The sequence below is a fragment of the Pagrus major genome, chromosome 15 (assembly GCF_040436345.1).
Source record: "Pagrus major chromosome 15, Pma_NU_1.0".
Classification (NCBI taxonomy): Eukaryota; Metazoa; Chordata; class Actinopteri; order Spariformes; family Sparidae; genus Pagrus; species Pagrus major.
This window is the reverse complement of record NC_133229.1, coordinates 20,037,036-20,325,393: the sequence shown is the minus strand read 5'-3', so window position 1 is coordinate 20,325,393 and position 288,358 is coordinate 20,037,036. Positions and strand designations below refer to the sequence as shown.

The 288,358-nt window shown below is 40.0% G+C and overlaps 7 protein-coding genes and 1 long non-coding RNA gene across 9 annotated transcripts; 4 read left to right on the top strand and 4 right to left on the bottom strand.

Moving 5' to 3' along the window:
* Nucleotides 1–98,896: 98,896 nt before the first annotated feature.
* On the bottom strand, nucleotides 98,897–153,891 carry srbd1 (S1 RNA binding domain 1). The gene is made up of 21 exons (XM_073482094.1): nucleotides 153,830–153,891; nucleotides 153,357–153,421; nucleotides 152,676–153,087; nucleotides 152,087–152,326; nucleotides 151,468–151,634; nucleotides 150,956–151,073; nucleotides 150,713–150,851; nucleotides 150,348–150,444; nucleotides 150,027–150,213; nucleotides 142,620–142,723; nucleotides 141,840–141,947; nucleotides 141,454–141,611; nucleotides 140,525–140,615; nucleotides 140,211–140,318; nucleotides 125,305–125,396; nucleotides 121,912–121,994; nucleotides 109,852–109,958; nucleotides 108,579–108,740; nucleotides 108,167–108,316; nucleotides 101,986–102,170; nucleotides 98,897–100,268 (listed from the first exon to the last, which is right to left on the bottom strand). Exons 2-21 carry the CDS (start codon nucleotides 153,419–153,421, stop codon nucleotides 99,976–99,978), a joined length of 3,066 nt encoding a protein of 1,021 aa, XP_073338195.1. The 5' UTR covers nucleotides 153,830–153,891; the 3' UTR covers nucleotides 98,897–99,975.
* Nucleotides 153,892–156,771: 2,880 nt separating this feature from the next.
* Nucleotides 156,772–161,306, top strand: cd74b (CD74 molecule, major histocompatibility complex, class II invariant chain b). 2 transcript variants are annotated; one of them, XM_073481638.1, is made up of 8 exons: nucleotides 156,772–156,875; nucleotides 156,971–157,059; nucleotides 158,669–158,838; nucleotides 159,265–159,335; nucleotides 159,560–159,590; nucleotides 159,755–159,967; nucleotides 160,372–160,422; nucleotides 160,678–161,306. In XM_073481638.1, the coding sequence occupies exons 2-7, from the start codon at nucleotides 156,989–156,991 to the stop codon at nucleotides 160,413–160,415; spliced, it is 600 nt and encodes a 199-aa protein (XP_073337739.1). In that variant the 5' UTR covers nucleotides 156,772–156,875; nucleotides 156,971–156,988; the 3' UTR covers nucleotides 160,416–160,422; nucleotides 160,678–161,306. The 2 variants fall into 2 exon arrangements, with proteins under 2 accessions (XP_073337739.1, XP_073337740.1); XM_073481639.1 differs by having other exon boundaries at nucleotides 156,791–156,810.
* Nucleotides 161,251–165,045, bottom strand: LOC141009180 (SLC35A4 upstream open reading frame protein-like). The gene is made up of 3 exons (XM_073481640.1): nucleotides 164,954–165,045; nucleotides 164,049–164,147; nucleotides 161,251–163,960 (listed from the first exon to the last, which is right to left on the bottom strand). The coding sequence occupies exons 1-3, from the start codon at nucleotides 164,999–165,001 to the stop codon at nucleotides 163,763–163,765; spliced, it is 345 nt and encodes a 114-aa protein (XP_073337741.1). The 5' UTR covers nucleotides 165,002–165,045; the 3' UTR covers nucleotides 161,251–163,762.
* A 4,434-nt stretch (nucleotides 165,046–169,479) lies between these two features.
* LOC141009588 (uncharacterized) lies at nucleotides 169,480–170,775 on the top strand. Its single transcript, XR_012180148.1, has 4 exons — nucleotides 169,480–169,545; nucleotides 169,680–169,849; nucleotides 170,112–170,130; nucleotides 170,524–170,775. It is a non-coding gene; the product is annotated as an uncharacterized lncRNA (long non-coding RNA).
* A 10,496-nt stretch (nucleotides 170,776–181,271) lies between these two features.
* LOC141009810 (inactive phospholipase D5-like) lies at nucleotides 181,272–241,464 on the top strand. Its single transcript, XM_073482523.1, has 10 exons — nucleotides 181,272–181,442; nucleotides 224,993–225,129; nucleotides 233,004–233,190; nucleotides 234,396–234,504; nucleotides 234,805–234,932; nucleotides 236,327–236,524; nucleotides 238,167–238,303; nucleotides 238,460–238,625; nucleotides 238,720–238,810; nucleotides 240,917–241,464. Exons 1-10 carry the CDS (start codon nucleotides 181,272–181,274, stop codon nucleotides 241,462–241,464), a joined length of 1,872 nt encoding a protein of 623 aa, XP_073338624.1.
* Nucleotides 241,465–246,907: 5,443 nt separating this feature from the next.
* Nucleotides 246,908–258,580, top strand: cfap36 (cilia and flagella associated protein 36). Its single transcript, XM_073482655.1, has 10 exons — nucleotides 246,908–247,229; nucleotides 247,696–247,760; nucleotides 247,906–248,007; nucleotides 251,926–252,040; nucleotides 252,151–252,238; nucleotides 253,567–253,726; nucleotides 255,218–255,323; nucleotides 255,577–255,755; nucleotides 255,958–256,131; nucleotides 257,532–258,580. The coding sequence occupies exons 1-10, from the start codon at nucleotides 247,124–247,126 to the stop codon at nucleotides 257,613–257,615; spliced, it is 1,179 nt and encodes a 392-aa protein (XP_073338756.1). The 5' UTR covers nucleotides 246,908–247,123; the 3' UTR covers nucleotides 257,616–258,580.
* Nucleotides 258,581–260,408: 1,828 nt separating this feature from the next.
* LOC141009172 (serine/threonine-protein phosphatase 4 regulatory subunit 3-like) lies at nucleotides 260,409–269,296 on the bottom strand. The gene is made up of 16 exons (XM_073481630.1): nucleotides 268,816–269,296; nucleotides 268,141–268,196; nucleotides 267,563–267,661; nucleotides 266,763–267,386; nucleotides 265,819–265,896; nucleotides 265,291–265,407; nucleotides 265,037–265,153; nucleotides 264,275–264,406; nucleotides 263,928–264,030; nucleotides 263,781–263,822; nucleotides 263,439–263,597; nucleotides 263,098–263,267; nucleotides 262,846–262,985; nucleotides 262,580–262,728; nucleotides 262,356–262,495; nucleotides 260,409–261,723 (listed from the first exon to the last, which is right to left on the bottom strand). Exons 1-16 carry the CDS (start codon nucleotides 268,958–268,960, stop codon nucleotides 261,622–261,624), a joined length of 2,373 nt encoding a protein of 790 aa, XP_073337731.1. The 5' UTR covers nucleotides 268,961–269,296; the 3' UTR covers nucleotides 260,409–261,621.
* A 1,712-nt stretch (nucleotides 269,297–271,008) lies between these two features.
* On the bottom strand, nucleotides 271,009–279,452 carry pnpt1 (polyribonucleotide nucleotidyltransferase 1, mitochondrial). The gene is made up of 28 exons (XM_073482501.1): nucleotides 279,245–279,452; nucleotides 278,909–278,969; nucleotides 277,757–277,831; nucleotides 277,531–277,636; nucleotides 277,390–277,439; nucleotides 277,216–277,279; nucleotides 277,079–277,126; nucleotides 276,815–276,928; nucleotides 276,300–276,486; nucleotides 275,995–276,046; nucleotides 275,741–275,798; nucleotides 275,489–275,585; nucleotides 275,304–275,406; nucleotides 275,012–275,082; nucleotides 274,592–274,628; nucleotides 274,410–274,476; nucleotides 274,228–274,317; nucleotides 274,004–274,057; nucleotides 273,437–273,546; nucleotides 273,279–273,350; nucleotides 273,054–273,117; nucleotides 272,867–272,950; nucleotides 272,696–272,779; nucleotides 272,412–272,518; nucleotides 272,258–272,313; nucleotides 272,011–272,089; nucleotides 271,870–271,917; nucleotides 271,009–271,788 (listed from the first exon to the last, which is right to left on the bottom strand). Exons 1-28 carry the CDS (start codon nucleotides 279,361–279,363, stop codon nucleotides 271,633–271,635), a joined length of 2,313 nt encoding a protein of 770 aa, XP_073338602.1. The 5' UTR covers nucleotides 279,364–279,452; the 3' UTR covers nucleotides 271,009–271,632.
* Between the last annotated feature and the right edge of the window lie 8,906 nt (nucleotides 279,453–288,358).

Here is a 288,358-nt window from a genome sequence, read left to right as displayed (position 1 = left end):
GAGCTGGCTGTGTTGCGGGGGGGAGTGTGTGTGGAGAAGGAGAGCGGCGCTGGTCCCGCAGCTGGGGGAAGGATGGCGCCAGAGCGCACAGAGCCTGCTGAAGTATGTCTTCATGCCTCAAGCGGCGCTCACAAATCAATCAAGACTTTCACAACGCTTGGATCTTTAAAGTTAGTCGCTTCATCATTATATACAAGTGTAATGACTGCCAACTGACAACAAATATAGCGTTTAATGAAAAGTTTCCAAAAAAGTACTCGGTGACGGTTACCGTGAAGCAACAAAAATAACATAAATATAAATACAAATAAATTAGAGTAATGCTGTCAGAGAGGGCAGCTATTTATATGTTAAAGCTGTAAAAGCTGTAACTGTTATTTTGTAAATAATAACGTTTGTAAAGTAGGTTTAAAGTCGGTAAAAGTAGGCGATAGAGTGTCAAAAAGCGAGATATGTTGCAAATAATTTCAAAATAAAAAGGGAAACTTTTGAAAAAGCAGAAAAAGTTAGATTTAGAAAGCAGTTTATCAAAAAATATGCCATAACTTTGCACGTTTAAAGCCTGCGCGCTTTCCCAAAGGAGTTTAAAGTGCGTCTCTTAAATCAAGTGATTTCTTAATCTAATCTGGTATAGAATCCACGTCTGTATGATCCCTCGAGGATTATTATATTTCCGAGGGAAGTGGATATTTCGCCTCAGAATATGTCATGAAAAGCTTTAATATCAAATGCATGTGATAAGAGAGGTGGTGATGGATGAACGGGTGTGTAAATGAGAGGTGAGGCAGTGACGGCGGGAGCGCACAGAGTGACAGGCAGCGTCAAGGTGTGCAGCCGGTCTAACGGTGAGATGAAGTGTTGGAGTGTGCTGCTGCAGAGTTTCTTGGACGGAGAGCGGAGGAGGAGAGGAGAGAGCGGAAGAGACAAACGGCATCAACCACCACCACCACCAGCAGCAGCAGCAGCAGCAGCAGCGGTGAGACAAAACTTTCTGTTTGCATTCAAGTCATCCGGCTGACAAGGTTTGGGGGACGATGGAAGTCAGAGATCATCAAAAATCACAAGCAGGAGCAGGAGATAAGATTTGAGAAGCTGCTCTGAGTAATTATTTCAGTGTGAGGGTTGAGATAAAACGATGCGGAGAGGATGGATGTTGGGGGTCAGTGAGGAGGTTTTGTGATTCGCTGAGGAGAAATAACTTGTCGAAGTTGATGAGTTTTCGCAGCAACATGATGAGCGTCACATGGTGTGCTGTGGCGATGTCAGGTATACGGCCACGGTGCGTTATTGACTGTTGGACCAAAGATTGACCAGTTGGTAGATTTCTATCGCCTCACCATGGGACCTCTTCATTAGAGATACGATTGTCAGCTACACCCACACTCAGTATCACATCACTCGGCAGTGCTGCCTCAAACCACACACACGCACACACGCGCACCGTCTCTACATAAACACACACACATCGCTGCTGCTGTCTCCTGCGGTAGACATGTTTCAGCAGCTTTTACCTCACAACTCAATATCACCTGTGGACCACAAAAAAGCCCCACTTCCTTCCACAAAGGCAGGCAGTGCGCAAAACATTAAAAGTTAAAACAATAAATAAAATAAAATAATTATCATATTATTATTGCTAAATATTTAACAAGCGAAATGTGATACGTGCAGAACTCCATTTAAATTTTTCAAAATAAAAGTTTTAAATAAAAAACCAGCAGCATGTTTCAAGTCTAAACAAGAAGCTGCATAAAATCTCAGAGGTAAAAAAATATAATTTAGTCATCGGCTTTTGTTTCAGACCAATTTATCAATATTTTCCCCGCTGCGCAGGCCTATTAGGATGAGCTATTTCCTCCATGTCTCGGCCGTTTAAAAGGAATTATTAGTGTAATTACGAAGTAAGTTTATCACCAGAGAAGAGGAGTCCCGTAAGAGGAGCCTGATCCCTGTTTCCGTGTTTTGTTCTCCCTGTGTTTAATAAATTGACTTGGGTTTCGCCTGAAGCGCGGTTCAGAGAGTATGACGGCATTAAGCTGACTGATGGTAATCGTCAGGGGACCGCGGGGCTCGCCTGAAATGGATAGTGAGAAAAACAAAAGGGAGATTTAACCTCACACAGCTCATACAAGAAAAAAAAAACAGAATTCAACGGAGAATACAACGTTTTATTCACACGTAAAATTAAAAAAGTAAAGATGAGATGATACCAATCATAGTAAAACAATAAATACAACGTCATATTTCATAATATAACTGTGTAAACATGCCATTAAATCACCTCCTGCATGTGTTTTAATTATTTTTGATTCACGACACATGAAAATCGGAGAAAGAGAGCCCGGACCCGATGAGTGGAAAGTATGAGCGTCTGTAAACACAGTCTGACAGCAGCTCATATATTAAAAACGATTTCACTTACAAGAAAAAAAACACACACAAAAAAAAACTTATCATCTCCATCCATCTAACACACACAAACCTAAACGCCTCGTAAGTGAGCCCAAAACACACACAGGAGCCCCTCTCCCACTGCTGAGAGAGGCTTTGCAATCACACTCACAGTGCGCTCACAGTATTTTCCAGCCAGGTTATGCATCGTCTAATTTTTTATGTTTCACATCAAAGGCAATTCATGACAGACTGAAAACACTCCTTAGCAAAAAAAAAATAAAAAAAATAACATGTTGCTGTAGTTTATTCTCCACCTTTAACTGTCGCCTCCCTGCAGACTGATACGTGTCTCTGCTGTCAGCAGTGGTTACACGGAGGCCTGAGAGCCTCCCTCGCTGACTCTGTCCTCAGTCATTTGGATTATTTTTGGGGGATGATGGGCGCACATGTAACCAAAATAGGGTCCCAGAGGAGCTCCAGATGGGCACCATAAACGGGTCTCATTAGACTGCATAAGATGGTATTCTGATAAAATGATACACTGCATGAGCATTGGATGTTTAGATCAGGTGGTCATCTATTTATTGCTTTGTGACAGTATCTAGTTTTGCTTACAGAAGCATAAATGGAATTCTTTGAGGTCAAATCTTCTCAAACTGGGACTTTTTTTGGCTTCTTTGACATAAAAAAAAGTTGGAGATTAAACACCTGCTCACTCTGTCTTTGTCGCTCCCAGATAAGGCTGTCATATCTAAATATTTATTAGCTTTGTGTTGAAAAGCGATCGTGCGGTTTTAGGCTATGTATAAGGGGAATCAATATGAGGTCAGAGAAGATAATTACGGCAGGAAAAACATTGCGTAACGGTGCATCAAAACCATGTGCATGACATCCACAACTTCAACACCACGTCAATCAAACTATGGCAATATGTAAAACACCAGCGCATCACAGTCAGCCCTTTTCATTTGTTGGTGAACATCTCGAGCTATTTTCAGGACAAATATAACACATTGGGCTTTTAAAAAAGGATGGGCACAAAATCTGCCAATTAAAAAAAGAAGTGAGGACATGCCCACAGTGTCTCCAGCATAAATGACACCTATGTTTATGAAACTAGACTGCATCCGATTAGGGATTAAGAGGATATCAGAACAAACAGAAGACTGAAGCAAGCAATTAAAATGAATATAAACACGAAGCATCCTCCTTTCATCGGAGCTGCTCATGGCTGTGCGCACCGGCCGGTGTCAGGGCGCACCGGGGTCCCGTGTCTGGCCCCTGACAGTGTTTGTAAACCACTTGTTTCCACGGATCAGTTTGATCAGAGGGCTCCGGCTCTGAAACGGTAATTATTACGGCCGCTGATGAATGGAGATCGCGTTTCCTCTAATAGCCAACCCCTTATTTTCACAACCTCCCACCGCTCACCTCGGCCGCTCTCCACCACGACCCGCACTAATTGAGCTGATTATTGCAAGATGTGTGTTTTTTTTTTCTTCCGTGTGTGTGTTGCAAAGCTTACGTGTTGGGGTGTTGCTGTGTATGTATGTATATGGAAGGGGACGTGGCTTTTATTCTGTAAGACACGCACTGACCTGAGACAAGCGCAACAAGGGGTTGATGAGTAACATTCTTTCGGACAGACATCCAAACGTGCAGAGAGAGAGGAATTATTAAAGCCAGAGCCTGTGCGTCTATACCGGTTAAAGGGATATGAATGAGGGCCTATCCAATAATTGGTTGTTTACATCTATCTTGTTACCCCAGAGGCCAGGGCTATCCTACAGAGCAGGGAGGAGATTTCAATAAACCGCACAGGCAAGCAGCAGGGAGAGGAGGGGCAGAGGTGTGTGTGTGTGTGTGTGTGTGTGTGTGTGTGTGTGTGTGTGTGTGTGTGTGTTGGCTCTGACCGGTCGACAGGTTCATCAGATTGGACGGTTTACATTTCAGGCCCACTCTGGTATACACAGGCCTGCACAAGACGCAGCAATTTCACAGGCTGTTAAAAGGTGAACCAAGCATCACCTCCAGTTGATGATCATCACAGCAGCATGAGCACAATTGGGTAGAAAAGGCAATCATGTCAATCTATGACACAGCTTTTTTCACTTGCAGCCGACACATAGGCCTAGGATCAGCCTCTATGAATTTAGCATGAAAGTTTGAGACAGTTTAAAAATCACCTCGAATCAAGATTTAGTCTGTCGATATTAGATTTTTCTGATTTTAGATGATGTATTTCTTCAAATGCCCAGCAAGACATCCAGTGTAAACAAATAATATTACTCTGTGACACTGTGACTATTCAAAAATAAATTCTTTTCTTGTGCAGTGGGACCTAAAAAAAAAAACCCAAAATGTGAAGCATTAATGCTTAAAATAAGTATTAATCACAAGACCTGTCAAATCACCTGATGATACTTGGCCGATCACAGATATCTCGGTATTGGCATATATGCTGTCCAATATGCACCGATATTAAAATCTTTATTTTTAGAGATTATAATGCAGAAAAAGATGGCTGGGCTACATTAGATTTATTGGACGATATATATATACTTCTGAATTTTCTACCTATAGGTATCGCCCTCGGCCCCAAAGATTGTGCATCGGTCAGGCTCCGATCAAAAGGCTATTAGGGTTGCAGCGATATGGTGTCAAGGTATATGGCGGTAAGAAAATTCAGGGTTACACCGTGTACATTTGCTTATCTGCAGTATTGAATTCTACCATATTATTGTTGTTAAAAATCAATATATTTCAAGTTGATATCAAAATTTTGTGCAATGGTAATAAAGTCTTTGATCAACCAAGAAAAAACTTTCTGTTTTCATAGCTTTTAAGGATAAGTTGACCCAGAAAGGAAAATTCAGTCATTATGAGATTCATTTTTTCAGGTCATGTAACTCATGATAATGATAACTAGAATGGCACTCAGATACTGACACCTTAAAAAGTTTTCATCAAGATCCATACATTATTCCCTGAAAAGGAAGAAAAATCAATCTTGCAATGTTAAAGCAAGTTAGAAAATATTGTTGGATCCATCCTTTAATCCGGAACGTCAGCAAAAGTTATTGCCATCTATTCTGGACCGAGACCTGTCCTCCATCCAAGTTTTGTGGAAATCCATTCAGTGGTTTTTGTGTAATCCTGCTGACAAACCAACCAACCAACCAACTAACTTAAAAAAAAACACAACCTCCTTAGCGTGACAGTCTCTTGCTGTTTCACCCCTAAAGGCTATATAGTAGCTACAGAAATACAAACTGATGTATCAGTCAGAAACTGGCAGGTAGGCTGTTTTCAGCAAATAAAAAAACCTCACTAAAATCCATTTTGGTTCATTTCCATTCCACATAATTGCATATTGAACGTGTTCTGGAATGAAGAGAACAAATTAAAAGCCCTGCAATTAAGCACAGGCTTTGCACTTATGCAGTTACATCTACTACACACTGGCAAAAGAGCTTTAACCAACCAACCAACACCCTACTGCCCACCACCACCTCCACCTCCACCACCATCACTGCGCTGCAGTGGAACAAACTTACTCCCAAATTGCAGCTGGCCTGAGCACCAGAGCAAACAGCAACAAGTGTCTGTTTTTCTAAAAGGCTGGTCATTGGAGCTGATGAGTAGCAGTTTGTGTGAGTGTGTGTGTGTGTGTGTGTGTGTGTGTGTGTGTGTGTGTGTGAGAGAGAGAGAGAGAGAGAGAGAGAGAGAGAGAGAGAGAGAGAGAGAGAGTGAGCGTGCCGCTTGCTGCTGAGGTTAATTTATTCGATCAATCACTCCATTTGATTCCTGTTTATTTTCAGGAGTCGCACGGTCATTTCAGCCTCACACTGAGCCCTTTATGCGCTGCCAAGGCGTTTCCCCTCGACCAGTAAGAACGTATAGCATGCGTTCGTTCGGCTATAATTTGGAGAGGAGAAGGGTTCCAGCACTTCTCAGATATTTCATGGTTCCTAACCTTTATGGTGAAATCCCCTCAGACCTGTCTCTCGTCAAACCTGCAGTGTGCAGACACGCAGGTATATGAGCTTCACACATACACTGATTTATGTCAATGCTGTGGGCTTGTTTTAAATGACTGCAAACACACTCCAGTGTGGAATTATGGATTATCGTCTGCAATTTGGCAACTGGTGCGCAGGGCCAAGTATGCAGCCTTTCTATTCATGCATTTTCTCTTGTACAGGCTTATAGGAAACCACCATGGGACCAATATGTAGAATTAGATAATCAAAGACAGAAGTCTGGTACATATAAGTGGATCATGATAACCAATTGCTTCTGATCATATAACGTTTGGAATAGCAAATAAATGCCTCTTTTGGCCAGAAACATGAGGAAAGACTTTACCCCACCCATAAAATAAATAAAAAGAGGACTCCACCATGATACCACAATGTTATTTCAGTGTGAATAAGGCCAGAGCTGGGATGAGAACTTATTTTGGAAACTAGTTTTACTAAAACAGCGAGGGAGAGACACAAAACAACAACATGTCAACCCACAGAGAGCTCTGCAGTTACCGTTTTACAGTATCTCCGCTTGTTAAATGACTTACTCTCAGAAAACGCGGCTCAGATGGCCAGAGCTCTATTTCATTCAAAAAAAAGAAAGTGTGATTCTTAAATTAAGTATTCTCTTTAAATCAAACCAGGGGACTTTGGTTTCCTGTGTGAATCTTATAGATCGTGCAGTATAGTATTCCTTTACAGCTCTCTACTTATAGCAAAAGTCTGCAGCATCGCTTAATGTTTCTCCCTCATGCAACATTCTTCCCTTTTACAGTGCTGGAACTCGTATGTCAGGAAAGAATTTATTAAAAGCGACCCGCAGTAATTAGCAATGTGCTAATGCTTGAATTTGTATCCATTCCTGTATGCAGGGTTTTTACAACACTTGGTGGTTTCACTTGAAACACAGGCTTGACCCGGTGTCACCGGCCATATGGGCAGTAAATAGTTCCATGATAGAGTCAGCGGTTTCAGTGATACCGTACCGGGGAGAAACGTCTTATTATATATCATACTACATGGTGTTTTTATGGCATAAAGATGATTGACAATGAAGTGTTGGTGAAGTGATTGGTGCTTTGTTTTATGGTGACCCGATTCATTGGTTTGAACAGTTTTATTTTTTTTTGAGCCTCAGTGTGCGTGTGGGTTGAAAACAGCTGCACAAGTTGCTTTATCTTTTAACATATGTGCTCCCACAACATATAACATTATGGTATTAGGTGTAGGAATTTGATAATATTATAATTTGCTTGCATTTGTATAAACTAGCTTAGCTATGCAATCACTAAAGATTCAACCCTACAAGATACCATCAATATTGGTTTTAATTGATAGTTTAAGTGTTGTATGAAATAAATGCTGTGATGCTATCAAGAAAGAGACTACAGCCATGCTAGCAGCTCTTTAACACTGTAGTTAGGCACAGAGATGTCTTGAACTAAAAGCTAATGCTAGCATGGCAGCAGCCTCACAATGCTAACATGCTAATGTTAAGCAGGTTTATTGTTAGCCATATTCATCAATTTAGTAAGCATTTGTCAATTAGCACTTAACACAATGTGCAGCAGAGGCTGATGGGTATTTCATCAGTTTTATGGGTATTTGGTGATAAATCTAAGTATCGGACACATTTAAATTGTGACCTGATGGTGGTGCTAGAGGAGAAGTCAGGCTGATCATCAAAGTCATAAGGATTTATCCTCTGGGCATCATGAATGTACAAAATGTCAAAATACTGGTGGTCCCTGAGAAAAAGTCATAGAATCACCAAATTATTTAGGATTCATCCACTGGGGATCATGAATATCAGTACAAACTTTGGTGCCAATCCATCACGTAGATGTTGAGATCTTTCACAGAATAGGAAAAAAATTGAAGACCTTGTGGTGCTTAAGGACAAGACAAGAGGGTCACCAAAGTCATTAGGATTCATCCTCTGCATGGGCAACGTGAATGTACCAAATTTCAGGGCGATACATCCAACATGTTTTTCTCTAAAGACCCAAAATGTTACTGGTGGGGCTTCAGAAAAAGTCAGAGAATAGATCCAATTCATTAGGATTCAGCCACTGGGGATCATGGATATCAGTAAAACATTTGGTGCCAATCCATCTTGTAGATGTTGAGATATTTCACGGAATACGCTAAGTTAGAAGTACGTGTAGTTCTAGAGGAGAAGTCAAGAGGATGACCAAGGTCATTAGGATTTATTTTCTGGATAACATGAAAGTCCCAAAATCCCATATATTATTCTCAAAAATGTCAACATGCTGGTGCTTGAGAAAAAGTCAGAGAATGACTGAGTTCATTAGGATTCATCCACTGGGGATCAGGAATGTCTGTACAAGCCACACTGACCAACAATGCCATCTCTAAAGTCATGCCGCCAGTGTGGCTAGTAATAAGAATAAAAACATGCCCATGAAAAGACAGATTCCCTCAGGCAGCTGATCCTTCTTTCCAAAGAACACAAGTCATTCTGTTTGGGGACTGATTGATGCTGTCATCACAGCACAGACCGCCACAAAAAGAAGAAGGGTCTTTACAGTACAACTCTGACTTTTCTTTTCACAGTTTTCTCTAAGTTGTATAAGTTATTCAAGCTCTGCACACCCCATTTCCACTCTGAAGCCTCCAAGAAATCCCATTAATGATGTGTCTACTTTCATCGTCTAAATGACTTCTCTCTCATTAAACCAAACCATCCATCAAACTTTTTGCTGTATTCTCCTCACTGTTAGGCAAAATACGAGAAACTGTTGAAGATGAGGGCGAGTGTTTGCAATGTAAACAGAAGTGTGGCACGGCGCGTCGCTCATTTGTTTTTATATGGAAGAATTGTATTTCATGATTGCTTTTTAATTCTGCCTGCAGGGTATATTAAACGCCTGCAAACCTCTGAACACTTTGTCCAGGAAACTAACAATTATAGTCAATCTGAGCATATGGCAGCCACAGCTATGTGAGAGAAAAGATGGGGCTTAGGCTGACGAACTGCCTCATGCATCATTACACTTTACTCAGATTTAGTTTCTCCATATATCGTTGCTGTTCATGCCAGTGACTGTTAAACATTTCTCTTCAATCCAGAGATCACAACTTAGTATCTGTTATTTACAGCAATATTTTGACTTATACAACTATAAAGTAAGTGCATATCTGTAAACTGTTACTGCACTTAGTGGTGTTCTGTAAGCCTGATCTCACAAGAAAATTATATACATGTACTTTATATATATACTGTAAAATATGATGATCAGAGCAGCTGTTTTAAAGTAAGCATAAACTTACTTAAGATGTCCCGTCCCACATTTATTCTGCTGTTCCTGGATCAAACCCTCTTTAACTTCTTTACCTTCTTTGGCTTCTTTAAATCCTTCATCCTTTAACACTGCTTGCCAAAGCTATTATAACCTGTCATTATTTTGCGATTTTAGAAAGCCCTCGGTCTAACACTACTAAATTACGTTCGTGTTCTGTTATAGATATAGGATAACCGAGCCTATTGTTTTTCCTGTAATTGTTTCATCCATTCATCCATATGTGATCTTGTCACTTAAATTAGGATCACGATGGCAATGGAGACAGCAGAGCAGCCCAGTTAGCCTTCTCATTTTCATCTTTCTCCACCTTGGAGGATATCGAAATGATCTCAGACTCGAAGGAGAAAGTAGTTCCTCTATCACAACCATGTCTCCTAAAATACATTCAAATATATATTATTATAACACATGGAATACATCAACAAAACAGTAACTCTCAACATTTTTCATTTGCTTCCCCAACTACATCTGCTCATGGCTACTCAAAAACAGTTAGTTAAGGTTTGGTGAAAATTTCTGTCTTGGTTCGAAATTAAACAAGTTAACACTGACTTGAAGCACAAGACAGGATGCGATGACTTTAACATGTAACCAAACCTGCAATCTTTCTCTGATTTTAAAGCTCCTGTTAGCAAGATAGCTGATTTTCAAGTCTCATTCCCAAGTCGTCAAATACTGATGCTTTCAGATGGTGCACCGACCCGACCTACTGTCCCAAAGTATTTGACGAGCTGGGAGACTCAAAGCGTCAGTATTTGATGAGCGGGGAATGAGACCTCGAAAATCAACTATCTTACGAACAGGAGCTTTGAGCATTTTAGTAGCCTTAATCAAAAACCATATGAGACATGAGCCTCGGTCTCTGGTGTCAAAGTCTTGTGTTTTGAAGATGAATCCATCCACCCTGACCTCTTCCCCTGGACTGTTCAACTACAACAGTAGCTACAACAAGTCATACATGCTGGATTGTAAAAGACAGTGCCAGTAGACATAATTCAGACAGCAGAGCAGCAGCTCAACTCTTGAGGTCCTCTTAGATCGTCTCCAATCGAAACTGAGCCCATCTGCTTCAGCTTCTTTTATATGTACTTTGTTCTTTTAGTGATTACTCAAAGCACAGGTGTGGGGCAGAAGAAGGACTGACTTTTGTTTTGTGGGTCAGCTCTTTTTTCAAACTGGTGGTCGGTTCCTCTATTTTCATGAAATGGCCTGAATGCAAGACAAAGACCATTGCTCTATTCCAAACAGTTGTGTATACTCAAAACTGATGTAAAGCTTTGAAGTTAGACATTGGAGTGCCATATTCAGACTATATGTGTGCTTTCCACCAACCTTTTTTGTCTACTCATGCAAATGCATGCATATTTCCTCTGTCATTAAATAAGTCGAATAGGTCTGCATAGAATCACCATCACTAAGTCTGCAAAGATTCATTTGTGCCTAGTTTCCTTAAGAGATACTGTAGTGGTTTACTCTGAGAGGCCTCTCGAGACCACCAGGAAAAAGTTTGAGACAAGCTGATAATGATATACAACATGAGCTACGACAGACCCAAAGCTTTTCGTACCACCACTGGAGGTCATCTTTAGTGAAGACGTGCCTGTCGGCATGCAGAGGGATGATGAGCTTTCACACAAGCAGAAAGAGGGGATTACTGTCAATTGCTCACAAATCGCAATAATACCCGCTGCCGGGCCACCCACGCATGTGCTGAGAGACAAGTGATAAATTGCTACATATGTCCATTCCACAGTGGCAACCCCGAGCACACTGGCCACAACGATCTCCCTTCATTCACGCTTCGTGACATGTGGAAACAAGTGGAAGGGCTTTTACTGTAAGAGGCATTGAAAATCTAAAATGTTGGCTTGGATATGGACTTTCAAAATAGAGAGCTGTTTCATTAGCTTAACGTTTGTTTTCAGGTTAAAATCTTTGTAAACCTTTACAAAAATGAAACGTGAAATTTGCCTTTTGATATGTAAAAATCATAGTTTCACATGTGAAATCATATTTTTTGACACGATTGGCCTGTTTCACATGTGACCTCAAACTTAAAGAGAAAAAAATAATTTCACGTGAAGTGACTGGCTTTTTTCACATATAAAAGAACATTTGAAATGTACTTTTACACATGTGAATAAGTGATCTGCTTTTAAACATGCCGATTAGAATTTGCACATGCACAAACATGGCACATGTGAAATTTACTTCTTCACATGTGAATTCCACATTTTCTCACACGATTGGCTTTTTTCACATGTAAACATTTATCATATGAAAATAAAATAATGTCACATGTGAACTTGTGATTGGCTTTTTTAACTTGTGAATTTGAATGTACATTTTCACATGTGAATCGCAAATGTTCATTTGTGATTTGGTTTTATTCGCACATGGAAGGTATATCCTTCTCTAAATCAGTAATTTTTCAGAAAAACAAGCTGATTTCCCCCCTCTTGATCTTTATCTTGTCATCTTTTTTCCCTTTTTGTACAGTCTTATTGAGATATTTGTTATTTACTTTACCTTATAATAATGGCTTAAAAGTATAACCAAGATAAATGTAAAATGATCACATTTTATCAACAGCACAATGCCTTTTCGTCCTGAACAGCAGTATATTAAAGAATTCCGTTACACAAGGACATTTTTAGCCACTCAAAATGAATACAGCATGTCGTATTTTGAAACTGAACCCTTTGGTGTATTCTCATTTAGGAATACATGGTAATTAGTTTTGATCATATCATTCCTCTGCGTAAGAGCCAAGCAGATGGCTAATCCAGTCCCAGTGTCTAATCAGAGCAGTCATCCTAATGACAGCATAATTTCATAAGAGGCCTTTGTCTCAGAATATTCAGAAGCAGCATGGGGGGAGATCGGAGATATTCATCATCAGCACAGATTGGAAACAGGCCCTAATAAATGACACATTTGCTTCCTGCCTGTCTGTGTTAGAGGAATGGCAGAATGCAGTGAATGTGGTACAGTGTGTTCGTGCGTGTGTGGGGAAGGAATGACATGGTTGTAGTGTGTGGGTGGACAGCAGCTGCAAGGTTCTTCATGTGCGTTGATGCCCATGCATACTGGTGTGCGTGGACGTGGAGGGTGAGGTGTGTGAGAAAGAGTGTGTTGTATGTTCAGTGGTGAGAACATCGGAGTTCAGTCGAGTTAACAGACGAGGTATTAATGTAGAATTTACACCTTCAGGTCAGGGCACCAAAAACCCTAATGAGTGCTAACAATGCAGCTGGTGGCTCAAAAGTGTGTGTGTGTGTGTGTGTGTGTGTGTGTGTGTTTAGTCTTAGCCCACACAGACCTCTTTTAAGTTCACTATCTTCTACCTTCTTTTTGTGTTTCTTTGAATTAATAATAAAGACTGAGATGTTTCTAACACAGGCAAAAAAAAAAAAAAGTGAAGCGAAACAACACCCGTAAAATCAGATGTGGCAGATAAATCCAGCCATGTTTCTGCGTGTGCACCACATGGAGACACCAACCCGTGAAAAGACATATTATTTACAGCGCTGCGGGAAGTCACAGCCCAGCATAGACAGACAAAAAATATATACGTAGACACACGAGGGCAGGATCTTCTTTTAGCCAACTTAAGGCTCAGAGCCGTACATCATGTTGGATCTCAGCTCGCTGTTTCCTGCAAACTGCATGTAGCCTGATGTTGGACTTCTACCCTGGGAGGGGTCAGGAAGTGAATATGACACACACACGAACGCAGATACACAGTGAATCTTCCCCTGACCCCCCTCACTTGCTCTCACAGGTACACCTTAAATCCATTCACCTCTACACACACACACACACACACACACACACAGAGGCAAATCCCAGCTTTGTGTAGCGTGGACAGAGGGGGGCAGGCAGGGTTGTAGCTGCCAAAGATATATTTCTACATCAGCCAGTGTAATATTATCAATAAAAGCCAAGAGGACAGCAGCTCGCCATAACTCACGACAGGCAGGGAGCACCACAGCTGTTCAGAGTTCATCTTCCTCTGAAGCAACGGGGGAGACAAAGAGAGATGTTAGAGCGGGGACAAAGAAAGAGAGACAACAGGGAAGGAGAACTTAAAGAGTACAGATAAAGACACAAAAGAGGGAGGAGGGTGACACTAATTCAAGACAGGTATCCAACTTAAAGTTTTAGATCCAGGCTGGGAAATAAAAGGGGCTGCAACTCAGGATAATTTTCACAACTGAGCCGCCTTTTGATCATTCATTTTATCATAATCAACTGATTGTGTAGTTTCTGAGAGTCAGGAAAAAGTGAAAAAGGTGGAAATGATAGGTGGAATACTGCTACAGTATAGCAAATATATAATTTTTTTCTAAACAGCAGTCCAAAACCCCCCAAAATTACTGAAAATACATCAGAAACAAGATCAAAATTGACTCTGGTTTTACATTGCTCTCAGTGTACATTGCTCTCAGTGTACTTGCACAGAAATCTACATATAACTGGGAAGGACAACAAAAGTACTTAACAAATAAATTAAAGAATGGTAAAGAATAAAGAATTGAAATGGTCAAGACTGTGCTGTACAATACCATGTGTGAAGAAAGTAGGTGTATACCGTAAATATTAAAACCACCAATGGCCCTAAAAAAGACCTAAAAAAGTATACTTCATAAAAGTCTGTTTATAAGTCAGCTGCAAACAGTAAAAGTAGTGCATAAACTGTAAAGTAGTGCAAAGGAGGAATAGAAGCAGTGCAAAGAAATAAATACTGAATGAAAATGCGTATATGGGGGGATGGGTTATGTACATTATATTCCTTTATGAATATACGTTATTTATACTGTGCAGGATTGGCCAAAGTTGGGCCCACGGACCAAAGATGATGAAAAAAGTTGACCCAAGCGAAAAACAACTCAGAATCATTTAAAGAAATAAAATAATATTCATGCTGTTTTATATTTTATAAATATGTAGGATCCCTAGTTAATAATGATGCAGTATGTAAAAATGTGGCTTTAAAATGTGAAAAAAAAAAAAAAAAAAATCACAATTATCAACAGGATGGGAAGAAATTTCTTTCTAGATAACAGCAGCTACAGTAAGCAGCAGTTAGCGCCTATATGTTTGGAGTTGTTTGGAGCATGAATTTGACAGGTGGCCAATTTTTACATTAAACATGTTGCACCTTTAACTCTTTTTCATAATATGAGTATGGTTTAATAGGTCTTATTTTTCATAAATCAACTTTAACAGGTGGAATGATGTCATGACTACATGATTATGTCCTATTATCGCTTAACAAAGGTCCACTGTCCAAATGAATGATTCCACTGAACATCAGTTTGATGATTATATGTGCACATTTTCCATATCACCATACAGTGAATATCTATATCAGAAAGAAATGTGTATCATGACATTGGTTTCAGCTCTATCCCCCAACCTTATATCTAATTTAATAGCTTTTCAAACATACTTCTGATTGTAAAAACTGGATGCTTTTGTTAGTCATGGACTGCAGTTGGTTGATGAATCCAATCTGAATCAATATGAGTTCTACTTTCATGCAAGCCGGTAATCATGTGTTTTTCTTTTTTCTCTTTCTGTGAAATTAGGTGTCACGTCTCATTTTGGAACGATGCTCTTCAAATACTTCATCACCGGCCCCTCTCGGTTTCACTGCAGACGCTGGCTGACCTCATCGACTGACCTCACCAATCACAGATCAAAGTGTTCGGGTTTCTGGCTGGTCAGGTTAATCAGAGGACCACCCCGGGGAACCAATCAGGTAACATCTTACTTGACTTAAAGGAATTAGGCTGCTTTTGACGAGCAACTATGTATGTTTCCTCGAGTGATGTCGTGACGTACGTGTTTGGGGTTCTTGTGTTTTCTCTGAGCATGTCAGTGAGCCTGTTGTGGGGGGATTCAATACTTTGATTTCAGTTACATCATTAGTCATTTTGATTTGTTTAATTTGGGCTTTGAAGGACATGGTTACGCACACAAAACAATGGTGATTGAGTCAACTGTAAGGGATTTGAACTTCATATACTGTCCATATTTTGTATTCTCCTTGTTTAGATTACTAAGTATTTAAATACAAATTTAATGTTTGAAATTAAAGTTTGGGAACAAATATTCCAGTCAAATTGGAGCTTGAAAAGTGTGCGTGGAGTGTTTGCGTGTGTCCATATATGTTTGTGTGTTTGCGTGTGTGTGTGTGTTTCTAAGAATGGAGGTCTTGTATCACTTGCTCCTTTTTGAGGGGAAGTGACATGAGATACTTAAAGACCAAAATTGCCTCACTTAGCCAAACAAACTGGCTCTCCTGACATACACACTCACACACATGCACACACACGCACGTCTAGAGCTCTCTAATGGCCAATAAACTCAGGATGTTCATTCCTCCTCTCAGGCTCACAAAAAACGAACGGCGAAATTATTGAGAGTAAACGGATTCCACTGTAGGTCTGCCTAATGACCACACACACACACACACGCACACACACACACACAGTTTGAGGGTCAATGAAGGCTGAAGCAGATAGGATGTACATAATAACCCTTACATGGTTTTTATAAGCCTTCAGCTCTTTTGAAACAACGACGGCTGGGAGAGAACCCAGGCCTGCATATAAAAATACTGAGCTTTCTGGAGGAAGACTTTGAAGTTTTTTTCTGCTTGAACTCAACTGAAGAGACACTCAGGGCCACTACAGATAGATGTGTCCATGCAAAGAGAGAGAAATATAACTAGTCAAGGCAAGTCAGATGCGCTTTCTATGCAAGAGATGGATACAAAGCTCAGATTATTGTCAACAATCCTAAAATTACTCCTGGGGCGGCCAGCCAATAGAGGGCAATAGGGCGTCGCCCTTCTTGAGCCACAAAAAATTATCATCATCTTCATTATTATAATTTCTGTCATAATGTATTAAACTATACAAGTTTTCTAAACAGTGTGTCCCGTTTCTGAATACACTAGTCAAATCAGTTGCAGCAGCAAGCCATGCACAGTACTGTATGTCCCTGTAGGGCAATTTCAGCCTGGCTGAAAATCGACTGCTCGACCACTCGACATTCATGATAAGGCTTTTTTTTTTCTAACTGTAGGCACAGCAATGCAATCTCTATGGGTTCTGGTAGGGCTTGCACTAACTGTTTTTGGGTTAATATTACAGCAGCATTGATGTGTATGTGCCATTTTACTGCAGGTTGAGCTCATTTTAACTACTTTATGCACTATTGGCTAGTTTAATCTACAACAATGCAGCATATTCTAGTTTCACAACACATAAAGGAACACTTCATCCTTCAGTTTATCTATTCACAAGTGTTCAACATCAATACATGTGGAAAGGAAGGTGATGAAAAGTTACCAGTAACTAAAGCTGTCAAATGTAGTGGAGTAAAAAGTAAAAATATTTGCTTCTGAGATGTAGTTGAGTAGAAGCATAAAGTAGTATAAAACGGAAATATTCAAGTAAAGTGAGTACATTTTATTAGTTACACTCCCAACACTGCTTTAATACTGTATCTCCTCAGCAGCTGAATTGTAAATAGCTGTATAAATTGCACATTATCAGGCCCACTGCCACCGTTCTTTATTTTGAACAACCCATCTGTGTTACGTTCAGCAAAATTGTACAAATAGTACACTGTAATATGACTATATCAGCTGCCTTCATTTACCTGAGTCACCTTAGCCATCATCACAACAGTTGCTCCCCCCTCTTGAGAGATTTGGCAGGAGTTTCCACTGCTGAGCTAATATGCAAATAAGTGGCTTCGTAGACGAAACCCTCATGTCTTCAAGACGTCAGAAAATATAATATCTGATTGAATAAAAATGATTTCTGTCATGAAACAGAAGATCTTAATAGGAGTCCTGAGATCTAACATAATACATCCTCCTGTACTCTGGACACAAATACTTTGTGTAAACTACAGTCGAGGGGTTTTGATGCAGAGAAACAGACATTTTTCCCTCAAATTTACAGGACGTTTCCTTCCTTGTCTCGATACTCCCATTTGAGCCATTTGCAAATTATTGTCCCGTCTCAGCTGGTAAATTCACTTTTCCTCCAAAGGACAACTTTTGCTGTAATCCCTCTACAAATTTAAACAATTGTCATTTTATACGTATGGCTGAAGGTGGGGAATGGGCCACGTACAGTTCAAGTGTGTGTGTATGTGTGTGTGTGTGCACGAGAAAGAGAGGGAGAGAGAGCGAATCCACCCCCAAACCCCCAGCCCCAATTCTTCTAATGGTTTCTTTCGGGACCATATGTCCTTTGCGTCAGCACAGCAGCAGTACGGGCTCTACGGTTACAGTCGGGTTCGGTGTGAAAGACAGACATGTTGTATAATAGAAGGTGGGAGGTGGAAGGTGGAGGGCATTAAGTTGTGTGTGTGTGTGTGTGTGTGTGTGTGTGTGTGTGTGTGTGTGTGTGTGTGTGTGTGTGTGTGTGTGTGTGGAGGGGGGGCTGCAGAGCGTTTTTTGAAGAGGCAGATCTCTCCGTATTGCCTTACCATCAATAAATCTAGGAGCTCGCTATAGTGCTGACATAAATTAGCCTGCCCCCCTAACCCACCTACCTAACCACCACCTCAACCTTTTCTTACACACACACACAAAGTTGCTACACCTCCTACTACTTCTTCAAACCCTGCCCGGACCTTTACATCAATATGTGTCATGCTCTCTATTTTGCACACAAACACTCAAAAGTGCACCTACAAGCAAACACATGCACACGTCGCACACATACACACAGCAGCAGCACAGACACCCACAGAGTTTTGGGTAATTAGCCGTCTTCCTCGGTGGTGAGTGCATTTCCTCCTCAGGGTCACTGATAGCAAAACGCCTGTTAAACTTTATATTCCCTGATGGGGCGGAAAAGAGAGCGAAACAGAAGGAGAGTACACTCTCATTAACACAGCGCTCTGTGTTTGTGTGTGTGGAGTTTTTACATGTGCGTGCGTGTGGCTGTCTGGGTGGTGTTTCAATGCTCAGGCCAAGTCTTGTAAAGGTGAAAGGATCCTCTTTAACCTCAATTTAGAGCGAGCCTTAAAACTCCACTCTGATGAGAGACAATATGTGTGTGTCTCACACTCTGTTTTATCTCACAGGTGGTTTCTTTGTTCAAAAAGCTGGGAAATTAAAGAATTGTTTGTTGAGTAAAAAAAAGAAATAAAGTTGAATTATTTTATGCCGTTATAGGAAAAAAAATGAAGAAAAGCCTGATCTCATATTGTGACGCAAAATGGAGGAGGTTGCACTGGATACAAACTGGAATAGCACCGGATAGTTGCAGTGGAAATGCCTGTAAAGAAACCAGTGCTGAAACGATTACTCAGTCAATTAATTACTCACTCAACAGACGTCAGTTTCTTAGCAAAAATGCCAAACCTTCTCTGTTTCCAGCTTCAAGAATGTGAGTGTTTTGCTGCTTTTCTTCTTCTTGTGTGTTAGTAAAATGAAAATGTTTGGATTTAAGAGTGTTGGTTATACAGAACAAATTATATTGAGACATCACTGTGCGCTTTCAGAATATGAGATTGTGAAAAATTGTGATTTTTCCACTGCTCTCAAGCGAACAATTAATAAATCAAACAAATAATAGGTAGATTAATCGATTATGAAGATAACTGTTTTCAACAATCCATATATTAGACAGTCCAGTACAAAATATTTAAATCAGTAGAAAGTGTGTAATAAGGTTTTTTTTATTCTGCACTGCTATAGACCAGAATTGTTAAATAAGCCTTGGAATGACATTGAAATTACTAGAGTTTTAATAAATTATTAAATAATTTATTTGCCTTCAATGTGTTATAACAAAGCAGCAGAAATAGTTATTCTATAATAACTGGAAAACTGCCAAAAAAGTGTATAATAAGTAGAAGAAATACCAAAGACATCAAAATGAAGACTCATAATTCCTTCAGTATTCACATCTCTGCACACTGGTTCACTTTATTTATGTATTGAATCATTTTCCTGTTTACCAAAAGAGGGACGTGGGAGATTTTAACGGACTCAGCAAAAAAAAAAGCTGCTCTGAGGCACTTTGACGTTTTAAAACACGCACACACACGCACACTTTGGGTGAATTAAAGAGATTCTGTAGATAGCTCTGAAAGCTTATCCTGTGCACCTCAGCAGATTCTGAAGCCCTTTTTCTTATGTGATCATTTTAGGTAATTGAATAAATTCCCAGTGCTCTGTGTGGAATTAGAAGAAGCGAGACTTTGGTCAGAGGAGAGCTTTTAAGAAACCAGGGAACATACATCAGAGGCCCAGCAGTCGATGCTAATGTAATGAACGTTTACATTTACCTGCCTCTCACCTTTCCTGTTGGTGTAAATCCACAATCTAAACTGTGCTCGTCAAAGCACCCGTCCAGTTTGTTTTCATAAATATACTGTATCTCTTCTCTTGCCTCCTCGACCCTGCCTAGAAAATGAAATATTTGGTGTTTCAGTGGAGTGTGTGTGTGTGTGTGTGTGTGTGTGTGTGTGTGTGTGTGTGTGTGTGTGTGTGTGTGTGTGTGTGTGTGAAGGGGGGGCAGAGGGCTGGCTATGATGCCAGAACTAGCACTTCTGGTTGGAAAAAAGGGGTCTGAGTTTTCGTCAGACATGCAGCGCAGACAGACAGGGCGAACGAAAGGCTTTTTGAAAGCGCCGTCCAAGAGCAACAGAAAACACTCCCTCTTGACCGTGTGGTCAAAAATGGGTGTAGAGGGAGAGGCAGCATCTGGCGTCTCGCCCGGAGGCAAGGGGGAGCAAATATACCCGCCCCAGCTTGCTGTGTGCCTCCTCTGCTGCCAGCTGCAGGCCGTGGGTGTATGGTGGGAGAAGAGACAGATAAACATACAGGGAAACAGGTAGAGCTGAGAGGGAAAGACAGGCAGACAGATAAAATGAGCATCAGTGAGTGAGACAGGCGGATGGAGAGACGGAATCAGGTATAAAAGTGCCAGTGAGGAGGATACTGAGAAGCACGGAGGCATATCATGAACAAGGTCAGAAAGACACCGCGTGGAAGAACAGGAAATGATACAGGATATATCCTCTCTTTCTCTCTCTCTCTCTCTCTCTCTCTCTGTCCGAGGCCTATGCTGTAAGTGACAGCGCTGCAGAGGGAAGTTGACATTGCTGAAGTATGAATTTCACCCGTTTGTGTTTTGCGGAAAACATGGAATCGAGGCTGTCTGTATGGATCAGGGGCTGGGCCCTTGACCCCTGAATGTCCCCTCCGGAGCAGACGGCACAGTTTTATTGGCCAGTCAGATTCAATTTATTAAACACTACGCAACTCTATTTTCAGCTTTTGAGTTAGTCTTTCCAAATGTGGCTGTGATATGCATTTGGACATGGATATGAACGGTATTTGATCTACTTTAGGTGCATGCAGTTCTCTTCAAAGGGTTTTTCGACAAACTAGCATGAATGATAGCCTGTAATACAGTTGAGATATACCTACATTTTAACAGGTGGAAAAGTCCACACGTTCTTTACTCAAGTAGAAGTACAGATAAAAAGGTAGAAGTACTGATTCAACTTCTTTACTCAAGTACAAGTAAGAAAGTACAGGCTCAGGTAAAAAGTTTCCTTCTGGAGGACATTTCTACTGGCCATTGCTGTGCAAAGCTAACTGAACCTCACGTCATATTAATATAACGTAAAGATTATCAAACTTAAAGGCAGAATCAGTAGAATTTGTACGAGGTGTTCATAAACGCACCAGAAAGATAGTTGATTGTTGAGTCTCATTCCCAGGATGTCAAATACCGACATTTTGTGTTGGTAAAGCTTCCCGAGCAACAAACAATGAGAAAATAAGAAGATACAGGCAGAGGGCTGCAGGGTCTCTGCAGACACGGGACACGAACACGCCTTTTCTTCTCATTTGAGTCTACGTCTCTGTCTGTTTCAGGCTTGTTATGTCTTTAACGTTGTTTCGTCTTGCTACGTCTGCTGTGCTTGATATGCACTGGTTGAAATCAGTCTTATGGTGCTGGGAAGGCGCCGTGCAATGATGCAAAATAAAAATAATCGATAATTCCCCTGAAATGCATTAAAACAAAAACCTGTTTTTAAAATGTAAGCAGTTGAAAGTACAGATCTTTATGTTAAGATTTAGGCAGTAAAAGTAAAAAGTTAAAAAAAAGAAAATTACCTAAACCAGAAACCTAAACGAGCTCCTTAAGTACAGTAATAACGAATCTGTACATTGTTACCGCCTATCTCGGCATTTGAACTACCAGACTGAAACCAACATGTCGTAAGAAGGGACAGAACTGACTTTCATCATCAGTATGGGTTCCTCAGAAAAGTAACAGAGAATGTTTGCCTCAAACAAACACATCAAATATGACACATCCTTTAACGGTGCAACAACTGCCAAGAAATGTCAAGGTGGAATAGGAAATCTTGTACTTATGTAGCTTGTCAGGGGCAAGACTAGACCGCAACCTGAAACGCATCCATGTAGTCTGCAAAGTTTATATATCTGTGTACACATGTACTGTATATATACACACTGTGACACACACATGCTCACACAACAGTCAGTAATAGGATACGCTCAGCGTTGGTGTGGTGGGGTAAAGTGAGACCTTCCTGTAATCAAAAGAAACAGCGTGCTACAATAAAGGCTGTTTTGAAACAGTCTGTGGCCTGAGGGATGGATCCCTGTGTTGGAATGAGGAAGAGAAAACGGACACTAAGCTGCGTTCACAGAATAGAATAAATTACAACAGAGCAGCGGAGAAGTGGCTGGCTGTGCAATCTTAACAACATTGTGTTGCGTTGAGGTGAGATCTCTTTTCTATCCTTCCTTTGTCCTCTTCTCCTTTCTCCTCTCTTCTTTTGTCTTCTCTCCTGAAGACGCAGGTTGCAGTGAGTCTCTTGGGCGACATCCATCAGTCGAATGGATGGAGGCTATGCAACAGCAGCACTACGGCGAAAAGGAGGGCAGGGCGTATTACCTTTCCAAAAATCCACAGAAACACAAGTCTGGAATCAATCTGCTATCACACAAACACACACATTTTAATCTTTAACCCTGGTGAGACTGGCCCCTGCTATTTTTCATCCCTGTACGTTTATGCGTTGTAATGTTGTATCAGGTCTGGGATATGGTTCTCCGCTACATCTCTGACTTCACCTGCTGCTGAAGCTCTTTACCAGAGCGCTGGGAGTTAACTGCTGCCATAAATAGTCAAAGGAGTGTGTGCAGCGATCTGCAGGGCAGCGCAGGGCAAAGATATATCTGACAGGAAAAAGGCAAATCTCCTCTCCATGCTACCTGCTGTAAAAAGTCACGTTTCAGCGCTTAAACCTTCACATCAGAGACAAGTCGATTTTTTTTAAATAAATAAATAAATAAAGAGAAAGTATGTGAGGTGTCTAAGGCACACTTAAGTTGATTTGCTAGCCACTGTCTCCAAAATAGATTGCACATGGACAGAGCATTTACAACAGGACATAAATCAAGTCAGTGCAGACTGGAAGAGTATCAGAACTCATTTTTAATTTGTGACGTTAGATTTTTCCCCTTTGGTTTCTATTTTTGAGGCGGTTTGACCTGCAGACACATTCTTCTAACAGAAATGAATTATGTTTTTGTACGCAGGATGTATTAAGTGGTATACTAAGGACAATTTGAGATGCAGATGGAGATATAAACAGAATATATACAGATGCCTCATCCCTGTCGTCAGTTCTTTTCTCACACTCATTTCCAATAATATCTAGTCCTGCTTAATAAATAATGTGTCTTAAGAAGATTTTTATCAAGCTTGTTTTGTTTCTTCTTTCCCAATCTACATTTACTTACTTGTGTAACATAACTTAAAAACAAATCACTCTCAACCACACGAGGGAAAGTCTAGCGTATGACCCATCCAATCACCCCAACTATCCCCCATATCGGATATATCTTGCTCTTGACACCTAATGACTAGAATGCGATCCAGAGTTTGGTGAATTTCTAACTATTGTTTATTTTTTCGCATCAAAACATAAACTTTCAAGAGACAATTGCGATGCATCTCAGAATCGATTTTTTTCCCTGCCAAGCCAAAGTAGACTGTGCTCCCAAGTCAAAGATGCCTCTGCAGAACCCTTAAAGAGGAATTATTCTTTAATGGTAAAATACTCTGAACCAGTCCAAACCAGATTTATCCTTCAACCAACCAGGTTTAGACTCCAGGGCCGTAACACTCCAGTAATTGAACAGACAGTGTATTGTTCCTCTGTGGCTCTTTGCTGCCTCACCTCTGCCTCTGCCTGCTTAATTAAAGGTTAATTGCGTAGAATAAGTACGCACCTCCTGCAAATGGTCCACATTTCTCTTTCCATCCACGTAGAGCTGGGTGGGTAGGATATCTGGAATTTATCAACTTGTTCAGGAAATGAGAGCCAAGCTCTACCTAACGCAGTGTGTGAGCAGGTACAAAACCAACATATGGGGGTGTGTGTGTTCGCACATGAGCATATGCACCCACACACACACCGAAGAATTCAGCACTCCCTCCGTCATTTTTAATCAAGAATATGATCCCTCATCCCATCTGGGTTTTCTGACTTGGTGGCCTGCAGCGTGCACAAAACAACATATCCGTCTAAGAACACACACACACACACACACAAACACACACGCGCGCGCGCACATGCATATGCAAACTTGGATAGATAATCTGTAGGGCTGCTGAAGCTGAGACCACCAACTGTATGCAGGGAGTTTGGCCTCGGTCATCACAAAGAGCAGATGGTACTACTCGTGTATTCGACAGGGGTAGCCACCGTAGCAGCCACACACAGACACTCACACACACAGACACACACACACACACACACGCATATATACAGCATCTAAATTTTGGTTAAATAGCACAAAAGCAATACAGTTGGCATGTAGTGGGCGAAAAATGAAAGAAGAGTCTTTGTATATTTTTTCGTATAATATTGTAAATCCTCACATTTAACTCAGTTGTGTGTGTGTGTGTGTTCTTGTGTGTGTGTGTGTGTCTTTGTTCTCCTTTGATTTAGTCAACTATATCCTTGTTCTGCTGTCAGAGGGCTCCTTATCACATCACAATCCCCTCCGCTCACTCACCGAATTGGCTTGTGAGTGTGTGTATGCATGTGTGTGTTGTTGTACGAGGACAGAGGTCAATAAGATAACATTTGGTAGACCACCTGCCGGCAAGCTCAGTTTGCTAAATACAAAGTCTCATCTAACCCATCTAACTGTGTGTGTATGTGTGGGTGCTGGGGGTTTACCGTCTACCTGAACACTGAGGTGCAAAAGTATTTGATTACTGATAATGTTATGGGACAAGAACCATGTGAAGAAGAAGCACAAAAAACATTCAAGCTGTGAGTTTTTTCCAGTACAAGTAGATCAGACAGACGACAACAATGACATTCTATGCACACACAAGTCCTCTCACCCCAGTTAAGATTATATTACACTGCCACAAACCCTAACTCTCGCTCTAACTTCAACTTGAAACCAATTTTCGAGAGACCAATTCATATAAACCTTCTCCATTTTAACTAGTTTGTTTTCTTTGCTGTCCTTATGACAGGAACACACAACCACACGTCACCTCTGCTTATCATTAGTCCAGCGCCGGAGGGAAAGTGTCACTATTGGAGTGGACATTAACAAGTTCTGCTACCAGCTCACTGCCTCATAACCTGGAGGAGAGGGGTGTCTACATCATTAGCTTTAACTAGCTACAGTACACTGATAGCAAATCACAGGGTGGTTCACACGCAGAAAGAGACAGAAAGACGGGTACAGATGGAGGGAGCGGATTAAAAATAATAGTTCTTAATAGTTCTGTTCTTGTGTCCATTGGTACCACTCAGCCATAGGAAAAAAAAAAAACTTTTAGAAGAATGAACGTTCAAGTTCTTATCCACAGGAGATTAAAGATGGACTGAACACATTTTTACCGTGTGTGTTCATTCAGCCGTGCGTATGTGTGTGCACGTGCCTCAGAGGAATTTTAATTGTCTGAGACAAAGGAGGATTTAATTTTTTCCCTGTACATCTATCTTTCACTCCTTCACTTTCTTCGCCTCTTTTTTTTTCACCGTCCTTTCTTCCATGAAACAATAAAATCGTCTGGCCTCTAAGTTATGGAGAGCTTTTGAAGTGGCTGGAGGAGCCAGTAAATTTAGTGGGCACCTTTGGGAGCCGGTTCAGTGGTGCAGTGACTGTACCTATATTTCATGTGTGCGTGTGCACGCGCCTGTGCGAGTATGCGTGTGTTTGAATGTGCACGTGTCCTGGCTGTGCCTCTGTTTCTGTGTGTGACACAAATGGGCTTAGATTTGGTGTGTGCACGTGCGCGTGTGTGTGTAAATGTTCGTGTGTCTCTCTATTTCATAGTCATGCTGATTTGTGGCCGTCTACATCGGGTTTCCCAGGACGCCGTAAATCTGGCTGGACAAACTGCATTAGAGATAGATATGCATGCACATGTAAGTTCATTCACACAGAATGAACTTGCATGAGGTCTGTGTATCATATGGTTGTAGGTACTGGGCCTTCTTTGACCATCTGTGGCTAATGTATCTGGGATCACTGATGCTGGTTGGCCTGATGCTTGGATATTGTTCTGCAAATTGAATATATGGCAGAGGCACTAAAATAAATGTCTTTTTTTTGTTTAAGTCTAGCAAATCAGTGATTTCAACCATTTAATACCCCACTTCTGCCTTTTTTCATGAGGAAAAAGTCCAACAGCAGTACACAGAAAAGCAAAGTTTACCATTTTACCTCAATTTGTAGAGCAAGGTGATAAACGCACCATATTTAAATTCTGCAGGAGTTTTTGTCTTTATTGCAACCCAACCGCCACAATGAATGTTCTCAATGTCAATTCTGCAAACCATGGATACGTTGAAACTTTGCACGTCTTTATGTTGGAACTTAACATTTCTTTAGGGTCAATTTAGAATTTTATGTTGTGACAACGCTGTGCTTATGCTAGATTTAGGCACAAAAATCAGGATTAGGCCACAAACACAACTGGACATGTGTAGTCACGTTCACCGACTTCCTTCCTCACTCTCCAATGAATCATCTGGTGTTTGATGTTTCCCCGGAAGTTATAGCAACAAGCGACAAAATAAAATGCACCATTACCTTGAATAAACCTAAGATTTCTGTGGGTTTAAACATTGTTGGAACATCTGGGATAATGTAAGTGTGCAACTCGACAAAATATATTACAAAGGTCAAGTCATTTTTATACATTTTAATGCGGATATCCTAACTGGTTAGTCCCAGAACTTGCTTTGTGGTTTGCAACATGAAAAGCATAACCTGTCGATTTTTTTTTGAGGTCAGCTTGGTCTGACTGGGCCCCCATCCCAGTTTAGACTGGTGACTTGATCCTCTCTTTAACCCCCCCCCCTTACCTCACATGGTCATACAGGAGTTGTAGCACCACCAAAACCTTCTGCCTCTCTTTCAAGACAGTAATACCGGAACTCCATATAGCTCTGAACACCACCGCCCACAACAGTGCTTTCAGTTTGGCGGCATCTCACTCCTACTGTACAGTAGCTACTGTTATTACTGTTAACGGAGACAAGCACTTGATAAACTGTTAAGTGACCAAGGTGTCCGATGAAGGTCTGTGAAGGCCCATCAACAACAACATGAAAGTTAAGCAACCCAACACCCTTCAGTGACAGAGGATCCCAGGTCAGTTCTAGGATCATGTTTCTAATGATAATGGGTTGGGAATGGCGATGTCCATTCACAGAAATGAAATCAAAAGAGGTTTGCATTTAATCCAGAATCATGCAGCTTCATATGAAAAAAAAAGTTACTGTATCCTTTCAGCCAAGAAGTTTTTGTATTTGAAAGCATTGTCCAAGCTACAGCCACACACGGTCGCTTACACTATATGTAGCAAACTACATCACTCTCCCTCAACAGGAACTTAGCAAGGAAAGAATCATTGTTGTATTCAACTGATCATTTGACCTTCCGATTTCTTGTAACAGCTCATCCAACCTGGCACCCAAACTCAGTTATGTACATTCACCAGATCCACGAGTCACCTACTGCACTGCATGACCCAAAACCAAGTCCCACTCCTCCATCCTCCATAACGATGACCCTCTGAGTGTTCTGCCCATCGCCTCCTCATTCATTTGTCTTCCTACAAGATCCATGATATCGTAATATAATCATACATGTAAGCCGGCAACCCAGTCGCCAGACTGAAATATGGCATATAAAATGGCATTTTACATTTCTGCAAACTTTGGATACATTAAATTTGTATGATTTCTATGTATCATGTCTTATCACATTCAGATTACATTTGTATATGAGCTGATGAGATGTCAGGACATTTTCCAGCTGTGTTGGTGGCAACAAAAATGGTTAGTTTTGATGAGACGTCAGAACAATTTGCAGTTCAAAACATTGTATTTTAATGAGAACATCAGGACACTTCCCCTTAGCGAAAACATGATCTTATGCTCACCCTAACCAAGTAGTTGTTGTGCCTAAACCTAACCTGACCATAAGCACAGTGTTGTCATAACATAAAGTCAAGTTTCAACATACCTGTGGTTTGCATAAACGTACATTGCCAACATTTATTCTAGCAACTGGGTTGAATATTCCTGATTTTAAGCAATGATGGGACTGTGTTATACAACTATTTCCATTCCCTCCCTCCAATCATCTGTTGCATCCCAGTCTACTAATAATGATATTACAAAGCATTTAAAATAATTCGAAGCGAATGCATTCGAAGTTAGAGGGAAAAGCTGTAGACACAAAGATATGATTCAGCAGGAGGAAATGAATAGTTATTTTTATAAACCTTCTCTCTCTGTCTCTTTCTGCTACTGTCTGTCTTTTTCTTCCCCTCCTCCCTACATCTCTCTCTCTCTCTCTCTCTCTCTCTTTCTTTCTTCCTCGCTCTCTCAGTTTTCCTAGACACCTGTGCAGGTCTAGTGTTTCAGCCGAGTCCCTGAAAAATAAATGTGGAGCTCCAATCTCTTAATCCACTCGGCTCCGTGCAGCCACGTCACATGACACCGCCACGGCCGTCCTGATGCCCAGACAACATCGGAGGGAGAGATTGTTTTGTCTGTCTGTGTGTGTGTGTGTGTGTGTGTCTTTGAGGCAGAGAGAGCCAAAGAAAGAGAAAGCAAAAAGAAAGTGCATGAGTGTTTGCATGTTAGCCAGTTTACATGTGTCTGTTGTAAACTGACTAAACTCTCAGTGTCTGCATACTGCATGTAGAAGAGGAAGTGAAATTGGGAAAGGGGAGTCAGACTAATCTTTTTTCATTCAAATCAAGGTCCGTGGTCCACATAGTGTGTGTGTGTGTGTGTGTGTGTGTGTGTGTGTGTGTGTGTGTGTGTGTGTGTGTGTGTGTTTTGGGATGATACCCTATCCACAGCAATCAGTCTGACCTCCACTCTGGAGTGAACTGCTCTCAATGATTAATGGATCTGCCTCCGTGCTCGGTCGCCAAGGCAACCCGAAACCTGATAGCCCTCAGGAATTCGCTAGCTCGCCCTCAAAGTTAGGCCGTGAGTGTGTGTGTGTGTGTGTGTGTGTGTATTACTAGGCTGTGGGTGGGAGACAGAGTGAAGCTAAATGTGACTCTTTGGAAAGATGGAGTTGGTTGTGGTAAAGGTGGGAGAGGAGGGAGAGAGGTCCAATTCAGTCAATAAAACAGGGCGAAGAGAATTTTACATTAAACACTACATATGCTGGTCCTGAGTTTAATAAGTATTAATTATTAAAACGGGCTCTGAACAAGCCTACTGAAGTGATTTGTGGTTTAAATCAGCATTATTCGCAGGTCAGTGCTCTATATTTCATGTCAATTGATCATATGCATTTCAATGGTGACTATGTCCCTGTGTGTAGAAGCTTCTCTGAGACCCTTCATCCATTAGAACCTGGGGATGAGTAAATCCATGTTAACAAGATGGCAGCTCTTGAGTTCAAGTGCTACAGCCAGCTTGTGGACTGTGGGCTTGACAGACCAACTTAACACTACAATGTTATTTTCAAGAGGCCACTTAACACCTTATTGATCTGAAGACCAGGGGGGCTCATTAGATGAAGACTAGGAGTTAGTGTGGCTAGGAGTTGGGGCCAATGGACTAATGCTAATATAGATCAGTTTCACTTTTTAACCCCTTGAGTCGGCAAAGGGTCAGTTTCTGCATTGGACCTAAAAGTGGGAACACAAATCGGCTCAGCTGTGGTTAAAGTGAGGTGATTATAGCCACGGATCTTGTTTTTGGTCTAAAGGTCTTCATGCATATGATGTTTTTGAGCTTCTCATTGTCCTTAAGTTTGATTTTTTGTTGCACATAGGCTTTTGCAGAGGATATGCCGTAATACCTATGCCATGTGCACTGGTGTGTCTGCGTTGCTGGTGGTAATGATACAGTGGATTGCCTGCTGTAATTTCCCTGGTAAATACACTGACCTCTTCGGCTCACAGCTGTGTCTCTGGGCTAGACAGAGTGGACAGGCTGAGTGTCCGCTGGGAGGGCTGCCCCTCCATACACACCAAACTTGACGCAAGACGTTACTTGGTCTTGGCAAGAGAACATTAGCCAACTGGCTGCTTGTGGAGGGGCAGCCTGACCTTCAGACATCTGGCCTGTCCACTCTTTCTGGCCCAGAAACACTCCAGCAGGGAAGGATGGCTTCAGTGGAGGAGTGTAACCCGAGAAGAGCAGCAGTGTGTTTACTGGGGAAACTTTTGGTCCCAATCCCCTGCATTAGCAATGCTGCTAAGCACCAGAGGAGAAGCCGCAAATGTGATGCTACCAAGCGGACCAATCATAACGTGCAGTTACGTACAGTTAGTTTCTGTGGAGGTGCACATCAGGCTACGCAGAGCCAATGCTGTAGGTACAGTGTTGATTCAACACAGGCAAAAATCAAGCTTTAGGCTGTTAAACTGCCCATCTCTTCAGGAGCTGATTATCTTTGCTGCACTGGCTGTCACGTTCAAGTTGTATTTGACTAAGGGCAGAATGTAAGCGTGTGTGTGTGTGTGTGTTTGTGTGGATATCTTGTATCAGAGCCATTGTGATGAATGAAGGATGAATCGCTAGCAGGAAACCACACGGACAGCACGCTCAAACTCTCTGCACTGTCCCTACCATGGACGGAAATACCATCCCTCTGTGTGTGTGTGTGTGTGTGTGTGTGTGTGTGTGTGTGTGTGCGTGTGTGTGTGTGTGTGTGTGTGGGAGAGGGAGAGAGAGACACAGAGAGAGAAGGTACTTGACAAACAACATGCAGATCTTTGTATAATTGTATGGAAATACTGTAACTAGCACTCTTAGTTTCAAGTAATCGCAGGTGTTTCTCTGACTTTTGTCTCTCTGTGTTGAAACCACTGCATGCCTCTGAATAAAACTTTGTGACTTCCTCTTTGTTCGTCTTCATAAAACTTACCTCACTATCAAGAACTTGTAATGAAACACAGAATATGTGCAATTTCTCTACAGAATTAGCATTTTGACTCAGGGAAAGAATCAATTTGCAAGAACAAAGAAATTATGTAATTTACATGGTAATACTTCAGATGAAATAAGCTTCTCTTGTCTGTACACAAGTCACATCTCTGTGGTTATTAAATCTGGGGGATTATAAAGTATGCATACTTTTTTCATAAAAATCAACAAGCTAACCAAAGCCGTGTGATATTAGTAAAACTATCAGGAGTCCAAACATGATCGAGATGAATGTGTTTTTACTGACAGATACTGATCAGACAGTGGTGGTGTTCATGTTTAAATGTGTGCATGTGAGAGTGTGTGTGTTTATGTGTTTGTATGTCACTGTCTGGGTCTATGTGTGTATGTGCTGAGTGACGGACGCAGCGGGGGTATCTGTGACACTGTGTCAGGCATGTAAACCCAGCCTGACCTGGTCTGCTATGGCCCTCCAGGTCCCTCAGCGCACAGACACACACACACACACACACACACACACACAATGCTCTTGTTTCTGTGTTCCTGGCGAAGCTTCCTGCGTTCTCACACTAGTTGAGACTATTTGACAGGCCGCTGCTCGGCTCAATAGGATGCTGCGGTTAGTGTAACTTGTATTAATTCTTCTCTAAAGAGACAAGTTATTGCAGAATGATTTGTAGAAAGATTTTCTCACAGCACTACAATGCTAAAACTTGGCCATATGGAATTTCTTAAAATGTTTGCTATGACTTGACGCAGGCCGTTACTCACTTACTGTCAGAACTTGTATCAGATGATGCGTTGTCTGGCAGCCTAAAATGTAGTTGATTACTTATCTGCATTTAGGTAGAAGAGCTTCATATTTATCACAACCTGGCGACAGGTAAATAGCCAACCATTTCCTGACAACACTATACCAACAAGTACAACAAACATCCAACATTCACCTCTTCAGAAATATGCAAGATTAGTCTAATATACAAGCTTTAGCATGCATCACTTGAAATCATTTATTTTGTGGAAGGTCTGAGCAGTCAGATTAAGTAGAGCTAAGTTACATGTAGATCATATCAAGTCTGTATGCCTGTAGAACCTGAAATAGGCCCGATGATTAAGGTGTGAAATGAACCAGACATCTACCAGAGCTGGCAATTTATTATTTATACAAGCTTAAACGTAAAGCAAAATTCACTCGAAGGACCAGAAGTTAAAATCCACTCACAGTGAATTGACAACACACTGAATTGCTTCAGTCACATCCATGTTCTATTCATAAAATATGCATTTAATATAAATGTGGTATACATACAATTTATTTTATTATGTGTGATACTAAAAGCTCTTTGATTGTGCTTGTCTACTGGAAACAATATTGTCAATGATGGTCTCATTATGTAAAAAAATAAATCAAGAAAAGTAATTAATTATCAGATATCTGAACAATCCCAATCCTCTTTTCTATTCTTAAATGATATCCGATTGTTAAAAACCTTTAAATTCACTCACTCACCTGATGTGTTCCCAATCCCTGCTTTTTCCTTTTTTTTATGTTTTGTTTGTCCGTCTTGTTTATAATGCTTATTGTTGTTTGTTTTTTTCTGTTTTTTCTTTTTTGTTTCTGTTGTTGTTTTTATTTGCTTGTTTTTTGCTGTTACTTATCTATCTGTTACTTATCGTGTTTTTGTATTTGTTAGTATGTCCATCCTATCATGTGTATGACGATTTGGTGAATAAAGGGTTAAAAAACCAAACAAACTATGAAGCCTCTTTAAATGATTATTTCTTCTTTCAACATGAAATATATTTTGTTTCTTTCACCATGTCAGCACTGAGTGAATTAAATAATAGACAGTGTCAGCACTGACAGTGTTCAGTGCTGACAATGTGCAGGAATTTAACATTTTTCTTTAAAATAAAATATATTTCAATGTGAGTTTAGAAATTCCTATTACAGATTAAGGCTCTAATAGCAATTTGTAAGTCAGACATCCCCATATTGGAGACACCTTCAATACCCATAATGTCAAACAGTATAAAGAAATATGGTCTGAAGTTAACATGTAAGATTACAAATGAAAGTTATGTTGATGTACAATGGAAACAGAGGAATCACACTCATATAGCACAGGTGTATATTTTGTTTAGTTTATTTCATTTACTGTGGTGTACAGGTGGATTCTATACAGTTTGCAAGATTTAGCTCCAACATCTAGCATCTGTAAAACTTGCAGTGCACCACAAATTAGAAAAGTTATTGATGTCTGAGTAAATGACCTCCGTATGTCCACGAAAAATAAACACTGCCAGTAGTGCTGAATTATTGGCACGAGTTTGCACATCAAAAAAAACAATTCGATTTTTGTCTTCTAACATTCAAATGCATGATTTATGAGTGTGACACTTCAGGTAGGCACGTCAGTAAACCGCAGAAATTCAACCTTATATATGTATACGGGTGCTGGTACAGTATAGTAGTGACTGTGTGCGTGTATGCAAATGTGTGCGCCGTATTTGCATGTACCTATTAACAAACCAGAGTCAGATGAAGTTCAAGTGGACATGCTGTACAGTATTTCCAGCCAGTGAGGCCAAAGCAGCAACGAGGTTAAACCGTAGTGGAACATCTGACCCGTCCTCTCATGTGAAATAAAGACACATGTGTGTCTCTATCCAGGAAAGTGTTGAGAAAGTCCAGTGAAATGTTTGTGCGTACAAGTGTAACTGTTTACATATGACATGATGATTTTTTTGTGACATTGAAGTGAAGGTCTCGGGCCATTTTACAGTGAACTTATATTAACAATAATAACTAATAATCCCTGTATTTGTGTGTTGCCATAACAAAAGCAACAGACAGAGAATAGGTGAGGGAAAAGAGGAGCAGGAGGTACAGAGAGAGAATGAACTGCATCTGTGAACATTCAGTGTGGGTTCATATCCATGTGTACGTGAATACCAGAAAAAAAAGAAGACATGAAACTCAGATTATCTGTCACAGCTCACTTTGACCGCATGACAAAGAGCCCCAGCCAATCAATGATTGGTCCTGTCATTTGTCGATGAATGCCAGACTGATATTTAGTTCAGTGGTTTTAAGTTTAACTCGGTCTGTCAGCCTGTCTTTCACACTCTGAGTCCTGATGAGCGGCTGAAATTAGTCATAATCATAACACTGACGTCTCTGTCTCCTACAGCTATGACACCACAGCGCTGTGTCCTCCCAGTTTAACGGTGTCGTGTATTTATGTCAGTGTATACTTTGTGGCATTTTGGCCATACATAGATGTCTGTGGGTGCATACACTTCAGCGATGTGCACACACTCTTAAAGGGGAAGGGGCAAAAATGAATGAGAAGCACCTCTTTCATCTCTAGGGTTAGCGCCAATTTGCCTTAAAGGATGAGTCTGATATGTTGTATATATGTCATGTATTTTTTCTTAACTTACACCATGACCAAGGAAGAACAAGGAATTATTTGGTATTACCAGTTTATCCAAAGCCTGCTAGAGCTGATTCCTCTGTTATTGAAATTGTCATTATTGCTTGTAAGCACATCAGTTAGCCAAACATTTGCACTGGGTGACTCGTCCCTTAATCATGATTGACATAAGCATTGTAGTTTGTGAGTCCCATACAAAATCCACACATAATACTCTGGCACAGATATTGTTATAAATACAAAGTGTAAACCCAGTGACGTCAGCTGTTGGTTTGTGGAATACTGTTTTATAACCTCATGTTTGGCTTTATTGCCATGTTGGGTTTTTAGAGCCAAACGTGACCATATTTGGACAAGAGGGTGGAGCTGTGGTCGATAACCTGATTGGATCTGACTGAGACACACCTTGGTACGAACAATCACAAGGTAGCCACACTCTAAAGCAGTGGTTCCCAAACTTCTCCTGCAGGGCCCCCCTTTTTTGTAGATAACAATATTTAAAAATATTTTAGAAAATAGTCCCCAACAAGTGCGTCATTTATTCCTTAAAACTAGCAACCAGCTGTTGTAGTAAATTATTTAAGCTTTTAAAAAAATCTAACTACTGTATGTATATGTGACCCCTTTTTAAACTTCCGGGAGAATTAATGAACTTGGAGTATCACCGACAGGCTGGGGAAGTCATAAAAGTATCAATAGATTTTTTTTTTTTCATGGGATATGTTTCACAATGACAAAAATTCAAAATAGAGAACTCACAGCGTCACTTGAGATACCCAAATTGACATTTTAGCCAACCACAAGTGCACTCTTGCAAAGTCAAGGGAGTCATTTGGACCATTTAAAGGACCTTTATTAGTGAGCCTGCACCAAAAAAGTACTGAAAGGTCCATTCACAGTGCAGACAGATCCTTGATGAATAAAGGTTTTCTAAAATGATCAATTTGGTTTTTAGAATAAAAAAAGGCAAGGGTACCAGCTAACCCTAGTGTATGCACATTGTTGTTTCTGTGTATGCATTTCAATTGTGTTGACAGTACCACCTTTAAAAATATGGAAAATCATGGGTTAATATGTCTGCATTCATGCACATGTGTATCCTTGCATGTGTGTATGATGAGAAGCCTGACAAAATGAAAGGCGGTGAGCGGAGTAGGGTTCAGTACAGGCCAGACCTCTCGCCCTAATCAGGTTACATGATTAATGAGGGGGGGAAATGGGCTCATGTTGTATTAAGAAAATGTGTGTTTGAACCCAAAGCGGCGGGTATCAGCAGCCTAATGCATCAGCCATCGACTGGACACCTGAGATCCACGGTCTGCTGCGCTGTTAGCTCGGTCCCAGCGGAGAGACGCTGCATCGATTCTCCTAAAACTCCCTCTCATTCACTCACTTTCTTCCTGTTTCTATTTTTCCCCCCTTTTCTTATTTTTCTCATGTTATCCTTTATGTCCTTCAATGCATATCTTTCAATTCTTTCACACCTCCTTTCATTTCATTTAATTACCCCCTCTCCTGCCTCTCTTTTCACTCGGATCCTCAATCTGTCTTCCTCCTCTTTCCTTTTCTCCACTGCCCAGCAGCCTCACTCGGTTTCCACACACTGCACAATAGCATCAGTGTTTTCTGTGTCTGTTTTTTGCCTCTGTGTGATTTAGGTTCATTTCTGGCATTAGAGCGATGGCCAACACTCAACCCTCGCAACACAAACATTGAACAGTCATTTAATCGCTGTGACTCGTGGCACCACAGACTCGTCTGATATATTAGCGAGCGCTGCCTCATCCAATAAAGACTACGTCCACTGAGCGAGCGTGTGAAACAAACTGTAGCAGCAAAAACACCACTTTCTGGCCCGCGCTCCACGACAAGACAAAGGTTTATTCATTATTCATGTCCCCAAGTTTCCACTAAAAAAATAGTTTTAAGAAATCATTCGACCGTTTTTATGGTAAAACAAGATTTACTTTGTAACTGCAGTTTTACCTCAGCAAATAACATTGACAGGCACATTTGGACTAGCTGAGTGAAAGTAGCTGTTGTGTAGCCAATTAGACGGCATCTGCGGTTCTTTGAAGCCGACTGTATCTTGACACTCTCAGGGGAGGTGAGTTGTTATGTGCACAGTAGCTGTAGCGCATGCAGGAGCTGAAGAGTGATTAGTCTGGATTCAAACACTAACATGGCCAAACCAGACCTCAACTCATTCCTCCTAAAACAATAGTTCTATCTTATCAACGGCAGTGAGTGTGGTGCACTAAATTGCAGTGTTGCGTTAATATGTTTTGGTTGCGTTGCTTGTTAAAGTGGCTGCTGAGTTTATTACAGTGACGAGTAGTGGCTGTGGTAAGCAAAAGGCCAAAGGGTCACAGGGTCCACAGTAGCAAAAAGTGCTCTTTTGGCAGCATCAGGTGTGTTTCCTCACCGTGTTTAGCAATATAAACAGTGAGAAATATGGATTGAAATCAGGATACAAAGATGTTGTGTGACACGGACAAAGTTGAATTTTTCCTCCCCATGGTGTAATTTTCTCGGAGTTTACTCCCACGTGAGCGAGCCAGATTTATGAATAATCAGAGTGCAGCCTGTGTTTGCTCTCCTCAACTGAACCATCATCTCCAATGAGATAGTTTACTCTGAAAAGTTCAGTTACTGACTCGCACAAAGGAGGAGTATAAGGCGTTCATTAAAACAAAATAACCCGCGGGCTCAGAGAATCAAAGCAATAAAGCGGACTGGATAAATAAATAAATGAATGAAATGAAGATCGTGGAATCAAGTCAAAGAGATGGCGAGGAGACCACAAGAAACCCTTGAGATATGGAAACAAACCTGCAATATATAGACAAACGATTAGCGTACCATGTCATCAGTAAAGATGGCTCATTGTTGCAGCGCTGCACCCTGGTGCACACACACACACTCCCACTCGCACTACGGATTCTGCAAAGACAGCAAGGAAAATATCTGTGTTTTGAAAGTATTACCAGTCATATTTTCATATTTCTTTCCCCCCGCTGTTATAATTTTCTCCCCTGTCAAACAAATCAAAACGCCAAGACCGAGCGGAGGCTGAGGGAGCGGCTCAGATTTTCCACTGTCAGGTTCACAGACGCACTGCTCTTACAAACAGGCTCTGTGAGAGGAGACATGACCTGTGTGTGTGTTTGTGGATCTGTGCACTGTGACTGTATGTGTGTGTATGCAGGCATGTGTGTATGTGTTTAAGATGGCAGTGTGTTGATTTTCAGGTCAATGAGAACAGTACAGCCATCATACACATGCAAATATATAATTCTTACTCTTTATTTTAATTATTATTAAATTGATATTTTCAACTTTAAAAGTTTGGGAATAGTTCCTCGGCCAAATTACAGTTCACAATTTTACTATCCTGATTCAAATCAATTGAAATTCAATTTCATGTTCAGTGTAATTACTTCCATTCTACGATAGCAGGCAGTGGTGGAGGAAGTATTCAGATCCTTTACTGAAGTACAGTGCTGTTAAAAGTACCCAAAAGTCACATTTGAGTAAAAGTAAAGATATTGTGTTAAAAATATTACTTTGATAAAAGTGAAAGTCAAACTTACGAGTAGAATTTGAGTTAAATTCCTAAAGTATGTTATATTAACTGTACTCAAGCATTAAAGGTAATTTTCAGGCATTAAATGTACTTCTGTATTTAAAGTACAATTAAAAATAAATTATACATATATTAACATGTATGTATGTACTGCACTGTATACTATGGGTTGACTAATTATTGGCCAGGCGGATTATCGGATCCGATAATCGTCATCATTTTTGATGAGTGTTTTTTATTCAACTGTGTTAAATTGATTAAAAATTGTGCTACTTTGGCTCTGATGCAGCATGTAATCTGCAAAGTAACTAGCGACAAAAGTTTTTAATTAAGTATAGTGAGTAAAAATAAAAAATGTTTCCCTCCAAAATGTAGTGAAAGTACAAGTACCTCGAAACTTAAGTACTTAAGTACAGGACTTGAGTAGATGTACTTAGTTACATTCCATCACTGCTGAAGTACTAATACCAAACTGTGAAAATACTCCACTATAAGTAAAAATCTTGCATTCAAAACCTTAGTTCACTTGTAATTATGTAAGTATTGTTAGAAAAATGTAGTTAAAGTATCCACGTTAAAGTACTCATTACACAGACACTGTCAGCGTTACTGTTGTAAATATGACCATATGTTTATAGCATCGCTGTCCTGTGAGAACCACATATCTCTAGTCAACTTTACATAAGTTCAGAAAACAGCTTGTTTTCAGCTTTGTGACTATGTATTTTCCAGCCAATCCACAAGGGTTTTTAAGTAGTTTATTTAGCTTAAGAAGTAGGACAATTTTCTCAACCCGTGAGGATCACTTAATAACCAAATCTGGATATGCATGGTTTCTACTGGACAGAACGGGTATGGAAACTAGTGAACTGAAAATATAATAGTCGGTAAGGCTGTCAGACAGATAAAGTGGAGTTAAAAGTATAATATCTGCCTCTGAGATGTTGGAGCAGAAGTATGAAGTTGCATAAGAATGGAAATATAAGTAAAATAATAAGTAAAGTACAAGTACCTTGACATTGTGCTTCAGATCCTACCACCACTGCTACTGTCAATGGTGAATATTCTGTACTGTAGATTGACACTGACTTCTTCTCAGAGGTCATGATTAATGCTCAGTGTAACGCTGCGTGAGTGTTTGTATGATTTGGGAGAAATGTAGTTTAGATTTCATGACAAGTGATTGTGTCTGGGCTGCAGATGTTTAACTACTTCGATATCAGAGCTCACATTTTATCCTGAGCGGACCTTTTTCAATCCGTTCAGTCACTGCAAAGAGGATGTCTTCATTCACGGATGTGGGCATGAAATATTTAACACGTAGATTTAAGATTTAAACTGAAACAATATACAAGAATGAATAAGTCTGGATTTTTAAAAATGCTTAAGATTGTAACTCTTTACTGTTAATAAAAGAATTAATTAAATCCTCTACACTGTATTGACGCTTTCTTCCACAAGCCATCTGCCACGCTACGCTGAAACTAAATATATCATGGCAAAAAAACTGGGATGATGAAGCAAGAGTCCATTTCATCTCCCAAACAGGATGGCCAGGCGATCCGCTGCCTTCTGGTTACATTTCCCCTCAGAGCGCCATCCGTCATCAAAAGGTCAGGGGTCGGGAGATTCATCAAAACAGTTTGTGCAGCGTGAGGTACACAAAGGAGCCTCTCAGGATTAGAGATGGCCTGCTGTGTTTATGGCTGTCTACATTAAAACCGATCCCATCATCACACGGGCCTGCGTGGTGTGAACTCATCAACCATTCCAATGGGCTGACATGGCAAACCATCACATGCACAGCTCTGTTACTGCACTCCGTCCTTCTGCAGCCTCGCACACACACACCAGAGGGAAATAGTAATTGAGATGTACTTTTTTTTGTTTCGCTTTTGAATACTGCTACTTTTCTGAGTGTTACTAGAGAGAGGCAGAGCTGAAGACAATGGTAGAAAGTGACTAAACACATTAACTGTACACACAATTCGCTCCACTGAATTTATCTGACAACTTTAAAAGGTTCAATATGTGAGAGTTTTGGTTTAAAACATTCAAAAATTAACTAATAACAGGTTTGATGTTTTGTCAAAGACATTTATGTATCGTGTTGCAGACTGAAGTTAGCATGCTAACCACCTAGCCCCTCCTCCTCCCAGCGATCCAAAGCTCCTGTGCTACCGGTGCAAACACCAACACTCCCCTGTCAGTCCAGCTATAGCTGCACGGCTAACCGAGATAACTAGCTAACCACAGATACAGTCATGGATGCAGTTAGTGGTTGCCGTGGTGATATGCTGCTCCCTATTTGTTTGGAGTACGACTTCAACAGGCAGCAAATTCTTACATATTGGACCTGTAATTAATAGTTACCTTACATATCGAGATTTTATCTATAAAACATTTGCTCAGTTTATAAAATATGATGCACTGGTATAGATTAAACTACCCAGTACTTTTCACCAGCTACATAATGTTACTCTGACAGGGGTCATTTTGGTGCCTGATGAGTACTTCTACTTTTGATACCTTGAATACATTTGCTGCTAATACGTTTGTACTTCTACTTCTGTAATATCTTCAACACACTTGCAGTGGATTGTACCCTGATTTATTGCTACTTCTACTGGAGTAAAAGATGTGAATGCTTCTTACAACAGTGGCTAAAGATAAATGAGATTTATTAAAGTGTAATCAGGTAACTCAGGACCTCATTAAAGAGAAAATCACTTCACTCTACAGTTCCAATTTTTGGACACTAAAAAACTCAAAAAATGAGCGCTTCAATTGAGCTGTTAAAACTTTCCTGATACTCTTTTGCTTTGAAATATCTTGCGGAGAAGTTGTTGTCTTTGTTTACAAGACTTCAAAACTCTTTCCGCTTCTCTCTCAACAGGACAAAGACAAAGAACTCAAAATTTACATATTTACATTATTGCAAACCCATCTCTATTTACTGTGGCTGAAATGGCGGAAAAGCACACAAAAATGCGCAAATCCCACTTGTGTATATCCTGTGTTATCATCAAAGTCAATGCAGCAGTTGCCCAGAATATCTAGTCACATGGTACTCATCCACATACTGTAGATGATGCCTATTGTGTTTGACATGCGTTGATTGCTAGACAGCCAGCGTGGAAGAAGAACTCGCCCCAAGCATCCGAGTGGCCTATTTAGAACATTATTTTGGTTTTCATATTTTCTTTAATATCATGTCTGTCCGGGCTTGTACAGCAAAGTCTACAGTGAGACTTACCAAAACTATCTCCATGATGAATTTGTGACAAGCTATAGTTTACTTCACATGCCGCTCAGCAGTGAAAAATCTTTCATTGACAAAATGGAGTCCATATATCTCTCTGTGTGTCTATTTCTCTCCGTGTTCCTGCCTATAACGATCGTGCCGGCTCCATTAGCCGATGTTTGGACACCTGTAGGCGCTCGGGACTCGACGAGAAGGGCTGTCAACGAGGGGCTTTGGTAAATCGAGAGATTATCCAAACAGTGGGACACTAGCTAATAAAAACAAGCCCCCCGTTCACTGCATTAGCGCTGCATTAGTGTAGAGGGGACGGAGAACGAGGACCCGGGGGTCTGAGTGATGCACGGTCCAAAGCTGTTAAAGGGATCTTCTGTAAATTATTAGTGATTTATTACAGGCTGTATTTATTAGAATAGTTATTTGAGTGTTTCCTTGTTTGAGGAAGGTGAGGAGGGGTGTGCAGTTGTGAGATAGAGACATTTGTAGGACTGGAAAGGCAAAACATAAGATGAATTCCATATATTCAGAAAAAAATCCTAATTTATCAAATTGTTAATGAGCTGATTTATGAGGGTATGAGAAATTTATGGTTGAAGAGGAATGTAAAAAAGGTTGTCAATATTGCAATTCATAACATATCTATGTCTCATAAATGGGCACTATGTAGTTTTGGAGAAGAAATTCAAACTCAGAATTTTAATATTCACAATATTAATGAGGCAATAATACAAACTCAGACATATTTATTTTATTCCATAAGTGAATAAACAAGCTGTTCTCAGAGGAAAATAAGGTCACAGAAAACTGTTTGAAGCTAGAAAGGTGGCGGGGTCCGCCAAATATAAACAAAGTAAAATGAAGTTGTGTTGTCCTTTAAGGTCAGTTTGTTTATTAGATGATTCAGTCATGAAAACAAAGAGAGTTTGTTTATTATGTTTGATTAGTCACAAAAAAAATCAGTCACTGAAGATCTTTCTCTTCAGATTAAAATGTCTTCCCCAAAACTACATAATGCACCTTTAAACTATTAAATTAATCTAACTTTAATACTTGCAAAAGTTTTAAAAGGTAGTTCCCATATGTTCAGACTCATATAATTTTCTGCCGAATCGATAAACCCATATCATATTTTTAAGTTTATTTTTGCAAATCTAAAAATGTAGTTGAAACTGCTTCAGACAAATGATACATATCTGTATTTCCCTGATGCATAAAGTATTTTAAATCTCTCTTAACCACCCAGCCATATCTCATTCCAAAAAAAAAAAGAAAAGAGAAAAAAAGTCTTCGAGAGCAAGTAACAAAGCAATAATTAGGAAGCAGCTTGTTTTACAGTCGGCTGAGTTTTCAGTGAGAGTCAGTGTGCTGTTGGAGAATACAGTGAGCACAGTATATCCTCTGCCGCCTCACTCAGGGTGTGTACGCCGGTCATGGGCATAAACTTCAATTTCTGGCCATGACATTTATTAACTCCTACAAATACGACAGCTGCTGTTTTTTTTTTGTTTTTTTAAATTTTTTTTTCTCAAGGCACGGAAAATGAAATCATCTAATTTCCTCCACATAACCTTGGAGTTTTTGTGAAGTTTCTCAGGGTGAATTAAGGGAAAGGTTTCAATGCATTAAATCATTTATTTACACAGTGAAATGCCTCCTTTTCCACAGGCGACTAACATGGCGTAGGTGCCTTAACACACTGTAATCCATTTATACAGTCGGTTAATATATGGGCAAGGGGTTAAGGGTTTAATTTAAAGCAAATTAGATTGGCTAAAATAAATCTGCTTCATGTTACTGACTAATGCGAGGTTCTCGCTGTCTTATACTTTTTGAGAGCTCATAAAATGTCTCCAAAATAAATTCATTACATAAATATTCATTTGTTTATTTAAACATTTGCAAATAATAACTTTGCATATATTGTATGAGCAGCTTTAATGCCAATAAAGTGAGACAGCGTAATGCCATTAGGGTACAATAGCGGGTCTCTGAGGTGGTAAGGACACTGCTGGCAATAACACTCGCAGAGAGGGAATTTGCCTTTTATTAAAAACTGCTTTGGTGACTGGGAGTAAATTCATTATCTGACTCTATTAGCTCAGCAGAGTGGGAATAAACTACTGAGGAGGTAGCACGAAAAACGCCTCAGGCAAATGTGTTTGTGAGCTCGGTGTATGTGTGTGTCTTGTTTTTTATTATGGCTCATAAACAACAGAGAGTCTCTTTAGATTGACTGCTATCAGTTACCTCAGCAGTGGCTTTGCTTTCACCTCTTTCAAAGCGTAGACGAAAACTACAGGATCATCCTTTAAAGGCAGATTTATGGTGATAAAATGGGAAGAAAATCGATGCATCGCAGTCATAAATAACTGATCTGATCATAAAAGCTGTAAATTTTGAAGACAGAACGTTTGTTCCTTACCACAAACAGTGGATGTGATACTAAAATATGAGTGTATCTTGTCTTCTGTGTTGTCTACAGTTACACAAACCATATGTTGCATACAGTGTGGCCTCAGCGATCATTTATCATAAATACATATACAGTCGTTTATATCGGGGGGAAACAGGCAATCCTCGGCTCATCTTCTCCATCCTCCCATCCTGCTTGGATTTACAGCCCCTGTACATCCACTCATCTCCCACCACTTCACCCAGCTCTGCCTCTACCAGCCTGTTTCTCCTTATAGCCCATAATAATCCCCCAAAAAGCCTCTCTGGGTCTGCATTTTTCTCAACTCTCAGAGCAGAAAACACAATGGCAGCTCAGCGAGAAGTACAGACAAGCGGAGGAGATCAGTCAGTTTGATGAATACACACACATCTGTAGCAGATTTCCTCTGCAGATAAATTGAACACTTACTGTTTTGCAGGGTTTTTTCTTTCACATATTTCCCCACTGCTGCGAGTTAAATATGTATCTGAAAGGCTACTTTTGGACTGTATTGTTTGAGAATGAAATGATGTTAGACTTGATGCATATTAACAAAGAAACTAAGTCAGTTCTGACATCTAAAGTACACATCTCATTTGAATCTCCTTGTGGAAACTGTGTTGAAGGTGTTGACACTCATCCTCATAATCTTTGGCTTGTAATAACACGGATCGAGGAAGTGAAACTTAGAGAACTGCCGTTACAGTCAAGTTCCAAGTAAATGCTAACAATCCATGTAAATGTAAACTAAAAGTCATCACGCTTTTAACAGGATGCTTGTCAGGTTGAGTTTGTTTTGTCCTGCAGTCCTTATCTCTAAAAATCAGGAACTATTATCCGTCTATATCCATTTATTTTGGATAACTTTTATTCTCTTTTGCACAGAAATAAGTCCTGACTGTCATTTTAATGTCTATTTTATTCTTAGTAATTATGTTAATCTATCTTACTGCTACTGTTATCTTATATTTTGCACTATTCAGCTCATGAAGATACTTCGCTGTTTCATTATTTTACACAATAACAAAAAAGACTTGAATCTTGACTCTTCAATGAGGCATCACAATGCTTTATTTGACTTCATCAACACGTCTCCTCTTTGCTACTTAACCCAGTTTTTCTCCTTTTCTGTGACTGCGCTGCGGAGACTGAAGGTGAATAATTTGTTGGTGTGGCGGTGACAGTGGAGGTAGAAGCCTACAGGGGTTTAGGGACCAGACTGTGTGGGCATATCAGGTTGCAGTATTGACCTGAGGCCTGGCTTGACTTGTAAGAGAGAGCTCCGAATGAGAAGGAAATCCATGAAATGAAGAAAAATCAGTGGGTGTGTGAGAGGAGGACAGAGAGGAACAGAGAGAAAAAGAAAACGTGAAAATATCTGAAATGTATTCTTTATATTTAAGTGATTCAATCATGAGGTAAGCATATTGGATGTGCCTATTTACTGTAATAAAAATGGAGCTAAACAGCAGTTTTATTTAAAGTTTTAGGAAAACAATGGAGTAAAAAGTGCCCATCAAACATCAGCAGCACTTTATGATAGCCAAGATAGGAATAAATGCCCAACAATGATTAGATTACAGTTTCATCATGATATATCATCGTGAAATACTTCTGCATTGTGAAACAGAGCCCATTGTTTGTCTGTGAGATATCTAAATTTCCTTGTCGCAAAAGAAAGCTGCAGATGAATGACACAGTTGCGCAGTAAACTAAAAAGTCATCGGTTCATGTCAAAACGTTATAAATATTCTGAAGTTAAATACATTTATTTATACGCTTACAATTAGACATGACAACAGTTCTTGGATCACATGAAAGAAATATGCCTCTCAGAGTTAATGTGGCATTAAATATAAAAATATCACAATTGTTGATTTTGATAAGGACAACATTATTAACATTCAATTATTTGGCTGCAAACAGCACTTTGATTTGACTTCTGACTTTCTTTCAGATTATCTCTGTGTGTTATATCTACTAAATTAATCAGAGTGGGGCCGAAAATCCTCTTCCAACACTTAACTACCACAACAATGTGACTACCGAAGAAATGCTCCTGTCTCCGTCTATCTTGTCCTCTAGAAAAATAAACGACTCCATAAGACTTTACAGCACCGTGAAACACCGGCAGCATACACCCATGTTACAATAGTTTAAATTTCATTCTGCTACAACGGTGATTCTGAGGCATTCTACACCATCACAGGTGACAGTGACGGTCTGTCTCTGCCTTCCCACTGTTTGGTGACACCTAGAAACTGCAGGTGAAACCACTATTATTTCATTTGTAGGCCAATTATGAGATTTTGGGCTCTTTTGTTTCTTTGAGTGGAAAGAAAATGTCCAAAATACACATTTATGTGTTTAGTTTAGTTCTGATTTCCATTCTGTACAACTTAGTGCATATTTAATTTGTTTCCCTGTGGCTTCAATAAGTTACCCACATAACCTCTTTATAATATGTAATTATTTATTTGCTTGCTTTTGTTATTGTATTTTAAATCAATATCGGAATTGTATTCTTCAATCTTGAACTGTTGCTGACTTTTTTCTTTTTTTTCCTTTTTAAATGTCAAATGTGTTATCTAGGTGTAACAAACTGTAACTGCACTACTGTCAGTTGAAAATAAGGAAAAGAAACCTCGTCTTATGTATTTGGGATTTTTTTTCAAACCGTGATCCCATTACTGAGATACGTACCGAGCCGTGACTTCTGTGTACCGTTACCATCCTATTAATTAGATAATAATAATTTGCATATTTAAACATAAAATATCAGACAACTTGTCATACTAAAAGTAACTGTCTAAGTAATCAACTGGGGAAGTTTCGTCATCATATCTGTCCACCTGTAGTGTCTCACCTTCGGCTGTGCTGTAAAGGCTGAGCGACCTGTTGAGCCTGATCTAAAACTTGCTGTTCTGCACAGCAGTCTCCCTCTCTGTGCTGGAGCTCATTTGACCCCAATCCATACAGCTGAGTTTCTTTGATCTGATGTTTTACATTTACATGAAGTTGTGAGACTTCAAACTGCCTTGAAAGAGAAAAAAAAAAATCAAACATTGATTTCTACTTTATTTCTTCCTCCTTTTCTTGTGTTTAAGGGACAGGACTCTGTGAGGCGACTGCCTTCCACGTCGGGGGGCCGATCAGGAACAGATGGACGGGTGATGACCCCCTGCCCCCCCACCCCAGGCAGGCCCGAGCAGCGGCGCAACTGCCACTCAAAATCCCAGCATGTGGATGTGTGTGAGTGTAGATTTGTGTGTCTGAGGACGACGGGGGGTTGTGTTATGGCTCTGAGGGTGCTACGGCAAACGTGGTCCCCATGATACGAGTGACTGACACTCCTCGACATCTGTTCCACGGGAAACTCTGTCTCTAACGATCTCCCTGACTCTGTCTCTGTCTCTTCCCCACACATAGGAGTTAGATGATCTTTTCATTTTACAGTAAAGCCGAGAGGAATGGAGAAATTACATTAGGGCAGAATAAGATACTCCATTTATGATGTGGCTCTTTGCAGGGATCTCTCTCTGCATGGTTGACAGAGGAGGCTGCAGACGGCACTGATGCCTTTACCCTTCCCTTCTCCTTCCTCCCTCGCTCTGTCGCACCCACCCCCCCCTCTACCTCCACCTCCTCGCTCGAAGATCAGGTTTCTCTCTGTCCATCAGTGGAGAGGGTGAGGAGGAGGAGGAGGGGAGGGAGGAGGCGGGTTGTTCTGATCAATGGCAGGAAACCAGACGATGGGAAGGGAAGACGTGAAACAGATAGGCCCCATAACCTACCTACCTACCAGGATACCACAATCACTTCTCTCTCTTTCATTCCATCTATTTCTTGCTCACTTCTTCTGTGTTACTATCTGTAATTCAAACACACTCACACACAAGGTGAAACACAGTCCAGACACCACACATACAGACACGCATCTGACCACAAACATGCTGCAGAACACACACAGTAGCTCCTAGCTGTGGACTCACAAAGCATGTGTGTGTAGCCTTCCCTTTAGGCTGAAAACACACCTATTTACCTGCCTCCTTATGGGAGACTGACTAATAATATTCAAAATTAGAATATATTTTTCTCCCAGCTCTATGCAAATCTCAAACATATTGCTTTCTGTCTCCAGGGGGCCACACATTCCCACACATGAATATACTTAGAGGTGCATGTGAGAGGCACACACACACACACACACACACCTCATCCCAGATATGTGTAATTAGGGCAGACAGAGACAATAGCTGTCTCGTTTGAGTTTATTAATTCGTGGTATTTTTATTGCCGTTTATCGCCGGCGTTTTATGGTGGACAGCAGCGCTGCTCGTCCCTCAAGGCACTTATTAGCAGAACGAGTACTCTCCGGTTATTTAACTCTATTCCTCTGGATCAAATTATGCAGTATTAGATCCCGGCTTATGAAAGTAACACTGATATCACAATGGAAAAAGGTGGAGGCTTCATCATATTAAAAGACTGTGCTAAACATGATCCCACTGCTTCATGTGTCAAAGATTTATTTGAAAAAATCTTCCACAGATATGAGGTGAGTCGCAGGTTTGACCGTGATGCGTTACGTGCGTCCTTGTATGTGTTTCTGATCTAAACGCTGCAGCAGACTACTGAGCTTTCTTGCCACCCCGGCTAACTCTTAACTCCTGTCAAAACACAGAGTTTTAAATTGAATTAAGACTCCATGCTGTAGTCCCTGCTGAGCCCCCCAACCAACGCCTTTAACACCCTACACTGCTCTGGAACACACACACGTATGCATTAAAACTCGGTGCATTCACAGGCCTTTTACATGCAAGTACACGTGTAGAAAGATGCAGACGTCGACACCAATCTTGATATTTACACCTAAATTAAAAAGGGCAAATGAAACAAAGCATGGTTTTAAAAATCAGTGAATACACACACACAAGCAAGCAGAGAAGACTAGCAGAGAATATTTTAAGTAGGATGAGGCCAGAGCAGCCTTGAGTTGCTGTTAATTCACTGCAGCTGAAACAGAGACAAAGATACCATTTCAGTGTCTGTAATGCTGGAGAGAGCTTTTGGCTTTTACAGTCTCAGGATTTTTACTGCCTTGTTTAAAGAATCGTGAAATTACGTTTGTGTTGTTCATTGAAATTAAATGTGTGTATTGATGGTGTGTGGAGAGTGGGAGTGATGGTGAGATCTGTGCTTGGAGGGTCACAGAAAAGAAAAAAGGTTGTCATCTTAATTTTTTATTTTTTATAAATTTTCTTGTCATGTGGATATTTATAAAATGCAAGCTGTGCTCAGACATGAATCTCTAAAGGGTAAAACTTACTGTTTATTTATTAATTTATTTTTGAGATATTTTACTTGAGTATTCTCATTTTCTGATACATTGTATCCACAACATTTCGGTAAAAAATAAAATATTGTACTTTTTACTCCTCCTAGTTACTTCGCAGACTACATGCTGCATCAGAGCCAAAGTAGCATTTTTGAAATTTATTTATTTTCTGGCAATCAAATGAAAAATTAAAAAAAACTGATTCTGATCATCAGAAAAATCCTGAATATCAAATCAGATATTCGGTCGACCCATAGTATACAGTAGATAAATATATGTGTAATTCAATTTTACTTGTATTTTTGCCAGAAAATTACTTTTGATACTTAAGTACAGTTAATATCAGATACTTCAGGACTTTTACTGAAGTTTTATTCCTATGGGGGACTTGCACTTTTACCAAAGTAATATTTTAACATGATATTTTTACTTTTACTCAAGTATGACTTTTGGTTACTTTATACAACACTGTTTTTTACTGTTACATTAGGACTGATTTTTGCAAATGCTATTGGGGAAAAATGATTTCCAAAAGCATGTATCCAGGAATAAAAGCAAAGAGTGTTTATGTAAAACTGAAGTCAAGATGCATTTCATTTTTATTACAGAATATATTATATAGGCGCTGGATTAAAAAAGAAAAAGTCTACTCACAGACAGAAAAAGATCATTGCTGATATTCAATTACCAGCATTAAATGAAACACGTCAAGACTGTGAGTCACACAGAGTTTAAAAAGCAGAGATGTCAGCCAATTATTCTGCCCACATTAAGCTGGTTTGTCTATCCGTGCTTTGTCCACTGCAGTTTGAGAGTCAATGTTCTGTGTTTTATCCAAAGATTACCCTCCAAGTTGTTCAGTGTGTTGTTGGCAGTGCAAGTTGCTCTATTAGAAATCATGTTAAAACAATAATGTCTGAGTGAGACGGTCATTAATCATCAGGTTGACAACAGCTCTGGACATTGTTGACGAGTAATGAGTGTGTTCCTAACCTCTAATACATTTGGGCTGCTGTTTGTCAGGTGGATAATTAGTACACTGATGATGAGGGTGCAAAAATATTCTGTATGCCATCAATTCTGGTGATTATGTGATATTACTCAAACAAGAGGGCTTTAAAAGGCAGGAGTTTTGTTTCATTTTTAACATTTGAATATTTTATTTTATACACAATTATTCTAACACATTAACGGCAAACAACCATTCACTGGTAAATACAGTCATTTTGTAAACAGAAATTTTATTTTGCGTTACATGTGACACGACACATTATTTATGAAGGTTTGTATCGGCTACATAAATTTATGAATGAGCTGCTGTTCTCGTCTGGCTCCCACAAATGAGAGTTAAGTGGTGTGTGGGACATAACCTTTGCTTGGGGACTGAGTAAAAGGTTACTGCAGTGCATGTGTGTTGTATGTGTGTGTGTGTCTGCCTGTGTGTGTGTGCATACTGAGTATTGAGCAAAGGCCACTGCAATGCAACCCAACACCAGCTCTTTGTCTGAGCAGCAGCTCGCCACAGACTGTGAACCAGAGTGATTCACTCTTTTCCAAATCCAATTCTTTAAAAGTGTCTATAATTTTATTGACAAATGATTATTACTGGCTTTACTGACATCAGCTGAAATTATGTACCTATTGATAATAAATTCAATATAATTTGTTATCCTTCCCTTTTAAAAAAAAAACTTTGTTCTTTTTCGTCTTCTCCCAAATATAAAAAAACAACTTTTGTTTTTCATGAAATGTATTAATCATAATTTATGTCGTTCAAAGTAAGCACAGCGTTAATGTAAAGCAGAGCTTGCGATGCCGAATGTATTTCATCACTAACAATAAAATTCACAACTTTAATGAGCTATAGAGTTCCCGGCTTTCCCCAGAGACAAAGAAACAACAGGATGTAAAGGTTAAGACCAGAAAACCTCTTAACTGTTTTACACCCTCTGACTTACAGCTTCCATACTATTCATAAACCACCTGTTGTATGCGAGGCGAAAAAAACAAGATATAGAAGTTTTAATGATACTGAAAGAAGTGAAACACTGATAGTATAGCTTTTAATTTTCCCACGCTGTATCAGAAGTGTTACAATATTTCTACCATTAAATGCTTGCATGTGAGGCAGTGTGTGTGCGTGTGTGTGCGTGTGTGTGCACATGTGTTTTCCATCCCTCCAGAGACATGACAATTGTTTGTTGTGATATTGTAATGAAGCCCTGAGGCCCTCTTAAACTAATCAGCCTCCCCCTCTCTGTGCAGATAGATCAGTTGTCAGAGCCGTGGGCAGGACGGTGCAGTGAAGCACGGCGTCTGCCTGTTGGCCTTCGCCTTGTGTGACACACACATTCCCTGACTTTTCCTGCATAACACGTTAGCATGCAGGCTGCCTATCAGTCAGCCGGTCGACTCTCCCAGTCTGACCTCGAACTGTTGGCTCATGTAGCTCTGGATGTGATGGTACATGAGCATCATTTAAAGGTAACAGAGCTCTGCAAAACTGCCAGAAATGATGCCAAATGTTTTTTTATACAAATGTTACATGTTGATACTTGAAATGTATCAGTCAACAATCCAAACAAGTTCTGTCATGTTACTTTGTAAAGTTAAGAAGAGGATTTTGAAGGCTTGGTGGGTCAGTATTTTCTCACAATATAAATTGATAGTATTTTATTTTATTTGTATTTTATGTTGATTAGTATAGTATTATTATAGCTGTTCGATATTGTGAAAAATAATATAAAGAAAGAGAGAAAGAAAGAAAGAAAGAAAGAAAGAAAGAAAGAAAGAAAGAAAGAAAGAAAGAAAGAAAGAAAGAAAGAAAGAAAGAAAGAAAGAAAGAAAATACATGAATTATTGTCAGTGCAGATTTAAATATTGATCTGATCTGAAAGACATGAAGTTGAATTAAAATCCATTATTTTGTAACTGTTTATGATTTATTCAAGCATTGTGTACACTTATAATGGGAGGTTGCATTTTTACAGAAAATATTCATTACATTTAAAACTTTTTAAAATTGACTTCAAACGTATTGTTGTTCTCTTTTCTATTCTAATCTGAAGCTTTGCCCATTCTTGCATTAAAGTTTTAAAAATACATTAAATGTGTGTACATGTGTGATTCCCTTTACTTGCTCGTACATTGCAGAGTTAGTGGCCAAACACCCGTTTTTAAACAGTTGAATATCAGGATAATATATGGAAGCGACAAATGATGGGAAAAAAACGTCTTTGGCACGTTTTACACACTTACTGCATTCATGTCTGTCTCTGCATTTTTGTGTGTTGCAAGAGACCTTGTGTGGTGCATAAGGGAAACATTACGTTTTACACATTTGCCTTTGGCCATGCATCTGATGTTACACATACAAATGGAAAATGACATGAAAACAATAAAACATGAACTCACAAACATGAAGGCATGTCAAATAAATCTATATACTGTATAATATGCGTAATTAATAAAATCAACTTTTTCGTGGCATGGATCAATATTCCAATATAAAACAAATTGTTGAGGACAGGTCAGGGCTGTATGGATTTGGCCAGCGGCTTACCGACTTTACAAAACAGATTACTCTCAAGAGAATGAAGTGAAAGTTAAACAAAAACAACACTGGTGTAAATTAACTCTCGGTGAGGATCTGCGTCTGTCGCATGCACCGTACACGTGTGTGTGTGTGTGTGTGTGTGTGTGTGTGTGTGTGTGTGTGTGTGTGTATGCAATTTCCACATGTATGATGATGATGATAACCATGATGTCGGTGATGATGATTGGTTAATTGCAGGCAGCTTGCAAGTGCAGTGTAGGGCGCATTCTGTGTGTGTGAGTGAGCGTGTGTGTGTGCGTGCATGTGTTGTTCACAAGTTGTAGTGCAAAGGGAGTGGCCTGTGGTGGCTGTGAGAGGCATGTAATATGTTTAAATAGGGCAAAGTAGTGTTTGGAGAATTGGTAATTACTTACATCCCTCTCTGGCCATCGGAACACTGTCCAGATCTCACCCTCTCCACCACACACATACGCACGCTAATACACGCACACCCAAAACACGATACGAGCGACCAGTCAAACACCCAACTCACAAACACACAGTCAGTACCCGTGAGTCACTCTGCCAATCAGCAATCACCAACAGGAGCTAGAGAGTAGACAGAGGACACAGGCTTGTATAGACAGTTTCAAGGCAAAATGCCACTACTTGTAGTTGTAATTGTGACTGAAATGTGAAAGGCTACTTTTCCTCTGTGGTTCTCCCTGCAGGGCCAGCGCTCACTAAAGATGATCCTCATTGGCTGCACCACAACCTGGAACTCCTCCGACCCAAATATCAACCACGGCAGCAATTTTGGGGGAAAGATGTCATTTATAGTTATTATTTTCTACTAATTATGGTCTAAATGTCTATATTTTTCCTTCTGTGTTTCAGATAATTGCGTCATTAGAAAAATGTTTGCATAAAGTCCTTAGTATTACAGAATGTGGGGTTAATCCAGTTGGATTATGGCTAACACGTCATATAACGCAAACTGAAGTGTCGTTTTTCTCCTATCCAAACTGAAACTGTCAGAAACTATAAATATCACCACATTAGTTTCAACAGTTTAAGGCGAAACTCTTTGGAAACTTTGTCCCTTGTCAACTATTTCTCAGTCCGTCCTGAGGTCAGTCCACAGAATCTTTAGATAAATCCACTCCTGACTTTACGACTGCATGAATATTGATCCTATTCTTCACCAATAGCAAACTGAAAAAAGCAAAGATGTGTGAAGATTTCGGTGCAGTTTTCTCAGCTCATTGACCATTTTGCATAAAATGTATTCATCCGCACAATGGGTGGTGCAAGAAGCTTAATGTCGTATGACTTCTTGCAAGTAAAGTTAAACTGTAGCTTGAGAGCTAGCCACGAACACACTAGCAAGCTATGGCCACTGCCGTTTTGCACCACCCATAGAGAGGTGAGGTCACACTCCTCTGGTGGACCACCACCGCACCTTATTTCAGAAAAATGATGTATGATAGTGTATGACGAGAGACTTTTTTTTTTTTATCCTGTTGGAATTGTGCCATGAATTAGATATATGATGTTTGTCAATTGTTTCAACTCAAGAAAGTATAAGACTAGACAACTTTATTTTGAGACAACTTAGCATATATTTAAAGAATTAGGAGTCTTTGTGACAGATGCTGTTGGAGTTACCTAGTGATTATGTTTCATGAAACATGCAAAATATAATCAAATAATCAATAATATTAGTTAACTAATATGTAGTTTATCATAAATAACAATTCTAGGAAATGTTCCTTAAAGGCCTTTAAATATTGTTTCTTGTCTCTTGTGCCAAAGATAAGGGGGAAAAAAACCTGTGTTAAGTTTAGGTTATGTTTTTAAAAATATAAGTAAAATGTGGGTTTGACCATTTTCTCTGATTAACAGCAAACAGATTAAAGCAGTGTGCTGACTTCAGAGCTCAGTCAATCAACTCAGAATGAAAGAGTGTCTTTAACTCAGCGAAATAACCAGTTTTTAAAAATGAGTATGTGTGTGTTTTGGGTGAGAAGGTCACAAGCGGCGCCAAACTCAATTCTGGATTGAGTGCTTAACTTGACTTTCCGCTGTCTCTCATTTACTACTTCTGGCACTTACTACAAGTGAGACATCGAGTCGTGACCACAATACCACATTCTGCGTAAGAGGACCTTTTTCTCACTCACAATATTGACTCTGATAATGTTTTCATCATTACATGGCAACAGCAGATCCGATGAACAGCACAGACCAAATACACAGCGGCTTCTGCGTGTGTGAAGGACAGAACGACTTATGTTGCTCTTACCTTTTTACCTCTGAATCAATAAAAGACGCTCTTTCAGTCTTTCCTGCAGTTGAGAAGCATGTGTGTGCTGCTCGCTCATCAAGACGCGTGCACTTGCTCGGCTCTTAGAGGCCTATCACTCTGAGTGTTTCGAGAAAATGGACATGAAAATATACAGAATTGGCTGTAATTATATGTGAAGGTTTATTTAAGTTTGAGGGTACCATGGAGGAGAAAAGGCAGACAGACAGAAATCCAGATGAGGGTTTCGTATACGTGTTGAGCCTGCGCGAGTGTGTGTATGTGTGTCTGCATTTCACATTGTGGCTTGATGATGTTGTCTGGGCCAATCTGCCGGAGTGAATGGTTTGAATTTACTAGCCCACGACAGTCAAATTGTCCTAATCACTAAGTAAATAGATACTTCCCCAAGCTATCACAGCACACACGCCGGCAAAACTGCCTGCGAGGGGAAGGTTGAGGGGTGAAAGAAAAGAGAAAACTTTCACTGTTAATTGTTGTTTTCCTTCTTATTCCAACCTATAAACACCCGGTGTAATTATTCATAAGTGCCACTTTGATTCGGGGAAATTTGTTTGAAAGAGGCTTAAGGTGTTTCGCTTGAGTTATTCCCTTACAGAGTTTAGGTTGTGGACGAAGGGTCTTTTCCTCGCAGCGTTTTCAGTAAAATTGAAGCTGAGAGCCGGGGGTTGGATAGAATTACACATCTTGTGCCCCTCTCTGAATGACTTGCCTCTAATCTAACCCAATCTGGCTTTCTGCAAACCTTATGGTGCTATATTTCTTTACATGCGTTGGGTCTTAAGATAGGATAACAACTGATGAAGATAATCCACTCAAATGAATTAGATTTGTTTAAAAAAAAAAAAAGAAAGCTTTTAGCTGAAGTGAATCCCCCGCCTCTTGTAAACATTTAATTAAAGTTTACAGTGGATTATGTCATGAAATTTGAGTCTATCTTGATTTAAAAGCACAAACAAACGTGCACACTCATAACACAGGAAATTTGCTGGGATAAGCATGTGCAACAAGGCATTTATACCACATTATGTTGCTTTACAAATACAGACCAACTATAATTCAGCAGTCAATCAATCTTCCAGAACCACTGTTTGTGTAGTTTTCATTTGGTTTGTGTTTTGAAATTGAATCGAAGACCCTACACTGTGCCACATTTAAACATAAAACACCGTCAAGTAATTTACAGCATCCGCACTCCAAACAGCTTCAGCTTCACATGATGACACAACTGCAGTGTTGCTAAAAGTGACCAAAAGTCATACTTGAGTAAAAGTAAAGATATCACGTTAAAATATTACTTTTGTAAAAGTGAAAATCATCCATTCCAAGTATCAAGAGTACTGAGAATTGTCCCGACTGATTATCAGGTCCAATATTCAGCATTGTTTCTTTTTTATTTGATTGCCAGTAAAATAAATCAATTACTTGCAGCATGTAATCTGCAAAGTAACTTGTAACTAAAGTTATCAACTAAATGTAGTGAAGTAAAAAGTACAATATTTGCCTCCAAAAAGTAGTGGAATGGAAGTATAAAGCACTAGGACATGCCTCAAATTTCAACTTAAGTACAGTACTTGAGTAAATGTACTTAGTTACATTCCATCATTGGAAACAGCCAACAGAAAACTCAACAAACAGGTTCTTTGTGGAACTGAGATGATTACAAAACATTTCCATTGTGTTTTATGATCTTTCTTCACTACTTTATCATCAATTGTCAGTGTTTCTAATGTGGAAAGTAACTAAATATATTTACTCAAGTACTGTAACAGTACTAATTGAAGGTGCTTTACTTGAGTATTTCCATTTTATGCAACTATACACTTTTACTCCAGTACATCTCAGAGGTAAATATTGTTTATTTTACTCGACTACATTTGTCTGACAGATTTAGTTACTAGTTACTTTTGCGATTACCTTTTTGTCCATCTATCTCCAGATGTGTTGATGTTGAATGTTTGTGAGAAACAGAAGTTTAAAAAGTATCCAAAAGTCATACTCGTATTCGTGAAAGTCTTGTATCTGATATTAAATGTACTCAAGTATCAAAAGTACAAGTAAAAGTAAATGATACATATACAGTATTTACATATATGTATGTACTGTATAGTTCGACTGATTATAAGAATCAGTGTTTTTCTTTATTTGACTACTGATAAAACGAAGGACATGGGCCCTGATGCAGCATGTAATTTACAAAATAACTAGTAACTAAAGTTATCAACTAAATGTAGTGAAGTAAAAAGTACAACAGTTGCCTATGAAGTAGTGGATTGGAGGTATAAAGTAGCAGAAAAGTAACTCAAGGTTGTACCTAGGCTCAGTACTTGAGTGAATGTACTTAGTTACATTCCATCACTGCACAAAATAAAGTATGTTAACCTGTTTTTATAAAACATAACAAGAGAAATGCTGTTTTTGGAAATCAAGGCCGAGTGAGGTTTGCGCACGGTTCACCAGTGATTTGAACATTAGAGTGTAGTTCAGGCCAAGTCAGCAACCCTACACAGGGGTATAGAGTGTCCGTCATGCCTGGTTTACACTGGACCCATGTCTGGAACAGGAGAAGTGAGGATACTGTGACATACTGAAGATTGAAACTCTCAAGTGGAGCACGTCGCACATGGTGTTGGGAGGGAAATTTAACAAAAAATCCCTCAAATGCATTGGACACAGATCTGATTTTTGGTAACTTTTGAAATTCTGAAAGTAAAATTCATGAGTTTTGGCCATGAGGCAGGTTTCTTATGACCTTAGTAAGAAGTGGGAAACAAAATGTCATTACATGGTGAAATGTGAGCTGCAGGTCACTTACATAAATCAGTTTTTAAACTTCAACTTAAATGCAATATGAAAAGTAAACTGTTTTTTTTAATAGAGTTCCACATGTTTTCTCATGCTGTACATGACGGGCCATCATTTGAGGATTCTCAAAGAAAAGAAAATCAGGACAAGATCGTCTAGACACTAATGTATCAGATGTCCACATAACGTGGCTTATAGGAGCTCCCAGTCTTCTTAACGTACCTAAACAGCAGCCGCGAGCTTTACGGTCTCACATTAACGACAACACCAAATACCACAGCCTGTGTTTGAGCCGTAAACTGTAAATGAGGCAGCTCAGTGTGTGTGTGTGTGTGTAAGAGTATGAACTATAATAATAGCTTCTTAGCAGTTTATAATAGAGACAGCATGGGTATGAATGTCTGTGTTTCTGTGCGAAAGAGTGTGTGTTTATGGGCTAATTAGGATCGGTGTTACACCATAATTAGTTTTGTGGCGTTCCCACAGCACAGCATATCCTGTTACAGCTCATTTGCATAATTAGCGAAAATAAACATTCAGGGCTTTGGTTGGCTGTTATGAATCTTTCAACACTTTCCTTGTTTCCCCCCTCTTACTCCTCTTGTTTTGTCTATCCCACACACCCACACATCTGATCTGATCTTTTTTCTTTCTTACAGTTTCCCAGTGGTTAAAAGGTGAGAGGAGGCGCCCGAACCGTTTTCCATCACATCTGGAGCAAAACAAAGACAAAAGTACACACACACACACACAGAGACACATGAACACACACTTTTTTTTAAGGGGCATCCATAAAAGTGAACCGAGTGAAGACAGAACGCAGAGTGTCCATAAAAATCTGACGGAGGATCAATTAAGATGTAGGAGCCAGAGAAAATAAAATTAAAATGTCTTTTACTGCACACACGCACACGTGCACGCACACACACACACACACACACACAGGTGAGACTGCTATCTTTTCTGGTTCTAATTTTAGCGTACACGTCTGACTTACATGCCTCAACTTGTCTACAGTGCCTCCTGTGGCGTGACCTTGACACTGTCCAAGAGCTCATCACATGCTTGTGATATATAGAGAAATTATTTATATAAATCATAAATCAATCATTGTTAGTGGGGGAACGTTGGTCGGTTAAAAATGTAAGAGTGTTCTCTGTCGTTCTGTTTCTCGCAGCTCCCTCTGAACGAGTCCCACAGCAATTTTTTTTTCTTCACATTGGCGCTCCAGAGCAGACACATGATGTCAATCCCTCTATTTATTATGTTTATTTTGCTCTCTCTCTCTTCATAACATACTGGAAATGTTAGCCTCAGGTTCTAGCTATGTGTCTCTTGGCTGGACATTAAAAGACATGACAGCAAGGAGTCTATTTTTCCTCTGTGTGTATGTGTGTTACTGACAGATTTTTCTTTACACTTCATGCTGACATTGACATCAACCATTTAGATCTGTGTGTATTTGTGTTTCTCCAGAATCACGGGGTACGCTCACTTTGCAGCAGCTGACTTGTGTATTTGTTTGCATATGCACTCGTATGTGTCTGCTGGTATATTTACAAATCTCTCTAATGAGAAATTATTGAGGTGCAGCTCTGAATTTTCTTTGCCACAGTTCATTTATTTTTCCAGGTAACATGTCTATGTTTTAAAACGACCTACTGCTCAACGGATGAAATGAAATTTCAGAGCAATTGAAAAGTTATCCTCCACCCCCATCCGTCCAATCCTCACAGTTGTGTTTACAAGGTTGATTTTAAAATGGTTGTGACCTGCGGGTGTTTATAGGGCAAGTTTAGCTTGTGAACATCTCAGAAGTCCCTGAAACAGAGTTGCTACAGGGGGAGAAATTAGTTCCAGAGAGAACGGGGGAGGAAGGGAAGGGTAAGGTAGGGAGAGTGGAGGGCAATGGAAAGATGAGGAGGAAAGGGGGCACAGGAACAAGACTTTACCATGTCTGACTGTGTAATCATGTCTGAATCAAATATGGATTCGTAGTGAAGCAGCAAGACAACAGTCCCCTTGATTTTATTGTAATTTAACGCACACAAACCATTTACAAAATGTGATATAACCTGAAATTAAAATGTGCGTAGACACACAGATATGCAGGCCTGCACATTTATACGTCTGCATGTATGTGTGTGTGTGTGTGTGTGTGTGTGTGGTGGGGGTGCTTGTGTGAGGCACTTGCAGACTTGCAGATTTCAGTGTGGACAAAGAGCAGATGTTTAGAACGTGCTAAATGACTGACTTGTTGATAATCAGCCTGCCATTAAATGTTCTGGCGTTTACACGCGTGTGCACATAAAAACCAGAGAGGTACATGCTGGTAGCCTCATCTGAGCCGAGGGGATTACTCCTCTTACACTCACACTCACCCCTACCCATTCATGCCTTACAGTAAATGCTCAAAGTTTTAGTACCGATCAAAGAAAATGTTGTCGGTAACTTTGCACACTAGCTCATTAAAACATACAAACGTACAAACTTCCTAAAAAATTATGTAAAATTATCCTAAAAACGCCTATCCCAGTCTAGCCCAAAGTAAATTCAAAGCTGTTGTTGAACCATGTGGGGTACAGGCATGATTTTGGTCTCTTTTGAAAGGTTACAGTCTGAATTTTAATCGTCAGCAGATTTGCAAATATAACCCTGCAGATTAACTGTAACTGCTCCTAATAGCTGGAAAACCCAGTGGGTCCAAATCATATAGGTCTTTCATGGTCCAATTTCAAATCTGATAACAATATAACTGACAATGGCCACGTTTTTTCTAAGGAAATATCCAGGTGCCTTGCAAAAAAATGCAATTTTGTGACCTTTAAAATGCCCATGCCTGACAGTTACAGAAGCATTAACTCATCGTAGTTCTATATTTACTTATTTACACTAACTTTGTGCATAAAAAATAGTTAACAATGACAAGTGCTTGGGTGGAAAAACAGCCTACAAAGAGCAAAATGCATGAAACAATATACACTTTCATAATTTCCAAGTTTAGGTCTTAGAAACCCATTTAAACTTTATTTTGAAATTTTATTGGTTACATGATGCGTCAGCCATCCAGTGGCTGGTGTGTAGGTGGCTCAGGAGACAGAGGGGGAACAGAGAGTAAGTCTTCTGCCAATGCAATTGCTTATTGACTGTTGTAGGCTCCAGGGTGGGCATATAAGATCATATCTAGTTAAATGAGGTGCCAGTCAAATGGTCAGAGGTCAGCGGACATCTTAGTATCACTCATATTACTGAATAAGGGCATTATGGAGTGTAATGGAAGGAGTTTGTGACAGTTAAAAGTATAATGGATATACTTGAAATTTTTGTAATAAGAGAATATAGTTTTTGTTGAATTTGATTCACTACTGAAACACCAAGAGTATCTTTGATTACCTATTTAAACTTAGGTGTTGTGTACATCGCCTAGTCGTGGTTGCACTGTCATGAAAACGAGCTGGACAACCTGCGGAAGGGCCGTCAGAAAACTAGGGGGTTAAAGATATGACATGTACTGTTTCTGCATTAAAACAACAAATTTGAAAACAACCAGATCTTTGTAATATATTTTGTTGAGTTGTGTGCTTACATTATCCTCAATGTTTCCAACAATGTTCAGAGAAATCTGTTCAGGTAACGGTGTGTTTCATTTGGTTGATAGATTTTATTATGATGGAAGACGATGAAGACTGCAATTCCCACGATCCCCCACTACTTACATCTTTTTATAGAGAGACCCCTAACAAAAGAAATTACATACTGTGCATTGGACTTAAAAACAGGCAATATTAAACAGATCATATAGTAATTATGCCTGCTAGAGCTTACAAATAAAGCTATATGTAATCCTGTGAAGATTATGTCAACATGCTTTCAAAACGTGTAGTCTTTTATACCATGTTAGATTTGTATCTGCCTGTACTATACGCTGTGGGGTTGTATAGTGCGTGTATGTTTTGTGTGATTGTGTTAAGCAGCGTTAGTCCATCACAGAGAATGAATTGGATGGATTTCAAGCAGTTCATTTGAGCCAAGGTCAGGCAAACACTGCCAGCTAGAATGGATTTGATTTTCATCAAATTCACCAGGGACAGATACACTTAACTCTACCTACACACTCAACCACTCACACACACTTTTTAAAAGACATTCAAACACAGAAGCACCTGTAAAAGCTGAGCATTAAAGTATGCTGATTACTCGTTTCCATGGAGAGTTGTGGAGGGTAAAGAAAGAGAAAACACACACACATTCACGTACAGTCGCTGCTGAACCCGTTTTGTTCAACAGCTGCACTTCCTCATGGCTCCGACTCAGCACATTTCCATCAACCACCTCTGCCAGACCACAACACACTCCAACAATAGCCCACTTCACACACACACACGCACACACACACATAGCTGAGTGCATTGGCTGTGTAAATTAATGAAAATGTCTCGCTGAACAAGGAAGAGAATACCTCGCAGTGTGAAATTGCTTGCAGACTGGTGTGTGTGTGTGTGTGTGTGTGTGTGTGTGTGTGTGTGTGTGTGTCAGAGGCGAGAACAGCATGTTTCATCTCAAATCTTGTTTCTCACTGCTACTACTACCACTCTCTCTTTCCTTGTCTCTCACTCCTTCTCTCTCCCTCGCTGGCCATTCATTTACACTTGTCAAGAGGTAGCCATTAAGAGCAAAAGCCTGCGCAAAATTTTATTACAAAACCATTTGTATTCCTGAAAGAAAAATAAATCCAGCGTTCCCTCTGACTGCATTAGGGCCGCGGTTTGGTGATTTGTTTAGGTTGATAACACTCACGGCCCAGCAGCCACTCAAACGCTGATGTGACTGGAAAAAAAGCTTCTTTTTTTTCAGTCTTCTTTGCTTGCTTTCTCTCTTTCTCAGGGGCCATACAAGGGCCCTTGTCTGAATGTTAACCAGCTGGCTGTAACATAAAGTCATACTTTATTTGACGTCTATGAGGAGAACAAGACATCTAATGAAGAAGGCTGTTTATGCACTGGGTGGGTCCATATGAAAGAAAGAAAAGGGAGGTGGAGAACCCGTCTCAATAAAGCAGTTGGGTTTGCTCAGAGCTCTTGTAAAAGCAAGTGGGCCCAATCAAAACGACCAGGAGGGAGAGGGCTAACAGGGCAGATCGTGTCCCAAAAGTGCCCTACTGACTGTTTGTGTGCTAATACGCACAGATTTTAGAAGTCTGTGTGCGATTTCATACATGTGCGTCTCTCGCCTAGGAGTAAGAGCTACAAATTCTTCCATCCCCTGTTCAAAAACTTGACCCTGATTTCCAGACTATTTGTCTGGCTGTTTCACGGTCGCAGTGATTTCATGACAGTATCCATACGCAGGCGCGGGCGGATTGGGGTTTTATCTTCCTGACATAGTAGCAATTGTACAATGTGATGGCCTTGGAAAAGTAATGGCTATTCACACGGAGCTGCCAAAATGAAACCCAACTCTAGATGACTGGGGGAATGTTCCCACATCTCCTGTTAAATTGTCTCTGTCTGCTCATTCATTTTGTGCAATTGTTTTTTCCCTCTTTTCTTTTATTCCGTCTTTCTTTTTGCTCTTGGCCCTCTCTCTCTCTCTCCATTGGGCTTTGTTTGAAGTCTGCTTCAGGCCAGTAAAGGGACCCCCCCTTCCTTCTCATGGCAGTATAAATGACAGCTAGTGAAACATGATACACTGGCCCACCATTAAAAAAAAAAAGAGCCATGATAGCCGTGCCGCTCGCTCTGTTAATCAAATTCGCCGTAATTGTCATCTGAAGATTTTAAAGGACGCTGAGGGGAAACGAGAAGACGAACCTCTGAACCTCGAGCCCTGGGGTCAGCATGTGTGTGTGTGTGTGTGTGTCTTCAGGGATCGTCTGAGAGTTTGTATATGGTCATGCTGAGTTAGGGAGCTGCGTCTAAGTTCTGGATGGACAGTCTCCTAAGGGAGCCTGTCGTCCACCCACTCCTTGTCTCTCAGTCTGGTTGTCTGTTTCTATGTCTCCCCATGTTCAATCCTCCCACCCGTTCTGTCTGTTTTTACTTTTTCTCTCTCTCATCCTTTGACAGTTTCTGCCATTGGCCTCATTTTCAACTGTGTTACTGTGGTTTAAAAGCAATTTTTTTACCACAACAGTTGTAGACTGTCTTGTGTTTTAAGCTATATTTAATTCTAGAAAGTAACACAATAAAATAATTCACTCTTTTTCACAAAGGCTAATGACACATTTTTCCAGCATTAGCTTTTCCATCCAATTACATGTTGATTGGTTTATTTATTCATAAGTTTTAATTATTTTTCTTATTTGGCTTTTTTGTTATTACCCCCACCCCATGTCAGTTTGTTGGTATGTCAGCAGGATTACACAAAAGCTACAACTGATTTCCACAAAACTTGGATGGAGGATGGGTCTCAGTCAGCACAGTCACTAGGATATAGTGTCAGCAGTTAACGTTTCTGCAAACCACAGACACGTCCAAGGTTGACATTTGTACCAGACGTGGCATATCATGTTCACATTCACAAAGATTATCTGCTTTAAAGCAGACTTGGAGGTGAAGGTAGTGGCATTATGACAAGCCAACAAGGAAGCCAAACCGCAGTTCGAGTCGTTTTCAGTGACGACCGAAACCGGCTATTTTTCAGAGGAAGTCAGATCATCTCCAACCATTTTTGTGGCAACCAGAAGTGGATGTTTTAAACGGGGTGGGCGGACCTTCTGCAGCCATTTTTGTTGCAACAACAAACAGGTATTTTAAGCCAAACCATGATGTTTTCCTAACCCAAACCAGCATAAGCATAGTTATGACAAACGGAACATTGCAACATAAATAAAAACGTTCTGTTTGAACATTTCTGTTTTGCACAAATATAGTTAGGTAACATTCATTCTGGAAATTGGGTTTATCTTAGCCCAGAATAGACCCTGTTAACTTTTGATGTGGCTATGGACAAAGGAACGAATGCAGGAATTTTCGTTCACTTTCTTTAAAATTGCAAGAATTTTTTTTGTTCATTTCTCAGGACATGGATCTTGATGTAAAAATAATCAGGTATATTTAGGTGGCTGGTATCTGAGCGGTTATGGATGGTTTAAAACTTAGAGGTATGCGCTCTACTTGTTTACTTTTATCACCATATTTATCTAAACATCCTGTTTGAGTTTCGTCCTAGCTAGGATGTTCTGTCTATGTTTTACACTGAGCTATATTGCAAATGAGATCTTTACCTCAATGTATTTCAAAGTTAAAATAAAGGTTGAATGGGAATAGAATCTACTTCTCTCTGTTCTACAGCTAAGACAGACAAAAAAGTGGTTAAGAAGGAAGAAGACAAATTGTTGCGGTACTTTAACTTAATTTGTATATAATTTCAGGCATATATTGTTCAGTTTCTACTTCTATGTAACACAAAATATGTCCTCATTGAAGTATTTTCTTAGCAAAAGTGGCAGGATCACATATTTCAGTGGCTGCTCGGGTTTTAGCCATCGCATTTTTGAATGAAACTCCAGATTTTGACACCACGCCACCGCACACTTTTGACCATTTCTCATTTCCCAGCTGAACCACAATCCCAAACCAACATGTGGCTCCTCGATCAGCCAACGTCTGACCGGTTCTATTGTGGAGTGGGAGGTGGTGTGTGATCTGTGAGCCATACAGAAGCATTCTGGATGGCTCTAAATAGCAACAACTATTTGTTTGTTTTGCCACATGCCCAATGTGCCCTAGCTTTGTGATAATGTGTCGGCACAATTCAACCAGGTCAAACACGTTGTACATCTGCGGTATGCTAATGCTGATTGATGAGTAACGATGATCTGAGTGGTTTGACATTTTGAAAACAATGCTGAACCTAACCTGGAAATGGGAATACCCGTCAGTCTGCTGTTTTATTGTTACATAATGAACAGTCAAAGAAAGAAGTACAGACAGAGGATGACAACCAATCAAGGATATGAAACACATGACAGCGCCAATAAATGACATGTGGTTTAGCTCTTTTTGTGCCACAAGGAATCCACCCAGCGAATTAAGTCGAATGAGCCGACTCCCATTGGACAACCTGCATGACTTCACATCACTCAGCAAGCGTTTCACAGGGTAACAGACCATATTACAGCACCGGGCAAATATGCACTTTATCGCCTACTCAAGTCTTTGATTTCCCTTTCTGCTCCATTTGGATTGACATAAATTGTGCAATATGGTAGTCTTGATTTCTGCTCCAGGCGGACAGGCAGCTGGCTGGAGGGGATGAGAGACGGCGAGAGCAGTGTGGGGTCAAGTTAGCTCCAGAAATTGAAATGTGTTCATCCCAAATGAAGCATGTGTGTGTGTACGTGTGTGTCGATTCACACCAGTGCGCCACTGACCACACGTTTAACAAGGCGTTCCGGTGATCCTGCAGGCACAAGTGTTTACCCAAAGTCCTGACCTCCTTGCACTGACACTTTCACTGCTGATATAAATACCACACACACACAAACACACACACACGGCAGCAACGATGCAGGTAACTCAATCCTCATTGTCCTCCATTTTCTCCATTGGCTGACACCTGCCACATGTCCTTGCTCCCAACCAATCAGAACCCACATCCTTAATGACACAAAGGATATTTTTACACCAAGCACTTGTTGTTGAGAGACCTCCTGTAAAAAATTGTGTTAGGTTGGGAGTCGGATCATATTGGGTTGCAAGTGCATGCACGTGTGTGTGGTTTGAAACTGGATAGGTCAAAGAAGCCTGTGCTAATATGTCCTAAAGAATGCTTGTGACGAGGTGCTAACTCGCAGTGATTGCAACTGGTGGTGGCAGAGAGAGAGAGAGAAAGAGAGAGAACGCTCCAGTTTTATTTGGGTGGCTGTGGAAAGGTCCCATCATCCTTCATGTTGACAGGACATTTGTCAAATTGGAGTGATGCAACTGTCCTAAGTCTTCTCTGTCACGTTGCCTGGCTCCAGTTACCCCGACATATTTCTTGTTGGAAAAATTGTTCCAAACATTTCGACAGCCTGAGTCACATGACCCAGGAAAAACACTTTATGAGGCCCTGCACATTTAAGTGTATTGAATGTAGGGATTTACAAAATTCTACTGCCACTGATGTGCTGATGTGGTGGCATGACTGCTGGTGAAATCTAAAAGGAAAACCCTGATCCTGAAAGTCAAAATCTTAGTCATGTTCACTATTTGAAAGAGTTTACGTTTTTGGTGCGGAAGTCCCAAAGTGTCCTGAGGTGGAGACTTTTTTGCTGATGTTCTGTTAAAATGTCACTTAGTAAAACAGTCTGCAAAAGCACGCTGTCACAGATGATTTAGCCGAGCACACTTATCTCCTCTCAAATAGAAAAGAAAATAATTTCATGTCATGTGCTTTTGTTGTTGCACGATTGGGTTTTGGTTGGGTTGCATGCAGGTAATGCCTGATGATAAACAACAAAGACCGGCACACGGAAGAGGAATACTTGGCAGGGCCAGATATCTGCTGAAATGTTGGCCGTTGCCCCCAGAGGCTAAATCGTTTACAGTCAAGGGTGTTTGTTTGCCTGCAATGCAATTCAACTGCCAACGGTGAAAGATTTTTGGAAATGTTATGCTCATAGTGGCTAATACAGTCTCATGTTCACCACACCCCTAGATTGTTTTCACTGTCAAAGTTGTACCCTTCATTCCCAACCAATGCTGACTCAAGTGACATCATTTGAGGTAACTTATTTAGATTTCATGCAACTCCCTCTGGAGCCACAAAAGGCTTCAGACATCTTTTTTTCACCTATGTGGTCGTACTAAGCCCTCTGAACAGACTTCCATGACTGCTGACCCTATACGCACAGGTCACGCCAGCAAAAAACACACTACAGCATTCTGTATGTGAGCTCGGTGTCTAATATCATGATTAGCCGCTTCACCTGTAAAATTGCTCTAAAACTCCCCAGCTCATCAACAGTGTGTGTTGGGAAAGTATCCACTCTCACTAATCTCACTGATGGGTTAACGCACTCTGAAAGGCTCCTTACAGTGCTGGTAATTGAGGAAAAACCTTCACAGCAAACTGCCACCACTGTGTTAACCGCATGGAAACGTGTATGTACAGTATGTCTGTGTGCATTTGCTTGTGTCTCTGTGTGTATTAGGAGTGGAATTTATGTAAAAGTTCTCATATTCAACAGTCATTTCCTTTTGATGTTCAAGATCACTGTTTCCAGGCAGGAATTTTTGAACTCAAGAGAGAGAAACAGGGGGGAAATGGAGTGCAGGGGGAAAAGAAAAACAGAAATTGGTCATTTCTTCATGGTGCTGGGAAGGCAAACTCTCACCATAACCACACCCTTTGTCCTCATGTTCTCTCTCTCCAAACCACTCATGTTTTAATAGTATTTCCTCTCCCTGTCTAAAACACTGTCATGGTTACTTCATTCATTATTAGGGTTAGCCGTGTTTGTGGCATACTTAACTTAGTTAGGATAAGTGCCTACAAACACAAAGACACAACATTCATTATGTTCCTGGTGGAGGGAATTTAAGAAAAACTAGTTTCTTTGTGCATTCTGATGCACATTTATTGACAGAGCTAATGGGATCATGTTAACGTCTATGCATGTTTGCTTATTTTATTTTTAAATGTGTGTTTTTACATTTCCATTAGGCATCTGCTACTCACTTTGTGCATGTTTGCGTTTGTGTGTGTAAGAACGTGACCGCCTCCGTCTGCATCTCATTGTGAGTGTGTGTACGTGCATTCATGCGTGTGTCTTTGTTTATCGATATAGCTAATGGATTTTCTGCTGGCCCAAAGTTTGTTTGCTCAGTAACCCGATATGGCAGTCGTTTTATAAGGCAAGCCTTTGGAATAGAAGCATGACTCATGACTGTGTCTGACACAACCGTCAATGACCTGACACCCGTATCAGGTAACAGGAGGGAGAGAGAGAGAGAGAGAGAGAGAGAGAGAGAGAGCTAATAGGAGGAAGAATTGTGATGATCGATAGACCATCGAGGCAGGATGACATTTTAACCTAAAGAGTGGAAAAAGAAACATTTGAATGGAAAAAAGAAAGGCAGGAAAAAGAAAGAACACGCACACAAAAAAAGGACGAGAACCACTAACAAGGTTTTCTCAACCCTCGGTGCTAAAAATCAGATTACATTTCAGAAGAAGGAGGATTAAAGTCTTCCACATCTGTCTAAAACTGACCTTGACACACACATACACACACACACACACACATTAACAAAACTTCTCATTTAGTTTTTCTATGAATCAGTAGGATCAGCAGACACACAGATGAGCAGGCTAGCTGCAGACAGTGTTGCTCACACAAGCCAGGTACTCAGACTGTCCTTCTCTTCATTCTCAGTTTCTACCCTCACCACATAAAAGGCATTTCTAACTCATGGAAGGCAATTGAGTTGAGCCCTCTATAAAATGCCTGATGGTGACTGGGAGTCTGAAAAGAGCTCCTGTGACAAAGAGCCACTGAGATGAAATCATGGCTGCTGAGCAGCATCTGGATATGTACGCAGGGAAATGGCTATGAGTGAGATTACACAGAGCTTTAAGGCAGGACATATAAATACACATGCATCTGCTGCTCATGTAAGCATCCATATACATGAAGATAGACATTTGGTTTTAAATGATAACGCCTTGTTCGAAAAAAAGCCACAACGTTACATCATATATCAATTTTACAACACATCCTCATATCTAAACAACTGAATAGGTAGATTGCCAGTGACTCCCAAAATGATATATGTCACCATTGCCAAAATGTATAAAAATATTTGTGTTGGCATGTTACGTTCAAGACGTAAATGAACATAATCACTAATGGTACAATGCTAAGACTGAGTCTTCACCTACGTGTCCCAGGCAAAAAGTCAGCATCCTCTCAAGCTGATAAAGTGAACCAACAATGAGAGTTGGATTAAAAAGAACACGGTGTAAAGGAAACAGGCTGATCAACGCAGTTTTAGGAAAGAAGGAAATAAATGAGAGTTGATTAAAATAAAAAATAAAAACATTAAAACAAAAAGAAAGGAACATTAAAGCGATGATGGAAGACGTCAGGAATGCGCAGCACTAAATGAGGGCCGAGAACAAGTGGGCGCAAAAATAAAGCAAAGCGGTAGAAGACTGAAGCTTGTAAACTGTATGTACAGTCTAGGTGGTCTGGCCTGAGCCATGACACGTCACACCGTGATTGGCTTCAACATTTCACAGCTCTATTCCACCATATTTTTCTCCCTCTGTCTCTTCCCATGTCTCACCCTGTCCTTCTCCCGTCTCCTGTGCCAGCTCCAACCGTCCCCCAGCATTGTTCTGAGAAAAAAAACAGAGGATGGATCGTCTTACCTTTTCAGGAAGGCAGGAAAAAAAACCCAGTCAGAACCTAAAACTCCCTAAAAACACAGGGGAGAAAAGGGGGAAGTGACATAAGGGAGGGAAGGGGGAGATGGGTGAGTGGGAGGGCTGGAGGAGAGAAACTGCAAACGGTATCTTTGATATTGATCATAATCCTCTGATAAGAAAGCATTTCCAGCAAACTGAATTTCATGCAGACATACTGTAAAACCAGGTGGGGAGAGGTGTTTATACTTGAACCCAAAAGTAGGATTTGGGGCAGATAAAGGTTTTATAAAACAGCTCAGACCCACATTAATGCAGCTAAAAAGACTTTTCCACATAGACAAAGGCACGTATCTAGTACACACGTGCATGCGCACACACACACACCTGCACAATGACAGCAGCATGATTCATAACATTAATTACAATAGTTGATACAAAACAATGTTAATGACTTCTCAGATTACAATCTTCCATCAATCACTCACACTGAAGCATCACTGACATGTCTGAACAGCGCGCATGGTGAACATTTCCAGAAGACAGATAGGCTAATAACTAAGTAAATGTTGTTGCTCTGGTTTGGAAGTGACTTCACTGCTCCTGAGCACTGACTTGCAATGGTATGAGACTTTTACAGTATTACGAGCATCTCAGAAGATATCAATAAAATTATTACTAATTTGAAAAGTGATTCTGACATTCAAGTTAGCCCTTTGGGTGTAGAACGCTTTGGTGTCCACTGTATAATGTTTTTTGGTGAGGAGTGCCAAAATAAGAGTTCAGTCCCCATTTCGCCCTGCCTGTGAGCCATGAGCTATATCAGGGGGACTTTACAGAAAGTTGAGACTTCTCACACACACACACACACTGGATGGATGTTATCGTCGTGATCAGGTATGTATGAGAAAAACGACACACACAGACTCACTTGCCCTCTAGATAAGGAGGTACAAGTTTCCAGCTTTCTACTGCAGCCATATCCTGTTACTAATACTCTGCCCTGGGCATGCACACCCACACACACACACACACACACCGACAGACACACACACACACACACGCACGCACGCACAAACACACACACACACACACACACACTGCCCTGGAGCACAGGAACATCAACTTCCACTGTGGGCCTCCGTTTCTCACCCTTTTCTCTGTCTTTCACCTCCCCATCACCTCTCAGTTCACACTCTGACCTTTTCACACCTGCTCACATATAACTGCTCTGCATAAACACATGCATACGGGTGTGAGAATGAATTGCTCATAAAAAGGGTGAAATGCATAGTGTCGAGTCCCATGAACAATAGATAAACACACGGAAAGAAAACCAACATACAGACATTTGTTTGAGTGAAGAAGTGGACGAGATGCAGAAGAGTATTCTTGAGCGTTGACATACATCTACACTGGTAAATAGGACAGTGGTGTATTTTAATGTCTCAGTGCCTAAATTCCACTGATGTGTCGTCTCAGACAGCAGAAAACAATTGCTGCTGTTGTTTTGATGCATTACATGTCACTGGTGTGTGAAATTTAGGCACATCTAGGAATTCTTCTACATAACTTAATGAGAGGTTAGGCACAAAGGATTGAGTAATTTCCTTTCTCACACACCTTCCTTAAGGCTGCATTTGCCCTTTTGACTCCAATAAATCAAAACAATAAACATATGACTGATTTATAGGCAACACATAAAAGTGAAACAGGATTAGTGGCTCTGTAACATGATGCTAAACTGTGGGCAGATTCAGATGTCTCTCATTATTAATCATACTTGTCTCTCTGTCTCCGGGTTTGTCTCTGCACTGTGTCGTGTATGATTCGAGGAGGGGAGAGAGACGAGCCGGCAGGCACGCAGATATTAACAGGTATCAGCAGACAGACGTAGGCGGATGAAGGCGCAAGTGACAGCGAAGAGAGTGCAGGTGAGTGCACTCTGGGTTACAATTATCAGGAGATTTAGGGAACCTTGTTACTCTGGAACAGGTGCGGCTAACTTCCTCAAGGCCAGGTTCAAAGGTCGTGAACTGAAAATCAGGGTCATTGCAGAGATATGTGAATTTGACTCTGAAACTTTATATTTCCTCATTTCTGTGACACCTGCATCCTTTTGACTGTCACTTCTACCTTCAGCTAACATAAATTGTCTGGCTGTCTGTCCGTCCGTCTGTCTGTCAGGTGGAGAGTCAAATTCACACATACTATGAATGAACTTATTGTTCAATTATTAAGTTTCTGTGTGGTCTGTTGATCTGCAGAGTTACTTCCTGGTTCTGCTGGAAAGAACTAACCTATTTACCATGTGAACGTATGCAAACTAAAAGTAACATTCACCGTACATGGTTCATGTAAATTCAGTGAATTCAGGTTCTGTTAAACAAAAGCAAGAAAGACACATCACCAACCACATAAACACAGCATTCATCCTTTGCTGCAGGTTTTAAAGAAATTACATTTTATAGCTTATTTAAAAGTGAACCACGTATCACCGTTAACAAAAACTATTATTGTCGGTATGTAGGTCATTGATTTGAACTAAGATGCAGCTCTGCAATGCAATGGAATGAAGTTATTGCATTACAATATAAACTGAGACAAACAGCTTTTAAGTTTATTTTTCCCTATTCGTTCAAATAAGTGTTTTGAATAACTGAGTTATATTTTAATTGCTCAAAACCCGTTTCTCGTGGTGTCGGTGTGTGTAAATTATCTGGAACGAAGCTGTTAAGAGAAGTGTTTCCATGACTGAAAAGGACAATGAGAAAACCAGAAAAGAGGTCAGCGTCTTTGTCTCACGCAAATTGACAAGATACAGTCATTTACAATCCAAACGTTGGTATATGCATGCTGGAAATACTTTCTGACATAACCACTTCAAAAACACCAACTGGGGATGTTAGTGATGAATCCTTTATTGATAAATTGCCGTTAAGAATCTAACCAGTTAAAAATGTATTAATCGACAATCAGAGATGAGCACAAATGCACCAAAAAGTATCTTGTTCCAAATTACAAATACTTGCTAAGCAAATATATCAAAATAATGTTACACTTCACAATAAGGTACACTAAAACAGTAACTAATGATTCAGTAATTAGTATTTAATCAGTCTATTGGGTAATTACTCAGTATTGTGTTTCACTTTACTTGAAGGTACACAAAAAGCATAACTAATGATTAAGTAATTAGTATTTAATGGGTCTATAGGGTAAATATTCAGTATTATGTTTCGGTTTACTTGAAGGTACACAAAAACAGTTTTCTAAAGGGAAGAGTGTCCAACATACAGTATGTCATATATCATTAATGATAAGGCAATTATCAATTAAAGAAACTGCTTAAAATCTGAATCCCTAAAACCAACGAGTATTTAGATAAGCAGATACCGATTAAAAAAATACAAGGTAGTAGGTTTTCTTTTCTTATTCCCATTTTCCCTTCTCCTCAAATCCTACCACGTAACTCCTGCTGATAACATCAACACTCAGCTTAGCAGAAGCACCTGGATAACATGACAACCCGTCACACACACGCACGGAAATACACACACATGTACACAACCGAGTAAGGTCTTGACACGTTCACTCAAAGCCTTAAGAGCGAGATTAGATGGGCCAATAGACAGTTAACACACACACACGCACAGTGAGTGGTTGGATGGACAGCTCCCACAGCACTAAATGGTAAACAGCAGGTTTTAGGTGACATGTCAGGAATGTAGAAAATGCTCTTTCATAATAAGCTGCTCTCTAACACTGCAGGGCAGGTCAATCTCTCTTGCAGTTTCTGTGAATGTGTGTGTATGCTGCTGATCAACCTTGTCAACCTGAACCTGTCACGGCCAACCGTATGTGTGTGTGCGTGTGTGTGCTAAATGGATGGATTTAGCATGATGAAGTGGTTTAAACCAGCAGAGATTAGATGTGTGAACAGCTGAGCACAAGGTGGCAAAATGGGAAAGGCTGCTGAAACACAAGAATCAAAATCTTTGCGAGAGTATTCGTCAAATTTCTCTCAAAACCTTATTAAACTTAAGACAATAATATGTCTGTCTGTATATCGATCTATCTGTACTTGTTATAACTTCTACAAACTTAAACCAATTGTATTGAGGTGGACACAGGCCAAAAATAAACTTTTCGGAGTTGTGTTGTTTATAATGAACAAGGTGATATCTTCAAAGGTCTTGTTTTGTCCAACAATCCAAAACCCGAAAATATACAATTTTTACTATATTGATAACTAGAAAACTAGTGAATTGTCCCTTTAGAGAACCTGGAACAATCAAATGTTTGGCGTTTTCTCTTGAAAAAGTAGTTGCAGATCATTTTGAATCAACTAATCTATTAATTGTCACAGCCCTACAGTTATTAGAATATTGTGGCAGTGATTTGTTGATGTTAAAATTTTAAAAAGCAGAGCAAAGTTCTGGTGGTGGCCAGATGTCTCTCAATCGTCTTTTTGTTTCTTTTCCTTAAAAAGATTAAATGGAGAACAGGTAAAAATATGACAGATCTTTAGAGATCTTATGTTTGAGGCCTACATGCTAAATAGTGCACAGTGTGATAACAAAAATTTGACTAACTGATTTCAAGTCACTCAGTGGAAGATGGGTCTAATAGAGGCTTAGTCAAAGCCTGTGCTTGAGTGTACAATAGCAATACTAAGGCATGTCAGACAAAAAGATGTCTAGTGAAACTTAGAGGAACAGTGTAAATATTGAAATTATTGTGCTTGCGCGATCGATCAGATCAAAAGGTAACAAAAAAAAAAGATATGCACATGCCCAACACCCAATGGGATGTGTGCTCAATCACAAAATACCTGGCAAAGGTTTTTTTTTTTAAAAAAGACACACACACACCAAAGAACTCCATTTGAAGGGCTTCAACTTGTATGACTATTACACAAGGCTTCAGTCTCAAAAAAGTATTTTTAAAAGGGAGCTTTTTGTTGCGTAGAGCTCTCTTTTTCACCTTTTTCACCTTCACAGATCACCCTGTACATGCATCACAAAGACGTCCCCACACTTGTGAACTTACAGTACACACTGTACAGTAATTGTAACCGTAGAAGATTGACACCTGTGTGAACTACAGTATTTTCTACATGTGCAACCTGTGGGTGCACTTTACACACTCACACACACAACCTTCCTTTGTCACCTCACTTCCCAACATAAGTAACAATTGTGTAAATCATCTGTGTTAATTAGAAAGGAAAAACTGGTGTGACTACATCTGTCAGCCTCGGAGGCCGATGATGGCTCATTTTCATGTTCAAACTTTGGCACTGACACCTAAATGTGTACAAAAAAATAAATGCATCGTCTATTTCCTGGTGGTTTGGTGGTGTTTTCCTGCCTTTTTAATCCAGGTGAGACTCAAGTGTGTGTGTATACGTGTGTGTGTGTCTCCTGCTACTTGAGCAGTGACACACTCAGCAGAGAGTCACAGGGAGTTCATCCAACAAGAACAGGAGGATCTGCCAGGACTGTCATGTTCCAACAACTTTACAGGAAAGCTGACACACACACACACACACACACACACACACAGGAGACAATGCCCTTTGTATTCTACATGTTACATTCAAATAAGATAGATCTTTAGAGGTTGGAGCCGAAGATGAGATATGTAGTCGGATGTAAGCATTAAGGAATAAAGAAACACCTCTGAGTGTGCACAAATAAGTTGAGAAACCACATTCTTGTCACTTATTCTATTCCCATTCCGTTCTGCCAAACATTTCCTCTATCTGCTAGAAAAATATGTATTAACCGGACCAGGAATTAACTGAAATAGAGAGGGTACAAGGTCACATATTTGGACAAACCATGAACTTATTTCCTGCATCTTTCTCGGGTCCCTGGAGTTTTATGGAAGTCCCCCTGTGAAAGCTGAGAGGGGCTGGGTCTCTTTCTCTGGTCAGGGCTCTGTTCCCCTGGCCCATTCCCATCAAAGGCCTTCTGTTTGGGGGTAAAAGAGTCCAGTTTCTGGGCCTCCCACAACCAGGCCGCATGGTGGCATGGAGAGAAGGGCCCAGAGCAGGGAGGTGCTAAGTGAGCGGGGGCCGAGCGAGAGCCTGGGGAGTGAGTAGACAGAGCAGGCCGACTAATGGACCTCTCGCTGGGGAGAAGAAGAATGTCTGGTGGGGGAGATGAGGGGAGACAAGGCCTATATACAGTAGGAGGGATATGTGTGTATGCGTGTGTGTTATTTGGAGATCAGTGTGTGTGCGTGTGCTATATTTCCCCACAGCGCTCCCATTAGGGAAGACCCTGGAGAGAAATACATTCAGCACTTCATTCATTATACTGAGCAGTCAGCTGTCATCTGTGTACTCACACCTACTGTACATGCATGAGTTAAGACAAGCACGTGCATACAGTCACCGCTCCCTGATGATAACCGCGTACGCGCAACAGACACACAAACATTAATGCGTTCCTTCACATATTAATATGTAAAGCATGTCACTGAAACTGTCAGGGTTAGACGTTTAATTCCTACTGGGACTGCCAGACTAAATCTGTTCACCCAGAAGACAGAATACACATTTTATGAAGAAAAACTGAACACAAGAGATGTAGTCTGTAAGAATGAAAAGCTTTATTAGTAATAATTTTTTAGTAAATCGAATAATGTCAGGTGAACTCCAATGTTATTGTATTCTAAATTAAAAATCCTTCCTTTAGCTGTGCCTTTAATCTGGTATTATTTTACTTATTTTATTGGTGTAAACCCACGTCTTACTATTTTTCATTTTTAATAGTTTTTTTTAGATTTTTTGGGGGGGTTTTCTCAAAACTTTGTTTGACAGAACAGCTGAAGCTTTGGACAGGAAAGGAGGGAAGGAGAGAGGAGATGTCATGCAGCAAAGGGCTACGAGCTGGAATCATACCCAGGCCGATGGGGTAAGGACTCACAGTGCGTTCATGTGCCGTCGAAATTATTGGAAAAACGTTTTTCCAATGGGGAAAATTCACTTCAATGCCCTCTCTAGTTGAAACAACAACTATTTGTTGCCGAGTTGAGGTCATAAGACACTGAAACATGGGTTGATGGTAACAAACTCTTAGCAAAGTCATGTAACATATAGGTAACGTGTTGTTTAAATGCTCTTAGTCATAAAATGCAAAGCCACTCCTTTTTGGCGTCCATCAACACACCAAAGTCAGAAGAACGACTTCCCAATTCGGGAAATGGAACTATCCGAGAAGCACCTGAATGCAGCATCAGCCTTTGTTCGTGGGGCAACAGAGACCCATTTTAATCAATTTTAATGTTATTCCTTTTTATATTTATATTTTCTTCCCTGTTTTTAACTCATTTGAGGAACCACCACCCTAAGGCAAGGAACATGTTACAATGGAGCTACTCACCAGCTAGTAAAGGCAGACAGTAATATGCATTGTCTGGCTACTACCATGGCCAGGTGCCAGGTGTGTGTGCACATTGTTAAAGGAGCAACCACCCACCATGGATACATGACAGAAGACTGAACAGCAGTGCAGGGAAAACATCTTTTGTTTTGGGGTCTTCTTAGTAGCCAAGGTGGCTCGAAGGCAAATATAAACACCTAATGTGATGTGAACTATGTCATGTGCCTGTGTCTCCATTTGTCCGTCAATCTCTACATTTAGCAAAGATGAAAAAGATGAAATTTTACCCTTAAATCAAAAGGTATGAGTAAGAAAAGATAGGTGGATCTTCTAAATCTCACCAATTGTTTTTTAAACATTATGTTAAATGACATTAACTGAAGATTATTAAAATTCACTGTAACTCAACTGAAAGTTAGTTCGCTTGACAATGTACCACAGAATAACCCTCAACATGTTTCTCTAACATGTACAGCACACACACAGCATTACATACTGTATAGAAATACTGTAGATGCACTTGTCTGTGCCACAGAGTTATTACATCTACACACATAACGTATACACACACACACACATACACACACACGGGCGCATTTTTTTGTCTCCATCCCCATCTCACCCCACTCATCTGCTGCTCTATGCTGCAGACAATAAAAGACGGAAGGAGGTGGAAGGATGGAGGGGAGGATGCGACTCTCCTGTGAAAATAAACATGTGAAACAAACACCCCGAGTGTTCGGGTCAGGTTGCCCTGCTGTGACGACAGTGAGCGTGAGGCAGAGGGCCGTTGTAACTGGAGCCAGAACAAAATACTGTAAAGGGATGGCGAGTGAAATAAACACATAGACTCTCACACACATGATTCCGATCAAAAGTTAGTTAGAGAGAGAATTTTCCAAGACATGTGGTGCAGAAGACGACTTAAATGATAATGAATCATTCACATTGGCTTAAATTGCAATGCATGAGATTAGTTGAATAGTTGATTAAACAATGTTACCCTTATACTAGTCAGTTAAACTTAACAAAGTAATATTTTTACTTTTACTCAAGTATTACTTTTGGAATACTTTAACAACACTGAACTTATGTGCACATTTTAATTTCATATTGACATAATTTGCAAAGAAATGTCTTCCTCATCAAATGTTGCTTTACAGAAAACAAGCATACAGTACTTATACAGTCACTCATGTTAACAGCACCGATTAAATGTTGCATCTAAAATGTAGGCCTGTTTACACTGCTGAGCGATTGCGCTCACCCAATGAAAGTGCCATAATAATAAGCTGACACATTTCCTGAGGATTTGTTTTGTTTTTGTTAGGTTAAATATTGTTTTCGATAAATGTTATTTGTCAACTTTTATCTAGTGACTTGTTGCCATGTTGGCTAGGATAATGTGCAATGTTCATAATGCACAACCCCTTTTTAGTGGCGTTTAAATGGGATTTGGTTATTGAGAAATATAATCAGTAGTTCCAGTCTTATAATGTACATCAAATTTTTGGGACAATCTTCAACCCTATAGATTAAATTGTGCTTCGGTTTTCTAAACTTCCATTTAACAGTCAGGGAAATATGCGGTTGGTAATATCCCTGTCTTCAATATGCTAATGTATGAACAGGACATGCAAATCCACACAGACTCAGCATGGACCAAAGTAATTTGATCAGAAAACTGCCCACATTAGTTGACAAACTGACACTGTCAGCACAGTTCTGGGAATCCCCCAACATAACGACATACAGAAAGATTTACAGCCTTGCAAGAGAACCGCTGAACCTCCACACAAATGTGCAATTTATATGACTGTTTCTTACTCTACGCTGTAGGCATTTTTTTAAATGATGACAGAATTTTAAAACCAATAAAATGTCTTTCCTGAATAGTCATATACCAATATTCAAGTTTATAAAGTATTCAGTCTTCCACCATTAGGTTTAAAAACATCACCCACCTCCAAAAAAAAAAAAAAAAACTGCCTGTACAGTTGAAATGTCAGACATTTATTAACGTACATGGTGAATAAGCATATAGACCGTTGAGAAGGAATGTTAAAATGTGACAAATGATAGCGGATGTACGATCGAGTATCAGCATGGTATGTGTGAAAAAACATGACTCTGTTTCTCTTGCTATTTCCCTCTCGCGCTTGTCCTCTCTGTCTCACCTGAGCTAAAGGTCCTGGGAACAACACGCTTACTCCTGCTGTGAGTGACAGCTCATGGCCCCGAGGCAGCCAGCTCCGCCTCCAGGTGAGGTCCGACCATCTCAGGTTTCCATCTCAACCCCCTCATTCATCTCCTGCCTTCGCCTCATCGCGCTCTCATTTTCTCCTAATGTACCTTCAGGCTCACTCTGACAACACTGCACATACACACAAATGTGGAAAGTTTTGCAACAGTTTCACTAAGTTACAAGTGGACATAATACATTGTGCAGAAATATAGAATGACATGAATACACAGGACACACAGAGACATGTATATGTTCAGTGTCATAAAATGGTACATAAATAGACACACAAACAAATTAAATCAGCACAAAATCACACACATAAAAACAGAAATACCGCCACAGAAATAAACCCAAAATGACACATCCTCTACCCAGGCAAGCACAAAGTCAAGAGGGCCAGAGCTTGTGTGTGTCTATGTTTGTGAGTCTGTGTGTACAGTGCCTCAGGTAGTGGGGTTTCTATTACAGTGACGCTTCCTTTCCCAGGTGAAAAAGCCAAGCAGGGAGAGTAAAATCTCGCAGCCTCGGGGGGTTAAAGCACCACCTCATACCTCCACTAGTATGCCCCCACCTGCCAGTAAACTTATTAACATATCTCGCTGATAACTTCATCAGACTCACAATAAGGTGGGAACACAGTTATCCCAACTGTCCTGAAGATATCTTAACCAGGTTACGTTACATGTATTAATGATAAAACACAAGTAAGTATTTCTCAAGTACAGGCGCTGAGCTAGTTCTCAGTCTAGGGCAATTAAACTGGTTTCTTTCAGTGTTTTGATTCTGCAAAATCAAGGTCACAGAGGGACACAGAAGAAGTCTCCAAATGCACCACATAACAATGAAAAGGATTTTTTTTCTCCTTTCTTTTATTTTATTTTTATTTGATTTTTTGGTGACTACCACAGGCTAGTGAGTAGATATAAAAGGGGCAATATGTAAGACTTTTAGTTGAAAACATTCAAAAATTAACTTAGATTATCGACAGAGTGCAAATAAATAGCGGCCACAACATTATGAGAGAGATATCCACTGAAGTTAGCATGCTAACAAGCTAGCCTCGGCCCGTGCCGCCTCCAAAGCCCCTGTGCCAGCGCTGCGAACACTAACGCTCCCCCCAGCCCCCAAGCTCCCAGACTGAACCTCTAGCTGCGCGGCTAAGTGAGCTAACTAGATAAAGGCAGCTACAGTTAGCAGCAGTAAGCAATTACTCTGGTGCTACGCTGCCCCCTACTGGTTGGAGTATGAATTTGACAGGTGGCTGATTCTTCTTTAAAAAAACAATTATGAAGATACAAGGAGTGTCTGGTTACTCTGAAGCATGCAGGTAGCTGTAACTAGGCTTTTTTAAGACATGTATTTTTCCAAGTTGGCTCTTCATTAGATTAAAGGCTCTGAACGTTTTTGGTACCGCAGTCCTTCCCACAACTCACCTGGAAAAGTAGTCATGTTTCTCCTGAACTAACTATGTGTTTCAATAAAAAATAAACCAACATTGTACGGTTATGATTCATAGTAAGTCTCCCTAAAAATAACCGAGTGGTCCCACTTCTAGATGTCAAGCTGTTTACACAAAAAAATTAGTTTGGCAGATCTGGGCCAAACACTGTTAGTCAGAGAACTGCCTTTATCCAAGTATTTATCAGTCATGCTATCTGTTTATCTGGAAAGGTGCAGCGGTTGTTTCCCTGTTTGTGTGTACGTGAGTAAAGAAAGAGCGACAGAGAAGGTGGAATGTGATTAAGGTGGCACTCTAGTCAGTGGACAAGAGTGTGTGGAGGGCTGTTTTTGTAGGAAGGGGTGAGGGGGTGACTGTGCGGGTGCGTGTCACTTTCTTTAAGCCAATCATGTGTCTTGGCACTCTGGTAAAAGTCCATCGAGTGGAGGCCAGAGGGAGGCCCAGAATGAGCTATGAGAAAATAAAACAAAAGGAGACAGGGATAATGTTCTCAGCCGTTTAAACGAAAGTGCCAAAAAATGAGGTCTGAAAAATGTGTAAATTGAAACGGCTGTACTTCAGGCCATTCATTTCCTGCGGTATCTGGGTAAATATTATGAACTCTACTCCAGAATACTGAGCACACTATCCATCATGACTCACACAAGCCAAGTTTCAGCTCACTTTTTACTCCACTACCAACATAATTAGCTGGAGAATTATAGTCTGTACAATCGTGTGCATGTGTCTGTGTGCTTGTGTGTACGTGATGATAGCGTTTTGCCCCTGGCAAGTTTTAAGGAAGATAAACATAGTGCTTCAATCCAGTATACTGAGTTCTACAACAGAAAGGCAATAAGCTGGGGCGGCCCACACAAACACACAGGCACACACACATAGATGCATATTCATAATTCTCCTTGTGGCTCAGCAGGTGTTGAATGAAGATTTAGGTTCCATTACAATGCGTTTTTTATTTCTGCACTCTGGTAAAGGCATTTCTTGCGGTCTTAATTATGGAAGACATGTTGCATTTTTTCATATTTCTTAAAGGATTTTACTAAATACCAACGTATAGAAAGAAAACGACAAAAATAATCCGACTAAATCATCACTTAAGATCCACTAGAAGTGTGAGGCAGTGTGGCAGAGACTCTGCCCTCTGCCTCACACTTATTGTCTTAGTATTTCGCTGTGTTCAGGATATTTCTAGGTGATGGCGATTCTGCAGTAAGATAGTTGATAGTTGTGTCTCTGTCCTAGGTCATCAAATACCAACGCTCTGGGTCGGTTTGAATGACTTTTAATGGTGTGATTACAAAGCCTTACAAAAAAAAAACAAATCCTACATGGTTTGCCTTTAAAGATTGATGTAACAAGCTGGACTTGACAGAGACTTATATGTTTACAGCTCTTTTTTTCTAGATGCACCATATGGGTAACAAAACTTTCAAAATAATATGTCATGTGCAGTGGAACACTGATGCAGGAACTGCCCATATGACAAACTCTTCTAAAATCATTTCAGCCTATTTTAAAATTTCCTATTATTTTCATTCACTCCCTTTAGATCAGTAAAACAATAGACTGAAGTGTTCATTGTCTTTGGACCTACAGGTAATATTATAAACAAAAAGATTCATCAGTTTAGATCGCTACAAATCACTGAGTTAATCAAAATAATGTCTCACTCTCACTCATTGTGCAATGGCAATACATGCCATACAGTATAATTTTCCTCAGCTCCCACTCACTGTTGCTGCCAGATTCATTATTATTATCTTATCTGTCTGTGAACAAGTTTGCACATGAAATGTCTGAGTCTGTTAGCATTTTCCTATTACCTCTTGCAGTGCCTTTTTTTTTTGTTAATCCACTCAAAGCTCAGTTTAACCTCTTGTTATCTATTCCACTATGTCTACAGAATACATGCTATGACAACTGACTAACCAAAACCTAAACTTCACCACTGTGGAGAGGGGTTTTCTAATTCCACTCTATTAAACGATGATTCAGGGTTTTTTTACAAGTTGTTTCTGTATTTTAAATCATTCTTATAAATAACATTGTAATCAACAAGGCAATTGCAGAGATCTGTAAATGAAGCAACACGAGGCAAGAGACAAAAGCTTCTGGGGAAACATTGAAGTGAGGAAGGTAGTCGGATGTAAATGTAATGTAAACAAAACTTTACAAAAATGACCTTCTGCCTTAGTCACAGATAGATTTTTATTGCAATGGTGCTTGTTTAACAATGAAAACAACAACTCCCATGACCCCATGCTACTTCACAATGTCATCACACTACATCTTTTGTTTTCATTGTTTCGACTGAGAGAAATTACATACTGTGCATTTAAAGCGAGAGAAAACTGGGAACCCTCTCTCTGCAGGCCAGTGCAAATGGGAGACGAGGATGGATTTCTGGATGGATTTCTCGCCTCATTCCAGCGCCTCCAACACTACCTGCCAGCTGGCCAGACAGAAGCAGAGACTTCTGGGATAGATTAATGTGTAGTGGTGGGTCTAAATTGGCCCCACATCAGGATGGCCTCTCACTGAAGAATTAATAATGATGGTTCCTGTTGGAGTGTGTGTGTGTGTGTGTGTGTGTGTGTGTGTGTGTGTGTGTGTGTGTGTGTGTGTGCGTGTGTGTGTGTAGGATCCTGGCAGCCTCTACAGGTCTGGCTTGCCCTCTCTAAGCTGTTCTCCGTCAGCAATACCACACAAGCACACGCAGACACACACACACAAAGAAGCACATTACCAGAAGCACTTGCGAAGAACGACACACACATGCACGCACACACACCACCTCCTCATAACCACTTGGCTCTTGATGAACCGACCGCAACACACAAAGAGGCTCAGGAGATAGAGCGTGATGACTAAAACTGCTTCTCATTCATCACTCTCTTTTCAACCCTCTCTCTTTTGCTTCTTTACTCACCCATTATAAATACTGCTGGTGCGAGAAAATCTATTTCCCCCATGTCCTCACACATGGAGACTAAAATAGTCATTTCAATGCCTGTCTAAACAATCATTTTCATGTCTGAAGAGAGCTGGTTGATACTCGGCTGAAATGTAGTCAATGTGCCCTGCAAGCCATCAGCTTCTGAGCTCAAGTGCCAGTATTGAAAGTGTACACAAAGAGGTGTTTATCTGACACTGGCACGGTTTGACGCACACTGACAATATGCTTCCACTAGAAACCTATATATGAGCGTTTTTTTGAAACCACAGGTAACCCAGACCTGCAAAACCGTCCTGCTACCAAACCCCTTATTTCCTATTTAATTTATTTGCTTAATTCACATATGTAAATAATGACTTATATGATAAAAAATGAGAATGATAAAGAAGAGCTCTTCGTTTATTTTTCAAAAGTTCATAACTGAAGATGTAGGCCTCCTAAAAATGTCTAAAAACAACATTTGTTGTAACGTTTAAACCCAGAGATATGTGTAATTTTACTCCAGGTGACAGTAGGTTTTATTTGGTGGACTGTCGCTATAACCTCCAGGGAAACACCAGATGATGTGTCAGAGAGTCAGAAAGAACGAACGAGACTAAACGTAACGTGCATAAAACTTTAAAACATTACCTTGTCATTGAACATTTCTGCCTGAGTCACTTCAGATGTATTTTCATCACCAATTGTTCTTGTTCAACAATGAAGACAACAACTCCTGTGTTCTGCACTACTTCACAACATCAACAAACTATGTCTTATGTTGTCATTTCATTTATTGAGGGACCCCGAGCAGCAGAAATTAAATACATATTGCCACGTAAAATGAAGGCGTTCTAATTTTGTACAACCCTTCTGTGTGCCTGCATTTTTATTGAGACTACATTCTACCCATGCAGTGAGGCCCTCACAAGATGGAATAAGCACAAAGCAATGTTAATGTTCAAAGTTTTGTTTGAGGTAAAATGTGTTTTGGCACATTGTTGTGTCCACAGCAAATGATATCAAATTTATTTGCCTTGGAGTCTATGAGTGACCAAAGCAGAGAAAAGAAATCTGCTCACTTCACTAAATAATAAAATGAACACCAATTTGATATTTGCACTTACAGAGTATAGAGGTGTCAAGTCAAGTGACGACTATGAGAGCTGCACCATTCTCCTATTCTAGCACCCTCTCTTGTTTACTTTCTGTCTTCTGTATCCGTCACCCTCCACACTGGCCATGTTATGCGGTTCTGCTCTTTAAGAAACACCACAGACGTCCACAGTGGCAGCCTGAGAACTGTCACTGAGACCGTTATAAAACCATTAACAACGGATCACGCTCACACGCTGCAATCACAGCCTGTTTGCTTTGGAAATGGTGGTGAAACAACAGTCAGTTAAAACAGGGCGACACAACCTGAGTCATGATTAAAATGACTCAGATGTGAGATTCAGGCACTGTTTATGCAAATAGATCAGGAACCAACAATGTATACACATGAAAGTAGGACAGAGAGAAAGACCAACAAGCCAACAAGTCCATCAGCAGTGGGCCAAGTATTGATTTGTGCACTTGGAGACCTCCTCTTGAGGTTATTTCTAGCGTGATCCAGCAAAATCAGACATCATGCCCATGGACTGATGACTAAAGCTGGATGGAAAACCAGATTCCAACTAATTATTGTATTCAAATACTATCTATCATCTACTGTATCACAAATTTAAGCAACTCTGACTTATGGTGCATCTCAAGTACAGCAATGTGATTTTGTGTGCAAATACATACACGCACATACATTAACAACACACATACTGTTAACTGTCAAAGCATATCAGAGTGATCCTGAGGAACGTAAGAGTAGACTGATCATTACAAACATACACACACACACACAATCACACACAAAGACACCCAAACACACACATGCACACACAGAAACTCTAGTGGTTTTCCAGTGGAGTAGAAATATCATTATACAGTTAACTGTACATTACAAATGGGCTGCCAACTGTCTCTGGAGTAACACATGACCACCCTTGGCTCCTGCGATTGGCTGGCCGGCAGAACGGCATGAGTATCAGGTTAGCGATTGATTGGGTGACGTGTGGTGGAACAGATGGAACAGAGAGGAAGTGTATTCCCAGGAAACCACACCAAACTAGTGGGTTTTTCCACAGGCAGGTGAGATGGACACACACACACACACACACACACTCTAACAAGACAATTCCTGAACCTACACCTCTCTCTCTCTCCGACAGGCTCAGGCTCTTCCTGGCTCTCTCCCCAGCCCTCACAGGCTATTTGGTTCTGCATAGATCTTCATTATGTTTAATTACCTTCTCGGGTTTCACTGGAATGAATCCACATGTGAGTGAGCTGGGGGGGCGTTCTTTTCCTTTCCCGATTCTCAAACCATTTTTTATCTGCCAAAGAGGTACAATAAATCAATTAAAGACAAAAAGCAGAATTGACATACTTTCCATGGCAAGATTTATATTGGATCTAAGCTGAGAAATCAGACTGTAAGTCTGCTTTGCCCACACAGGATTCATGTTGATACTGGCTGACCATAGAAAACAGAACACGGCTGGTAATGTTGAAAACAGTGTTTCAGTGAACAAAAAAAAAGGTGAAGGAGAAACAGAAAGTCTCACAGAAAAGCAAAAATAACTTCAATATGAATGAGTGAGGATAAAAATCCATGTAGCTGTATAGTATCCAACAAAAGCTATTGCCTATATTCGATTATTAAGCAAATATACCTCGGAGACCTATTATTGTTAATCAGTTTAACTTGACACCTGACTAGAGCCCAACCAGTATATTGGTTGGCCGATATTGGCCCATCACAGATACATCGGCATCGGCATCTACTGAATGTTGTCCGATATGTGTCGATATGAAATTTTTTTTGTACAGAACATAATGCAGAAAAAGATGCTTGAAGTTATTTATAGCTATTACATTTCCAGTGAAGTTCACTGTTTTCTTTGACTGACAATACAAAACAATAAAATACCCAAATCGCCAGAGTAAATGTTGGTAATGTGCATTTCTCTATACCACCAACTTTACTTTTCTTTATGTTGTCACATGCATAAGTTTTTCTTTTTCAAAAACCACTTGGTTAGGGTTAGTAAAAGATCATCTTCTGGCTTAAAATTTGTGGTTTGGTCAGCACAAACACGACTGGAGCTGCCCCAACTTCTCGTCAAGAATATCTTCTTTTTTTTTTAACCACAAAAAAGGCTGGAAATTTCCCCGAAGGTCGCTTTACAAATATCCAGTGGTTTCACACTAACAAATGTTGAAGCACACAGTCCCAAACTCTGCTCACTGGCTTGGCAGCCTTGTCGCCTGTAACTTCACCAACATCCCCTCCAGCTTATATGACAGGCAGGTCACAAACATGTAACGTAATGAGGTATTGTAGAAATATCAATACAGTATGTAGTCCTATGACATGTACAAATGTGAACATATCAGTGGTTTGCAGGAATGTTAACTGCCAACATTTTATCCTGGCGACATAGCTGAAAGAAAAAGTCTTTACGCATGTCCATACATTTAACCTGATTTAATTACAACCTGCCAGTTAGCAGCCCAGAAGAAAAATTATACCATCGACAGACCTGTTATAACCTGTCATAATGGGTATAATCTCTGTGCTGCTTTCCCACAGGAGCAAAACATAAAACTGCATACGTTTGAAGACTTTAGGATTACTACAAATCGCAGCACATCAAGGACGTGTATTTTTTCTAAACTTTGTCCCATCCATTCTGACAATATGCCAGAACTGCTGCTCCATCCTGTCCTGAGTGCGTCCCATCTACATGCAGGCTGGAAAACATTGTCCTGAACTGGTCAACCGCAGTGGAAATGCCCAGGGAAGAGATTCATCCTTCTGATATGAATGACTGTAAGTAATTTGAAGTTGTTTGCAACTGCCTACTGAGAACATGAAGTGATTTTTTTTTTTGAAGTTATGACTTGACTAACAATGAAGTTTTGGTGTATAGTACATCACAATACAATATTCACCCTGTGTACAAATGTATCATATTCTAGGACACGCCTGGTTGGGAAACACTGTGGGAGGCAGGAGAATTGCTCAAGAAGATGGCAGGCTAGTGATTTTATTTACCAAGAGCAATCTGAGCCAGGCGTCTGAAAATAGTCTCATCTCATTCCTCCTTGGTGAACTATATAGTATACATTTCAATATTTACTTGAAAAAAAAAAAAAAAGACTAAAAGAAAATCCATCTGCATAGCCCCCCTCTCTGGGTTCATTCAACAACACGATTTTTCCTTGGAGGGAAAATAAATTGTTCAATATTTCTCCACCATTACACGGGAACCAAAGGGGGGAATAATAAACAAAAGCAACTGGAAATAGCCTCAGGGGCAAACAGCTAAACAAAGTCTTTGTGGAATATTCTCTTTGCTGTAGTTTTCTGAGTGGTAGGAGGGCGGCTCACGCACTCTCTGAAAATAGGTAACTGAATTGTACCTTTGGAACAGCCTGTCACTGGGGTAGTACCATGTACAAGTGTAATATAGTATTTCAATTTTCAATTTTCATAACCCTACCATTTTTTCCTTTAAAGGTGCAATTTGTAAGATAGTTGATTACTGGGCATCACTCTGAGAGCTGGAAATGAGACTCAACAATCAGCTGTCTTACAAATTATACCTTTAAAGGGACAGTTCTCTCCAAAATCAAAAAACACATATTTTTTCTCTTACCTGCTGTGCTTTTTATCCGTCTAGATCGTTTTAGTGAGACTTGCAGACTTTTGGAGATATCTGCCTTCTCTCCAATATAAAACATCTCGAAGAAGAATAGAGTGGCAGCTTCTTCTCTAACTGACTAAGTTGTTAAATGGGAAACATAAAGTCACCTCATATTGATTGAAGGCGCCTGAATTGAACTGAATCGAAATTGATCTCGGCAGACTTTGTGATATCAACAAATATCAATCATTGTCCAAAGAATTACTGTAATATATGGTTGTGTGACAAAACTGCTGATATACAACCATAAGGCTTACATCTCTATGGCCGACACCTCCACAAGTCAGCAACTCACACCAAAACAGAATAGATGAATGTGTACAGGTAAGTAGTAATGTTCTATGTTGTATTTCATTTTGTTTCACCTGTATTTTCCTTTTTTCTAGCAATTACAAATGACCAACACTCCTTGCAGTTTCGCCTGCTAAGATGGATTTTCACCTGGATACCATAATGTGCCAGCCCATAGCAGCAACAAGAACATGATCATTGACCACCTACCAACCTGCAAAGACTGCCAGTAATGTTCGGTGGAGCACCACTGCATCTTCCTCTCCTGAAGGCGGTGGTAACGACTTTATCCCATGAACCTCTTGGTGGTCCATTCAGTCTGCAAACAGCTGTTTCCAACTATTAATTTGTTCAGGAAGCAATCAAAATTCTGATGTAGTAAACTGAATTTAAGAGAAAAACCTTCAGACCTTTTGCATCAGATTGCTAAATTATGGTACATTGTGAAACAGTCAACTAATGGTTAATATACAACCATACATTAAGCATGCTGGAAGATTGCTACTGTTCTTTTGGTTCAGGCTGAGCCTCCTTTATGTCTGTATGTTGAATCAAAAGCATTTAGTCTCAAGAGAGCCCACACTTTAACTGCTAAAGCACATCTGTGAAAAATGTGCTCCCCCTGTACCACTATCTTCGAGTGTGCTGCCCACTGTGTTGAATTCTGCTTTGCTACAGAGACCTGTGGGGGTTTACAAAATGTGCTATGAAATCTAGCTGCTGTGGGCACGGCAAATATCCCTCCCCAGATAATAATACGTATCTGCACTGTCGGTGCACTTACAGCCTCAGAGCGTTTCGTGTCGTGCTACAATATGGAGGGGATGAATTTGCAGGTGACAAACTGTAAATTAGATGAAAATGGCTCTTTTCTTGGTACCCTGGCAGGTAAAACCAAAAAATCAATGACAGGTTTAGAAAATAATCATACAAGAAAATCTGTCCCTTTGTTACTCAAGGCCGCAGCAGTTTGACTCAACACCCCTTCGAAAAACATACAATTATTTGTTTAAAAAGGAGGATTTTTGGAAGATTACCTGAAGTTTTTGCAAACAGCAAGGTGATGGTGCTGTATCTGTGACAAAGCAGGGTTTCAGGCATCTTTTGAGGAACACCAGTGACTCCTTGAGTCTGGTAGCGTCTAGTGCAGGAAGAGATAAACGAACATTATGATCTTAATCATCAATGGGTTAATTAGGCTTACATGTCACAAGTTTAAAGGGACAGTTCACCCCAATATCAAAAGTATATATTGTTCCTCTTACCTGTTGTGCTATTAATCCAGCTAGGTTGTTTTAGTATGAGTGTCCGTTTGTGTGTCCAAGTTGTGGAGATATTGGCTGTAGAGACGTCCCTCTCTCAGTGTAATGGAACTAAATGGAACTCTTTGTTCCATTGACATTTAAACAACTAAAGAGAAATGTCTCTTTCCAGAAATTAAGATTCAATTACTCAAGAAAATCCACAGACCTTGTTGTTAGCGGTTTTGTGAATGAACTATTTTCTTTCTACCAAACTACACCTGCCAACCGTCTCACCACGCCAAGGTAGAGTGCATATACTCATGAGCGAAAGACTAGCTAACAAAACTAACTATGCTAGCTACAGTTAGAGCTCAGCTGATGAGAAGGCCATGAATGTTTACATCTCGAACTTCAACACGCATAAGTCTCTCGTCAGCATGGTGTTTGCAGGTTTGGCACTTTTGTGAATGAAAACACGTTTTTTACTGTTAAACTATTTACATTTTGAAAATAATACATGCTCACATTTTCTGTTTAATCTACTTTTTTTGCTACAGAATAGATTTATGAATCTTGTTTTTACTGAGGTTGGATCAGATGGGGAAGTATACAGAGAGGACTACCTCTATAAACTGAAATGTAATGGGAACATAAATTTTACAAAACATTAAAATAAAGAGATTAGTGAAGGTGTTAAAATGTCCTAGATATACCATTAATTATTCTTCACTCTTCCTAAGGTCTTTAGTTCTTCTTACAGGTACATTTAAAGTAAAGCTACAGGGAATTAGCAAAATCACCTTCACTGGGTTTATAATCTGCGCTCCCTGAAAGGTGCACCACGCCCTTAAGATTTTCACTGCAGGTTAAATCCATGTTCAGGAAGCACTACTTTGTTAGCCTAAATCCATGTGTAATCTGTGTCAAGGAAATTGCTCCCATGTGTGTTAATGCTACCGACAGAACTATTAGGCCTCAGTATTAATGGCTTGCTGAAACACACAGCTAAACAAACAACAGCTAGCTTACCCCGTCTTTGCCCTGAGGGTCTACACAGGCAGGAGATGTTACTCTGCCCCTTATACAGTAGCAGCTGTGCTAACAGGCACAGCTTGACTGGCCTGAAGTGCTAATGGTTGTGACATTACAGGGACAGCATTATCACCAAAAATACCAGAGAAGAGTTGTCTTTTTTTTTTTTTTACAGATTTAAAAAATAAATAAATTGAGCATTGCATACATTTGAATAAATTCCCACGAGGACTTTGTAATGTTTCCAATTTTCAGGGGAAAGAAGTCAATCATCTAATCAGTAATATCACTGGTGGAGTAAGTAGACAAGATCTTTTCAGAGCATGTTGATGCATTATGACCAATTTGTACTATATAAGTATTTTAATTTATCTATCTACTAAAAGTACTACTAAGATGGAAAACTAAAAAATGTCTAAAATCCACAAATATAATCAAGAAAATTCAAAGCGTTGTTTTAAAGAATGGCTTGTGAAAAGGCCTATTAAATTTGATAAAATCAGAATATTGGAAATACTGTAATCTAAAACTACCACCTTTAATTGGTTTAACAATATTCATTATTAATTTGAACTCCACTAATTTTACACTATAACTGTTTACAGGTCTTGGACTTGCAGTTTAAAAACAAATTATCATAATTGATACAGTAGAATCAAAGATATCAGCTGTTTTATTCCACCCATTCTTCTTCCTTTTCAAAACCTGGTGCCTCCATTACCCACAATGCAACTTAGCCACTGAGTGACATCACTGGAGGCTATTTATCCTATTTTCACATGCGCAGTAGCACTCCCAAGACCTGTAAACACACTTTAATGTGTAAAATTGATGGAGCTACCCTTTAAGTAGATAAAATAAGGGCTACATAACTAACTGGAACTTGAATTATTTGCAGCTATTTCATTTATACAAATCATTAAATAAAGTTTCAGATGATGGATCTATACAAAAGTCTAACTGTTGAGTTTGATTTCATTTTCAATGTGAGCTGTCCACCATCCAGAGGAGCTAATGAGACATCGGCGTTTAGGTTTCCATCCATTTTGATTGATAGAAAGTTTAATACATTAAAACATTTTCTGGTGAGTATGCTCTGCCACCAGCTGTCGAGTTATGTAATTAGAGATCTTAAGTTTGTTTTGAGAAAACTTGCCGAACGCCTTGGAGGAGACTACAATTAATGTGGCGTACAATATCTCATTATCCAGGGGGCCAGATCATCAGTTATATTCATGGCCTCTTGGCTGTCCATATTGAAAATACAACAGTGAGCTACATTACATGGCTGTAATTAAAATAATCTTTTTTTGTTCCAACCAAGCCCATAAAAAAAAGAGGGAAAAACTCCTAATCCAAAGGAAACGTACAAAAACAGAAGAAGTTTTCTGAAATATTCCATAACTGTTTCTAAATGTAAGTGAATTCCCCCTAAGCTCCCACTTCCTTCCTCCCTCTGACACAATGTTTCTATGGTCTCAGACTGGTTTCCCTGTGGGATGAACATGAGATATGTCGACGAGATATGCTCACACACTCTCTGTGTATGTGTGTCAGTGGGGAGGATGGAGGGGGTATGCCAGCACACTCTGTCTGTATGTGTTTGTGTGATATGCTCTGACACTATAAGTCTGTGTGTGAGAGAGATCTCACCAGTGTTCTATGCTGGATGTGTATAAAGGCTTTGCCTATAAGTAAATCCCCAGAGGTGGCAGCCTAACCCAAACACTCAGCTGTCAATCACTATAAGCCACCAACCACGGTCACGACCCGGGAACAGGAAGAGGCCTTGTTGTCCCTGAACGGATCTAACTGTGCTACTCTGGAGGGAGTCATGTATATAGAGATGTATCTGTGTGTTTAACTTACTATTCAGTGTAGTGTATGTTTGTGTGTAGCGGGAGTTCAGCATAAGTGGTGGACTTTTCTTCACTCAACAAAAGAATATTAGTTTAAAGTGGCTGAGTTGCTCTAAATGTTAAAGGAGATTTATGCTTTTTCAGTTTTTCCCTTTTCTTCAGTGTGTTATAGGTTCTTATGCCTGTAAAAGGGCTTGAAAGTTAAAAAGCCTATAGTCCAAACCAATGGGAGCCCCTCTTTCTCACAGAAAACACTATTCCTGAAGTGCCTGAAAACGCCTTGTCAGTAGTCCCGCCTTTAATACCGTGACTTTGTGACATCACACTACATGTCAAACATTTGCATGATTAAGGCCTATTAGCTTGTTTGGCACAATTTAGCGCAGCTGCTCTGTTGTTGTTAGCAGTGCTGGCTCAGGTGTGTGTGAGCTGACCAATCAGAGGAGACTGGGTGTTTGGGAGGGGGTGGGGGGGTGGCTTAAAGAGACAGGAGCTAAAACAGAGCATCTCAGGCAGAGGGGGACTGGACTGCATTTTTGTCGGTTTCTGTTTGTAAACACACAACCCAAAGGTGCCGTGGTAGAGAAAGATAGTTAATTGTTGTGTCTCATTCCTAGGCTGTCAAAAAACGATGCGTCAGGTTGGTGAGAAACCAACCCAATGCGTCAGTATTTGATGAGCTGGAAAAGAGACACAACAATTAATTTTCTCCAGAATCGCAGATGCCTAGAAAGACAGCAGAAATAATGAGAAAATACAGGCAGAGGGCTCTTCAGATAGACACTGCTACACATGTCTAGTAGGTTAAGTGATAAGTGATGATAGAGAGGGATTGTTTTTGTATGAGTCCTTTAATGCAATCTGCCCAGTAAAAATCATCCTTATGTTATATAGCATTCTTGTCTTGCAAGACATCGTTAGACTGTGCCAGCATTTAAGGATCCAAGAAGTACATCTACACAAGCTCATCTTGATATATAAAACTTGGACATGTTCTTCCTCACTGTTCGTGGTTTTGTTCTCAGTTCCGTTTCTGCATTCATACAGCTTGAAGCATTGCTCTAATTTATGACAAGTAGAACAAAATCAGGGTTGCCTCAGTGTGCAAAATCAATGATGTTGGCTGATACCACTAACTGTCCCTCTCTCCCCCTCTTCACTGTGTTGACACTGATATACCTGACACCTTGAAAGCTACACTATTCTTATTTTCTCTTCCTGCTGCAGTCTCACTTTCTCTCCTGCTTTATCTCATCGTTTTTCCTTTCCCGCGTCTGTCCACTGCATGTAAAAAGCTCTATAAGTACATGGTTAATAAAAATATTATTTCCAATATTCTGTGTATTCTGTGTGGAACTGCTGAACACCTGGCACCTATGAAAATATTTACCCAGGCAGAAATCACTGCGGAGCGCACTTTTCTCTTGACGTTACCCCATCCTCTGCTTCCCTTTCCCTGCTTTTCCACTCCACATCCAAGAAGACTTAATACTGATTAAAACAAACACGCAGTCTTAAGGCATTACCCACTTTGGGGAGATAAGTGGCAAAGCTGCTGGAGACTGGGAATTGTAAGTGACGTAGTTGTAGTTTTACAAATGGTGAGCAAAGAGGGAAATGAATGTCAGCACAAGAAATGACCTGGAGGAAAGAAAGGCAAGAGGGAGAAATGAAGGGCAAAAAAAACCACATGCATCTACTAATGCACTACTAATCAGATGCTAGCTCATTTACTGCCCTTTATCTTCCCCACCAAGTTTATAAGCTCTGTTGGTGAGGTGTAATGCAAAAAAGCCACATCATCTTATCTCAAGAATACATGTATTATTCTTATGCTGTGGGATATGTAAATGTGATGGCTTTCATATATTTTATCAGCTTTGCATAGTTAAAAGGCTTTATTTCATTACACAGTCTCATACTTTCCCTGCAAAGGCTAATGCAATTAGTAATAAAGACAAATTTCCTTTTTTGTGTCAGTGTTTGTGTGTCAGTGGCTCTAAGTGAGTGTCGGCCTTTTTGAGCGTCTGGTGTGTGATGAAGTATGTGAAAGGTTGACGGAGAGAGTGTGAGAAAAGGAACAGAGACACAAAAACACATGTACTGTGTGTTTGTCTCCGAGCCAGTGAATGAAATATATGGCCTGAAGTGTGTGTGCGTGTGTGTGTGTGAGTGTGTGTGTGTCCTGGCACGTGTGAGGTGGTGTGTGGGCGTCGAGAGGGAAAGCTCATAAAACCCATGATCACACTGATGAGGTCACGGGGAGTGAAACCGGAGAAAGCCTTTCATTTCCTGTCCCATTCCATCCCTCTCTCTCTCTCTCCTACCTCCATTCATCCATCTCTCCTCTCCTTACTCCTGTTTTTCACCAGTGATGCCAGAAGTCAAAGTCCATCTCACCCTCTGCCTATCTGGACTTTTTCAGTACGTGTCACCTGACACTGGAAAACAACAATATGAAAGGGAGTTTTGTTTTCAAATTCTTGGTTTTCACGTTAAAATGCCTCTCTCTCCGCTCCTTTGTACCACTAATGTGCTAACACATGTAGTGTTAGAGCACATGTTATAACGGGATGGAACTTCTGAAATGCTTACACTTTCTTAACGTCTTTCTTTTAAAAGGTCCAGTGTGTAAGATTTAGTCACGTTTAGCAGTGTGTTTGCAGATGGCAACCAACTGAATACCCCTCGTCTGTGAGTAGCACATGCATGAGCGCATACGCCTTCTTGGACACCACTTGGACAAACAACACTCAGAACTGCAGTAAATCTGGTGCTTTAAGCATTTTAGCATTTTAACTAAAGATGATCACATTTCTTCAGCAATTCTGCCATGTGCAAAACTTGAAATGAGTAAAACTTGTAAGTAGAATTAAAGTCTATAAAAGAAGAAACAATTGGGAAATATACATCTATTTTCAGGGTGATCTGCACTGCAAAACATTGGAAATGTGTTACATATACAGACAAGATTTCTATGTCTATAGTTACTGTTCTGCAAAGCCATAATTCACGGGAGCTACAAGGAGAAAAGTTTGCTAAACAGTTGGTTTCAGGAAAGTGAGATGCCAATTTGAGTCCATCCATCACCAGTTGCTGTGAATCAACATGTGAGTACAATCTTCGGTCATGTTGTCAGTCTAAATGTGTGTAGACCACAGAGAACAGTTTTTCTCACAAAGCTTCCATCTGTAGCCGAAGGGAGACCGTATTGATGTCAGTGGTCACACCGCTAACCTGGAGTTATTTTCTGCTGGAAGGAGAAACCTGCACTAACCATTGCAATCACACTGTGGCAATCATGGAACAACACAATGGGAGGAAGACGAGAGAGCGCTCACAGCAACAGGCGTCTGAGAAATAAAGACTGTGACTAGAGGTGTAATACTCCTCTGCTCTACTTTTAGACAGCAGGTACTCTAGTCCAGTTTGTCTATACTCATGATTCATGCAAGATAGCCCAAAATCTGAAAGATAATTTGTGTGGCATAAGGGTCGAAAATTTGTTTTTTGTTGTACAACCCTCTGTTATAGAATAACAATTAAATAAAACTTGAATACTTTGGCATTATATTTGCTCAGCACATTTGTGCTACCATGGAAACAAATGACTTTTCCCTTTGCACAGACTGATAAAAAACATTTTTACTTTTTCACATTAGACAGCCAAATCTCAGTACAGTGTTTGCCTATTCAGCGCTTAGTTGTGTTGTTGTTTGTACAAGGCACTGTTGCATTCAGGGGTTGTTTGCAGTGTTTTAGACTTCTGATCATGTTTTCTTTTTATAGACAGGTGGTCTGAGAAACCGAAGATCAACAGAGAAAGCTATTCTCTACTCAATGTTCGCTTAGCTGGATGCATTTACTAGCTGTGAGAACCATTCTCTCTGCTACTGTGTGGAAAAAGTTCAGATGATTTTGTGTCCACCTGTGTCTCCATACCTGGATCTTGAACAAAAGATGATGAAACACAGCCCCGTATGACCACTAGGGATGTTTTTCTTTGTTAACTTTTAATAGCCTGGTACTTACGAAACAATAAATAGCCAAAATGTTTCATGAGTGAGAGTGTGAGAGTCATTTAATTGCTTACCATCAATTTTCTTCACATTTCACCAAAACCTCCAGGCACACCTGAGCTCACTCACACCACAGCTGTGAACCAGTGCAGCAGAGGATAACCGAGAACTACACAACTACTCCCACAGCCACTCTTTCTCTTATCACAGGCTCATTACCGGTCAGTGTTTGACAAAAACTCCAAGGGGCAGGGGTATAGCTGGCTGCAAGATTGCCTGTCCCATCAGTGTGCTCACGTTTAGTAGCGGGAGGAAAATTAAAGGCGTAAAAAACAGGAATGATGCTGAGGGAAGCTGTGTCGAATATATGTGTTCCCCAAGACAAAAACACTGGAAACATTAAAACAAGAGACTGCGCCAAGCTCCGGTGTATGAGATCAAAACAAACAAAAGACAACACAATGACAAAGGGAGTTAACGTCAAATAAAATGAGGCTCATTGATCAGAAAATGGAAATCCTTTTGGAAAAATGAGCAAAACAAAGATATTGAAATACAGTATGCGTTTTCTCAGATCATCGCCAAGCAAACTGCCACTTCTGATTAATCTTGATCGAACATCTTTGTGTTTGTGTGTCTAGAACATATTCTATTTGTTCCCCCCAAGGAGAGATGGTGAAGCAGCAGCACTAACAGTGATTAGGTATTCTGCACTCAGTATAAGGTTTAGCACAGGGGACCTCCGGCTTTCTCAGAACCATATTTTATGATGTTTTTTTTATTTATTCTAGTTTCATAAAAACAAACAAATTAGATAATGTGGATGGGGAGTCTGGGATTAATTTTGAAGCAGCTGATTAGTGTGTGTTTGTGTGTGTGTGTGTGTGTGTGTGTGTGTCCTGGGATAATTGTGTCTGGGACCATGCCTAAAAAGCCTTCAGGCTTTACTGCAGTCTGGGAGATAGAAGCATTCCCTCCTCCTCCTCCTCTTATCCCCGTCTCCACCCTTCCCCCCCTCCAGCCCACTCATTTCAGTCTTTTCACATTTTCCTGTTGTCTGGAAGAAAAACTTGTTTTTTAACTGGTGTCTTTTTTCCTCTTTCCATCACTTAACACATCCTCTTCTCCAATTCTCCCACCTTCCTTTTCTCCATGCTTCATGCCATCCTCCCTCTTTTCCGTTCTCATCCACGCCCTCATCTACAATGTGAATCAGATCACGGCACTGAGTGAGAAAAGTGCTGAATTCTTCGTTTGAGAAAAATGTACATCAAGAGCACAAAGTATACAGGAAATATTTTTAATGTCAAAACTTCATCTGAAGATGAGGCCAGTGTATTTACAAGCTGGAATGTGTGTGTCCACAAACACAGTAAACAAAGTCTGCCTGAATAACAGAGATATGCAGATGTTTATCGACAGACTGTTTGCTTGTACAAACAGAGCAGAACAAAACAAAACATAGCACAGAGGTGAATGTTTACATGTATAATAATTAAATCTTATTATATTTATAGAAAAACTGAGGCAGCTCATGTATGAAGCTACCTGCACCACTGCTGAAGTGCAAATTATGGGTTCCATTTCAAAAAGCTGTCTTCTCAGTCTCTGCTAATGATCAGTAAACAATAGTGTGAATGCAGATAGCTGGCCAACAGGTTGAAACATAAAGGGACATTTTCATCGTCCATATTCAATCCAGTCCACGTACCACGCCCAAAGATAAACAGGGAGTACACACAGATTGAGTGCCTGACAAAATGACTTCAGGGGAGAGAAAATCTCTAGTCGTTAAAGGTCCAGTGTGTAGGATTACAATGGTCGCTAAAAACAAAAGGCCCTCTCTAGAACCAGTGTTTGGTTTGTCTGTTGTGGGCTACTGTAGCAACACATTAGTACAACATGGTGGACTCCATGGAAGAGGACTCACTCCCTCTGTAGATGTAACAGTAAAAGGTTCATTCTAACATAACAAAAACACAACATTTTTTTATTTTCTGGTAACAACACATGAGTGAAATCACAATTAGGAATTTTATATTCCATTTCTCCCCCACATTTCACTGAATCCCAGACACTGCACCTTCAACATAACTGTAAGGAATTTTGGTTTGACTCAGTTTCATTGGACTTGAAACAGCATTCTAAGTTAAACTACTACTTTTCTACTTATTTAAAATTCCTAAAATGGCACTTAACAGATTGCCTGTTAAAGTGCCCCATTCAGCAATGCTTATAAGAACCATATCAGTTCTCACTGTAACCTACTCATGAAGTAATGTGCATCTCAGTAGCTTTCTGTGTAATTTCCCCTCATTAATCTAATCCAATTACAGTAGATTAAACATGGGAATTAAAAGACTCTATTGTAGGACCCTGATCAAGTCCAGGCCAATCCGTCCCCTCTGATGGTCCACATTCAGGACCCGGACCTCCACTCGTTCCCCTGGTCCCAAAGCCAGGCTGCGGCGGCGCTGGCTGACAGGCAGTTTGTCCAGAGTTATGTTGCTCTTGTGGATGAGGCCCGCGCGGCCAACACCGATATCTACAAAAGCTCCAAACAGAGCTGTGTTGTCCACCCGTCCCGTCAGCACCGCTCCCACCCGCAGGTCACTCATCGACACAATGCCCCGTTTAAAGTCCGCCTGCCCAAAATCTGAGGAAAAATAAAGAGAGTATCAAAAAGATGAAGTGGATGTGAGGGAGAAAGATCTATAGCAAAATCAGGTGCGGGTGGCAGCTCGTACAAATGCTTTGGAGACGAGACGGGAAAGGGGATGCGGGAAAGCAAGGGGCGGGGCAGATATGACAAACATATTAGATTTCGAGCAGCAACCGAATACTTGTGTCTGCATACTTCCACATTTCTCAGCATCCTATTCAACCCCTCTTTCCACTTGGCCTGTTCATGAGAGATCTTTTTCCTTTCTCTAGCATAACACAAACAAGGAAGGCGCGTGCCCCAGGAAATAGTCCGGTCCAATTATCCTCCCCACAGCACTGATTTCATGCGGTAGCCCCGGCCCATCTGTTTACTCAGCTGAGCACTGGCTAGGAGGCCAAGCGTAGTGTGCTGCAACCGAATAGGGCCAACCTGAGGATGAACCTTGAAGCTGCGTTCAATAATTTTAAAGAAGAGTTGGCCAGCACTAACTGAATATCCAGGATTTACTTTTTTCTTCTCCACATGAAACTGTATGAAAAAAGGAGAGCCTGGTAATAAGGCACGGAAATTGTTTTGTATTTAACTGACCAGAAATCAGACATAAATTGTAAAAATACTTTATATATAAACCACCAAACAAGGTTTTAATGTACTTTCATGCCTGTTTCAAACAAACCAATACGGAGAATCAATTGATCAATCAAGAGTATCAGTATCAATAAAATCCTAACGATATCCATCCCAACATGAGACTACACATTGTTTTTAGACATAAGATATCGTTACATCGTGATATGCCATAAGTGTTGTCTTTTCCTCGAGGTATATATCATTTATCACAATATTATTTTAGGGCAATAAAGTCTAAGCTTGTAAAACCTAACATACTCTCTACCTTTTCATAATAAATAATTTTAAGCTACCTGCTCTTTCATGTTAAAGGCATTTTAAAGAATATAGATAAGAAGAAGAAATGAAAAAGGGAGATGTGGCATAAATTCTTCTCGAGGAAACAAATTTGAGTTACAGCGGGACTGCTAAAAATCTAAAACTTTGTGACCATGTATGATTTTATGGGTATGTTTATGTGTGACTGAACTCAAGAGTATGAGACTAAGGAGAAAAACAGAGGTCTTTGTGTATTTGTGTGTAGAAATATTCTGTCCAACAACACAGTCTGCTGGACCCATCACACCCTGTCAGAAACATAGTGCTTGTGTTGTTGGGCTACAGGGAGGAAGCCACAGCACTGTCAGATCCTATCAAGTTACACTGCCAAGACATGCCTATTATAATAAAGGCACAAGAAGAGTCAGTGTGTGTTTTAACTAGCAAAGCAGTCAAAGAACTGGACAAATACAAGTTCAACTTTCTATCAGTCAGAAGGGACCTATAAAAGACATTATGAAGGAAAGATGAGAGACTACAAGAAGTTACTGCGACTGCTAGGTTGCAGATGCATGCTGTCTATGAAATTTTAAACGATTCAAAACACTGATAGTTTTGTGCTCAGTGAAAAAATTTCTGCACGAGAATAAATAAGTAGTAATAACAGATGTATGACCTGGGGCAAATACTGAGAAATAAGAGTCGAAATGTGGTTTTGTTCACTTTGGATTCCTGTAAAGTGAAAAGAGGGGTGTGCAATGGACACAAATGCATGTAAACAATGTTTAACTCTTGCAACTGTGAGTGACAGGATTCTTACTTTGTCGTATGTCAAACCCAGGGGGCTGCGTGAGGCCGTCTATGATGAGTTTGAGGGTCTCTGGTGTGGTGTCCACTGTCCTGGCCAGTTCCTCGACACTGCTGCTCCTAACCTTGCTCTCCACACATTGTTGCAAGCCTGCACTCCCGATCTGGTCTGCACTCCCATCCACAATGGACAGAAATCTGGACAGAAGCGACGTTTGTAAAAAAATATGTACAATATAGCGCAGAAGGTTAGAGTTAAACTGTTAAAAATAAGAAATGCAAAAGCCAGCAATTAACCATCATGGTCATATCTGTAGACCTGGACGGTGTATATAGAGCATAGAGTTTTTATTTATTCATTTATTTCCTTATTTATTACTCAATCCCACTTTCCTCTACTCTTGACTCTAGAGCTGCTCTGACAAGGATATTTCCCCAGTGTTGGATCAACAAACTTTGTCTTTACTTATGCGAACACAAGTTTATGAAGTGGCTGCAAGAGAAAAAAAGTCTCACATCCATCACTGACTGAAGGACAGGCCTTGGTCTATGGAGATGGGGTAGGAATCGACTCAGAGAAAAAGGAAAGAGGAAAGGATGAAAGGAGGGGTGGAAAGTTCTGACAGTCTTGGAGGAATGTTCAGCAAAAAAAAAGAAATAAAAGTTGAGAGAGGCAAAGAAGTAGGAAGAAGAGAGGGAAAAGCTAGGCTAATGCAGGTAAAGTGAGAGGTAGCTGGGGGAAAGAAGGGAGGGCAGGAGAGGTGTGGGAGTAATTACACGCAAAATCCTGGGCTGCCGAGGCAGAGCTTTCTGCTCTAAAAGCACACACAAGTACAAATATGAACATTTATTTCGCCCCCTGTTAAATCAGGTAAATCCACAGTGGGCAGTAAACGCCCTGACACCTGGTCTCATGAAACTGCCTCCAGTTTGCTAAGGCTGGACTGTTTGTCCATCCGTCAACAGCCTGGAAAAAATCCCCTTCTATCACTTTATTCTATCCAACCTCCAAAATGTCTAGACAGCCGGTCAGGTCGCACCATTTAAAACTCACTGAGATTTTAATCCAAACTAATTAGCGAGTCTACATTCTAAGCAGACTTAGTAACAGACTGGCATGGGACCCAGAGTGGCAAATAGGAGTTATGGAAAAATGAGTGACATGTGAGTATTGTGCGCACTGTATATATTATTTACAGTCGGCACTTTCCACAGCTGGTGATGGATGTGAATGCATTTGCCTCTACGCATGTGTTCATGTGTGGACCAGCTGGGTAGCGTCCATGATGGATGTCGCTCACTTGTAGCCTGACGCCAAACAGACTCCGCAGCTGTCCCCCACCACCATGATGGACAGAACAGGTGGACACACACATACAAGAACATACACACACAAAGTTGATTCATACACAATGTTGTTCAGAAATGCTCGTTTGGCAGTAACAGGGACAGTGCGGATGTAACGCGACACGGCTTGTGTACAAACTATGTATGAGACAGCTGTGAGCGGAGGGGCCCCGCCAGCAAAGTCACCGTCTAGCGTCCAAACGAGGGGGGACAAGCGGAATCAATCCCTCAACACCAGCGAGCCAGATCAGTGCAAAATAGAAGCTGACCATGTGCCAGAAATGGCTTCGCGGTGAGGAAACAGTGCCTTTGGAACGAAATGGATGTTGGTCTAACACCATGAGTCTCCCTGGGCATCTTAACTTTCAAACCATATATCTCTTAACAGGAAAAGTAATACCTGTGTCTTGGTGGCCCAGTGGTTTAAGATGCATTACAGATAGCCCCAGTGGTTTGAATCCAGTCTGGGACCTCTGGTCATCCCTCTTCCTCTCGCTTACAATATTTAGTGTCTTTCTCTACTGTGTCAAAATTTGCAAAAATGCCAAAAAAGAATCTAAAAATATCTTGAGGCGAAAATGTTGTGTGTTTATCTTCAACACTCACCGGAGTACAAAATACGAAACAGGTGGAAATAATTATCCCTACTTGAGTATGACAAGCAAGAGTACATCATAAGTCTTATTTCTGCCAACAGATTGCTAACACATCAACATCACATCACAACAAAATCAGAAAAAGTTGTTTATGCCAATTAGACTTGCAGTGCCACTGGGGCTTTAATCAACCCCAAATACTGTAGCTTTTCTGTTCATATATGCTGAGGCAGAACTGAAGGCTTTTCTCAGTAGATAAAAAAATAAACAAAACTCTGGCACTCACAGAGAATAATTCTTCTGATTTATTGTGGGCAAAAAACTAATGTGTTTCAGCTCAAAGCCATCATCAGATTGAGCTGAAACAGGTTTTTGTTTTTTTGGTGCACAATAAATCAGAATACTTGTTGTTTGATTTTGATTCTTGCCATTCCCTTGCACCTTTTATATTGTTTAGTTTGGGAAAAGTGCGAGCTGCTATTTTTTCCATTGTCTTTTCTCAGTGGATGCTCACTGATAGTACAACTCAAACCATTCAAACATCAAACATCGAAACTTAAAGATATCATTTGTAACATTCTGCATTAAAATGGCCAAAGAATGACTAGACCTTTGTTATGGATTTTGTTGAGTTGTACTTACATTATCCCAAATGTGTCCAACAATGTTTAAACCCAGATAAATCTGTAATCTAACTTCCACAAGAGAGTTGAGGAAGGAAGTCAGAGTATGTGACAAAACATAACGTGAATAAAACTTTAAAATATCACCTTGTCTGTGAACATTTCTGCTTGAGTCATGTCAGATAGATTTTCATCAGAAAAGGTGGTTGTTAAACAATGAAGACAACAACTTATATGATCTCAAACTACTTCATGATATTTTCATTTTTTAAATCGAGATTCTTGTGGCAGAATTTACATACTGTGACTTTAAGAGCACACAGGTCCAAGAGGGTACACACGATCCATTTCCACACTGAATTCAGGAGCATCCCTTTGACCTATGAGTGACATAAAAAATGCTCAAGATGGAATGATAGAGGAAGAGGAAGAGGAGAGGAGAGGAGAGGAGAGTGAAAGCAGTGTTGAATTAAGAGCAGCCTGCATTCTGGCTCTGGATCTTACAGTGGTTTTGGTGGGTGGTGAGTTCTACTTTCAGGTGTGTGTGTGTGTGTGTGTGTGTGTGTGTGTGTGTGTGTGTGTGTGTGTGTGTGTGTGTGTGTGTGTGTGTGTGTGTGTGTGTGTGTGTTACCCATCTCATTTTTCCAAGGGTGTATGTTAGTATTTAAGGGGTACCAGGAGTCCAGAGGCCTCCACCACTGCTGGGCTCATACTTATATAATTACTACCAACACTGTGTGTGTGTGTGTGTGTGTGTGTGTGTGTGTGTGTGTGTGTGTGTGTGTGTGTGTGTGTGTGTGTGTGTGAGAATGTGGGGTTGGGTGGGCTAGGATATAGATTTTATCCAGGCCCACAGCAAGAACCCACTCTGTCTTGTGTTATAGAAATATTGGGCCCCGACTGTTACATATCAGAGAAATATTCGTCATAAAGTGGACCCCCTCTGTCTCATATCTAAGTAATAGCATATATTTCATGAGAATGGACCCAACTATCTAACACATAACAATAAGCTTCATTAAATAATTGTAATAGAGTAGATACACTTCAGCCAAATATCAGCGTTTTTAACAAGATATTTTTGCATTTCAGCAAAGACATGCCACTACTGCTGAGACAAAGATGGACAAATCGAGTCTGTATATTTGTGTTCTTGCATGTGTGTGTGTGTGTGCGCGTGTGTTGTATTATGGTTACAAAAAGAGGGTGATGTGTGGGCTGTGAGCAGTAATGGGGGATACAGTTTCACTAATGTGATGAACATGATATTCCTTACACACCATAAAGACACACATACACACAACCACACACAAAGAGCATTCCTCCACAATCCTCCCTCCATACCTCCTATTTTCATCGGTTGTAGGTGGGGTTGTGAGAAGAGCAGTGAGGCATCACAGTGATGCCCTAACATCTAGTGCTGTACACAGCCTGATATTTTCCATTTAAGGGGTACGTTAAATGTGTCCCAGTATACTAGAATTTCAAAATGAGATCCACTTTCATTGTGTGAAGCTGATTGGTGTTAGGTGTCATTTTTTATTTTAAAATCAAATTCTATGAATGACCACAAACTTACAAACAGTGCAAGACTGAACAGATGAAGTGAAGTCTAAGATAACAACTGTAATGTGAGGAGACAGCCAAATCAGGTTCAACTACACACTAACCAAGAACGATCGTTGGTCTGTTTTTGGCAGAAGCATGATGTACTCTCTGATTTAAAGTGCAGTGGAATATGAATTATTTTCCACTGCATCAAAACTGCACCAAGCTGTCTAAACCCACTGAGTGCAGGTGCTGACATGCATGACTTTTCCTGCGACCTCATGTGTGAGTGAACTTAACGCCACCAACCATCATCTTTAACATTTAAAGAGGGATGTGACATACTGTAAAACCACAAGACACGCTTTGGAAACGTTCTAAAGATGTTGTTCTCATATTCTGCAGCCGTTTGTGAAAAAGAGGCCATCACAAAATATAGCGCAAGCAAGCGAGAAATTAATTCGAACTGAATTGAGCAAATTGCCAGACATGGATTATAAAGTAGTCATAACAAAGGTTACAACATTTGCCGACACAGGGCTAAGAATGCTGAACAGCAGGAAGAATAGAGAAGCAGAGTGTGATAAGTAGAGTGGGGAGAAACATGAGAAAGATTTAATGTTGTTGAGAAAAAAGGCAACAGGCATGAGAGAAATATGGACTGGAGATTTTATCTTACATACTATCATTTACTTAGCAAAATGTAGGATATTTAAAGTACAACTAAAGGAGATTGTACACTCAGGTCAGTTGCTTAGCTACAAAAAAAAAACTATGAACGAGATGGGCAAACATGACCACTCTTCACAGAATCTTCTTGGATTATGTGTCAGCAAAACATTGTAACCACACATTTTTTGTCTCTATTCCATCATTGTATTATCAATGTCTGTTTGTGTCTTTCAAGACATAACGTCAAACAACAGAACATCCATTCCGTCATTGTTATCGTTATCAAAAATCTCTGTTTCTGCCCGTCTTGATGTAAACTGTAAACAGCGTTTCTGAATATATTCACCTTGGAAGGAGTTTTCCAAATCTCCATTTTCAGTAATCTGAAATTCCGTTTACGTGTCCAAAAAGCCAAAACACATAGAGAGAGAGAGAGAGAGATGCCCGTGTGCGTGTGGACAGTGGCTGACATTTACAACAAGAGTGTTTGGGCACCTCACTGAGTTGTAATAAGCACTGCTGAGAATGAAAGACAGAGAGTGAAAGTGAGATAGATGGATGGATGGATGGATGAAAGAAAGGTGTCTTCCAAGAAAAAAGGAAAAAGAAAAAACAGAGTGAAATTTAAAGAAACACAAAACTATGTGAATTCAAGGGAAAAAGGGAAGGTGAAATAAAAAGACAGGGAAAGGGATAGAGGATTTATTAAAATTGAAGGGGGTGGTTATTTGTCTATTTAAACCTCTAAATTGTGACAGTTCTTTGATGAACAACTGTACAATACCGTCTATGCTGAACACACAAACACATAAACCCACAAATACACACGGTCACTTCCCTGAAGTAGCTGAGATAAGCAAAAACACAGTTTCATAAAAGCAGACATCAATCTATCTTCACACATGTGCACATAGAGACACACCCTCCCAAGCGCGCGCGCGCACACACACACACACACACACACACACATGCACTGAGGCCATTAAAGGCACATCAACTTGAGGGGAGTGATGCTTAGAGCCACTAGTGTCAGAACGTATGTAGACTAAACACAGTTGAGTGACTACAGCTGTAGGAGAGAGAGCCCTCCCTCACTTTCTCTCTCTCTCTCACTCACACACAAATGGACAGGACATACAAGTCTGATGTTCAATGTGCTTTTGATATCAGCATCAGCAGCGCTAACAATCATTTCTCACACAAGGAAACACACACACATACAAAGGCAGCACCTCCTCTCTTGTATCCCATGTCTGTGTAAATCAAATCAGTCCTCCACCGCAATAACCAGCCCCATATGAGACGGTGTCAAAATCAACTCCATCTTAGCCTGAACATGCTTTGGTCAGTGGGGTAGGCTGCTGTACAATAGTGTGTGTGTGTGTTTGTACATTTGTGTGTACTGTACCTCTGTGCCACATGGTAGGACTCCGGGTGTATACAGGTCTGGTCCAGGGGGTTAAATGAGGTTGGTATGTTGACACCAGTCTTTGCTTTGGCCTTCTTCGCTGCTGGTTTCTCTGGCACTGCTGGTACAGGGTGAGGTGAGGATCTGGCACTGTTTTGACAAGAAATAAAGGTATTTTTAAATATATGAAGAAGAATAAAGTGACCAGTCAGTGTGTGTCTCAAAACCCGGGCAAATTAAACCAAAATAACCTACCGGGCAGGATAACACTGAATGTAAGTCAGAAAATGTGTTTTACTGCAATTTCTGTAAACTGACCCTTTAACAACAATTAAGAACAAAATCAATGCGAAATGAATGTGTATGTTCGTGTCTATGTATCTGCACATACAGTTTTCACATGAGGGCGTACCTGGTTTGCGGGTTGATTCTGATGAAGCCGGCACACTGCTGGTAGGTCTTGGGCCCCATGCCTTTGACAAGTTTGAGTTGCTCCCTGTTGATGAAGGGACCATTCTGCTCTCTCCACTCTGCAATATTCTTCGCCCTGCCTGCATTCAGGCCTGCTACATGTCTGGGAGTTAAAACAAGAAATCAAAAGGGTAAATGTCACACAGCACATTGCCTATTTATTAAAATCATTTTTGGAGGTTTGTTGAGGTCTGTGTGTTTATTCTACACTCTCCGTTCTAAAGTGGATGCTGATATGAGGAACAGTACAGTGAAAAATAAAACTCGGAGGAAACCACAGTTTAGGTTCCAGATTTTTATAATATACAAACAAACAGAGCAGATTGTAATGACCAACAGTCACAAGAGACACACATGAGCCAATATCTAGAGTATATTTGTCCAGTCTTGGCAGAGCATTGAAAAGAGGTGATTTGAAACTCAATTAGGTCTGCCCTGTTAATGTCCACAGTGACTCACTCACACTAAAACACACAGCAATGTCAACACTCAACATAATACCTCAGTCATCAACACGTCTCTGTGTGTTTAATGTGTGTGTAACACAACTTCTGGCGGGAATGGAAAAAGCTCACTTGCAGAGCAGACAGGTAAACAGATGACCTGATGCCTGCCCTGCAGCTATTGCCAGCTCATTTTGTACTGTTTGTATCCACTGCAAGTTTGTGTGATTCAAATTGTGGCATTTTCTGTACTCCTGAATCATGTGTATGTACTGTACACAGTAAGTAAGCACATGTGTGTACAGAATGCTACCAAAAAATACTTTTGACTTTATGCATACATATACACTTCTATATGTGTGTGGCAGTGATGATGGCAGTGATGTGTGTGTGTGTGTGTGTGTGTGTGTGTGTGTGTGTGTGTGTGTGTGTGTGTGTGTGTGTGTGTGTGTGTGTGTGTGTGTGGCAGTGATGTGTGTGTGTCTACCTTGCCTAATCCCCTCTGTTGACTACAGTCGGCCCAGTAAGCGAGGCCAAGGTGTGAAGCATTAGTCTCAACAGAAAGCTGGCAGTCCGTGTGTGAGTGTGTGTGTGGGTGCGCATCTAGTTTGCTCCCATGCATGAGTGTGAATGAAGCTCTGCCATGTTGTGACTGCAAAGGGAAAGTATGTCAGAGGTCTAAGCCCTACTTCATCTCTGTGTGTGTGCGTGGGTGGGAGAGAGTGCTTGCGCACACACATGCACTTGCTTGTGTCTTTATGTGTCGTCTACCTCATCAGTGTCTCGGAGCAGATGTTGATGTCCACCCCCACGAAGCTCACACATTCTTGCACTACGCCGTCCAGTGCTGCCTTAAGAGCTCCGGCTGACACATCATGCTAGAAAGACACATTTCGCAAACACACACAAGAAAAGAAATGTCAGGCTGAAAACTGGATTAGCAAAGAAAATAACATTAATTTACTGCTTTCGGCAGGAATTTTAGCCGTTTAGGACTTTTATAGTCTTTTAAAGATGGAATATCTCAGTAAGAAAAAAAGGTAACTGAACTTTTTATGTATCCAAATTCGGTTTTATTTAAAAGCTAATACTGCCGCCTTTGGCAGTCGCGATGCAGAGATTCTTTTGTCATATTTCATCCAAAAACAATCGAAATGTTTTTTTAAATGTTTTATTGGAGACTTTCTAATGGACTTAATATAATCATGATCCATTTGAATAATCCCAATGCTGTATATTTATTCACTTTTATACGGCATTTTTCCAATGTACTGATATTTGGTCCTGTGTAGGCACAATTTGCCCAAAGGGGATTATTAAAATGTCACCCTTAAAAGAGATAAACAGCAGCAGAGAGTGTCAGCAATAAAATACTGGTAAACTGAGAGAGGTTTGATTGACAGGTAAGAGGCAGAGAGAGAAACAGACAGAGAGAGAGAGTGTTTAGTTTGGCTTGTCAGCAATGTCTCCCTCCCGCTAACACAGTGTTCTCGTTAGTGTAGCTCGCTGTCGATAAAGATCCTCCAAATGAACTCTTCACACTTCTCAAACACCAGCCAATCAACCATTAATCAGGACATATTTTCCAAAAAGACTGGAATCTTTTTCCTAATAAGGAGCAGGGAGGACAGCCAATGATGTAAAGGTTAAGGAAAGGAAAGGAAAGGAAAGGAAAGGATGATTGTGTAACAAAAAGCAACATCTCAAAAACTTAATCAAAACAAAACCCCAAAATAAGATTAAAGATATTATTTGAGGTCAAGCAGTCGTCCCCAGGCACACAGAAACTCTGGGCTGCAGGACAGGGCCAAAAAGTTCAGTTGGACTGATGCCTCAGCAACTGCTTGAGGATTAGCCGACAGTCTAAACTAGACTACTGTTAGGCTGTGTGTGTGTGTGTGTGTGTGTGTGTGTGTGTGTGTGTGTGTGTGTGTGTGTGTGTGTGTGTGTGTGTGTGTGTGTGTGTGTGAGAACGTGACTGAGACTAGCATGAGTTGTCCTGTAACATGATCAAGCTCTGAACAAAAACTGGCTTGTAAACAGATAACAACAATGCCAGCTAGCACACGCAGCCTTCTCTGTCAGCAGTGACAGGACAGCAGGACAGATGAGGACAGAGAGGAAGAGTGAGTCATACAAAGGTATTGACGAGTTAAAGGACACAAAGGACTTTCCAGTTTTTTGTTGTTTTCTCATGACTCCCTGAAATCTATCTTTCTCGTGACTATCTGACACTATGTATTCTTTAATAATCAATAACGCAACTGAGAAGAAGCCAAAGCCGAGAAGGAGAAAATAAATTATTTGGGCTCTTAAATTCAGCAAAATCCCAATTTATTCAAAGGCTTTTTATAATGATTTTTATTTTCGTAAGATGCCATTGCATCAACAGGGGGCAATATACACAGCCCACGTACATTATCTCAAAGGGAAGCTCCTGGAAGACCAGTTATCCGCTTGCAGTGTGGTTAAAGATATCACTCAAGTATTCTTGCAAAGTGCCAAAACAAACAACCTACATATTAATTTAAAAGATTTCAAAAACATATCATATCATAATTACAGGATTAGCAAACACAAATCACTGACATTCTAAAATATTTTCTTTATAGTCATATTACTATGATGTGATGTTAAGAGGCAGGATGCTGTGTCATAATCTAATCTCTGAAGTAAAGCATATCATGTGCTAGATTTAGGCATTTTATGTAAATGATTAAGTAATCTTTCTGTTTTTACAGTTACTTTTAATAACAGTGAAAGCACTTGCACTTAAATAACAACAGCTATCAACAAGTTGCATTTGCAACTTTAAAAGCATAAACGAATGTTGTGATGGCAAACAACATCAATAATGCAACTCAAGAAACACTTCATAGCCCTGTTAAAGAAAAACATTTTGCCCAATGACATTTACTTCATGTCAATTTATATTTCATATTTCATACTGACACATTTATTTCATGATGTCATTTACACTGATGTAGTCAACAGTCACAGCCCCCCTACCTTTCAGCCAGTCACTTAGCATGTTCTCGCTAACAGGTGCTAACTTGCTAAATGTGGTAGCAAATGTTGAGCTTGCTTGTAGGGGTGATATGATTGACTGTCAAAATTGACATTATGAAATGCCCTAAACAGTTAGTTTAAACTCGCCTGCAACAAGCTGGATAATAAACACTGTGTGATTGAGTAGAGAGGGGAAGACAGATGAAGTAGCACTACAGAGACAGCACAGCACCCCTGGTGACATCTCATGAGTCCTACAGTCGGATTCTTGGTGTGAACACTGAGGCATTACAGCCAGAGGCATTTTGAAGTCAATAAAAATAACTTTCCAAACAATAAGACGTTCCCATAAAACTAGGACAGAAAGTTTTATGATTTCCGGGTGAGTGGATATAGAAGGAGAGTGACAGAGATAATATGGAAGAGAAAGAGGAAATCACCTGTAAAGTCACACCAGAGAATGTTTTCACACGAGAAAGTTGGAGGTGTTCATGTGTAAGTTTTAACCTGCAGTAAAACTCGAATGAATGTGTTCTCACATTCTTCCTGAAACCTTATAGAGGTGGGAGCAGCATGAAAGGATCTGAGGTATTGTAGCACAGAGGAGCATGTGCAACTCAGTGCACAACTACGCTCACTTAGGGATGGGAAAAACTGAACTGAAACTGTAACTCAAGTTTAATAGCATTCATTTCATTCCAGTAAAAAAAAAAAAAAAAAAAAACATTGGGGAAAAAAAACAGAAAGACCATTTTATTTAAATTTTTTTTACCATTTTTAATATTAACCTGGACAACACTTGAGTTTCAACAACTAAGAATTCCCATCCTTGTGCTTGATTGTGTATTTACTTTTTAATTAACTGTTAGTTTGTATGTACAGTATATGCAGTTTTAAAATTACTGGTTTTCTGCAAAGCGGAAAGTATTTTCCACGAATGTGCTCTACTGTATAAATACAGTTTTGCTTGCTTTCTTTGCTTGCTAATGATTCTATAATGATTTGCTAAAAGACAAGTAAGTTCAGGATTTCTTTTTTTGGCATACTGTACCATCGTTCATTTTCTGAAAATAAAACACACAGTAATGCAACTAACCAAATCACTACATGCTTTAAATATCATTTATTAGCAGTTGGGCAATAACCCAAGTTTCTTCATTCTTCATTTATCACATGAACATTGCAAACCTCAGCTATGTATCATAAAATCACATTGGCACGTATAGTGTAAAAATCTGGCTTTTCATATTTCACTTTAAGGAGAGTAAAACTTCCAATCTATCCACGGCCAACAACAATCAGTGGCCAAGGATAGATTTCAAAACCAGATGTGAAAAGTTACACTTGTTGATTATGATATATAAATACAGTCGATGCTATTGGCTGGTCAGGTCAAAAACAGGACAATGGCATTTTTTCCCCCAACTGTACATTGTACAGAGGCCCTAAGCCCTGTGATATGGCTTAGAAATAATAACTATCTGGTCTATGAGATAAGATCAGTGATTTAATGAGGGTTGAAGAGGGTTGAAAAACAAGCAAGTTCTGGTCTGTTAAACATGCATACACACAATCCAGTATGTGTGTGTCTATCCTGACATCCAGAGGCCCCCATGGTGCTCTGCTCACTTTACAGTGGCACTAACTGCACCAATGGAGCATGTCAACCTCTATCTTTCAATCTATCTCTCAATCCATGTTCCCTTTTTTCTCTCTCTTTAACTTTCTTTGATCTTACATCGAGATAAACGAAGAAAGAAATGAGAAAATTCTGAATTATCAGCTTAGCCGTAATATGTAGTCCTAATGTTGAGCGTTTCTTTTTTCAGATGACATTCATTCATTCAGCTCAACTCCAACTTTTGTAATCTTCTCTTCTATCTCTGTGGTTTACTCACTCATTCTAAATTGCATTCTTAGTACCTAAATTAGGACTGCAAGATGGTGTGGGGTCACAGAGATAGACAGAGGAATTAGCAAGAAAGAAATGAAATGTTTTCACAAGTACAGTTCAAAATGATACAATAACCAGAAGACTTTAAAGATAAATTTAGACAAACATTATTATTAAATGTATCCACAATCCTTATTAATTAATTAATCCTTACACAATTCCATCCACCCCACAGAAACACTATCATCCATTTTTAAAACAGCCTCCAGTTTACCTCAAGTCTAAACGCCTGGATCCTCAAACCTCAAAATCATCCAGAGCCAGTGGACTGGATCCCTATGTGTGAAGGTCATGTTTTGATTGGCCGGAAACCAGCTGAAGCCAGCCAACCAACACGCAAGAACAAAGTGCTTCTGTCTGCACCTTGAGCACTTAAATGCTGCTGAGCTACCACATGTCAATCAGAGAGAGATAGAGAAAAAGAGAGTGGTGAGAAACACAGAAAACTAAAACAAGCTTCTTTGCGGGTTGTTTCACTGAGACACTGAAAAACATGAATGTCCCATTTCTCACTACAGATTTCCTTTGTAAAATTAATATGTATATATATATATATATATAATCTGAATCCACAAATTATAAATATAGAGACGCAGAAAGCAAGAGCCACAGAGAGTGAAAAGGGAGGCGAAGCCAACGCTGAGAGTTGAGGTGTTGACTGACAATGACAGCGGAGGTCTTCGCACTGACAGAAGATTGAAATACCGTCTATGAATCATGCCATTAAGAGCTTGGCGAGTGGAACCATGCTGGAGCCAGAATGGCTGCATTTACCAACAGCCTGAGGGCAGTAGATGATGGTGGAATAACTGAAGGAAGTAGGATGATTACAAACTGCAGGATCAAATGGCATCAAAGGGCCTCTCTTCATTGCATTCAGCCTGGGACGTGAGAAACATATTCTCCTGTCATGTGAATTAGGCTTATCTTCATATTTACCTTATTTTAATGTGGAGACACCAGTCAAGAGAGTCCTCACCCATGATTTTAACAAGCAATAGGTTGGTGTAAGTTATTATTTGATCAATCTGGTGCTATTTTAAGAATCATTGATTCTTTCAAGGCAGTTTTAAGGCATGTTGAATTTGGATATAGTAATTGTCTTTGCCGTACTTTTTTGTAGAAGTACATAGTAATTCCTGTCAGTGACTGAAAAACATTTTTTGCTAGTGATACATTCAAGTTTCCTCTGTTCCCAAGTTACCTTCTGTTTTATATCATATATAATATCATATATGTATATATCTGTTGTTATATGTACAGTATGTCCTTATATATATAATATACACTTATTCAATGTAATCCAATTTCTGTGCAGTTATCAAATTTACAGGGCAATATTTTTATATTTTAAGTATAATGCCTCGCCGCATGAAATAATTCCAATTATGTATGCATGTATCCTGTCCAATTATCCATCAAGGTCACAAGTTAAAGGTGTTTATAGCATATATAGCTTTATTCTAATTTAATTTATATTACTTTTAGTCACTCAAGCACTCATTTTTACCGTCCTTCCAGCTCTGCTGTAAGCAGTGAATTTCCCCAGTGTGAGATACAATAAAGTTTTCTAACTAATAGCTTGGCTTCACTAGAGGAAAGCTTTCAAGCTTGTTTTTAGCTCAAGGAACCAAACTTTATCCCACACATGCAGCTATGTAGAAGAAACTGTATTACAAGATATTAGTACGAGTAACAAGTTAGGCTGCAGATGGAGGTTGATCACAGGTTAAGATTGATAGAAAGGGGCATCTGAATCCCAATAACCCTAAATGTAGCTCCTGCCAGACTATCATACAAGAGTTTACTGGTGTTTGGAAACTTCTAAAATGTTTATGATTCCAAAAAGGAAAAAAAAAAAAGAAGCCAGCAGTTGAAGTTTACTCTCTCCGAATGTATTCCTCCTTGTGTGTGTGCGTGACAATGCTGCTGCGTCACTCCTTCTCTATCTAATAATCTATCGACAGTGTACAAACTAACGAGTTGTGTGAGGTAATCTAAAGGTCATGTACTCTGACTGACAGCTTCTATTAGGCCTTTGAGACCTTCCTCATGATCGTACTGTACACTATTCCAGGCACGTCAGCTTGGCTGCTAGTCTGTGTATGTGTGTGTATCTGTATGTCTGCGTGTGTGATTGTTTTGCAGAAAGTTGAGAAATACCCATTAGGCATTCATGAAAGGTGTTGGCAAAAACAAAACTTTCTCCTTGCTGTCATATCACTTTTACAAATAGTATTTAACTAGGCAGGTATTCACACAAGGCACACACACACACACACACACACACACACACACACACACACACACACACACACACACACACACACACACACACACACACACACACACACACACACACACACACACACACACACAACCTGAGGGACTGCAAAACAGAGCATGAAAAAAATCCAAACAGAATTAAGTTTCAAGACAGGCACAGGAAGTCCAAATGACACATTGATTTAGAACAAAATCAGTTTAGACTATTAAGGCTAAATGTATTACAAAGTATTCTATTACATAGAAAAGAGAGAGGCTAAGGCAACTTACAGTATGCATTTTTGTTGGCTCAGAAGGAAATAACTTTCCCAGTAGTGTAAGCTCAGATCAGCTGATTTCAGCTCATAATTCACTATACTTCTCAGGTTTGTATTTATTGTTTTTACCATCCAGGCTAAAGTCCTTTTGATCCAGCCCAGACTCCAAAGGCAACGTACCATATTGACATCACTACAAAACTACAAATTACTGACAACTGACAATTCATATCGGGAGGTGGAGGGGATGATGAGATTGCAGTTCGAGATGTTTAAACATATGTGAATGTGACACCGGTGGACATTTTTAGGAGACCTCGGGATGTGGTCAAAATCCGAGATTTTTGATGAGACAATAGATCTCCAGCCACGTAGATCTTGGACCATCCTCACCACGTTGATCCAGAACCACCATCATCATGTGGTCAAGGACCAAAATAGGTATTTTAAGCCATTTTTTTCCCCCTCACCCTAACCAAGTGGTTTTTGTGCTGAAACCTAACCAGAACTTGAGCACAGCAGCGTCACATGATAAAATTGAATATCCAACCTACAGAAGCGTTAAGTTGCAACATAAAGAAATGTAAAGTTTCAACACATGCCCCATTTGCAGAAACATTCATTTCAGATGTTATTCTGGCAATTGGACTGATTGATCTTATATTCCACTTTTGATTTTTTTTCTGATGTCTGGGTGTTTTGCCCTTTATTCACTTGCTTAATTTCCTTCCGAAGCATATGACAACCTTGGTAATAGGTGGTACATATAAAAATAAAAGGTTTACTTACTTACAAGCTTTACCATCGAAATGCAAACATCCTCACTCAATGTAAACTGTACAGCCCTAGAGTATGTAGCCTGACATGACAACAGCCAGTAAATGTTTTATAAATTGTTGAATAAGTAGAGAATTGGCATGAGCCTGTTTAAATCAAAAACATGAGATAAAACAAAGATACATTAAACAAAGATACATGCTTGAATCATCTCCCAACCTCACTCAACACATGCTGTGACAGACCTAAGGGAAATAATTAAAATACTAGCAGATAATGTTTGTCAGCCCTCTGCCACTCATCAAGTCTTAAAGAGTCTGTTTTGTTTTCCCACGCCACAAAACTCAGAAGCAGGAACTATCAATCAATGTCAACCTTCCATTTCTCGCTCTCCTTCCTTCTCTCTGCTCTGTCAGCTCCTGTCTCCCCTGTAGGCACTACCATTCAAAGGTGAAAGATAGCATGCTCAATTGCACACACACACATTTGCAAGACTGTACACAGATACAGCTATAAAGGCACAGCGCCCATGATTTGGAAAGTGACATCATTTGCACTAGCTGTAGGTGAAAACATCAAATTCAGTCAACTGAATTTTAAAGCCAATCCAAACATGCCCGAAGGTGCGGTTTTTCTATTGACCTTGCTAGCACTACAGAAACTCAACACTGTCGATGGGAAAGCACACCAACTTACCTGTTGATATCCTCAAGTTTCCTAGGAAGGTCACTCAGGAGTTGACTGGGGGAACGGTTATGGCAGGTGCTTGATGGAACTAGTGTAAGTACCAAAGTAACATAATAAATGACACCCCGGCGGCACTTTCAAGTACCGATTCCGGTTAAGTGACAGGATGCGCTGGAAGTGCACCCATAATTCCCGCAAGGTATCATAGGGGCTAGGAAGAAGGTGAATACAGAACTTTAAATTTGTTCCACAAAGTCTAAATACTTCATTTTGCTTCCTGTAATGATATTATTAAAACTTGATCGAATCATAGTCAGGTTTATTGCCAAGTAGGTTTCCACATACAAGAAAATGTCCTGGTATGATGGTGCATAACAATAAACAAAAGTAGAAGAAAATAAAAAATATAAAAAACATCTCTACAAAAGTCAAGAATAATGAATAGAAAAATAGAAAAAAAAGTACAATAAAGTAGAAAGATGACACTACAGGTCTACCAAGTGCCAATAAGGAATGTGTTATCAAAAATATATTAGTATGAGCTTAGGGTGTGGGAAAAAATTATTCTTATATACATCACAATTCTCTCTTGAAAGATTATGTCATAATGCAGAAAAAAATCAATAATCTGAAATTTGAAACCCAACTGTCAACATTGTGATTGTCTGCAACAATTTTGAAAGAATGGGATGCACCTTCCTGAAGGGTGAACTGAATTGGATAGTGAAATGTAAAAAGGTCTAAACTTCTCTTGAGATGTGGTAAGGATGGTTGTGTGCGTGAGCAAAGATGGAAGTTAATTCACCTGTTTATTTCAATTCTGGGTCATCGCAATTAAGTTATGTTTTAAAAAAAAAAAAAAAAGGTAGCTGTCACACTGAGAAAAATAAATCATCCATGGCTCTAATAAGCCATGGTGGTTGCAGCTTCCTTGCTCAACCTCAGCCCTATCCTGACTCTTAACTACCTTACCACAACTGGTTCGAACAGCCAACACTGTGACAACAAACAACAAACTAAAGATTCTAAAAGTCCATTCAGCTACATCTGATGTATGTTCTACTGTGCTGCTTACCGTGCCCAAAATACATGTTCTACCGCTACTTGTACTACAGAAGAAAGTAAAGCAGAGGAAGGGGAGTCATTGGGATAAAGCAGAAAAATTCTGGCAAAGCGATGGAGTGAGAAAAAGAGAAAGAGGTGAGGGGAAGAGTGACAGTTTCTTTAATATCCGGCTTGCGGGCAATGTTTTCTTACACAGCAGTGTGTTTCTGTGTGTGTATTTTCCAGTAGCAGTTAGTTTCACAGCTCTGGGAATTACCCAGCTGTCAACGAACCACAGCTACATAAAGAGCCGATTGACAGATGAAGGTGCTATCCAAAGGACACGCCCACTAAGTGTCTAATTATTGATGACACAAGAGTCCTGAAATGTTTGTCCATGTAAGTGTCTCAAATCTATAAGAGTATCAGTAGCCTTCTAAATGTACTGTACTGTACTGTAGGTAACCACTAATATATATAAAAATATCTAATATCCATTCAAACAGACGTAGATCTGGCAAACTCAGTATCCAGAAAAACTGTCAGCCAGTGTTGCCGTAGTGAAAACAGTGTTCCCACACCAATAGTTACGTCCAATCTGATTTTAATGGGCCTCACTTTTTTAGCCCTCAGCTCATTTCCTCCTTTCTCTCAGAGCTGTCACTCACTGAGTCAGCAGAGGGAGAGAGAAAGAGAGAGCATGCTGTGCCAGCTGTCTAGAGTTACATCTGCCCTTATGCTATTTGGGTCTAATGGCAATAAACTTTTAGAAAGCTCAAAACGCCATGAATCACACAAAAGAACGCGCTGGAAAACACACATGCATGAGTGCACTTTTCTCAGACCCATTCACCCATATATAAATTCACACAAACGTATACACTAATATGCAAGCACATAGACGCACTTAACCCTTAGACTAGGAAAAGGTATAGGGTGTATGTGTGTGCGTTTGCGTTTGCGTTTGTGTGAGCTGACAGGCAGGTCAAAGTGATGTCCCATCTCATATCTGTCAGCACCCGGAGTTTATTTACCCGGTTATATTATCATTTGTTGACCTAGTCACATGATCTGAGAGCGGGAGGTGCAGAACCCCAGGCACCCCAGAGAGCCCAGTCAGGACGTGATGAGAGACACGGGCCTGTGACCTAACACACTCAGCCACACATATGAGCACAAGCACTTGCACAATATGACCTCCTCCTCTCTCTTTCAAACCTCTGTTTTTCTCCTTACCCTCAAAGATCTCTGTCATTCCTTTTCCTTTGACTTTTGTCACCCTCTGCTGTCCTTTTTATAACCCCCGTCCCTCTCTTCTTCTCATCTTTTGCTTGTTAACAATGAAATGGATGCTCTGTCAGCCAACTCCAACAAATGACAATACTTTGACGCCTGCGGAGTGTAAGCCGCTGAATAAAAAAACGTTTGACATTAAGAACAGTATAAATAAATCTCAATAAGTGTATCTCTTGGCTACAGTATATACATTGTACATAACTGAGTGTAGAGAGGCGTCCTGTCAGTAATCCTGATTTATGGGGGTTACCTCAATTCGAAAAAAATGCAGATTGAAAAATTCACTAGAGCTCAAGTAATTAGTCAATTAATCTTTTGGTTGATCAAGAACAATCTGATGTTGATTCACTATTAGTCACTCCTTATCAAAAAAAGTCAAATATCCAGTATCTAATTCCTGAAATCTGATAATAAGCTGTTTTTCTCTGCTTTAGATTATTGTGGATTGGAAAATTGTGAATGGTCATCCTTAGTCCATTTCCATCCTCTCATTCCCCTTTTTCTTCCCACAACCTACCATATATGGAGAACAATACTGCAATAATATCTGTTGTGAATAGTAGACACACTGACATAAAGCCCGTCTTTCCTTTCTCACACGATGATACACATACTTGCAATGAACAAAAATCAACATTGAGCTAACTGTTGTTTCATCTGCAAACACACATGAACGCATATGGACGAGGAGAAGCTAGCACACAAGAAGAAACAAATGTCAAAACATACGTCATGCCTGATCTCCGTTAATTGAGTTAGCTGTCACCCTGAGCATCATCTGTTGACACAGGCCTCAGCCAAGTTTATCTTTTTCTCTGCTTGCCTCTCTTCTCTCAACCTGTTTGAGTTTTTACCATTTGTCTTGTCACATCTTCAATCCCTCACTCATGTTCCCTCTTTGCCTTAGGACCCTATTCTGGCTTTATTTGTTTTGCCGGAAATACAAGAGCCTCACCTCGACTCTGCAAAAAGACTGAGTAAAAATAGTGAATTTAACAGCAAACTGTTTGGAGACTGAAATAGGCCCAATTGTTTAACATTTAGTTTCACTTTCTGTCCAGAAATATAATTGTTTTGATGTGTCTGAATGGCTTTTATGTTCTCCTCCTTTCCTCACTCTTATTCCCTCTGTGAATCGTGGCTGTGTGTTGATTCAGATAACATAATTATGCAGCCATTTTTGTCAAGACTCTCTTAAATAGGCTATACTGCTTACACAAATTAGACAATAAAGGGAAACATTTAAAAATACACATGTTCAGCTGTGCACCAGGTGACTGTAGCAGGCAGTGCTATAACAATACACAGGTGTACAAGCACAGTTATTTGGTAAAGTGCTTTTATACATCCTGAAACACACACACACACACACACACACACACACACACACACACACACACACACGTGTCTACTCAGCTCTTTGCTCAAGTGTAACTCATAGCAGATGTTCCACTGCCCAGGGACAAGAAGCTCTCACCCACAAGGAGCATCCCAACAGAACAAAAATGAAAACACACTTACCTGGTATGTTCCAATGCCGATGTGTTTAGGATCAATCTTCACAAGCTCCGCCATTGGATCTTGGACACGTCTTCCAATGGACACTGTCAGCACACACGCACACACACGCACACACAAAACACACACACAGGAAACAAACATTGGATTCTGTCTCAAGAGATTCTTTGGTTTTCTATCTGAATCACAGTTATTGAATATGCAAATCCATATTATTTATAATTACAGAATATGCAAATTGTCTGCATATTACAGTGCTGGCCTGAGGGCAGGCCAAACCTAATTGTCATTCCTCCACCCCCAATAATAATAATTAAAGCTGGCTTTCAAATGGAGTCTTTACACCTGTCATTTAGCTTCCTGATAGATGTTGGAGCCATGAACCTTTGAAACCACTAATTTTGGCAGACCCGTGCACACCGGCACACAAAGTCAAATGTAGCACACAAATAAACACACACAGTTCGTATCGACCAAAGTAGTGCTGTGCTGGAGTCTGTAAGGCTTCAGCCTGCTGCTGCACATGAAGCCAAATGTCTTTTCCATGAATATGCTGGCAGGCCCAAGTGACAAGGAGAAAAATTACAAACAACCTGACTCACATACACACCATAATACATGACATCACCCCCCAACACACTCCCAGGCACACAGAGAGGGAGTGAATAGCACAGCCAAATAACTGTTCACATTCAAGTCCCTGTAAAAGACAAAGGACGTGGCAGCTCTGGTTGTTAAGTTGTTTCCTTAAATTGTTATGTTTTTGTTATTCTGGTTATCAGGGTCATCCCTACCATTATAAACCCAAGCTGTTTTGGCCGCCACCTAAACAAGATGAATGTATAATCAATGCTGAGAGCATTAGGGCCAACTAAATTACTTTCCTCAGATCTAATGCTGGTAGTTAGTGCCCAGTGGACTTCTTTAACAAGTTTTATCATTAAGTTTTTGTGGGTTTTTTTTTAATCTGCTCTACGTTTTTGTACAAGGATAGTAGTATAGTAGTTAGTATCATGATACACCGATTCTGCAATAATTGATACATTGCAAGATAATGATACATCATCTGTCAAGCTGAAGAATACAAAAGACCCCTAAAAAGGCAAAGTGCAGGAATTATGTATTAATTGATTGAATTTCGCTGTCAGTTTTTACAGAATTTGACACTAACTGAGATGAAACAATAACAAAAGTGCATCATCTTAGCTTAGTGCCTCTTTATCACACGCGCTGACTGCAACTTGTTCATGTTCACGACTGCAATCATTCCAATGTGCCACATGTTTCAATAAAAAATATCGATATTTGTGGTCCTATATTGGAGAAAATAACCATTGCACTTCAAAAACTCAAAAATAATCTTCAGTTATCTAATGTACTTGATGGTTTGAGTTCCACCAAGGCAGAGAGATTGAACTCAACAATATCAATTTTAGTTTTATAAAACACTGTATGATGACACAGGACACAGTTTGTCGCCCTCCTTGTCCTTCCAGTGTTGGTGCATTCAGTGTACATTTGAATTTCAGTGGTCAGTGCTGTAATGTGCTGCATGAGATGTGTCAGACTTAGATCTCTGAGGCAGAACGAACAGACAAAGAGAAGGAGAAGGATGAGATGTAATAGAGGGAGTATGTCTGGAATCAATGGCTTTCCTCTCCTCTCCTCTCTCTCCTCTGGCTGCGGTGGGAGGCTGCTGCCTGAGATAATATTTAGACAGGGATGGAGTTTCAACCCTGGCCTTGCACAGTGCACCAACAAAACTCTCCAATACCCTTTCAATCTATTTGGTCTCTAACTCTCTCGCTCTCTTTTTCTGAGGGGAGACGATTTGTAAACTGAATCCATCATAACTCTCCAGCTCTTATTGGAATTTTATGAGTAAAATTCAGTTCCTAAAAAATGGGAAGGAATGGAGAAAGCAACAAGAGAGGAAGAGCTCAGACACGTCGCTCAGGAGAAGTGGAAGAATGTGAGACGCAGCATCCTGGCGGGACAGGAGGACAGCTGTGATGTTGTTCCACTGATTTTGTTGCAAAACACAACCAAAATACAACTTTTGACGAGATGAAGCATGGATTCCCTATCATACTACAACATGGCAATCCATAAGTGACAATAAGGGAAAACTGATCTATTATCTTGATTTATTTTTCTTTGTGGTCACTCTTGACCAATCTTTCATGTTTCTGTCTTGGATTGGAGAGAAGAGGAGAGAAGAGGAGGACAGGAATAAATTTAACACAAAAACAGTCCTCTGGTTAACAGTTAAAATACTTTCTAACACCACTGGGTGTCCCTAGACTTCAATAGAAGAGACGGATGGAAGCTGCCTATAACTCAAAGTTCCCTACATACTATGTTACATGGCAACTCATATAGAGAGAGGCAGAAACACACAAAGCCCCCAAAGGTAAAACAGAAAAGACACAAACACTCTGTGGCCACATCCGATTCTATAATCACAGTGTCCAGTCTCAGCACCCCCTCTTTTTATACCCAAAGTGAAACGCTTTAGATTTCTTATGGCTTTCATTAGGGGTATAAATATGGCTCTCCGTGGCTCTCTGTGCTGCTGACCACAGGAAACTAGTGAGGAATAATCCAGCCTCGCTTGATTCATGGCTTTTATAGAGGAAGTCTGCTGGAAACATTTGTTCTCCAAAACTCGAGTGTGATTCTCTTTTATTCCACTGTGTGTTCAATGATGTAGTATGTGGAGTGAGAGCAGGAGAGACAGAGGAGAACCTAATAGCAATGCCAGAAATTCACTGACAGTGTGACAACAGTGTATGTTGCTGGTAAGAGGGTGGAAATAAAATTAAAAGAAAATGTCTGTGGGCATATTTTCTGGCAGAAATTTAGATTACTGTCTACAATATGCACTAAATTGTGATGCCTAAAAAAAAAACAGAAAACTAAATGGTTTTCAACTCTTATGCATCGTCCTTGCTAGTATTATCGTCACTTAAGAGTTACAAGCATACAATAGTAGAGCAGTATATGAATGGTCCATATTATGTAGACCATTTTCTCTTTAAACTCTTTCTGTCTGTTTCCCTTAGTGCACCTACATATGAAGTAAAGGACAATCTCTAAAACTGAGAAAAAACAACTGGGTGTGCCTATTGTAGAAGAAGAGCAATTCAAAATTAGAGCTGAACATGTGAAAAGTATAATGTAAATGTAAAAATGCTCTCTGGCCTAAGGGATCAGGCGATTTAATAAAATGGGTTTTTGATTGCTGGTCATACAAAACAATTTGAACAGGTCATGTCATGGAGAGCGTTTTTGCTATTTTCTGTCAAAACAGTTATTTAAAAAAGCCCCATACACAGTGTCTTTCACATCACAAGTAACTTTCATGGTCAAGAATAATTATAATGGCTAATGTACCTGCACTCCTAAGGTTTGGGTCCAAGTCTGGCATCTCTTTGACCGCCTCAGGACTCACACTGTAGATGGATGCTCCTGCCTCATTGGTTATACTGGGGAAGGAAAGAGAAGGGGGAAAAGTTCAAGAATAAGAGAAAGAGAAAAAGAAAAAGAGTAAGATGACGAGAGAACTTTATATGGAACATGGAATAAAAGGGCAGGTTGGCCAGTGGAGGGGACGGAGAAAGAAAATGGTGTAAGTAGAGGAAGGAGAAACAGAGCAGTTATCTCACTGCTTCAAAGACATAATGGTAAGGCTATTAAGGAAAATCACCACTGCCTTGCACCTTGAATAATGCAGCTGACAGCTTCTCATACTGGTTCCTCATTCGACTCTGTAATAAAAGCTTGACCATCATAACGGACATTAAGTCCAAAGTAGCATCAGAACCTGCCTTAACGTTAAGAGCACAATTAAGATCTTTCAAATGCCTTTCGAATTATTATTCAGCTGACAGCAGGTGAAAAGAACCATATAAATCCTGATTACATACTGAGTCAGTGGCTGAACACTACACACATTCAGAATAGGTAATTTAGTATAGCAGATAACTTATTGAGATCATTTTGCCCTCTTAAAGTATGGCACACACTTTAGGTAAGTATAGTTTAACGATCATCTGACCACCTTTTCACATTGAAACAACTGACACTTTAATGACAGACACTGTGACATGTTTGAGTGTTTGATAAGAGCTCAGGGCAAGGAGTCAGCAGACTTCTGCAGTGCATTCACAGTTTATGTGACACTACTGCCATCTAGATGCCATTGGGTTGCACTGCTATTTGTCAGTATCTACAGAACCTTACGGTCATGGATGAGATTGAGGATTGGATGTACAATTCTTGCTCAATCAATTTTTTTATTTATTCCCAATTTCCCACAGTCAGTTCCTAAGGAATTTGAGGCTAACATCTGAAGCCAATCAGTAAAGGGAACAAAGTGTGTTTTCAAACTTTAATTTCCACCAAAATAGTGACTCTACAAAGGATAGGCGGTTACAGACACTGGATGGATGGATGTCGTAAAAATGTAAAGATTCAGGCAGTGTGTGTTAACATCTACCTAAAATATTTTCAAAGTTTTAGTGGCACGTTTGGTTGAAAAGAGAAATTTCTGTCCATGGTCCAACAACAATATAAGGGGACCTTTTTCCTTTTTTTGTTTGCATCCATGCATTTTTTCTTTCTTCCCCTCCTTACTTTCTTAAAAAATTGTATTGTTTTCTGTGTCTGTAGATGTATTAGTATGTACCCCTTAACCTTATGTATCAGAAAATAAGCTTGAAAATACAGATAAAAAACAAGCAGGAGGGGCTCAACCAGACGACCCTCAGTAGAGTGCAGACCTCTGCCAAGGCCCAACATTCCCCTTTGAGTCAATCGAGCCTAACCCAATATCAAATACGACATTTAAATCCGCTTGATCCCTGATTTTATTTAAATCGGCGTAATTGTACTCACTCAGATACCAGCCATCTAAATATGCCTGATTTTTTACATCAAGATCCATGCATTATTTCCCTGAGAAATTTACAAAAACAGGTTGAAAAAAACCCTACCTCACAATGTTGAAGAAAGTGAGAAATATTTCTTAGCTCTGCCCCTTAATGTTGATCAAACACCAAAATGGGGTCTATTCTGTGCCCAGGACCCATCCTCCATTCAGGTTTCTTGGAAATTCATTCAACCAACCAACCAACAAATAGACACGGGTGAAAACATAACCTCCTTGGCGGAGGTAATAAACTTCAGTCATTGGGATTTGCAAGAATGACCAATGATCATTCCTAATAAATTTTTTGTATTGCTTAGTTTAATTTACATTTTTGTGCTATAAAATTTTCTTGTTTACATATTATGTTCAAAACAACATTTCAATTGACACTAATATTTCCCACTATTATTCTTGTTGAAAAAAAACGGGTTCAAATTAATCAATAGTCAGTGACTTCTTTAAAAAGAAATTGCAAATAATTATTATATGTCAAGGACTTCTTGAACTTGCACAGTTGAGCGTAAGTTCAAATGCCAGTTTCTGTGTTATTGATGTTTTTAACATGAAGATCTCGAAAATGAACAGATTCTACATGGCAACAAATGATACCATTTCCCATGTTAATGTATTCAGTCTAAAGTAGGCCGCTTATCATCCTTCACCACACAGACAGGATGCTGGTACAACAAAGCCACTGATACCCGTGTTAATGCTTACGACATACAACTGAAGCTGTCATGTTGTTTAGTCCTTCTGCTCTCTCGGGTGGATGGAGTGAGAGAGAGGGAGGATTGGTGGAAGAAAGGGGGGTTTTTTTCCTCAGGGCTGACCGATATGAAGAGGGGGTCAGCACCTCCCCGATGTCCACAATTCAGGCCTTCTGCTGTACACAAACACAGAGACGCTATCCCAGAGGCCTGGAAATTGCCTCAACAACCTTGCCAATTACAAGTATCTCGTTAATGAGGAGTGGCAGAGGCCTTCTGATGAGAATCACATTTAAATGAACTTCTCCTCCCTCCCTCTCTTCCCCTCTCTTTCCCATCATCTCTATTCATCCCTTCCTCCACCTCACTGTTCTTTTTGTCAGCTCCCTGTCCTCCATGCTGACAGCTGACATATCGCCATGGTGACACTACTTAACAAGCAGTGGCACATGACCTTCAAGGAGGTCAAAGGAGAGCTGGTCATTAAGCTGAGACACAAAGACGCACATAATAATTTATGCTGAGTAAGACACAGAAGATAATATGAAATAATTCAAAATTATAAACAAATGTCATGCAGCTCTCTCTCATCAAACTGAGTATGAAGCCAAGACTTTTTAAATAAAGATAGAAAACACAGAACACACACCTCTAACCTCCCTTGACAATGGAGGTCAAGTAAAAACGTGGCAGTGCCTAATTTTGCCTTTTGTTTGAAAGAGAGAAAGAACGACAAAAAGAGAGAAAAGTAGAGATGAGGTAGACAAAAGTAAAGAGTGAAAAGGTGAAAAGGTGAAAAGATATCATTAAGAGCATGCAGAAAAGTAGAACACAAGTGGGCAAAGAGAGAAAAGAAAGGGAGGCCACCAGCCCCTATCATGTCTAACTTAATTAAGGCTGCCGCTGGGGCAGCTGGGTAACAGCACTGTCATGGATACAGCTCTGAGCCCTCATCGACATAGCGTCCATGGCTGTCGCCATTGTGAGGGCATCATCCTGGCAGCCAGCAGAAGGTTGTCTGCTCTCTGGCCTAAGTGGGTGGATGGTTGGAGCATGGAGACACACACACACACACACACACACACACACACACACTTGGAGACACAAAGTCAATGGTCGCCTCTTGGTGTAAAGCGATGACTTGATGGCCCTGTAGGGTTATCACTTATTCGCACTGTCAATTGTATACACACACACACACACACATATAAACAGAGGCCTGCCTTTAGCCCTGTCCCATCTTGCGGCAAAGTCACAAACTGGCTCCCCTACCGGTTGTCTTTGAGACACACCCTTGGGCTGACACACACACACACGCACACATGCACACACACACACACACACACACACAAACACACAAACACACATGGCTGGCCTCCTGCTGCCCCTCAAGAAACCTAACATTGGGAGAGATGGATACACACTTTGATACCTCATTACAGCCTTCTGGCTCACACAGCCCTCATCTAAATTAAAAACAGCTCATCAGATCAGTCAGAAAAGAAGAGGGGTAATAATATCACCAACCAATTTGATACACAGGACAAAAAGTTGGAGGGAGGGGGGGCAGAGACATAAATTGCTTTGAGGCTTAATGCAAAGAGGGCTATGTCTCAACATGTCAAAGGCACACACCTAAAAAATGTTTAGGAGAAAAAGAAAGCAAGGTTGATATGAAGTTTAAAGAAACTGCTGACTTTCAAAGTACTCCAATGGACACAGACAATGTGGGAATATGGATCCTGTTGAGAATCTGCAAAGGGTACAAAACTTGTCATATGGATCTGAAGCATCTCCATCAACATGACTTTGTAGATATTAAAATTAGTTAACTTAACTGTTAAAAGTAGAATATAGGGGTAGGTCAATTTCCTTTTTTTACTGGCCACCACCAGTCCTCCCCTCCAGAATAACTTCAAAACTGAACCACCATTGTTTGAAATACAGTTTTACTGCTACTGTTACTTTTAAAAGTAATATTTCCCTAAATCTAAATGCAAAGCAGTCAGATTTTTTTTTTTTTTTTTTTTTTTACATCAGCCCAGATCTAGCAGAATATGCTTTTCCTTTCGATCATGCATCCCAAATGCAGCTCCAGGTGAAGTTGCATTAACAGATGAGGTTCAAGTAATGTAGTACTGGCATATTTTTTTATACATCTAGACTATAAAAATTATGTAACCTTCAATTCTTTGCCTTCGAAATCCAAAGGAAATTTTTTTACAACATGGCTATACGAATTATGTACCGAGTGGAATTCTACAAAAAAACCCCACCAAAACTAGAATGAAATCTGTAAAATTCAGTGCAAAGTAATGAGTGGGGTTACCTGAGAAATTAAACCAAGGAATGTAGCCAATTAAAGTACAATATTCAAGAAGGCTTTCAAATCAGACACACTGAGGATTGCATCCACACACAACTAGTGCCATACTATAATGGCTCAACTTGTCACTTTCTTTGTCTACAACCTAGTTTGTGTTCAGGATACTTGGATTGGCCTCATTTTACTGACTTAGAAGGAGCTATGATGTCACATATTACCAGCCCAAAGTATATTCATACAAAACAAACACACACACACACACACACACACACACACACATAAGTTTCTCTGTCCCGGCTGCTCAAACAGCTTGGGTCTATTGTTCAGTCAGCTGCAAAGCTTGACCTCAGGGAGACAAATTGAGGGACGCACCATCTCTCTGTAACACACACACACACGCACACACACACGTCGGGTCTGAAGACGATGACATTTTTCACAGAGAAAAGCGTCCAAATGGCAGGTGTCAGGGGCCGTCAGTCTCTAGCGAGGCGCTAGAAGGCAGGCAGGCACACGCACACACACATAAACTCCAACTGCCAGTGTGAGGCACGTCTGAAAAGAGCAAAGCCTCACAGACACTCATGTCAATCTGGTAGCAGGAAAGGCCTGCACTCTCTGTCACGCACGCATACACACTAGCATGCACAAACGCACACACCCAAAATCACAAGTACACACATGGCATGTCACAGAGACTCATCACACATGTTTGTCACACGCAGGACCATCGCAGGGAACACTGGCACCCTAGGGGAGGATGGCATGGAGGACGGTTAGGTGGAAGGAGGGGAAGAAGAAGCGACAGAGGCTGACCACCAGTGAGGTGGCGGGAGGAGAGAGGGGGCTGTGGGTGATACGGATGAGGCTGGCAGATATTCATTGTCCACCACCTGCAAACGCCGAAGGTCCTCAGCTCAACACCACTTCACAACACACGACGAACTTCACACACACAAGCACAAAGATACCTTTTTCAAAAAACATTTCTTATCTGTGGTACCATCTGCCATAAAATGAAGATGTAACGAAGAAATAATTGGCAGATTAACTGATAATGAAAATAATCCTTAGTTGCAGCCATATTGCACATATAGTAAAGCCTCTTTTTTAATGTCTGCCAGCTGTACTTTCCCACAATAAACACACTGACCGCTTCAGCTCACAGCAGTGTCTCTCGACTATGCAGAGTGGACAGGCAGAGTGTCTGCAGGGAGGGCCACCCCCCATACACACAGAGCTAGAACAACTCGATTTCGGCAAGCTGGCGTTTGCCGCCTGGCTGCTCATGGAGGGGCTTTCTCTAGCCCAGAGACACTCCAGCAGCGAAAAGTGGCTCCAGAGAAGAAGTTTAACCCAAGAAGAGCAGCAGCTGGCCGGTCAAGAGGGACTGTAACAGCCGAAGAAGGTGGTATGTTTACTGGGGAAACAACCAGCCACAGTACCTGGTATTAGCATCACCGCTAAGCATGGGAAGACAAGCCACAAAATTCTTCCCCCCTGAAGCGAGGCTGTCAAGTGACCCATGAGAATGAGTGCTTCTAAATAGTCTTTTTTGTCAATTTACATTATACATTATTAATCATCATTCCTTTTATTGGTTGCCACTGCCACACACTCTTAAAGGCATTCATTATATACATGCGCGCATTGCACAGCAGAATGTTTTCATGACGGTAATGAAAGGGACACCATTGCTATTCTTAAATAGAAGGGAGGAAGGATGAACAGGGAAGGAACAAAAAAGAAAGCACAAATAAATATTAAAAAAATAATGAAGGAAGGTACAGACACAGACATAACTGCCATTTCCTGCCTTTTAGAGTGAGCATTTACCACTTATGGGAAAGTAAAAGTAAGGAAGGAGATGCATGTAATGGAGATCGGCAAATGAACAGATTTCACAGCTTCCCGGGAGGAAAAACTTAAGCATAAGTACATTACACCACTCTGTACCTTTTCTACCTACTTCCCTCACCCATCATCAGTTAGCAAGTTAGTCATCCTGTGGAACATTCAGTCCATAATCAAAAGCAATCCTTCCTCCAGCACTCTCCTTCTTCACATCTCACCTCCGTTTTTATTTTCAAATTCCAAAGTAATGCGTTTTCTCGGTGGTAGACACTAATGATTTGACTAAAGGAGGGCTCTGAGTGTTCCCTTTCTTCACTCTCCAATTGTGTCATTCCATCTAGCACTCGCCAACTGAATATATTGTTACTGTTACTTCATACATATGCCTCATGTTTTGCAACTGAAAAGTGGTCTAACAGAGCCTTAAGAAGACTACAGAAATGTATTCATTAACTTATCTCCAGTATTTTAGCAGCTTCTGTTTTTCCAATTCAACAACTGAATGAACATCTAAGTATGTTTTTATGGATGTACTCTGAATTAAGGAGGTCCTCAACAAAGAATTTAATATTTTTGAAGAATCTGTACTTTAAGTAAGATTTGGCATAAAAATTTCCATTTCTAAATGTTTATACATGTTACACATTTTTCAAAATTGTTCTGCCTTCCTCTACCCATCATGTTTTAAGTCTATCATATAACCTTTTGATGTACCCAAAGGTTAATTTTACTCTTCTGAAATGAAGATACACCCCACAGCCAAGCTGAGGCCATTCCATGCCTCTAAATCCGTCTGTCCCTCTGCTCCTCCTCCTATCCAACCTTCAAACCTTCGGTGAGGCCTGTGCGCCTGGATCTTACTCAGTCATCTCTGGTCCTGCCACTGTATGTTCATCACTCACTCAGACTGACCCTGGGAGCATGCCTGGACACAGGACATGACAGGGGATACACACACCCTCACCCATACACAGTCATAAATACAGTCTACATCGCTGTCCTCCAGGTCCATCAGCTAGCCAGTAATAATGATCTCATCCCACCAGGAGTGAGCTGGAGGGCAAGACAGTCAAGGACTTATTGTAGGAATGGCTGTGTGTCTGTACAGGCTTACACTATTGGTATGTTTCCTGCTGCAACTGCTTGTATTGCTCTTGGGCAACTTTAAGTATGAACCAGTCAAGGAGAGAACGATGACTACTAGAGAGAGGGATAGCCTTCCACTTTTGTGAGCTACAGAGAACAACATCAGATAAAGGCATAGCGACATGTAGGAAACAAGTCTAAATAAACTGACGCAGAAATCATCATATAGCAAAAGTAGTTTCTATATGATGCAGCAAATTAATCAAGACTAATTTGATGTCAATACATTGTAATTTAGCAGTTAGTTCATTCAAGTCAAACAGGAACTCTGACTTGGACAGCCTCAAGGATGTGTTTGTGTTTATATGAGAAAGAGTAAGGGGGTCGGTCATCTTATAATGCCTTCTGGAGTAGCAGGGCAAGTGGTCAAGGAATTGGATGTCAGTTTTTTTTGCCTTTGGCTGTGATCCCTGTGTGTGTGTGTTTGTGTGTTTGTGTTTGTGTGTGTGTGTGTGTTTGTGTATCATTAGCATTGCCCAAAGATCTCCCTAACCTTACCCCACATATTCTTGCCCTCTGATATCATTAACATCAGCTTGTCTCGGCCAACAAGCCTGTCAACTTGTCATTCTTAATGCACATAGCCCCAAACACGCATATTAAAATATTCTAATTTATTATGGTTCAATCACAACATTGTGAAAGCGAACAGAGTTTAAGTTGAATTGAACTATATTATACAGTAGCCACTTCAAACTCAAAACATTCAAGTCAAAAGTAAAACATGATGATAGTAACACTCTCCAGTCTCATCTGTAAAACTTGTCCTCATCAGCACAAGAAACAGCTTTGACCACAAACCACACAAACATTTTAATAACCTTGTTCCTCCAAAAAAAAAGTGAGTATTTAAGTAGTTCCATATGTAGGGTTCTTTTAAAAATTAATTGCATAATTACTAATGTTGCAACTGGAAAAACAAAGGTTTTCTCCTTTGGAAAAGGTGGAGGAACCCTGATATAACATAGTCAGATTCAAGCACTTTTCAGGCATTTTCAAGATGCATCTTCAAGCTTTTCCAGTACCTCATAGCTGTGGTAAAAACATATTTATTTATATTTATATATATACTCAAAATGATGTATCATGTCAACACATTTCATCAGAAGTTGTGCTATAAACAACCAAAATTATGTTGCATGATAGCATTCTACAGAAAGGTGACAAATTTTAGGACAACACAAAAAGTTTAATGTTTCAAATTGAGTCACCCATCTCTAAGTAGACTAGGCATCTTACGTAACCTGTCCAAGCCAACGCAAAACAAATCATTATGAAAGTAATGCAATTACAATTCAAAGCAGTTTCAAGCACTTTGTCCATAATCCAAGCACTTTTTGAACTTTGTAAATGCCAAAATTTTCTTTCAAGGATTTCAAACACCTGTATGAACCCTATACATGCAAATACAAGACAAGACGAGCAGGTTTGTGAACCCAACCCATTTAAGGAATGTTATCTGTGGGGTGATTTTTAAAGATGGCCAAAAAGAAATAGGAGCTGATGACAGCTTGATCTCGGAGTGCTGCTACAATTTGTACAATCTTCTCAAAAGCACAGGAGTTACGTCTTGCGTGTTGATGGATCAGGACTCACAGTGGCACATGTGTGTGTGTTTGTGTGTGTGTATGTGTGTATGTGTGGCGTGTGCCTTCCCCACCAATCAGCTCCTCTCACAAAAATCCAGAAACACCAGCTGACGAGGGTGACACAGACCACTGTGCGCCACACTGCAAACCACACACACGCGCACACACACACTCCCACGCAGACATTTGCCTGGCTGGTGCTGAGCACTCTTATGAGTTTTGACAAAGCCTGCATGCTCTACCGGTCAGTGCTAAAGCACAATGACAGACAAGGTCATGCTGCACTGGTCTATCAAGGAGCCAGAGAAGGAACACACACACACACACACAAAGTAGTGGGCATGTGCAAGCCATGAGCAGGTGTTAATTATGATAACCAAGCAGCCAATAATTAGAACACATAATGGACTTAGCCACTTAACACACATACTAACATCCATATACATCCAAGTTTCAGCCACTTACATCCAAGAAATTAATTTACGTAAGTCAGAACTGAGGAGTTTATTTTCCAAACTAATATGCGACACACTGACGTCCAGCAGGAGGTCTTTAAATTATCGGGACACAGCTGTATGACAAATAACCTAATGTGCATTCAGTGGGGGCCGTCACAGCCACAGACAAACCTTGTCAGCTAAATAATACCTCATGCTGTATAATGTCCTGCAGGATGCTGGTCATTCACAGAGGCATTGTTCAAGCTTAATCATGTACGGTTACTTTGTTGTAAATCTAATGAGGGATGAAGAGTCGAATCTGGTGATTTATTCCTCACTTAGCAAAGACAACAGTGGAGAGAGATAAGGGACTATTAAATCTGATCCAGATGAAAAGCTGTTACACTTGTTATACTCAATGACTGAATGTAAAAAATATTATCTATAGATCTCTTATGTCATCATACTGTGCATGAAGTAAACTCCTTTTTGCCTGAAAATAGCAATGTAAATTTTTTTATTATCATTGACACTACTTCCTATTAAGGTATGCTTGTTTGATTGAGATTCAAATTTTATGCTAGGTGCATACTACATACTTTTTTGCTCTTCTAATTAGTTTTACTCTGATATACACTGTAATTTGAGAAGAATATTTATTTACAAAAGCTGATTCAATTAACTGGCCAGGAAAGAGTTCACTGAATATCTTCAGCATAATACAAAATCAACAGAAGAAAATCTGAGGGGAAATATTGAGTAAACCTAATGAGTGAACCTGAGCCTTGGATGTAATTATCAATATATTAAAATCCAAGACCTCCACCCACATCCACCCACATCCTAGGCCATTTTCACAGTGGATCATTGAACCCTCTTAATTAAAAAGGCCTTGGATGTCCAAAATAATTGTGGTAACCTGCCAAAATATGAATGAGGTCATGATTTTATATTAAAAGAAACACTCTAAAGTTAGTTATCATTTTACATTGCGATAATATAGTTAACCGAGAAGCATGCTGACCTCTAAGACATCCTATTGCCAACAGAATGTGATTAAATAAAGCAGTATTTTTAATTCTTGAACTATTTTATCCATGCCATCACGTTCTATATCAAAACTCCTGGATTTTAAGAAAGACAATGATGATGCATCCGTTTAAATGAAAGCATAGCATGGCAGTTATTACATTCAAATCAACATTATGTAGAAATACCACTACCAGGTCTCCTCCCAGGTCTGTAACAATTTATCAGGTGTTAACTACAAACAAAACTCATTATATCATAACAATGTTATGTCTTGCAAACTCATATCATGTCATGTCATGTCATTGTCATTTATTTCGCTATTTCAGTTTAATTGCTAATGAAAAAAAAACTGTCCATTGTAGCCCTACTTTTAATACATACCTCAAAACTAACACTGTCCTGTTACTGAATGAAGAAATAATTCAAGTAACTTCATTACCATCTGCAGCACATCTTGTATTAATGCAGGCATGGACAGAGACTTGGATAAATGATCATGCTGGAAACACTGACCAGCCTTTTATACACATTCACACTTATTCCTTCAACTAAATGACACAACTTAGACATACACACAAAGATACACAAATGTGTGTCCTTGTTCGGCTGTCTTTTAGAAAAGGCCACACTCCTTACAAATTATGGAAGAGGTGACTCAGTGAGTAGGATGAGTCTACTCAAACAGGACTGGGGCACTTAAAACTGCACAAACACACACACACACACACACACACACACACACACACACACACAAAATACAAGTAAGGATGTCCCGCAGGCTGCCATTTCTGGCTGTCATTCCAGCTAAGCACTGAGGCAGAAGGACAGAGAGAGAGAGAGAGACAGGCGGGTGGAGAAGAAAGGGTGGAGAAGGGGTGGGGGTGGTGACACAATGAAGGCTCACAGGCAGACAGGAAGCAGATGGTGCAAATGAGGCTGAGGTCTTTAATGAACTACTGCACTGTCAGATAGAGGAGAGGAGAGGAGAGGAGAGGAGAGGAGAGGAGAGGAGAGGAGAGGAGAGGAGAGGAGAGGAGAGGAGAGGAGAGGAGAGGAGAGGAGAGGAGAGGAGAGGAGAGGAGAGGAGAGCCATATAATACCTCGAACAGACCTTCCTGCCAACGATTAAAAATAAAACCTTTTAACACAAGCAATGTCAAATTCTAATGGCTGATCCCACGTAACAAGGTAATGATGTTAAAACGTCTGGTCAAATAACACAATGAAGACAAAATATAATCTCTCACTCTGTATTTCACACTCGCACATTTTTGTGGATATTTGCTTTAGAGCTAGAATACATCTTTCCACAGCTGCACATCTGCTTTCAGTAGCTGAGGATGACAAAAAGAGCTGAAAACACAAGGGAAGCCAAAGAACATGGATGGTAAGGTAGAAATGGAAAGAGTCGGTGACTTTTTAAATACATTAAGACAGACAGGACAGTTTGTCTGTGCAGTGTAAGGTGCCGTATGTGCTGGTGGTTTTCCAGCTTCCTACGCATTGGCTGCCTAAAAGACTTTCTACACCTGTCGATCAAAAAGTGTTTGAGCCGGCTAGGGTATAAGGTCAGCAGAAATGCACAAAGTCACAAAGTATAGCAGAAACTGGGTCAATTAATTATACTGGGGACATTCACAGCAAGCACTAAGACCCCTTGCTGTTCCTGATGCTACATAACTATTCTCCGTCATCGCCATCATCCATGTTGCCGTGGTAATGAGGTTTCCCTAATGGCAGGTCAGGGTCAGTTGTGGGTCAGTCAGCAGGGGAGTGAGACCCTCATAGTCAGCAACAAACGCGCCCATGGAGGTCGGTCATCTTTCCCTGCCCTCTCATCATTCACCCAGACACTTTCAGGACACATGTTGTCCCTACCCTAACCTCCAAGAAGAAAGAAAAAACAAGAATCTTTCTGCATATTTACTGTAAAAAAAAATAAAAAAAAGTTATATTGGCACATATCAGGTATTTATCCCCTGCATCATCACACTGAAAACCTTTTTATGGTATGAATGAAAATTATATTTATATAATTGATTTGTACATAAAATGTGGATAAACTGACCTTACACTGGAGATGACATTTTATTTTTTGCTGAGAAATTTGAGGTTAATCCCACCCAGGTATCCCATATAGCCCACGGTTTATGCAATACTCATGTGCCCACATACCCCAGAGTCTTATATTTCAAAGACGTACTGTATGTCGAGGAAAACTCCACCTCTGAGGTAAGACTGGGAGTAGTTATTGAAAGACCAGCATTTGGACTTTGCAGGGCCTTTCAAAAACACATTTATTTGATCAAGCTTTTATGAAGGATATATGTGAAGAGGACAGATGATGAAAATGAAGACAGCGACGAGGAGGGGGGTAGAGAACATAGAAGGAGGAGTGAAGATAGGAAAAAAGATAAAGAAAGAGAGGAGGAGGGCAGAGAAGAGAGAAGTGCAGTAAAAGCCGTCTGTGTTCAACATACAGACACACACAGATTCGGCTTTAACATCTCTGTTTCTGAGCCTACATCAGCCACTGTCCAAAGAAACCAAAGTGAGCCAAAGACCAGTCGACGCCAGGGCGATATCATCGAGATAACAACAACCATATTTCTATGGCAAGTGTCAAAATAACATCTCTCTGCTCTTCCAAAGTTCATGCACTTGTAAAAGCCTTTATTCCACAAACCATATTAAGGCAAAGACAGACCATTTACACATGTGTTACGTGCTGCAAAAATATAGTTAATCATATCAGGTGATGTAGGACATTCAGCCAGCACCACATCAAACACAAGTCCAACAGTCTAACGTGTTGGGAAAAGCACGAATGCCATTAGCTCCAGTAAAAGAATGAACAAGAGAGACATTATATCAAGATGTGAAACTTTACTGCTCTGGAGGTGCTCAAAAGGAAAAAATGTCTGTCATGAAAATAATCAAGTGAAAGTTAACTTAATAAACTCCCCACTTTGACCATTTCTGTTCTTTCAAATGGAACTTTAAAGAAAAAATGTGGGCTATTATACCAAAGGTATGACCTCTGAAGTGTGCATGTGCGCATGAACTCAAAGATACTGAGAAATCTCTCATATGTACACAGCTCAGCTCAGAATCATTCTAGGCTGTGGTCCCAATGCTAACCTCAAGTCAACAAACACACATGGAACTGAGCAGAGAGAGAAAGAGACGGGGAAAGGAGAGGCCATTGGTTATTATGCTTGGACCGAGATTCTGTGCTGTTGTATCTGAAGTGTGGACTGGGCCTGGTTACAGACACAACGTGGACCGCGAAACGTCTCTTTAATTGGGCCGAAGTGAAACAAAGTCCAGATGGCTTTAATAGACAATATTCGCTTGAGGGACACATTCCAATTTGTCTTTCTTTCCATCTGTGTCCGACTCTCTCACTCCCACACATTTTTCTCCTGTCCTTTACTCTTTTACATCGCTAACCCCCTTTATTCACCCAGCCACCTCTTCACACACTTTTCTTTCTGTAGTTCTATACAATAGACCATTATGTCTTATTTATCATCATCATTTCTGACCTCATTGACACCCCATTTCAAAACAACTGTCTTTCCTGTCATTACATTTCCCTCTCCCACTCTTTCATTAAGACGACCTGAACCATGGCATTCAATCAATAGAAATGAAACTCAAAAATATTTCAGTGAACATTTATACTCAAAGGTTATTTAACAGTCTGGGATTGTGCTTGAGGAGGTTTTCAACGGTGGAAAATAGGTTTTACTGAAATAGACAAAATGTACTTTGAAATATAAATTAATATCAGAACCTGACTGACGAAATCATTAGGCAAATTTTATTGGCCGATACTGGCCTATTACAGATATATTGGTATTGGTCGGTAACGGGGGATATGTTGTCAGATATGCACTAATATGAAAACTTTTTCTATAGAACATATGCAGAGAAAGAGGATTGGGGTAATTTATAAATTCCCAGTAAAGTTTACTGTTTCACTGCACTAAGTTTATTATTAAACTGTAAAATACCCTGCTTCCATAACATATCTTTGTCACATGTACATTTATGTATATATTGTGTGCTATTGATAATTGTATCAATATCAACACATAATACATAATGTGTAAATCACCTGGACCCAATAAATATCAAACTATGCAATGGATGTCAGCCCTGTGGACAATAGGTTTCATCCATCCATCCATTTTCTGCACCTATTTATTTCTATTCAGGGTCAGGGGTAACTGGGGTCTGTTCTTGCGTGCACAGAATGAAAGACCTTACCAGTAGGACACGTCCAGGGGGTGAAAGTAGCGCCGTGAGATGAGGTCAGCGAAGAAGGACTCAGTCTCACGACATGCTGTCCCGTTACCGATGACGACCCTGGTACAGCTAGTAAGGACACGAGGAAGAGGAGGACAATGAGGATTAAGAGAGCAACTATAAAAGGTTTAAAAAAGAGGGCGCAATTCACTTTTTCTGATTGTGATACAGTAAAACATCAGATAACAGATGATTTTTAGCATGGATAAATGCACAACAACAACAGCTACATTTTCTGACTCAAACAGTGATTATTTCGACACAAGCAGCAGTACCTGTATTTGATCATAAGGTGGCGCAGTTTGTCTGCTTCTCTTTGCTGGCCTGAATTGTGCAGGTACACAACATCAGTATGAATAATCTGACCTGTGTGCAGAGAGATGAGGACACACAGAGGAGAGAGATAATATAATGATGCTGATAAAGTATTACGATGTCAAGAGGTCCAACAGACTATACTATATACTATCAGCTAATGTCTCTGCACTGTATGCTGTCTAATGAGGCAGATAGATTATTAGATACATATGCATACGCATACATAGTCCACCCACCAGGGTCATGCCAACTCACATTTAGTCTCTGACATTCAGAGGAAAATTTAACCCATTAGCCATGAATTTTATGCCATGGCGTGAGTGGATAATCCTTGAATATGTGACTACAATTACAGAAAAATACTGTTGGTGAAATACACTGTTCCTGTTCTTAAAAACCTACTGATCTGCCTTTATGTTAATTTAATATGTCAAAATAAAACCACAAATTACATGTCAGACACCAACAGTTATTAGGAAAACAATATCCATGATGTGACATTTCAGTCAGATCTAAGTATGTATGCAAAAGTAGAGATTTAATTCACAGTCGAGTAACAAATTTTAAATTTATGAGTTCTACCGAGTCTTTTTAGATGATTGCAGTAACACAGGACGAGCCTGTGTTTGCTGTCAACCTGCATCATTCAACCTAAAGCTGCAGCCTCTCAGACACGGCTGCCTTCATGAGATTTTATGCACTTCGATGTCAAGAGCTTTCAAAAAGGGAATAATAAAGAAGATGTGACCTTGCAGATGAGTATAGTGTTATTACAGCTTCAAGTATTATGGATACAAAAATAGGTGCTAAGTGATATATAAATGTGCCTATTAAAGGGAATACTGACTGCATACACATGTGTCCAGCGCAATTTGTGGTCACTTACTAGTGGGGGAGAGAACTGCCAGCTTACAGCCATGTCTAAAGCCGGGGTCCACCCCCATGATGACACAGCCCCTGATGGGACACACCAACAGGCGCTGCCGGAGGTTTCGCACAAACATGGCGATCGACTCCTTCTCTGCTGCACTTGTCAGTTTAGTCCTGAGAGGGAATGCGAGAGAAAGACAGAGAGTGAAAAAAGAAAGAAAGATAGACAAGGAGTAGGGGAAGATGTGAACAAAAAGAGTGGAGAGGGAGAGGTGAGGAGAGGAGAAAGAAAAAGAAGGAGTAGGAATGCAGGGTAAATTAATAATTATCAAAGGGAAAAAAAAGCCCTGAGAGCACATATACAGTAAACTGTAGACACATTAAAAGTTAAACTTAAAATACCTGTAACTCCTAGTGAGGAAAGGTAGAATAAGCCTCTTATAAGAGTCCTCTACTGCATTCTTGATGATTACATTAAGCTCCTCTCTTGCAAATGTCCTTGGCCTCCACCTGCATTGAGACAGTGGTTTAAAAAAGTTGATTTTTTTCCCCCCCATGGGTCATTTCCACTCAACAAGCATGAAAAACAAGAAACCTATGCAAAAGAAAAATGTTATTATGATATATCCAGCTGGAGTGATTTGTTGCACATTTGGTGTTACATTAAAAGATTAAATTCCTTTCAAACAAATACAGCCTCATGATTAAATATAAAGTGCAAATGCATTTCTTTAATCTTTTTGTTTAAAAAATAAGTTGACTCGGTTGACAACATTTCTTTTGAATTCCACTTTAGCTGTGCTATTGTTTTTTCTCTTATCTCTAATTCAGGGATTCAGGGGATGCAGCACTACAAATTAATGTGACCTTGAAAATAGTTTTTTAATCAAAGTTTCTTTAAACTGTACTTTGTGGGAGGAAAAATACAAATCCATTTCAAATTCTTTGAGTTTCTGCTCAACTCATCTATTTCTCAAAGTAAAGTCTTCTCTAAAGAAACCCTGACCCATGAATGTATTTTATAAATGTGTGAAGCCTTAATGTTTGTCTTGAAAGCAATTTACTGTTAAGTATTTCTGCATAAATCAGGATCCAATTCACTGTAAATCTATTAATACTAAAAATCTAGCATGTGTGTGTGAGAGTGAGTGTAATTGTGTCGTGTATTATTGTGTTTCTGACCTGTTGTTTATGCACCACCTGGTGAAGTCACTCTTCACCCTGTCAGGGATGTTCACCTTCACTGTCAAAATCTTCAGACTCTCCCCTCGGTTAATAGCCAGAGTCTGTGCACATACACATGCATGAATGAACACACAACACAAAACACATGTGCACAGACAAACACATCCCCTATTTAATGCAAGACTGATTGTACTGTAACCATGGCCCAAAAACACACAACCTCGACATACACCAAAAAGCATTTTGAAAAGCAGCAGTCCAAATCTGCACAGCAGATTAAGAACTACAAGTCTCAAATTACTAGTTGCTGGTGCTAATTATTAACCAAGTCATTTGGTAACACTTTAAATCAACCATCATTAATAAATGATACATTTACAGTTTTTGAAACTTTAGTTAATACTTATTTCACTGTTCACAAACAATTAAATGATTTATACACCATTTATTAAACAATTACTTATTGTAAAGTTGCAAACGATGTTTAAAAAAACTTTGTAAATGGTTAATAAATACTGTGTGGTTCATCTATAAACATTATTTTGATGGCCATTAAAAAGTTGCAACTGACGTTTATAGACCTTTCAAATGCTTAATAACTGGTTGATAAAGCATTTCATTGTTAACAGTGAAATGACTATTAACTAAAGTTTAATTAACCACTAATTAATTATGGTTATTATGAAGTATTACCAGTGACTTTATATCTATGATTACATCTGTAGTGTAATTAGTTTGCTTATGCAATTGTAAAACAAAGACTTATTTTATTTCCTTACAGCAAAATTCTGTGGTTGTGCTGCTAAACTCTCGGATGAATTTTAACCACAAAACTCATTTGCACAACTAGAGGCTAGTGACATGATATGCAAAAACTCATATTGAGATCATTTTGACAGATGTTGTGATTGCGATTCGACTCAAAATTTTAGTGAGAATGGTCCTTTTTGAATTGTATCAAAATGATGATGTGATTTTTGCTGGGGTCTGTACCAAACAAACATGTTCCCTTACATCTGGAGAACAAGATTTATTGGTCGAGGCATCTCTGAACCACCACAATGCTTCATTTATAATGGTGCGTTGTGAGACACCATATTGAGATTTCGATAATATTTTGGTTAACTGTGCCTTACTGCTAGCATAAATATATATATTTAAATCTTTTTCTGATTTCAGTTTTCTGAATCTCTTGTTTCCATCTGCAAGCAACTTAGAACTATAGAAAACAGGAAGCAAATTACTCTTGATTAAAAACTTAATTTGTACACATAGGGCTTAGTTTTCGTTCGTTTTCGGACTGTATGACACAAGTCTTTAAAAAAACAAATGTACCCAAACCTCGACACAAAAGTACAAAAGCAACATCTTTTCACTCTCCACACACGTGCGTGTAAAAGTGACGAGCATTGGAGAATATCCTCTGGCCAGGCCTGTTGTGTTGTGTGCCTGTCCCCCCTCAGAGGAACTGTTACATGCTGTTAAGCAAACAGTAGTAAGTGTCTGACCTTTTCAGTGGGGAACCTTTAGCCCGCCACAGAACAGGGCCAAGAAACAAGACGTCAATCTGGAAACCAAGCGGAAGAAGCGAGCTGACAAATGCCACCACTACGCCACCATGAGCGCCGAGACCGCGAGGCCTACCCCCCACCCACACCCGCACACGTGGTGCCACAACCATTACCGCTCAGCAGCAGCACCCTCGGATGTGCTGCACCCATACGCGACACACACAAACAAAAATAAAAATATAAAACACAGCTAATGGCATAGCAGAGGCAAGAATTAATGCAGCGAGCTGGCTTGAATTATGATTAAAAGTTAGATTTCTCTTCCGCGGGGGTGTTTCTGCCCTGGGCTGCTGCACTGTCTGTGATGAGATTTCTCAAACAATCTTCATCAAAGCACTGAAGTTTACCATGCTGTCGAAGGAAGGAGGCAAAACACTTCTCGGAATTCTGGGAAAGCCCATGAGTAGTATTCAACTAGTTGATAGAAAACTGTCTTTGAACTTTGTCATTGAATCTTTTTAAGATCATTTTGTGTAATAAAGAATGTCAAACGGACAATTTTATATGATTGTCAAGCATTTTGGGTCGATTCATTCACTACCTACACCTAGCACACTGTCTGCTTGTAAAGTGTGAAGATTAACAAGTAACAAGTATTTAAAAGACAAGTAATCATCAACTGAAATATGAAATGATTGACAAATGAAAGTTGAGAGTTTTCATAAAATCAAGAAAAAAGTTAAAAGATGACTTATTACTGGTGACAATATCCTAGGTAACCAATAGAAACCTCACATAAAAATGTGACTACCTACACAAAACTTCTTCAAAATAATTATGCGGACTCTTTTTTAAAAGCATGTCCTTCTGTTTGTTGCCTGCATGACAAACACACATTTTAATACAGATAAGCACTGCTGCAAATCTAACCCAAACTTTTGCTTCTTAGTATCTTGTAATTTAACAGCCAAAAAATTCAATCTTCCCGTATCCTGGTTGCCAAACCCTAACTGTGGTGAATGCAATCGTGTGCCACCAAAATTGTAAAAAGTCTCCAAAGGTTATGTGATCTGTGTCCTTGCTCTGTTTCCCTCTGTCGCTGGCCACTGTCCTCACTGATGATAAACAACCTAGTATCTCCCTGTACATCTCTCAGTTTCTGCCTGAGTTGGGTCACTGGTGGGACACAGAGGGTGATCTGAAAGGAAGGGTGATGTGAGACATAGTGAGAAGCGTGTGTTTGCGTGTTAGATGGGCCACGAGTGACATGTGCGCAAGTACTGGCCAAACTCTGACGAGACCAGACAGAATGTCTTTCCTCGATGGCCCTTCATCCTCCCACCAGCCCCCAAGGGAGGGCAGTCAGCCAGCGACCGTCCTCTCTCTATCTGTCTCCATCTCTGTCTCACCCTTTCTTTAGAGGAATATTATCATCAACACATCCATCCATCCGACATATCAAGGATAAACAAACAGATACACACACACTGACACAAACACAGATTCACAGCACACTTTTTGACCTGGCTGACACTGTAGGAGGAAAAACAGCTGAACAAAGGTGCCAAAAGACTGTCCTTGACTCCTTAAATAAAAGTTAAGGATTAGCTCTAAAAAGACTGAGCATATCATCCGTGACAAACAATGAAATTACAACTTCCACAAGCATATAGAATGTAAACTACACTTATTGAATATCATTCTTTAGCCAGTATGATTTCACATAAATATTGACTCTCTATCAGTCACCAGAAGGGATCACAGTCGAGCATGATACACTGGTCTTTTACACAAATATACTGGCTGCTCGGGGAGAGCCCTGTACTCTTTCTGGCCCTTTTATATTCTCTTATTATGTCCAAAAACAAACATAACACAGCATGGGGTCTGACTGCGGCTCATGTAACAACAAACTTCAGATAAGTACAAAGGCGGAGAGAGAGGAAAAGCATTTCAATTAGCACTCTAAGTTTAAAAAATTAAACTTGGCTTTTGTTTTATTATTTATTTCATCATGTCCTCTTAAAATGTTACGAAGAAAAAAAGAAGGCAAAATGGGATTAAACAGACCACAAATCAATTATTAATAAGCATTGACACCCCAGACACAAACACACTACTACAACTGTGCAACCATGTATATAAACTTGTTTTTTTTTCGACCTGTCCATCAAAAATAAGTGTTTAATTGATGAAACAGTTCCATTTACCAAAGCTCCTCTGCAGGCAAGCCCCAGACCTGAGCGCTAAACTACCGTTTGAACACAGCACAAATCGCATTAAAAATACCTCACTGCACAGTCAACAAATCCGCCGTGGCATACTGAAGAGCGTACCGGGTGCTAATAGCTATAAGGTAAATGTGTACCCTTTGATGAAGGCCTCAAATCAGATCTGACGGAATTAAATCTCTGCTGAGCATCTCCACTGGATATGTCAAATGGCTTTATGCTTCAAGACATACTGATTACCAGAGCTTACTACAGCATTCACCAACTTGAGATAAATCTATAAAACTGTTGCATAATTTCATGAAGGAATACATCAGTTGACCTCAAAAAATGCTTTTCTAGGCGATTTATCAATTATTTAATCAGGATACAATTCGCTTAATCCTTTCAATTATTTTCCAAACAAAAAAATCATTCTCAGCTTCCAGCTTCTGAATTGTGAGAATTTGCAGCTTTTCTTTGTCCTATGTGATTGTAAAAGGAATGTCCTGTCTGCAATTATTAACAATTAGTTATCAACTATCAAATTAATCACCAACTACTTTGATAATTAGTTAATTGGTCTGAGTAATGTTCCATGACAAAAATCTAATATTCCGATCCCAGCTACTTAAACTGAATATCTTTGGGTTGTGGACAAAACAAGACATCACCATTTCGGGCTTTGGGAAACACTGATCAATATTTTCACTATTTTCTGTCATTCATAGATGAATCAACAAATCAATAAATCAAAAATGTAATGGACAGATTTATCTACAGTGGAAATAATCATTTGTTGCAGCCCTAACTTTGGGTTGGTTGGTTGGACAAAACAAGCAATTTAATACCATCACTTACATAATTTATAGACCAAAGAATTAATCAATTGCACAAGAAAATAATCAGCAAAAAGTGAAATTGAAAACTGATGTTAGTAGCAGCCCCATATTTTTTTGAAGCAGAAAATGAAGACTGGACATTCATGTTTCATCCTTCTTTAGTCTTACTACTTTCAATAAAATATTTGTCTTTCTATGTCTTTGTCTAACCAATTAAAACTTATTTCACTCTAAGATGCATTCTATTTGTAAACTACAAATATTAAAGGATGTCATGTCTTTTCTACTTAATTTTGATAACCACCACAGGGTGATATTTCTCATCTAGGAGGTGAACTTGTATGCTCACTGGACCAACTCTAATATTTTCATATTGCTTCCTTCAAACATTGCCTCATCCTTTTCCTTTAACAAACCACCAGAGCTGGGGCTTAATAAAACGTGCTAAAGCAAACAGGCAAGTGTGTGCTCACACACATGCCGCCTGTCAAAACACATCTCCCACCTGCTCCCCCTTCCAGACAACTTGACGGCTAGAAAAGGTTCATTTTAGCCGGAATCTGACAGCTAGCAGGGTCACAGCAGCCTGTGGATTAACGCTCCATGACAAAGGCGAGTCATCGAATTAAAGACCTCTCATACACTGGAGAGGAGAGGGGAAAAGGGGAGGCAGGGAGTGGATTGGAGGGCTAAGGTTTAGTCAGAAAAAGTGGGAGGGAGGCCGATCAGAGCGGAGCAAGAGCGATAAGTGACGGACGCACCTCAACGTCGCTCATCTGTTCATTCTCTCCCTCCCTTTACCACCCCCACTCCCTCTCCCCATCCTTCCGTCCGCCCGTGGGCCAAGCAGCAGTAGCTGTCACTACAGGAGAGCGCCTGTCAATCAAGGCTTCCTAATCCAATGGCATGTCGGCAGGGGACATGTCACATATGTTAAGAGGGGAGAATGAGGGGACTTGCAGGGTGTGCTTGTGTGTGAGCAAGTGTGTGCGCAGGCATGTATGTGTATGTGATTGTATGACTGTAGGGCAGAGCACGGTTGCCAGAGAGTGTGGTGTGGCAGAGAGGCAGCGGGTGATGGAAGCTGTGGTGACACATGAGGCCCGGGACCAACTCTGAGTAACCCACTAGTCACTAGAGGGACAGAGGGGGAGTGGAGGAGGCAGAGCAGGGCACAGGAGGGGTAAATATGGAGGCACAGACAAGGCTAACTGCGACTGACATGGCTAGCATTCAGAAGCGGCATGCATGAAGAAGACAGAAATGACACAAACACAAATAGATGGTGTGCACGTGTGTGTGTGTGTGTGTGTGTGTGTGTGTGTGTCTGTGTGTCTGTGTGTTTGTGTTTAAGTGTGTGTGGGAGTGTGTGTGTGTGTGTGTGTTAGTATCAGGCAGGTCAAAACACACAACACAGGTGTAAATGGCCTTCAGTATGGTCCAGCATTGTTTTTCATGTTTATTCAATTCACAAGTTGATATGTATTTTCTTAAGACTGTGTTAGTTATATATAAAGGCTAGTGCTTTTATTTTGAAGGAGTAATGATTTGGAGGTAAATAGGTACATGATATATGGCAGAAGTGTGAGCACAGCATGTCTTAAAACAAAGGAAAATGTCATACTTTTTATTTGTCACATTTGTCACTATGTTGTTTCATGTTGTGTTTCATACTGAGCAACATTATAAGACATTGTTTGAGTCTTGTTAGCCTGTAGGCTCACAAGACTGTTATATTATCCCAATGCACCACAATTCTGTCTTGCTTAAAAGGCAGTTAATATTTCTAGGTTAAATTCAGCTTGCCAGCATGAATAAATGCTGTGTTATTTCAAAATGTAATGTAAAAGTGCATGTTTAAATGCAGCACAACAAAGCTGCATTTCATGTGAGATCTTGCGCTGACTCTTGTCCTATAGTTTATGGTGACTGTAGTTAAAAGAATGAATACATTTTTAATTTAAATTAAATATACCTGTAGCACATTATCATAGAATGTTATTCAGGTACAGAAGGTTAGAGAGTGATTCTTTATGACTCTCGAAGTAGTAATTTCCTAATATCCTAATAAACAAATTTTCAGAGGTTGAATAATGGAAGTTCCCAGGGTTGTAGTCTAATATTACAAAAATATTACTGTATTTGGTTACACAGATATAAAGTGGATGGTAATATTTTCTTTATTATTATCTCTTATATCCAGCTTAAGTATCTTTTATGATCAATAAAGCTTTTGTGAACAATCAGTAGAAGAATTTGATTGTCATTCGGCCGGGGATACTACAACAGGAGTATAGTTCTGTAGAGTGAACGCAGTAATGAGAACTGTTATGGTTTATTGTTTTATATTCCCTTTTCTTCCATTTTCACTTGGCTGCTTTGCAACTACAGTGAACCCTTCCAAACAAAATATATTCCTAAAGCAAAGTATATATGTGGGTGTATATTACCTGTTGATGTACTGGATGAAATTGCTTGTACTTGAATACAATGCTATGTAAAACATCTTCCTGCATATGCTGATTTTTCTATGTCACTAAAAAAAAGGTAGTGCTGTTGGCACTGTATTTTCTCCGACTTACTAGCTAACAGCTTTAACAGCAGTACAATAACTTTATACTAATATATAATAAGCGTTTTAAATTTTCATTTTCTAGTGACTGTAGGTACCAATAGCCAAAGGATTGAGAGAAATACTTATGACAAGAACACCAGTGCTAACCTTTAAGCATGCATCATGAATAAAATGTCAACCTTCCCTGCAGGCCACAACTTGAAATTAAGTTTAGTGCTAAAAATTTAGGAAGGATAGAAGAAAGGAAGGAATGTCTGTCGTGCTACCTGATGGGGCTGGATGCGCTGGATGTTGCTGGTGAAGTCAAAGTAGAGGTGAAACTTGTCAATGTCTTTGTTTTTGTTTTGCTGCGCCCCTGGCTTTTTCTGGCCTTGGACAGACTTGTCCTGCTCTTTATCCTTTAGTGCCGACTTGGACACAGAGGACTGGATGGTCACAGAGCTGTTCTCACACCTGCCACAGCAGGAGAAAAACAGAGAGAAAGAAACAGGAGGAGGGCATTTTATTATTATCATTATTATTAACACTGCGAAAATTTTAATCAAATATCACTAATTAGAAACGTGCGCGTGTGGATATGTTCTCACAATGTTTTAATGTAGGTTAGTGTCTCAGGGTCTTTGGCAATCATATCAGCCAGGATATGCTCCACACCTGTTGCCACTTCTTCCACCGATGACAGACCTGACACAAAACAAACACAGACACAACTGGTGACTGCTAATTCAAGTAATATCCTACACAGTTCACAGTCTGTTCATAATAAATAACTAGTGTCAGTAATTCCTCCAAATCCATTAATTAAAAGAAATATTCTCTTCATAAGTCTGACACAAGAAAATGCCAACAAGTCCAGGGACTACCTGTCCAAGCATATGTTGTTCACTTGCATTGCTATACCTAATTTAGTGTCTACAAAACTAATTTTGTGTATTATGTGTTTATGTCTTACCTTCAGTACCATTTTTTACCCATGCCCTTAAATCCAGAGTGTGCGGTTTTTCCATCAGTGCAGAGGCGGCCTCCTCAAGGCCCAGTGCTTTGGCCCGGCGAGCCTTCGACAGCTTACTGCCTTTCTTGTAGGGAGAATACTACAGACAAAAGACAGAAGCATCGGACCGCGACAGTTGGTAAGGCGAGGTCCAAATCATCTACATGAGACAGATATTACTTTAGCATAAAATGTGATTCTGACCACATGATCCAGTTCATCAGCTGATCGGCAGTTCCTCAGGTCTTGTTCCAGCTCATCTGTCAAAACTCCGTCCTTCTTCAGGGTCTGAATCACAGACTTGGTCTTCTTAGCTAGAGAACTGAAAAAACACACATATGTACACACAAATATACAAAAACTGCTAATACACAGTGAAAAATCAGATACTCACAGAAGACTAAGTAGAAGATTAAGAAGATTAAGTAATATACACATACACATACAGTATATATATATATACACATGTAAAACAATCACACACAACTGATACTGTTTCAGGCCTCAAAGCTTGGCCACTAGCACCATCTTGTGGCCACCGTTAAATATGCTATCTGGACAAGAGCCCAATCCTGCTCAGCTAATATAAGAAAACATTTCATGGCTGCAGTTATTAAACACTGAACTTAAATGCGTCTCTACATGCATTTAATGAGTGCTGGTGAGATTGCGAGTGGGTGATTTCTTTTATCTGGTAAGATGTTTCGGTTGCCTACCATAACTCCTCATAAATGAGCTGGACATCTCTGACGGCATCAGCGTCCATGTGGTTAATCATCTCTTTGCGGTAGCGCACCATGAACGGCACAGTGTTCTCCTCACGAAGCAGCGTAATGATATTAACACACACCCATCGCTCCACGCATGTCAGGATGGACAGCACCTGAGGGGATGGACACACAGGTATTCAAATAGTACATACAAATAATGTGAATGTGTCATATCTCATTCACATTACATGTTAATGACCCGACTTTCATATTGGGTGGCAGAGGGGACAGTGGCAGAGTTACTGCTCGACCAGAAGGCCACAATTTCAAGCCGTGTTTGTGTCAACCAAAGCCAGTATTTTAGGCCAAAACATCATCTTTCCCTAACCCTAACCTGGTTTTTGGTGCCTAAACCTAACCAGACCATAAGCACAGCATTGTCGCGACATAAGATTGAAAACCAAACCTACAGAAAAGTAGAGTTGCAACATATAGAAATGTAAAATTATATACATTTTTCATTCATTCCCAAAATGTATTGTAGCGATTGGATTGCATTTCGGCATTGTGTAAAAATATATTCCGCTTTACCACATATTTACCACACCAACATGTCCTACAATACCTCTATCAAGTCCCAGTTCATGTTGAGTTCATTCCTCAAAGCTTGTGCTTGTGATGATGGTAAAGCAGTTGGTTGTCCCAGGCAGGCACCACTGGTCTTCTGTTTCTTTTGACAGGGCTCATCAAACGTGAAATCCTCCTCCTCCACTTCCTCTTTCTTTGCTTTAAGCCGAGCTAGTGATGAACCCTCGCCTGCCCATCTGTCCGCCTGAGGCGCTTCTGACACAATAAATGACACCCTCTACAAGAATGAAATGAGAAAGAAAAATAGAAAGAGATCAAATTAAAATTAAAATATTCATTTTATCAAAATAATAATAATCATCAAAATAAAAAAGGATTAAAAGATTGAAGTATTAGCGATTAGTGATGATATGTTTACTTTGGTAACATCTGCCCTACAGAAAAAAGAGCTCTGCTGTCTTTATAAAGTGTCGCAAAAAGAATAACAACTCAGTGACTGCTCTACATGCAGCAATTTTGTCGTGCACACTTCAGTAACGCACATATATTCTCAGTTCAGTCAAAACTAGCAGTAAATTATACAGTAAGTAAGTCTACTGTGAATGTGTATGCAGATACACTCTTACCTCCTCCTTCATTCTGATACTTGACCCACTCTCTTCAGCCGTCTCTATCTGTGGACAATCCATTTGTTTTTCTCCTTTGTCTTCTCCAGGCTTATCATCCTTTTTATCCTCATCCGATTTTTTCCTCTTTGTTCCAGCTAACCCGCGTGCTCCAGAACCCTTCTGAACTTTAGCTGCCTGTGTTTTCCTCTCTGCTGCAGGTTTGCGTGGCACCCTTGGCTTGGGCTCTTTAGGCACTTTGGGAGCTTTAGGTTGTTTGGGTTCTTTTGGCTCCTTTGGTTTGGCAGTTCTCTTAGCAGGTGCTTTCTTCTCCCCTGCTGTTTGGCCGGTCTTGGTCAGTGCTTTTGGCTTTGGCTCCGGAGGCTTCCATTCCTCAATATCCTCATCACTACTGGCTGTGACAGAGAAGGACCTGATGGGAAAGGAGGAATAAAGTGGAAAATCAGTCAATTCTATAACAAGAATAGGATTTAACTCATGCTGCCATGGACTAGAGATTCTGATTTGCATATTCAAACAATATGAGTATGCCAATGTTCATCTTTCTATTAATAATACATCGACGATCTGTGAAACTGTCATCACACACAAAAAACTATGAAGACAGACCCAAACCTTCCCCCATGACTCTAAAAACCCATGTGCTGTTGTTGTGGATTGTCAGTGCAGAACATCACTTACAGGTCGGAGTCCATGTCTTGGTATTTTACAGCTTTGACAGTTGATGTTCGAGGTCTTCGCATCATCTGTTAGACAAAGTGTTTAGTCAGCTAGCGCCACATTAAAGCGTTACCATTAGAAACACATCATTTAGCTAATGACGGCAATCGTAACAATAATGCTAGCATTACATTTTCGCAAGCGGCTTAACGTTACGTCTACCTAATGCTTTATTGCCCAGCAAATTACAGTCAAATGGAGCAAGAACATTTTTTTTGTGATAACTCTAGCAGCACATTGAATTTGAAGAAACAGATGAGAACTTTTGCTAGCTATCCGAAACAAGTTTAGGTTAGCTGTTATTTCAAATTTGCCGCTTCACGCTGACGCTAGCAAAGGCAGCTGGCTAAATGACACGACGACCGGTCACAACAATTAATGCCACTATTTCCCCGCATGTCATTAAGCCTGACTAACTAGTCAGACTTTGATACCTTTGAAAATGCTTCAATTATTTGCGGGTATTCCGTTAGAAATCGGAGCCGGTGCAGCAGGAATGCTTACTTCCTGCAACAGTATGCGTTCAACCAATCACGTGTACTGCTTCTTCTTCTTCTGTGTTTTTTATGGTAGTTTACATCCTTTAAGTTGCATTACTGCCTCCGTCCACTGTTTCCTGTTCTACAACTATCTTTGTTGATAAAAGCAAACTCAGCACCTGTTTTCTAATCTAGTTAATAATTGAACATCTTGAATTGTTTATTTGTCTATTTATATATATGTGTGTGTGTGTTATTTTACATAATATTTATGTATTTCATTAAAGGTGCACTTTGTAGTTTTGAGGAAGACATTTTTTTTGCCAAAACAAATTAAATAAACAAACTCTTCATTTTCATGACTGAATAAACAAACCGGCCTTAAAGGACAACACAATTTCATACTGTTTAACTCTGTTTATATTTGGCGGACCCTGCCACCTTTATAGTTTCAAACAGTGTTATGGGGACCTTATTTTCCTCTGAGAACAGCTTGTTTATTCAGTTGTGAAAAAAATAAATATTTCTGAGTTTTTTATTATTACCTCATTAATATTGTAATTTTGTTACTGTTTGAATTTCTTCTCCAAAACAACATAGGGCTCCTTTAACAACAGCGTTTCATCTCTACATTTTATTAATGATAGTAATTTATTTATGTATTTTACTCATGTAGCACTTCCTCAGTTCCTCAGTTCCAGTTATTGATTGTAAACAATTAATGTTTAGTTTGTATGAAAAGTGCTCTACAAATAAAGTCTGTTGATTGATTGATAGTCTGGTTGTTTTCAAAATCCTAACTATCAATTTCCCCCCTCCACCGTGACCCGACATTTAAGCACTCCTTGGCCCTCCTCATCCTGTCCTCTACAGCCATGTCCATGTAATTACAAAAGAAAGTTAAGTTTAAGTCCATTAATGATCAGAGAAACAAAAACCAAACTAAAACACTATAATTGTAGTTCCTCTTTCCTCTTCATACTTCCTTCATGAAATCAGGTGCTCCATTGTCTCATTTTCTTGACACTGATTGCAATGAAAGGTTGGATGTCTTCTATCACAAAAACTGCTTAAGTTGCTGTGATCAATTCTTAATTTGCTCATAAGTACTCATATTTTTCTGCTTTATGTACTTTATGTAAGCATTGTGTTGCTTAATAATTTAAAAAGATGCCGCTGTTTGATTATTTCCCTCCAAACTATGCTTTTCCCCTCCTCTTTTGAAAGTTTGAAATTAATTTGTAGATATGGCCTTTTCCTAAGTGTGCTGGTACCCACATGAACACTATTTCTTTCCCCTGACTAGCTAACTTTGAATATGTAAACACTATTTCATTAACTAGGTCTTGATATTTCCTGGCTGATCCTGATTTAATTACTTGACCATACTGACAATGAGTTATCACGGATGACTATATAATCTGGCTATCACATTTTTGCCCGCTCAAATGCTAACAAAACTCAACCAATGACACCATCCAAATGTCTCAAATGGGGAAAACCTGACTGCATCTTCTTCCTCTATATCTGGCACGTTAGCTTATAGCCCTGCTTGTTTACTGGAGTGTTTTTCAGTTGATTGGCTATAAAAAATTACCCTTATTTTGGTTTCATAAATCAAGCCTAAAGACTATACAAATTGTGATTCTAAAATCAGCATCTGCTGCACTACTCATCTCAATCAGCTCGAATAATGTTCAATGTTCAATGTTCTGAAAAATAACTCATACACGAGGACAGGGAAGCTTTGTTAGGCTACAACTTCATTCAATCTGTTGTGCATAACTAAAACTAAATCCTTGTATGTGACTCAATTCTGAGAAACTCACTATAATTGTTCAACTGTCTCATTACATCCCCCGGGGTCCCCCCTCCCTGGGCTTTCACTTCCTTTAATCCGCCTCTGCTTTGCAAATGTCACAGACTTTCATTATATCTCTGATTGATTTCACTTTTTATGTTCCTAAGAAGTCAAAATCAAAACAAATAATAAAAAAAATACATACTTGCCTCAGCTCTATGATAATGCTGTACTTTGTTTTGCATTTCCGTATTGTGAGAAGTAGGGCAGTGTCCACCAGTCTGGGTCACATTTCCAAATATTTGGGAAACAGGAAATACTATAATACCGAGGCAGCTACAGCAAAAGTTTATTTAGCTTTGTTTTTAATGAATTTAAGTCATTAGGAAAAGTCATTAGAACTAACAAGCCAGTACACAGAATGGGCATATAATTGACATCTAGGCGATATCTAAGCAGAATATGTTCATAGTTATGTAAAATGCATATAGAATATTAACAACATTTATTATTATTTCTGTATAATCAACGTGGCTGTTCCTCCATGGGAAAGACATGATAATGACATACCATAAGTACTTGCTGACTGTCTGAATGCTGGGGTCTGCTGTGGATTGTGGGACCTAAAAACTGTGTTTGGGCAAGAAAGTTTTCAAGAGACTGGAATTTAAGGATTCACCAGTTAACTATCAATTAATTCTACTGTAATCAGGAACCTAACATAAATCTCAGTACAAGTGTAATTGAGTCAGTTAACTCAACCCAGTAATAATGGTTGAAGCCTATGAAAAAAAGAATAAGTCTAGTGCTAATGCCAAAACTCCAACACTAATAATGTTAAAGTAATTATTTATGTGTTATTTATTTGTGTTCTCTATTATCTGTTAACAAATACTTCATTAATTACTCGTTTAAACCAAGATATATAAACTGATTATAAACCTTTTAACCAACTTTTCATGATTACTACATATCTTTATACTCTGCCCCTGGTAACAGATGATGCGTCATCATGAGGAGCCAATCAGAAAAAAGAAAAAAGAAAAAAAGCAGTCAGAACATTTGTTCAGGTTGTGAATGTTGGTTTTCCCCTCCTGTTACTTTCACTTCCTTCTCCCTCCTCTCAGCCTTAAAGGTAAACATTTCTTTGAAGTCTGTCATTGATATTTGTGCAACAGCTGCGACCAGTCCTGAAATAAGGTAAAAACTATGAGTGTGTGTTTTGTGTTAGTATCAGCCTACCATATTCTCTGTGTTTAACACTCATGTGGATATATGTGTGTGTGTGTTGACAGGTTTGTGCTTGTGTGAAGATGTCGGACCCCGAGACCCAAACTCCTCTCATTGGAGGTCGGCCAGCCAACAATGTACCAGCAGCACAGGGGTAAGCATTAATTTATTTAACTTTATGGGGTCCTAACACTATGAGCAAAAAGCTGGTCCCCCACAAAGTCAGCCACTTACTGTGAAGTGTCTTGGCTACTTCCCCCAAAAGTTAGAAAAACAGCTCTGGTTTGTGTTTTTGTTTCCAGGTAAGCATTTGTAAATCACAGTGCTTTTCTTCAGACGTTTTAATGTACATTTTCTATCCTCCAATCAGCCATTGATTTCCATTCATCTCCATTAAAATCAGTCAGCAGATTCTCCAAACTCGGTCGATATGTGCATCATGGTGAACAAGTAGACAGATTTTTCTAGTCTGTATGCACTATTTTCACATTGTAAAGAATTGAATGGAAATAAATGGCTGCGTGAAAAGAAAATATATGGAAAAAAATCATCAGAATTTGAAAATTGTCTACAGTTATGTAAAGTATACATGAAGTTAGCAGGGCAAATAAAGATTATTTTCATTGTCAATTAACCTGTAGATTATGTTCTCAATTAATCAATTTGTTATTTGGCCTACAAAGCGTTAGAAAGTAATACAAAATTGTCAATCAGTGTTTCACAAAGTCTAAAATTACCTCCTCAAATGCTTCAAACCCAAAGATATCCAGTCAACCATCACAGAGGAGTAAAGAAACCAGGAAATGTCCACATTTAATAAGCGGAAATCTTGGAATTTTGGCTTTTTTTTTCTCCTCAAAAAAATCACTGAAACCGATCAATGATCAAAAAAAGCTGGTGATTAATTTAATAATTGACAACTAATTGATTAATTGGTTAATAGTTGCACCTCTACATGTTGTTGTAGATAAAAGAAATAAAATTTGTGGCAACAACAGTGTAATCCTTCAATTGAATAGTAAATCTAGTAAAAGTGTAGGATGTCTTTGTGGATTGTGTTATCTTGTATTTCATGTTTACGTTTTGTTTTCATGTGTAAATACCACTTCAGTGAGAAACATCTGAGTTTGCACATTTTAAAAAAACATGTATTTAAGGATCATAGCATCAATTCATAGCAAAATGGACGGATCAGTTAGCTGAGATTTAAAAGCAGTTTCAGCTTGAAATGAATGGGAATTTCCAAACAATGCCTTAGTGTGAGTTGAGAAAATAAAGGGTAAGGGCAGATATGAAAAACTCCTGAACTTCCCTGGGATTGTCTGCTTGACAACAGCTGATTTCATCATCAGTGGTGATGTACCGAAACCGTGGAGTACATACCATGGCTGAGTTTCCTGTTTGAAAGAATTTCCTTAAATCTCAGCCTCTATAAAGTTCCTCATACTTTGCTTTCTCCTCTGGTCCCTCACCTTGCTATCTACATCCTCTCCCTGCCTCTCTTTACATTTAAGGATTTAGTCCCTATAAATCAATTATCAGTGTTTTTTTGTTTTGTTTTTTCCCTTTTCTAAAATCTTACAATCATTTGTCAGGAAAGACACCAGAGGAGGATTATGAAGAACAGGGACTTTTTCTTCATGTCTCTCTTGTTTCTCATTTTCACTTTTTTTTTCCTGATTATATTTCAGTGTAAATGTCCAACAGGCCCTCCAAATTAAACATGTCTCTTTTCCCTCCTTCTTTCTCCTCTTGCTTTTCAGTGGCAATTCCAGCCGGGCCTATAAGATTGCAGGGATAACCCTGTTGGCCTGCGTCCTGATTGCCGGCCAGGTGATGACTGCCTACTTCCTCCTCAGCCAGAGGAGCGACATCCAGTCACTGGAGGAGCAGAGCAACAAGATGAACGCTGATATGACGAGGGGAAGATCTGGTGAGGAGGCCAAATTTTAAGTGCAGATTGGTTCAGAATGTGTTGTTCGACAACAACAACGTGAGCAGTTGGAGAAATGTCCAATGTCAGCAAATCCCCAGTGACCTGTGATATTACTCATTACATTTATGATACCTAAAGGGGGACAAACCTTTTTTTCTGATCTGATGGGACTTTTCCAAAAGTTGCATGTGCATCTGAAGGATGGATGAAAGAAAAAAACACTCATACACTGTACACAAAAATATAAAAACAATCTCTGTCCATATCCTTGTATCTTCTAAAAATGGACAGAATAGCAAGTGAAGCTATTTTAAGTGGAGCTACGTTGTACTGCTTTTACCAACAACCAATTTTTCTGGTTATCTCTGTTGGGAATGTCTTTCCTCTGCGGCTCACATACTCTGTTACTCTGTCTGTGTGTAGTTGCTGTCCCCGTTCAGATGCACTTGCCCATGAACTCCCTGCCTGAGCTGATGGATGACTCTGTGGATGAGGTAAAATAGTCTAACACTGCATTGTTAATGCTGATGCTAATTATAATATTTGAGTTTTCAAAATCCCATGATTTGTTGTTGTTGTTTTTTGGAGATGTATTGTTTGTATTTAATGATGTGTTTTTTTTAATCCAGCCTTAATACTATGACATCAATGTTTTTGTTTTGTCTTGTAAAATCAAATGGTCTTCATCCTTTTCTCTGTTTCACTGATTGTTTTGCAGGAGGCCTCCACCGGAACCCCAGAAAAACCTGGTATGTAAAATGTGATCACAATTATACACTCCTTTTTTCTCCCTCGTATGTTTCCTACAAATTTTAGTAGTTTTGTGTCACATAGTTTAGTTTATTCTGACATTACTCTCTTAAAGTTTTTCATAAGACAGGGGTGATTTAACTCCTCTCCTGTCCTCTCTCAGCCCCTTCAAAGTTGACTGACTGCCAGCTGGAGGCAGCTGGTTTGAAGGCCGTGCAGGTGCCAGGTTTCCGCCCCAGCTGTAACAAGCGTGGCCTCTACCAGGCGATGCAGTGCTTCGGGAGACACTGCTGGTGTGTGAACCCAGTCAATGGCGAAGTGACCCCAGGATCCCTGCAGGAAGGACCGGTCAGGTGCACTGTTGCTCTCCTCCCTGGTGAGTCAATATAACTGGCCATGAGGTCAGATTGAGAAGAGATTCCGGTCATGGTGGAAGTGGTTGTATTTATTTATTAAGTTTATTCATGTCGTAGTTAAATTCAAAAACCTACACTACCTATACTTAGGTTATATTCCGGTCAGTATATCATTATGAACTTATTATTGTTGTTCTAATGTTATTATCTCCACCAAGGAGGTTCATTTCTCAGTCCTGCTTGTTTGTTTGTAGTTAGCAGGATATCTTTAAAACTCTGAAGGTCAGAGAAATTTGCTTAGGCCATGATTAAAGGAGGAAGATTATTTTGCATTTTTGGTGACCAGACCCCAAAAGTTTGTAATCCCGATTTAAGATACAGTGTTGTTGAGTTGAGTTGTTGAGTGACAAAGTTGTCTTTGTAGGCCGCATGACCAAAGCGTTGACTCTGCCTGAAGTGGAGGAGTGATACCGTGGTGAGTACACAATTACTGTTTGTCTGATTCAGAATATATGTTGTCACATATAAATATCTGTGAGCAGCATTGTGTTTTCAATGCTGTTTTATTCAGACCAATTAAAACGTCCATTTTGTTAAATTTGGAATATTTTAATATTTTTGGAAACTGATGTCGGGGATGTCTCTAAAGGGAAATAACATTATATTGCTTTTGATTAACTGTATTTTCATTATTGCCATCCTCTGTTTTCTGTTTTTTGGGTAACTGAAGCTGAATCATCTCCAGAGACCAGCAACGGCTCAAGGCAAAATGTTAACTTTGCTTCAATTTATAATCACCATCTTATTTGAAGTACTTTATAAAATGATGGGGTTTCATAAACTGCTGATTTATTACCAAATGTTAACCATTTCTCTGCTTGCTATCATCCGATCAGTTTATCGCAATTCATTCAATTTTTCTGTCTTACTTTAAAAGCAAGTAAAAGTTTAAGATTTTAAAATATTTTGCTAATCTTCTGTAAGATATAAAATAACATTTTGTTCCATGTCAGACAACAATTTTCTATATTCGAAAGCTTATATAGAGCAGCTAATGACAACAACAACAGCATGAGACAAGGGGCAATTCAGTGGAGTGTGGCCAGATTGTAATTATTAATATATTTTTTGTGAAGAGTAGATTTTTAGGCAAGTAAAACATAATCTATCCACTGCCCCATTGCATTTATTGAGAAATACATATTTAGATTAACAGTGTGGTCACTTGAATGCTTGGCTAAAGAAAATATTGACACACGTTTGTGAACAATCAGGAACCAAGAATTCTCCAATTATGAGACAATTGTAAACTGTATTTTCATCTTTATTGGAACAACCCAAATAAACCTCTAAAAGACAGCTTTGGTGGTTTTCTTTTACATTATCACACTGTCCAGTTAAATATGTCTGCATTGATGTGCAAGGTTGAAAACTCATGACGACATAGACCATGAACTGACCCGTCACATAATTTGTTCCACAGCGTATCAAGTCTTTATGCAAGAGTATTACAAAAAAAAGAGAGAGAGACAACATGCAAAAACATAATGGACAGGAAATAAAGAAACTAAGAGCATGCAATACAAAGACAAGAACACAATGATTGTCAATAGGCACAAGTTGTTTCTGTGTTCCAGTTACCAAACATACAATACATATAGATTTCAAATACACTTTCCAGTCAAAGTAAAAACCAAAAACAAAATAATCTCTTCTTAAACTCAGATATGTTTTTTCCTTGATGGCTTTTCACCACAAACCTGTTCCAGGCCTGGTCATGTGAAAACCACCTTAGTGCAGTTACATTTATTTTCTTAGATGACAATTTTTTAGGTTTTCTTTATTTTCAAGGGTTTATTTTCTCATATCAGTGTAGTGTATCAGTGTTTCCATGTCTAAAAAAGTATATTTTTGGGAGAGGCTAATATTGTAGAGACCTTATTTCAGAAGCACCAACTTTTTTGTCAAGGTCAAATGTGTGACAAAACAGCATTAAAATGGAGCACTGTAGTGCTGCAGTGATGCCCAGGCCTTCAAATCTTGTTCTCCAGATGTAAGAAAAGACATGCTTGTTAAGTATAGTCTTTAAGAAATGTCATATTAATATGATTTGAATAGTTTTTTCAATAAAAATGACAACAGTGATGCAAAAGTGATAATTCCTACACATCATGAATCATTTTGCAATTCGAATATCTTTCAAAATAGTCACTTTTGGGTTTTTTTTAACCATATCCTGCAGCCCTTAGTGCGTGTCTGCTATGTTATCAATAAGTTTTTTCTGTGCATCAGGATTTCAGACTACTGTCCTGCTGCAATTGACAATTTTATAGTTAAAATCCCTCTTCCTTAAAAAGTAAAGAAAAAAAAACACTCTACAAACATAATACACACATTGTCTTTTCTTTGACAGGTTTCTAATATTATAGGGACAGAAAAACATTAAAACATTGGCTGTGAGACAAAATAACAGCTATAAGTCCCCACAATTCATACAAGTGCAAAAGATCGACTAGTTTCCAGCATATGAAATAGGCAGCCAAATCCCATTAGTTGAGGCTATTGCACACATGGCATGAGATGATAATATCAAGTCAAGACCAGAGTAGGCACTCTTCATATATATTTTACATGAAATACTTTAACACAGAGACACACCTGTTTTGGTAAAATTCCCAAGTGGAATTAAAACTAAATCTTTCAAAAAAAGATTTAGTTTTTGGTTATATTTTCATTTGGTAGCCTTCTACCATAAATTACCTTTTCCTAATAGTGTGAGGTGGACTGTACAGTGAAATATTACATACAATTACTTTCCTTATTTTTGAATGGAGTGTGTCGTTTTTTGTCATCTTTACAACTATAAAAATAACAGATCTCTGAAAAGTGCACCTGAATTATTATTCATAAACCTCTACAGATATGAGGACCACCATTTAAAAATAAATATGATTTACAGAGAGAAAATTGACCTACAATCTCATATGGGGTTGTTGTGCCAGTGAAGACACATCACATCACACCACACCACAGACTTTGCTCTGACACCCGCAAACAATGTGAAAACGAACAAGAACCATGAAGGGTTCGACAGGTTTTACACTGAAGAGCACCATGTGATGTGAGGTGAGACAGTTTTTACACCATCTATCACCCCCTCAGCAAGTAAGTGCAAATTAGCTAAGGCTGCTAGTATTGATTTCTGACCACTAGGGGGCAGAAGACAACAAAAAAGACTAAAACTGACACCAATCAAGGGCAAAGCTTGTAATCCACCAACAGTGTGTCCCTCTTGGAGAAACTTAATACTTACTATTCTGTCTGAGCAGTGGTGTGTATCTTTCAATTGAACCTCCTTCAGACAGGAGGGGGTGAAGCAAACACAGCTGGACTGCACATGTGGATATTGGCTGGTCTCATTAAACGGATCAATTAATCTTCAGAAAGCACACAATGTGGTTTCAGGCAGGGTAGGGCTGAGGTCAGAAATCAATTATAGCAGCTGTAATGATTCTATCATAGGCGGCAATTTGTCTAAATTTCAATAATCAACCATATGGAAAGAAATATAGGGTCTCCTGTCTTTACATGCCTTTACAACTGAATTGTAATCCTGTCCACCTGTATGATAAAATACGCTCAATTTATGAATGATATGAAACAAGAAAGAATTTCCTTTTGACCTCCATGAGTTGGCCTTCTACTTTTTCTAGATTTTTAACTTTTGAAATGCATAAGTGTTCCCGTATGTAGCTGTACTGGTACGTCTCTCTTCATCCTCCCTCCTTTCCAGTCTTCCTTCTTTTCCTCTCTTCTCATTTCCCTCCTCCCCTCAGGTTGCGTATGTAGTCTTTGACGGTGTTTTCAACGTTAGGAACGGCGTAATTTTGTGCTGCATACATGCCTGTACACGTTCCTATGGCAACACCCACCAATGCCGGAGAGCGTAGCCTCGCCACAATGTACCCAGCCAGAAAACCCTTCAAGAAAGGAGAAGCCAAAAGGCTGCCTCCCTAGGGGGGAAAGGAGAGGTAAGATTAGATATGGTTTTATATTTTTATCTGCTCAACATCAGTTTTTATGTGGATATGTGAGCCTTACTGCAGGAACCCCAGCCTGTAGCTCATCCTCCACCCGCCTCTGGATGTCTTCCAGCTGGTCCTTCAGCTCCACCAGGTCCTTGAGCTGGCCCAGAGGATTCTGTATACACATGCATGCACACACGCACACACACAGACAAACAAATAAATAACATGCAAGTGATGCTGACCGGGGTTTTCTAAAGCAGAGCACATCTAGAAATGGTAAAACATTGTGACTTGTGAATGACAGGACAGACAAAATTATAAAATACACAAGAAACCTGTGTATGCTAGTAGTTCCTGTAAGTTAGAACAAGGTAGGACCAATTAAAGAACAAATCATTTACATTTGCACACCATTTTAATGGCTGTAGTAGTTAGTTATAGGTGACTGACTCACCTACACCAGCTAAAGAACACTGTTTTAGGTAGATTTAGATATTTAGGCCAACATTATACCTCTGTGCATTTACATTCAGTTTCTCTTTGAACAGATGAAGTTTTCTACATTTTGAGAAAGTCCAAATACAGGTCAAGTGGCTTTATTCCTTCTCTGCAAACTGCTCAGCATCAGATGAATAGACTTTTCCTAACGCTAGCTAGTAAGGCAGCTAATTTAGCTTAGCAGTTAAATACCACTTAATTCTTTCTTTTAACAGCTTGTTAATGTTTGTTGTGTTCGCGGTTCTGTGAATGTTTTAACAACACATCCAATAAAACTATCGTGATTATATAAACATCAATGTTAACAGATATAAAAGACAAGTTAACTAGGCAACGACTTGACACTTAGGTTGAAGCTAACTAAGCTAAGCTAACCACTGGTGACTGTTGAATGATGCTGTAAGCTAGGCGGGTTGTTATGATACACTAACGCCTAACATCTACAATGCTAAGTTAGCTAAGAAAGTTGAGGACACCGACCTTGTCATCTGACATAGTTTCACTTGTTTTAGTGTTGTTGACACCCATGGAGCTGATACCTCTGACTTCTTTCACTTGTTTTTCTTTTGCTTCTACTTCCTCTTCTTCTTCTTCTTTGGGTTTTAATGGGGGTTGGTCAATCAGATTATAGGGGCTCTACCGCCACCTACTGGACCGGAGTGTGGCGCTGCAGACTGGCACAGACAAAATCTAAATGATCTCTCTATTAATCCTGTTTCTTTTATATCGTGTTGTAAAAAGTACTCAAGAGTCATACCTGAGTAAAAGTAAAAATATGGTGTTAAAATATGGCTTGAGTAAAAAAAAAAACACAGCCATAAGAATAGTAAAAGTATCTGATATTAAGTATCAAAAGTACAAGTTAAAATTATACTTATATTTAGGCCTACAAGTATGTATATACTTTAAAAAAAAAAAAAAAGAGTCCTATTATCAGAATTTAGTGTTTGTGTTTTATGTTGTTTTTTTGTTTTTTTAAAAATCTTTAATAAAATAATTCTAAAATGAAGCAGCATGTAACCTGCAAAGTAACCAGTAACTTAAGTTGTCAAATAAATGTACAGTGTTAACCTCCAAAGTGTAGTGGAGTGGAAGTATAAACTAGCAGAAAATGGAAGCACTCAAGTTGTGGCTCAAAATTGTATTTAACTGCAGTACTTCAGTGAATGTAAGAGGTCCCGGGTTCAAATCCCAGATGAGCCCCCATTTGTTACAACCCAGCTCAGAAGGTTGCAACAAAAAGAGGGAGACCACACAAAGGCAAACATTTTAAATATTATTTCATTAAATCAAATTGAACCAAACTGGACCAAAACTATGGAAGCCCTAAAGGGCCATGCATTCATACATTTTATTTCCTCCGTTTTCCCATGATAACGAGTTAATTTCATTTGTTTTCTTGAGATCCCAAGTTATTATCTTGAAATAACAACTGCCGTTTTCCCGAGATAACGAGATAATTTTCTCGAGATCTCGAGTTATTATCTCGAAATAACAACTGCCATTTTCCCGAGATAACGGGATAATTTTCTCGAGATCTCGAGTTATTATCTCGAAATAAAAACTGCCATTTTTCTGAGATAACGGGATAATTTTCTCAAGATCTCGAGATAATGAAACTTTGTTTTCCCGAGATAACGATATAATTAATTCGAGATCTCGAGATAATGACTGTGATATGATAGGCCTGAGATTATGGAGACGCCCGGGACCTCGTAGCTGGTCAGCTTTGTAGTTAACGAAGACATCAGGCTCACTTAGATTGCGCCGCCGATACAGCTGAAGCCTTGCTAACCATCTTTTTAGATTACGCACACTAATGTGTATATTATCTGTAATAGCAAGGCATAATGCTATTTCAGCCTGTGTCAGGCCTTGATTGAAAAGATATGTGACGCGGTGATCGATATGCTCCTGCTCCTCTGACATTGCTACACTGAATGATGTTTCCTGCAATGATTTAATCTACTACACTATCGTTTTGTTTTCTCAAGATCTCAAATTAATTATATCGTTATCTCGGGAAAACAAAGTTTCATTATCTCGAGATCTCGAGAAAATTATCCCGTTATCTTGGGAAAACAGCAGTTGTTATTTCGAGATAATAACTCGAGATCTCGAGAAAACAAATGAAATTAACTCGTTATCACAGGAGAACGGAGGAAATAAAATATATAAATGCATGGCCCTTTAGGGCTTCCTTACAAATCTAAACGTGCACAACCAAACTAAAACCCTGCTGGTTGGGCGCACGACAGACAGAAAGAGGGCGCTCTCCAGCCCTCTTATAACACTAGCAGCAATCAGAGTAAGTTACTTCAGGTGCGGCTCATTCACCTGACACTCCTGCCACTCTGCCTTAATACAGGAACAGGTAAAAACATAAGGAATCACAAACAGAGTGGGAGGGGTCGTCACACTAAGTTACAGTCCATCACCGTTTTAAGTAGTTAATTAGAAGATTGTGTAGCTTCTATGACGACTTTCCCAGCAGATCCTTTAAGGTTATGTTGCATTTTCTATCTTCTGGTCCTGAAATTAATCCCCTTGTTTCTTCATCATACATGTTTGACAGTTTCCAGTTTATTACAGTGTGAACAGAGTCCAGTAGACAGTCAGGATGATTCTCTAGGCTTTGGCACGGCGCAACAGCTTAGGATTCATCAAAACTAGTTATTTTTAAAAGTGTACAACGACACTTATGCATGCAAATATATCACAGATCTGGTCCAACGCAGGATTACAATCACAATCACAGCTCAGCGGAGGTTTTATGCTCACACACAATTAAAGGTATATGCAGTCAAGAATATAAAGTTAAGTATCGCATTAATCACTCAGTGGACAGCCAAACAACATTAAAACAGCTTAAGTTTTGATTGTTACAACTGATGTTTGTACACATTAATTTAATGCAGAGAACTGTGGTTTTAAGTGGCCTCGCACGGACGGCACCATAAATATGTAGGAGATACACTACTATTAAATGTAATTTATTAATCACTTGGGATTAATAAAGCACTTGTAAATGGGGCACCACCTCTGTTCTTTTATCTCTTTGACTAATCCAGAGGGAATTAATCAAATTCGACTGGACAAGGTTAACTTGGATCAATTCTAATCAATTTCAGATCAATTTATTCAATCTCGTAACTGAAGCAGTGACTTCTGCAGTTCCATTGGTTCTCCACATTAAAACAAACCTGCACAGACAACGACATACGGTTAAATATGTATATTGACTAAATAATTCAGAGTAAATAAATGAAATGGCAAATTAAATGAATGATAACAGGTAACAGAAAGATGCGGAGTCTGTAATGACTAAAGTAAAGAGATTATGAGTGAAATATGTGTGGATGGTGAAATTACCAGTTGGGTGAAAGCATTTAAATATTACGAGAATAATTTTAATACTAACGAAGCCCTGACCGAATTTCTCTTAAGCTCAAAAGATCTGAATCAAAGCCAAAGACACCAACTCGTATTTCATGTGTGAATCCAGCAGGATGAGTGATGGTTAGCCTACTTTATTTGAAGAGTTGTGGAGTCAGCAGGCTGCGGGTTTTGTCTCCAGGGGGTGTTTTGTAGCTCAACTGCGGGCTGGCAGTCTCGGCCCAATAGCCGGAGGGATGGTGGGTGACGACCTCGGTCCAGTGTCGGAGGAAGAGCACAGCTCGTCCAGTACCCAGCAGGTGACGATCTTGGTCCAATGCCCAGCGGGATGGCACCGCTAGTGAGCGTTGGGGGCAGAGCCGGTTTGGCTTGGCACAAAGTCTTTCTTTTGTCAGAAACCGCTTGCACGGTTCTGGAAACAGCCAGTAGCTGCAACGTCTTTATTAATGATCATGATCTTAATAAAGATGATGGTCTTCTTTTGTCGCTTTGAGTGGTGGTTCTTAGGCTCTGACTTATAAACTAATTTTAACTTCTTAGCTAAAGTAACTGAAGGATCAAGGGCCGGCCGAACAAATTATCCTTTGTTAATTAATACAAGAGAATTCAAATTAAAGTTCACTTCCTCTAAGTCAGGTTACGATACATGAAACAAATTAAAGCAGAACTTCGTTCTGGTAGAAACTTAACAAAAGTTGAAGTACTTAAAAGAAATTAATCAATACAGGCTCAATTCTGGCTTAATAGTTAATTTAACTTTGTTGAAATCTGGAAAAGTGTAGGGACCTCCACATTGGAATGCAACAGATAAGAAAAACAAAAGTGTAAATTTCTAAGCTGTCAGCCAAGGATTAGGGAAGAAAGGGGGGGGGGGGGGGGTACCTTCACTCTGGAAATGCCCCCTGGAGATGGGTGTAGATACCAGGGAGGATCTCTGAGAATCGTCTATTTGACGGCTTTATTACCAAAGAAAATAAAGTGCTCCTTGCATGTGGTGACCACATACAATTGCTGACTGATTCTACTCTAGTTTTGTGTTCTGCTTGTGTCCTTGTCACGACCGGTAGCATGAGGCGGTACCTGCAGGCCAATCAGGTTGCACAGGTAGTCCAGCTCCTCCAGGATGGCACATCCATACGTGTGGTCTCAAGAAGTTTTGCTGCGTCTCCCAGCAAAGTCTCAAGAGCATGGAGGAGATACCAGGAGACCAGCCTTTACAGGCCTTTTATAGGAACAGGAGGAGCACTGCCAGAGCCCTACAGAAATGACCTCCAGCTGTCTACTGGTGTGCATGTTTCTGACCAAACTGTCAGAAACAGACTCCATGAGGGTGGCATGGAGGGCATGAGGGTAAACAGTTACGGGATAAAACTTCTAGTGGTCACATTTTGTGAGGCTATAGAGCCAGGGCATGATAAGTAGTGTTGTGTAACTTTGTGTTCCCATGTAGACAATAAAATGTCTCATCATTAGAAATTGAGATCAGATCAAAATTTCTTCATCCACATGCAGAACTTGACATTGCAAAACACATTAAGAAATACAGAATGACTGGATAAGATTATTCCATCTCCATCCTTATAAAAAGACGGGTAACTCACGACTGCTCTGCAAAGACGTCCACGTCACCTCTAGATCTCACTTTGCTGTCTGTGACACAATCAAGCTGTGGAAAGGTGAGAAGTCAAATTTAATCCTCATGTTACTTTATTACATGCAAAGTCTTTTAGATGTGATGTGATTATCTTTGACGCTGAACAATGAAGGCAGTAAATGATTCTGGATGTGACCACTGTGATGTGTTTTTCAGGATGAAGTGTGTTATGATCTTTCTGGTGTTGACGCTGGTCGTCCTCATGGCTGAACCCGGGGAGTGTCGTTCTGAACCTATCACTGTCAAAAAGGTCTGTCACATAATTGTCTGTAGGGGAAGCGGTTTGGGAAGGACCTGTTCCCGATCGGGATCACAGGAAGAAAGAGGTAAATCACAAGTATACATACATACTGAGTTGACTTTAACAGATTGACTATTTCAGCCTGTGATCAACAAATCACACTTGATTACTAACTTACTACATATAACTTCAGTCAGTTCTGTGTTTAGCTAGTCCTGGTATCTCAGCTAATAAACCTAATACTAAGTACAGAGAGCATCATAAATGTTCTAATTGCAAACATTGTCAAATATGATCAGAATAAACTAAAGTTTACTCATTTCATTTTCATCTTGTCATCCCTTTAGATGAAAGTGGAGGAAAAGGGTAAGTATTACTAAGTTACTTCTGTTGATTTCGAACAGACAAATCAAAAAAAATCTAAAGACTGTGTGAAATGCCTCTAAACTCATCAAAAACAAATCAAACATAGCAAGCGTTAGTATGAACCAGATCCCAAGTTGATGTTTTCAAATAGTTTATTTTGTCAAAACCTATTTAAATTCATGATGATATAACAGAGAGTAAAGAAGCAGGTGGACACATTTAAGAAGCTGGAATCAGTGAATTTCTGTCATTTTTACTTGAAAGATTATTGCAAAAGTTATTCAATTATTGAAATATTTTTCAATTAACATTCTACTGATTAACTCTGTTGATAATTTGAGTAATTGTTTCATCTCTATTTTCCCCCGCTTTTCTGACTTGGTGTGCCAACAGTGTGGGAACATCCCAAGATGAAGTGCAGTACGATAAATGGAAGCAATACTGAAGACTGAATCAGTTCTTGATTTTGAAGATATGGTTTGAGCTATATCTTTGTGCTCTGCAAAGCAAGAAATAATTGGATGAGTAACATGGAGCTCTTGAGATGTAGTGACTTTAGTCACAGCTCTAATTGATGCTGGAAAATGTAAAATTGCTTGATAGTGAAAACTATCCTGCTGAATAAAGCTGCATTACAAAAGACAATCTCTGTTTTGTGGTGTTATTTAAGTGAAAACATGATTGTAATTTTACTGGTGATGATAATCAAGAAAATTGTTTATTATTAAGTCAGAGGTAAATTTGCGATGAAAATTATATTTTTTTAAGAACCCAAGATAATCATGACAATTTTTGTTGATTGCTTACATGCATTGTTCAACACTGAAGTCACATTGTCAAAATTCTTCACAGTCAGTGAAACAGAAGTCTATGTGGACAAAACTGAATTTGCACACAAAATGCATTCAACGACCACATCTTACAAAATCCATCAAGACTGCTGTCATTCATTCTCAAACATCTACAAACACTGTATTTATGCAGCACATTTTTGCTAACACACTGTTTTCAAAACTGTTACAGTAGTATTTGAAAGTTGTTGCACTACTACGATTGACTATTTGATCCTCTTGGATAGAAATCCTGCTTGTGTTTTGAAAGAATGATTTCATAGAGTCAAGTTTAGTCTTGTTTTGACAGAGTTGTATGTAAACTAAGTTTTGTTGCATTTTGAAATCTATAGCTGGTATTTGCTGTAATGAACAAAATGTGGTTTTGAACAGAAAATGAATTATGTCATGTTGGGGTGTTGCTGTGTTTATAGTTTAGAAAAAATCTTAAATCAAAGGCTTGTTAACAAAACTGTATGAATCGTCAAACTTCAATGATAAAAGTTGATCACTTCTGTAACACTGCCTGTTGTTTGTATTTTTAGCTCAGTGTGTTATGAGTGACAATGTATGCTGTCTGAGTGAGGATTAGTGTAGGTGTTATGGCTGAACAAGCTTATTTTGACATTAACATGTATGAAGTGTTTTGTTGCTCTGAGTCTGTTCTGGAGGTGAGATTTACTGTTGGGCCAAGATGCATGTTGGTCATGCAGACTGGAAGAAGAGTTTCAGTATTGACCGATGCTTGTTAGCAACTGAAAATAGCTGTCCTTCAATAGAATAACATCTGTACTAGAACTGCAAAGATAATGGGGTCACTGTCCTTCCAAGCAAAAACATTTGATGGTTCCAGCTTCTCAAATCTGTTAAAAAGTCAACTCAGTATGTATGTGCACTTGTGATTTACCGACTGCATTCTCAGTGATAATATGGAGAAAGTCGAGGACAGGTTGAGAAAGACACTCCCCGGGTTCAGCCATGAGGACGACCAGCATCAACACCACAGAGATTATAACACACTTCATCCTGAAAAACACATCACAGTGGCCACATACACAATCATTCACTACCTTCATTCACCAGTGTCAAAGCTCATCACACAGGGCCGGCCCTGGGCATAGGCAGTATAGGCGAATGCTAAGGGCGCCGTCATCCACGGGGGGCGCCGCAAACGGGGGGAGAAAAAATAATAATAATAGTACTATATTTTACCAGTGCTATTACTTATATTATTTCGAAATATTATATAAGCCCACAGCAACATAACTTCATAGCAAAGCCTATTAAATAATGGAGAGGCCTTTCTTCTGGGTTCCTGGCTCGTTGCACTGTACCTGCCCTCTGTGAGGGGGCGGGGTCGAGAGGCGAGCTGCCTGAATCTGACCGGACCGTGACCCAAAGACCAAGAGAGACATTTATTGATACTGTAGCGGAACCATAATGTCCAAAAGACTGACACAATCCGGCGCCCAGGGAAGGAAAAGAAGGAAAGAAGAGGAAGAAACACGTGAAAAGGAAAGAGGTACAGTAACGTCAATGTGATGAAGTGAATGAAACTAATATGCATCGTAGTTACCTTGTTGGAGCAGAGTGTTAGCTTGCTAGCTTACTTCGGACGATAGTAGCATTGTTTAATAATCAGTAAATAGCTGAGTCGATGTAAGTTAATGTTACTCCACCTTAAATTCATCAGGGACATTTGGAAAGTTAACGTTAGGCCTGTTCAGGTGTTATTTTAACCTGTTCACTGTTTTTTCTCTGCTTGTATGTCAGTTAAAATGCTCTGAGTTTTCCATCCACTTTATAAGTAATAGGGCAGCTGTAAGACTTTGGTTTATTGTGTCACAATTTATATTTGTTAAAGTTTACATCAGTGTTAAAGTGCAGTTAAAGTGTATTACTGTTAATACTCCATACTTTAGCTTTCCCATATCATTCATAGGCTACATATATATATATATATATATATATATATATATATATATATATATATATATATAGCTATATATAAGTTTCACTGCACTTTACTTTAGTCTATATTAGTCTTATGTATAGCACACACCAAGCATCTGTTTTTATTAAAATGTAACATCCAGTGGTCACATATACTTCTCTTCTCTCTTCAGATGCACTTTTAAAATATTTCACCACCACCGCCAGTGACACAGCATCAGGTGCTCCTGTCCTCTACCTCAGCACAGAGAGTGACACAGCATCAGGACTAAAGGCTGCACCAGTAGACCTGCTGACTGGCCTCTCTTCTAACTGACAAAGTAAGAAAGGAGTTAGTTCACAGAGGACCATTTCAAATAAAAAACAGTTACACATATCCCAAAAACAAAGATGGGAGAAAGTGTCCACATGACTTTTTTTTACCAGAGTCTTAGTCAGTGGGGAAAAAATCAAAAGAAGCTGGCTGATGTACTCAAAAAAGAATGATAGCTTGCACTGCTTCTGCTGCAAAAGGTTTCCTCCCAAAGAATACAGACTGTTTTTTTGTATGTAAATAGAATATTCTTTAATATGTTTGTGCAATACCTTATTTATATTGTATTTTTAATGTATCACTTGTTTCTTTCTTCAGTTTTTATTTGGTGTGATATTTTTGACTTAAAAGAAATAAAATCTTGAATACATACATGTAGTTTCTGTGTGAGTGTATGAAAATTGATTGTGAAATTGACTGCGATGCAAGGGGGCGCCAGCCAAAATCTTTCCTAGGGCACCAAATTGGCCAGGGCCAGCACTGTCATCACATCTCATCCCAAAGATTCAAGCAAAGTGACATCTAGAGGTGATCAATCATGAGTTACCTGTCTCTTTATGTTTTTATTAATTTTTCAACCCTTGGTCTTATCTACTCATTCTGTATTTGTCATTCTATTTTGCAATGCCAAGTTCTGCACATAGATGATAAGATGTTCACTAATCTTATTGTCTAATCGTACTTCCTCAAAGACATGAGTAAGTGATTCTGCCAAACTGTTACTTAAATACTGCTGTTTTAGGAGTTCATCAGGGGTTATCTCAGGGTCCTCACAGACCGTCACAGAAATATCAGCATGTAATGTGGTAAAAAAGGGGTTTTAACTAGAGCTGCCACTCTTGTTGTCAAGACGACCTAAAACAAGAACAAGTCAAGACCAAGACCAGAGTGTATCAAGATCAAGACAAGACCAAGACTTCAAGGGGTTGAGACCCAGTCAAGACCAAGACCAAGACCAGTCCTAGTCCTAGAGTTTTCTTAAACTGTAAAATATCCTGCCTCCTGTGAAGGATTTGTTTGAGCTCTGAGTTTCCTTCCTGCAGTTCGGCCTGTTCCTTCTCTTGTGCTTTAACCTGAGACTCAAGTTGGTTAATGCGGTCTTCTGCCTTAGTTAAGGACTCCATCAAGTTGCTTTTTAAGGGTTTTGTGGTTGTTTTTTCTGACTCCTATTTCATTTAGAGCATTCTCTAGCAATTGGTCTCTGTGTTTTTGTTGTGCTGACATCACGATAGTCATGCTCCCTAACATTTTCTCTCGGGTTTATCCTTTCATTTCTTCGGTTAGGGACTGGCATACTAACGCGGACATTATCCCATGTTATTGACCTTCTCTTCTGATGGGCCCCTGCTGCATATTCCATCAACACCTATGTTTTCGAATACTGTAAAGATGTCTCCCTGTGACACCTAAGTACCAGTATTCCTGCTTTTACGTCCCACCTAAATTTTTAGACTTTCTTCATAATAAGCTCTTGTAACTTTCATTAAGACAGAATAAACATGAACAAATGTTCAAAAGACTATCTGACTCAAAGTACAAATTTATTTTATGTGTGTATTTCAAGGTTATGATAATTGGATGAGCTTTGACAAATTTTCCCACCACCAAAAACTAAATTTCAAATTCCAATAAATAGCCTATACAGATGTAGAATTAGTTAAATTAGAAGTCTGACGCTGCGACACTGATGGTTTTTCCATCCACCCCCACATGTTTTGAAAGTGCCAGTGTTCCCACCATATTTTAAAATGTTTGAGATCATGCACTTTATCCTTCCATATGCTGCATCAAAATATCGACCTCAGCATTTATTTTCAAACATTAAATCTACAGTGTAAAGCTCCGAGCCGACTGAGAGGAAGCAATCTAATTAACTTGGGCTTCTTCTGTAAAGGCTGTGCAGCTTTTCACTCACTGGTGCAACAGAAGAGAGCACAGCTGATGAGACCCTGAAAGAAAGGAAAAGAGTGAGAAAGAATTTGAGTAAATAATTACAGAGACAGACGGATAGAGTGTCACAGAGGCAGTCAGCTACTCATTAATCAGAGCCGTTACATTTGCACTGATTTGTTAGCGTCACTGCAACAAACTCAGTCTGAAGAAGGAGGAAAGAGTGCAAGGATTAAAAGCAGGCGCATTTGCCACCAGAAATATGATAACACGGTTCAAGTGATTACATGGACTGAGTTGCAATTAAAATGTGGCCCTTGCAGGTTAAATTAACATTTTAATTTTGCAGCCCATTTGCCAGAATAAAATGTGAGCAGTTACCGTTTCTGCAAACCACAGATAAATGACACACCAGGAACAGCCCCAAATGCACGACTCACAAACAGTTCAGGCTTTCAGAAAATCTTTACAGAGTCAGCTTGGTACACAGGTAGTTATTAAATGGAGGCAAACAAACTGCTGGGCTGAGGCAGGCAGTCAAAAAAACACCAGAAGGCTAAGACGGACTGGCACATGGAGAAGGGCACACACAGACTATATAGACAAGGAGATGGAGGATAATAGACACAGGCTGATGACATTAGGGGATAATGACGATGACACAGGAGGTTATTACTCAAGGACAGGAGCTGGATCTGAAATGAGCGGAGAGTTAGACACCAAAGATAACAGCTAATGCAGAACTGGAAAATGGAAAAAAAACAAAAACAGACAGGATAAAACATGACAATAAGCTCAAAATTTGTTCATGTCATATGCCATTTACTGACATTTCCACAAAACATGTCATGTCATGTTCATATAACATGCATGAACTGACTTTCGTGTTGGGAGATGGAGAGGATGGTGGTGGAGTTACATGCAAGAAGGCTTCCAATGCCAGTGACAGCTGTACGAGACTGCGTTTCAACATTTGTCAGTGTGAAACCACCGGATATTTCAAGGAGACTTCGGGACAATTTCCAGCTGTGTTTGTGGGGATGAAAACATGTAATTTAAGCCAAAACATGATGTTCTCCTAACCCTAACCAAGGAGTTGTTGTGCCTGAACCTAACCAGATCATAAGCACATAGCTGTGACAAGAGAAAACGTTTAAATGGAACCTAAAAAATGTACAGTAACATAAAGTTTGTATAAGGAAACAAAGTTTCAACATGGTGGTTTTGCAGAAACAGACTTTGCTAAGATTTATTCTGGTGATTGGGTTGTAAGTTTGAGCGTTTTGACGAAGGGTCAAGAGTGTGATTTGCAGAGACACTGTGAAAGTGAGAACAAGAGTCGCAGGAGGCAAGAAAGAGCCTGAGAAAGATGGAGAGTGGAAGTATTAGAGAGTCAGCCGAGAACAGCAGAGTGATCGCCATCTGACAGAGAGAGAGGAAGAGAAGGTGGACTACAAGTACAAGATACTGCAAGAGAAAACTGTCTGTAGCCTAAAGGTCTCTGGACTTCAGAATCATTTTAAAAGATTAATCTTGTCACAACATAAATTAACTCCGTTTATTCTGCTGCGTGGCCACTCTAGAGGCCCTGTACATTTTTAATCCTCACATTCAGCAGGACAGATAGTCCATTAACCTTTCTTTATTCAGGATTATCACAGGACCAACCTGATGTGGACCAAAGTATTTAATGTTCAAGCTGGAATCAAACAGTCTTTTGCCTTTTGCAGGAGATGAAACGCGGCTCGCAGACTGTCCTGGACAGCTGCGGCATTTAAGAGCTGGACGGAGCGATGGAGGTAAGGTGTCTCTGATCTTCAAAGCTGTTGATGGTTTAGGGGGGTTATTGATTTTGGCTGAGGCATATTTGGCTGACTAATCTTTGGATGCCACTGTAAAGGAAAGGTCACTGAAGCTTATGGTGCAGTCATCACAGTGATGTGCTTTAGGGAGATGTGGATTCATATACAGCATTAACAGTGGGGGCAGAGTTCAGAAGATGGATAACAATCTGTCATAGCTTAAAATAAGCAGAGAAATGAAAATAAAACTGTTTCAGTGAACAACATAACAATAAAGAACTAAACTGACTAAAGCTCCATCTATTATTCATAAAGACCAGCTGAGTTTTGACTTCTATATAATGAAAGAGATTTATATCAAACCTCCAAGCAATAATTGCATGGGTTGTTTGTGCAGATACAGCTATTATAATTCAAAGGATGGGGAAAGGAAGCCCTGTGCACATCAGTTTCAGGACATAAAAGGCTGCTAATCTGTTCTGCAGCAGATTTCGAGGACCCATTCAACATTTATTTCACAAGCAAATGCACAGGGTACGTCTCACTGTCTCCTAAGTATGATTTCCTTCATGGGCTGCAAAGCAGTAAAAGCAGGTGTCACGGGGCATTCGACTGAGAGAAATGGGGGAGGCAAATGGCTTTAATAAGCATCCTTGAGTGCTATATGATACAGTATGTTGCTCATATTGGATGTCACAAGCTTACGAGACACATGCAGGTTGCATCCCAGTTTACCAGAGGTGGCAAACGTAAACACATTTTACTGTGTACCGATACTAGTAAGAAAGCACAGGCTCTGAAATGTATTCAAAGTAAAAAAGTAAAAGGTTTCCCTCTGAAGGTCATTTCTACCAGCCATTTCTGTGCAAAGCTAACTGAACCTCACGTCATATTAATATAATTCAAAGACTGTTAAACTCAAACGTAGGATCAGTAGGATTTGTCCAAGCTGTTCGTAAACACATCAGAGAGATAGTTGATTGTTGAGTCTCATTCTCAGGATGTCAAATCCCGAAAATTTGGGTTGGTAAAGTGTCCCGAAAATAAGAAAATACAGGCAGGGGGCTGCAGGGTCTCTGCAGATAGGAGACACTAACTGTTTCCGTCTTGTTACATCTTTTACATCATTTCCTCTTGCCAAGTCTGCCATGCGTGATCTGCACTGATAGGTCGAAATCAGCCTTGTGATGTTGGGAAGGCGCCATGCAATGATCAATATTTCTCCTCAAATGCATTAAAACTAAAGTAACAAGCCTGTTTTGAAAACGTCAGAAGTAAAAAGTGCAGGTAGTCGTGTTCAGATGTTGTCAGTCTCAAGTAAAGCACAGATACCTGACTGAGTATTTGTACTTCCCACCTCTGCAGTTTATAAATATAGCTTTGATAAAATATTAAAAACATCTAAACTGATTCACTGAAGCTCTTTGTCCTTCTTGTGCTAAGCTGTAATCAGTGTATTCTTTGTGATAATACATAAACACAGGATTATTCGCCTACACAGGCTTGACACTCTAAGCAGTTGTATTTATCACCCTCTTGATGCTCACTTATTTCTCAGAGGAAAGGAGACACTCTGTAAGAAGCAACTCATTCCCCGGCTGGTAGGAAATATTATTGATTGCTTTTATCACTGTGTGTGTAAACAGATTGCCCCCTGTTGCCCCTTGTGTCAAACCTGAGTTATGGTTTCATATCCTTTTCCCTTCTTGAGGAGATTTCTCTGCACTCTGTTCTGTGCGCCGCTCTGATGAGTTAGTCTGCCCTGCATTGTGTTTGCTGTTGCAGTATGTTGTTATAGATAAGATATGTGACTGCACATACTTTTTATTGATGTCTTTTTGTCGAGCAATTTTGTGCTGCACTGTTCTACAGCTGGTTAAACCTTAACTTGTGGAAATATTCAGTTCAGAGATCACAGCGCTGTAATGAAAGCTTTTCATTTGAAGCCTGTCAGAAAATGTGATGTTTCTTCTCCACAGCTTAAAACCTGAGAGCCTTCGTACGTGGCTCAGTGTTTTTGTGGGTTGAGTTGGCCCGTGTTCAGACAAGTTCCCTCATTAACCTCAGTGTTCAGTATTCAGCCCACGTTCCCACTGATGGCTATGATACTGTACGCTCCGCAAGCAGGGAGAAATGTGATGGGCATACGACAGGGCTGAATCAGAGGGAATTCAGAGGGACTTTGTCGAAGGGCGTGGATTGTTTAAGCTTCCTCACGTCATACACACCGTATGACTCAGCATTGTTGAGAGGGTGCCACTAGGAAGTGTATGTGCCACTTGAAAAAATTAGTCGCAGCATTACATTAATTGAAATATGGATTTTTTGTCTCACTGAACAGGCAAATAAGTGAAGCTAGGCAATATTTACCTCCTACGTATGGCAGGAGAAATTGCGTTGGGTCCCTCCTTTATATGCCTCACAGCAGTTTGGTCCACTGCCACTTCCACACACGGTGCTGATACACTGATGATCAAATCATTGAAATCTAAAGAGCATTATTGAATGTAAAGTACTGTATACATACAGGGCCACAGATAGCTTGTGCCCATGACAAGATCATCCCCAAAGGCCCCTCCAGCAGATTTTTGTAAAGGTTACATATTATTTTAAGGCCCTTAATGTTAGTGCTGCTGTCACGTACATAACTAGATAGTTTCTGTTTTCCTCAGAGTAGCAACTACCAACAACACAGGACAAAACATGACATTTTAAATACTTAGACTACATTTTGGTCTATGATGGAGACGTTTAATGGTGCCAGGCTGCCAGCTTGACTGGATCGCCACTTTTTTTCATTTTCCCAGGTTCCGATGTTTCAGACAATATTGCAAAGTGAAAGCGATGTTAATAAGGGCCCAATCTAAACAACAATGTGTTTCTGGATGGCAAATGATGCAATGTTGAATCATTTTTATCTTTTGCACGATAAAGTCTGAATGAACTTTTCCCGCCATGCCAGCAGATAGTAATAATGGTGTTGCTGACTGGTGGACTGTGTTGGACGGAGGCTGAACTCCACAGATGCCCCCTGAAAATTTGACAGCACCCTGAACACTAAACACCCACACGGCATTATGTTTCCTCTCATTTATGTCTCATTGTAATTGGCACGACAATTATACTTTTCATATAATAGGCAGAACGTCTTTGAGTTGGTGTTCTGTTGCTCACTAAAAGCATTTCAACAGTCAGTGCATGTGCAATTAAAATGGATTGTTTCCATTGCAAAGAGTTAGGGTGCACTGGCTTTTTGCTACTAATGATCCCATTGTTTCAGTTTGTGTGTGTGTGTGTGCCTACAGCATGTAGGGGTATGCCTAGATGCCAGTTATAAGCCAATTAATGTTTTTAAGCTCTGTTGCCTCGCTGGCAAGCCTTGGTAAGGGAGGAGAGGTACTGCAGCTCCACTGCACCACTCTGCTCTGATGTGCCAAGGTGTGTGTGTCTGTCTGTGTATGTGTGTGGTGCATATGTGTAACCAGGCATAGCGCCCTGATGACAGGGTCAAAGGAGCGAGCAACAGGGCTGAGAAAGAGGAGACAGTGGTGGGGAGAAAGAGAGAACAGGACTGTACGTGTTGGCAACATGGAGGGAGGAGGAGAGTGTTATACAGGGAGAAAGAAGAGTTTGCGAGAGATATAGGTGTGGGTGTGTCCGTTTGCTCCGCTGGGTTCACTGGTGTCTGTTTTACTTTTGGGTATTTCCTTCATCTGTGACGCTGCAACTCTCCCTGCTGTCCCCTGCTCTCTCTTTCTACCTCTTTCTCTCCCCCTCCCCTCTCCTCTCTCCTCCTCTTCTTCAAGCACACGCTCCCACACCGGGGGAAGCCTGAATCGGTGGAAGTCCTCATCAGAGCCGTCTGGTTTGCTCAGAGCTGAGTCTAACAGGTCTGTGCGTGGCTAAACCCAGCCCAGCTCAGCTCAGCAAATATTAAAGATCTCATCATGAGGAGGTGAAGCCCTGCTTGTCTGGAGGCACGTTGGAAGAGGATTTCCTCCTGCCTGTGGATGTTTGCCAGCAGTGGTGAAGACAGAGATGCTCCCACTTTATGAAGACAGGGGTAGGAAGGCAATGAAAGCTTTCTGGTGATGCATTTGAGGAATGTAAAGCTTGAAACTCAGGTCTTGTGTGTTCAAGTTAAAGGAAGGCGAGGCTAATACTGAGAGTTGTATTTTTGCTTACTGAGTGTTTGTTCAGCATGTGCAAAGGAAATAAAAGGTACCGCCAAGCTACGTTTACACGATGCATCCCAAAATGGAAGAGTTTGACAGGAGATCAATACGTTAATTGATCCTTTCACCAAGACTAAGAGACCACTGTATCCACCATCAACTCATCCTTCTCATCTATATGGAGCTACGAGGGTTTCGCATGTCAACGGGTGGCCAGGACTTGAGGGGTCAAGGGTTAGGGCTCGGCATCCCATCCGCCGGGGCGCCAGTCAGTTCCATAATAACGGCAGTGCGGCAGCAGGACTATTCAGCCAGCGTGTGGCTTCGCAGGAGGGAAAAACTGGAACATGTAAGTTCTGAATGCTGGAGCTTGTGTCTGAGAAACAGATGGAAGGAGGCTGAAACGCTGAGGCAAGAAGCACAGAGCTTTTAAATGTTGGGCCCTGAGTCATTCAGTTAATGTATTCAACAAATGCTTCTTTGCTTAACAAAGTATGAAATCCTTTAATTAAGAGGCAGTGCAAACAGTATTATTATTTTTTTTACTTCCATATACAAAATTCATGCATTTTTCCACTGAGACAAACACTGGTGTATTAAGAGATTGCGAACATTTAGATGTTTTGGCTTTGGGTGTTCAACTAGTATGTTGGCGTCATCTATATGCAAAAATTAAAGCCATATTATATAGAAATTGGACTTTTGTGTGATTTGGCACCCCCTACAGTTGTGTAACATGTAACATGTATGGATCCTACCCTCTCACTAAAGTTACATAGTGCAGAAACAAGTGATGGAGGGTGGAATGGCTGAGACAGAGACACCATTCACCTTATTCCAAGACACTGTACCATCAACATGATTTGGAAGCTGTTATTTTACATAATGTCGCTTTAAGTGTTTCAGAACATTAAAGTTTAAATTCTTGGATAAAATTTTGCTTGACTTTGGATGTTTGGCACTAAATTATGATCATATCTGAGAGGAAATTTGTTTTTCGGTGACTTCAGTGTTTGAATATTGGAAGCCTAAGCCTGGAATGGTATTAGAGAAGAAAGTCATGCAAAATGCTGGAAATCAGGGTTTGATTTGGAGGCACTGCTAGACAAAATTAGATATTTAGCATACAATTTTGGGGCTGTGGACTATTTTCATGCAGAGATAATAGTCCAAACTGTCTGGAGAGCTGAAAGAATTTGCAGATTAATGGATTGCGTGGAGTGGTCAACAGTTTCAGCCATTTATCAAGCTAACCATGTAAAACACTAGGTGGTTCCAGCATCTCCAATGTGAGGTTCTGCTGCTTCTGTCTATTTTTATATTGTTGAATTGAAAATCTTTGGTTTTGGACTTTAAAACTGTAAATCTTCATTACATTCTGCCTTTTGTTTTTGGACAATTACGCAATTAATTAAGATAACAATCATTAGTATGCTTATCAGGAAGTTGGCATACCATGGAGTATATTTGTTGAGTCCCATTCAAACTGTAATAAGGAACTTCAGCAGTGTAGGTTTGTAAATTTTGCATGCTGTAGGAGCTTTCCTGTGGCAGCAAGCTTTAAACTCTGCTCTTTAAACTGCCTTTCTTTTATGTCATTGTGACATCCAGCAGTCACTTTTGTTTTCTATTAAAAAAGGAGTTATTAGGTCCTTTGGAGCCTCATTGCTCGCAGGTAAACAATATCAGCATTCTACAGAGAACTTCTAGGTGAAGAGATTCGGCGTCGGGGAAACGAATGGAAAAGGTGTGTGTTGAATATTTGATGTTGGAGGGGAACAGTGCCGCGACCAGAGAGCTGCTTTCTAAGCCTGTCTGCATAACCAACAAGGATGATGAATCAGCCTGTCCCCTTCCTGCAGACTCACACACACATATACAGATACAGCGCAGGCAGCCACATTAAACGCACACACGCACACTTACTGTAAGTGTGTTTTTGCAGATACAAGACCACACACACACACACACAGACAAGCTATTTTTTCAGGAAAGTCACTTAGAAGATACACTCACACACACAGTCGATGCAATATCTTGCCTGAAGGACAAACTACAAACCCTAAAGTCGAGTTAACAACACTGAAATTCTTGATAAAAATGTCGCCATCAAGTCTGTCTTGGTACTGCTCTGGACTGATCTAATGCCCAGGATGTGTTGCCAACATCTGACTGATTTGATTTTCTCCTCCTACCATCTAAGTAGGAGGAGAAGGAGATAAGAGGTTGGATACAGAGTGCTTCAGGCACATTGAGTGTCAAAGCAGTGTGAGTCAAGTCACAAGTTCAGCATCAACTTGTCAAACTCTGAGTTAGTCATGAGTCTCTGGAAATCCTGAAGTAAAGCGCCGCAAAACAGATGAGCACATAACCTGCTTCACTGAATTATTTCAGTCTAAACTAATTACCTATTCGAGCCACATTTTTACTTGAAATATTGATGCACATTTCCTTTTCAAGGATAACCAGGCAGGGCTATTTGAATATGAAACATTTTGTGAATAGTGGCATTCAGGAGTTATGGTGGATTATAAAACTGTAGAATTTAGATGTGCCAAGAAAGAAACACTTACAAAATACATGAGGATTCGCAAGTTGCCAAATCATGTTTGATCGTTCATAACAGAACACTAACAAGTGTATCTAAGAGGCTTTGGGTGTAACTGCCAACAACTAAAGGTTCAAAACCGCATCCATTTAAAATTTATATAGTTTAATGACAAACCTTTCTTCTTATTTTTTTACGCCAGTCACACATGCCCCTGACCTCTCCTATCAATGGTCAAGAAATGGTGAGAATCTGAATTATTTAGCCATTAATAAATAAAACATGGTGCTTGGATCACCTTAGAACAATGTAAGGAGTTGTTATAACCAACCATGACAGCTCATCCTGTTAGTACGAGCCTCACTTGAGTGCCCTTTGCAGTGTGCGATTTTTTGACTGACCCATGCACAATTGTGAGAAAAACATGGTTGTCAATTAAACATGTGGTCTTAGATCACACTGTGAGACAAGTCATGTAGAAAGGCTGCATCAAAATCTGACAATGGCAGATATTTATGATGGCTGACACAAGTCTCTGCCTGCCTCTGTTTCTTTTTATATATGTAGCGCTAGCAGACTTTCAACACACTTGATGCATCTGACTCAGTGTGACACTGGTGAACTTGTGAGATTGTCTTCTTGCCCAGCCTGTAGTCCTTTAAAGGGTCAGTGGAGGGGGCCTGTGGTCCAGGGGATCATGCTGATGGAGTTATTATCTAGTAGCTACTGTCTGTCTATTTTCTTTTTACTCACCTCTCTTTCCTGTTACATGAACCTCTGCTGACTGATTCATTTCAGCTCATGTGCAGTGTGGTTACTGAGGTTTCTTTTGTAAATTATTTAAGAGCATCTAAATGGATTTAATACCTTCAGGAGTCTCTGGTAAAATGGCCGTATAGACTGTATGTCAGCACTGTTTTATACGTTGTAGTCACTGGTGAGAGCTTATACTTTGCATGCTTGGTTTCAAATGCACATTGCACTGATTTAAGGAAATTACGATTTCAGGCTTCTTTTGAGGCAATTACTGGATCCAAGGTGTGTTCACTGCTCACTTAAGATGAGTTAAAGGAAAGCAGACAGAAGCTTACAGCTACCCTGGGAGGCTGAGTCTGGATCAAAGACGGTGAAGTGTCCCAGATGACTTTTTAGGGTTGGCAGCTCAGAGTGCAGCTGTCCTTCCACGCTGATTGCACTTTCAATTTCATGGTGGCTGTGCTGATGTATAGACCCAGGTCTCTGGTTATATTGGCCAAACTATATATTGGATACAAACTGGCCTAAGAGGCTTATTTAATCTTGTCTCATGCTGTTGGAGACTGAGGATCATGATGATAAAGATTCTGGAGAAGAGAGTTAAGGACATTTGGAAGTTTTACTCAGCCCAAATGAAACAATGAGGATTCATTTATCGCCATCGATTAGCTGTTGTATGAAGTATTGATTACATGCCGTAAAAAAGACCTACACACACTCCTTTGATTAGCTTTATCCTCAAGTGACTTGGTTCAAGAGCAAGGGAAGTTTTACAGTGCATTACGATGATGCAAACAATGTCATTGCTATGTGTCTATTTAGGATAGGTGAGCAATAAAAGTTAAAAAGAATAAAGTTTTGAGAGTTTAGATAAGACATATTTTCTTACATTCATTGGTGTAATGTGCAGATATACTAGAGATACTAACAGGGTAGATAAAACAATGCTATCCAAACTCTTAACCAAAGGGCAGGCCCTCCTGGATCACCCATTGCATTGGATAGTCCATGATAATCCATTATTTGTAATAAACAGTAACATGGTACAAGGCTGGCAAGATTTATAAAATAACACACTGGCTAAAGGTTTTCCAAAAAGTGCTGCAAGCAAAATCAATCAAATAACACAGAGCCTGTCCTGCTCTTCACTGTCAGTGTAGCAGGAAACTCTTAATGTTTATTCTCGTGTAAAAACTGCCTTTTTTCATTTGCACAACAGAGACCAAAGAAACTAAAAGACCCACTAAAGTTAATTTCATTTACAGACATATTCACAAAAACACACTGATGAGCTTTTACGGAGACTTAAACTCACTAACACATCTGTTCCCTAGACGATCGTTGAAGACAGCAGCATTAATGAGGCTCTGGTTCCTTCATGGGGTAACCGCCCTTTATCAGACGGATTTGTAGGGATTAAATGTGGCGATAGGAAATCTTTTGTGGGAATTTCCTGCAAGCTGAACAAATCTCTGCCGTTCATCCCCATTATCTGATAAAGCACTTGGGCTTTGTCTCCACTTTCAAAGCAGCACAGACCTGACTTTTCAGTTAAAGATGAACATGTTGACAGACTTTTGTGTTCCTTTTATTTTTTGATTGGTGTGTTTCATTTGACAGTTATTAAGCAGCTCACCTTGAGCTCTGCAGCTGTAACTGTCTCTCAACACTTCAACTCAGGCGAAAAGCAGCTCCCGCATTATGCTGTTGGATGGCTTTGATCTTTCAATAAGACGTTCCAGTGCCATCGTTGGCTCTCGGACACGACGACATGCATCACTGTCTCACTTCGTCTGTTGCAGTGAAAATGCTTCTCTGGAGAGTGTGACTGGTTGATTACGTTTTCTTAATTTATCAATCACAGCAAGTTGTCTCACACACATTAGACAGGGTACTCTCTCTGTGAGGTGGATGGAAGACAGCATGTGAAAGGAAGGGAAAGTGAAAAAGATGATTAAAATCAGGCAAGGTTTCACATGTTGGGAGTCTTTTCCTACCCAATTTACAAGGGTCCTTTTGCAGGAAGTGAGACAAGGAGAGAGATGCCTTTTTTCTGTGAGTGGAATATGTTGCTGGTGTGAATGCAATTAGAAAATCTAGATGTATGCACCTTTGGCCAGAAGCTTGCTGTCGTCAATCACCCGACATACTGCCATCATTGTGTTCAATGCTAGGCACCAATTAAATTGATGCTTGGGGTGTTTGGCTCCTTGTCTGACAGCTTGGCTTACGTTCAGCTTCGCTTCACTCACTTCAGCAGCAACTTAATGTTGTGCCCAGGCTTCTGGCTTTAATTAAAGCTTTCCTCCCTCCCTTCTGTTTGCTCCTAAAAAATGTGTGGTGCTGCAGCTGTTGAAGACACATCAAACTGATAATTCACTCACTGTCCATCTGCACAGACGTATCAGCTGAGACAAATCATCAAATCGATCACATGTATCCACCAATTACCGCTTTTTAGTCATCTTGCGGCTAATTGCCATCCACTGCTGAGACATAATCATCTTTGAATCACTGCGTTTTTGACTCATGGTGTCATCACTTGAGGCCTAAATCCATCTGTAGTGAAACTGGTTCAAAGCGACTTGTCAGAGAAAAAACACTCTATTTCAAGTACAAGTTTCCTTAAGCAGTACAGACTTTTCTGAGGAGATGTGTGATGACCACGACAGGTTTTCTGTGATGCTGATTCCCAGGAACATAAAACTGTTCACCTGCTCCACCTCTGCTCCACTGATATGAAACAGGAGTGTGTGTCTATGCTTCATTTTTCCCCTAAAATCAACAATCAGCTCCTTGGTTTTGTTGGCATTAAGTAGTAGGTTGCTATCTGTGCATTCTGATGCAGGTGTTGCTATTTTCAAGGTGTGTGAAGACTGAGTGGAGGGCAGTGGATGTGGCATCCTGTGTGGATCTGTTCATTCTGAATGCAAACTGGTGAGAGTCCAGGCTGGCAGGGATGTTGTTTTTGATGTGCTGGAAGACTGATTTCTCCAGCACAGTTTTAATACTGTAATTCAGTTGTACACAGCTAAAAGGAAATCTGTAAGTATTTTTGTACATTATATGTACATTATTTGTCATAAATTGTAACTTCTCCTCTGAGGACTTTTACTACATCATCATTCATATATTCCATTTATACACCAGCCTCTATTTATGTGTGCACACAAGAGGAGTTATAGTGTATACACTTATATCTGCTTATAACGACATTATAGTTGTGTATAAGGCATGTATTCAATGTAAACATGCTACTTAAAAATGCTAAATGGAGGACGGTGGTTAAAGTAAAGTGTTACTAATATCAAATATAGGCCAGCGGTTGAGTATTTTCCATAATAATGTCATTATATGTTTAAGTATAGTGGAGTAAAAAGTTAGTAGTTTGGATAAGAGGTATAAAGTAGCATAAAATAGAAATGCTCCAGTGTAAGTACTTTAAACCTGTACTAAAGCACTACTTACTTTCTTCCACTGCTTATAAAATGCAGAGATGGGTGAGAAAGGTAATGAATACTTTAGTCTTGATAGTATAGCCAGTAGGTAATTTGAGGTGGGATGCCATTCCCCTCGCCATCCCTGAGTAGTAGAGAGTGCAGGGGCAGAGACTAAATATGTTAGTCAAGTCTGCCTGACTCATTGATTCTTGCTTGGGGTACATTTTTGCAAGTTAGAATCTATGGTCCTGACCATGTCTCTGAAATCTAAGCAACCTAACTGTGCTGTGTATTGATAAATCTATGGCGCTGTCCTTGGTGCTGAAGTAGCAGATGGATTTGTAATTACGCCTTGTTCCCGTAGTTGTTCATCTTGGATCCAAAATTATCAAAACTTTTTTAGAAATCTTGTAAACCCAATACATAGACATCACAATGTCAAAACTGTTATTTGTTCACATTATGTTAAATTTAGTTAATTTTTGAATGTTTTCAACTAAAAAAATTGCATATTGCACCTCTAATACACATTCATACTCACAATTAGTCTCAATACATAAAAAAAACCAAAGCGTCTAATGCATATGATAGCTCTGTATAATATTTAATCTCCTAAATAATTGAGAAAAGAAAAGCACGTAGCAACTCATCCACTATATCACAAATAAAATAGGGATGGATAGCTCTCTACAAACATATCAAGCTCTCTACACACCATTTTAAAATATGTCGTCTTACTTTGTGAAAAAAGAAAACTGATGACTGTCATGTAGAATAAACTATCTGAAAAAAGGGTATTTGTGGGGTTTTAGTTGTGAGTATAGTATGTTATTTGTTGTCTACTGTCATCGTGGTGACGCTATGAATCATCTCCGCCCATTTGTTTATTAAAATTTGGATTAACAAGTTATCGTTAATTATGTTATCCAGCGGCTTTTAAGATCGATGCACAGACAGCCATTCACAGTATAATGGTTACTGTAAACAGTCATTCATAGTGCAGTGATTGGCTCCCATTTAAACCTTAACAGCAGAGGGAGCTGTTGCGTGACGTTTTTGTGCGTCTCTGTTCACACATTGGACTGTCTGTGTGTAGGTGTGTGTTATACATACAGGCTGTCAGTTTCCCATATGTGAGCTTTTAAATCTCCCTCATCTCATTTACTTTAATTGGCCATTTTTCACCCCCCTTTTCATCTTTGATGTTTCTTTTGTTATCATCTCCGACTCCAGACGTGTTACCTCTCTCGCTTTCTTTTTCTCTCTGGCTCTCTCTCTTCACACACACACACACACTCAGCCACATGCTGAGACAGATTAATGGTTAAAATCCACTGGAAGCCATAGCCATGCCTTTTCATGAGGTGAACTAATTGGGCAATTAGCTGAAACTCATTAGAGTCGGTCAAAGTTATTTTAGTTGGAAAAAGTGTTACATGATTGTGATCGTGGGGGGCTCACTGATTTGTGAAAACCATATGTCAGCAAAATGTCAGAGGGATTTAAACCTGGTGGAAATATCTGTGTGATACAATCTCTGCGTACCCTATAAAGGAGCTCTGGCTTGCAACATTGAACTCACAACAGCGGTTTAATAGGAATCCTTGAAGTTGGCATTTGATAATAATAATGTAATATTCCCTTCAGCTCTCGTGTATTTAATTTCACAGGAGAACAATTCGCTGCAAAATTTCTAATATTGGACACTTAGTACACTCCGCTGAGAAATGTTCAATAAAGCCGCGACAGAGTGTGCTATTAGATTGCAATATCATTGTGCTGGGAGGGATCTTCTCATGCTTTATCACTTGATGTCTTTATTACCAAGTCTCCACCTAAACATCTGAGCAGTGATGTGTATCTGGTTTCAGAGTGTTTGCTGACTGCGTGATGATTCATGAAAAGAGACTCGTTGGCTCTGAGCTGTCAGGTCAGGGAGACTGATGTAAGATTACTTCCTGTCAGCAGGGAGTCTAACTTATTCTCCACAATATATCTGATGCTTTTAGATGTAAACTAATTAATATTCGGGTAGGAGCTCAGTGATGCTTTGACTGGTTTCTCTATCTGATTTCGCTGTGTCTGTGTTTTTCCATCATTTTTCATATTTTTGTTTGGAATGACAGCTGTCAGGATGCCATTTATGAGCTGATGTGGAGTCATCATAGAGTCCAGGAAATGATTCTCCTCACTTTGATTTTATGATTGGCAATAGAAACATCCAACACAAACCTCTGGACCACGTATAACATATATTAATGTGCATGAATTGTTCTGAATTTTAGCCTCATCCTCTTTCCAAGTCATCTCAGTCTTTCTATAACAAATCAGTAGTTGTTGTAGTAGTCATGGCTTACTTTTAATGGATGTATGTCCTTTGTAACAAGAGGCAAGATAAAAAGTATGTTCTCCTTTAAGACAAAAGGTCCTTGCAGCGTGACCCATAAAACACCTTAACAACCAGCCTTCAGTGAAGAGAAAAGATTTAAATCTGCACCAGAGAGAGATGTCAAAGCTGACCTTGGAGCAGTCCTTACATTTCTTGTTCTAACTCTGTAGTCTGCAAGGTTGTGATATAAAATCTGAAATATATGGTGTGAGTATGGTGGGGGGAAATTATGTTATAATACCAAACATTATTTTGTTTTTTGCTTTTTACATTGGATTTACTGTAAAAACTTTTTTCCTCATCACACAAGTTCAGCAAAGTAAAACCAGCTTTAATTTGGTTAGTTTTAGGTTAAAGTAGCTCTAAAATTTGGATGGTTTGGGGAATTAATCAGAGAAATATAAACTTATGTCGACAGTGTAATCACAAATTTCAATTGGATCTATGTAATCAGGAAATATAAGCATATACATTTCATTAGTCAACAGCAAATCATTGGGACTTTCTTACACTTAAACATAAGTAGGAGAACATGTTTCTTGTAACAAATACAGTATGTGCAAGAAAAAGACAGCAAAAGACAGTGAGAGGTTTTGCGGCATCTGTCCCATCCCTCCAATTAGAGTCCGTATCTTGTCTTCCCACCCCTGAGATCCTGCACTAACATGATTTTAAAACCACTGGTGCATTTCCTGTCAAATCGCCATATGGTGCGGATAGATGTTCAGTTTGTACGAAGAGGTGAAAACACATCAAGCAGCTTGACGTTAGTTGGTGCAACTCTTTTCCAGGCTGCCACTTTCTGACAGTAAATCCCACAGGAGCTGTGGAACTGCTAAGCACGGCACACACAGAGACATGGACACACACACACACTGACTGTTTTGTTCGTAATCAATTGGGAAAATCAGAGGGACTTAATGCCATGAATACTTAATGAACAAATCACTCCCAGGAGTTGTCTGTCTTTATGCAATTTTCTAATTGAAGTGTGATATACAAGTATGAAATCACGTTTTCCTTTAAGTGCACCTTTAAAGCTAAATTCACCCTGAAATTAACCCGAGACCTACAGTATGTGGGCCAGTGTTTTAAATATTAAAAGGAAATTAACACACGTTCACACTAACCTTTCACAAACACAGTGCTAGGGTGTGAAGGAGGACGCTGTCTTGGTTGGAGTTTCACATCTTTAGTTATCAAAAAAATCTAAAGATATGTATTTGGAGTCCAGCTGGTAGTTGACAGGTTAAAACAAAAAACACATCAGCATGCTGCCCGGCTTCTAACAGTGCTTGCTGACACCGACCAGAGGGAGGCAGCAGCTTGACCCTTAATGAAGCCCAGCATCTGACAGCTCCCCACCTCTTGCCTGAGGGCATAGCAAAGGAATGCTGGAGATGTTACCTGAGGACTGGCTGTGAAATGACCTGAGCCAGTTGTTTAATACAAACACACACACGCACCAAACTGCCAATACAAAACAGTACCGAGTGAAGTCTCTCTTGTTCTTTGTTGTATTCAGTACCAAGTCAGCTAGAAACTCACATTTCTGCAGTTCGATAATACAATCACAAAAACTCTCCAGCTTCTCCAGATGGATGTCAGGGATGAGTGCATCAGTAACGCCTGTGACAAACACAAACACCGGTTTTGTTTTGTTGTAGTGTAGAGAAACTGACACTTCCCACACTTGGAAATATCAGAATGTCAGAGTGAATGAAAGATTTCTTTTCATACTGTGAATCTGTAAAATAGGCACTATAGTGAGAGCTTCTACTGCCTGTAGAAGTTTGTGTTTCATTTGTTGTATCTTTATTTACAGTCAGCTCTTTGCAATTGTAACCTAGTGTTACCTCCTGGATTGAAAAAACTCATCCGATGTGGAGCACAATGATACACAGAGAGCAATATTATCATTTTTATTCAGAGGCAGGTAGAAATGCTATTGAATGAATGAATCAGCCTCAGGGAAGTGATCGATTGATATTGATCAGACCACCTTTTATGGTTCTCTTAAAGGTTCTAAACGAGACATGCAGATGTACATTATACATGAATCAAGCGTGAGCGAGATGTTTTAGGATTCAAGGCCTGCTTACAAATCCACCTTTTGGCATTTCTGTGCTGATAAAGAGTCAATATGATTCATATGGAGTTAGGATACAGGTTGATTAATAGTCTAGTAGTCCATCTAGTGGATGATTTCCATGACTATATTCCCGTCACCTTTTGTTGAAATAAACAAGAAGAATGTCTGTGATACACACGAGCAGTTCCACTAATTGGCAAGTACAGCGATCTTAAACTTTAGCTGAAGGTCATCCTTGTCGTCTTGCCAATGATTTGTGAAAGTTGGCTGGGTAAAGTGTATGTTACAGTAGCTTAATGGTGTTTGTTTATGGGCTTTTATTGCCAGCCAATGCAGTAAAGTTGTACTAAGCGAGAGTAGTAAACTGCAGGTGGATACACCATCAAAGACATAAAGACAATGTATTTATAAGGGCTTTAAAGATGTAAACAACTAATATTCTCTGCTTAGTTCTGTGCTGTCCTCTTCTGAATATATGTGTGCCTGAGTGTTGCCTACCAGCCTTATGAGTTATACGAGTCTATTATTGTATTTCCATAGTACAATGAGACTGGATGAGATAATGCTGATGCTGAGGAAAGATAGCTGATTGTTGGCAACCTGGGATGAGACTCTGTGATGATGTACATTAACATTAAAGTACTGGACTTACAGTCAGTACAATTTTGAGGTACTTGTACTGATAATTAACACGTCCACTCCACTACAAGTTTGGAGGCAAATGTTGTGCATTTTACTCCACAATTATTTGATAACTGAAGTTACTAGTTAGAAAATTACTTTCTTTATGGGCAACTCCACCAATTTTGCACATTACACACACAAGTGTGTTTACAGCATGTGTGAAAAAAGTAGTATGAAGCCTTTTGTGGCTTCAGAGGGAGCTGCATATATTCTGATAAATTGCCTCCAGTAATGTCAATCAGTGGCTCAGTTGCATTGTGGGTAATGTAGGCACCAGGTTTTGAAAAGGAAGAAGAATGTGTGCAATAAAAAAGGATTATATCTGTTGTATGAATTTGAATCATTTATTTTTAAACTGAGTTCAACAATGTTATAGGAGTGCAGTCCTAGACCAGTGGACTTATTTTACCCACAATGCAATTTACCTGCTGAGTGACATCACTGTAGGCAATTTATCAGATTAACAACAAAAGGCTTTAAACTCCTTTTTCACACATACAGTAGTCCTCCATAAGTCCTCTTCTCTTCTCTTCTCTTCTCTTCTCTTCTCTTCTAAGTGTAATAGCCCCCTCTGTTGGCCATCCTGTGCCATTACAAAGCTGCAGGGCAGACTGACTTTAAAAGATTTAACATCCTTACCCCTGTATGTGAACAGGAGCTGCACCGCATTTCAATGCGCTGCCAATATTGCCTGCCTGCATACTAAAACAAGTGAGAATCACTTTACAATATCTGCGCTTGACATCACACTCAGATTCACTCTTGAGCATCTCGTTCTGCGACATGCAGCTTTCTGTCTGAGTGTCATTTACTGCATCACATGTGATCAGAGGAGAGTAAAACAACATACTAAACAAGAATGTAGACGTAGTGTCATAATGTACCTTGTAACAGTTAATGACAGTATGAATGTGTGTCTTATTGATGCACAGGTAAAAGGATAGTAGATATTTCCCTGCATATTGATTGTAGTTCTGATTTAATGTCCCAACAAATTAATTTAACAAGCGCAGGGGCAGCTCACCATCATGCACAGCAGGGTGAGACATGAGATGGCAGATCAGGACAGGCGGATGGATGGACAGTAAAAAAAAAGAGGAAAGCTTGACCATGTATTTATTCTCCCCTTCCTCCCTCTCTTTCTCCCTCTCTTTCTGTGTCTATATGGGAGAACAGAGAAATGTGAGCTTTCTATTAGAGAGGGAGGGTGGGGAGATAGAGGGAGGGAGGGAGGGGGGGAGTTAGAAGGAGGTGGATGAACACACGATACGGTGGGAGAGAGAGGAGAGGAGGAAAGTGAGACGAGAGGAAAAGGGAGGACAGGAAACAGAGAGAAGAGAGGAGAAGAGAGGAGAGCCAGATGATACACAAAAAGTGTGGATAGATAGATAGATAGATAGATAGATAGATAGATAGATAGATAGATAGATAGATAGATAGATAGATAGATAGATAGATAGCATGATCATGTTAGGTGTGTCCTTTTTAGAGTTTTCATTCACATAACAGGCGGGAGGAGCAGCACTTTTCCTCTCCGACACACACTCATCTAACACACATACACGTGCATTTACAAACACCAACACACACATTTCTGCTGCGGAAAGGGACCGACTCCCCTCCTCTGTGACTTCCAGGGAAAGAGGGGAAGCGACAGATTTTATAGATCACATACACACACACACACGCTCACTCTTAGTGTTTCTGTCATCACACACACCCAGAAGAAAAGCACATGTCTCAGAGTGGACTTAAGAGGGATGCATCATGAAGGTAAGCTGTGTTTACTATGAATTGTGTTTAGTTTTAGGTCTTTCTGCCATCAATATCTATCTATCTATCTATCTATCTATCTATCTATCTATCTATCTATCTATCTATCTATCTATCTATCTATCTTGTCTTGAACTGAGAATAATGTGCTCTCGACCTGTGTGCTGTAAATGAGAAACTGATACTGTTTCTCTCTCCAAGTGTCAGATGTTCTGACTGTTCTTTGGCTGCAAGTGCTTCACACCCAAGTGGCTTTTTAACTGTGAGTGTGTGTGAGTGTGTGCGCAGAGAGGGAGTGTTGAATATAGTATAGGATTGGAGGACAGGTGTGCTGGTGGTGTTCTTGCATATTGTGGCATGTTTCAAAGAATCAGAGTGAATAATTTCCAGATTATATGATGGGAAGTGGCTCAAAACTCTCTCCATGTTCCCTGTATGTGAGTCCATGCATACCTAAGAAATTCTGGAAGAAAGTGCTGATATTGACTGTTGCACATGCTGATAAATATGCCCACAGGGAAAAATCAAATGCAACCAACCTTGTAGCAACAGCAGCAGCATCACAACTCCTTTAATACATGATGTGCCTTTGTAGTGCACCTCTGATGCCAGGCAGAGCCTGCAGGACTTTTAATGATAGAGTTTCCTTTTTGTTTACTGGTTCGTTTGGAAATGAGGAGATGAATATTTTAACCAAATACACAAACCATTAATTATTTTCAGAAACGTGATCAGAGCTAAAACCATAATGATTGGCAATTATCCATCCATCTATCCACTATCTGTAGCTGATGGTTGCAGGGGGCTGGAACCGATTCCAGGGATTTAGCGTAAACCAATAAAACCTAACCTGCATGCCTTTGGACTGTGAGAGGAAGCCAGAGAATTGGCAATATAGTATAGTAAAATGTGATATCTACGAGACAGGTTTGCAATATTGGGGCTGCGTGTTGGCTGATACATGAAATTATGCTAAGAATAAGTAATGATTTAAGTATGATTTTGAGTTTTTGAAATATCATTGTCAAGAAATTGCAGTACAGAAATGCCAAAATATCTTTGAGGTAATTTAGAAATAGTGTTTAACAGTGTCCACCAGACTGAACTGACAAAAAATAATTTTTTAACCGTAAAATGTCCAGCTCAGGATGACCAATTGTGGATCTTTGAAAATACAGACTTTGCAGATCCTTGTCACGAATGACTGATATCAGCTGATATACTATAATTCACTAATTCAACCTTATAAAAGTTTCTACAAAGTTATCTCGGCTTGTTTTAAGAGTCAGCATACCTTACAAATGAGTTTGTGTCACTTTGACTGATTGATATATAATAAAAGAAATTCTTCAAAAAGTAAAATATCCCCTAAACTGAACACAAGAGTTCAAAGTTCATAGCAAACTACATCATAAAACAAATCAAATACGCCAACCAGAGGGAGATCTCCCAGTTTCACCTCAGTGTGAACTGACCAGCTGTTTATTATGAATCACTGATCGGTCTAACGGTTATGTAGATATTGGCTATTTTACAGCTATGAGATAATCTTGGACAACTATAAATCAGCTCAAGACCTTTACAGCAAGGTTTCCCTTTACCATCACTCCTTCTCTCTTTCTGCCCTCTTCAATGATTCTTCCTCTTTGTCTCTGTCTCTCTCTGTCTCCTGGTCCCATCAGTCTTTCCCCCTGGATGCACAGAGTACTGGCCTGACAAGTGAGCTGCTGGGCCAAAACGGGCTGGCCAAGTCTGACCCACTACACTTTGACTGTCTGTCTGTGGGGAGGTGGGAGGAGAAGCAGGGGAGGTATACAGAAAAGGCAGAGTTAAGAAGGAATGGGAGGGGTGGGATGGATGTACGTAAAAGAAGGTTATAAAGAGAAAATGTGGTGTGGCAGAGAGAAAAGAGTTCTCCTGCAGCATCAGTATGCTGGACACACACTCCCATATCAGTGCACATGCACACACTTCTGCAAACACACAAACAGACCCAGAAGCCATCAGAGCATGGTGCTAGGCGCCAGTAGAGGCCAAAACACCTGAAATGGTATCCATGGCAACCAGACTACTGGCTCCTGCATTTTAGTCAAAAACAGTGGGACAGATCCAGAGTCAGTGCATCCGCTGTGCGTGATATTTCTTCAATGATGGGTCATTCTGGCAACATCAAAGGTTAGAGTTTGGATCAGCTGAAGTTCAGAGTTAAAGCAGGCTGAGTCAGACTGTTGTATCTTACTTCCTGCCTCTCTCTCTGACATTATCTGCTGCCATTCCCAATGAGAAACAACAAGTATTAGACTCAGCTAAACGACGGCAATCGAATGATTTGAGCCATGCATCAAGAACAAGTGATTTGTTCCTGGTACAGATTGTTCCTGCGCGGCTCTGTGTGGCCATTTAAGGCACTTAACATTCAGCAACAATCCACACTAATGCCAGTACAAAACCCAAATATTCCAAATGCCTTTTTATTTCAATGCAGATCCAGATTCAGATGCAAATGAATCTGCTTTAAAGGAGCAATTTGTGAGATATTCAAAACATGAATTAACTTTATCAACAGAGTGTGAGGTCGGTGACGTTATGTCAAAGGAGTCTATGTGAAGATGTCTGCTGAAGTTACCCCGGCCCATCCTGTCTGTAATACCACTTTGTACCAGAATGGGACTATAGTCCGATAGCTCCTGTAGTTTCAGCTGGCAGATACTGTATATGCCAACTGTTAGTGTGATGAATTCACAAAATAAGCTCACAAAATGTCTTACTTACTAAACAGAAAAATACAACAATACACCTTCTGAATTCAATTTCCTTAATTGCCTTGTTAACTCATCATTAAACACACTTCATTCAAACTCGACATAAACTAAATAAAACTCACCAAAACAGTCTTGGTTTGTCTTGCCACAGTCACCTCTGGTTTGATCGAAATAAATTCTCAATTCACGGAATAAAATGAAAATAGTAACAGCTCTAACAGCTCTACACGCTGTTTTCCCCGCTGCTGATGTCTCTCCCTTCCCTACCTGCTGAGTCTTGTCATCCCTAAAGTCATAGTCTTGGTCAGCACTGCTGTAAATCACCTCCATACTGTATCCCCTGTTGTCAAGCTGACCTCCAGCTGTCTTTGAGGCTGTATTCTACCCCAATTCGGCATCCAGTGGTGTTGATTCTACGTCAAGCAACCAAATCCAGTTGTCCAGACAAACTTTAGGGCCATTGTCTCCACATCTACAGCCATAGATACTGTAGAAAATTTTAAGTACTCTGCAGCTTTTGCAGAAGCATGTGCACTCTGAGGGCTTCTTAGTACTGCTATAATGCTGCCTGTTTCTTATGCATTGGGTCATACTGTTACTGCACTGCAGTGGCACATTTGTGGACTGTACTTACCTGTTATGCCTGTGAATGTATGATTACAACATTCTTTTCAAAATGCATTACACTGATGCAGCAAAATCTTTTCAATCTGCCCCATGGACTCATATAATGTCTTCCTGGTTCAGTCACTTAAGGTCAGCGCTCAGACACCTACCTGTATGCTGAGTATGTCAGAAACTTGGCTGGCTTTAAGGGTTGCTGCACAGTGGAAGACTGCCTCACATTATCACACACGCTCTGCAGAAAGACAAAAGAGAAGAAGCTGCAAAAATGCAAATGCAGTGTGCTGTCACATGCCTTTAGAAAGGTGGTTAGTGCTGTCCAGGCTGTCACTCTGAGAGCTGTTCAAAGTTTGATATTCTGTCAGTATGATGCAGAACAGCATGATTTATTTTTTTCTGTAGCCAGATGCAAGCTATTGCCAAGTGTTGCAAAGGAAGAATATAAAATCCTTGGACTTAATTGAACTCTGATCGAGACTTGTACACGCATTGAAATGAGTCTTTGGCTTTTTTTTTTTTACATTCATTTTCTGCTTCTCTTTTCAACTCTTTTACAATACAGGAGCTTACTTCAACCACTGCAAGCTATCAAATAAAAAATACAGAAATCAAAATAGTCAAACAAATTTAAAAAAGAGTTACTAAAAGAGTTTAGACTATGAATTTGACAAAGTGGTGAGGTGGCCAATTCTTACTTACTGCACATTTAAGTTATGTCACGTACGTAACATAACTACTGGTACATTTGCAGTTGAAGTCACAGAAGTATTATTAAAAAAGTTATTTTTAAGCCAAACCACAATGTTTTCTTAAGCTTGCCAAGTAGTTTCCAAATTGGTCCTGCATGCCTGTCACTAGTAAGCTGCAATGGTCATGTTGTTTTGGAAGTCACTGGCAATTGACCTATTCAGTCATTTAGGTATAAGGATGTGTTGTCATACTAAGTAGTTCCTAAGTGGTCCCTCATTATCTCATGATTACCTTACCATCGCTTATCTTTGCAATAATCATGTAGGGGAAGTTTGCTCTCTTGTAACTCATCATTATCTGCAATACAGTCCTCAAATCAGAGTTATTCAGGAAGTACGATTTTTAAAGAAACTCTTAAATACTATTCGATCATTCCTCACTCATTTGTCAGTAAGTACTCGCATTTTTGGTGCTAAATGTTCCCATATTGCTTAACTAATGCATGACTCATGATGATTTGATGCATGAATTAATGCAGGATGAAATCCTGTTGCTCACCATTAACAAATGATCAGGTCAGTATGAATTTATGAGATTAGTCACCATGAATCTATGAGATTAGTCATAAGCATGCAAATGTTTCGTGTTTGGCAACCTGTTTGATTTTAGTTCTATGAGAAGAGGCACTGATCTGCTCTCAGAGACGCTGAGCAGATACATTCGATGATGGTGAGTAACAGGAATTAATTCATCATGAGTCATGCATTAGTTAAGCATTACTGAAGTATATGATACGTGCGCTTGTTATAAGTCTTACCAAAGTGACAACCTGTGTGTGTGTGTGTGTGAGTGGTAGATTAATATACCTGTGTGGGTTAAAAGCATAAATACCTGCTTTTTTTGATACCACATGTCATGAGCCACCAGGCACCTTGCCATATTTCTGGAACCAGCACACCTCTTCTCCTCACACACACACACACACACACACACGCATATACACACACACACACATTTCCTGAAGCCACCGACTCTGCACTGTGGACAGACACATTATCCATCATCCTGTGCTAACAAGGGGTTTAACCAGGCAAAACAAACAACACCTCTCAGAACATTACAAGATCTTCGCAGAGAACACTGACTCTGATTTAACAAAGCATTAATTATGGATGGACCTTTTATTACATCAGATGCGTAGGAGAGGAGGAGATGGAGACTCTTCTCTGGTCAGTCCTCATCAGGGATTCATTCTTCAGGATTCCTCTGGTTAATCACTTTCTCCAGCGCCTAATACATTCACATTTCAACTCCATACACATTTTATAAATTTGTGTATTGATATGCGTTAATGTTATAGTTTTGAGACAAGGATGAAGCAGATTAAATGTCACTACAGTAATAATGCATCAGTGTAATCGTACACTTTTATAGCCGTTGTCTGCATTGACAGATGGCATTGTTGTGACCCAGTGGTGTACATTTTTCACAGCTGTAAACCCAGCACCTACCTAGAGTCTGTGATGTGCTTGTTTGTCCTTGGTTAGCTTTCAGTGTGCGCAGGCTCTTCAGTGGCATTCATGTCTGATAATTTGCTGCTTTGTGCAACAAAACTGTGAGCGCTCACCTACTTCATGGCAGCTTCACTCTGCATCAATTTTCATTACTGTGCTGTCACTTTGCAATTAGCGGCGACATTCATTTCACTTGAATTAATAAGCAGGGGACACAACATGCAGGGAGATGATCAGAAGAAATGTCATCAAAAGTCTGTCTTTCAGACCTTTTACTCAGCAGACATTTTTACGTGTCAAAGCAGGCATAGCACATGATATGGCTCTTTTGCATTAAAGTGCTATACTGTTGACCTATCATGCACAATATCAAAACCCTGGTACTCTGCAGTATTGCATGTGATGAAGCCCCTATTTATAGTAGGCATACAATCTCCATCTTAAATCACTGGTCAGGTGCCTACAGTAGGGCTATATACATTAAAAGTTTTTGGTGGCTGTAATCATCCTCGTGTTCACACTGGCCAGTAACCAGTGTTGTAAAACGTGCCCAAAAGTCATATTTGAGTAAAAGTAAAGATATTGTGTAAAGATATTGCTTTGGTAAAAGTGAAAGTCACCCAGATTAATAGTACTTGAGTATAAGTCTTAAATGATCAGATCTGTTTTTTTTTTATTATCAGAATCAGTGTCTTTTTTTATTTGATTGTCTATAAAACAACCTAATTTAAAAATGCACGACTTTAGCTCTGATGCAACAATCTGCAAAGTAAATGGTAACTAACGTTATTTAATAAGTCATTGCCTCCAAAATGTAGTGGAGTGGAAGTATAAAGTAGCAGAAAATGGACATACTCAAGTAAAGTACCTGAAAGATTTATTTGAGCACAGTACTATATCCTCCAAAGCTACAGTTGTTCAATTATGAAATCCTTCTGTTTCCACTCCTCCACCGCTCTACAGAATGGAGACACTGTGGAAAAAAAGAGGAAAGAGGAAATTCTGATCAAAAAGACAGTACTTTTGGACAATACCCATTTCAATTTGTTTAATTCAGACTGCTGGAGCCTGCAGACTTACAGACTTGAAAACAATTGAACCTGTCCTTTGTTGCTACATGTCTGCAGTGAAAAAGTCTACAGTCGGCCAATTTCATTTTATTTTTGTTCCCGATACTCTCAAAGCAAGACAAGTTTATTTATATACTGTTGCATATTTGATGTGGCTGGAACACAAAGGCAACAAAGCAAAGTCCTGCAGGAGTGTCCTCTGTAAATGCTGACTGGGACTGACTGATGATGGGAAAAAGCTGTGGAGAAAGGATGATGATGTCACAGGTGATATAAAGAGGAAGGAACCAGTGGACGGGTGAGGAATGGCTGACAGTGTCTCTGCCTTGCACAATGGCATGGCTTACTGGGTCACCTGAATCATGGAATTGAGCCATTGTTACAGTTAGTAATGACACATGAGCTTCTCCTGCTATGATTAGTCAAAATGTCCACAGCAAGAGAGGTTCACACGCACACTAGTATTCCACTAATAATCAAAATAACAGCCCAAATCAGAATAGAAATGTCTCATTCAACCACCATTTAACCATTTAACCTTTAATAATCCATTTATTAGAAAAATATTAGCATCAAATAATCATGTGTTGGAGATCTTAGAAGATTTTAAGATTGTTGAATGTCCCGACGGTCAAGGATCGAAACAACGCCGTTGTCGAAACAATGTCGTTCAAACAAGTGTTTCAAAAGATGAACAATGCTGGAATCCACCCGTACAGAAACACATATATTGTTTCCTGGACATGATGTGGGTCTGTTTTGAAAATTATATTAACAGGAGGTCGTTTTTCTGGCAGATTAGATGCGTCACAGCGGCAGCCCTTTTCACGTCATGGAAGGTTTATGACATCATGTATGCAATCGCACATCTTTTCAGAATACTCCACGTAAACAGTTAAGCTGGGATCTCGGATTGAAGGAATATTGTCCATGTAACCACAGCTGTTGTTTTATTGTTTCATTTTTCCTGATACAATAAGCTTTTCTAATAAAAACAGGATCACTTTGGCCCAGCAAGGACCAGTTGGTACAGTACTTATTAAAACACAGTCAGGATAACACGTGTGCTTATTCATCAATACAGTATGAAACTAAGAAACTGTGATCATAGTGTTAAAAAGACCCATTTTCATCCCTTTAATGTAGTAGTTTTTAACATAAGTAGTCTTTTATCAAAGTTTGATTTTCTAATATTTGTTCTACCACTGTAAATCATCTTCATCCTGGTGCAGGTAATTTCAGAAAAAAAGGAAATTTAAAACCTTGTCTTTGTCTCCCAAGGCAGAGCGATTTCACATCCCGTTAAAAAACAAACTCATACTTTTTAATTGCCCCATCTGAGTATGGCTCAGCAGGACTGCAGATGATGTGCAGGAGGTAAAGTTTTTGTGACAGTTTTATTATCAGTGTAGAAAAGTCTAGACTCAGTGATTTTAAAGTTATCTCCCTGTTCTGGTGTTAACTCTGCAACTAAACCTCTTGACGTGGCAGCTCATTACTGTGAGCATCAGCATCCCTGGTGTCTGCATGAGGGAAAGAAGGCACAGACAACTGACACATTGTCAGGGCCATACACACAATAAAATTCATGCAGCATCGAGCAAAAACAACTGTATCACTGTATAACAGTACAGACTGTTCTAAAAGCCTGATTCCCAAAAAGTTAGGAGTGCTCACATTATCATATTATCAAGTATTTTTAATGCATACTATATTATTTAAAGTTGTATGTTTACAAAGATATAAGTTATTTAGGTGGTCCTGGCCCCCTGTCCCTCCCGTGATTTCCACATTTGATGGCGGCACTAGATGAAAAGTTTGGGGATTCACCCTGAATGTGTGCAGCGGTTCATGGCAATCAATCTAATGTTTGTTGAGAATCAGGGTATTACCAAAGTCAGTAGGCTTGATTGAACAACTGACAGACATTGCTATCTCCAGAGCCGTACCACTAACGCGGCTAATAGTTTGAACGAGTCATCATCAGAAAAACTATACAGACTTCATGTCAATCTACTGCCAGAAAATCAAAACAGTTGATGAGGCATTTGAAAGTTATCAATCCTTTCACACACACACACACACACACACACACACACACACACACACACACACACACACACACACACACACACACACACACACACACACACAAATGGAGGAGTGACACAGACATAGACATCCAGACATATACTGTAAGCCCCTCACTCCAGGACCAACAAAAACACACTTTGTTACTATCAACTGAAACGTTGCCAAAGAACCTCTGCAGGGATTAATTTGAGGAAGAAAGACACATTTATATATTACAGTATTGTAATTACACAAACACAGACATAAAATCTGCTGTACAAGTTGTGCATTCTGGAAAGTTGTGGGGGGTCACAAGTCTCTGAGAAAGGTCATGGTGAAGAGTTGTAGCTCAGCTTTATTTTAGCTGCACTGCAGATATTGTGCCGAAGCCCCTTCTGGACAGCAGTTCATCTCTCTGTCCCCGAGGTAATAACTTTACTCAGCTATAAAAACACAACACAGAGTTTGACGCAGGAATAAAAACAGAGTTATAAATTAAGCCTATGCATCTGATTTGTTGCTGGGTACACTTGTTTTTGTGTTTATTTGTGGACCTGCACCTGTTCTGATAGACCTCTTCCTCATCAGCTTCTGTAATCTAAAACCATTCCTGTAAAATCCAAATGGGACATATTGCATTGTTGCTTTTGTTGGCTGATATCCTGTGTTTAAAGCGCTTGATAATGCCCTCATTCGGCCATCAAAAGTCCCGTTGAATTAAACAAGAAGTGACGGGGAACTGAGCCCTTATTGTGAATCGATTCATAACAGTCTCCCTCTCTTGCTCTCTCTCTCTCTCTCTCACTCTCCGTCTTCCTTTGTTCCCTGCCATCGTTGTAATTTAGCCGAGGCCTGTGGCTTGTCAAGGGATCAAGCCCAAGCAGCTCTACTGGCAGAGCTTTAATGAAACAGTTTTGGCTCACAGAGGATGTGTGCACTTGAGTGTGTATGTGTGTGAGGGTGCATGGGTTTTCAGTAAACCATCCTCTCTGTCTATACACACCAGCTGAGCCAGTGTAATTGAACATCCTGCTGATTTTACCACAAACACATAAAAGAGTGACACACACACACAACACATATATGTGCAGTGAAGTGTAGAATGTAGTGACGTGATGATGACAATTGGATACACTTGCTATTATGGATATGGAAAGGAGAGCAGTGTGGCAGGAAATGCCATCGGATGGTCGGAAGCGTGGAGAAAGATGCAGGGGTGAGCAAAAACATCTACATTTTAGTAAGACGAGAACGCAGTGATGGCTGGAGTACTGTCGTCAACAGAAAGCACATATCTCACGTATCGCTACGCCAGCAGGAGCATATTGTAAGAGTGATATCATGATATATTACTGGTAGTTCGGAGTCAGTTCTACACAGACAGTATAGATAATTGTAAAGAGGAAGGTTTGTTGTGTGTGTGTAGAAGTTTGTTTTTGTGGACAGATTGCTCTCCAAGGAAAAGAGAACAAAATGAAAGCAAAGCACATCGATGAAAGTAGATTGAAAAAACAAAACAAAATGGGAAATGGAAAGATAAAACCAGATTAAACATATTTAATATTCACAAAGGCTGTCTTATTATGAAAGAAGATGTGTTTTGTGTGTGTGTGTGTGTGTGTGTGTGTGTGTGTGTGTGTGTGTGTGTGTGTGTGTGTGTGTGTGTGTGTGTGTGTGTGTGTGGAGCACATGCAGTGGGAACAGTTGACTCTGTGGAGAATCAATAGTAATAACTGTGCAATTAGCTGTAACAGCTGTAGATATAAAAAAAATAAAACCAATGGGAAACTGTAAACTTTGCAACTTTGTTGGAGGTAAAAGAAAGTAACAACTAGCAATCATTGTCAGCAAGTGTCAAGGTCACAGGCTGCATCAGTACATAACAAACACCTGAGAGAATTGCACCTCTAGTAATTGATCAAATACATAAAATCATGAATGAAACGACCTTGTATCTCAAGATCCATTGAATAAAAGATATTTGTCCAAGGATGTAAAATGAAATTTCAGTGTAAACTGACAATAAAGTTGCATCGTATCGTATCGCATCGCATCGCATCGTATCGTATCGTATCGTATCGTATCGTATCGTATCGTATCGTATCAAATCAAATCAAATCAAATCAATGTTGTGTTCAAAATGTATTTCCACTTCCCCAAAATGACCAAAATAACATATCTGTGGTGTGAAGAAACGTACATTGTGGACATTTATTTTAGTGAATAGGTTGCTTATTCAAATAATGTTGATTTCTATCCAAATTTAGGTCAAACTTCTCTCAGTTCCTCACATCTTCAACTCACAGAAAAACAGATAAAATAGAGGGCGAGCTATTTGGATATGCTTGAACTCTGTTGTGAACAGTACAGACTCCAGCAGGGATAAAAGAAGCAAAGCCGATAAACTCCTGATACATATTTTCTTCATTCTTATTGCTGATCCAGCAAAAAAGCAACAATCTCTTGAAGTCTTTTCACCGTTTTCAAACCTGTCTGTGCTGTGCATACATCTTAATACTTACAGTATCAGAGCTGACAAGGACATTCGTTGGCTTAGACTATGCATGCAGTGCTGTTGTGTGTGTCTTATGCAACCAACTGGCCCCGTTTAACGACTGGACCAAGAGGAAGGCTTGGACTGGGCTGGGATGAAGCAACAGATTGGTGCATTTACAGTGGGGTCAGATCTCATCATGGTCAGCAGGGCTCCCATGTCATTTTAATGGGACTATAATTGACTTATTGATTTGGAGAGCCAGCTTGGATCAATGGCAGCTGTGCAGGGGTGGAGGGCTGGGGAGGGGGGCATGAAGAGGGAGATTGAGAGAAAGTACATGGAGTGCATGATAGTGGCTGGGATGCTGTCAACCACTAACTGCTGTAAAAGGGATAGCAATGATGCTTTATCAATTATTAACGCACAAGAAAATATCTTGAGATTTACTGCAATCTCAATAATGTGTGCTGAAAAAAAAAGATTCAAGTTGAGTTTCAGGGTTTCTACTCCTCTTATGTGCTCCTCATTACAAATATCACATGGTCCCTATTCACCCAGACATCTTCAAATCCTTGGAGCGCAGAAGTCAGCTGTGGTTTAGTAATAACGAACGTGCAAGGACGTCTTGTGAAAGAAGCAACAACCTTGGTCAGATTGTAATGGCAAACAAAAGGTCACTCAGACTCAGTGGGTCTGTTCTGCAAAAAAAATACTGTAGCAGAAGGGTAAAGTGTCATCTTTGGAGATTTAAACGTCTGGTTCAATAGAAAAAAAGAATATTTTCTCATTTTTTTTAATGGAACTGCTTCCTACAGAAGAAATGGTTCTTAATACTGTTGACAAAACCAAAAGTCTCTGCATGGCTATACCACCATCTCTGTAAAGGTATATTGGAATGTAACATCATGTGGTGCTGAAGAAACATCATGGATATCTGAACCAAATTTCATGACAAGCCATCCACAGTTTAACCAACACATCCTTATACTTAAACGACTTATTGGGTTGATTACCAGTGACTCCCTTAACAACATATATATCATCGTTCCCACAGAAGCATGACCTTTGCACATACCAGTGAGAGGCATGCAGGATCATTGTATGCGCACGCTTTGGTTATGTTTAGGAAAACATCGTATATAAAGTCCTGTGCTTGTTTGACCCAATTATCCATCCCTGACCTCCTCCCAATATGGACTTTGTCGCAATTTACACTACTTCACCTGACTGCCTCCTTTGCCTTAATAATTACTACGTCACCTAGAAGTCGCTGCCTAACAACAAATATGAATATGGGTCTTAATAAGCTGCTCTCACAGTCGACCTTGTCGACACACAAATGTCCACTTGGACTCAAGGATGAACCGATTTCGGTGGTCAAAGGTCACTCTGACCTCACAAAACAGGCAGAATTCATGCGCCAATTATGACAACATTTTACTCAGTGTCTTATCGGATAGAATGATAATTAATGACATTTTATATCCAAACTGTCAAAGGTAAAATTTACTGTGAATGCACTTTCATTCAAAATTCACCATTCATAAATCCGGCGTCCACCTAGAAATTTTGGTGATTGTAGAGGTCTTCTGTGGTGCTGGTTTTAACTTGTGAAAAACACTACATGCCTTTTAAGGTTTTTTCAAAATCTTGGCTGTTCTAGTTTTTCTCTGTGATGTGACCTTAAATTCATCATCTTGTCACGCTCTGATCCTTCTTCATGAATCACTCTCATGATATCTCACCTTTCTTTCTCTCCGACCTCTGTCTGTTTTCCTGTCTCACACACAACAGCACTTGCAGCATGCAGTGTGTACATCATTCTTTGCAGGTCGGCTTCAAGGCCAGCACTGGCGTTTCTCTTCAGAGGTGGACAGTGACCTTTCTCTATTAAGTCAGTTATTGAAAAGGTCAGGGAAAAGGTCGACCAAAAGCTACAGTGAGGGAGGGACAGCCTGCAATGCCTCACCTGAGTGGCCTTCAAAGGATGATGCATCGGTGGCTGGCTGTCTTAGTCGTGCCTTAAAATGCAGGAAATGCTGTCTTAAACTTTTCCTCTCACGGCTGAAGTCCTTGCTTAAAAAAACATCCAAATAATTTCAGTTATTATTCAACATACTCAAAGATAAATGTAAGCTGTAAGTAGGCCATCACTGAGCTTCTATATCACTTATCACAGCGTTGTGCAACCATCAATCAGTCCTGATTGGCTCGGACATACAAGTATCCACATCCACCCAGAGGCAGTAGATGCATTCTCACTAGATCACAGAAACCAATCAGTTCTAGTGTTCTCTGGATACAAAGGTGCATCAGTCACAGTCCCTGTTGTCGTTCCCCTCGGTCCTTCAGACATCAATTACTCTCTGGTCCAAACTGACTGACAGCCAGGATACATTGTGCGACCAGTGTGTTGCAATTGAAATCATAAATTACAGATTTCATTGCTAGAGAGTGTTTTCTGCACAGCTTCTGTATCCCAGCCTCCCTAGTGAAAACATGACATAGTAGATTAAACTGGATGACTGATAATTTCGGCGGTTCTCGTGACAATCCAATGTGCTAACCTTCAGTGCCACCGAGCCTTGAGCAGAGATTGGGGAATAGATCCAGGGATGAAGGGTGCAGATAGAGAGATAGAATGAACAGATTGAGAGACAGTTTCCAGCTGGAAGGAATTGATGAGGTTTTTTTTTTACAGAGTGTAGGTGTGAGGGTGCATGACTGTCGGAGTAAATCTGAGAGCAATGGGAGCTGCCGGGTCTCGCTAAAGCTCCAACTCGCTCGTCCCCAGACTGCCTTGAGAAGTGATGGATGACTTTGCCTTCAGCTCCTACGGAGGAAGGAATAGAGTCTTTCATTCACACAGAAGCAATTCAGTTTAGAACAACTTCATTTATAAGACTGAGCGGTACACGAACATATGGACAAAACAGATTAATACCAAAGTCATTTGTCATATAAATAAAGATAATTCACAATTGATAAGAACAAGACATTAAAATGATCTAATCGGATAATCAAATTCAATCTAGGGACACAAAACAAATGTATACAGCATGAAATATATCAGGTGTCAGCACCAAGAAATCAGATAAGAGCGTAGCTGATTTCTTTTCTGTGGACACCTGCAGAATCAGTATATAAAAACAAAATAAATAAAAGAGCTGCATGTTGTTGCCTGATTAGAAATTCTTCCCTAATTGCTTTTTAAAAAATTGCACAATTACCACTTTCTGGCTTACTTATTAATCTAAAGCTGCTCCAATCAATAGCTTTATATTAACAATGGATGTGAATACATACTGTGAAAGAAGCTGCTCATATAGGGGCGACCCAACAGAGAATTATCGCCCGACTATGCATTTCCCAGAAGGCAGCAGCCTCAGCGAGTTTCAGCTCATTGTTTCGCTGTCTGCTCTGCGCTGCCTGCACAGCACCACACCACAACACAACAGGCAGGTAGTGGAGCATTTAGCAGCCAAGTGCTTCCCTTGGGAGTTGGTTGAGACCAAAATAGAGCTAAAAGGATAGTTTAATATCGGATACAAACCTGAAATGTCATTAAATACACAATGGTTAATGAAAAAATGAAACACAGGTGTGTCAAGTACATGCTAATGACGATAACCTCTCAAGATAAAAAAGGGAAGTCAATTAAACTAAAACTTTTGACCATTATTTACAAAACAGCCTTAGAATTGAGCTTCAGATCAATGTTTTTGATCACGAGAGTAAAAGAACCATAAACAGAACATTTGTTGTTTCATAAACTTGAGTGACTAAACTTCAGTCAGCTACCCAATGAGGATTTTCCTTTAATGTGAATACGGATATAGACACATTGTACTCAGATGACACTCATACTTGTAAGTAGCCTACATTATTTGTACCGGATACTCCGAGTACCAGCCGAGAACTCCCTCTACGCATACCATCTGGGAAACAATCACATTTGTAGAGAGAATTGAAGAGAGGATGGGACTATTTTGTCACAGAATTAGAAGAGAAGGAATTGTCTGCAGGAATTGCATCTGACGCGCTTGAAAAGAGATTACAGTTGAGAGCAGTGTTGTGAAATGCTCTTGTGACCCTGTTGTTTTAGCTGAAGGGTATAAAATTTAAATGTCTTACAGTTCTTCCTCTTCAGTATTCCAGATCACACTCTCATTCCTGTTACTGCTTGTCTTAAAGATGGATGATGTTCCTGCTCTATTGATTCGCTCCGATGATGGTGTGTGGATTCAGACTGAAATTAAAAAAAGAGAGGAGTTGGCATCAAGCCGGGTACTTTGTCTGTTCAGAAGAAAAGATTTTACTACACATGGCTGTGTAGAGGAGACTGATTAAGTGGAGAAAAATGAATAAAGAAGTAAGTTTGGTTTTTGAAGATTGTTCACATCACATCTATTATAAACAAGTGGATTTGACCATGAAAGGATGCAAAGAAAATCTCCCAAACAAAAGCTACAGGGAAAAAAAGGAATCCTTGTTCATAAAGAAAAACCCATCATCCATTTTTACGCCTTGTAAGCAGAAGGCCATCTGGACCCTTAATGCATTACAATGTTATTTAATCACATCTGAGCTTGCAAGATCAAAACCATCAAAATACCATGACAGTGTGTAATTAACATAAAGCAAAGCAGAGCAATAATAAAGGCATAATGAAGGAACATGTGACATATAACTGGAAAAACTTACATAACAAACGCAGATGCTTCCACACAAAGCTAATTAACAATCCCAAGATCTCAACCTAGTTGAACAGATTTTGGACCGATGTCAGACAGCATGCTGCATACACTACCATCATCACACCAAATGAGGGAAACTCATACAGGAAAATAGCATCCAACCCCCCAGCAAAAGCCCACGCTGTTCTGGAGACTCAGTACCTCACTAAGCTTAGCTTAGCACAAAGACTGAAAATTGGGGAAAACAGCTAATCTGGCTCTGTTGTTAACAAAATCTTACCATTATCTCTAAAACTCACTTTTTGGTTGATTGTTGTTGTACCGTGAGGTAGAAACAACTGGGCTAGCTTCCTTTCATTAGGTAAAGCTATGCTAAGCTAACAGTCTACTGGCTTGTGACAGGACAGTGAGATTTATTTTCTTGTCTAGCGCCTGGCTGGATTTCCCTCAAATATCAAACTAATTCTAATGACGTTGTTGGGATGGATATGTTACTTCTACTCATTAGTCAAGTCAAAACAGAACAACTACATTCACCTCCCCAAAACAGAATTTGGCTTCGTCCAACAACACAATGTCAGGCTGAATGAATGAAGTGAAACAAACTGTCGGTTCAGTTTTAAAAACAGGCTCGCTGGATGTGACATTAAATGGGCTGAGTACAGCAGCTGTCACTTCTCTTGTCAACATTAGGATTTCATAAAATTACACTGGAGACATTGTTATGTATACAAGTAAGTTATATATTTATGACCTACACTTAAATGAATTAAGGCTGCAGGGGTTTCTAGTAACAGTTCCTGTTTCACAGTCATCAACACCAAAGATCCACGAATGCAAAACACTTGACAGAGCTGTCAAACAGACTGATGGTGGAAAATCTTCAAAGACGTGTAGGCCTGGGCTTCCAGCCATTTCAGACCAAATGCCAAGAATCTGGTCATCCATTTCTTTCTTTTATTTGACCAGTGGCGTCAAGCAGGGATGATCACTACTTTTTCAAATTAACCAGAGATGGAAAAAGGGCCCTCAGCCAACCAGTTACTGCATTCTGTAATTTAACAGTCATCTCTACTAGCTTTGTAGTCTTGAGGACTTCTCTGACTCATCCAAGAGGCTTTATCATCACTTGTTCACCATCCAAAACTCTGAACTTTGCACAGCATTGACAGGTGAATTTATCTTACCAGAAATCCCCTGACCTGAGCCTCGGAGAATCTTCATCAACAAAGCACTCTCTCTCTCTGTGAATGCGAGCGCTATTATGATTATTAAGTGACATTCTTATAGAGCTGCCGTGATTGTGCTTGAGTAAGCGCAGATCTGTTTGGCTGCTCATCCGGCTGGCAGAGCACTTGGAGCCCTGGGTTCACTCAGGAGACCCGAACAGACAGTCAGTGAGATGAACTAAGAGCACACTGTCTCTCTGGAGAGGAGCACTCGATGTCACTCTCCATAAGGCAGGAGGAGGCAGTGACACAAAGGTGACAAGCTGTGACAGCAAGAACGGAGCAGCACAGTGTCATTTCTGAGAGAGAGGGAACCAGGTAAATTACTTTGCTTCTCTGTTTTTCCCGTTTAATATCGTTTAAAAAGCTAAGATTCTCGTGATTCTATTCATGCAAATAATTTAAAGATAAAACCACGTCAGCAAGGTACAATAAACAACAAACAACAATGAAATTCTGCCAACACACCAATAAAGTGTCTGGGAGTTTTTTAGTTTTAGTAGTGCATCAAACTCCAACAAAAACTGTCTTCTCTTATTCCCGAATGTCCACTAGATCCATATTAGTAACATATTTAGTCCAAAAAACAGTATTCCAGGATTAAATGGTGGCAAAATAACAGTGATTATGGATGCTTTTCATACATTTATCTATAAAAGGACTTTTCACAGCAGATGCCATTATTTTATCTACATCAGCTAGTTCCTGAGAATGCAGCTGCTTGATTGACAGCTCATTTGAGCAGGTAGGAGCTTCTAAGCCCACCATAGGGCCTACAACAGCCAATGTGTGATTGTGTAGACCAATGACCCACTCTCTCCTCTTTCTTTTCTCTCTTGAGTCACTTACATATCAGCCTCCAGATGATTGATGCGCCATGTAGCCAAAACGATTTCAAATCCAGTAATATATGATTTAGATTACTCTTTATAGCCATAAACTTGGAAATTATACAAGTTTATGTAGTTTTATGCATTTTGCTGTTTGAATAGGCTGTTTTCCACCTACGCACTTGTTTTGTTCGAAGTGGTTTTGTTCCATAAACCTAAGCAAATTGTTGTGTTTATTTTTTTTGATGACTATGAAGGTCATCTGACTATGGATGTGCTCTTCACAGAAGGACTGGCGCATCACCTGCACACAGAATCGGATACAAGTTGACAGTGTAAATTTGTGTCATTTGTACGCAGATTGACATGTCTGTGTTGTCCTTCCAGCCTGACACAGTTGTCTTTTCCTCTCTGTACACAGATTTCATAAAGTCCCAGTATAAGCGTGAATATTTTGCTCAAGTTTGCAAAATTTGTTCACTGCCCGGAGCAAATTCACATCTAATCTCATCTATAAATTGACCTTCCAGTCGCTTGGCCTCTAAATTTGGCCTTGTGTTCTGTCTGGAGATATGCCTCCAGCTAATGGATAATACTTCCAGCAAATATCCATATCCTTGTCTCACATCTAAACTCAAATTCACAAGATTATCTGTGACCCAAACAAATGAAGTCAGTATTTACAATTCACATAACTCACACTTTCTGTCTTACACCCTTATAACCTTTCAACACGTGTTTTCCACTGAATATAAGTGTGGCCATATGCACACAGAAACCCACAGATGTATTTCCTATTGTACCACCAACATCATTCCAGTTTCAAAGTCCATTCCAGCTGCCACTCTCCTGTCAGAGTGGGTTGGTTTCTACGTCCATCACCTGCATGCACAGTCAGCCTTTCACAAGCAGAGTGACCAACATGTTCTTCATTATAAACCACTATGTCCTTTTATTTGTGTAGTAAACATTTTGACCATTTCTACACTGAATGCTTAACAATCAAAGTAGCATACTTAATATCTTTAAAGATCCCTTTGACATCCTTCATTTCAGCTCTGATTAACAATCCTCTCCTCACAGCCTGGAGGGAAATGTTCGTGTCAGCCTAATCACAGATTGTAAAAAGGAGTCACGATGCTTACGACACCTGATGGATGTGAGTCTCTTTTAATTCATCTTAGAATCAAGCATCAAATCAAGCAGCTCTGTGTCAGGACAGCATCTCTTCATGCAATGAACAAACTACAGTATAGCACAGCCAGACAGGGTCAAGGGGGTTGATCACAAGAAGCAGAGCTTTTAGCTGTGTCAGGAACAATGTAAGGATCAAAACCTCTCAAAGTCTCTTCACAAAAGCTGTGACTTGAGAGAACCTGAGGCTAGAGAAGCAATTTTTGTCACTTTAGTAGAGATCAGAAGAGGACAGACAGTATGTGTGATGTCGGTCATGGTTGTCTGAAGGGACACTTTGAAGCCTGAAGTTGGATTTCTCACCTGAAGTACTGCAGCCAAGGAATCCAAGTTCTGCAGGTGGAGCGAAAGTAATGACATTAAACTTGCAGCATCTGAACACACTTCCTATTTCACTTCAACATTCAACTGTGAATGAATTAGTTTGACATTTTGAGAAATACCAAGAAATAGTCTGGCCTATGACCACCTGTTAAATGCCAGGTTTTTACACTTCGGTTTTTTTTTTTCTATGTACTCAACAAAAATATAAGGCGTTAATTAGTGTGCTTTAGCAGCCCAGTCACCAAGATATAATGTTAGCAGTTAACATTTCTGCAAACCACAGATTCGTCCAAGGTTGACCTTTGTACCAAACGTGTTTTGTTTCCAGTCTTTATGCTAAGCTAACCAACACTCTGCTGGCTGTAATATTTACAGATATAAGAGTTACTAATCCAACCAAGTCCAAGAGAGTAGTAACCGAGCCTGACCCGAACTTGACAGACTGTTTTCTACATCCAAACCCGACTCGAGCCTGATGCAGTTAATGTAAGCTGAGAGTTCATGTTGCCCTCATGCTTTGTTACCATGACTACATCTTGCGTGTTTACCTTGATTATAAACATGTACAATGTAGATGACTGTGAAAAGGTATTAAAAAATATATACAGTATATATCTATATCATTTCAATTGATGTGACTGAACCCAACCTGAACATCATTTCTAAATTTTTGTTGGAATCCAACCCGGATCGTTGGGTCCCGATGGGGCTCGCCAGGTTTGGCTCAGGTCTCCATGCTCTGATGAGAGTGATATCCATCTGCTCACCCAACTGTCCTCCAGAAATAAGTTATCCCAAATTGTCAGAATCTTCAGGAGATCCATAAATCCAGACCTCCATCCAAATCCAGTTACTACTATAAGGGATTTAACAAACTGAACATATCATTATTTCTTCTGTGCATACAGTATTTTTATTTGTGATATCTGTAATGATAAGAATTAAGTGAGAACATCGGAAAGAGAGAGGAGAAACAGAGACAGAAAAACACAGAGGAGACAGGACACAGACACCGACTCGGGCAGTAAACACAGTATAATGACGTGCATAACTTTATGAAATCTGGCTCAACTCATTACACAGCTGAGCTAAAGGGAGATGGCAAGTGAGAGAGAGAGCAACCAGACAGTTTATTGGAAATCAGCTACGTTCCCGGCATTTTGCTCCAAGCATCAAGACACACACACGCAACTTGCCTCCTCAGCAGTTGTTTGGCGAGCTGGTGATATTGCATTTTTACTGTCACTCGTTCTGCATCTCTGGCATTCAAAAGCTACTGTACAAAACCACAACACACACATACAGCTACTGATTATCTGTCTGCAACATATTAGTATAACAATGTCTTATTCCAACCTAGGTTGGTTATTATGGCTGTTATTTTATTCTATGATAGTTTGGAAAATGATATTTATTCATGTCCTGCATTTGGGTCTCTTTTGCTAAAAACATTACACATACTTGAGCGTTAAACAAAAAATATGTCAGCTTCCTTTCCACACTGCAATGTATGCAATCATGTCAATTTTAGAAGGTAATATCATTTGAAAGCCAGCCAACAACCAAAGCTGAAAAAGATTAAAATGTTCCGCATTTGTCCGCTTTGCTGCAGTGCTTATTGTATCCATATTCACTTGGCTTAGTCTTACATTCATTTATCATATGAGTGCTGCTTGACTGTGATAAATTAGATGATGGTAAACCTCACCGCAGAAGCAAAGACTGCAGTTGTGCCACACAGCTGTAATGTACGAATGTGGAATGTGTTTCAACATCTTCTTCCTCCGCCGCTCCCCCAGAACCCTGCTGTGAAGAAGAGAAGACGTGTCGCATAGAATGATGACACTTTCAGATGAATAACCATAAAAGTGCTTTCCTAGTGTGGAGGAAAGAGTGTGCAGCTGGTCAAGATCAGCAGCAGTATGGACACCTTAAAATGCAGATCCAATGAGTCCTTTTCACAAACACACATCTAGCTGCTAACCGTGACTGCCGCTCTCTGTCACAATGAACAAAACAACATACTGTAAATAACCAGTTGCATGGAAATAATAACCACTGTAACTCTACTGTATGTTACAAAATACATGAAAGAATGTGACGGGGTCTGTTCCTGTACGATACATCTGTCTAGTGTTGTGGTTGGATGGATATCAGTATGAGAAATCTGATGATGAAACTATCAGTCAAAACCTATGGCAGATATTTTCCCTTGCATCATCTAAAAATGCTACGGAAGAGCATTTATCTTCTAACTGCGGTTGCCGGTATTGCTTTGTTTATTATTTGTTTGTTTGTAAGACTGCAGCACAACTGGGAGATGCCGAGTAGCTTTATTGCATTGAGTTCTGTATAGATTTACTTTTGGTAGAGAGCTTAGTGTCGTGCTGCTTTTTGTTCAATAAATGTGCGACTGGTGAACAGTGGGGGGAAAAGAAGAGCCTATGAATAAGCCATTGTTCTCTGATACTTGATGGACTGACATCTACAGCTGGTGTTTTGGACAGATGAAAGGTTTTCTCCAACAAAAGATGATTGTGGTTGTGTTAGAAATATCTTATTGCAACGGAAAATCATTCACGTTTGACTCAGTGTCCACAGGATTAGTTCTTCAGGGTGGATTTTCTTTCAACTTTTATCATCACCTGAGGCTCACGTACATACAGTATAAGGCTGCTGCACTTCCTGCTCAGCTGCACTCACTGAAAACACACACACACACACACACACACACACACACACACACACACACACACACACGCTCATGCTCAGCCAATTATATTGAAATGCTAATCTTCACTGCACTGCTAATTGTTTGGAATTAAATCTGACTGTGGAATAATAATTAAGCAGTGCACATATTTAACTTGCCCAATTCGGCAACATTATCTGAGACAGTCGAGTTCAAACTGTTTTCTTTCAATCCACCCATTCGTAGAATGTAGCTGCGCTGGTTTCACATACACATAGATGTGTCTAATGTTATAATATTTTCAATTTTTAAGTTATTGTGAGGGGTAAGCTCACCTTAACAGAGTTTAGCCTGGAGGGGAGGTTGAGGTTCCCCACTGCGTCACTGTGTTTGAGAGAGTTAATAATGTATCTTTGCATAATAACGAGATATGTGGGAAGTTTAAGGAGTCGACGCAGCTGCTGGATGAAAGATATAATGAGAACAATGCGTCCTAAGAGAAGAGAATTTTTGACCTTATTTTGAAAGGTCAAAAATGAGACCTTAAAGGGCCTCTGTGTAACACTTTGGAGCAATTTGATAAGCATATTAATCACTTGTTTTTTTGACCATATGTGAGCGGATTGTAACGTGTTGTGAAAAATTAGACCTTCCCCGTCTCTCTCAGTTGCCTGCACCAGCCTGTGGACGGTTTGTTTAAGTTGTTTAATGCTGCTGGACTGTGGATCTCTTTGTGAAGGACTCAGGGGTAGTTTTCCTGGGACAGTCCAAAGGGTGTGACTTTACGCATGATCTCGAGTGGCTCGTCTCAGTGCCTCTCTCCGCTCCGAAAACAGAGAGCAACAGTAGCTAACGTCCAACATAAACTAACAGCTGGCTTCCTGCAAAACACAGAAGTTTAACGGAGCGAAACCTGTGCAAAAATCTGAGTGAAATCATGTGCTTCCTGCTGCTACAATGAATACGTGTGCGTCATCTTAAAGCACTATAATAGATGAAGAGAGATTGCCTTTCTTCATTCATGGTGTATAAATCTTGGTGATGGCTATTGCTTGCAAGCTATAAGAATCCAGTGAGGGTTTGAATATTGTGTGATCTGGTATTTGATTGCCAACTCTCACCTGCACCAGACAAAAACTGATATTTCAGTTTCCACGACAACCTCACACCACGTAACTCATCAACACTTTATCAACAGTTGTTTTCATCAACAAGTTCAGGAAAGGTCGAAACACCGTTCATTGTTATTGTTGCTATAATCCTCAGGTGTGTGTCCAATGCGTGAGAACTAATACACCTACAGATGTACAGTGTCCATACTGTTACCATAAGCATGATTAGTTGTTGGCAGGTTTCCAGCAGCTCTGTGAGCCATCTGCTTTTGCCTGCAGGATGAGCCAAAAACAGGACAACGTGTGTTTCTTCTCTCAGGACACTTTGCTCATCACAAATGTGATTAAACCTCAGATGGGTGCAGCAAAGAGGGGGAGACTGTGACACTGTGAGAGGGATGAGAAGGTAACAGTGCCAAGCAGAGATTTGCTAATATGCACTCAACATCTCAAGTGAGCAGATAGCAAAGAGACGAGTGATCTGCATACACAGGAGTTGGTTGTTTGAATGTTTTCCCACCTAAAACCAGGCCCACCTAAAATAATTAGTATTAGTTTCAGTGTACGCGACATTTAGAATGTTTTCACCCCTTTACCTCGCTGTGAGACGGCCTTTTCTTTGGCACTATTTTCTTCTTTTCTCTGTTTACCTCTGCTTCGTTTTGCCTCTCTGTCTGAACTCTCCTTGACACTCTTCAAGTCAGTTACTGGTTTTAAATATTTATTAAAACTAATCCCAACTGAAACTTTTCCTTGTATAACGCTTGGTTGAACTTAAGACACAATGAAATGATCTATTTTCCAAGTTCTAATCGCCGTGCCCCTGTGTTAATTGTTCATTTATCTCTTGTTTCATGGTAAAACTGTCAGGGCGTTCAGCTCAAGATGTTTCTTGTACAGGTCACTGGCAGAGGAGAAAAAAGGTGACTCCGTGGTTTATTAAAAGTCCCTTCGTGCATTAAATAAGTGTAGTCAAGGCAGGTGTTCACATACTCGTCTTTTCAAGTCCTTGATCTTCTGGACAAAATCTCCAGCGTCCTTAACACGATGGTCTGTGCATCCCAACTCAAAGGTTGATTTATTAGCTATTTCTGAACTCCATTTCTCAATCTTAATGTGTGTGTAGAGCTCACTAAGGTGTAATCATGTGACGTCAGCGTGAAACATCGATCACCTAATCAAATTTGCAGTCACATTTACGTGAGGACTCCACATCACCTTTGTATTCAGCCTCTTGGCATCTCGTCCTACATTCTACATGGACTACCTAATGTGTTTTATGCGTAAAGTTTGAAATCACATCAGTTTTAAAAAAGTATGTGGTGCAACATCAGCTTCAAGGTTTGATTATCCAGTCTGAAAATGTGGGGAAAGAGCACTAGCTTAATGTTGGTTTAAAAATATAGCTATTCATTCTCCTCAGCAGTATTGGCTCAGCGTTTAATTATCAGTCACTCCTGACCCAATCAGTGTCATGCTACATCCATTATAATGACAAAAGCCTCAACTACCTCTTCTCTATTCCCTGTCTTTTTCTGTCTTCTTCTCTCTACAAACATTTGTGTGCACTGGTGGAAACTAGCTGCGCTAAAAACCAGACAGTCTGTTCATCCTCCCACCAGGCTTGTGGTGATCTCATACTCTGCCCGTCCTCCTACCATCCAGACAACATCTGCAGCGCTCCAAGCGCTCATAAGACAAATTGGCCCAGGATATGTTGATCATAGTTCTTCCAGACTTCTGTTATGATGTTTCTGTGGTGTGAGCGTCTCTTTCCCTCTGAGCAGCACGGCTCCTTGTTCTCACTATGCCTTGACAGAGGAAACACTCGTAAGAGGATAATTGGACCCCTGACACTTTAATCAGGCTGCACTGTGCAGAAACTCATTCTGCTTTCTCTGTAGGCACACTTACAACTTCTTTAAATGCGCTTCCAGAGCCACAGGGGCCATGTGACTTCTGCACCCTGTTCACGAACCATCTCAGACAACTCACTGCAATATTTTTCGTGTCCTTCTGTTTTGCTTCAGCGGTTTTGTTTTGCATCTGTTGTTGCTGCACGGTGACACAGCAACAAAGAACAAACTGGGATGTAAGCAAAAATGAACCTAATTTAGACAATCGTGATACTGTTTGTGCTCAAACTCTGTCAAGGAGAAGTTTAACATCTCACTTTCAGATGAGTAAAATGTGCCGATCTTTCGAAGGATGTCAAAGGGCAGAATTAAAACAAGAGGTTTGGCAGAGAGTTGCAGAGAGAAGGGCAGACAGTTTAAAAGTTCTGCCTCTGATCTGATGATATAAACATCCACCCTCTCTGGCCTGGCCTTCACCTCTGTCTGTGTGTGTGTGTGTGTGTGTGTCTGTGTGTGTGTGTGTGTGTGTGTGTGTGTGTGTGTGTGTGTGTGTGCGCGCGTTGGTGTGAGCGAGTCTGGCGCTGTGCCATTCACCGTGCACAGCCCTTTTTTAGATGGCCTCTCTGGGAGCTTTTTTAAACAGCCGGCAAGCAATCTCTCTCAATCATGTTATTTATGACTCTGTTTTTTGCAAGTCACTCAGAACTATCTGCTTCTGGGAGAAGATTGGAATTTTCTAGCATATGTCAGTGTAATTAACTGTAAACAGCCAAAGTGTCTCGTGAAAGTTATGTCACATAAAAACAGATATTCTATAAAAGAAATAAACATACAGCCACTGGGTTGTTTGTGGACTACTGCTCCGAGTTTGGCATTTTGGCCATCGCCATCTTGGTTTATTTGAGCCAGAAGTGACCATATTTGGACAAGAGGGTGGAAATAAGTCATCAGCTATCAGTTGGATTGAGGACCGGACCCTACAATGCCTCACGCTCACCCTTTGAGGAACAAATTGCTCCTCCAATCCCCAGTTTCCAACTAGCTCGTCATGGCCGTGACCTGGTCGCCCAGCACAACAAAGTCAGAAATATTAACGATAAACACACTAAACTGACAAATATCTAAATGATTTAATTACGTAGCCTACTCAACCACAGTAGAAGAACAAAAACCAAGGAGAAACGATAAAATAAACACAGTCTGAGTAAGTCAATAATACCAGGCTTGCATGACGTAGGCACGAGAGGTATAATATTCCAAGAGGTTAGACACCACCACATCAGCTTCCCCTTTCAGACCCGGAGGCTACACAAGTGAGATTCAGATGTTTAGAGTTATTGCCTTATTCATGATATTGACTGGCTGTGTCAGTGGTCAGTTTGGGAAGGATAGGCAGCAGTGTTTTACCATCAGCTACCTGGGAAATGCATTGTTAAAGGATCAATTCACCCAAATTTAATGCAAAACATTAAGTGGGAGTTTCCAGGGGTTTTAATAGTTACTCTGAGGCAGATTACTTCCTGTATTGAAGGCTTATTGATCGCGAGCAGTTCTCCAGTGTCAGGTAACACAGTACCTACTGCTCTCTTCGACTCTGGCCTCTTCATGTATCTGCTCTGATGCACATCTGACCACATGTGAATGCAGCAGCTGGTTGGAAATATGAGAAGCAGGGAGTGCTTGAGTCTCCTGCAGGTAGACCTTCCTCCATGCTTGCTTTTATCGCAGTGCATCCAGTTTATTTCCGGCAGATGAGTGACAGATTGGATTTAACCTCCATTTATCCTGTGAGTGTTTGCTGAGCAAGCTTTTTCAAGCTAAGAGCCGGGGGTACTTTCACAGCAGATGTTCAGAGGTAGAGATGAATATTTCTTTTTTCCATCACCTACATTTTTCTAGTCAGGTCAGCAGATGTGAGCCAGTTGCCTTATGGTCAGGAGGTCATTCCTCTAACCTTCATGGAGCTGTCAACCTTTCAGATCGCTTTTGCATCAATATGAGACACGGTGGATTGAGAGTGAACGAGTTGGTTGAGCAGACTGTGGCTACACATCGGAAATTGGTATAATATTCCACCAAGCAGGAAATAGAAAACACTGTTCCCATGTCAGACATCAGCTCAGACAGATGGTTGTGCAGGGATGAGAGTGTGAAGCTAAACATCACTGACAGTGTCTCTTCAGTCCACTGGGGCCTTTTCATTGACTGTCTGGTAGATTAATTTAATTCTCCCATGTGAACCTATGGGCATGAATGTGCTAAGCTACAATAAGCACAATAAAATAGCCATGGCTTTGTGTCACGAGGGTCGATCGTCTATGATATGAGATTTGTCTCTGAGGATAATGAGTGGAGTTTAGCTGACTGCGCTAATGATCTGCTGCGTTCAAGGATAATTAGTTTTGGCTCTTCTGGAGGGTTTTAAAGGCATCAGGATAACATTTTTATTGTTTTACAAATAGTTGGGGCGTTTCCCAGTAACTGGTTCATCAGCATCCCACTATATTGAAAGCATGATCGAGGACACCCTGAGGCTGCAGGAGATACACTTACTGTTCTGTGTTGTTGACTTTCAATCCAGATTTGATTAAAAAAAATAATATAATGAAATATATACTACATAATTATATGATAGTAATAGATAATGATACGCTGCTTAGAGTTTGTGACCTAAACAGTGTGAAAGCTTATATCTTTACACTACTGTATCCTATAGTATGATAATGAAAACAGTATCAAGTAGTAATCAATACACAGGTCCCAGTTCAGCACAGAGGTGTTTAATAGATCTTTTTTTCAGTTTATTTAAGTGGACATCACCCAGAGAGTCTCTGCACAAATCAGTAAAAACAGCTAAATACAATATTACATGTAAAAAGGCACGCACATTCATAAGCACTCATACACACAAATACACAGGGAAAGGCGTCAATGAGACGACATGGTTGACGGAGTAATTTAAAAACAAGGTGACATCGATCCAGAGTCAGTCAGTGATTTGAGATCCCAGCAGGTGAAGTCAGGAGAGGTCGATATGGACAGAAAACAGATGTGTTTTCAGTCTGGATTTGAAAATGTTAACGTAGGTTATTCCAGAGAATTTGAGCTCTGTGAGCGAAGGCTGTACCACCAAAAGAGCATTAAATGGCAACATATTTAATCTGTTTTCTGTATGATATCTGCTTGTAGCACCTACAGCATAATCAATCTTTGTTTAGGTTAGGTTTGACATGTTTGAAACTTAACATAACTAAAACTTTAATACATTACCCGTTCTTGAACATTTCTGCCTGAGGTGTGTCAGATACATTTTCATCCACAATTGTGGTTGTTCAACTATGAAGAAAGAACTACTGTGATTTCACAAAGTCAGTTATTTATTTTGTTTTCATTCCTTTCATAGAGAGACCCTTATAGCGGTAGAAATTACTGTGATTGAGGTCATTTCCAGAATACAGAAGGTTGTTGAAAAAGGTCTTTTCAATTCTCAGTTTTCAAGCTTGTGTGAAACAGGAAATTAAATCCCTCTCACTGAGCCTTCTCAACACCACAGACATGTAAATGACCTGAGCTGACGCTGCAGGTTAGACAGTGCTCAATGACATGAAGGTGAGATGAAATTAACCTGCTCCGGCACAGGTGTTACAGTGTTGTCGTAATGAGGGAAGGACATGCAAAATAATTATTCTTTCGTCAAACATTTCCCAGACATAAAGGAGGTTTTCCTGATCTGGTAAATCTTCAGATGCTGCAGCTTCTGAAGTTAATATATTTTACAGTTGGAGGAATTAAAACTGCTGTAAAGGGCAAAAACCATTGTTTGATTTATCTGCTGTGACCTACAGTTGTGATATTTTCATTTAATCTTTGTCAAGTGTGTCCTCCAAAGGTCCACAAATCCCCCAGGAAATGGCTGTAGTAGTAGGAACCCACCTCCTGTCAAGAATAATGGATATTGGAGAGTAATTTTTATACCCACAGGGGTTGTTTGACTGATGAGTTACCAATGTTGTGTTTTCTTCCATATAATTGGTCACCAATACATGAACCCAAACCACATTTTATGTGGAGATATGTGCTGACACAGAAGCAATTCTGAAATCAGTTTTGATATTTCTTCACTGACGCTGCAGGCCACAGAATTTTGCCTGTACAGCGACTTTTACATCTGACTAATTTTGTTAACAAAAGCATAATTATACTAACATTTACCTATAAACAGCTGCTGTAATATTGACCAGATATACAATAAATAAATTAATGAATGCACTTTATGTTTTTTTCGATGGATCAGCATTGATTAAATATCCAATAAACAAGTGTAGTAATAGTGTTTTAGAGAGGTTTAGAGTAAGATTTTAATGTAGTTTTATATAATTATCTACACAAGCTCTTCCTCTTTGTCAGTGTTTTGGATGATTTTTTAAAAAACAAAAAACATTTTTTGAAATCCTCTGAGGTACTTTAACTTTTTTTTTCTCAATAACAAGCGAATATCCGCTTAATATTTACTCTTGGTTACAAAACAAAAAGGTCTGATAAATAGTAAGTCATCTTGTGGGCCAGGAAGCAGATGGACTGAAGAGAGTTGGAGGATGAGTAACAGCTGTGAATGAGTCTCCTTCACCTCCTCACTGCCCTGATATATCATGGCAACCTTTACCTCCTACTCAAATATCCAGTGTTAGTGGATAGAAATAAGCCATTTTTGTAGTTTGTTTCTGTTAATCACTTTATTTTCTCTTACATTATCTTACATCTCTCTCTCTTTTGTTCCTGCTCTCTTTCTTCTCTCTTTCCTTTCTTCTCACCTTTCCGTCTCATGTTCTTATATGAAAGCCTGAGCACTTGAGGTCATACCTAGACCCCTCTGCATGTTTGTGTTAAATTCCCCTCTATATCACGTTATGAACTGCTGAGCTGTGCATTAAATCTGCCAGGGGAGCCAGCTAATGGGAGCCAAGGTTGGGGCACTCTGGCCTTGTTTTTACAGAAGTGTTGAAGAGTAGAAAACACACAGCGGAAATCAATGTTCTCCTTCTCCCTCTTGCAGTCTCAGCAGAAGTGCATCGTGATCTTCGCCTTGGTGTGCTGCTTTGCCGTACTGGTGGCTCTGATTTTCTCAGCTGTGGACGTTTGGGGCGAAGACGAAGACGGCATCACAGAGGACAACTGTAGCAGGAACTGCAGGTGAGAGCCGCAGAATCACAAACACACTATTTATTGTCAAGTGTTCCCAAAGTTTGTGTCTTGCAAAACCCCTTTTCAGAAGTTCTGACGTGTAGCCCTGTGTTAAAACAATGCAGGGGGCTGCATGGTGGAGGTGTTTTGGGGGTACAGTACAGGCGATACATAAAATTTGATCCAGGAAGTTTAGTTTGAGGGACAGATCTGTGAATTTGAAGGGTTATCAGATGCCAAAACACTGCACAGTGGTTTATAATACCATACTATGACACAGGATTTTGGAAAGTTAGCATCAAGGCAGATAGTTTTGAGAAGACTTGTGAGTGAGTAAGCAATACAGCCTTCATGTCGGGTCTCATTTGTAAAAATCTTCTTTGATTTATACTTGAATTAGTGTTAAGTTTAGTTAGTTAGTTTCCAACAGGTGCTAAAAAATCATTGCTTAAGCAGGTTTTAAAAATCCCAACTGTAACTTACGCACCTGGGATCTATAAATCTCCAATCAACTTAAATTGGCAGCACCTGTCTTGTGATTTCCCCTTGCCAGCACAAATGAAGCTTTAGTCAGGAAAATCCATGGACCAAAAGAGGAAATCAACCTTTTTGGATGTGATCACAGCGATGGTAGAGAAGACTGAAGCCAGCTGGCAACATGTATTATTCAGTGGACTAAATAGTGTGCCAAACAGTGTGTCACTGCTGCACATTGTTCAGAAAACTGAAAACCAAATAAAGTTTGCTTTGAGATCTAAGATCATTTCCACGTCACACATGGTTTTCTATTTAAGTTGTACTTACGATCAAAATATCCAAAGTCTGTTTTATAAATGAGGCCCCAGGAATGTGACCTGGTTTGTGTTGTCAACTTGTCTATATATGGCTTAACTATTACCCATCATTAACCATTCTCTCCACTTCAACTATCTCTGTGTTTCTGTTTTTAAAACCTTTTTTCACCACAGGCAAGATCAACAACAACCTTTGAGCTACTAACCTACTGTATATACTGGAGATAGCATGTTCACCTATCTGGTTGCTAACAGTACGAAGCTAAACAAGGTAGCAGCTCTTACCTTTTCTTTCGTCGACACTATTTTGCGACACCACCGTCTCTGCATCCTGGGTTTAATGCTGCCCAAGAGGATTGAGATTAGTTTGCAAACAAGCCAGGGCATTTTCCCTCTCTACCAGAATGAGTATTGGTGCAGTCAGACCTTTGCTGACACAGCACTGGGGAAATAGGTCTGGCTATGTGAGACTAGTGTTGCCTTGGCCTCTGTGTGCAATTTTGAACCTTTTCGTTCAATTATTTCACCAGCTTCCATCGCTAGAAACTCTGTTTTAGCTCAGTATTGAACCATAAAGCAATCCACAAGCTCTGACTCACTGGCACAAGATATATAAACTGCAGTGTGGAGGCTACAGACCCTATAGCATTGCTTGCATTAATTTAGACTGAGTGTACTGTATACTTCCTTCAACCTGCTCCTTCTATAGCCACCCCCACTCTGCTGAAATACTTACTAGGCTCTTCTTAAAGTTATACCAGACTTTAGTAAGTTTCTCCAGTCTGCTCAAGTTTCAAGAATATGGCTCCCCCGATGCTGAAAAACCACTGCAGTATGTCCTGGTGGTCCAGAGTGAAACTGGCTGATCAGCAGTTGTTTCCTCTGATACAGCAGTCTCTGTTCTCTCTGCTCTCCACGTCCTACTGGTTCCCCTCTATTAGACTCTTATCATCCAATTTGCCATTCAGCCTTGAATCACTTCCCCCCTCTCTTACTGTACGACCCTCTTTCTTTATGCCTGTGACCATCTCCTCTCTCGCCCTCATCTTCCCCAAATCACACATTTAACAACCTTTCAGAAAACTCTGTCGGGCACGACGCTCATCCGCTCGAGGCTGAAAGTGTAATCCCAACTTGTAAAGCTGAATTGGACTCCTCTCTTGCGCTGAAGGACCCCTAAAGCTCAGTGTAGAATGAGAGATAAATACAGGACTGAGGAGAGGGATGATGGGATGTGAGGGTAAACCAGATGGAGGAACATATCAGGGTAGCTTTGTGGTTGGAATGAGTGAGAGATGAATAGATTCATCAACTGTTATTTGCTTGCTGTCTGTCACGTTGGATGGCTTGTTAGCTCAAGACTTAAATCCAAACAGATTTCAGAATTTTCTTTCCGAGCGTGCGGCTTAATGATGAAGTTTTGATTTGACATGCATCATTTGAAAGACCTACGAGGTGTGCAAGTGTGACATAATTAATGATTTTATAAAGAGTTTTGCTCAAAGCAAATTGCAGTACAAAATAGGAAAAGTGATAGATTAGTATGAGACTGACACTTTTATAATAAGGTGCACTGAGACTTCCTCGTGCTCACTTAAATTCCTAAAGGTGCTTGTAATTCATCAAAGGAAATGCATGTAAAGCCCCTTCAGTCATTGTCGTTTCTTACACCCAGTGTTAAAAACGATCCAGTGATTAAGTTACAAATGAAATCCGAGACTATTTCTTCTGAATAATCAAAATGCTGCAGACTGGTCCTCCGTCATGTCTTGCTTTTCAGCTCTCGCAACAACTCTCTCTGAGCCTTTAAGCAGCCCAAATAATGAATCAGCAGCTTTTGTGTTTGTGATGTTGTAATTCACACAGGTCGCACAGCTGCTTGTTTTGTTATGTAGATTTCCCTTTAATCTGTTTTCGCTGCATAATGAAGAATCCCAGAGACAGGAGACCTGAGACGAGTCGCCGCATCAGCCACATAATTAATTTGATTTATATGTTTCCCTCTGAGGATGAACAACTTCAGTTATGGCTGCTCTCAAGTCCTCTCAAGCTCACTGCAGTGTGTGTCTCATCTGATTGTATCAAAATGACAGTCAGGTGTATTCCTAATGTACATGTGTAATTGCTTGTTGTCAGACAGCGGATAAGGTTAGTATTGATCTACAGTTGCCTTGTCGAAGGGCAAAAGGAGCAGATGAAGAACCAGACTTGCTGCATCCATATATTTTGTGTAGCTTGTATTACCTCCTGAGCAGTCCATCTGCTTCAGGACGCAACATTTTAAACATTTTTGGCGCAGATGTTCCTTCCTATCAGTGTTTTTGAAAATGATGGAGTGGTTCCCTCCAGTTTAGGGCTGTCACTTTTTCAAACTGTTTGGTTCAAATAAATTCATACTAGTGTAATGTGTGAGTCTAAGATACAGCGATGTGTTGTCATAGGCTATAAGAGTCTGTGGCCAATATATTACATCTTTTACTCTTTAATAAAACAACTCATGTATAATTAAGGTTTGTTTCGTTAGTTGAGCTAACTTGCAGTTAGTTGGTGTCAGTATTCAGTAGGAGCTAATCTGAGAACTAGTTTGTGTGGTGTAACTTAATTCAGTGATTCATGAATCTCCACTTAGTGTACATCCACGTTTTAACTGTCAAAATTTGGATTTTTGGTGAGTACATTTCTGTTTTATTTTATAGAATTCTCAAAATTATCACGTGTCAGGTTTTACTTTCTACTCCCTGTCTTTGTCTGTTCTCCCCAGCTCCACCCTCTTGCCTTAATATGATCACTTCTGGCTCCAAAAAAAAACCAAGATGGCGAAAGCTATAAGGCCAACCTCCAGTCCACAAACCAACGGGTGACATCAAAGTGGATTTACACTTGGTTTGGCATTGTTGCCACCAGTGTCTGGAACAACGAAGTAGCCTACCAAGTAAATAGCATATGAGAGGAAAAGAGGTCTAGCAAAAGATTAGGCTAATTAGTCTAGTCAAACCATTGGCCATCAGTCTAAATGTGAGAAAAACACCTGGGACAGCAGTCGTGACAGACGTTGAATAATACAATCAACTAAGTACCTGCAGTCTAAATTAATTTGCATTAAACACAGGATCATTTTAGAATAAATATCTCACAGTGGCTCACGTTTCAGGTAATGGATTGTACTTTACATGAGCCTTGTAAGTGTGTTTACCATGTCAATATTGATTTGGTCGTACCCGATGAAACATTGGTCTTAACATTTGCCTTTAAGATGAAGTGCTTGCAGGCAGCAGCAGTTCCTGTGATACCCATATTAATGTCCTCTCTGCTGTACACCCAGAGCTCAGGGCAGTGCAGGAGAGGGTGGATAATTTATACAAGTGTCAGGGGCTCACTATGCCACGCTGTGATTGTCAGCATGATCCCATACCAATACTCTAAGTGTGCCACAAGCATTCGTATGCAATTGGCATCATTACATACATGCTATAGTGATTTTTATATGGAGCTTACTGTTTGTTTAACACGTAAAGTTGCCTCAGCCTGACAGCTCTGTGATGGTGGGAAAAACGTTCCTATGTTGTGCTTTCTGGAATAAAACATCAGAGGGGGAGTTCGGAGAATAAATCTAAGTGATCCAACTGTGCTCACCTACCACACCATGAAGAAGGGAATTCATTATCATGCAGAGAGTGATAGATTTTACCTTCACACACACTCTCTCTCTCTGTCTTTCTCATGTATGCACACACACACCGTGAAGTTTACACCACTCAGGTATTGGCTGCTGGGGCTAAATCACACCCACGAGTGCGCAGATGGGTTACAACCAGCAGCGGACTCCACAGACTGCGTAAATCGATGAAGTCCTTGCAGGCAGAAACGACTGCCTCCCTGCTTCCGCCACGTTTAATACCAAAGCCTGTCTGGCTGTTTAAAGCGTTCAGAATCATCATTCATCATACATCACAGCCATTAGAGCGGACTGAGAGCATTTCTTTCAGAATAAGATTACCTCCCCTCCTCTTCCCGTTTGTCCATCCATCCTTGTTTTTCCTCATTGTGAAGTGTGTACTGTAGCTGTCCTAGTTTTTGCTGTCTTTTCGGAACAAAGAAGAAGCCTGTACACTGTGTGATGTAAACGTTAATCTTCTCTGTGATCTCATCACAGCTTGCTATTGTTTACACTCTTCATTTCACTCACTCAGCATTCAAACCCAATCGTGAGAATAAATGGTGGCAATGTAGGTTTCTGCAAACCACGGATATGTTGAAACCTCATGTTTCTTCAGGTTCAGTTTTCAGTTTTGTGTTGTGGCAACGCTGTGTTTATGCTCCGGTTAGGTTTAGGCACAAAAACCACTTGGATAGGCTTAGGAAAAGATCATGTTTTGGCTTAAGATACCTGGTTTTGTTGCCACAAACATGGCTGGAGATGTCCTGAAGTCTCCTTCAAAATATCAAGTGGAAAATTGTTGAAATCCTGTGGTTCCTTGTCCAAGGACGATCATAATAGGGATGCTGAGGGTGCTGCAGCATCCCCTAAAACGAGGAAACGAGGCATCATGAAAACCATCAATTGTTACAAAGAAGTGTGATGCAAACTCACGGCAGAGAGTATCCTCACTGCACTGCATTAATATAAAATATTAGGCTGTTTATCCCTGGTATTAACATGTGTCTTTGGTGATCCAATCACAAAAGGCATCTTGAGTGACCACTTGGGATCGATCTCGCTTCAACAAAGGACTCTACAAATGTGAACGTATCAGTGGTCTGCAGAAACGTTAGCTGCTAACATTTTTTTCTGCTGACTGGGCAGAGTATTCAGTACTCAACTCTTTGACTGACAAAAGAATATCCACTGAATATTGATTGTCATTTCCATGAGGAGAAATCAGTATGTTGTGATCACAGACGGTGAGAGGGAGGGAGTCCTACAGCTTGACTGTTGGCCACTATCCAAAACCTGACATAGCTTAACTTTAGCCAGGAATACATTTTCACAGAGCGTGCTGGCAACTGGCCTCTCGATGTGATGCCAGTACATTATCACCTGCAGCACATGCTCTCTCCAGTGTGCCCTTGAGGCGAGCACTCGCAGGACCCCGAGCTGTCACACCTTGGCTGACCCTGCGCTCTAACTGGTCCGAGTGCTAAGATCCATTTGGTACTACAGAGTCCTGACCAGGGAGTCCACCTGAGAAATTTGAAGAAAAAAAAAACAGGTTGCATGTTGTCCCCATCTCTGTGTGGGTTTCCTGCAGGTGCTCTGGCTTCATCCCGCAATCCAAAGACGTGCAGGTTAATTTGTGACTCTAAATTGCTTGTCAGCGTGAACGTGAACGTGAATGGTTGTTTTTATCTCCATGTGTCAGCCATGTGATGATCTGGCAGCCAGTTGAACCGTACCTCACCTCTCGCACAATGTCAGCTAGGATTAGCTCAATCACTGTGCAAAGGAAATACGAAAAGACCATTTATAGAGGCGTGGACAGAATAACACACAAGGAACACACAATCTAATGCAAGCAAATACAATAGTCCCCAGTCAATTTCTGTTAAGGCTGACGTACTCTAGTGCATTATTATCAAGAGCCGAAATAAACCAGTTACTTCATGACGAGTTTTATCAGGTTTGCAGCATGTGAGTGACTTATTGTAACCAAATTTAACAGCACTTTCAGTCGTGATGACATCCTGTAAATGTCTGCACTGATAATACTAATTATTGTGCAAGTGTTGATTGGATTAAAATGTCACATTTAATAAGATTCCAGTGGTTTAAAGACACAATTTCACATTTCACTCCTAGCATTCACACTTTTACGATGACTTAGTCATGAGCACAGAGCAGGTTGTTTGTCATACAAGGCATTGTTTTACTCCATGTTCTATCTATCAAGCCTACAAAATAAAGTCTATTTACCATAACATTTCTTATACGATGCATTCCCTCACATGGAATTGAGTATATTTTCATACAGAAATGGTTCTGTGTCTTGGACAGCATTTTATCCACGGACTAAATCAACCCTGGAGGTGCCACAAAATTTAAATTTAAGCTGTTCCCCCTCACTGAATGCATCCTCACAACCCCCCTCCTTTATATTTCTCCCATAAAATCCAGTTGGCAGAAATCGATGTAGAAGCCAGATACAGGGAGAATGTGGCGAGCATTGGAGCTCGGTAATAGCCTGGTTCTGTGCGGCTGCAGATCTGGGGCTGCCTGCCACGGCTAATTCAATCTGTTGCCTCCAGAGCTAATGCCCCTGTCATTTTCAGGCATCCTGGTGGGGGTAAAACAGGAACTGGAGATACATTAGGGAGAGCATAGGGCCATGGTTAACCAGATAAATTGACATCAAACCCTGGCAGTGAAGTCAAAGTGATATTTACAAAACATTATAATGCAAAAGAACAACCGCTGAGAACATTTTCCCCATCGTTTAACTTTCAGAATGGTGTTACAGCTTTATGATAAAGAGAATAACCTGACTGCACTGAATCCTAAGCAGATAATCTCAAGGATGCGGCTCTGCTGTTCTCCATGCAATCTACTGTTTCTGACATACAGTAGATTGGTTTTGCCTTTTATTATATGCTGCAACCACAGTATTTTACTCCAGACTGCTGATGATTACATTAAAATGCACCATGTGATACCGTAGGGAGTAGTGTATATGAGCAACCAACAAGAATACATTCAAAATGAGTCACTTTTCCCTGACCAGGTGTAATTGAATCTGCTTTGCTGACAACTGTGCACATCCACTGTATGTCAGACACAGTAGATTCAATTATTCTCAGCCCCTGCCACAGGAAAACCTGTACAAGATCTAATGATGCCTGATGGAGTCTTTCTGGTCCAGAAATCTTGATAACTCTCATTAAGCTAACAATCCAGAGAAAGAGGAAGAAGGGTGCTGTTAGCTCATTTGTCACAGTAGACGGGATATAAGCTCGTAATAATTCTGCAACTCTGCGAACAGATAATTGCTTTGTGAAATAATATGAACGTCACATTAGTTTCTTCTGCATGGCTCGACCTAAAGATTTTCATTATGTTTCTTATTCACTCAGTCTTTCTCTCATTACTCCCCACAGCGTAGTGCTTGTGGAGAACATCCCAGAAGACATCTCCTTCTTAGACAACGGCACATCCCACGTCCCGCTCTCAGAGGGGTGGTACAACTTACTGGACCGAGCTAACCGGGCCGTGGAGATTGTTTCCCCGCTTTGGCTCCTCAACTCCTCCGATTATGAATCAAGCTTCCAGCCCGCTGCCAGACAGGTACAACCGGAGCAAGCCAAGAGAGAGTTGACTGTGCAGAAGTTTGTTTGAATTTTGTCACTAAGCACTGCACAGCTACCACATCTCATATTTACAGTATATCTTGAAAAGACAGAAGACAGAGAAGACAAATGACAGTGATATGCAAGTGGAAAGCCAAAATGATCACCAGAATAAATACCTCCAACTGATCTTGGTGATAAAATACTAGTCCGGACCGGTTTTCAAGCTGCTTGAAGCGAGCTGTTCATTTTGGATACATACACACACACACACACACACACACACACACACACACACACACACAGTTGTATGTCAGGACTAATAAAAGCCTGTTGCTGTTGATTGGACTGTAATATCTCCTTCCAGAGGCCTCGGGGCAGAGAGGAGCTAATGGCCTCTCAGCCTGTAGCAATCTCGGCAAACAGCTGCCATAATAGACACCTCATCAGGAGAGAGGCTGGACTGGAAAATTTAACACACTGCAAAGTTACATGAGGGGCAGATGCTCTTGTAGCAGAAATGCACTGCGGGTGTTGTCACTCTTACAAGTCTCAGTAACTAGTCTTCTTAAATGGTGATATGAAGCCCACTTCATACTCACTCACATAGCAAACTCACATCACAAATGTCTCAATCTTTCTCTAACCTCCCCATCTCCATCTTATTTGCAATTTGTATGCATTTAAGAGGAATCAGTAAGGGATGATGAGGGGTTTTACCTTTACTTACTTCTTCAGAGGACTTCATGAAGAGTCGCATATTTTGTTCATTATCAGCTATTTTAGTTTGGTGAAAAACAGAAAAACTGGAAAGCCTTTGGATCAAAACAAAGGCCTCACTGTGACTACAAATGTTCTGTCACTCATCATGCACATACTTTTTAGGTTTCTATTTTTATTTGTTGTTGGAAGTTTGTGATTGGGTACTTGAATGACCTGTGGTAGCTGTCATGACGGCACAAACGCAGAAAAATGTCACCTGCAAATATGAATACTTGATCAAAACAACAAAGAAACACTAGACATCACAGTCGGCTGCAGATAAAGGACCTCAGGGAAATGTAGCACAAAACCAACACAGAAATGGCTGCTCATGGTGCCACAATATTAAAGACAACCTAAGCGATACACAAGAATCTTGTTTGAATACAAAGTGCGTGGATTTCATGTGACAGCAGAGGTATTTTGATGTGTTTCTCTCAGGGCCGGGCTCTGCTGTCCAAGCTGCAGGGGCTGAAAGCTCGAGGTGTCAATCTGAAGATCTCCAGCGGGATCATCGACTCGACTGAGCTCAGCACGCTCGACAAACACTGTCAGCTCTCACTCTCACTGTATTATACATTCAGTGTGTCTGTGCTCAAACATGCTGCAGCTTAGCTCTGTCTGTTTATTCTCTCTCCCTATTTGTCCCGCTTAATTCTTTTAATCTCTACGTCTCTTTCCATCTTTCATTTCATCTGTCTTTGTGTTTCATTTACTTATCGATTCAGTTTCCGTTTGTTGCCAGATCTGCCTTTATGCCTCTCCTCCTATCATGTTTTATTTATGCATTTTAATGGCAGCCTTTTGTCTTTTGCTCAATCTCTGTTTCTGTCTCACTCTCCATTTCTAGACGCTGAGGTCCACTATATAAACATGACAGCTCTGACCAAAGGCCACCTCCTCTCCTCCTTCTGGGTGGTCGATAGGAGACATTTCTACATCGGCAGCGCCAGCATGGACTGGAGATCACTGGCCACAGTATCCACAATCCACCACACATCACAGCGCACACAGAAACACACACACATATGCATAACCACCCATGAAAGCGTCTGAGAAAATGCAACATCATGATCGTATTTTTGTAAATTCTGAATCTGCATTGTAACACAAATTATGCTAATTTACGCCCTCTACTGTCATTTTGTATTGAGAGGGGATTTGAGTTCATATATTCATAGCCCCTAATGTAAAGTAAAGTGCTTTGATAATGCTCCTCTAGCTCAGACTCTAATGTAAAGAGTATAATTTAAAGTTCCCAGCCCTCTAATACAAAAGGGTAAAATAATTACAGTAATATCATGACCACAGGGTAATTAATTTGGCAAATGTAGACAGACTTGATATGAGTATCACCAGAGGTACTATATAAGTCCTTTACTCTGAAAAATTACTCAAAATAGATGTGTAGAGGTACCCTAAAGGTTGCATTTTCCAGATATAATAGAAGATTTGGTTGATATATTTTCTGGCACACTCTACTACACATACCTGCGTATATCTATAAGTTATGAACGCGATCAAAATACAATGGTACAGACAGTGTTTGCGCACAAGTTACATCCTTGTCTTCTGCTTCAAAAAGTCATAGACGGGGCTTTCAAGGTGGGACGGCAGCCAAAAATAGAGAGTGGCCATTCTTTCATCTCCTTCTTCAAAGCTGAGCTTCTTGCACAGTTCATTAAAGTGCAGACCCCCTTTGTTAGGCAGCTTCATCTATCTTTAGAAACCCCAGAGATTTCTTTATGCATCCTGACATCAATTCTTTTCAATTCAAATTCATAATATTTCACATCCACAATCCAGTATTAGCTGTTGGCCTAATATCTTTATTAGTTTTTCTCAGTTTTTCATGGTGAAGTCAAATTATGGACTGTATTTTTAGTTGATTTTGGCGAGCATGCTGATATGTTTTCAGTGGTGTTGAATAAGAATGTTTGAAGTTAGATCTGAGCTGTATTGAGGATTACTGCTCATGTGTCCTGGACACTGCAGGGAGAGAATAAATGTGTGGACTGAAAGAGAGAAAGGCAATTTAGAGGCTGAGAACCTGAATTTGAGAAGTGCCTCTTTGAAATGAAAATGCAGCGAGAGAGCAAAAGAAAAAAATGGGAACAGAGAGAAGAGCCACTGTAGTGTATTCCTCTTCTTCTCTTCTGACTGTAATTGGATGAGACTTGTGGACAATATGGCCTGACGAGGGGAAGAAGGTGATGTGGTTAAGATTACTGGTGGGGATGACGAGCATCTTTTTTACTGAAAATCTTTAGAGCAATGATAATAACATTCAAGATAACAACAAAATTATTTATGTAAATGTTGGCTTCCTCCTTGCTTTGGGTGATCTAACAGAGATTGTGTTTGACCTCCAGAGGAAGGAGCTGGGTGTGTTGGTGTACAACTGCAGCTGTCTGGCTCTGGACCTCCACAGAGTTTTCAGCCTCTACTGGGGGCTCCAGTATAAAGACTTCATCCCCTCCTTCTGGTCCAAGCGCCTTTTTGCCCTCTTCAACAAGGATTCACCACTGGACCTCACTATCAACAGCTCAAAGGCTCAGGCCTTCATCTCTGTAAGTGACACAGTATATTGTAGTCTTGTTGAGGTTACAGTAATCACATAAAACATGAGACATATGTTAGTTTGTTGTCTATGCAACCAATGTTAAGTATTTGTGGTCTAAAGTTTTACTAGTACGCATAATCAACCAGATAGCAGCATTCAGCTGCCCTCAATTACTTACACCGAAAAGGATATTAGATTTAATTGGTGGCTTACATAATCCATTAAATGTGAATGATAGCATACAGTCCAAGGTGAGCTTCAGTGTTTGGTTCAATTTACCTCAAGTCTATAATTTAGTGACTAACAGTCCTTTCTCAAAGCACTTATCTCAATCAGGAGAAGCACAGGTGTAATTAATAACATTATAAACTCTAGTTTCAGAGCTTTAGTATTGTGCATGATGGCCCACTGAGATGTCGTACTGGGACACCTAATTAAACTGACTTCTTTCTTCATCATTAATGAAATATTGCTTCACCTGTGCATTATCTGTTAACACAAATTAAACTGTCTGCGGTAACAAATGTCTATTGTGCATGAGCTCACTGGCAAATTCACTATTCCCTATATGATAGACATTCAATAGTTTACTCTATGGGGGCAGGAAATGGAGAATCATCATTTCGCCTCATTGGAGGTCTAGTGGCTTGAATTCAAATCTTTGCATTCCTAAAATTACATTGTGGGATTGTAAGCATATAGTACATTTTTATTCTATTGTGTGAATGGTTGAGGCCACTGTATGGAACATAAATGCCCTGCTCAGAGTTAGAAAACACTCTTTTTGGACAAATGCTGCATTCCCTTGCTCCTCGCATGGTCCCATTTCCCGAGTTGGGAAGCTGTTCTTCCGACTTCGGTGTGCTCGTGTACGTCATGTTGGAACGTGGGAGCAACATGGACACCAAAAAGCATTTAAACAACACGTTGACAGCAGCTTCCAGAATTTGAGTGACAAAGAAGAGCAAAGATAGTGATACAATAACTATACAATACATGACTTTGGTAAATGTTTCTTACCCATCAACCCAACGTTTACTTTCAACCACCATGTTTCAGCGTCATATGACGTCAACTCGTTCCACCTGTGCTTTTCCTGCTATGACAAGTCAAATTGTCTGCTGTGAAAAAAGTCTATTATCAGACGCAGTTATATAATTTCAAGATCAAATATTCAAGATAATAGCAAGGGAGACTTTTTAAATAGTGAGGGAGGGAATGAAATTGTGTACCGCTGACTCAAGTGTGTCACCCGGCTCCACTGGAGGTGACAGCTCAGTGGGAGAGTAAATTTTTCATACAGAGTGTCTCTGCAGGACACTGTGTCTTTCAGTGCTGTCATCTCCCTGGACATGAGTGATGGTGATGTCTCTTACCTGCAGGAGAAAACTTTTGATTTAGCTCAGGCTGTCCGTCTCTACAAGATTAACATCAACACAAAAATGCACACGCAAAGCACACACTCATACTTAAACATTCACACTGTCAGCAGGGAGTTAGAACTTAACACCTCAAGGCTAAAACAAAGTAAGACAATGAAAACTAATGGTAATTTAGGGTAACAGTTACGATTATGAGAGCTCAGTTTGTTGTTATGATGATAACAATGCTAACGATAATGACGCTAATTGTCTCTCCTCTGATGACAGACCTCCCCAGATGTTTTCATCCCCAAAGAACGTAGCAATGATCTTGAAGCCATTTCCAGAGTCATCCAGGAGGCACGCCACTTCATATACATCTCCATCATCGACTACCTGCCCCTCCTGAGCCGGAACGCTCACAGGTTAGAAACACTGTCAGAGCTGCTTTCTTTGAATATGAGTTGACAGGCATTTATCATCAAAAGCTTGGATGTCTTGCTTTGTTTCAAGTGCTTAAACTCTTCGTATGCCTGGCTGCGTGCCCACATTTTTGAGTGTGCGTTTGTATCCGTGCCAAGGTACTGGTCTCGTATCGATGGTCTTATCCGGGAGGCTCTGATCCTGAGGAAGGTCCGAGTTCGTCTGCTGATAAGTTGCTGGGAAAAGACTGAGCCACTTAGTTTCAACTTCCTCTGGTCCCTGAGGAGTCTGTGCATGGAGCAGGCCAACTGCTCACTGGAAGTTGTAAGTACGAGGCCACTATGTACTATTTTAAACTCTACAGACACACTTTGTCAATGCTCACTGCACCATTCTCTGCATGTGTGTGTGTGTGTAGAAGTTCTTCAACCCCAGAGTGCAGAGAGATGGCAGTCTCCAGGGAATAAACCACAACCGGTTTATGGTGACAGACAAAGCAATCTATTTAGGTGAGCTCATCGACCGCACTTTATGACTGTGTCCTATATGCTTCTGCTCACTTCCTGCAGATCTCATTTTCAGTCAGCTAAAGTTCAGCATCTTCGGGAAGTACGGCAACTTCTTTAAGAGAGTGTAATGAGGAGATCGATACCACTCTTGGGTGCATTAAGAGAAGCAAGAGCCGTGGGGAGATTTGCATATTTTAGGATGAAGACTGGAAGTCAGGGGAGACAACTAGTCTGACTCTCTCTAATGGTCAAAAATACTACCAGCACCTCAAAAGTGTAAGGACCCATATTGGAGAAAGTCAGATTTATGTCTTTTATAAAGCAGGTCTGGGTGCAACATAAATACTGTTAAAGTATCAAAACGCTCGATCCACAGAGAAATGCACTCAGCCTTTATTCTGAAATGTTTGCACAGCGGGTGGTACCTGCGCAGGCCTGTAAGAGATGACCAATCAGAGAAGACTGGGCTTTCTGGGAGGGGGGCTAAAAGAGAAAGGCACTCAAATGGAGGGTTCAGTCAGGGGGCAAATAGAGGTGCTGCAACAACAAACAGTATGAGAAAAAAAAATAACTTCAAAGTTCCCATGAAGTCAAAATATATGTTTATGAATGTTTATCACTTAAGTTTTTCTCCATTTCATCCGTACACCAGTATCAGGCCAGATAATGAATAGTTTTGTTGGTGTTCTTCACAGTATCGTAGAGTTTTTGTGAAAAAATGTCGATGACTCATCCTGCAATCCTGGGCATTTACTAATTTTTCAACTAATAAATAATTTTCATGATGCTGCTATGGATATATAAAAAAATAACTGGAGTATTGTACAAAACACAACTTTATAACTTGTTCAAAAAGAACTTTCTAACTTGTTCAAAGACACAGCCTTTTCATTTTATTCACTGATTTGGGTGAAACTGTCATATTTTAAGGAGAAATATTTTCCGATTTTCCCTCTAATGTCCTCCAGCTTTTCTGCCTCATATCTGGTCAGATAGCTTTACTTGTTGCTGCAAACCAGTAGCCTGCCAGTGAATAACTCCAAACTGGGGCTGTACGCAGCCTCAATATCCACAACGTGTTTGCAGCTGTTTGTTCTTAAAGGAAACATTTAAACAAATAGCACTCCACTAGCCTTAAAATGAGCATTATGAAACCTTCAATTTTTCAATTAAAGCAACTACAAGGATGATTCTGCTGGATGCTGAAGACAAAATGACGATGGTCAAACAAAGTCAACTTTTTAACTGTTTTAGTGTCGTACTGTATACCACCTGACTATAGAGCAGCTTCTTTCCTCCAGCTGTCAGATCCCTCAATTAATCCTCAGCACTCCGCCATAAAAAAATGTTTTAATTTTATTACTTATCTGACCTGGATAAGTCAGAATCCCACAGTGGCAGGCATGAAGAATAACTATATTAATTATTTAGAAATAGCCAATCATCTCCCTAATGGAGATCTTTGCTTCTGTAGACCATACAGAGGGATCAGTATTAAAGAGACTGAGACTGTTTCATAACAAATTAAAAGTTCCTTGTAGTATGTTTAATGTGATTTATTTCATTTGCCTAATCCTTGCACAAACAGTAGAGCAAAAATGACTGTTTATAGTTTTAGATGGAATAACATGGTGCAAATATTTCTTGATGATCAGAAGTTTATACTGCCGCCCAGTACTTCAGGATGTCGTGCAAAGCTGCTCTTCACCAAGACATAGTTACAACACTTAACTCCTGCAACACCACAGATTGCTGTGTTTACATTACTGTAAGAAAAAGCTTACAGAATTGGTGCTTTGAAAGTGCTGATACTCATATTTTTGAAGTTTGAAAAGAGACAGGCTAGCTGTTTCCTAGCTGAGCCAAGCTAATCACCCCCTGGCTCCTCTTGTACTTAATACACGGACATGAGAGTAGTATCGATCTTCTCATCATATAACTCAGTAAGAAAGCAAAGTATTTCCAAAGATTGATCTTTCCTGGAAGTTGAAAAAACTTTACAGAGCGTTCAGTATATTTATCCACTATTACTGTTTTTTGCACTAAAAGATATTTTTGACATAGAACTATGGTCATTTACTTGTTTCTTCCTCTGTGTCCTGACAGGTAACCTTGACTGGGTGGGGAATGAGTTCACCTTTAATGCAGGAGCCGGCCTGGTGATCAGTCAGTCAGAGGGTGAGGACAGGAACTCTACGGTGGTGGAACAGCTACGGGCATCATTCGAGAGGGACTGGTTTTCACGTTACACCCGCTCTCTGCAGGCCAATAAGATCCCTGTCTGCAACAAACACCAGATCAAAAGGCTGGTGTCAGTGAAATCTAGCCACATAGACAATGGACCGGTGCCTATCAGAACAGGCCAGCACGATAACGGACCTGCACCAATGAGAAACAGTCACAGAGACGACGGACAGACGCCACTTAAAACGAGGCACCATGACGACAGACTAACCAAAATAAGCCACCAAGGCATGGCAAACGGATTGGTGCCAATTATAGACAGTTATCAAGAGAGGGGACGAGTCAAAATGAGTCACCCCGACAACAGACAGGTACAAATCAAAGACAATCACCATGACAATCCTGTGGATCCACGCAGTCAGTCAGCTGAGAGCAGCGGCAGCAGAGAGGTCTCCAACGGGGCTCTGTGACCACAAAGCGTGATGGGTTCCTTTTAGCTGTATAATGTTTGGAGAACTGCTCTCAAGTCTGCTCTCAGACTTGACACACTGGGACTTTGTAGCATTTTATTATTATTGTTTTGAAGAAAACTTTGATGAAGATCCGGTTTGTAGGACTTGATAATGTGCACGAAAGATCTCAGGAAGGAAAGCGAAGGCTCGTCTGCAGTCTGGCACTTTTGATGGATTTTTTTTAGAGAATGAACATAAACTTTTTGGTTAAGCAGAAACTCTGATTAATACACTGTAATAATAACTTATCTTGCTACTTATTTAATCTTTTTTCTCTCCTTGTGGGGGTCTCTTAAGCAAAGGAAACGGATGAACTCGTATTGATTGCCTAATTATTGTCTGTCACTGAAGCTGTTAGTGGCAGTCATCATTTATCACCCTTTAAACGCGGGACTCACACCTGCATGCCTATGCAGAGATGGGAGGCAGTGCAGCACGCGTAGCTACACTAGTTACATCTAGTAGTGGAAGACTTTCTACGCAGCTTTACACGTTTTGGATCTCTTAATGCCTCTGTACTCAGATTGGTAGCAGATACTTTGGCCTCATGTAAATAGTTTTGTGCATCTCCAGTAGTATTCTGACTAAGTTACTGTGCATACTTACTTGCATTATTCTTACTTATTTTCACTATCCATCATCTTTTCAGTTGTTAGATTATCTCCCTTTATTGGGAAATGAAACCTGGAACACAGCAGCGTAACATCATCCCAGCATTCGACCCTCCCATCCTGAGCATGATGTCAGAGGAAAATGGCCGCCATGCAAATATGGTTTATTGCGAACATTGAGTTGGTTTAACTATTAGATTGGGTGAAATGACATTAATAAAAACAGACAATCTCATTATTCAAGGGTGTCACGAGTCGGAAAGAGACTTATATTGAAATCTGTTGCCATTTTTGCATTTAAATTATTTAGAATTGACTACCAGCCTATTAACACACATCCCTCTAAAGGATTATAATGTGTTTGTGTCGAGGATTCAAAATTGCAATTTCCTTCACACTTATGAAAACACAAGGAAATTAACATTGCCATTACTCTTGTAATGGAAACAACCCCATAACTCTTTGTGAGTGCTGTCCCACAGTTGATGAACTGAGGCTCTAAAGGGATTGATCAAATCATGTCCACCATGTTTTCATCTCAATACCACAAGCACTTATTGGCGTATGTAGAGCGGTAACACGATGAGTCGTATATCTCTCCACAGCACTGTGGTGTTTATCATTTTATTTTATGGAGGTCATAATTGAATTAGATGATGCACCTATTCTACTGTTTATTACATGACACCAAATGTACTATGGCCTGGAATTTTCTGCTACAGCTTCCATTAGTTAAAGTCTTTGGCGGGTATTTTTCCCCGGAGGAAGAGAGGTTATTGATCTGAATAGGGTCCTTATTGATAATCATTCCAGTTCCCATACACAAATCCTAGGAAGGAAAGGAATTGAAAGGTTATCTATGGTGTTCTTCCAATTGCACTGTTGTGACTTATTGAACAAATACTAAAGGAGCAGTTAGAAGAAGGGGCCAGAGGGTCTCTGCTGTCAGCCAAATCAATACAATGAATTTTTAACAGCTTGACAGTCGGCAGTTGCTGCAGTTTAACCTCAAGGACGTGGTGGTCTGTAACGTCACGCCTGTGACTGAATATATATTACATTTACCATGTAGAGGGAGAACTAAAAATACATTCTTGTTAGTACAGAGCAAGTAATTTACCCTGGACAGAAAGATTGTAGCGACTTTAATTTGTGTTTTGAATGACTGCATGTCAGTTTAGGACCTTTATACAGTCTTTGATGTGAGTCCAACTTTTTGTAACTATGCTTGCGGGATTAATATGTAGAGATATTTTAAACTTCCAAAGTCGTTAATCAAGGAAACAGGAAAGCATGACCAGAGAGATCTGAACAGTGATTTCTTCATCAACAGTATGCAGGGTGTTCGTGGTTTAATGTGAAACAGCACATGTGTAATCAGTGTTTTGTGTGTGCACGAAGTGAATACTTTAATTGCAGGCACAATGCAGAGAAGGTTTGGCTGTAACCATAAATGATTACAAGCAGGCAGTCATTGTGGTAAAGTGATATATCATATGATGTCTGCATCTGTATACAGTATTTGTGCCTGCTCTGTTTGTGCTACAGGTCAAATGTAACGACAAACACTTAGTTCTGTTATAACATGTTCCCATTATGTACAGGGAGGACACATGTAGCTGAACCACTGACACTCGTGTAAAATCAAACTTATCAGTCAAAAACACACCGCCTGACAATTGTAATCTGGTTATAATGGGTAACTTCTGCCATCTAGAGGATGTCACGAGAATTTCTTCTCACTTCTCTGCAGCAATATGACATGAACCTTTAAAATCAGCCAGTAACACTTTATAATAACCATCATTAATAAATTATAAATTCATAGTTAATTAAACTTTAGTTAATAGTTATTTCACTGTTAACACACAATAAAAGGCTTTAAAATCCATTTATTACTGCCACCATGGAGGTTATTTTTTAAATGTGTTTTACCCCTTGTCAGTTTGTTTGTTTGTTGGTTTGTAAACAGGATTACACAAAAACTACTTAATGGATTTCCGCAAAACTTGGATGGAGGAGGGGTCTCGACCCAGAATAGACCCCTTTAACTTTTGGCGCGGATCTGGAGAAAAAAAGGGATGGATCCAGGATTTTTGTTAATCTCTCAGGGAATAATGCATGGCTCTTGATGAAAATTGTTTGTAAACAGTGAAATAACTCTTAACTAAAGTTTAATTAATGTTTTATAAATGTGTGATTTATTAGTGACGGTTAGTGGAAGTGTTACCAATCAGCCTCAATCAAGAATACATGTTGGTTCACAACTACTGTTTAAAAGATATTTATTAAAAAATGTTTTATCAAAGGTAGCGACATGGGAATGCAAGTTGGAACTGGAATCATGTTGACAACTATTATTGATGATCAGAGGTGATCAGAGGTTTATTCATTCATTAAAAAACAACACATATTGTACACACAGTATAGTACAGGAAGTTATCTTGTAAGACATTAAAGTATGAAACAAGAATAATGTCATAATAATAACAATTATATGTTTAATTCTAATATGCACTAAATGAAAAAAACTACTTTCCTTTGCTGCTTTATGTAACACTATTCTGTTTCTTATAAACTGAGACATAACTCTAATATGACATTAACACGTGTATGAATGTAAACACAATCATCTGTTTCTTTTGTTTCTTCCATACAGAGCGAGTAGAACTTAAAGAGTATTTTCTCAATAATAATGTCCACAGAGCGCTACATGTCCACACTGTACAGCTTGTTTTCTGGAGTCACATTCATGACTTTTATGCTGCTACTATCTATGATTGTTCACCGGGGGGCAGGGATGCTGCTAACGTGCCCTGTACCCAGGTCTTTGTGTACCTTCTTCTTGTGTATTTGTTTTTAAACTATTTTGATAACCAGAAACAGTGATTATTTTCCAGTTAACTGGGACTAGAACTACACCTTTAATTAGATATTTTCAATGGAGACTATGTAGCTATGGAGCACAGAACACACGGTACACAGATGCCAACGGTTTTCAATCTGCTACATGCAAATTAAAAAAACAGGGATGTTTCTGTATCATCGGTTGTGCACAGACCATCTGTCCATCCCTCCAGTGAGATGAAAGTACTCTATGAAATGTACTGTTCTAGATGGGTTTGCTGCGAACAGACTGAAGCTTTATTGCTGACTGGTTCATTTTAAATGCTCACTGTCCAAGCTTTTGAATGTTGCCTACCTTTATTCTGTTGAATTTTTCCGGCATGACTGCTGCTTGCATGCCCTGCCTTTATGAACTGTGCACAGTAGCTATGAGCCTTTCTAGGGATAATGATACTAATGAAATCTTATATATCTTTAAAAAAAATACAGAAGGAATGTATATTTATTAATAACCTTGTTAATGCACACTACTGAATTATCTGATTGCTAAGTTTTTACTCTTAATAATAAAAACTCTTAGCTTTTTGTGTCTGTTTGTGGGTGTTTTGTGTGCGCATGAGTTCAAGTATAGGTTACGTGTGTTTCCTGAACACAAATGCTATTAATTAAAGCAAGGTGGCTTACCTCAGAAGTTAATCCTTAGTACAACACTGCACTGTGGCTGTCAATCAGGCCCTATATGTAGGCCAGTATAGCTTGACAGGCCGCTGACTAGAGTATTAAGGTTGCTGCAGGAACATTTTGGCTGATTATATACAAAATAATTTTCACCTCATTTAAGATGCAGTGAAATTGAAACTCAACAGCCTCCTTCACATACAATACATAACATACATACAAAGGAATACAGACATACACACATACATTTTTCTAGTCCACACTAAATTTCTGCAGCATCACAGCAAAACAGCGCTGCAGCATTCTCCTAAACAACAAGTAGATGGGGACTTGTTATAAATGTAAAATAACAACAGGAAAAAAAAAACACAAATTGGTTCTATACAGCTTGTCTGGCGCAATCAAAGTCTTTGGAAGGAATTTTATGTTTTATTTATGTATTTATTTTTGTCATTTTTACATTTCAAAACAAGTCCCTATCTACTGAATGCTGCAACGCTGTTTTGCTGTGAAGCTCCAGAACTCTTTTGTGGACTACGAAACTTTGCCCCTCTTTCCATCAGCATGGGGGTGCGTCATGACTCAATTTTCATTTTTGGGTGAACTGTTCCTTCAACATGTTCCTACATGATGTGGCTCGCCCTCATCAGTGAGTGAGAGACGCAGAGAAAGAAATACTCAAACAAATGTCTTCTAGAAAGAGGTATTCCTGTTTTTATAAAGTTTTTAAAGAAAGAGTATGTAAAGTTTGTAAAAGTCAATTATTCTGTCAATCAAAGGGTTGCATCATTGTACTTCATGCAATGGATCCATGTAATTACACAACAGAGGGCAGAATTAGCCTATTCTGCAATGTTTTCTGAGAATAAGAAGTACAAATACAATTATTAAGAATTATTTTCATTCTTTAAAAGTTACAAAAATGCAAGAAAAGAGAGTCTGTAACACTTTTTTCGGTGTAGAGGACCCACAACCACCCAGGCCTGTTTTGGTTTCGAAATCCTCCTCCTTATTTTTGAGGTCACAGGGTTGCCACGTATGATTATCCTATAAGAGGATACGACCTATTTGTTTCTTCGTGATAAAGGGTTTATTACAACGCTCTTTTTATTGCTAAAATAATTAGCTATTAATATCGAAATAAATTAAAGGCTTCCGTAGCTCTAGCCTACCTGCGGGCTCGAGCCAGCACAGAACGGGCGGACGTAAGGTGACGTAAAGGTTACCTTAGCAACCGATTAGGCGTCACCACTCCCGACTGCAGATTCATGAGTGCGCTCTTCTCCTCGGACACCGTCCCGTCCCGTCAGGAGAGGAGAACCAGCACCGTGAAGTGATATGGGGACTAATTTATGAAGGACCATAAACCGGATGTCTTTCTTCCATCTGTTCGGGTTGGTGTAGCGAAGCTGGACGCGCCGACCTGAAGAACATCGCTGTGCTGGTGCTGTTGTTGTTAACGTTACCCAGCATCGGCCAACATGGCTGAGGATGACTGTGAGTGGGTCGTAGAGAGCATCGTTGGCTACCTGGGAAGTCCCGAGTGGGTCATTCCTGTCACGGACTTTATGGAAAACAAATGCACAGGTAAAAAAAAAAAAAAAAATACAGGTTATATAGCAGTCATGGACGTCTGGACACAGAGTAAAGCCTTTCTTGGGCTGTACACCGATAGCGCAGAGGCTAAGCTAACGCTAACTTGTGACTGCTATGTTTTTGTTGACGTGTTTTCATGACCTGTGATATTAGATATACCTTTACCGCCTGATAAACATTTCAGAGCATGTGTCTGGACATTAACCCACCAAGCACATAAGTAGGGAGGTCACACAACAGTAATGTCAAAAATAGCTAGCTTAGGTAGAAACTTTAGCCACCTGAGAGGACATGTATGTTAACTTTTTGTGCAGTCACCGCTACAAAACACCCAGAAGCAGTCCACATAGCTATGAAAGGATAGTTTAGGTGCTGTTTAATAAAATGTCTCCTCTTGGCAAAGTGTATATGTTGAATTAGCTTACTAACATTTATGTTATCTGGCCATTTTTTTTAGTTTTTGATGACGAAGATGAGAATAAGTTATCATACACAGAAATCCATCTGCAGTATAAGAAATTGGTGAGTACAGTCTTTGGTTCAAATGTGTCACACAGGTAAACGTTTTATTTTCATGTATTGCCTTATCAACGTTACTCGTTTTTGGTTTTAATATTGCTGACTCATCGAACTGGACTGATGTAAGCTGCTTTGCTGCTTTTGTTAGGTGGAGAAGCTGTTAGATAATTACATGCAGGAGGTTGGCATCAACGAGCAGCAGTTTCTGGATGCATGCACATCTCCCATTGCCAAGTCCAAAACACTGCAGGTATGTTAAGCTCCCTGTTTGCACAACCGTTCTGAGCCTGCCAGTTAACCTGAATGGAGAATCAAGGATGGGATTTGCTTACATAACCCCATTTATGCTGCTTTATACACGGTGCCAAACATGACTCGTCTCTGTCTCCTCTTTCAAGGCAGATGTGTGTGTTTTCCTCATGAATCAGCAAAATGAGAACCCAGTTTGTGACATAATCTACAACCACATTTCAAACTATGTTTAGATCTGTCCTATATGTGGGTCATGACTTTGTCAATGTATATTCCGCTAGGCAGTGTGTGTACCTACACCAGTTCAATAAAATAATGGTCACTCACATAGGTGTCATCTTCACCAGGAACATTGGGGACAGGACATTATTATAGCTTGCAAGAAGAATTTTTAATAACAAATGAGAATTATTTGCTCTATACCAGCATTATGTTGAAACTGGGTGGTGTTGATTCCTGTGCAATATTATGACAAACCTTTCAACCTAAAATAAGGCTAACTGACAGCTGCAACATGTACAGAAAAAGTGTTATTGTTAATAGGATAATAGAGCCATCAGCAAATACTGTAAAATCAGAATGCAGATGGACTGATTAGGTGGTTAGCTGGCTAGAGTTTGCAAACATTTCTAGATCAAGAATGTTGAAAAGTGGTAGTGGACATATGAACAATCATTTTTTAAATTGTCTTCAACATATGGGATTACTGGCAATATAATGGAGGGGGTTGGTGATTGTTAGTCATCGTTAAATTCTCTCACGCTGGTGTCCATTGATAAACAGCCCCAAACACAATACACAACAAAGAGCTAACTAGCCATGTAATGGTTTACTATTGTTTGTACTGTGCACTTATAGATAGATTTTAAGATCATTTCATCAATAGTGGTTGTTTAACTTTGAAGACAATGATAACGATTGATATAGGTTATGATTCACCTATCAGTGATTCGAATGCACACTGCCTTGCTATGCATCTCAATACATCGCATCTTCAATTTCCTATATTACTGCACATGGTTAGTTTTTCATCAATTAATACAAGTAGTCAGAAAAATCTGAACTCCCTCTTTATTTAGAAAGACCTTTTCGAAAATCAGTCTAAAATATAAAAAGCTGCATCTTTTCAGTCTCAGTATCTGTGTAACATTACAAACACACAACACACATTACAAATAATTCTGCAGAGCAGTTCGAGGGTGCTTTAATCCAAAATATCATTCTCACATAGCAGCTCTGTGGCAAACATCACAAACATTGAACAAGCAAAGTTGACAGCGCCTCTTCAGTTCTTGGCTGATTAACTAGGCTTGCTGTATTTTTTATGGTTGCAGATGTTAGTTCAGGGTTAACCAGAGTTTACACACTGCATGACTTGCCCAGGTTGTGCTTCATAGAATCCAAAATGTGGCTGGATGATGCTTTCATAATACCATTTGCGTTATTTATACCTCGATGCCTCCCTGCAACATATCTCTCAACATAGAAAATTAACTTTAGCCTAATGTTCACTCAAAAGCAAGATGCAAGAGAGCATCATCAGCAAAGTAACTTTACAACATTATTGTCCAGCTGTGGCTCAAAAAATCAACAATCAACATTAGTAGGATAGTCTTGTGTAGGATGCAAACTATCATGATCTGTCACTGCATCGATGCAGAATCTTCCACGGCCGCGTCGCGCTGCATCTTGGAATCAAGAAATTTCCACACCTCTAGTAGACAAGAACTCCCGTGACCCCATGCTACCTCATGACATCATCAAACAGCTTCTTTGGTTATTGTTTTGACTGAGCGAAATACAGTGGAGACAGCGAAATACATGAAACAGGTCTGACTCTACCTGATGAGGCTCTGAAAAGGTGGTGGAAAGGTTGGAAAGTATACCATGTGTTTGGAAGGTCATCAGAAAACAGGTGGGCTCCATCCCTCAATAATGGTGTTGGTGCTCGGCAGCCTACTCATGTTTCTTTGTGCATGATTGTGCTCGTGTGTAGACAGTGTATAAAGCATGGAATATACATTGTATAGGGTTTGGAGTGTCAGGTGCCACCATGACCACGTGCTAAAAATACACTTCCGTTGCATTAAGGTGCTATGGATTAAAGCCATGTCTTGTATGTGTGTGCGTGTGTTGGTTCTGTGTGAATTTGTATTCAGAGTTGTAACAGTTCTCCCAGACACATAACAAGAGGTCTTAAAAGCGTATTACAATGTTTGAATAGCAATTTTAAGATAACATTAGTGACAGTTTAAACATTGGCACTGATCAATTGGTGTGTTGTTGCTGTGCCAGATTGGCAGAGATGGTGAGCTGGATTTCATTGCAATCCTCAGGAGACTTGGATCTCATTAATCACCCCTGAGATAAATTGTTAATGTCTGCAAAGAAGGTCAAATTCTCGTAAAACAAAGATTAACCCCACAAGAAGTTGTACTTCGCAGTAAGTGAAGCGAAGATTTTGTCTTCTGTTTCAGTTTATCCATGCAGAAACTTATGCAGAGGCCTTATATTGCTAAGTTGTGTCGGGTTGTGTGTCAGTTGCTTTTTGGGTTAAACTAGTTTACGAGAGATTGCTGCCTCACTTTTGTGTCCAAGATAGTAGGGCTCTCAGAAAACTGGAACTTTTTTTTTTTTGCCTTATTTATCTGAATGTGATGTAAAAAAACTAAGAAAAAGACAGTGTGGGCCAGAATAATGAATAAATTCCTTTAATTTGTTTAAAGCACGTTTAAGAGTACATCTACACCCAAAGACAGACTGAGTTTTACACGTGGTAGTCAGATTTTTAATTGAAAACACGCCTCAATACCCACAATACAAAGAGTCAATGATAATTGTGTTATACTACTGCAGTACAGCAGCAGCTGCAAATATAGTTGTTCTAATGCAGAATATTATATAGAGTTCCACACATGGGATGCTATAATTTTTATAGCAGACAAAAGAGTCACTAAAGTGAAATAGTTGATATTCTGATAATATTGTCATCAAAGTGGCATTTTTTGTTTCATTAAAGAAATATTTATATTATTATTATTACTATTATTATTGTTATTATCTCAGATAGTTTTTCTTTATAACTCCAATGTGCTTCTTCATATTCAGTATGATTTTTGATCCGAACGGTCGCTAATAAGAGGAGAGATCTTTCAGGTGTAGACAACTGGGACACAGTAGACAGATGGAGGCTAATGTGTTGTAGTGTCATATCTCTTTAGACTTACAGACTGTAGCTGACTGTACCTTCTCTGTGATTAAGGCTATCAGAGAAACCGGATGTACTGTAGGTGGACTTCAGGCAGAAACAGAAGGGGATAAAAGAAACTGACAAAAGAGCAGTAGTGAGGAGGAGACTGAAAAGCTGGTGACCTGGTTGACTTTACTAAGCACGCTGATCGTGTAATTAAGGTTGGTCAGAAAGATTTGCCTAGCATTAGCCAAGATGTGGGACAGACCTCTGACAACAGACAGGAAGTTAAAGTGAAAGATTAGTCCCAAGTACCACACTGTTTGCAAACATAGCATAACTTGTGTTCGAACTTGAGATGAGATGCCTACCATCCTGGTAGTACTGTACATCCTGTCCTGATCTACACAGGGACACCATGGCATGTATACCCCAATGCGAACAGTGACTATTTATTCTTTATTTTATGAAGTTAATAAAAAAAAAATTAAAAAAGCTTTATTTATACAGCACTTTTCAAAAACAAGTTAAAGAGCACTTTAGGTTTCCCAACTCATCAGTTACTGACACTTTGGGATTGTAGGTCAGGTCGGCTGCGATCCTCAACCCGGCGTATTTGATAAGTTGGGAATTCTCTACAGTCACCATTAGTTATCAGTCATCATAACCTTGTGGATATTGTGATTTTTCATGGTCTCATATGTAGTTGTTGTTTTTGTTCTTCAGTCGGTGTTCATGCCAGTTCTGGCTACAGATGATTTCCAGATATTTCGCTCACTGATGGTCCAGAAGAACATGGAGCTGCAGCTTCAAGCCCTCAGGGTCATTAAAGAAAGGAACGGTAAGCTCAATTAACACACATATGTACACCAAAACACACACTCACAAAAAGGAAAACATTAATGGTATAGCTACAAATGCAGTAACATGATGTGTGCGGGGGGTGTGTAGGGGTACTCCCAGAGTGTCTGACTGATGGTGTGGACGTGATGACAGAGTTGCAGCAGCAAGAGATGAAAATCCTGCAGGAGGTTCTCAAGTAAGTCACCTGTTCTCTCTCTGTCCTACCATCTGTCTCACTCTACTTCTGTCTTTCTCGCTGACACACGCACAACGTTGACTGTCCGCCCTTTGGGATTTTTAAATATTTGGTTGAAACAATGATTTAAATTTCTTATATATCCTGACTTGACGATGGACTGTCTTTTTGACAGGTCTTGAATTATCCAGTTATGTCCAGTGACTTAAAATTGAGCGCACATGAATGATGCAAAGTTGGAATCAAAACAATATTATGATCCCTGAAATGTGGAGATGGAGATGTAAGGGGTCTAATGATGAGTAAGCTTACAACTTGACACACTGAATTGAATGTTTTCAAAAAACAATTTTTTTGTTGTTTTTACGTATTTATGCAGAAAAGTCAAGATTATATAACTGCTACAGTTGGCTGTATGTGTACAGGTTTCCTCTCCTGCCCCTGCTCTCTAATGGGATTTCACTAGTTGCAGTCAGGCCAAGCAGAACACTTGTTTAATGGGACAGCAGTTAAGCTCCTTAGGGTCCAGCTAATTTAGGTTGGAGGGATTGCCACTAAACAAGCCACTGAGAAAAATAGTATATCTATCCCTTTTGTCTTACCAGGCTGCCTTGGCTTCTTATCAGCACTGCATTCTCCTGCATCTGCTCCCTCCAGATACACTGTCAATACAATGCTTTCCTGCAACTGACTTCTCTACAAGCACCTGAATGCACCACTAAGGAACTGTTTCCTTTAGTCCCTCATTGCAACTGCATTTCCATGTCTCTTGTCCATGATTTCTGACAAGAGACAGAATGATCAAAATGCTGAAATGCAACTGTTGTAGTTTACTTTTTCCATAATCTCTCTCCGTCTATTTGTGTACTGGTAAATATATACTCAATATAACTAAACATACACTGGTAAATGCTTTGTGGAAGTGTCATCTAAGGCCATTAAAGTTGTTAAATAAATCAAATTAAAGGATCTGTGTGTGGTGCCCAGGTGATCCCCGTGAATGCGTGGGGCATAGTGTGGCTATCATGTGGAAATCCCTGACGTTGGTGTCTTATTCTAGTTTCTAGTCCATTTGTGCCATTAGCCAAAGATTAAACGACCAGTAGAACCTGCTCAACTTAGATCAGCTTGGCTCTTATCACACCCGGGCAACTAGCCATAATCTGAAACAATCCAAGAGGGCTTTTGAATGCTCTGTAGCATAAGCAGTTCAGATAAGTCAGGCTTTGCAAAATAAATGTATGCCCTGGATCTGAGCTAGTATTGAACAGTTGTTAAACCAAACACTTTCTGGCTTCTCATTTTCTCTTCTGCTACTTTGTCCTCAGAAAGTCAAAAGAGGAGTATGATGAGGAAATGTCCAGGAGGCTGCGATTAGAGGAAGAGGTTGGTTCCTCCTCCAGCAGCCGCTCTGATAAGCCACTGGTACAAAGCAGGGAAGCCCAGAATACCACCTCTGCTCCTAGCCAACAAAGCAACACTGCCAAGGTAAGGCATCATTTGCCCAGTAAGACCTGTGGAGCTGCCAAACTGGAACCCTGTGAGGCTTTTTGTATGAGCCACAACAACAAGAAACCTCTGATATAAAAGATGATAATAGTAATCTTTATTTGTATAGATCCTTTTTAACAAGGCTTAAGGTCATTGTATGAGTAAAATGAAACATAATACAATACAGATAGAATTAAGTTAAAAACATTAAAACATCATCATGCTAATACACAACATCATTAATACTGAAAACAATTATCATCCAGCAATAAGCAAGTGGGCAAGAAGCTGTGAGGACAAATCCGAACTCTTGGATAAGAGAATGATGGGTCTGTGATAAACGGGAAGATGGAGATGAAGACAAGGTTTCGATAGAAGTGGCGGAGAAGGTCACCAGAAAATGAAAATTCAGTCATTATCTCCTCTCCTTCATGATGGAAAGTCAGGTTTCGTTCTCCCCAAAACATTTCTGGGGCTTCACAGCAAAACAGCATAGCAGCATTCTCCTAAACAACTGAAGTAGATGGGGACTTGTTTTAAAATTTAAAAAAGAAAACAGCTGAAAAGAAAAATATAAAATGGCTCCATACAGCTTGTCCAGTGTAATCCAAGTCTCTGGAACCCCTGACATCACAAATTGATTAGAAACACCCGAGATATGAAGTCAAGCTTTTGCACTTACTCCTGACCAGTTCAGTTTTGAATCAATTTTGGATCTCAGGGCTTTCAGAGACTTTGATTGCACCGGATGAGCTGTAGGTTTTTTTTTCTGTCGTTTTTTTTTTTTAAAGGCATGGGGAGTGATAAACGCATCACTCCGTTACTTGTGTTACCTTTGTTGGACTTTGATCTCCCTTAATTTAACAACTCAGACTTGCTACAATGCTACCAATGATTGATGGTTATGCCAAGATCGCCTTTTCCCTTTAAGCCCCAGCTCTCCTTCTTAACTTGACACCGTTTCCAATGTGCTATTTATTCCAATGAAAGGCCAAAGCCAAGGGGAAAGGTGACAACAGCAGCACTAATGGTCACCACACCCCACTAGTGAATGGCAACACACTGGTAACTGAACAATCCATGTACATTTGAGTTAGTGATGTAATAACAAGTACACTGCAATTTACCGCCCACTCTAAGGATGCATTAATACCATTTTCAACTTATCTGTAATACCTAACAGGGCGAAAAGGTTAGGTGTATCGAAAACGGAATTTGCTCATTAGGGGACGATCTTGTTAACAGTATTGGCTTCATATTCAAAACCAAGGTATCAGTGCATCCTGAGGGCAGATGGTAACTTGTGTAGTAAGTGTGTCATGTAGTGGCTTTGTAGTTTTAAAGCCTGTAAAAGAGGTTGCTCATCATGTAGTTAAATAGATTAAAACAATTGGAAAATGCGTTTCAGTATGTTTTTCAGTATCCAGAACTGACTTTGATGCAGTGTTTGTACAACATGTAATAATGGCCGTGTGTCTTCCACTTCAGGTCAACGGCAAATCTGTCAAAAAGCAAGAGGGCAAGACAGCTGACACAGAAGCTGGGGATGAGAAGAGTGCAGCTAAGAGCAGCTCCACAGCTAAACCCACAGCAGGTAACTCCACCAACTCCAACTCTGAATTCATCTTCCTTTTGTCTTATTAACTTCACATCACACGTAGTTGCTTCACTGGTTTTCTTTTAATCTTGGAAAAACCCTGAAAAATTCAAGTTACACTTTTCCAAACCTTATTAACCTTTGAAGAAAAAAAGTGGGTTCAAATCCTGCAATTATAACCTTTTATAGTATTAAATATTAACCTGGGACAGCTGCCAGTTACCAAACTGATTTAAATCTGTGTGAGCAGGTTGTGGCAGTAACGGTGTGGAGTCCAGAGTCCTTCCAGCAGTGAGAGCTCCAGTAAAGTCAGCCGAACCCTCCGTCAGCCTCAGTCCTGACAGCAAGGAGCAGAGCAGCGGCCAGAATGCAGCTGAGTCATTGCTGGAGGAGGCGCACAGGGAGGCCGGCTTCTCTAAGCCATACACGGTGAGTCTGTGAGCCTGCTACAGACAGGACATCACCTGTGAGATGCAGTATAATTTCTTCTTTGACTTATTCTCCTCCTTCACTTTGTCTAATAGCACAGGAGTGTGAAAGACTAATCCCGATGTATATAGCATTTTAAAACAGTCGGAAAAGAGATAAGGTGCACCTCTTCCTGTTTTCACCTCCACCACTTCCCCTCCAGGAGTTGTCAGCGTCTCAGCAGGAGCAGCTCCAGCAGAGGGCAGCGTATCTGCGTCAGCAGCGAGACAAACTGCATGCACTAAAAAAAGAACAGCAGAAAACCAAGCAGGCGACCACACCAGAGGAGACACCCACTACTACTACTACTACCACCACCACCACCGCCACAACCCCGGTAACTACATCCTGTTATATTCACAAAGAGGCCAGAGATCAACCACTTGACTGTTGGAGACACTTTGGCCAGTTAAAGAACATGTCTAGTAATTCAGAATTAATATCCATTCTTTTCATTTTGGTCATATTTTTTATCTTTTAATTTCAAAACTATCTCACTTTCACCAGATTTTCTTTAACCCTCCTGATTTTTCTTTCTTTCTCTCCTCATCATCCTTCTGACTTATTTATTGGGTTTTGTTCTTCATTTCCCTCTGCCTCTATCTGACCTGGTCTGGCCTGTCAGGAGGTGGTGGGACAGTCCCAGAGGAATGGGGCCTGTACCCCTCCTCCTCCTCTTCTTCCTACTCCTCCTCCAGCACAACACTCTGCTAACTCCTCCAAACCGAAGGTGATCCATCAGCTGCCTCTGCCTGATGTGAACACGTGTACCTGTTCATGCCTAGTGTGTTGCAAAGCTTTTGCTGTGTCGCAGTACTCTCTCCCCCTTTGTCTCTGTCGTTCTCTCTCGCACAGCGTCTTCAGTCTCCATTCCTCAAGCACACAATAAGGACTAGACTGCGATCTGAGCTTGTTAAAGCCATAAAAGTGAAGCTTTGCTTTCTTTATTCTAATTTTGTCTACCAAAATTAAGGTTGAATTATGACACAAAGGAAGCACGCCTGCCGAAACAAACTTGCCTACTAATGAACTAAACCGGTGTTTTACTCTGCCTCTTCATAGTACTGAGATCAGGGTTTCTAGGTCAAATTGGGATTTCCACGGTTGATTTTTGCTTTTGGACTGTGGCCAGGCTGCTGGCCGTAAGTCATGTTGCCAACACTGTCTATACCACAGGTAAACGCTAGGAGGTGTTGTTGAACAATTTTAATGCTTTAAAAGAGACCTATTATGCTTTTTCAGATTTGTACTGTCCTTCAGTGTTTTATATCGGATCTTGTGCATGTAAAAGGTTTTGAAAGTTAAATAGCCTAAAGTCTGCGCCAACAGGAGCTCCTTTCCCACGGAAAACACTGCTCCTGCAGTGCCTGAAACGCCTCATCAGTAGTCCTGCCTTTAGTTCTGTGACTTCTTGACATCACACTACATCTCCATGTCACACATTTGCATAATTCATGCCTATATTTACAGCACAAGTGAAGCTAACTGGAAAAAAGTACAGTATTTGCCTCTGAATTGTAGTGGAGTAGAAGAAGCAGAAAAACAGTACAAAAAGTACAGAACAACTACCTCAAACTTTCCACCACTGTTAGCTACTCCATCTGTACATGTGTGCTTTTACATTTGTGTATTTTAGTAGTCGACCCCACTCCCTCAACATTTAGTCTGGTGGTTTTTGATTGTTATCTCATCTATCCGGTCGTTAACTCCACTGTCTCATCTGGTCTCTTCACGCAGGAGATATCTGCAGAGGAGAGGAAGAAGCTGCAGAAGAGAAAACATCTGGCTGACAAGCTGAAAGAGGAAGTGATTAAGAAGTAACTTCCCCGCCCAACTGCAATATTCTCATTTATATCTTATATCTGTTTACTCCAATAATCACATACAAGGCTTCCTTTACACTGCCGCTGTCAAACAGATACTCACTTTATGTAACACAGATCAGCGTTTTCCAAAGAAACAGAAACAAGTATGAGGTCTTCCTTCCTCACAGTCCCTTTAATTGTTGTCTGCTGCACAGGAAAAAGGTATATCTTTCTTGATATTTTGGATGTACAAGCATGTGGAAGCCTCCGATCACAAGAGAGCACTCGAGTATTCTGTGAGACAGTCGCATCTGTGTGACTGAGCAGGTTAAGAAAATGTCAGCTGACAAGCACACAGACCAGTCAGCCCAATCTTACGGAGACTTCCTGATGGCTTTTGCCACAGTGTGGAGTATCCAGATTCTAAGTGGAATGACAAATGTGTTCACAGCATGTTCACTACCTGCAAAAATCCTACAATGCAGTGCTTCACTATTAATAGATGTGCAAATGTTAAATATGCAACACTACACTGGTCAGTAATAGTGCAAAGTCATGATTAATAACTATTTTTTCTGCTCAATATGTTATATGTAGGGGACAGTGACTGATGGGGTGATTTTGGACACATCCCCGAGCTTCTTTCTCTGTAGACAACAGAAAAAACAGACTCAACTGGCCTGGAGTTAAGGGTTAATGGTGGAGAAAGACTTGATTGTGAGAGTCCTGTGTTGAGGTGAAGGCACCATTAGCTAGCACAAGCGTACTGTCTTGTTTTCCACTGTCGAGAGAGTTCCCAGAGGGAAGAGTCATACAGCCGATAACACTGTAGCAGCTCATCCTATTTAGCACTGTGGAAGTTGTCAAGAAGAACACGCCGTCATGTGTTTTTAAAGGGGCCAAGAGTACAGTGTGTCGCTTTCTACGAGGAATTCAGTATTTCATGTATGCTGTTTAATAAATCACATTTTATAGAAACAACCTGGACTCCAGACTTTTTGTGTAGAGCTATAGTCAGTTGGTAGGTAACTGCTGTCTTGTGTTTGAATCCAAATAAAAGGGCTGTAATGTTTTGCAGAGGCAAAGGGGTTCATTACTATATGTTCTCAGTATTGTAATGCAAGGATTTATGATTCTTTCTGTGCCAAAGTAAATCCCCTTCTTGAGGGCCTAAACATGCTCAAAAATGATGAAAATTGGTACACTTGTGACTTGTGGTAATGGGTGTGACAAAATGGCTCAACAATTTGGTCAGAAAAGACTTAAAACCTTGATGATGGTATATGATGAGTTATTGTCATCGCCATTAAAGAGGAAGTTGCTGTTTCAGTGTTAAGTCCAATCATCTGCAATTTTCACGTTTGATAACAGTGTGGGCCCCCAAGACTTCTACATGCCATTTGAGTAAGTGGTACTGCGCCATCTTCTGGCAGCAGTGAGAAAGCCTTCTGTGACAATCATTAGCATGAACTTTCCAAGGTGTCATCTACCCTTTGTGTACTCATGTCCTTTACTTTCATGTACGAGTGTTCTCGAGCACCACAAAGTGGAAACAAAAAGTGACAATGAGCTGCGTCGTGCTGTGTGATACGTAACATAAAATACAGAGTTGTGGACGCCAGGTCAGTGTTCAGTGACGAGGCCCCAACAGGCACTGGTGTGTGGAACACTATCCTGAGTGACAATTGGAAAAAAAAAAAAAAGTTTGTATCCTAACATTTTTCTGTTACAATTCGAATAAAATATTATTTTTATAAATATCAAGGGTCATGTTTGAGAGATTTGATTAAATACAACTATCAACTCAAAGGAATAGTTCAGAATTAGAAATTTTGAAGCTCCAATTGCCAAATCGGTAAATTAAAACAAAGCTCGATTCACAAGTTAAACGTCAGGGTCACATTTAATTTCAAAACTTATCAAATAAATTCATACAAATGTTAAGAATGGATAGTGGTAGTAAATGCACTTGGTACAAATTCATCAAGGGAGAGCAGAAACAGTCATATTTGTTGGGTGTCGCTTCAGACAGGAGGAAAGACAATTCGGCGCTCATGTACTGCTGAACTCCTGAAGAGCACATTGGCAATAATCATCTTACTTGTGCTCCTACCCTGCTGCTTGTTGAAGATAAAAGTCTGATCTGGCGTGTTTTTCCAAGTCATTTTTGATTCCCTTCATCTGTCTCTCAGTGTGCTTGTGGTGTAACCAGGAGAGAAGATATAACACGAGAAATGTTTCAACCCGACACTGAAATGTCTCATAGCCTTGACACTGTCAAACCTGTGTGTTGTGTGTCTCAAACACTCCACATTTTGATTCAAAGCCTGTCCTGCATCGACTCTGGGATTATATCATCTTTTATCGCAACTGATAAAAAACAGCTCATCCAATCACGGAGAAAAAAAACTTCCCTAAAACTTATTTTTGATCTGGAACAAAGCTGAATATTTCCGACCTGGATCAAACTTTTGTTGACAATTCTGGACCTTCAAACTCAGATAAAAGCTCCTCAACACACTGGAATTATTCTACGTTCAGGAATAGAGTGTTACAGTGCAAAGACGAGATTAAGCCTTTTTCGTTCTGATGCAAATTGAACTCTGAACCTGAGATCTGTGTGAGAGAATGGTGCCGAGAGCTGAACCTCCTGAAACAAGAGTGTGCAATAAATCTACTCCAAGCACACCAGCAGCTCAGCTTTTTACCCAGTCAAAACAAAAACCGGGCTACTGTCTGTGTGCATCATAATGAGGCCACTAAATCCTTGAATCCACTAAAATACAAAACTCCAGACATCCTCAAAATGTTGGCTGCAAAAAGGACTTTACTGCAGTTTTAATACGTTATTTTTAAAACCAGCATTTGCAACTTCTCTGCATTTTACATTGAATCAAATGAACTGGACTGAAAGGGTGAACAGTGACCCCACCTTTTGTGCAACAACAACAAAAATACACAGGTAGGTAGGTATCTGTCTCCCCTTTGAAAATCAGATCAGGGGCAAATGATTAAAAAGAAAAAAAATAACATCTGTACAGTACTTTTTAACAAATTCATGAAATACAGGATTTCTGGCTAACGCAGTCCTGTGTGTGAGACGTCGTGTGTGTTTTTGTGTGTGCCTTGGCCAAACTGACGCCATGGCTTTTGAAGGTTTGAGTCCGGCTCCTCTGGATCTCATTACTGCTGAGTGTTCATCCTGGTACATTTTGTCATCTGTCCCCTCCCTTGTCTCTCAACATTTTGTGTAATTCTTCTATGTTGCCTAGATCTCTCTATACCCGACAAAAGTGAACAGTTCTGTGGCAGGGCGGCACACACTACTTCAGCCAGTCAAGCTTTTTCTATAACTATGACGGCTAGTCCTGCTAGCCTGACTGGCCTGCTGAACAGTTCGTACACTGGCTGGATGTGTTCCGGCTTCCTCTTGTCTCTGGAGCTCATTGGTTCGGGTTCGACGTGGATGGAAGGGAGAGTTCAAATGAGGACATGTGAGGGTTCCTGCGGGGTTGCTTTAGTACCGCAGCTTCCTTGCTGCTGTTGCTATAGCAACAGAGCAGAGTTGGGAACCGCCTTGGCACCGTTATATCCACTGCAGACTCTCCGGTCGGTACGTAGGATGGTGAATGAGGAGGAGAAAGTTGTTCAGGAGGAGAGCAGGAGAGTGTTATGAGAGACAGGAGTGATGAGTTGGCAAAGGGTCAGTGAGAAAAAAGAGTTTTTGTGATCTCCTAGAGGAGGCAGTTGGTAAAAAGGAAGAGGTAAAATCAGCGGGCTGAAGGAACGGACTGATCTGTCTTTCTTTGCAAAAGAGAAGCTCTCCATCTCCTTCCACTGAGGGAGAAAAGAGGAGCAGAGATCAGGAGGGACTGAGTGAGGTGGGAGCTCGTCTTTGCCCGTCTCCTCAGTGAGACTGACAGGTGGCACGGGCAGGCCAAGGACCAATGAGACGACCAGAGGAGGGAGGATGGGAGGGACTCAGTGTCCGTCCGCCACGATCAAACAGAGGACAATCAGCCTTAAGAGCTCAGGCGGGGCCGCTTCCTCGGAGACTGCTCTTCTTCATCTTCCTCCTCTTCGTCCTCATCGTCAGGGTAGTCCACCAAACCAACCAGAGCAGTCTAAGGGAAAGGAAGAAAAACATTAAAAAAGACAAGCAATTAGAGTTGCAAGGATTAATCAATTAGTTGTCAACTATTAAATCAGCCACCCACTATTTTGATAATTGATTGAAGAAAAAAGGGAAACTCTGATTTAAGCTTCTTAAATGTCAAGATTGTCTAGTTTCTTTACTCCTCTTTGGCAGTTAACTAAATCTTTGGGTTGTGGACAGAATAAGAAATTTGTAAAAACATAATTTTGGGCTTTGGGAAACACGGTTTGACATTTTTTCCACCATTTTCTGACATTTTATAGACCAAACAGCTAATCAATTGTCAAGAAAATAAGCAACAGTTTGTTCAACAATGAAAATTATAGTTAGTTGCAGCCCTACATGCCAGGCAAAAAACAGATTCCTGCAGGTGCTGTCTGTCCATCAGGATCAGTTTTCATTTATACTTGAGGAAGAAATACACTTGCTTTTGAAACTTTTGTTTCTGATATATGATAAAAACTTGTGCTTCAGTCTTCAACGTTCTCAAACACAGAACAGTTTTTGAAACTTCTACAGTTCAACTATGGCAGTGATGTTAGCTAAAAAGTAGCTGCTGACAGGTGCGTTTGTAAATAACTGGATCTCAAGACGCATTACCTTCACGACTGGTGTGGCAGGAAGAGCAACAGTTTTGACAGAAGAAGTTGAACTGTTGTTCGGAGTGACGGTAGGTGAGGCAGGTGGGATTGCAGCAGCTTTCCCGTTGTTGTTGGCACCATTAGCTCCGTTGGCAGCTCCTGCAGTTACAGAGACTGTAAGTATCAGACACTGTTGCAATAAAAAGGAAAACATATCAACTCAGTAATACCAGAGCAGCTTACCTTTTTTGGCTTCCATGTACTTGCCGTAGCTGTCGGAGAAGTCGTCCTCCATTCGGCTCTTCTCCACAGCCTCTCCATCATCGTCATCGTCGTCATCATTGAACCACAGCTCCTCATCCTCGTCCAACGACCGAGCATCTCTGCGATATCTATAGGGGGGTAAAATACTTTATGAAGTACAGTCATCACCAGAAAAAGGAGATAAATGTAGCATTGGGAACCAGGGATATAGGAATATCACCTTTGTGTCCAATCGCTGTACTGACCTGTTGAGTCTCTGACTCTGCCTGTCTTTTTCCTGCTCGTACCGCCCTTTCAGGCCCTTGAAAGTCTGGACGTATTCAATGGATTCAAGTGCTTTGTAGAAGTTATCCACAATGTGAGCTATGAGAGACTTGATGTCCTCCTGGAAAGAGAACACAGCAATAAGAAAAAAATCCACAAACAATCCCCTCTCAGTGTCAAACTCTACACTGACGAATACTTTTCATTGAGGTACGTTCTATGCGTCTACTCACCACTTTAATGAACTCAAAGAGCTCAATGATGGCTGAGTTGAGGAGGTTGTATCGGGTGCCGTTGTCCAGCAGGGCGTTAATGACAGGCTCAAACAAGTTCCCTTTGATGATGTAGCGGTTGTAGTACTCATCCTTCAGACCAATGATCCTGCGCATGAAACGCAGGGCACCTTGGACAAAAACAGACATCTCAGTTAAATTAAGTATGATTACAGAAAAACCCATGACGTATACTTGATAAAAGTCAATTCAGAAAGTAGGATAACTGTGACAGAGCATTTAGAGAGGCAAAGACAAAGCAGCAGAGGTATTGAATGTGTGTGTGAATCACTGTGACTTACAAAGAGCCAGGAAGGTGTGTTTTGAGTTCATGAGCACCAGCACTCTCCTGAGCAGGTCTTTGTTCATGATGTAGGTCTTGATGTGGTAGGTGTGGTGCTCCACACAGAAGGTCAGAAGCTCCAGGATCAGTGCCAGCAGCTGAGCCGTCTGGAAGTTGTCTACACAAAACAAACAGAGCTTATTCACCCTGACGATACGAATGAATGCAATGAAGCTGCAGACTACTTCTTACAGTCCTGCAATTTCTCCAAACACAAACTGGATATTTTTGAGTTATTCAATTTAAACTGAACTATAATGTCACTCCAAGAATAATCATTTCCAGCAAACACAACCCTCACCTGGACAGACCGGGTTGATCTTAGTTGATCCCTCCTGCAGATCTGAAAGGCCATGACACAGAGTAATCAGTCAAATTCTCTATTTGTCTGAAGTCTGAAACACACAAGTTTGGATCAGATTATGTGACAACTCTGTCCTCAGCTTACCTTTTGAGTTTTTGTCATGTGCTGTGTTGGCCAGCAGAGGAGCAGTCAGGACATGCATGCAGTACTTGTAGAAGAAGCTCAGAAATTCTGTCTTCTCAGTTTTCTAAAAGGAAACAAAGGAAAAGAAGTTTTGAAATGTGCTGTTGATGTTTCAAATTTGGGTGAATTTGCAATTTCCTCGCCGCAGTGTGTCTGGGAGGCATCACATGGGAAAACAGATATGCTACACAGGTTTAACACCAAGTCAGCTATCCTTGTGTGTTTACAAGTATGATGATCCTGGCCATCAATACACAATTTTCTAGCCCACCACTATGTGAATTCTTGTGTGTGTTGGTTCTGCTTACATTGGTGGAAGCCAGCATGTTCTCGGGGTCGATGAGCGTCCTGAGCAGACCCATCAGCTGGACGGCCCCTCCTAACTCTGGGTCAGAGTCACAAATCATCTGCTTGATCACAACATTTATCAGCAGAACATCCTGTAAGCAAAAGAAAACACAAACAGAAAAGATTAAGTCATAACGATGTAGTTTTGGTCAACTTATAAGAGAAATTAAACAAAAGAACTGCATGACAGTCAAGCAACCCTTCCCCTACGGAGGACATTTGTTGGCAAGAAAGATTGTGGATTCATTCAACTATACAACTTCTTTTGTGTATAGGAATAGAAGTTATAAAAGTAGATAACAATCACCAACGATTCAAAAGCCCATTTGATATTTGGAGTTCACCTCAACTACTTAGTGCTTTGGAGCCTTTAAGGCTTCAGGTTTTAATTCGGAAAGCGTTGTGCCATGTGCAGTTATTTGTGCACATGAATTGTGTAAAAATGTATGCAGCACAGACCTATAAAGAATGTATTTGGGAAGTACTGAGAAGGTATGTTTGTAGATCAGACAGTCCACCAAATTTAGTATCAACCTACTTGACAACAGTACGTAATTGAAATATTCTGTTCAATGATTAGTTTTGTTGCAACCTTACTGTGATACATAAAACTTTTTCAAATATGTATTATTTCATAAAGGCAATCCTGAACTGAACCAAACAACCGCCTGACATCTAAAAAGTGGAAGCATGCTTGTTAACAGTGATTTTTAAATGCTTACATCGTCTGTCTGCTGTGGCTCCTGCATGACAAACTCCCTGACCATGGAGGGGCTGAATTCCACCAGGTAAGAGAAGATGTCTGTAGCTGCTGCCCTCACCTGCAGGTCATCCATTCCCTAAACAGGAGAAAAATAGGAGGTGAGAGGTCACACACACACAAAATCTTTTCTGAGTTGATCATTTATAGGCTTAACATGTTAAAACTGTTTTATTGACACCTACTGAGAACATTCACATTCATTCAATGCCTTACCATGACTATTTCAAGAGCAGGTAAAATGCCTAGATTTGCCAGAGTTTTGAAGAAAGCGTCCCTGTTTTGCGGCTGCAACGTTTGTGAGAATGCACAAAATTCCTTGACAAAGTTCACCTGAGGATTAGAGGAAAAAAGTAATGGTTAATCAGCAGTTGTCTCATTAAAGGAAAAAGTTAAGAGCATTTACATTATCCCAATGCGCTGTTTCATTTGTACAGTGTGGAGCTTCTTCTGAAGTGAATAAATGACAAATGGAAGGACCCATGGAATGAATGATTTGCTATTTCACTCTCAGTGAGAACCTTCAATGTTGAATGAATAACGCTGACAAAGCTGTAGTATCACAAGCAACGAGACCATGTCGTAACTCGCATTTAAATCATTATGGAAAACCATATAAAAAGAACAGTAATAGTGAACACTGTATTCTCACAACAATGAAAGCCAACATGGTGATACTGTTTGCATCTGCATTTTAACACAAAAAACATAATCTGGCCTGGAGATTTGTCATTTTTGACTTACGAGCTCTCTCCTTTTACTGTCCTCTGTGGCTTCATCTGTGAGCTGTGCAAAGACCTCCGTTAGAAATTTCTCATCCTCCTGTGACGCAAGAAAAACAGGGTTAAGAAATCAAGACTCTCAAGAAACAGAAAGTGGCAACAATACATAGAGAAACAGTGGAGGATTACAAAACGTAATCCTGGTCAGTTGTACTCAAGTTTTGCAGCACCAAGAATTAACAATCAAAAAAGTGAACTATTCTAACAACACAGAGACCCCTGATTCATTAGAGACAGCCACTCCACTTCTCTTTGGCCATGAAGCACAATCATTGGATGCTAAACACTCAAACATGAAATGGATGAATAACCTCAGCATCATGAAAATGATTATATGGTACATTTTTTTTCCAAATAACACATGCCTAACAGAAGCTCCATTTTGACATCCATGTAGAAACAATAAAATGGACATTAAATCATTGGCTGAATGACCTTTCAGAAATGTTTTTTTATTATTTTACATTTTTAAAATGGGTCAATCGTCACATTACAAAAGAGACATATTTCACTAAAGGACAAAAGTACCATAAATTAAGAAGTCTCCTGGGAGACAATAAGCATTGCTTGATCACAACATGTACAGGTAGATGAGCACAATCCTTACCCATTTCATCTATTTAAGATTTCAATTAATGCAAATAAGATAGAAGAGAAGAAATGTTTAGTTTATTTTCTTGTCTGGAACCACAGGAAGGGCTGTACGTGCATTTGTCAAACAAAATTCAGTCAGTCAGTGGCAACACAGTGAAAAATGAACCACTAGCCAAACTACACTTTAGATTCAGGAAAATACTGTACATGCAGAAGTGGTCAACTGGTATGGAATTTGGCACAGAAAAAAACATTATACAAAGAAAACTGTACCTCAACGAATAATACAAATTACCTGGTTTAGATCCTTACCTGCAGCATACTGACAATCTCCACCTTGTTGAAGAAGATGAAGGAGGTGAGTGTGGACAGGAAGTTCTCCTCAAAGACAGACGGTGTGGGCAGGATGATGTCCTGGATGTACTGCACCCGGTAGGTCTGGTGGATCTTCTGCCGCAGCTCAGAGTCTGTGATAGGGATCACCTCCTTAAACTTTGCTGTCTTGGTCAAGAATTCCCGGTGCCGTTTAGGCTGAACCAGCGCTGGGTCATACTCAAGGCAGCCCACCACATCCATGATACAGTCGTCAGAGAACATCACCTCAAAGAGGGCCGCTTTATTGAGGAACAAGACACCTCGGACAATCTCATAGAGGTGATGTAGGCCTTCCCTGTTGTCCAGGTCCTCACATACTCTGAAGAGACCCAGGAGTTTCTTGATGTAGCCCTCGCTCACCAGGGCCAGAGCAAGTTTTTCCCTCCGGATGGGCGAAGACAGGACAGAGGTGACCAGATCAGCTATCTCCTCCAGTCGGCTTAGTTCACATGGAGGGAGCTCCACCAGGTGGCTTGTCTCTGGAATCTCCTCAAAGCGCTCCTCCTCCGACTCATCAATGGGGTCCTGGGTGATGTCCAGGGCAGGGTCCTTGCCTTGAACCTGGGCAATAAATTGTAGGTAAATATGAAGGAAAGAACTGTAAGTATTGATTACCTTGTGGCAGTGTCAAAGACTTTTACACCAATAGACCTGCACCGCTGCTGTTTGTGTACCCTCGAGTGAACAAACATTTTTAAACAATGCACAAAACTTTGGTAAAACAGGAATGATGTTACCTGGCAAATCTTCTCCCAGATCTCATCGCAGCCAGCCTTTTCCTGGAAACTTAGGGCAAGGTCATAATTATCTGCTTCCGACCAGACAATCAGTGTGTCCTGCAAGAAGGAGAAAGAAACATCAAACTGTACTTATCATATTCACACACAGTTGTTCAGACAGAAAGGTCAAACTCAAAAAAACACATATTAACTAAACACATACAGGCACTTTCATGCAAGTCCTTTAAAAAATGAATTAGATCACTTTGTCAACAGCATGCATAGGAAACACTTGGCTCCGATCTGTTTTTCCAAACTCAAAAACTGTGCCACATTTCTGTCACACATATCGATCACGGTTCTCACTATTAAAAATATGAACAACAAGTTTGATGATGTGATATGTCTATTAGCTACTTGTTCCAAGGTTTACAATCGGACCTGATGGTAAATTCCCATTGTGTGCACTGCATCATGGTAGCAGTAATTGTCCTGCAACAAGTCTCATACTGTAAAGAGTCAAATATAACACTCTGGCTCATAATTTTGGAATTTGAGTTGAGTGAGAGATTTGAGTCGATCCAATCTATTCTTACCTGCTGTTTCTGATATGCGGTATTCGGGCTTATCTTCGACTCCAACAGTAGTGATCCTAAAACACAAAGACTTGGGTAAGTTTCCACTTTAGAGCCACTGGGAAGTATCAGAACAAAAGATTAACCAATGATAACATATTCTTCAAAGTTAAGATCACTTAATTGGCCTAGTTTTGAGTATTCAACGTTAAAAGGACAATGTGAAACGTGTATAAAACAATGTTATATAAAATAGAAAACTTGAAACTAACATCAGCAGGGCTAATTAGCCACCGATAGCCCATTTCCATTGTTAATAACTTTTACATGATGTTTGCATGAACACGTAATGGTTTATGATCCTGAGTAATAACAAGTTTGTACGTTTAAGACTAGACTTTGAAGGCCCCCCATGCTACGGAGATCACGTCGCCTGCTAAAGCAACGGGCTTTGCTAGCACGAAGCTATTCCATAAATGATTGTCTTTTATCTAATAACAGTGTTAATACTGGTTGTTCGAGCAGTCTCAAACGACTGGCTCCAAATGCGACATGATAATCAAAAATAAAAAAGCCAAGTAAGTCCACAAAGTGTAGATAATAGCTAACTGTATCATTATGTCCGAACAACCAGGAATTAGCATGCTAACGCTAGCCAACGTAACGTCAATGCGGCTATGTTAAATGGGAACTTACCGTCTGATTCGGCCCGAACTAATAATGATACCACCCCACCTAGCCGTTCAACAAAGGTAGACGAAACGTGTCCGGTACCCCGATCGTCCCACTGCCGATCCTCGTTTAGCGTGTACACTTTCACTCGCCGCCGAGTGTCCGACATGGTTAACCGAGTCGGAGCTAGCAGGCTAGCTAGCTGCTAACAAGCTATCACCTCACCCCGTCTGGTGTTTTCCTACCCTCGACCTGTTAACTTTGTTTCCACCCGCATGTTACAAAACATGCACGTCTAAGTGAAGTTCACTATATCAGTCACAATATATCAGTAGCTACTTCATAAACACATTACGCTAACGATGTGAAACAACTCAACAGGAGGCCTAATGTTAAACAGGAAAATTCACAGAGAACACAACAACTCTAACGGCCTTCTTGCTAACGTCCACAGACCGCCATCTTGTAATCCGATCTTGTGTTCTTTTTCTTCTTCGACGTCAATCAAGCGCTGACTGCCGCGGGGTCTCCTCCTCCGAGCGACACCGTCCAATGGGAACCGCAGCAGCGCCAGATCACCGCGCCACCTATCGGCAGCGAGGGGAACAGCAGCAACAGTCACCTGCAGGTGACTCGTACATAACAATAAGCCTTTTCTTTTAGCTGCTTTTTACAACAATAGATATAGCAATACTCAACATTAGATATTTTAGTGTCTCACCTGTTTATTTTATGACATATCTGGATTTTTTATTTTGTGTTTTGTGAATATTTCTCAAAATGCCCCCAAAAATAGGGCAACACATTTCATTTGACTTTTATTGCATATCCATGCACATGCATATATGCACCCATATCCCAATATCCCTGAGTAATTCTGAGTAGTGTACTACCTACTTAATTGAAACAAAGACAGTCTTGCACCATTGTTAAAACTAATATTCAAATTAAAATGGTTTAAATCTAAAGAATAAATAAATAAATAACAGTTCTCCGTATTATTTTTACTGTATTTCTGAATTTATTAAGCTCTAGGACCAAACATGAAGCTTTTTCCAGCACCTGCCCATTGGACCAGTGAGACAAACAGACACACACATAATTTTAATACCACTTCAGTTTATGAGTACAGATATTGAGCATCCTTAATGTCCTCCAGCCTAGAAAAAAAAAAACATGTTGCAGTAAGTACTTCAATAACATGTCAGATGGAAGAGTATCTGCATTCAGAGAGTAATTCATAGTATTAAAATCTATTTCAGTTTTCACCCTCTTAATTTGGTGCATATTTCTGTGATGGGGTTAGTGTTAAATCATAAATGTAAGTGAGCTACGAATTCTGCTAGAGGCAAAATAATTGCATTCTTATTTAAGTAAACAATTCTTCAGTCTATCAGACAAACCACCAGTGGGGCAGCAGGTCCAGTCAGTGTGACACAGCAGTTCCTATCATGGGTATTTCCCAATTTTCTGTGCCTCAGGGGTGGAAGTCTCATTGATGTAAGAATCTGTCCCTCACCATGTGCGTATTTAGGAGCCCACTGGCTGAACCCTACACATGACTCCACTTCTTGCATAGACTCAGGTTGTTTAGGGTTGAGCAGCGGGTAATGATGTTATTTTATCGTGCGTTGACAGAGTAAATTACATCAGGGAATAATATGGTATGGTAGCATATCAACTAAGTTAAAATCACAAATAAACTCACAGGTCCAAACAGCAATGAAAGTAATGGTCTGTTCTTTATGCCTGTAACGGCACTATATTGTATCTTTTATGCTGTAACCTTTATGTCCGGGACAAATTTCTGGAGGGACGAATAAAGTTATCTTGAATTTTGTATCTTGGATGTCAAGCAGGTGTCTTCATGGGACTTACAATTAGTGATGAGGTCTGAGCTGCTGTGAATTACAGTGGTAAAATGACTAGGCCTGCTCCAGGGTGGGTGGAAGATGATTTCAAACTTAACATAGTGTCACTATCAATGCCTGGTCAATGGTTGCTAAATGTAACCTGTTTTTCTTATAGCCTAAGAGGTAATTCTACTTTTACTACGACTGGTTTCATGGTTTTTCCATTTTGACTGGTTGTATTGGATCTTTTTCACGATGAGTACAATTTGTGGCACTTCATTTGTTGTTGGCTTCAGCAAGATTCTCATCTGTTTTTTTATGTGTGCGTGTTTTCTGCTCAAAATGTTTGTGAATTTTAACACTACAAAGCCAACATTGTTTTATTTATAAATTTTATGTGCACAACATAAAAGGGAAATATAACAAAAGCTCTTCCATTTTTCCTTCTTTGTCCATATCTTGATCTTGGCAGACGACACAGTGCCACAGTGAACACCAAACATGTGGTAAATTCCATACACACAAGAGGCAGTGTTATCACACACATGAATTAAAAAAACATCGTTAGATCGCACTGTGTCTGTTGGGTAAAAGCTGCTAGATCACTGTGATAGATGAAACTGAAAGAGAATATCACCCCCCTTATGCTTGATGCTGTCAATGCTAGCTGAGTTGGCAAATCTGAAAACAAGACACCATACAAGGGGATACTTAAAAATACAACAGATTTATAATATTTGAAAATGTGTGTCCACTGCTCGTTCTTATCCAAGTGCTCATTCAGTTTGTGCACATTCATTGAAGCACAATAACAGCAGGACGCTGTTATGTGATGAGCTGCAGTCCACTCCAGTGCGGTTTAACCAAGTCCATACCCACCACAGCAGCAGGGTAAACCTCTTTATGTACAGCACTGGATCTGATGCTCTTGGTTTAAACCAAAGTTTAAATCCACTTTGGTTGCAAAGCCAGAAGTTAGCCTGATGTGTCACAAACCAGTGCTGTCCGTGTGGCTGTTGCTTGAACCCATGGAGATGCTCTGTTTCTCACTCATTGTCTTGACGAGAGTTGCTGCAGGGGACTGGAGCACCTTCCGTGAAAGTCTCATTCTTCCGTCTGTTGGGTCCCGTCCAAAGTACTTGACCTGTTGGCAGAGAAGGTGAGCCCAGAATGTAAACACAGGAGGTGACTTTTGAAAACACAGTTTGTAGTTATTGACACATACCTGTATCTGCTGTCCCACCTCTAAACCCAAAGCACTTGGATGTTTGATCTAAAAGAAGAAAATACAGAGAAATTACCCTCCAAAATCCAAAGAGAAACATGGAAATGAAGGCAAACAGTATGCAGAGGGAAATGTTCTGACCCGTTTGTGGTCCAGTTGTGAGTTGTGCAGCAGGACAGCACTCATGTTGGGATAAAGTTTTACCATCACACCAATGTCCCTGAAGCAGAGCAGGAAAAGACTTCAGAAGCTGTTTGAGGTTTGATTATTCATAATTTGATTTTGGTATTCATGGAGAACATGAATAAAATTCTGCTAGACAGCATATTAAAATTGATTGCTAATGACTGGTAACAAATACTGTTTTACATGCAATGTAATAGTTTACCTTATCTCTGTGATGGTAGCAGTGTAGATGGCGCCAAACTCCAGCTGCTGTTCTTGCTGCAACAGAGGACAGAAATATACATGTATGTTAATGCACATAGTGTATATATACACATGCAAACATCTGTGTGCATTTACAAGTGTTGGAGACTCACATCATCCTTGCAGACGTCAGTGATGAATTCTTGGGCTTCACTCATGGCTCCCGGCGTTGGAGCGAACACAGAGAAAGTCTCCTCGTCCACCTGACTAATTGTCACACCTTAAGAGGAAAAAACAAATCTCCAGTTACAACATTCTGTTAAAAGTGTCTGTGTTGTGCAGCAACACAGACACTTTTAACTGATAAAACGACAAAACTGTACTTCAATCACAAAGACATCATGTTTTTGGTTGGTTTTCTTATTCAATTAAATATTAATTTCCGACTACACGTTACCTGTTTCAGCTTGTAGTCTGCGAAGGTTGTAACCTCCTGGACCAACAAAGCGTGCTCGCTTGGAAACAGGCACCCGGACATTTTCTGAGGAAAGAATGAACGCATGCACATCAATGATCCTCTTCCTTCAAAATGTGTGAACACAAATTTATGTTCAAACACAAATCTTACCAACAACAGGTCCATTCTCCTTCCTAGTCCCTCTGGGGCTTGCTATACATTTCTTCATGATGCCCAAGATTTCCCTTTTTGCCACTAGAGCATAATAATATTGAAACAAAAGGTCATTAAAACCCACCCCCAAAAATGTGTACACACTTTATTTTTTGTGAAAAAAACTTTATTCTTTTGAGCTTACCAGTGGCCTGTTGGATGGCCTCCATGACCACCTTCAGAGGCAAACCTGGGATCTTTACGTCAGCCTGGAGGTTAAATAAAGGTGTTTAAAATAGGAACCAAAAAACAAAATACAATCACAAAATAGGCCAGGAGAAATATTTCTCTGAAAAACAGATACCTTTTCAAGTAAATTTATCTAATTTTCCACCCCTTTCAGCTACAGAATGAGCCAACTTCCTAATACCTGTAACGCAGTGATGCCCTTGTTTGTTCCTGCTAATTTGAAGTCCATGTCTCCAAGGTAATCCTCTATTCCCTGTTTAGAAAATAACAATTAGCTCATATTCAACATCTCCAATATAACAAAGTTGGTCACACACTGGCTACAGTTGTACACCATACCAGAATATCAGTTAGTAATCTGTAATCTTGGATCTCAGCAGGTTTCCCTGGAACAGCCTTGGAGATGAGGCCCACTGCTACACCTGCAACAGGAGAAGAGATGGGCACACCTGGAAGACACAAATTTGGACATATTAGCTACATATTATCACACAACTTCACCTTATTATGTAAATTGAAACACTAAAGCAAACCTTGATATGTCCTATATATCAATATTTAAATAGTGTCGATTTGCTTTAAGTAGCATCATAAGAAAAAGAAACAAAATTTTTGCAGCTACAGCTAACAGATTCAGTTGCTCAGTAATAGTTATTTTGTTGAGAATGCTTAAGTTATCAACATGCACTAGTAATTAAGATTTTACAGGGAATCCAACACGGTGGCATTAAGAAAAGTCATATAGAAATAGCCAATCTTCTTGAAGGTGTCGTTTTCTTAAAGACGATATTTAGTGGCATCGGTATTAAGTTGAAACTCTTTCATAATCAGTTAAGAACTCCTTATAGTACATTCAAGTAAACATAAGAAAAAAAAAATTGACAACAGACATTATGGTAGTGGTACCTGCATCCATCAGTGCGAGGCTGCCTCCACACGCTGAAGCCATTGAGGAGGATCCTGAAAGAACATAAAGAGGTGGATATAGGGAGAGGAAGGGAAATACAGCAATAAGCTGTCAGACATTGTAACCCCATGTTCCTGTCTCAGACATCCTGCTAGACAATAAATAGATTTCCTGTGGCGACAGTATTGTTTTAAAAACTTAAAAACTGCGTCACCACACTCACCGTTTGACTCCAGCACCTCAGCAGTGACCCTGATAGTGAAAGGGAAGTCTTTAGGAATGACTGGTCTCAGAGCTTTCTCAGCCAGGGCCCCTTTAGATAAACACAAACATCAACAAACACATCCACATTTACAGTCTTTGTCCATAAGGTTCTTGATGGGAATGAAGACAATGACTACAAACCATGTCCAAGCTCTCTCCTGTTGATGCCTCCCATCTTCCCAATCTCATTGGTTGCATATGGAGGGAACTGTAATAAAGGCAATGTTGATTTCAAGTTAACCTCGAAAACTAAACTAAGGAATACAAAATCATACACCTGATATTCAATGTGACTTTAAAAAAGAAAACAGCATTTTACTCACTTCATAATGAAGCATGAAGTTTTTGTCTTTGATGCCACTGCAGAAAGAAAATGAATGAAAAACCTTTCAATGGTTTATTTTAATCTGTGTGGACAATTTAGGCTACCACATAGGACAACACATGCCATGTAAGTCATACCATTCAGATACAGACAGGAAAATATAGCTGTTACTATTAATTTGATTAATCGTTTTGTCTATAAAATCTAAAAAAAATTCTTCAAATTGGTTCTTTTTTCAAACCAACCTTAAAAACCCAAACACTCTTCATTTACTATCATGAATGACAAAGAAAAGCAGCAAATCATGATGTTTAATAAGCTGAAACCAGCATATGTTTGACATTTTTAACTTGAAAACCTCTGCCTGAACTGTCCTCATAATGTAAACAGCATGAATGTGCGGATTAATGTCTGTCACCTCAAAGCTGTGGTGATCGGGTCTGCTTTAATACTGGATTCCAGGGAATCAAATGTGACACTGGACAGCACCTACGGGGAAAGAAAGAGAACAAGGACTGAGATTTCTCTGTGAAGTCTAAATAAAAGGCTTTTTCCACAGTAAAATCTAATTTCTCGACTCCATAAACACTTTAGGAAGTCAAACACCCATATATAACCAACAAACATTAGTCTTCCATCTCTTTAAAAAAATGGGTACAATGATATTCTTCTTTCACAAAATTACTGTGGCCTTCCTGCTCTGTACCTACCTGTGTTTGTCCTCTCTGGAACAGAGCTGAGCCATGCAGCGGTTTAAAGAGGTCGACATCACAGGAAATGTTCCTTAAGGAAGTCAGCTCCCTTCCATCACATCTACAACAAAAAGTTTTGCATCATTTACAGAGGTCCATCATGTGTAATGATACATTATACATTCATTTCACCATGGACTCACCTCTTGTACTCATTAAGCACTAAATTGCGGAAGACATCTTTGCTCACTGTGTTGAAGGACTCAATGACCTCAAAGGGCTCAGCCTGTGGGAATTTTTCTACACGTGGAAGACATGAATTGACACTGTTCAGCTGACAAATAAGACACAGACTCGATTGAATTTAAACATAATGAAAAGAAAAAAATGATTGTGCACCAATATTTGAAACAGCCAACTTAAAATTGTTTCCATGCAACATGAAGATATTCTACCTTTTAGGTTCTCTTCAGTTTCTAGTCGAATTTTGTTGATGGCTTCATCTCTTGAAATCTAAGACGAGATAGTGATATGATTAATGTTGTAATAATCTGAAACTCCTGAAAAACATAAATATTTTCAGATCACAGAGAAGAAACACATCAGTGATTCTGGCTGCTTTAAAATACTTTGATCCACAGAAACAGAAAACTGAATACTTGCTAAAATGGGCTCAAAATGGCCACATGATGTTGTGAGAGAACCTTACCTTATCGTAAGTGTGATTAGTGAAAACAGCATAGATCCTCTCAGAAGCTAATCTGCAAAGAAGGAAAAGCAAGTCATTACTAAGAGATAAAACTATATGAATCCTATTTTTGTCACGCAATTATGAGAAATTATGCTCAGATACTGCTCCATCAAGGTTCCCAGTAGGTTAGCCATCACAAGAATATCGACTGGATTTGTCTCATTTACAAACAATTACATTTTTTTTTTTAATTGCTGGAAGGAAATCATATCTAAATACATTCCAAGTGAAACTATGGAAAACAGTATCATCACTGGTCTTACTGCTGAGCATGCTCCACCATGTCAGTTGGGGCTGAGAAGACCTTGATCGGAGTCCGCTTGGTGACCTTACGCTCTCGCACAAGCTGTTGGATGGCCAGTATGATCTGCTGGCTGTGTTTGACTCCCAGCTTCACAGCCTGGCAAAAGTCCTGCTGCAGCACGTTCTCAGCTGATGCCTCAATCATCACTGGCAGACAGTCACATTAAAGAAAGTGGTGTATGATGCGATTAAAGGCTAATTAATAACCTGACCTGACAATTGCAGATGTTAAGCACATTTGTGGCCGATGACATCTATACCTAAGTAAAGTATATCTGAGTCAAGTAAGAAGAAAATGCGATAGATAATAATTTTTTTTACATTTATATTTTCCACTTCTGTGATAATTTGACAACAGATTTTATTACATCTACACCTCTCTACCTCTACATCTTACAGACTGGACCTTTGAAGTTTTTTCAGTAAATAAACCTCTGAGCTTCTGTTGGGAGTGTTATATCGTTTGCCAACTTACCCACTTGACTGCCAAGGGCTCCGGCCACAATCAGGTTGAGACTGCTGGAAGACATCTCTGCCCTGGTGGGGTTGACCAGCAACTCTCCGTCTACAATGCCCATACGCACAGCTCCTGTAAAAACACAAACACACATGGAGTCCCAAGCTAGTTTTCAAAGAAATGTACAATAATTGAAATTGGACAGATGAGTGAAAACCAGGATTGAAGGTTAAAAATTCTAATTATGTGTCAACAGGCCTAAATCTGTTGTGTGTTCCTCACCTATGGGTCCATTCCAGGGGATGTCGGACAGGGCCAGAGCAGCAGAAGCTTTAATGGAAGAAAACGTCATTTTAGCCAAGGGTTTAAAAAAGAAAACTTTACCTTGTGAAAATAAGGATGTCTGAGATTTAACTCACCTGCATTTATAGCCAGCACATCGGGAGCATTGACACCATCAACTGCCAGCAGGTTACAAAGGACCTTCAGACATGCACAAGACATTGGAGACAAATACAAATTAATCTCATTTTAGTTAAAAAAACAAAAGATGGCAAAAGATAATGGTGAAAACAATTTCAAACTGAACTGACCTGAGTATCATAAAAGTAACCAGGAGGGAACAGTGGTCTAATTGACCTGTCTGAGCAACAGAAACATGAGGAACTGTCAGTGAAAGCACTAAAGTCAACATCAAGTTATAAATAAAATAAGACACATTCTTATCAAGTCACCTATCAGCCTGCTGGTGAGGATCTCGTTGTCAGTGGTGCCGAGCTCTCGCCTCAAATAGTTAGTGGGGATTCGACCTGCTGCAGCTGCTTTCTGTCTGTAGTCAACCTGTTTATTAAAGGGAGCATTTATTCACGAGACAACCCACAAATGCTTCTACCAAATACATTTACATTACTTCCCACACAGGGAAGGTTGAGAATTTTTCAGTAATGTTTGAGAACATACCACAAGAGGCATAAACTGAGACGGAGAAGGTTTGGTTTTGCTCACAGCAGTCACCATCACAGACGTCTCTCCCAGCTTCAAAAAGAGATGGAACAGGTTAATGAAAAATATCATTTAAATACACTACATCATAAGCAGTGGTTCCACACGTTTTTAGAGAAAAATATACACTACAGCTGCAAAGATTTATCAATTAAAGTTGTCAACTATTCAATTAATCACCAAGTATTCAACCTTCTTAAATGTGAATATCATATCTTCTATGATATTAAACAGAATATCTTTGGGTTGTGGACAATACAAGACATTTTAGGATATCATCTTGAGATTTAGAAAACACTGGTCAACATTTTTCATCATTTTCTGACATTTTATAGAAGGAACAACTAACCAATTAACCAAAAAATAATCTACTAATCTTAATATCACAGTAAGGCTGGATTACCTTTTTTAAAAGGTTTTCTAACAGCCCGAGGGCCAGATAGGCCCCAGATTCCCATATCATGGGTTAACTGATTTGTGTTACGTAATTTAATTAAAAATGTATGTTGCAAATGCATTTATTTGACAATATACATCACTAAAGCACAATGTCAACCTGTTTTTAGAGGTGCTAAATATTTACATGGTGCATATTCCTAAAAAAATCTGTTTTCAACCATACTACAAACTAATAAAGGGTAAGGCTCTTAAGTAGGTTCATCCAGCCATTTTTTACTAGTCTTGTGAATATGTAGCATACAATTTGAGGGGAAAAAAATGTTAAAACTCAAAGTCAGGGTAAAGTTATGTCGGATAACATTTTGTAGTTTGCAAAATGTAACTATTAACTAGTAATATTTTAATTTGGTTCAATATTTAAGGGTCAAATCAAGTCAAGCCAAGGAAATTTACTTTTAAAGGCCTAAATCATACGTCACAGGGCTTCACAATCCCTCTATCATAGGGGAGGAACCTCAGGAAGAGCAACAGAGGCCGGATCCTTTATCCAAAGATGGACAGACATGCAGCAGATGGTGTTTATACAGCATGGATGTAGAATAGCAACAGTAGAAGCAACATTTATGAAGAATGTGGATAAAAGAGGATGCTGAGCAAGTTCCAGGTGCTGCAGTGCACCCGTTTGGTGTAACTGTTGACACATTTCTGTACCTTTACCACAGCAGATCCATCAGCAAATCTAGCAAACTTCCCTGAAGAGATCTCAAGTTTCCTACAAAAACAACGAGAGCACAGCATACCAAAATGTATGAGATACTAAACCACTGACATGTTCACAGGTAATAAAGACAGCTATTTAATTCCGTCTTCAACACGTCCCAGTTCTCTGTTCTGGTTTTTGTTTAGGAGCTACACGCGTAAAAGCGAGGCTATCAAAGCAGCAGCTAGCTACACACAGCTACAACACCCGTCATAAGTTTAGCGTTATGTCTTGCTGGCTATCAGTTGAACACTTGAACTGAACGGAGGCTGCGAAAGTCAACTCACTTCTCCCCAAGGTCCACTCTCACTGTCTGCGGTGTGGAGTGGCTGTTGTAAACACTTTGGTGACATAAGCGCACATGAAGGCGGGCAAACGAGTGCCCCAGTCGGAGCAAGTACCTCATATCTACAGAAAACAACCGAAAACAGAAGACGAGTTAGCCGGGTACTGTCAGTGTCTTTACAGTTCAGATATGCGCGTGGAGGCTTCCATGTCAGTTCGTCACATGAACGGAATTACGTTGTCGAGACGCGTCCTCTGATTGGACAGACTGAGGCGTGTGTGTAACATCAAATGCGTCCGTGTCATTCAACGCACAACAATTCCGCTTAAGCTGCTGTATTTACTCTCTTCAACTCTTTCTGGACTTTATGACGGTATAAAGGATTTTTACCTCGAATTAAAAGCATTAAATAAATTTAGCAGTTGGAGGGGAAAGTATCGGGTTTTTGTTTGTAATTAGGGAAAAGGCACACGATTAGCTGCTAACAACATAATGAAAATATATCAGCATGGTTATAAGCTTAACACGGGTGGCAGAAATATAAGAACAATTTCCTTAAATCAACGTATACGTTATCTTATCTTTTCTAGCTGTGCTAAGCTTCTGTAAACGCCCCTTTTAAAGCCGTTTTTATGCGTTATGCAGTCTTTGGGATCAAAGTACTGTAAAGTAAAATAGTAAACGCCTGGTTCTGTTGTCAAAGTGACATGATAGTAATTTTCTTTTTAGGATACAAATAAATCAATATTTATTTTTTTGTTTCAACCCCATTACATTTAAACATTTAGACCTACCATCATACAACTAAGTAGGCCTAATGAGATAGGCCAAATTGTCATAGGGTCATTCTACATTTTCTCGAATAAACACTTTCAGTTTCTGTTACTTTAGGGCATATAATCAAATTCCCCTGTCTTTGTCTCATGTTTATGTCTGAAATGAAACTGTCACAAGAGGGAATGTAGCAGCATGCTTGTAAGCCTCCAATATGCAATGTTAAATCCTTACCGCTAGGTGGCAGCATCTCCCCACCAAGTTTTTCTTTACGTTATTATACAATAAAGAGCAGTAACAGACTCACTGCTGTACAATTCAAGTTACCAATACAAACAACAGACTCACACCTCCTACACACAGGATATACGGAATCATAAATGCTTACACATTGGGAAACAATAACATGGTGGTTATACAATAATCACAACAAAAAGGTTTTGATTGTTGCAATGACACAGTAACATAGAAGGCATTTACAATTAAAGAAAGCTAAATTACTAATGATACTAATACTACTCCCAAATGAATATTTTTAAAAGAAGAAGAAGGGAAGAAATGTTATCGTTTTGGAAAACAGGTGTGTCTATTGTTTCTACATTTGTATTGCATAGGTGACAGTATCTACATATAATTTTCATCTTGTTCTAATAATCCTCAACAGCATCATCTTTCAATTTTCAAGCATATTTATGAATAGACCGATCAATTGCCTCCTGTTAATGTTACAAATATCACTGTGTATTTTTGAAATTAGGTTGATTTTTTTATAATTTTTGCCACCACCCCACTCTTCATATAGACATCACTGAAACATCAAGGGCTCTTTAATTGTACTTTACAGTTAAGTCAGAAAAATTGCTAAGTGTGTCTTTATTTTTTTCACATTGTCATAAAGCTCCTCTGCCTGAACCAGCTCCTGTAACTGTTTCCTGTGAAATGTCTCTGAAAGAATTAACTCTCTGTGCTTCAAACAGCCAGTTCTTTTGTCTTTCAGTGCATCAGTCAGTAAATCATGACCTTGCTTGCTGATCAAACAGTAAGTCCAGGAGTTAGCTTACCAGCCAGACAGCCCTGCGGTCACCCAGTCAGCCAACTCACTAACAGTGGGATTGCTGCAGTTGTTATGGCAACAGATGAGAGTTAACAGCATCTCTCTGGATTACTTTCACGCATGCACACACTCCAGCTAATTGCAGGGAGGAATAGCAGGATTTCACACAAGCTCATGCACAGTGAAAAACAAGAACACATTCCCATTATATTACCAACTCGTATTATCTTGTTTCCATGGCTCCGGGACACATTGAGATCTCATTATTACCCAGCAGAGCCATGGACTATTACTGCGTAATGGACCAGTCAGTGTTTCGTGGTAGACTACAAGGATCATAAACAGCTCAGTGGAGGATTCTCTGTGGAGGCTTCACTTTTCAGAGAGACTCTTCTTTCGTAAATGTTCATCGACCAACGTAGAAATCAATTGGTTATCTCTGGACTGTCTGTGAATCTATACGTCAATCCATTATTCAAACCATCATCTAGTCATCTTACAGAGATCTCTGTGACGAGAGACAAGGTGTCGATGTGATTTGATTGATCGGTGGATGTTGTTGATGAGAAATTATATTCAAGATCAATAAACTAGTCACACTACAGTACACCAAAGGAAGCAACAGTAGTCCACCTGAATCAGAATTTTTGAAATATTAGTTTATGTATGAAGTGTTAAAAATGGCTTTTTGTTTTTTTGTGTTCTTTTTTTGCCTTGATTTAAAAATGATGTCAGAAAAATCAGCTTTGGTCTCTCCCGTGTGTGTGAGTGTGCGTGTGTGAGTGTGTGTCCTTGCACCTTGGCCACTTCACAACTCAAGAGGTTTAAGTGCTTTTCTGATTTTCATGCTGCAGAGTTTGAGGAGGTGACGACAGGACAGCCTGCATGAGTGCTGCACTGATCTCTGTTATACACACATGAACACACGCACACACACACACACACACACACAGATTTGACGGGATTTTCCGTGGGGGTGCTAACTGAGGTTTTTCTGGGTCCTTGGCAACCAGAAGGGAGATTTAAAGGGAGATTATCCATCATCCTAAACACCCAGTGACAGCTTCAGTGGAAACCGGTGACATACTTTTTGTAGCTCATTTTACAACTTTTCTTGCAGAAGTGCAATGTTTCCAAATTTCCATCAACAGAGACACTGATATTTCCTGCTTGTGGTTGAAAGACATTTCTCCTGTTTGTCACTGAAGAGCCAGTAATTGGATCTACCCTCCTCTGATTATTATGGGCATGCATAAGCTTGAAGGAACCACCATTTAGACAGCTCAGAGTGACTTGAATTGGCAAGGAGTGATTTCTTTTGTCACAAGCGTGGTAATTACGTTATGGCACATGGCAAAGTTCCACAAAATACTGTTCCGCTCTCCGAGAACGGGCAGAATTGCAGCTCATGGAACAGCATGTTGCTTAGAAAGTGCCTCATATAAGTACATTAAAGGTGCAGCATGTTAGAATTTAATTTGAAAACCTTTAAAAGATTAAGTGAAATTATCAACAGAGTGTGAACATTTTTGACATTATGACATATGTGTGTAGTGTTGCAGAGATATTTACTGAAAGCAGCATGCTAAGTTTTAAATCTCTTGAACTAGTGGTGATAACACCAACACTCCCCCGGTGCGCCAAGCTCCCAGTCTGGGCCAGACCCCCTGGAAGTGTCCAAACCGTGTACTTAACACAGTACTTACTATGCCACATGATGCACTGGAACCCAAAAAGCACTTTTTGAGCATCACAACCCCACAGAATGACTAATTTCACTGTCATAATTTGAGCCATTCGGTCCAAAATTTAGAAAGTCTTGTAGCCGCTACTCAAGTTAACCAGAAGTTAACCAGCCTGGCCCAAAAGTGTGGGAAGACAAACTTTTTTTGGCTTCATGCGCCGCTGAGCAGATTATGTAGGAATGAAAAGGGCGCCATCTCTAATGCTGTATCCAGATTTTACATGTTAGATCCATGATCTGGGCTGCTAGCTACACTGCTGATTGGGTAGCTACAGTTGGCAGGAGGTAGCGGTGTCTGTTATGTGAAGAAAATCAGCTCTCTATACATACACATGCAGTTAAATGGAAGTTAGTTTTGTCAGTGCAAAGCTTCCGTCATAAATTAATTTCACATGATCAGTCATATGGTATGCGATGCAGTTTGGTTTGTTGTTAGACTGGAAATGAATGATGAGTCATTGACGCCTAAGTGTAAGCTTGTATGATACATACAGAGTAAACAACAAGCTGGTGCTGTGCTAATCAATCAAATCAGAGTAAACATAAAGACCCGGTAAGTTAGCAGATACCAAAGTGTGAACAACTCTTATGTTTAACAGGAAGAATAATTTTCACAGCATCAATAAAACAAGCCGTGCCTGAGACAAAATCAGTGTTTACAATATAAATTTTCATGAGCACCACAGAGTAACTGACATTTGTTTCATTACAACTCCAACCCCTGCCCTCCTAAATATTGGCTCCCTGCAGTGTTGGTGATCTAAAAAGCCTCTCAGACAGAGGGCAGATAGTGATTTAAAGCCTTGAGGCCTGGACTGCAAAGACCTGATTACTTCTTGGTCTCGCGCCTTGAATCCGGAGCTGTCATTAAAGCTCGTCACGAGAACCTCAGACTCGGGGGAAGAGAAAAGAGAGATAGACAGAAAAGAGAATTACATTGCTATCATGTATCCCTTCATCTCTATGAGTAAAGGGATGCATACGGGGTGTAAAAGGTTGGGACACACACACATACACACATCCTTATTGCCCTGTAATGTTATGCAATTAGGTTTTGACTCTTTCACCGGGGTCTCAATCATCTGAACTGCTGATTTGAATGTTAAGGCATTGATTTCCCATAGCAGCACTGAGACAGAGACAGAGGAGATGGTCAGAGTGACCTCCACTGTGAAGCTAGAGGTCAGACCTTTAAATTATTTTGTCAATCTAGAAAGGCCAGAGTTTAGTGATCTATGTAAATGGTGTGTTTTTTGTCCTTATGCCTCCATGAAGATCCTGTTATTATTGTCATGTGTATTTTTATATGTTTGTGCACAACCCTTGGATGGAAACTAACCACAGGTTAATTTAGTATAAGTTGTTTAATGCTGCTGGACTGTGGATTTCTTTGTGAAGGAGTCAGCTCGGATTTTCGCAACAGTCCAAAGGATGTGACTGAACAACAGTAACTAACCTGAGTTTAGATACAGAGTCCGCTAACATAAACAAACAACCGGCTTCCAGAACAACACAGACATTCCACAGTGCCCCTTGACTACTCGACCATACGACAGTTTGACTATTTATTAGTTTTACAACCGGCTTGTGAAAGAATGGTAATGTTTTATTAAAAGTAAGACCTATACCTGGAGTATAAATTATTTTTTAAATGTATTTTTGGCCCTTTCATGGCAGGAGAGCAGAGAGGGGGGATGACACGCAGCAAAGCTCCACAGGCCGGACCCGAACCTTGGGCAGCTGCAGCGAGGACAAAGTCCCTGTATTTGGGACGCCTGCACTACCAACTGAGCTACTGGGGCACCCTGGAGTATAAATTCTAACAATTTTGGTCACCTCTGGACTTTTTCTCAAGCTTGATCACTGGGTCAGTATGACAGATAATCTCAGTGAATACTAGCCAGAATGCCATGAAATTTGATTTAAATATTCAGTGTTACTTAGTGTATTTCCACTGCAGGGACCAGGGTCATACATACATAGTGCAGAAACAAGTGACAGGGGGGCGGAGTGGCTGAGACAGAGACACCATTCACCCTATTACAAGACACTGTACCATCAACATGAATCTGAAGCCGTTAAGGTGAAAGAGTTACATAATGTTGCTTTAAGGTAAAAAAAGTGTTCCTGTTTGAATGGTTGTACTTTCCAAAAGTACAGGAACATTATGGTGGAACTTGTGGTGAACATTTCAGATTGGTCAAGTGCTGGCAGCATTTCCAGCTGCAAACCAGTTTGTTTGTGTTCACTGTGCCTCAAAATATCAATACTGAGTTATAGAAGAAAGGATGTGACAGATGGACCCACACGATGACTGTTGTTGTACAGTTGCACGCAAAAATGTAACTCTCTAATTATGGTGAACAGAATTTCGTTAAATCTGTTAAACGTGTGGTTTTACTCAGAAAATGCTGTTTGGTTTCGACCCTGAACCCTCCTTATCAACATTTACTTCACATCTACCTTCAGCTTTAGTCATGCAACCTCAGTAGGAACAGTCAATACAAATTAAATGTCAGTTGAAGAAAGAGGAAGTACTCATAAAATTCTGCAGCGTTAGTCAGCCCACCATGCGTTCAAGTGCTGCATTCAAGTCCACATGAGATCAGCACAGCTCCAAATCAAAATGTTTGCGGTGACTTGTAAATTCCAGTGAAATAACTAACAGGAAACGGCCGTCATCCAAAGAAGACAGAGAGGGAGTTTTCTCTGAGAGAGGCGCTTCAAGGTCATGCAAGAACTTTTCAAAATTTTTTCCTGTTGTGGACTTCTGAGCAGCGCTGCTTCGTGGTTGATAGATTTTTTCATCCCTGGACTAGATTAATACCAACCAGAGGAAACATTTCCATGTGTACACACTGGTTCTGCAGAGTTTGAGCCAAAAGAGGCGGTCGGGTGGGTTTCCACAGGCTGCTTTCATTGCTGAGTGTGTGTGTGAGGAATGCTGCTGTGGGTCTGCACAATCACTGAGTCATTAGGTGGAGGTGGATGTTGCTTTGTGACAAAACGTGTTAAAAGCATCATGAATAATAGATGTTGATGAGACAGGCTGGAGCTCCCTTTCAATCCACGGTTAATGAATCCAACATGAAGGCAAATAGATGCTAACACACAAACACGGCGAGCTACACAAAATATCCACCTCACCCTCTGCAGTAATTGAGCAGAGCATAATTGTGTTCAGGCTGCTGTGTGGGTAAGCGGGCACTACACGAGCCATGAAAGGTTTTCATTATCTGCGTCAGTGTTTAATCGTCTGCTGGGGTTATAGGGTTCATAGAAATGTGTGTGGGTTGCCTCAGAAATGGGCTATATTGGATTTGAGTAGATTCTGGAGCAAATTCCCCTTTTAATTTACATCATTACGTTTAGATAAACTTCATTGATTTCCAGGGAGAAAATTGAATCTTTGTGGGAAGCAATGGGCAGGGGTACAATTGGAAAGTATAAAATGTATTACAAACCCTAATCACCCTTTCTCACTCAACATTTTCTGCCGAATTTGGTCCGTTTTGGTTGCTCACACAAGAGATTTTCTATATTCTTTTATGATTTTACGCTCTTATCGATGATTTACATTTGGCGGGCCTTACTTGGAAAAAAATTATGTCATGTTTATGCGTCTCCACCAATCCAGATTGAGTAACATTTGGATCAAAATGTGATGACAGATGTTATGTTTGTTTGTGTTGCCAGACCACTGTCAATCAAATCTGACAAAATCACACTCACACAGTCCTGGAGAGGCAGATTAGCTGAATTTTTAAAGGTTAAACTGGTTTATCAAAGCTTTCACTTTGATTGTTGCTCATTTAGAAATTAATATTTTATGTTGCAGAAGAATACTTAAGGCAACACTATGCAACTTTAGGGTGAACTCATCCTTTGAGATTTGAAACTACTTTTTAGGGGTTTTAAAGTTAATTTTCTTTAAATATAAAAGAGTTAAAGTAGTGCACTAGCACTAGTTTGAAGACATGTGATGACATTAAATATCTACAAAAACAAATTTCTTTGTGGACTTATCGCACAGTCGGGTTTGAAGAAAGCCTTCAAATTGCACTTTTGCAGCACAGACATGTCAGATCTAACCCCAAACCATTCTTCTACCTGTAGAGAAAGGTGGTCAAAGATACAACCAGACATAATCTGTTGAAAGCCTAAATAATGTCTAGTTGACAGACAAAGAGAGAAAATAAAACCGTTTTTTGAGAGGCCTTTCTGACAGATATTGTAAACTACACCTCTTGCTGTAACCTCCTGGTGTGCACTGAGCTGACATCCTGGTCAAACATGTTTTGCAGAGAACAAGACACAACAGGTCGAGTCAGGATCTCCTACTGTATAGCCTCAAGCCTGAGCACCAACCAGAGCGACCGTTATTCTAAATGCAAATGAGAACTTCATACAACAGAGCTGCTGTTCATGACACTTGCTTATTAGAAATTTCAGGGACACATACAATAATCCATTCACTTTTTGCTCTTGAGAGGTCTCCGTTTTGCAAATCAGTGATTGTGTTTTAATTGGCTATTCGGCTGCACAGACTCTCCTGCCTATTCACACCTGCAGAGCCATTTATCAATTGTTGATTAGGTGTCTCCTCCTTCTATAGTGAATGCCTGTGGGTTTGGACTTATCATTCAGACCTTACCTTGCTGCTGATACAGCTAAAGGAAATACTGCTCGTTTGTTTGCTCGTTGTACATCTCTTGTTTCAAATGTGTGGTCAATAGCTGCTCATATTACATATTTATTTAAGTCAGTTGCTTTAATACTTGAAATGTTTTGTCTTTGCTTCTTATGTGCATGGTGGCGAAGTGCAAGTCAACACTGGTGACCTCACAGCAAGAAGGTTGTTTGCTGGAATCCCGGCTGGGGCAGTACCTTCCTGTGTGGAGTTTGCATGTTCTCCCTGTGCTTGCTTGGGTTTTCCTCCAGGTGCTTCAGAGGGTTTCCCCCACCATCTCAACATGCAAATTAGATTAATTCTCCAGTCAGCACCCTTGACCAAGGCACTGGCTGAGATCTGGAGTTGGTCTGCGGACGCTGAATGTCGGTTGCTCACTGCTTCCTCTCGGGAATGGGTGAGATGCAGAGAAGTACTTTCACGTTAAGTGACTGACGTTACCTATTCTTTACACTGGCACATATATAACATATACAAACAGGATGATTTAATGCATTTCATAATGTCTTTGTTTGGATGGGTGTTTTATTTAAACCTCCTCTTTATAGTTGAATAAAGCTCACTGTACTTTACTGTACGTTTAGCCTCTTTGTACAGTACCCACCAGGTGTCAGTAGCCTACTTGCCTTGCTGCTGTAATGTGCTGCATGCTGTACATGCAGACAAAAGGCATGCATGAATCCAAGTATTTCCACTTGAAATAAGCAGAAACATTTTGGCCACAGCATTGGGTCTGCAAGAAAACTTATCCTCATCCCATTTCTGTCTGCATCTTGATTAAAAATCTTTCCTCCTCACTTTTGGCTATTTAAATAATTGAATTGTACTGAATGACCACATGTTGTCTAGGAAT

Excerpts from the sequence above, each read along its gene's own strand:
- pnpt1 (XM_073482501.1), bottom strand. The coding sequence starts at position 279,363 with ATGAGGTACTTGCTCCGACTGGGGCACTCGTTTGCCCGCCTTCATGTG. Across the intron at positions 274,058-274,227 it reads TGAGGTGCTGGAGTCAAACG|GATCCTCCTCAATGGCTTCA; the intron begins GTGAGTGTGGTG and ends ATGTTCTTTCAG. Across the intron at positions 272,314-272,411 it reads CTGACGTCTGCAAGGATGAT|CAAGAACAGCAGCTGGAGTT; the intron begins GTGAGTCTCCAA and ends CCTCTGTTGCAG.
- LOC141009180 (XM_073481640.1), bottom strand. The coding sequence starts at position 165,001 with ATGGGTGTCAACAACACTAAAACAAGTGAAACTATGTCAGATGACAAG. Across the intron at positions 164,148-164,953 it reads AAACTATGTCAGATGACAAG|AATCCTCTGGGCCAGCTCAA; the intron begins GTCGGTGTCCTC and ends ATGTGTATACAG. Across the intron at positions 163,961-164,048 it reads TACAGGCTGGGGTTCCTGCA|GGAGGCAGCCTTTTGGCTTC; the intron begins GTAAGGCTCACA and ends TTTCCCCCCTAG.
- LOC141009810 (XM_073482523.1), top strand. The coding sequence starts at position 181,272 with ATGGAGCTACGAGGGTTTCGCATGTCAACGGGTGGCCAGGACTTGAGG. Across the intron at positions 234,505-234,804 it reads CAGCACGCTCGACAAACACT|ACGCTGAGGTCCACTATATA; the intron begins GTCAGCTCTCAC and ends CTCCATTTCTAG. Across the intron at positions 238,811-240,916 it reads AGACAAAGCAATCTATTTAG|GTAACCTTGACTGGGTGGGG; the intron begins GTGAGCTCATCG and ends GTGTCCTGACAG.
- LOC141009172 (XM_073481630.1), bottom strand. The coding sequence starts at position 268,960 with ATGTCGGACACTCGGCGGCGAGTGAAAGTGTACACGCTAAACGAGGAT. Across the intron at positions 263,823-263,927 it reads ACATGACAAAAACTCAAAAG|ATCTGCAGGAGGGATCAACT; the intron begins GTAAGCTGAGGA and ends ATGGCCTTTCAG. Across the intron at positions 262,729-262,845 it reads CAGAGTCAGAGACTCAACAG|ATATCGCAGAGATGCTCGGT; the intron begins GTCAGTACAGCG and ends ACCCCCCTATAG.
- cfap36 (XM_073482655.1), top strand. The coding sequence starts at position 247,124 with ATGGCTGAGGATGACTGTGAGTGGGTCGTAGAGAGCATCGTTGGCTAC. Across the intron at positions 247,230-247,695 it reads TATGGAAAACAAATGCACAG|TTTTTGATGACGAAGATGAG; the intron begins GTAAAAAAAAAA and ends CATTTTTTTTAG. Across the intron at positions 248,008-251,925 it reads CCAAGTCCAAAACACTGCAG|TCGGTGTTCATGCCAGTTCT; the intron begins GTATGTTAAGCT and ends TTTGTTCTTCAG.
- cd74b (XM_073481638.1), top strand. The coding sequence starts at position 156,989 with ATGTCGGACCCCGAGACCCAAACTCCTCTCATTGGAGGTCGGCCAGCC. Across the intron at positions 158,839-159,264 it reads TATGACGAGGGGAAGATCTG|TTGCTGTCCCCGTTCAGATG; the intron begins GTGAGGAGGCCA and ends GTCTGTGTGTAG. Across the intron at positions 159,591-159,754 it reads CGGAACCCCAGAAAAACCTG|CCCCTTCAAAGTTGACTGAC; the intron begins GTATGTAAAATG and ends GTCCTCTCTCAG.
- srbd1 (XM_073482094.1), bottom strand. The coding sequence starts at position 153,421 with ATGATGCGAAGACCTCGAACATCAACTGTCAAAGCTGTAAAATACCAA. Across the intron at positions 102,171-108,166 it reads TCCTACCATGTGGCACAGAG|ATTTCTGTCCATTGTGGATG; the intron begins GTACAGTACACA and ends GCTTCTGTCCAG. Across the intron at positions 100,269-101,985 it reads TGGGTTTGACATACGACAAA|ATTTTGGGCAGGCGGACTTT; the intron begins GTAAGAATCCTG and ends ATTTTTCCTCAG.